Genomic DNA, 283,705 nt, shown 5'->3' with positions numbered 1-283,705 from the left:
AGGTAAAGAGTTATTAAAAGTTATCGGGTTGCCTTGGGGCACCCAGCCATGAACTGCCTGGTACAGAAGTGGTGCCTTCCCCGGATGCAGAGCAGTCCTTGATGTGTGTCCTCTGCTGTCATCTAGTGACAAAAGGGAAGAAGTAACCGAAAAAGAAGAAAAATCGAGGTGAAAGAGACGCCAGTGTAAGTTGTGGCTTGGAAGAAAAAAACTGGGCATTTTGAACACCTGAAGCCTACTATCAGCAGTGAGGTCTCACCTGTACATGTAAAGCCACTAGAGATATTTTTAAGATCTCTCCCTCTCATTCCAGGGTGGATCTAACTCCTCAAGGATTGCCTGCAGCCAACAAAGCTCTAATGGATACATCCAACCACGTAGGCTTCACCATCCAAGGGTGCCATCACAGCCACCCCTGTGGCATGCACCTAGGCTATTTTAGTTGTCTAGTTCAGGATGGGGCATCTTGGTCCCTAGAGGAGCTTATTTGTCACCAATAGCTGTGAAGGGAGTGGGAACATCTCCGATGCAGACACCTGCATGCTCTAGAGTTAAGCAAGATGACTGCTGTCCCTTAACTGAGAGGTGACTTTCACCTGGAGAACAGGTCAGAACTTCTCCTGAAACCTCATTGTTCGTATCCTCATTTTTGTTGATTTTGCTGGGGAAAAAACTCCAACTAGCTAGCCCACAAAGCAACTGACTTTGAGAAGAGACCATGACCGAGTCTCTTCCTTCACAGAGTGATGAGTTCCTCTAGCCTTTTGGAAAAATGTCCTGCATGGGGACATGTCCTCTGCAGGGACATGCTGGAGGCAGCAAAGAGCATCAGCAGCAGCTGGGAGAGGTTGAAGGCAGGAGAAACTATCTGGAGTGAAATGATGCTTGAGAAAAACAAGAGCTGATGGTGCATACACAGAAGGAGACATCAGAAGGTCAGAGTTCAAAGCCCATGTGTGACCTTGCCCTTTTGTGTGATTTAGGACAAGTTGTTTCACCAGTGCAGACCAGTAAAACAACAGGATACTGGTTTCCTGTGGGAACACTCCAAAGGCATTAAAGTTGGCTGGTACAGAACACCACAGTGATGCTGGGCACAATAACCTGCAGACACCCCAATTTAAAAGAAAATTCATGTTTCACCAACAAAGACCTGAATTTCTCTCTCGGTTTTTAAATATTAAAAACATATTAATATTAAATATTAAAAAGCCATTAGAAAACCTTAAGTTTTCTCTTGTCAGCAGGCCTGAAGCAACTGAACCTGAATTTTGCCTTTGTTTGCCTTTCCCCCACAGTATCTTCCAGCTGTTGCAAAAATGTGTAGGAAACACAACCAATACTGTCCCACTCTGCTGGTAACAAGCCCTCTGTTCCTTCTGTATCTCTATGAATCACTCCATTAGGTTCACAGACCTGCCAAAGGACATTTCAGAGATTTCCTTTCAAATCTTGAAAATAAAATGTTAAATACAATCAATCATTCCTCATGACAGCTTCTTTGTCCATGAACTATTTCCATTTATAAGGAACCATTTATTTAAAGGCCACAGTGCGTGAGAGAGAATAGATATTAAGAGAAAAAAAACAAAACAAAACAAAACAAAACAAAAAAAAAAAAAAAACAAACCCCCACACTTCTTGATCCTAACACCAAAACATGGTGTATTTTTCTTTGTTTTCCTGTTAGAGTCACATATTTGAGCCACAGCCATGCCTTGAACAAGGCAGGAGCATTACTGATTCTCAACAAGGTCCCAGCATTTAGGGCACCACGCTAAGGGCAGAGACCCAGCTCTCACAGTGGGCAATTTTTCACTCACAGAATCAGCAAGGAAAGCTTGACAAGAAGCCCTGAAATGATTGAGAAATGCTTTTCTGTGCCAGATGAGTTCCCAATGTGAGCTCTGAAAGGATGAGCTCATGCCAGGATCTTAAACCTAAGGGTGTCTAAAAAGCATAAAGCTCCTTGAGACCGGGCAACACTGGAGACCATACTGGGCATCAGGAGGGACACAGGTTCATGCATACAAAGTAATTCCTTCTGCTAGCCCATAAAGAAGAAGAAAATCAGCTGCCATTTCTGTCTTTTCAGGGCAAGTGAGACATTTCTGAGCAGCATTAAGGGCCTTTATGCTGTTCTACTAGTAGAAGCAAGATGAGGGTGAGGGCAGGGCCAAGGTCTCAGCTTGCCCTATTCTTTTCCCTTTCTTCCCAGCACAGAACCACATCTTTTCACTGAGATGGGGTTTTCTTACCACCAAAGGGATGCTGAAAAGAGCTGGCAATGCACATCACTTTGGAAGGTGCTGCGAGGTCCCCCTGCCCCAAATGGTAAGTATCTGCATGGAAAAGACATAGTACACAGCAGCAAAAACAAAGGCAGCATTTCACAACAGCATAAGGTATGGGCAGCTCACCTTAGGTAAATATGCCATAGATGAATAATAACAAGCACCCCATTTTTTTGAAGTGGAGGCTGTCATGGAAACCCTGGCAGTGAGTGGCATCATTGAGGGGATTCAGTTAGAAGTGACAGAATAAAAGTCTAAGTTCCTTGGGAAGCATCAGAATTCAGAGATTAAACACATCTAGCAGGGCTGAAGTCTGGGCTCAGGAACTCTTCAGCAGGTTGTGCTCATCCAGCCAGGATGTACTGCTATCTTTCAGTGCCTTTCCTGCAAACTGGAGTGTATTTTCCCCATTGGACTTGTTGAAAGGGTGTAAGCCCTGCAGGACAATAAACTTGTCTGTGTTTAGTACTTAAGCTACCATGGGAGAGATTTTTTGTAACCGTGAAAAAGTGATTGCTGTGGATATCCACCATGAGGTTTGGCAGCAGAGCCCGAAAAAAAGAGGTAGAAGTGCTCTGTGTGTCCTCCCTCCGAAAAGTGATCAAGGTGATCATGGCCACTGATGCACTCTGTCCAGACCAGCATCCTTCAGTGCTGAAGGCTCAGGGAAACTCCATGCCTTCCATTTGATCTGAATTAACATTAACAATCTTTTTCCAAAGCTGGATTTATCCTTTTCTCACTGAAACACTGGAAATCAGGATGCTCGTTTTGCTCTCTTGGCTCACAGATATGCAAGCACCCTCCTCCCACCACTCATTGATGAGGTTTATGCCTTAATTGGCATCCCCCAAACTACTCCAGCATGAGGACAGACAACCTGATAAATGTAAGAAACTGCCCTTCCTTTGGTGCCTTTTCCAGCGTGCTTCCCCTTCCAGACAGCCCAAGATGTTTTATCACTTTCTCCAAAGGAAAGCGCCGCCGAGTCCCCAAAGCTCACAGCAGCAGGGCTCTGTAGATAAGGCAGGGAAAATATTTCACTCGCAAGGAAACTGTGCTCATCTCGCACTAACGTCCCTGTCCTCTGGAATCCAAGGCAATAATTACAGCAATTTGTAGATAATTATTTGTTAATTAAAAACAGGCTTGCTGGGTACAGTTACCAATTTCCTCCGCTGGCTGCATAGGGCTGCACAAGGAGACACTGGGGGATTGTCGGTCTCATAAAATCGTTTGCTTGTTCTGTTCAGAAAAAAAGTCCCCAGTGGGTCATCTCCTCCTGCTCCCCATATCCTGGCAGGTCTGATTCATTCTCCAAAGACATCCTCAATGCAGATTTGTGCCTAGATTTCCCTTGGTAATTTCCAAGGAAGGTGACTGCTACATTCCCCCACTGCAGCCTGTTTTCTCAGCTAATTTAATGACCCTTTGCTCACACAGACTCATCTCCAGACACTTTTAAGTGAGTAGCTCCTAAAGGAATCGTGACTCCAAGCTGAGGTTGTGAACCTGAAAGAAGCTCACCTCCATCCCACATTTATGTGAGTAGTAATAAGTAAACAGTGTGGAGATGGAGTTACAGCTGAGTACAAACTGAAGCTGCTGGTTTAAAGAGTGCTGTTGGGGCAATTATTCTGCCCTTAATTGGGCAATCTGGGGTTCATGGTATCTTCCCAGGCATAGTTTTCAGGCCAGCTGTGAGAAGAAGAAATGACAGGATTTCAGATATTCCCCACTAAATACTGCATCCACAAGGAGAGAGAATCTTGGGATGATGGTCCTCATGCCTTGGGATGATGGCCCTCATGAGTATGAGGATTTTCAATCTTCTATGTCCTCTGTCTCCGTTTCTGCTGTGGAGCATGAGAAGCACACCATTTCCTGGTTCCACCACATTCACCAGCCTGCTCCAGGGTCTCCCACAGCTCCAGAACCAGGAGAATTATTTAGCCCTGGAAGCAGGAAAGTCACATTGTTCCTGATCTACCTCTGGATTGAGCTTCTTCTGAGGAAACTGAGGAAACAGCTGATGGAGATCTGAGAGTTGGCTCTGCGGGCTCTACACAAAAATAGTACCAGTAGCATCAGTATAAACCCTCACGGAAAGGCAAGCCCATGGGGAAGTAACATGAGGGGGGAAAGCGAGCAGCATCCTCCTCCTGGTTGCAGTAGAGCAGCTTGGAGCCATAGTGACAAGGATGGGACAAAGGAATGACATGGGCATTTTGTGATCATGTGCCCAGAAGCAGATTGCTTCCACCTCCCTTAGCAAAACAGCGGAATCAATGAGAGTAAGCCAGTGATAATGGGGAGGGAAAACAAATTAGGCTGTCAATATCCTCTTCATGGAAATAATCTCAAGGTTGTTAGTCACACAGGGCTGCTTCGCCCCTCTAATTTTCTCCTGTACGTGGGCTTTCGTGTTCTTCTCATCACCTCAGCGGCTCAGTGTCTGTACCATGTGCAGAGAAATCACAATTAAGCAAAGTGGTTGGATGTCATGATATATGAGACTAAGTCTATGCTTCAGCAGCACAGTGCACAGAAAGCTAACGAAGAGTTGAGATTAAACACTGGGTTAATTAGTACGCCTAATTAGTTCACGGTTATTACATCCTTTCAGATCCTCAGATAAATCGTTCAAAATACAAAACATTCCTTGGAAATGCTACTGGGTACTCCCCCCTTCTCTCTCTTCAGGTAGGCGCAGGGCTGGGAAGCTGTAGTCTTCCTCTTGCTATTTAATGCAGGAGTAGTCTCCATCCAAGCCTCAGTGGCCCAGCATCAGACCCTGAGACTACCCTTGAATCTGCAAGTCTGCCAATTTGCAAATTCACAGTTCTTCTGAGAGGGGATGAGGCAGTGCCCTGCTAACATAGAGAACAGTTACTAAGAAAGGAATAGTGTTGGGGAAAAAGCAGGGAGCAACAGTTTCTTTTAACTCTGAGAGACACACACAGATTCAGAGGTTTGCTGTGGACTTAATCACCCAGCAATGTGTCCCTTTCCATGTCAACTTCCTCTGTGGCTGCAGTAGGAAAGCAGGGCAGCCCTGGAAGAAGAAGGAGCAGGAATGGGTGGAGGAACTTCTCACACAGGCTTTGGAGCATTGCCAGTCACTGTGCCAGTCAAGTTGAGGGACAGGAAAGGCTCCTCCAGGCTCCTGTTAGCAGCCTCCCATATTCACAGCTCTGAATGATTACCCTGTGATTTCCATCTTCACCCCAACAATCCATGCTACTCCACAGCAGAGAGCTGCTAAGGTCCATGGGGTCAGCTGACCTCCAGAGAGTCCATGGCAGCGCTGCCAGAGGCTATTCTCATAAAGGATTTATTTATGGCAGAGGAATCCAGTTTCTGAGATCACCTTGGAAACTTACTCAAAAGCATTTATCACCTGGATAATGCAGGGCTCTGAACAACACAGGTGCAATGAGCTCAGGTTCTGGGCAGGCTGGACAACTGATACCTATGGAGTATGCTGTTTTCATCATAGCTCTCTGGGAAACTGATGTTTGGATCCAACAAAGGGGGTTACAACATTTTTAGCACCAAGTCTTTTTTTCCCCCAAGTTATTAACAGCTGTGGTAGTTGGCAGGGAATTCAGGTTCTCCTGCTGCTGGAGACCTAAATCCATAGGCTGAGAATTAATAGGGGCAAAGGGCTACATTACATGTGGCTTGCTTAAGGGAGTTTGCTAAGGAAAAAACTAACAGTGCAGGATTAAGCTGAGGGATATTCCTCATTGCACCAGGAAAAATATCCCTGAACAATGACTCACCCAGTACTTGTTTGTGATTCTAGTAACTATAAATTATTAGAAAGCAGAAAGCAAAGGCTGGGATAAGGTACTGTTACTCAGCAAACCTGCATTTTGAGAACAAGAATACAGCTTTTTGGAAGATAATGTCTCTTTTTTCCTCTGTGCAGTTGCAAAGAAAGGTATTTAATCCTTCTAAAAATAAGTATGAACGTGTCTGCTTCCAGAGTCTACAAAATATGTCTGCATCAAAGCAACGTGGAGCCATTTGGGAATAAGTAGCTAATTTGATACTCATAAGAAACCAGAGTCTGACACAAAGTCAGAGAACTGAGCTGACCTTTCAGCAACAGATGATAGCTTTGAAATGACTTCTCATCAGTGAAAGCCCAATCTAACATCAGTTAAAATAAATTAAAAGCTATCACTGGCTTCTATGGATATTGGATTAGACGATATAAAACCCACTTGAATGCTGGGAACACAATGAAATTATCATGGTAAATCTAAATTCTAGTGAAGCTTTACAGGCTTTAAAATATCTCTCTGCAGCCCCATTAAGAATGGGTTTCTACTTAGCTCATGAATAATTCACTTCTTTTTCTTCTGACAGTACCACCACGAACTAAGCCAGCACAAAGCCAATTCCAGCCTCCTTTTTGCTCACAGCAGATCCAGAGCATGTTTCTGTTGAAAGAACAGTCCGGAGAGTAAAGGCCTGACCATAGACACTGCTTCCCCTCAAAGTATCTCTTCTCATTTCCTGCCATCCCCATGGAACTAGGAACAGCTCTTACAGCTCTTCCCAACACTTTTTCATCTCCCCATTTCAAGCCACTTACCTTGGGCCACAGTGATAGTGTGACTTCCAAAATGACCAGGATCCGGAAAGATTAACTTTCCTTTAGGAGTTACATACACAACTTTGTCCATCTCCTCCTGCTCGCTTTTGAAGCATTTGATCTTAATTTCAGAAGGATAAAACCTTGTTGCAGAACAAACCTGCTAGATGGGGTAGCCCCACAGCTCTGTTTCCATGGGAGAAATTTTTGCTGTTCAACTAAAAAAGAGAGAGATGAAGAGTGCTGGCCAGTTCTCCTCAGGAATCACTCCTAGCAACAGGAGGAATGGATATCATACATAGTACTCCTTCAAACCATTTGTTATTGCATCCTTTGTTCCAAATGCACTGCCTCTAACATGACCTCACATTACCCATCTCCCAGCCACATTCACCTTCAATCCTCTCTCTTTATTCCCTCAGTGAAGGACCATCTTAGAAGACAAATTCTGCTTCTACCAGAAACATCTACTGGGAACAGCTCATGTCTCCTAAACCCAGATGTGAGTACAGAAGAGTCATTATTTCTCATCATCCTTTTAAACCTCCCTCCCTGCAGATACCCTGACTACCAGCATCCTGCTTCCCAGCCCAGACTGACATTGCTACTCTGATCCACAAAGAGCACCAGTGCTCTCTGGAAAGCTTTTAGAAGGGCTCTGCTCTGCATGGCAAGAAATGAAACATACATTCATACACAGCCACGTCTTTGCCAACACCTGAAACATCTCCAAAACACCCAGTCTATGTACCAGAGAGGAACAGTGCTGTGAGTTAGCTGCAGCACTGCATCGACCCATAAGGACATACTCAGAGAAGCTGAGATCTGGGGTCATCCCTGGGGCTATGGCTTCTGGTTCTGGTGTTGCCAAACTGCTGGCCACTGAGGACAGCATCCAGCAGTGAAGAGAAGATGGGCAGCTATAGGAACTGAGGCCTACAACCCTGAGATTATGCTGTGAGATATGTGGCTAAGGGATTTCCGTGAGCTATTCCATGAGATGTGTGGCTAAGGGAGTCCTGGGGACATGAAAATGGGGGGAATGGTTTATCAAGTGAAGGCCAGGTGGCCCTGAGCACTGCAAGAGGTGGAAGAGGGAGTGATGCCAAGGTGTCATGGCTCTGTTCCACCCTTGTGCAAGACCCACAGCCTTTGTGATCTCTCTCTTTGCTACTTTTGATATCCCTCATTTACAGACAAAGTGGCTGCCCTACTCATGACAGTAGGAACAGAATATTTGACTATGGTCTCAGCTCCACTTCCCACAAAAGTATAGTGATACCATTTGGTCTTTATAGAGAAGGATATTCCCTTGGAGGAGAAGTCCAGTCCAAAAACATGGGAGGCCAGACTTTCCTGTGTTGTGCCCTTGCCTGCAGTTACCCACAGGTGGCCCTGGAGCAGTGAGGGGAAGGACCTTACCCCTCTCCTGGTGTGTTTAGACATTGTCACTGGTGCTACCCTCTAATACTTCCTTCCATTAATTGTTTATTTGGCCTGAAGAAGGTTTAATGAGTCAAATAACCCTGGAAAAAATATTCTGGGCAGTATGGCAGAACAGGAGGAAAAAAAAACCCTATAGCTGAGAGCAGTAATGAATGCACCATGTGTGAGCAGGCACAGAGAACATGTAACATGCACTGAGCAGTCATGACATAAATGTTTAATTCTCACATTAAGCCAGGAGTTCCCTGAATGACAGAGCCCTAATTTCCTACCAATTCACATCCTGTATCTCTGCCTGACACTGCAGCAGTACCAGCTCCTTCCTGCACTGTGATTCTCTAAGAAACCACATCACAGCAGTGTACCAACATTCAGCAAAGCTCAGTGCTGGCCCTTACAGGAGGGAATGGTGATTGGCATTAAAATAAAAATAATTCTGCTCACTCAAGACTCACAAAGACATGCGTGCCTCTGTGTTTCCATCCAGCACTGAGGCAGTAGCCCATGTGTGTCCAGGCAGTCTGCACAATTCCGTGCAGTGGCACAGAGGTCAAAGCCGTGGCGCTGCCACAGCAGTGGCAAAGCTGTCCTCGCTGCCTGAGGATGTGCCTCTATCCCTCCCTCTGCCTCCCCTCCCTGTACCCCACCCCTGAGGTCTCCTGTCCTACCTCTCAGTGTCCTTCTCATCCCCCTGGTTATGTCTGTGGCCCTGCCCTGCAGCTCTAATTCCTCAGGATGGTGTTTCAAGGCAGGGCAGAGCTCAGGTCAGGACTGGGCCAGGGGTGGGGACATTGGCTTACTTGGAGCAAAAGCAAAGGTGAAGGAAGGGCTTGGCAAGCAGCTTTGGACTTTGAGGACAAGAAGCTTTTCATGCACGGATGAAAAGAATCACACGGGAAAGTCAAAAAATCTTTCCTCTCTCTTTCCCATGAGCCCTGCTTGCTTCTTCTAAAAGCAGCCTCGGGCCAGCAATTCCTTTCTTAGCTGGGACTTTACAGCAAGGTAAAGGATTTGCCTCCCCACAAGCAGTGTCACTACCAAAGCTGCCTCCCAGCACCTCCTGGCCCTGGGGCATCCCACTGCTGCTCTCTTGTGTGACCCACAGTGCTCCAGTGATCAAAGCACAGCAATGAGGCAACCTCTGACCACGAGCACAGCAGGCATGCTCAGCTGCCGCCTTCCTGCAGTGATGCTGCAGAAGAGGGACAGGCACAAACCAGGCAAGCAGAGCAGCAAAGGCTGGGCTGCATGGGGAAGCAGCACTGAGCTTACACATTTCATAGAATTACAGAATGCTTTGGGTTGGAAGGGACATTTTAATATCATCTAATTTCAACATTCCTGCCATGGGCAGGGGAACCTTCTATTAGACCAAGTTGATCCAAGCCCCATTCAACCTGGCTTTGAGCACTTCTAAGGTTGAGGCAGCCACAGTTTCTCTGGGCAACCTCTTCCAGAGCCTCATTGCCCTCACAGCAGATTCCTTCCTCATGTGCAATCTAAATCGACCCTCCTTCATTTTAAAACCATTGTCCCTTATCTTTGCACTAAAGGTTTCTCTGTCTTTCTTACAAAAAGAAAGACAGAGACTTACTGCAGCCCCCTTTAAGTTTGGAAGGCTGCAGTAAGGAGGAAGGCTTCTTTTCTGCAGGCTGAGCAGCCCCACTGCCTCAGCCTGTCTCCATAGCGAAGGTGCCGCAGCTCTCTGACCACCTTTGTGGCCTCCTTTGTACTCAGTCCAATCGGTGCATATGTTTCTAGTGCTGATGACCCCAGAGCTGGATGCTCCAGGTGGGGTCTCACAGGAATAGGGGGCAGGATCTCCTCCCTCGCCCTGCTGGCCCCACTGATCTGGAATGCAGCCCAGGATATAATTGGCTTTCTGGGTTGCAAGAGCACATTGCTGGGTCATGGCCAATTTTAAGCCCACCTCTATTGCCAAGTCATTCCCTGCAGGGCTGGAGACCCTGGTGGCTGCTCCGCACCATCCACCCACAAGAACTGAAAGGACAGAGGGGCATAAACCTCAGAAAGAAACAACAGAAAAGATTTATTCGTCATCAAGGCTTGCAGAGCAGACCCAAGTCCTGGGCCTCTTATCAGGAAAAGCGAGGAATGTCGAGGGGCATGAGAGAGTCAATGGTCCCTGGGAGAAGCCCGGGAGGACGGGAGAGTGGCTGAAGCTCCCCGAGAACGACAGCACGCCACCCCCAGACTGCGCTGCCGCTGAGGTGGCCCCAGAGATCAGCAGGATCCCCTACCCCGGCCACGGGGATCCCTTGTGTCCCAAAACGAGATCCCCCTCGTGGCCGCTGAGCACCCTTCCCCCTTCTCGCGGGGATCAAATTCCCAGGTCCCGCTAGGAGCCGACACCCCACAGGAAGAACTACATTTCCCAGGGCCGCTTGCGCCCGGGCGGCGGAATAGGTGGGTTGAGTCGCGCATTCTGTTCCGATTGGCCGGCCGGGGGCAGTCGGGGCGGCCATTGGTTGGGCCGGCGGTCACGTGGGGCGGCGGGAGGCGAGCGGACTCACGTGGGCCCGTGCGGGAGCGGACCGGGAGCGGAGCGGGAACCGGGAGTCGGGAACCGGGTGCGGGCCCGCCGGGCCTCGCCATGCTGGGCGCCCGGGGCGGGTGGCGAGCCCTGCGCCGCTGCGCCTCCCTGCCGCGGGCCGTGCGGCTGCGGGTGCGTGAGGCGCTGGGGGCGCGGCAGCCGGCGGACGCGGTCAGAGTGCAGGTGCGTGCCCGCGGCCCGAGCCCAGCGCTGGGCCCGCAGGGGCGCGGCGCACGGCCGTGCCTCGGCGAGGGAAACCGGAGCCCTGCAGAGCGTTCTGCTGAGCTCCCGGGGCCGCTGTGCCGTCGTGCCCAGGCGCTGCGAGTGTTGCCCCGCTGTGCGTGCTCGGTTCGCCGCTGTCGCCGGCAGCGAAGCCTCGGGGTGGCTGGACACGGGCGGAGCAGCGCTGCCGCTGTGATGGGCTGTAGTGAGTGCGCTCTCCGCCACCGCGGCTTCATCGCCGGCTCTGTCCCGGAGAGCGAGCCATCGCCCGTGTGCTGCTGGCTTTAAAGCTTTTTCAAAGGGCTTTGCCACTTACACGTGTCCAGGTTTAGAGCCGTGTCAGTAGAACCATCGGTAACACTTCCACTGACGTTTGTGTTTGGCTCCTCTTGTGAGCCAAGCTAGCCTGGAATTAATGCTCTGTTAATTTATAGCCCATTTTAGGCATGGAGCACTTTTCCTTGGCATGGGATTGTTCCCCTTTATTGTGGTGTTTCCAGCTGGCAGAACGGTGGTTGCACACACAGAGTCCCTGCTTCGATGCAGAGCTGTGCACTTGTCAGTATTTCTGGATGAATATGAAAAAGACTGGGGTACTTGGTAGCCGTTAAAACTGAAAGAGGATGGATTTCTAAGAAGGAAATTTCTCACTGTGAAGGAGGTGAGGCACTGGCACAGGTTGCCTACAGAAGATGTAGCTGCCCCTTCCCTGGAAGTGTTCAGGGCCAGGATGGGGCTTGGAGCAACCCGGTTTAGTGGAAGGGGTCCCTGCCCGTGGCAGTGGGGTTAGAACTGGATAACCTTTAAATTCCCTTCGAATTCAAGCCTTTTTGTGATTCTACTAACCCAAAAACCAGTTTGTAGCATGCTGGTGTTCCTGCTCACACATAAGTGAAGCCTAATAGGGTAGGAAGAAGATCATCCAGTGTTGGTTCTTTTTGGATGTAGTTTGATTAATAATGCAAGCTAGAATAAATTGATGCTAAAATTTGCAGTACTGTCATTCCTTGCCCTTCCCTGTCCTCCAGACCCTTGCTGCTTTCCTCTTCCCTTTTGCTACCTAAATGTGGGGGTTTTTGTTAAAATGGGCTAGGAATCTGGTCTGGCTTAAATCCAACCTTATCATGGCCAGGTTGTTGGACTGTGCAGTCTAGTTGTTACAGTCAGGATTGTCACTTTTATTATACATTCATTCTGGTGAGGTGTGAAGCGGTCAGAGCATTGCTGCCACAGCCTCTGCTGCTCTAGTACAAGCCTGTGGGTATGCTTTTACTTCCTATTGCAGGATGCAAGACTCCTCTTATTTAATAGATTCCAGAACAGCTTGATGAGGTGGCAAAAAAAGCTCTTGAGAATGTTTCTTCATTCATTTTTTGGTGTGTTTTGTTAAGGATTGTTTGTGGGGAGGGAAACTGAGGAAAAGTATCTGCCATTATGCATTAAACATGCATCCAGTATAACATACATGGTGTGTTCTGGAGATTTCCTGGAATACAGAGGATAAGCACAACAGCTTCAGGCATGTTGCTGTAGGAAACACCTTTTACTTTCACCATAGAAATAAGAGGATGCCCAGATGATCTTGTTTCTTGCGTTAGTTCTTCCTTTGGGTGGAGCACTCTGGAGGGGTGGTTTACCCTGTCTGGCTCACTAGATTCACGTCTTTAAAATCTTCCATGGCCCTTCAATGGAATATGGAAGACATGTTAGACAAGCCTGTGTAATGCTTTACCTGTGTTAGTAGTAATTTTTAAAACTATAACACGCTTTACTTCTGGGGCTGTTTAATTCTTGGTTTGTTCTGTCTGGGTGACAGAAGTAGATGGATTTGCATTGGTTTGTCTGGTTTAAAATCACTGAAGCACTTGCCCAATTTGAAGTCATTGGGACTATTTGGTCCCTTCCAGTTAAGAAAAAGATGAAACTGGCTGGAAAAGAGGTAGTTTGGTTGTTTAATCAGCACCTGTTTTAGTTGTTCTCTACAATATTATTAGAAGATGATCTGCAAGGCCCCCAGCAGATAATTTTGCTTTGAAGGCCAGCTTTGTCTCAACTCTGGTGAGCTAAGGAGCAACTATGGCAGTTTCATTTTGCTTGCTGCCTTGGTACTGACTTAACATTTCCCATAAAAAAATAATTTAAAATGATATGTCATTAACAAACTCAAATTAAGACATTAGCCTGCACTGTACATGGTCAGGTTTCCTGTTTTGCTGTTACAAAGAATTGGGGTATCATTAGTTTTATTCCTTTCATGAAACTGAACAAAGTATTTCTAAATTTTTTTCTGAATAGCATGGGCTGAATGAAGCAGTCTTGGTTTTTGAGATGAAAGGAGAAACATCCAAGGCAATCATTTTTATTTTTGTTTTGCATGAATACGTAGTTTTTAATGTGAATCTGTTCGCTGCAACATTGTTTTAGCAGTCCAGCATTTTAGAGCACGTAAACTGCTAGTGAACAGATTTGAAGATTTGAAACATTGGAACCTTTCTACAAGGATACAACAACAAAACTGATACTGAAAACCATCAGAATGGTCTTGCATGTATTGTAATGAAGAATAGTGCATTACTGGTCTCTCCTGTTTTAGTAAGAAGAGTTTGGAAGGGACTTTACCAATAGGAATATGTATTTTGCTGGAACACTTCATTGCTTTCTTTATTCTTAGCCCCCCAAAGATGCAGGTACATCTTTTTAATCCTTGCTGTTCTCAGGAAGAGACTTTGCCTCAGAAAGATGTCTCTGCCTAAGGATTTGTTTCTCTCTGCTTTGAAGTCAAAAGAAAAACTGATGCTAACTTTTTTTCTCTTTTTGTTTTTATTATCATTATATTTTTGCCTCTAAAGAAACAGTTTTTGATTCCAGTATGAAGCTGAAGTAGGCCTGAAATGGTGTGTCCAGCTCAGCTGGAAGAAGAGCATGAGCACACAGCATTCCTGCCAAAAAATAACAAATCTCTTTTTCTTTTACCTCTAGGGCTGGGTTCGCTCTGTCCGATCCCAGAAGGAAGTTTTGTTCCTGCACATAAATGATGGGAGTTCTCTGGAAAGCCTCCAGGTGGTTGCTGATCCCAGCCTGGAAAAGAGGTAGGTCCGTTTGAAATAACTGGAGAAATACCTGTGCTGAGCAGTGCTTGGAGGGGTCTGCTTAGGCCTCCTTCCCTGTGCCAGGGACTCACCAGCTGTGTTTGTCCCCACCAAGAGCCTCTTCTGATAAAAACCTGTCACTTTTCTCCCCTCTTGTCCGACATTCCTGCCTTGTCCTAAATTCTTCTGTAGTTTTGTGAATCTCTTCCCATTCCCACCTCTGCATTTAATAATTTTTTGTTTCGTCAGTTAAGCTCTATGGCTACAGCATCTCTTGTGATCCTAAGTAATCCAGCTAAATTAACAGGAAACTCTCTTCTGAATGTAGTTGTATCAGCACCTAGTTAAGCTGTTGTTTTTTCTTTGTTTCTTAGAGACCTGACTTTTGGAAGCGCAGTGGAAGTGCAAGGGAAGCTTGTCAAAAGTCCTCATAGGATGCAAAACATGGAGCTGCAAGCTGAAACTATTCATGTGGTGGGACCTTGTGATATTTGGGTATGTCACTATAGCAGGAGGGGTAGGACTGCTGGAAATCTATTCTTGAAGGTCCGAGTATCCATCAAAGCATGCTTGCAACTGTATTTTCTTTGTCTGAGTGGTCCTGCAGACTTTGATTTGTCAGCAGTGTCTGTAGGGTGCATCAAAGGAGAAACATTGGATCACCATGAAAGCTCATTTCTGTGACAGAGCCATTTCTCCATGGAAAATGTGCACAGGCTGACAGTTAAGAGTCCTTCCTTCCCACCCTGAAGCACTTACCTGTGCAGGTGGCTTACCATGAATTGGAGAAACAGTGGAAGTGGCAAGACACTCTAGGTTGTGCAGCTGCAAGAGCCACATCTGCCACAGGCACATTCAGAACCAGCTTGCTGTTGCAGCAGTGAGGTGAACAGCTGGGTTTCAGGGGGGCTCAGCATCCAAAAGGTGGAGTGTTTCAGAATGCTAATACTTCCTCTGATGTTCATGGATCTTGCTCTGCTGTAAGCATTGCAAAATACACAAAATAAGCAGAAAAGATAGGCAAAATCATCTAGTTCTTCTGTACTCTGTGATGATGATTGAGTTTTATTAGGGAGAAATGGGAGTCCATGCAGTTTTATTGCTACTCACAGAATGCCAAGTTCTCATCCTCTTACTTTGATTTCCTTCTTGTTTTCAGTCATTTCCCCTGAAAATGAAGGAGAGGCACCCACTGGAGTACGTCCGGCAGTTCCCTCACCTGCGCTGCAGGAACAACACGCTGGGCGCCCTCCTGCGAATCCGCAGCGAAGCCACTGCAGGCATCCACTCCTTCTTCCAGGTAGTCCCTCCTGTACCGAGCCTCTCCAGTAGAGCACTCCACCCAGGCTGGCTTTATGGGAGCAGGTTAGGAGGGAAGGAGCATGACATCTTGCCTGCAGGGTGTGGATTTTGCACACAGTGGTTTTCTTTCCAGGCCTGAGCCTGGCTGGACCTTGGCCAGACTGTTGCTTATGACCAGGTTAGTGCATCTGTGGCCTGTCAGTGCCTTTCCACCCATTTCCTGTTATTTATCCCTTTCACAGAGTTGCAGTATAATTGCCTGCAAGTGTGTGGTCTGTGGAGCACAACATAATATGAACTTGTTTAACCCATCCTCTGCAGTGACCTTATGGTCCTTGGACAGAAACGTCCTCCCACATGGAAAAATCTGTGATACAGGAACACAGACAAACTGACTCAGAGCATCATGTTATTCTCAGTTCTTGCCTCTTACTGCAATACAAGTCTGTGGGGATGCTGTTGGCTGACATTAGGAGACTCCTGGTCTGATGTATTTGACAATGATGGCTGGGAGCCACCTTGTTTTCTGAATGTGTCACTCTTAAGCTGTGGGCACAGCACAGGCTTTGTGCAGGCAGGGGAGCAGTGAATAGGCTTTGATGCCAAATGTCACATAGAGACCATGTGTGACTAGAAAAAGAAAGGCTCAGGTGTGCTATAGGACTTCCTACCTTTCTTTAAAGCTGTTCCTGTAAATAAACATGTTTTCATTTAGATAAGCTGGCTTTAGATAGAATAGAATCACATTCAGATAATTCTGATGACAAAATTCATACATAATAATTAGTGTGGCCCAAGGAACAGGTTAGAAGTGTTGAGATGAATTTCTGATTCCAGGTTTGCTGGCCTTTGTTGCCTGCAGTGGCAAAGAAGGCCTGCTTGCTCTAAGAACTGTCTGTGTGGAATTGCATGGTATTTGAATGACTTTTGTGGGTTTTGTTGGGGTGGGGCGGTCCTGTGTTAGGTAGAGCTGCTGGTTTCAGGATTGTGCCTGCTCCTAAGACAGGAGGCCGGGTCTGTTGGGAATCAGTCTGCGCCGGTGTCGAGCCACTAGATGGCATTGCCGACAACGGTTTGTGCTTCCCAACCTGGATACCGTGGGCAGCCGAGGTACAAAACCCCCTTATTCAGGCTTTGCTTCTCCAAATCAACTCCTGCTCAGGCTCTGACATTTTACAGTACTCAAGAGCAGAGCTCTGTTAAAAAATAGAATCTATCATCAGTTTAGCAGTAGTAGTTACACTAAAGTTATTTTTAAAGGAATAAGGAAGATTTGGTTCCAGACCTGATATTTACAAATGCTTGTGTGAGAACTCTTCTAGCACCAGGAATGTCTGTGGTTTTATTCCATCTCTAATGGAAGGAAGTCTTAAAATTGCCACTTGCATCATCCTAAGAATATTGCAATTTCCAACTTGACAATGTCAGGACATACCATAGCTACAAAGTATAACTTGAGCATTTTCATTGGGCAAAGCCGTAAGGAGCTTAATGGTGGAAGAAAGTAAGCAGAGCTGTTTGAATACACAAAATTATCAAGACTCTGTAACTTTAAAAACCTCTCTTTTTTAGCCTGTTCATTTTCAGGAATGAATGACTAGTGCCAAGTGCCTTTGGTTTGGATGTTGAAAGCTAAAATGTCCTCTTTAAATCTTCTGAGAATTGTGGTCCATGTGGGATAGGAACGTTGTTCCTAGGCACAGTAAGGTAGTTGTATTGTGAATGGCAAATTCCATTCTGTACATTAAGTTCCAGGTTTGTGAGAGTCAGTAATGCAACTTGAATTATTTTAGAAGCTTTTATAAGAGGAATTATCCAAGAGCTTTTTAGGGGATTCTCTTATTTCAGATCTGTGCAGTTTGCATTACTTTCCAAAGCATGTAAAGGATTTAGGTGAAGTGTGCTTCTTTACAGTAACTGCTACCACTGTATGAGGAATTTAGGCATTTTCAAACATTTCCTGTAGAGCTGGGAGGCCATGTAACCAGCAGGGCTCTGAATATGCAGGGAAATATGTCAAAGGCCTGCATTTTGTACTGGTAGATTGAAACTTCCTTCTCCTGGCAAAGCGAGTAGCTCTGGATCCAAGACTTCCTTCTGTGCAGTAACTGGAACCCAGTGAGGAGCCAAGGTCTTGGCACCTGTAACCAAGGTAGCCTAGAGCTGACTGCAGGGACTTTGCTCCCTCTTGGTTGTGTTACTGTACTCCCACAAAATGCATTGCACGTCCTTATGCGGTTTTTGTTCCAAATTAATTTTAGTTTGATTCTCAGAGTGGGCAGTAAATACTACTCCTGTCTTCCTAGTCTCTTAATGAGCTGGTGATAAGGACCAGGACCTCTCATGTGACTGAATTGTATTATTCTGGTTAAAGCTGTGAAGCTGAGATGTATCCATCCACTGAATATTGGGTTGCAGCTGTTTTAAAAGCCTATGGCTGCACTGCGGAGAAATCCAGAGAATAGGGGCTCTCTTCATTCAGCCTTACTTGTTTCAAAGGCCTCTGCTGGATTTATGAACTATTACATGAATGTGTAATTTTGCAGGTACCTAGAACATGATCAAGCCAGGGTATACTCTCTCTCTTAAAATCAGCTTGACTTCAGTATCTTAGAGGATGCAAGGTAGGACTGACACTTTGTTGGTGGCTGGGTGTTTTTAAGGTCTCTTTCATCCAGTGTATGATTTTTGTCATCCAGCACATTTGATCACTTCTCTTAATGCAGCACACAAAGAGTGTCCTTTGCCTAACCACTGCCTTCCAGAAAGCTGAAAGAAACAAAGTGTTGAGGTCTTAGGGATGAATTGGATTGAAACTGTCCAAAACTATAAAAATTCTGGACCAAGTGAGAAGAAAGGGGAATGATCGTTGCAAAAAAACCTCATAGTAATGACACAAATCTCTTTTGGTTATGAAACCTGGAGGAAAACACACAGGTAGTAAACACAGATTTGTAAATCATGGTAGCATTTAGTTTGTCATCAGTCCCTGTAAGGCAGAAGCTGCCCAAAAGACTACATGTGCTGTCCTGGCTGGGGGCTAATGGCCTAGTTGTGTGTGCTGGTTGATGTCATCCTTCAGGGTGACAGCTCGTTAACTTTGCTGTTCTGTCTGTTCCAGGATAATGGATATGTGCATATTCATACCCCCATCATTACATCCAATGACTGTGAAGGTGCTGGGGAGCTCTTTCAAATTGAGGTAAGTTGGGTTGCATAAGGTTTGTTTCAGTTTGGTTTTTTTTCTCAAAGCAACTCTTGAGTTATTAAAGGTTAGAGGAAATATTTATCTTCATAAACGCTTTTATGTACTGCTGTGATTTTTTTAATATAGCAATCCTTTGTTTCAACTAATAATTTAGACAATTAAACAGATACAGTATCTTTTATTTTATTGCTATTTTTGTACATTAATCAGCACCTTTATATTGATGAAGTTGTTATATCCCTGGTGCTGTGGAAAAATTTACAAAGAATAACAGAGGGAGGTGAAACATCTTAGTAAACAGAATGATGTGATCGTGAGAGCCCGAGAGATGGGATGGGCCATTCAGGACAGACTACTACACTCAAGTATTTCTTAGCTTTGAAAAAAAGAATATAATTAATCATGAGATAATTCCTTTTAAAAAGGTCAGCAATATCTGAAACTCCTTTTCACTAGTGTGCACATACATCTTCCTCCCTACAAGCTACTCCTGTTGTATGTTGAAATTCTCCCCCAGTATTGTCAAGCTTCCCTATTACTTCCCTATTATCAAATTACTGCCACAATCTATCATTATAAGAGTACTTCACATCATGGGTCAGAACCTCCTGTGAAACTGAAACACAGCCATAACCACTAAGATCCCCCCAACAGATTTCTCATGATTCCTGACCCCACAGTCATTAATCATACAGAATTCCACTGCCTTTTATACTTCGGTATCTGAAATTCAGTCTTCTGTATCAAACAGCTTCCATTGCTTCTTATGCATATTGGCTCCAGCTTTCCTGGTGATTCATCTGTGAGCAAAAGAAAAATTGTTGAGGTAGCAGTTACTTGCTGTGGGATCGTTTCTTCCACTCTGTACAGCCTCGTTACAAAAAAAAGCTTCTGTCTACTTGTTCTCCAGGATCTCAAGGTCTAACCTGTGCTACCAGTGATTCCCTTCCAGACCAGTACATGTGGCTCAGCTTTTTGCTTGCTGGGACAATAGGGTTGATTAGCTAAACGAAATTGTTCCTGTTTAATTGAGATGCCTTAATGCTACCCAAGGTTCACTCCAGGCTGTTGCATGCAAATTAAGACGTGAAAACAAGTGACACTTAATGATGGAAACATTATGCAGTTTGCAGCTGTACAGTGTATTGCGTCTTCAGTACAAATTGTATCCACTTGAAAGCTGTAGAGGATGCAGGACTACAGTGTAGGTGGCTGGTAGTGACAGAAGCCCTGATGCAAATGTTGATTGAGGTGCTAAACTGTGAGCTGAAACTTGTATAAACTGGATCTCATCTAAATGCATGGTTCAAGGTGGATATTTTACTCCTCTCCAGTGGGATTGCTGTGGTGCAAATAATACCTGTCTTGGAGAAATGTAACTACAGCTGTGCTTGAAAGGTGTGCACGAAGTACCAAGTCAGACCCCATTAAATGGCCTGTGCCATAAAGGAAGGAATTCACAAACCCACTTGCTGCTGGGAAGAGAGATGTTCTCCTTGATTTCCTGGTTTTTCTTTGATTACAGCTTCATTGTCTGTCTTCATTTAGGACTGAGTTTTGTTTCTGCAAAGCCCTATTCACAACTGGTCCTAGCTAGCAGAGCTCTAAGGCTGCCTGCTATCCTGCCTGGATCATGTCGCTCCACTGGAGCAGTGACACTGTTTTTTGACAGTGAAAACATGGGGAAGATTAAGCCTGCCTTGGGCCGTGTATATGATGCTGTCAGGGACAAAATAAGAGTGACAGAAGGGTGTCAGACATAATAATAAGGGTATGGTGTTTGCAGCAAAGCTCAATCTTGATGTGCTTTTAACCAAACCAACAATCAAGACATTCTTGTCTGCTGTATTCAGTCACTTTTTAAACTAGCCTTTAATTCACTGTTTGAGCAGGACAAGGGAGAATATAAATTCACGTTTCTCTTATATTTGAGGAGGAGCTAAGATTTCTGGTGATGGGAACTGATGAAAACAACCTTCAAATTAAATTCTTCAATGTCAAAAAATATTTAAATCCTGTTCCTTAAGTTTTAAGTCCTATCTTCTAGCTGCAGCCAGAATTGGTGTCCTATTACTCCTGAATTTGTAGTAGTTGCAATACATCTGTTGTTAACAGATTGGGTGTTTCTGCTTTTTGGGTTTGTTTCTTTTTGGTTTTTTTAGCTCCCTTGGGCACTGTATAGAGCTAGTCTCACCAGTTTAGCTGACCTGCTGCAGGTGGAGTAAGTCGAAAACTTTAGTTGAATAGCCTTTAGGACTCAAGTAGAGGCTGCTTTTGTACCCACTGTGAACTATTGCCTTTAAATAGCTGTTTTCTCTTACTAGCACAGATTTAATCCTCTGACTAACATCTGATGGCTTCTCAGACCTGTGCAGTCTTTTGAAGTGAGGAGAGTAGGAATATGCTTTTACATGTGAGTTGAAGAAATGGGGGAAAATGTATCTCAAGTTAGAATGAAAAGGCTTTTTGAAATGTGGTCTTTGATTCCCAAAACTCTTAATCCTGTAGGATTTGTGTTTGTTTATGTGTTCAGCTTCCTCATTATCTTTGTTTGGTTTTGGATGTACTGATTAGTCTGTACATAGCTTTGGTTGGGATGCTCTCATATTAAACTTGGGATGGGGGTGAATCCATATTCCCTCTCCGCTGGGCAAATCAACCAAATGCTTTTAAATGAAGTACTGTAATGGTGAAAAGAGTGCAGTAAGCAGAGGACATTTTAAAGAATAAATAAGTCACGAGATGGTAACAACTCCAGAGGAAACTTCTCCATCTGAAAAGTGTAGGTTTGAGGAGAAACTACCAGAAGTGTGAAGATGACTAGGCAGACCCTAACTCACATCAACAACACCATCTTGTGGCTTTCTGCACTGTTGACTGTATCTTTCTGAGTAGGGAGCATGTAGGGAAGCAAGCATCCTGTTAGTGCTTCTTTCTTTAAAGTAAATATATTGAAAATACTAGACGATCTTTGACTGTTGGAAGCAGTGTTTTAGTATCATCCAAAGCAGATCAGCAGGGGCAGATAACCCTTTTTCTATTTTAATCTGAAAATAATTCCCCTATACCAGCAGTTTTAACACCTACACCTCAGCACAAATTCTCTCCTTGTTTTTTTTTTTTTTTTTTTTTTTTGGGGGGGGGGGGCAGGTTTGGTGGGTTTGGTGTCTTTGGTTTTTATTTTTGTTTTTTCTGGGGTTTTTTGGGGTTTTTGTTTTTTTTTTTTTTTTTTGTTTTGTTTTGTTTTGTTGCTTATTTTTCTCTTTTATTTCTTCTGAAGTCCAGAATTCTTAGCAGCTTTTTATTTTGTAAGAAACTTTACCCAGTCCTCTTCTGTGGCCATGTCCTGAGAAACTTGCCATACTTTTGTCCTTGTGACCCAGCCGCATGTCTGTTCCCTACTATTTTCAGTAGCCTCCCACTCTGTCTGCAGTGTTGAAGACTCCCTGTTTTCTGAGTCTATTGCTCTCTTTTCCACTTTGCTGTCTGGAACATTTTCTTTGTATGGCTGCTCTCAGCTGCTGTGGAGAAGGTGGAGGCTTCTCAGTGCTCTGTAAGAGCCTGTCTGGACCAGGACATTCCAGCTGGTTCGGTGTGGGTCTCCACAGCCACTTTCCCTGTTGCCCAGCTGCAGCCTTTTAAGGGAATTCAGTATGCAGTGAGTTCCAAAGTATAACAGCTGTATCATGCATTCACAGCTCCTTAAAGGAGCTCTCGCATGCAGTTTTTATTGCCTGTGGCCGTATTCCTTCCTGGGACCACTCTCTACCTGTAAGGAGTGCTGCACTCTCCCTGTCAGCTCCAGCAGAGGTAAGATGTGCTCTTTGTGAGGCTTGTCTCTTCCCATGCACACCTCATGGCTCCTGGCTGAACTCAGGGTCTGGATCAGGCCAGTTCATTACTTGAGAGGGTATTTAACTGTAAACCTGAAGAACTGTCTAGGTACAGTTCTTCTCTAAAATGCATCTGGAGATTGCACGGTGTTGGGCTTTTGGGGTTTTTTTGCCCTCACTCAAAGGAGTGAATGTCAAAGTTTTTAGGTTCTTGATGGTGCAAGTTTATGGCTGTGCCAGCTGTGGCACCAGCAATATGTACCTGCTGCTGAAGATACAGAAACTTACTCCTACCATCCCTTTGGTACTACTGAAAAATATCCTTGTCAGCACCGAAGAAAGCTGGGATCTGCTGGGGAGGATCACAGTGAAACACAACAGTGTTAGTGTCTGTAAGGTGCTTTCCCTTTTAGAGATGTGTGACAGTCTGGGAGGCAGCCAGTTCCTGAGAGACTGGTACTTCACAGAACTGCTTGGCAGCAATCAGGTAAGCTGGACCTGAGCTGAGGGACGGCTGGCTTTTTCATGTTCTAGCTCTCCCAGTTTCTCCTCATTTCAACCTGATTCATATCTGCCTGTCCAGTCCATATTTATAAGATGTTATGCATTCCAGTACGTATTTATGAGATGTGTGTCTCAGCAGAGCCAGCTGCTATTGCTCAGTGCAAGTCCAGCTGGTCAGAATTAGGACTGGAATTGCAAGGAGGACTTCTTAGAAGCTTGGAATTTTGCAGAGGTTGTCTAAAAAGGAGAATCCAATCATGTTTATAATGGGGTGTCACAGAGGGCAAATCTGGATTAAAGATGTGTTTCTGGGAAGCTGCAGCAGCATGGTGGTGTGGGCCTGGGCTAGAGCTGCAGCAATGATTTCTGTGAGCTTTTTCAAGTCTTCTCTGATCCCTCCATGCTTTTGGCTTGCATGGAGTGTAAGACAGAATCAAACAGTTTGTACTCTCCTGAAGCTAATTGCCTCAAGGAGAAGTTAATACAAGACTGACATCAAAGGGAATAATTTTAAATTAAATCATTAGACATTTGAGGAGATGGAGAACAAAACAGGTACTAAATCCAGTTGTTCTTGTATTTAGAATGAGAATAAAAAGCCTTTGAAGTTGACGTCAAATACTAGCATGTTTGTAGCACATTCACTCTGAGACACCAAGATCTTTCATACAGATTCTCTCTCCGTTTTCCCCCATTGCAATTTGGGTAGTTTTTCACTCTGGGATGGAAAGAGCTTGAAAGGAAACCCATAATCCCCCTCCTAATCTTTTATCAAGTCCGTGTTTTGGGGTTGGGAATTGGGAAAAGCGTCCATCTAATTGAAGTAAAAGCACCACTGTGTTGTTGCTTCATTTTGCTAGTCATGGACATGAACACCAGCCTCACCCAGTGTCAGCAGTGAAGGCATAAGTGTCCCCTACCATTTATTTGTTTGTCTTGTACCAGTGGCTGTGGTTTCATATAATAAAGAAGCCATCTTGATCTAAAAGGCTGAGCATAAATCTGGGGCACAGGCACTTGGGAATATTGGCCTGTGTACAGTGGAAGAGTCACCTCCAGTGGATTAGCTGATACTTGTACCTGTGAAATGTGCAGCTGCTAATTATGGAATCTCCTCTTGCTGAAGGTGTCCCTTCTGAACAAAAAAGGGAGGCCTTAACTTTTCTATGCAGGAAAAATTATTCTGCTGTGTGGTACCCATTGTACTGAATGAATATTGTGCCTTAGGATGAGAAAGAGCAAGTGGGGAGGGCAGGTGATCAGATGGTGATGGGGCAGTAAAATTTAATCTAAACATTGCCGTGTTTACTCTTCACCTTCTGTCAAAAGCCATTCAGGAGCTGCTCACAATGCAGCATACATCTTGGGATCTCTTAGTAACATCTCAAAAAGACTGCAGGTTTTCAGGAGCCCAGTTGAGTTGTAGATTGTCTGACTTTGTCTAGTCACTTACTATTTTCCTTATGCGTCTCTGAGATCACATATGATTTGGAGAATGGAAAATGACACAAAGTCATTATAAATAAACCAGGCCCCAGCTCCTGGAGACAGCTGTATCCTGTTTGTGGATTTGGGGGGAAGCATTGGGATTTTGGACTGATTTCTTGTTCTTTTCTTGCTTCCAGTTTGTCTCTTTGTCATTGTTTAGAAGTTGCATCCTACAGGATTAGGTGGGATTTTTCACTGGTGAAACAAGGAATGTCTGAACTAAGCTTGCAGGAAAAGAGAAACCAGAAACCATGGCTCTTCTCTTTAGTCTTCTGGCCATGGTTCTGCAGTATGTGAATGTTTCATGTTTATTAATATCTTTATTGTTTTTGAGCAAATACTCTGGGTTTATTTGATGAAAACAGTGGGGACCTGCTTCTGCATCCTCGGAGTTTGGTGTTTGGTTTTTTTAGAACCACAAAACCTCTGAAACAAAGGAAGCAGTCCTGAGGTTAGAGCCACAATTTGTCATATTTTCATTGATCTCTGTGGAACAAGGCAAGCTTGCTCTTTTCTTCAGTGTGATGCTGTGAAGAGATAAAACTGCCTTGTGATCTGAGGTTTTTGGAAGCCACTGTTTTATCTTTGTGATGAGCAGCAAAGCTTTTTGAGAACAAAAGCAACACCTTCAAGCTCATAGAGAAAAATGGCAGGTTGTAGGCTATCAAAGGCTGGCAGACAAGGCTCCCCGTGACAGAGCAAGTTGGGGAGTGGGGTGGCTGGAGGCAGTGGCATACTTAGCTGAACTAGCAACACTTAGCATGACTCCTAGGAGCTGCCTTGGGTATTTCAAACTTATTTCAGAAGTTGGAAGTGAACGTAGATCAGCCAGATCTCAGATTAGCTTTGAAGTTTCATTCTGTTTTTCTCCTGAACCTTTGTCTCCTACAAAGTTTAGGGATGACATTGAAATATACAAGATGTTGAAACACAATATCATCTATCTTCATGTTTCTTTAAAAGTCACTGAGTTGTGACCTCTAGAGATCATCTAATCCATCTCGCTGTGCTCAAACAGGGTCAGCTGGAATAAGTTGTCCAGTACTCTGCTGCTGAGATTTTTATATCTCCCCAGATGGGGACTTTACAGCCTCTCTGGACAACCTGTTCTAGTGCTTGACTTTATCCACAGTAAATATTAAAGGTTATTCTTGTTTTCAGATGAATTTTTGTGTGTCTTTTTTAAAATCTGTGCCTGTTGTCTCTTGGGACTTTTTTTCTTTTGAGGTTTTTCATAATGGAGCACTGAACTCGTTAAATTTTCTATTACTCGTAGATTTTGATGTGTAAAATATCTGATGACGTGAAAAAAGCATGCAAAAGCTGAAATGAAACATAGTTTATTTTTCACTGCCTATATAATATGTAAGCTGTGATGTCTCTGAATTAATATTGTTTCAGTTGAGATATTTTTGAAGACTGAATAAAAAATCTTAAGAGGATATTGCATTGCCTTTTTTTTAATTTTTATTACTGTTTGTCTTTTTCCAGTGGAAACACATTCATTTCCCTGTGAAAAGAAAATAACACTGTGTTTAAAGTTTTTTCTGAAAGTCAGTGGGACTGACGCAGAAAACACTCCTCCATTTTTCCATCAGGCTTGAAATTGAATTTTGAAGGCAATGCTATATGAAGCTTCAAACTACAAATTATAGAGAATCTTCTCTTCCTCCTCTCTGTTCATCTTGGTAGGAAAGTGACAATTGATGCTTTGAAAAGAGGGAAAATAAGCCGGGTGCTGTGCTTTTTATTTAAACACCAATGGTCTGACTTGTTCCTCATTGTTACAGACACCAAGAGAGACAAAGGAGTCTGTGGAAAAGACCCATTTCTTCAATGTGCCTACCTTCCTGACAGTTTCTGGACAGCTCCATTTGGAAGTAATGGCAGGGTGAGCAAAATAAGAAGTTTCCATCTTTGTCTGTGGGATATTTCCAACTGGTAATTTTGTTATCCATTAAATATCTGCCAGGGTTATCTGCCAGAAATGGACTGAGTGGCAGTGGCTGGATGATGGGTGCTTAGAGGCCAGCCTAGACAGAGGGCTGGAGCACCTCTTGTGTGGACACAGGCTGAGAGAGCTGGGATTGTTTAGCTTGGGGAAGAGAAGGCTCCAGGGAGACCTTAGAGCCCCTTCCAGTATTTAAGGGGCTACAAGAGAATTGAGGAGAGGCTTTGGACAAGGGCATGGAGTGCCAGGGCAAGGGGGAATGACTTCAGATTGAAAGAGGAAAGGTTGGAATTAGATATTAGGAAGAAATTCTTTACTTGAGGGTGGTGGGGCACTGGCACAGGTTTACCAGAGAAACTTGAACACATCCAGGAATGGATGCCCCATCCCTGGATGTGTTCAAGGCCAGGTTGGGTGAGGCTCTGAGCAACCTGGGGTGGTGGAAGGGGTCCCTGCCTGTGGCCAGGGAGTTAGAACAACATTGTCTTTGGGGTCACTTCCAAAATCATCCAGTGATTGTATACTCTGGAGGGTCTCACAGCATCTAGAGAGCTAATGCTGTGTGATGTATCAGTGCAGTGCTTTTGCATCTGGAAGAGCTTCATTTATTTTTGAAGTCTGAAGGGATTCAATACCACTTGAGCTGCAAGCCTCAAAAACTCAGTGTACTTAAATAAAATAAAAATAAAAGGAGCAGGTTCCCACAACAGCTATGCTCCATTATGAATAAACACATCTAAATTTAGATGGCCCTAGATTCATTCAAAATGTCTGTAAGAACAACACACCACTGTAAAATAGGAACATGAAGCTGTAATGTAATGCATGCTGAAGAGTATTGATTTTTTTATTTATCCATCCTTTGAGAGCAAGGTGCATCTGAGTGATATCAATGGAAAAAGTATTTACCAGACAAGTAATCTGTTAAGTTTAGCTTTATCTTAGAGCAGGCTGTGTACTATTTAAGAGGTACAGCCTGATGTAATAGAGTGAGATTGTATTTCAGGTTGATCATTAGCATCCTCGTTTTTTCTTTAGACTTACTGGAATTGTGGAATTACGTCTTTCAGTAAAGGACACAACATATACAAACTCATGCCACCCCATCCAGGGACCAAAATCTCCCCCTCTTCAGTTAAACAAACCTCTTCCTCATTAACTTTCCCCAGCTAATATCTGAGATGACACCAGCACCACATGAGAAGCACCCTGTCTATCAAGAACGTCTAGCCTGAGTATTTCAGGATATCGCTGACATTGAGCTGGTCTGAGAAGGGACCATGTTACTCAGGGAGAACAAACCAGGCAGACAAGAGATTTCTGAAAAAAATTATATGTTTTGATTTGTATGCAAAAATTGCCCTTTGAACAGTGTCAGTGCAGCTATTTATCAGCAGCCAATAAACTGTGCTACAGTGATTACATAAAAAACTCCAGCACTGATTCTCAACATTGCATATGAGGCATGGACAGCAAATACTGTTAGAAATACGGGTCAGAACTCCCAGATGAAAAGGCCAATCTTTAAAGTTCACGTTTTCCAAAGCTAGGATTTTATCCCTCCCATTTTCAGAAGATTTCCACTCCACAGTAACCGATCACTTTAAAATTTTTTAAAGTCACCATAAGTTCATGATGAAACCCCCACCTTGGTACATGGCAAACAACTGCAGTGCTACCTGCCTGAGATCTGGTCTCTGACAGGCTCTATCAGCAGTCCAGCTGGCCAGCAGTGATTTGGCTGAAGTACCATGTCTGAGAGGAATCCACATTGCAAGGGCTCAGAAAAATGTGCCTTCAGATAAGGATTGTTGTGCTGATTTCATGCCAGCTACTCAATGTACTAATTTAGTTAATTTATTGGGAAAATTCAGTGCTGATGAAGACCAAACCCATTATGAAAGAGAACTCTCTCTTTGACAGGCTTGACACTTTCACCCTTAGTCTTAGAGTAGTAAAAAGTGAGTTTTCCACCTCCAAAATGGAAATATTCTGGTCTTGCAATAAACAAATCAGGTAAAACAGTAAAGATTTATCTGTTTTGGATTTGATTCCATGAAATTTATCCTTTGTTTTAGCCAGACTAAATTCTTCATGTCTAAAATTATCTTGTCTTCAAAAATTACTTTAGCTTAAATATAATGTTGAGTGTTGCAGTCTTAAGGCTCTCGAGAACACTTTGTTACCAGAAATTTGTGGGAGGAGACTCAGATAGAAATGCTGAGGAGAGCCTTCCCCATCCAGTCTTGACCCATATTCTCTTGTGACTTGTAGGACTTGGGAGAGAGACAGATTCTGCAGAAGTCCATTAGAAAGTAGAGGTGGAGCAGGATAGGTATGAGAGGCAGGTAGGAATTTGTCTTTGGAGAGGTGTATGTAGAAGGGGAGCAGAAGGTCAAGTAGGCAGTCCTGTAATTTTGAGGTTAGCTTTTAGCTTTACAGAGCTCATGAACAACCTCCAAGCTGTGGTTGGAAAAGGCTGGAAAGGGAGGTATGGAGAAGACTTACCTGATGAGTCTGGGATCACATCTTCTGTGTCCTTGCAGAGAGTTTATCTGCAGACCACAGGGAATCACCTGGATGCCCATGTTTGTGCGTTGTCCAGGGCTCAGGGCTCTGTTTCGTGGCAGTGTTGCTTGGGATGCTATTCCTGATCACAGGAGAGAGCAGTGAGCCATTTATAGTTGGTGAGTTTTTTCTTTGAGGAAGAGTGGGAAGAGAGCTGTTCCTGCGTTTATTGGCCGTCTGCTGCGCTGCGTGTGCTTGTTACTGAAGGCAAGGTCAGAGGAGTTCATCTTGTCTCTCAGCGTGACACGAGTGGCCTACTTGGCACAACTTCTCATTTCACTATGCCTCATCTTAGCAGTGACGGCATCTAGGTTGTCTGCTCAGCGTGTCTGAATCATTGTCAGCTGCTGTAAATCCATGGGCTTTTTAAGGTCTCCAGAAAAGTCTTTATTCAGTAATACAGCTCTCCCCTTCCTTCTCCTCGATCTGTGATGAGTCAGTAGCCAGTGTGTGTGGTACAAGTGTAGGGCTGTCTGTGTCCTGATGTCTGGTTTGAAATGTTGTTGGTTTGCTCTGAAGTCCATGTGGTATTTCCTTGCCCCCTGATCCTCTGGTGAGGACAAAGGCCCCCTTGGGGACCTGAACTGGGCTGGAGGGTCTGTGACAGCTGGAGATGAATCAGAACTATACTGGAGACAGCCAAAGCCATTTGTTGTCAATAAGTACAGCTTGCTGGCTGCAGTAATTTTTTTTTTATTCTGCTTTCCCTCAGGCTGTACCTGCTCCTCTCTTTTCAGCTCCTCTTGTTAATAGTTTGACATCAGTGTTTTTCCCTTGTGCCACATTTCATCCCAGGCCCTGTCTGTTCTGCCTTTTGCTTCATGAGCTTAAATAAAATAGCTTTTCCTAAAACTTCTGGGAGCTATCCCCTCCCTAAATGGCAGAATAAGTTATCTCATCATTCCTTGCCCTCCTTAGCCCTGTTTCTTTTCTCTCTTATCAGACCTTCACTAGGTTTCTCCTCTCTTGTTCATCTCACATTGTGTTGAAGTTCCCTGCAAATGGGTAAGAGGCTGTGGGTCAACCTAACAGCAGCCTGTTAGGACCTGCAAGGAGCTTCTCTGAAGACAGGCCCCTCTTTGCAGTGCTGAATGACAAGAGGACAAGAAGCAGTGGGGATAAGTTGAGAAGAGTGAAGTTCTTAGTAGACATAGGGAGGAAAATAATGGAGAAATTTAGTCAAGCATTGAAAAAGATTGATGAGATTCATCAGAGACGCAGCTAGGTGGAGCCTTGAGCTGCTCTGGCCTTCTTGCTGACCCTGTTTTCAACAGAAGACTGAACCAATGACCTCCTGAGGTCCCTTCCAGCCCAAGTAATTTTCTTCTAAGTTTTTTTCTTGCCTTTGTTCTCATTGTCCTCTCCACCTGTTTTAGGCACAATACCATCTTGATGAATTATCTCTCTAGCTTAATTTCAGTTCAACATCCCCAGGACTTGTTTTTTCCTGCTAACTTAAAATCTCAGCCTTTCATTCAGACTTCTGCCTGCTAACATCTACTTATCAAACTTGGTTTAGATGCAGCATAATTAATCCCTCTCTCCTCAAGCACATCTCCTGGATTGCTAAACCATCATCTATTCTGCTGCTCTTCTGCCTAATCCAGATGTTCTCTGCAATCCTACAACTGGTTTTGCAGGTTGCAGAGAGGATCTAAAAAGCATTTCAGTCATCCAGACTATTTTGGCTGTGTCTGCCTGAGTTTGTAGAGAGCTAAACTCAGTGAATTTGCTGTTGTTTGCAAAAGGTACTAAAATCACCCTGATTTCACTTTTGACATGCCAGTACTTCAGTGTTTTTCAAAGCATGGAGCATGGAGAATGAGAGAGAGCTGTCATTTTGATGTTCAAGAAAACACTGCAGAGCTCAAAAGAGATGTGTTTGAGGCTGCCTTCCATAAAAGAGGCTTCATTCTCAGCAGTCTGGCAACACACGCTCTTAAAATTTGATTCCAAAATGACTTGCTAATGATGACATAGATTACATTGTCTTTAAACAAATATTTGCTCTACACTGTACAATTTTAAATTCTTGTGAATGCAGCTGCAGGAATGATGTCCAGTTGTATAACATTCCTGTTGCTAAGAAGTAACAAAAATAAGTGTAATTATTTATCTTGGATGTCTGAAAAAAAATTTCTGACATTTCTTGCACAACATTTGTTTGAGTCTGAGTCATAATGCAGACTCTTATAATTAGTGCACTAACTTCCATTAATTAGGCTGACACTTAATTGGATCTATAAAAAGCAACCGTGACATGTCTGGTTTTAATCAATTACTGCATACTTCAGTCTGGTTCATGACTGCTGCAGTGATTGTTAATGACTTTGTATTACTGGGAGGCCAAATACATGAACTCTGAAGGTACAACGGTGAGTCTAGAGTTGCTTGGCTAGTTGGAGCTTTACAGTCCACATGGATATCCTGTTGGTCCTTTTTTTCCTCTCCACCTTTTGGGGAGGGTAAGCAGGTAATCTGCTTGCAAGCATGGTGAGTGTGTGCTGAGGTTAGCTGCAGTTCAGCCATGTTCTGGGATCCTCACACATAGGGCTGAATGCAGTCGCTGCAGTCATGGACTGTGTGTTCTTTGTGGTATGTCCTTGCTGTAAAAATCAAGTGCAGGTAGCAAGAGAAGAGCCAGTTTTACGCTCATGTGGTGGAAGGTGTTCTCAGCTGAAATTCTTGGTCCTGCTTTTAAAAGCCAGCTAAGTTGAACCCGTATGTTTCTGTCTTGAATCCAGTGCATAGTCCCTTTTCCTTCTCTGAATACCTCATCGTCCCTATTCCAGTCAGTGGTAGGTGCTGTAGGGTCTGTGGCAGGAGAGCCCAGCATCCACGTGTGTGGGGGGCCTTGCAGCTCCACTTCATCCGTGTGCCCGGACAACGCTGTGAGAGCTGCAGGGGTTTAAGAAGCTGTGGCTTTGTGAGTGACAGTACTGGCTGTCACAACCCTCTGCCCACATGTTCCTGTGCCATAGTAGCCACAGTCATGGTAACTTCTGGAAACTTATTTTGTTTTGTGACTGAGGCAAGCAAGAAGCTTTTGGGCAGCTCAGCTGACCATCAGTGCCAGAACAACACCGTGGCAAACTTAATACCCTACAAGAACCTGCCTTGTGTCCAGGCTGCAGCTCCTGCTTCTCAAGGAGTCTCTGTGCCTCAGGAGATGGCTCCAGGATGAGATGTGAAGTCAGGCAGCTTCATCCCTATTTGCTCCCACAGCTTTCCTTGAAATAGATGCACAAATCCATTAGCACATGCCCTGAAGTTTTTCGATTTGCTGCCATTGTACTGAAGTAGAAAAGAATATAGATACGTGTTGTAGTCAGCTGAAACATGAAACAGCTGCCATTGTACTGAAGTAGAATAGAATATAGATACATGTTGTAGTCAGCTGAAACATGTTTCATTTTATATGGATTTTAGTAATTTTTTGGATACAGTTGCTTACTTTGTTTAGTTACTGTAGAATTTGAGGCTTTGGAGGTTTTAAATAGTTACACCCAAACTTTGGAATGTGGCCTGAACCATGACTCCCTTTGTTCAGTAATGCACCCACTGATGCTTTTTCATGTTGTGATTGATACTTGCAGAGTTCATAAAACCAGTGTTCATCTGAAAAATGAAAAAAAAAATTTAAATTAATTATTCTCTTCTTGGCTGTTATAATACAATTTTTACAGAACATGGTTTTTTTCCACTTTGAAAGGAAAAAGATTTAACCCAGTTGTTCCCTCCCAACATGTTGGTAATGTATTTTAATGCTTTAGAGTAGGAGTCAATGGGATGATTAAGTTTGAAAAACATCTTAGCTACCTGTTTTATTTAAATCTTTGGAACATTTTGTGTCACTCCTTTGTAGACTATCTCTGTTAGCTAGAGCATGGGAAATGATTATTTGAATAAATCCTCAACTACTCTGGTGGCTTTCATCAACCCAGCTTGAGTTTTCAGTGCTAATTGGTCATTTTATTGACTTTAATTAGAAACAATAATATCGAAACTAGGACAAAGCAAGACTCCACTGACTATGAAGTACAACACTGTTGCATAGAAGGGTGGAGGGCCCAGGCTGATGAGGGCTTTGAGCCTGGAGCAGATGACTTGTATGGTTCTCAGTAACTCTTAATGTCCTTTGTCTCAGTTTTCCTGTATTCTCCTGCCATCTGTAGACTAACAATCCAGTGTCTAGCTCTGCTGTGAGGTTTAATAAACAAACTTCTTGGTGCTTCGCCAGATAATTAGGGTATGTGGGTCACCTTGTTTTTAGTTACTTGAGTGTGCCTGGATCATATTCCAGCAGAGGGGGATGACTTGGGAAGGATCCTTGTCCTATCTTCTGTTTTGTGCTGCTGAAGCCGGAGCAGAGGCTGTGGCAAGGGGAGAGCAGGTGCTGGAGCGTGGCAGGAGGGCGCTGTGCACATGCGACCTCGCGGGCATTGTGCATCCCTGCCCTTTGGAAGTGGCAGCGAGAGAAGCTGCTGCATTGCTTCACTCTGACTGGCTGCAGGGGGAAGTTGGCACTTCCCAGTCCCTGTCTGGGAACTTAGACAGCTTTCTTTTTTTTTCAAATTTATGTGTTTATTTTTGGCTGCTTACAAAAGGAAGTACAGTCCCATCTCATCGCAGCATGAGCCGAAACCTCAGCACTCAGCACACCAGCTCTGCTGCCCAGGCCTGAGCCTCACATACTGCTACAAAAGTGTTTGTCAAGATGCAGCTTTTCTCCTCTGCATTTCCCCAGAGGGCATGCAGAAATGGCCTGTAAGGAGTCTTTAAAAACTCATTTTTCTGGGTAAAATTCAGTCCCCTCTGCTGCCTTTTCAACAGAAATATGCATTTTCATTGGGCAGAATCCAAACCACCAGACAATAGTAATGGGAGTATTATTTTTACTGAGGTTAAAACCCAGATATTTTTGTCCAACTCTGACAGCATTTTCAACACAGTATACCCAGCTTCAGCATTTAAAATATTCTACCTCTTGTCCACATTGCTGGGCATCTATACCTCGCTGTCGTAATTAGGAGCTCTGGGCTTCCAGCTCCTCCAAAAACTAGACCCGAGAAACATTGGGCTGATATTTTGAATGGTTTCCTGTGTGTGTGGTTTTGTGCACAGGGCCAGAACATCTTTCAAAATAAGAATTTCAGCATCCCTGAACAATCCCATTTGTGTTCAAGTCAAGCACTGCAGCTAACTGGTGTGTCCTGGCAGCTGAGCAAAGTCGCCTGCTTATTTCAGTGGAGCAGGCAAGTTCACCATGCTCAAAATGAATATGGTCATGCCAGAAGAGAGTGGAATTAAATCAGATGGCTCACTTTATTAACTTCTTCCCTTCCTAAGAGAAAGGACAATGGGTAGATAAACTCCTGGGCTTTAGGGTCACCTTGCTGAGAGTTTCTCCTCCTCTGCTGACATTGTGTGTTGTTTTGTATTTGGATTAGAAGTTATTCTTTCTAGATTTTCTTGCAGTCTAGATTTTAGTGTGTGTATGGCAGGGAGGGGATGGTGGATTATGGTGCAGGGGAACACACTGTGTTGAAGGGTTACATGCTGTGTTCATTTAACATGGCCAAAGATGAAATTTGGCACAAGTCACTGCTCAGCTTAACTTGTCCCTGTAGATCTTGCCAGAGTAATCAATATATTTTTGTTTACATAGGCATGTGTTGTATTTTGGGACAGCAAGGGCACCATGAAAATGAATTGTTCCCCCTCTGCCATGTTGGTAGTGTATTTTTATGGTTTACGGTAGAAATCACTGGGGTGATGAAGTTTTGAGAAACATCTTTGCTCCCTGTGTGTACTGGTGTGGTTTAGGGCTTAGCCCTGAGTCACAGCAACCAGCTCCTGCCTCCAGCTGTGTCACTACTGTGTGGTGTGACCTTGGCATTGCTTGTAAGCTGACTGTGCACGGATTGCATCTTCTTGATTAATAGCCTTGTTCAGAGTTATATGCCCTTGGTTCGACAGCACAAATAAGTCTTTATTGCCTCGGTAGCAGCGTGGAGTCCTGGCTCAGAAAAGGAGCACAATCCATTCCTGGCTTGGGAACCATCAGCACAATTAATTCTATTTGGATTGCACAATAAAAGTTGCCAGTAAGGCAGAGACGCTGAGGCCTACAAACATTGCATGAGTTTAATTAAAAGAATGATTTGAAGCAGCTTTGGGTACGGATACTTATTACTTCTCTATTGGTTCCTCTCACTTCCTCTGTAATGAAATGTCAATGAACTCAAACAAAATGAGCTTTTATTCTGCGTGGCAGAAAGCTCCCAAAGGTGGCTGCTTCTGGAGACTGTTTTAGTGGTGTGTGAAATAAAGGTGGAAGAGGGGAAGTTTCTCCCTTCCTGGCTGTTCATAGGGTGGAGAACACAAGTGTGGCCTGTGCAGCAGTGAGCCTCCCCCAGCCGTGCAGAGGATGGCTGTCCCAGCAACACTTCAGGTACTGCTTTGGTGTCCAAAAGGACTCCTGGGAGCCTGCAGCTAAAAGTGGCTGGGCCCTTCACTGGGCTGGGAAAAGAAAGCTCAGCATTTTGCAGGATGGGGCTCTGGCTTTTGATGCGTTTCAGTGTGTTGGAAGGAGTACTGTGGGTATTCTCTTGGCCTCCACATTAAGCTCTCAGATTTTCCCAGAGAACTGGGCAGAGCGAAATACAGTCACAGAAAGGGAGCAATTAATTAAGCAGCTCTGTGCCTTCTTGTGGTGTCGACCCCGGCAGCGCCTGTGAACTGCATAAATGCACTCAGGCTTGCTGTCCAGAGCTCTGATCTGGGCAAAGCTGACTGCAAAAGGACTCATTTCAAAGCCTCCCTTGTATTCTTTGGTAGCACGTACAAGGAGAGTGTTACAGACATTACTGCTCTGCCTGTAATGGCTAGGGAAAAAGGCTCAACAGATTAGTGGGCTTTTTTTTTCCTCTCCTGTGTGTATGCTTTTGTTGGAGATGAGGAATTGGCACTACTGATTTTTTTTTTTTAAAGAGTGCCTACAACCCAAACTGACCTAGGCACTTTTGGAGACTTAGAATTTTCAAGTTATTTTTAAACACTGGAAGTCTTGCAGAGGTCTGGGAATGTTAAATGATCGATTATTTGCATCATAGAGCATAGGAGTCACAGCCCTGCACTGAGGCTCCATTGTGCTAGGTGCTGAATGCACACAGAACAAAATTACTGGGTTTGCTCTCAGTACCATGAAATTGGAGCAGAGTCAACTCCCATCCCTCTTTTCTGATATATCTGTGCATGTTCAGTGTGATACAGTAGTAACAAATCACAGATTTTTTTTTATAGCGGATGAAGTACAAATAAAAACTTGATTTGTATAGTGGTTATTTGCTTAACATCTTGAATGGCAGGACACAGTAAACAGTATATAAACGCCTGGATGGAAAATAATTGTTCATGCACAGAGCTGATAACAGCAACTATATGTACTTTCAGCTGTGTTTCTCTGTTATGTCCAGGCCTCTGGTCAGTGCTACGTTTCTGTTACCAGATGACTTGAATTTACTGTGCTCCTTTGATCACTTTGCCAGCATGACATCTGGCTAGTTTCCCTTTGCCAGAGTTCCGGGATCCTGGGGAAGTTCTCACAGTTACTTGTATCTGTCTTTTCCCTTTACAGTTAGCCTGAGAAATGAATGATTCCTCCCCTCCCTGCAGATGGGGGTTTATTTGATGGGGAGGGGGGCTAGGGGTGAGTGTTGTTTTTCCCTTTTTTCAAGGGTCAGTCAAATTCATCCCCACACCAGGGATGTTAAATTCTACAGGCTATCACAAGGCCCTTACACTTACTGTCACCTTGGGGTAGTCCATAGAGTCACAGTGCTAATGGCTTGTTTTGTAAACATAGGTGGTTCTCTGGGTTCAAGTGCCTAGAGCTGAGGAAAGACAGAAATTGGTTCCTGTGGGAGTTGTTCTGCACTTGCCCTTCCCAAAAGCTGTCTTGGGCACAGAGAGACTTCATTCTTGCAGTACAAAATTGATCTCTGATTAAGAAGTGTTTGACCATGGCTGACATCTTGGAGCAATAAGAGGGTGGGGTTTTTTTATTTTTGGTTGCTTTTAGGTATCTTGCAGGCAGTAAGCCCCTTAGAAGATGAGTAACTAGTCATCATGCTTGGGCTGCTGATCAGTAGGAAGTAAGTGCAGTTCAAAGTGCTCTTAGTAGCCTGCATTGCTGGAAACTGTCCTGCCCCAGTAACCTACAGTAACTGAAGTGTCAGTGCCTGTGTGTGGACAGCTGCGGGGAAATGTCTCTCCCTGAAGCCAGGCTGTTGCTCTGTTATAAAGGATCTCATGCTAGCCAGCTAGTGGCACATGTTAGTTTTTAGTGTTACTTTGAGGCCTTTATGTCAGTGAGACATTAGAGACCTGCACATCATACTGAGCAGACCTGAATGAGTACTTACAGCAGTTGTAAGCTTTTCACAATATTTTCATCTTGTGTCTGATCCTGACTCAGTCACAAATGCACCTTGTAACTAAACTCATCTATTTAGGAAAAATTCTTTCTTCAACTGAAGGGCATCAAATTGAAATATTTTAGCAAAACTGTGAAACATGTGGGCAGGTAGAGCAAGAACCTAACTCTGTTTCCCACTGCAGGCCAACCTCCACAACCTGGCAAACAAAAACTTTTGACTGGTTCTGCCTTAAACATAACATGATTTTGGCTGTGTGACTCACTGTTTTGTATTTGTTGTTTGTATTGCTATAGCAGTTGAGGCTCTTAAACTTTGGATCCGAAACCTTGTTGTGCCAGGTGCTGTTAGAAGCATGGGAAAAAAACAAACCAAAAAGGCCATGTGAGGGAGAACATGAATTTCTGCGTAACTCAAGACAACAGGTGGCTACAGATGGGGGATCACAAGGAACTGATGAAATAATAGTGAATGACCTGTGCAGTGAGTAATAGTCTTGGTACATCACTTATCTAAACATTGCTGAGGTTTTGTAGATGCTACAGGAAAGGGCAGTTTGAAGGAGAATGATGGAGTAACAGAAGTTTACAGTAACATTTCAGCAAGTGAGAAAGGCAGCAGAAGGAATAGTGGCATGCTAAAAATGATGCTTGAAGGAAGATGTGTGCTGCAAAATCTAGTTAGGTGGTTGTTGATGCTGTGGTCATATATGAACGAGTACAGATACAAGAGCAAAGTGGAGACAGAAAGTGTGTTTTTTGGAGGAGGGAAAACAGAGCCATGGGGAAAAGAAACTTACAGGCAAGCTGTGTATTCAGAGGCTTGACCTGAAACTTCTGATGTGTTTACTACTAGCAACTCAAGGAAAAAGAAAGTGCTGTTTCTTTGGATCATAACCTTTAACCAACATGTGACATGAGGGAACAGATGAGTGAAGCAGAATGTGTGTGTTCCTTTATTTGTAGCACAGATGTCTCCATAAGGGGCAAAGGAAAAATGCTGCTTTTTGTAGTGTTGTTTATTTAAACTTCAGTTTAACAAAATTAGCCTGTTCAGAAACTTCAGTGAACGTCCTTTCAAAGTTCAAAGCTTGCAGAGCAAGATGCAAGTCAAATGCCAGCCCCAGCAATTAGCACGCATCCTTTCATGAGTGTCAAACTGTGCTTAATCTCTACTGATCAGGTTCTTTTTCTCCTACATGCTGTCTGCAGCTAAAAATAACATTAAGTTAAAGATATACCAAAGTTAGCAGCTGCCCAGTTCATGGTTTTTCTGAAGCAGCTTGCTCTCTTCCCCGATCACGATTTTTCTTCCCATGCACAGAGGAAACACAAATGTCACAGCTCTCACTGGCTTGAGGGTGTCCAGGAGCTCAAGTGCTTATAGATCACAGTGGAAAAGGTATTGCTTGGAGTGCAGCTTCCCACATAAAGTCAAAGCTTTTAAAGGTGTGTTGGTGTTTGATAGGAAGGTTTCTCAAGAAGGAAGTGGAAACACAGCATGACATGACTGCAGAACAAGAGAGGATGTATATAAATAGACTCCCCAGAAGGTGGTTGGAGAAATGGCTTCATAATACGAAATGCATTGGTTGCTTCAGCATTAAATGCTCTCCCCATGTGTTCTCTGCAGTAGGGACCCCTCTCAGCTGAGCCATTTTTAGCTGTGTGGAAGAGCCCAGTTCTTTGTCTCCATGGCTCCCTGAGCAATGAACTTCTGTCTTACCACTAGAGGGGGACTGCACGCCGTACACCTCCCGTCCTGCTGGGCTTCCCTGGCCACCCCTCAGTGCCCACCAGCTCCAGCAGCACGGCCCACTCTGCTCTGGCGAGCACTGGGGTCTCACAGCACCTGTAAAGGTCAGGCATTGCAGGCAAAGAAGTGTAAAGGCACGTGGATGAGGACAGCATGATTGGTATAGTATCTGCATACTTCTCTAGTTATCTGGTTCTGCAGAATGTTGGGTTTTATTCCCGCAAAGTTACAAAAAGTGTCCTGAGCATGACTTTTTTAAGTGAAAGCTGACTAGCGTGTGTGGAACATCTCTGAGTCACAAGGTGTGAATAACCTCTCTCCACGCCTGGATGAAGGAACATAACAGCAGCTTATTCAGCAGTGCCATTAAACTGGTCAAAGATGAAATGAAAAGAGAAGAGTGAGGGCTTTAGGTGTAACAGACCCAGTTGTGTGCTGGACCTGACCTGCCTGTTTCCTGCTGCCTTTCAGGGCTTTTACTCACGTGTTCACCTTTGGCCCAACGTTCCGAGCGGAAAACTCGCAGAGTCGCCGACACCTGGCGGAGTTCTACATGGTGGAGGCTGAGCTGTCCTTCACTGAAAGCCTTCAGGACATCATGCAGGTGGGCATTCCAAATGTCTGTGCAGGACTGGTACCAGAGTTTCTTCCTCCTGTGCTCCCTGCCCTCAGCTGAGGTCACAGCTCCTCTCACTCTGTGTGAACCAAGTAGAGGTTGCACAGTTATTTCTCAAGGAGGAGGGTTTGCTTAGCAGACATGAGGCCTTAGAGAGGATTTGGAAGGGAAGATATAGGTGCACACAGCCCTCATCTGAATGGCAGCTCCACAGTTGCCATATTGCCAGGGAATGTAAATGTGCTTGACTATTGCTAATGAGTGGCACTCTCCCTTTCAAAATGTTCGGCACCTTTCCACTGATGGAGCAGTGTTTAAGCAGTGTGCTCTGTAAAGGCCTCCTTGAAATCTGCATTGAAATCTGAAGAAGAAACAACAGTTTCTGGTATAAAATGTTCTCTGTGTCTTTAGCAGAAGACTGGAGGAAATCCTTAGTCAGCTGGCTTTTGATTTTTCAGGATTGACTTTTCAGTTGCAGTTTAACCACATGATGGATGCCTACACACCTCGCTAGTCTCAGCATAAGCCAGCTTATACCCAGTAGGACTTGTATGTAAACATACACACACACTCTAATTTATCAGATAAGCTCTGTGGAAAGTGATTGAAAAAATAACCTTATAAAGAAAAATACCTGAGGCACTGGCTGCAGATTTATAAAATAACATCCAAGTGGTGGTTTCTTCAGCATGGGTCATAAACAGTGCTGAGCCAGCATGGCCTGAGAGCACAGCTGGTATGCTCTGTATGCTGCTTCTGAATCTGGGATGTCTGCATGGCACTGGGCTGTGTGGACTGACCCACTGGGAGTCTGTGCTCCATCATAAATAGCATCCTGCTCTTTCTTATGTCTCTCTTTTTCTCCACAGCTTTGTGCATTCTCTAGAGCACAGCCTGTATATATGTACACACCATAATTCCTGAGTCTCCTTGTTTCTCTAGGTAATCAGGAGTCAATGGAAATCTTCACTATTTTATCTAGTGTAATAAGCAGAGTCTTCTGTTAAGTGGTATTTGAGCCCTTCAACACAAAATCAACATACCTTGTGCAGAAAACCCTAATTTCCTGGGTTTTGAAGTATAGACAGCCAGTTCAGACAATTCAGAGAATTAGATTTGAGAACTATTCTGGAATTTGTAAGGCTTTTATTTGTAGGGGAAAGGAGTAACTTTCCCTCTCAATTTTGCCTTTGTTGTTGCTGAATATCTTGTGAAGTCTCAGCTTGTGCTCTCTCAAAATCTCCCCAAAGTCTTTGACAAGCACCTTTCCCTATAACAGAAAGTCTCCTAGCAGCCATTATTTTGCATTCCTCATAGTGAGTATGTATTGCAACAGGCTTAATTTTGTGGTGTTCTTACTTGGGGAAGTGGAGTTCCCTCTTAGTTTATTTTTAAACCATTGAGCAATCTCTCTTACAACAAAACAAACAAAAAAACCCAATCAACAGAAAACCCTGGTAGCTGCTCTAAAGCCTAAGTGTCTCTCCTGGAGTAACTGACCTAAATTCAGTGTTCTCTTCTGTATCTGCCCATCGGGTATTTTGTCTGTTTGTTGACATCTGCAAATTCTTTATTCTGTGAAAAACACCCAGTTGAAAGCCTTCAGGGCTCTTGGCCAGGGTTATTATCTGAACTTTGTCCTCACATAAGGAGCTGGATTGTTAAAAAATTATTTTTAAGATTGCTATTGGACATTTGGACTAAGTATCTCTCACTTGAGCAAGTTACTGTGCTGGGAATGCTCAGCTTCTTCAGGGACATCTTGAAGTATTTGCTCATACACCATTAAAGAGCCTTGCTACAGAGATGTGTGTGTTTACCATTCACTGGCGAGGCTTGAGTTCTTTCAGCCAAAGCTCCAAAAGAAACATAGTTTTCATTATGAAATAAAGGGAGAAAAGGAGATTTAATAACCAAGCTACATGTATTTGGGAACAAAGGGCCTGAAGTCTTAGAGCAGCAGCCTTTTTTTTCCCCACTGTAATTGCACAGAGTAGTGCTCAGTTATTCCTAAATTAGTAGCACAGTTCTTGTGAAGTCTCATGTGTCTTAATCATGCAATCTAAATTTTTGTTCTGTGCCAAAATGTGTTTTAGTGCTACAAAGAAGCTTCAACTCTCATAGTACTGGTTTCACAATACTTTCTGTGGAAAGTCCCGTGTGCTCCGTGCAGTACTTCACACTGCATGGCTGGGTGGTAGTATTTCTGCTTTAGTGTGCAGGGTACATGTAAGGATATCTAAGGAGGGACCTCTTTTCTCCTCCAAAATGCATGAGAAAGAAAAGGATTTAGAAAAAGGTCAGATAGACATGAGAAGAGGTACAGTTGTGGAAGTGTCTGGAGCCATCAGCCCCCCAGTACCTGAACTGGTGGTCCAAGGTCTCCGGTTTTATTTGTTCTCTGAGATGCCTGTTATCACTCTCTCCCTCTCTCTTCAGTGCTGTATCATGTAGTTGTATTTGTAGGCCATTATCTTCTATTTTTCATTCCACGGTATCAGCAGTGCAGTATATTTAAAGGATCCCACTTCACTCATGACACTAATGGAGTCTCAAAGAGGCCATATGATACAGTCACGATTGAATTTCATCAAAAGCACATATAAAGCCATGCTAAAAAAGGCATTATTTAGGCTGTAAAGTTAGGAAATACAAAAAGGAAGTTTTCCTGAGGGCATTGTCAGTTTATGCGTCGTGTTAGTCTTCCTTAACAAGATTATATCCTAGCATTACTGTCTCTTTAAGGGATGGAGAATATTTCTCTTTAAGATGGGGCATACAATTTAATGCTCAGTATTTGAGCTGTGTCCTGAGGGCGGGAGTATTGTCTTCCACTGGTTATGTACTTCATCAAAATTAATATGCTGTCATTACAGCCTAGTGACATGGAGCATTATTACCTCCATTTTACAGAGGGGAGTTCAGGCATGAAATGAAATCAGGTACCGATTCTGGGTGTCAGCTTTAGAGAGCTTGGATCTAAAACATGTATGTGATTTGATTTTCAGACTAGTTTTCACTCAGCATTCTGTCTTCAGTACCAAGTCTGAGGCACTTGGGCAGGTCTGCCTGCAGTTTTGAGGGAGCCAACACTGGTAATCACATGACAAGGGTTTGTTCTAAGAGTTATTCATGACACTCTTTAGGGACACTGGGCTATCTGCAGGACTGTAGGTTCCTTGTCTGAAGTGGCATCCAGCTGCCATAGCTCAGGCTGGTTCTCTTCCCTAGCTTTTATCAGCATTCAGCTTCAGTGGCCAGTGGTACAGTGGTCTGGCAGACAAGCCTCTTTCCTTGCACAACAACAGCATCTCTCCAAAATGGGACCTGAGCTGTTGGTATTGCTGAGAGAGGAGATTTTATGACCAAGAACAGATGTGAATCCTCCCCTCTGTGTTATGTGCACACGTAGAGTGGGTGTGAGCAAGCGTAGAAGCAACAGCAGCGGTCCACTGGTGAGTGTTTCTTATGTAAGGAGCCTGTGATCTACACTGCATCCACATGCATGGCCCAGGTAAATACATACATAAAAATCCTACTGGCAGGTCATGCGATTTTTCTTATGTAATTTTTCTTACATAATAAAAATGATGATTTGAACCTTTCTTGGAGTGCACAGCACCTTCAATTGCTGCTGCTGACTTTTACTGCTGTTTTATGGATGATTTGCTCTGTTTCAACTCTGGTCATCATTTTATTTGGGAAGAGGATAAGTTACAATATCAAAAGATCCAGGGTGAAATTGAGCAATACGCTTGGGAGCTGCTCCTAATCAAAATTGAACTGTTAGCCATTAAACATCAGAGCAGCATTGGGGAAGGCTAGTGTTGATACTGCTGAAGTTTCAAACATGAAAATCAAAAGAGAAAGGCTAAAAGGGTTGAGGGAAGGGAGGAAGCTTTAACTTCTGTCCTCCTTGCTTGCCCCCCTACCAGAAGTTTCCACACCACCATTGTGAAGCAACCACATTATTGGGCTTTTGGGACATCCAGAGCCCCACCTCTGAGATGAGCTACTTGCTGTGATTCCAGTGCCTTTTTTCCCCTATGTAAGTCTCCCGTCAAACATGTTTCTTTCAGAATATGTTCAAACTAATTACTTCACCTATATCTCACGCTCATGTGTTCCCTTAAACCAGCAAGCCAGTGATTACACTTCTCCACTAATTATTCCTCTAGCCTGCTTTTCAGTCCTTCATTATGCTATCTGCTTAAAGACATAAATTCTCAGTTTGAGAGATTTTTTCCTCCTTTTTTTTTTTTTTTTTTTTTTTCCCCATCTACTGTTTGTGCCTAGTACTTGTTTGGCATAAGTAAGAGCAGTGAGGAGGCCAGTGTATGACCCACGTGTCTGTCTTTTTTGCCAGGATAAAACCTCAGTCTCAAACCTGGAAATATTTCTCAGATTGTTTTTCCCATACCACCCACATCTTTTTTCCACAAGAGGAAGCTGCTTATGTTGAATGCTGTGGGAACCTAATTGTTACTTTATCGCACAGTGAGGAAAAAAAGTGCTAATTAAACAACATGCCTTTCCAAAACCAGATGATACTTTCATTTTCTAGAAAGAGGAAGCTTAATGTAAAATCCCTTCGTCTCTGCCTGGTGAAACCAGATGAATTGCTAAGAAGTTTTCTAATTTCATTTGCATAAGCCTTTTTCTAGCTACTTTGAAGAAAGTTCAAAGCTGACTGTTTGGTTATTTGCCACTCAGCAGCAGGAATGCTGGCTTTTCATTTCCTCTGTGTTTGAGTACCAGGAGGCGTAAAACTGTTCATCTGCATATGATAATGCTGTTCCCTTATTTGCATCTTCCCTTTTTTTTAAAAGGAGAGCCCAGGTTGATGCAGGAGTCTTGAGTCACAGTTTGGTTCAGAGCAGTCCAAATGGACTGCTTTACCAGCTCCACTCGGCTGATGGGATGCAGAGGTTGTTCACCAGAACAGAGCAGTGCTTCAGCAGCTTGGGGCAGCTGTGAAGGCTGTTCATCTAAGCATAAGTTTGAACCACATGCCTGAAATCGCATTTTGGCTATGTCAGTAGCCCAGCTGCTTTGTTTCTGTGCCTTGTGTTTCTCTTGCCCTGTAAGATCTGGTTCCTTGTAAGGCATAGACCTACTGCTTCTTCTTGAGGTTTGCTGACAGATCTTTCCACAGGTTCATCTTTCCACAGTCACAGGCTTTGTGGTGTCTAGGGGCTGCTGCTCACCTAGATACTGTCAGTGGGAACTTCAGTTCTCTCAACTCTGCAATCAATGAAGTAGTTGTTACACTCACAAAAAAACAACTCCAAACAACAAAACAAACAAACAAAAAACAACAACAACAAAAATCCCCAAAAATCCACAACCAACCAGGAATGTGCCAGAACTTTGAGATGTGCTTTGTTAGGAAAAATCCTGTCCCTTCCCAGGCTGAGATGACATGCAGCCCCAGCTGCATTGCTCTGTTTTGACAAAGAAAATGAGAATAGAAGGGTGATTTTGAATAAGAGGTGGGATGGATGATCAGTTGATACCACACGTGTCAACTACATGCTTTGTGCTGGTGTAAGACTACAGGGAGCCATGGGAACTCAGTCTGCACAACAGCAAGTGTCTTGGATGGTCTGTTTTGCTTAACCAAAAGAGAAAATTACTCTTAAAACGGGTTGATGAAAATGCAGCAGCATCCCATGTGGGGGCTTTTAATGGCATTTTAATTTCTTAATGAGTGAAGCCCGTTTTACTGGATAAGTATATCCAAATTGGATGATAATGTCATTTAGTTAATCCACATTCGTTTAGGGAAATGGAACCACATCTTTTTAGTTTCTCAAACATCCCTGCATTGATGTGTCCTTTGCTTTAGCTCTCTACCCATCTTATGCATGTTCACTTTGCCCTTACTGGAGAGTCTCTCTACCTGAGAACTGTTTGATGGGCTTGCTCTACACACTGCATGTTTATTCTCTTTCCTTCAGTTTTGCCTCTTCTAACAACAAGCATAAATCCAGAATTGTTCATTACAAGACACATGCCTCTCTAAGAATCTGAGACCAGACCCACAAATGGTTGTAACATGTATGTGGTTAGCCAGGGTTGCTGCTTGAATATTTTAGCTGTGATTTTTTTCACTGGAGATACCTGACTGAAGATACGGACTCCATCAGCCAACACTGAAGCCCTAAACCCATAGCAAAAATAAAAGTTCCAGTCCTTTTCAGCTACTAAGCAAGCCTCTTATGCAGTCTGGCCATGCAGAAGGATAGAAACTCCTTCTGTACCCTTTGGCCAATGTGTACTTTGTTTCATTCATAGTCTGGGACACCTAAGCAATGTTCATTTTTCATGCATTCCTTTTTTCTCTATCAGGTTATGGAAGATCTTTTCAAGACAGTGACAAGCACTGTGCTCTCCAAATGTCCTCGTGATGTTGAGCTTTTTCATAAATACATAGCTCCTGCACAGAAGGTAATGCATGTGACAGGAAAGAACTGCAATCCTGTCATGTGTTTTGGGGATTCTTTGCTATAGGAAGGATTAATTTTTTTAAAATTTTCTTTTCTTTACTGGGTTGTCCTGTGTTAAGAAACTGTGAAAAGCTAAATATCAGCTTGAGCTTGAGTGATTGTTCAAGCCAACAGAGAGAGAACACACAATTTTGTGTAGCTGGTAGCAGGTGTAGAACTGTAGTTGTCACTTCACCTGGTAGCCTCTAGTCATCATCTTCAATAATTGGGTACCCTTTTAGCACTGAATGGCCAGGAGTGGATTTTGACCTGTATCTAGATCAGAATGCAGTCCTACAAACTACAGGATAGAGGAAGGTCACTTTCCTGAGTTTGCCCCTGAACCGTAAAGGGTAGCTTTACATGTTTATGTTTTTCTTGTTTTGACCAAGGACAGGTTGGAACAAATACTGAAGCACAAATTTATGATGTAAGTACTATTTCAAAATGATCTTGCAGAGGGCTTTTGGGGAAAGAGTTTCCTATGTTCTTTTTCTTTCACAACTTAATGTCTTCTGGGTTAGCATAATGTCTTCAAAGGAGCATGAGTTGCAGTTCCCTTTTACTGTTTGTCAGCTATGCCCTTTCAGCTCTGCATGAGACTGACACCTGAATCTGCTGGCCTTTGGCTTTTGCTCCCCTGGACAAGATCCTTAAAAGTATTCTCCTTCCAGCACGTACCTGCACAGTGGTTGCTCACGGTCTTGCTTGGTTTTGGCTTTGATGCTCTGCTTTCATTCACACTTTCACTCCAGTAGTTCTCTTTTTATGAAAGTATTTTGTGATATTTAACAATCCCAATTGGTTTTCTATTCCCAATTGATTGTGTAGCTCCTAATCCCAGATCTCTTTGTGCTAAAGAGCTGAAGGCTTTGGGTTTCCCTCACTGATGCCCAAGAGTGCCGCCTCCTCCCTACTCCTGCTTGTCTCTTCAAATGGTGGAGCTCTCCATTTATCCCACAGAACACTGTAGGGTTTCTCATCCCAGCACTGGTTATCTTGTTAGGCAGCTACAGCCACACCTGGGCAACAGGATCATGACGGATCCCCCCTGTGCCTCTGCCTGCAGGAGTACCATGGGAGTCCTCAGTGAAGTTAGCATGTCCCCATTTCAGTCCTCTTTTTTGGAACTGATACTCCTGAAAGGACAAAGTTGTGCTCAGCTTCTCCCATGCTCCAAGGAAAAGAAGAGAGAGACAGACCATCTCTTTCTCCCTCTCTGTCTCTCTCTTCATCAGCTGCTGGCAGATCTGGGCCATTCCTGGCTTACACACATTGGTTACATGTGTTGAACCTGTGCCAGTGATACACCTCATTTGGTCTGTGACCTCACATAACCCACACATGTGGAGCAGTATATTCCTTCTTGAGGTGTTTCCTCCAGAAGCCTTCGTTGTTTTAGTGAAACCTTGTAATGGGGTGTAAAGAGCTTGTGAATTCCTTAGGGAATTTGGTTTTTAATTGGATTAGCCAGTGATACAAAGATGAAATTATTGTGATCATGTTATTCTTTACTTCTCTCTGTCCACAATATTTGGCTTGGTACGTGGAAAACTTGGCTGCCACATCATCTTCCACTGAGTCTCAATTTCCAGTTACCAAACCTGGAGCATTGTTCACTGCACTTTTTCTGTTTGCTTTACCATTATGCTGTTCTTTTGTGCTGGTGGAAATTGGTGGAGAATCTGCTCTCAAATGTGCCAGAGAAGTAGAGAAACATTGCTGCACATAAATCTCATGGTTTTTTAAGTAAAGTGGAAATATTTGAGCTACAAGCCCTTTGCACTCTGGGCTGTTATTTTTGCCTAACACACCCTGGACTAGAGCTGTGTTGTTGTAGCTATGCTGATGAGAACATATTGTTTTCTTTAAAAAAATCCACCCATTTCTATGAAGCAATTCCCTGCAGAGCTCACTTCTGACTAAAATGCAATATTGCAGTAATGCAGAAGTGTTGAGAGCTTAGCACTTCCTGCCCTGCATGTAGCTGAAGCACAGGAAAACATAGGATTCTTGCCATATTAAATGCTTTTTGGTTTCTGTCCAGAGAAGCATTGCTGGGAAGTCTGACATTACACACAAGTTGGCATGGTGGTGGGGAAATGCCTCCTTAATTTTCCAGCATGGCACTTAGCCAGAAAACTTTGTTGTTCCTTTCATAATTATCTTAAAGACTTTTTTCTTCCTCTTGCAGAATTTCCTACAGTGAAGCAGTGGAAATTTTGAAGCAAGCTCCTCAAACTTTCACTTTCAAGCCAGAGGTAGGTCATTCCCAGCTGGTTTGTCGCTACACAGAGCCTTGTAGAATATCCTTTCTCTCTGTCTCTCTCTCTCTCTGATGCCACAAGAATTTAACTTTGCACAGGTTATCTGCCTCCCGGGGTGTTTTGTTTGCTGGGTTGTAAATCCAGTGTAACTTTTGCCCTTTGGGGTTGCAATGGGAGCAATACAAAGAGTGAGATGTGTAGCAGAACATGTGACATTTGCAGGGAAGGAAGTGATGAGATTGCTGTTGAAGGACCAAGGCTTTAGCAAAGGTACTTCTCTTTCCTGTATGTGAGCAGTGCTGAGTGTTGCAGATTTAATAGCAATCATCTAAGAAGAGTTGCTGTAATAGTTCTCTAGAAAAGGAAAGATAATAGGATAGCACCGAAAGTTTGACAAGGATTAATAAACCAATACCAAGTGAAAATGCCATGTAATCTAGATGTAGGTAAAGGGAATCCCTTGTCTTTCCAAAGCATCAGTGTTGACTGGGAAAAAGAGTAACGTGCTAGTCTTTCTAAAGCTATGAGATTATGGTTTTCCAAAAATCATATTTTGCCCAATTTCAAACACACACCCACTCCAGTATGGGACAGTATTTGTGATGGTGCTCCTCTTATGTCTATATTGGTTAATCATTATCTCATTATGATACTTTGAGGAAAATAACCCTCTGGCTGAAGCCACTCTCATAGCCAGCTGGGTAACTGTCTCATCTCTGTGCACAAGTGGGTGGAGAACCTCAAATCTTTTCTCTGTACTACTTGGATCTGAGAGAGCAAACTTGGGATATTTTAGTATGAAGAGTGTCTGGGGGAAGTCTGTTCCCCCCTTCCATTCCCCTGATATTCTTTGCATGTCCTGTAAATGGGCTGGGGGTCTCAAGACAAAAGCCACAGGATTTTTAACATCCCTGGAAAAAAGGAAAAGTGTTTCATTGCAAATGTCCAAGGTTTCTGATAACAAAAAATTGGTTAACAGGGTGCTAGGTTTTCTTAAGTGAGAATTAATGTAGCATGTAACAGGACACAGCAGGGAAGAGAGTAATTAGCCTAGGAAAGCTGCTTTCTATACACCAGAGGTAATACTGAAATGAGGCTGGTTTGCTGGGTCAAGTAAGCTGGCTCTGGAGCGGTGCCTGTTTTCCTTTAGATATGCAGCATGTGGTTTGGGGCTGGGGTTTGGTTTTGGGTTTGGGATTTTTTTTGCTTGTTTTGGGTTTTCTGATTTGATACCAGATGCTTGGGCTTGATGCAGGAACGATCTGGCCCTGTTCTGTTATGTTAAATCATATTATTTTACATACTTTGCTCTGCCTGAAAACTTGTGAAGCTGTCTACTTCCCAGTGACCTGTATGAGAAGTTTCTTTGCTTGGTTTCATGTTGTTCAAAGCAGCGCATTTCTCTGTGGGATTTTGCAGGGATTTTGCTGGTTCTCTTGCCATGGGCAAGAGGCACCAAAACAGATTCCCAGGCCCCTTTTGCTGTCCTTACAGTGGGGCTGTGACCTCCAAACAGAACATGAGAAGTACCTGGTGAAACACTGTGGGGAGGTTCCTGTGTTTGTGGTTAACTACCCGTACGACCTCAAACCTTTCTACATGCGGGACAATGAAGACGGACCTCAACACACAGTGAGTCCATGGGTCACACCTCACCACTTTTTTGTCCAGGAACATGTCTTGGCCTACTGATAGACATCATCTACTGGGCCTGCCCCCAGTTCAAGATAAGATGTGACCATCAGGTGATCCTGTCCATTTTTTTTTCCTGTTGTAGAAAAAAATACCCGAAGTGGGAACAACATGAGGAGGAAAAATTAAGGGGTTGGGGAAGTGTTAACTTTTTGTTCAATTGCCTTAAGACAAGTTTGTCATAGTTTATTTCTTTTCCTGATAAACTTCTGTACTATTAAGTGAAAGGCCTAGAATTGGATGGCTCCAAGTAGTCTGTGATTCTCTTGTCATCCATCCATGTAATGCTCAAATAGCAGATGGGCAGAAGAAATAAGCTCTTTATCAAGTCTCATGCTTTGAAATTGTGATTGCTCAACTGAATTAAGACAACCTGAAGCATTGCTTCTGCTAAAAAGAACAACACCACCACCATGCACCACTGTGTCTTCAGTGGCTCTAATTCTAGCAACATTTCAGCTGTGGGATAAGAAAAATAACCCTACAAGACAAACTAGAGAAGACAGACAGCCCAAACCTAACAGCCTAAGTGATAACACTTGGATCCAGCACATGATCCAGTACATGCCATTGCTACCATATCCATTAGAACTGGTTATAGGAATGGGGATAGATAGGGCTGAACACAAGCAACAGCATCAGAGTAGGGAATCAGAGCTTCATAAAGCTTGCCCACATGTCTTTCCTGTTCTCTGAGCTGCTGTTGGCTTCTTTATAACCCCACACAGGTTGTTACCAGAATAACTTGGTGAGATTCAGTTCAAACCACTTGCTGTAGATGTCCTCAGTCTGAGACATCACTGCTGTAATTTAGGTTTTCTGAAAATTTCTGATGTTTATCCTTGCAAAATTTCCTCCTGGCCTTCTGTCAACAAAACACTTTTCAAGTATGTGCAAATCCTTACCTAAGTGTCCTGAACTCTGGAAGAATTACAGTAGGGTTTTACAAAAACACATCAGTGTTAACTTCTTCGGCTAATCACTGTATGGCTACGTGGCATGACTTCAATTAATTTTCTTTCTTTGAAGGTTGCAGCTGTTGATCTCCTTGTACCAGGAGTAGGGGAGTTGTGTGGAGGCAGCTTGAGAGAGGAGCGACTGCCCTTCCTCGAATCACGCTTACAGAGGTATGGAAAATCCACAGATGCCAGGAGACTAGCCTGAGCAGGAGAGTATTTTAGCAGCTCTCTGTGGTTGGTAAGACAGAGGAGCGGAAGGCCAGCTAATAGTATTTAAAATAAGCCTATTTTAAGGCTTTAGATATCTTTGTGATATCTATTTATCTGAGTAGGTGACTGCAAACTGGTGAAGAAGTTCTTGTGTTTCTGTCACAGGTGTGTAAAGGGCCTCTGTTTTAGCTCATCAGAGAAGAAAAGTTTTCTTTGTGCTAAGAGGCCAGGGCAGTAGAGTGCCTCAGTTCTGCTGCAACTGTCTGGAGCAGGGTCTGCTGTGGGACACTTCATCCTTTTCTTCAGTTTTTGTGGCTGAAAGTGGATTATGAAGGTGGAAGTTGTCACATATACAGAACTTAGATATCTGTCATCACGTTGTGTAACTGAGGAATTGCATTTTTGGTCAGAAGCTTTGCCAGTTGTGATGCAGCTGGCCTCAGTGACTGGCCTGATTTCAGAGAATATGGACTTTGCTAACAGTTTCATGGGAAGCTTCACTGGAACTGCTCAAGTCCTGTACTGTGTCATGGGGGCTCCTCTTTCCCTGCTGCCTTAGTCTGTATCTTGTTAGTTTTGGTAATTTTAGGCTAACTTCAGTGTCAGAATATCAAAGCTGCTTTTCATTTAATAATTGACGTTATACAATGGGTAATTCTCAGTTGTTCTCTGGATCCTATTTGATTGTTCAAAAGTTTTGTAGAATCAGAGAATGGTTTGGGTTGGAAAGTACCTTAAAGACCATCTAGTTCCAGCCCCGCTGCCATGAGAAGGGAGACCTTCCATGAGATCAGGTTGTGCAAAGTCCCATCCAGCACTTGAACACTTCTGTTTGGGTCAGTCATACACTGGTGCAAAGCAATGTTGGAGGAGGGTTAATCCCAGAGTAACACCATTTGCACATTGGGAATTAATTTGTTGCTTAAATCAGCCACATGCTCACACAGATAGATCTAGTCAGTGGGGAAGAGCAAAATCTACTTCAGCATAATGAATCCAAAAGGCACCAGGCAATTAAAATCCCCAGAACATTAATTCTCTGTTGTTAGTGTAGGATGATGATATTCCCTGTGCTTCCTGCTACTCTCCCTGTAAGCTCTCTGAAGCAGGCATGCTTCAACTCATGTAAAGTACAATGTTGCCTGCTGCACTTTTTCAGTCAAAACTTTTTGCCAGTATCACAGTCCTCAGGAAGAGAAGGGTCCATGTGGAGTTCGAAGCCGGACTTTCTTGTTTGTCAGGAAAGTCATAGAAAGCATTCCAAGATACAAATGGGGTGTGTCTTTTGTAAATCACACCTCCTTTCGCATGTTTTTCTCGATTTTCAGTCCTCAGGATTTGGTTTTGTTAAACTTAAATACTTTAGACCTTTAAATTCTATTTCCTACAGAACCAGCATAACCTTAGAGAGAAAAAACAGGATTCTTGTCTTCTTATGCATACTTCATACAATAGTTCACCAGGTTTTCTCTTTTTTAGTAGCAGGCTCTTCCAGGCAAGTACTGCTTGTGCAGAATAACTCTGTTCCTTTACTTACAAGGGATTTTCTTTTTGTTTCACAGATTAGGACTCACAGATGCCTATCAATGGTAAGATGCCACCTTGCTCTGCAAGCTCTTGTTATTCTTTTGAGACTGGAGTTCTTTTAAGCAACTGGAGTTTTGTTTGTTTTCTTTTTTGTTTGTTTGTTTGGTTTGATTTGGTTCTGAGGAAACAATTTTTTGGCCCTGTTGCCCTGCCATCATTGCCAGTCTAAATGAAATAGGCAATTCATTTAAACAAAGGTTAATCTAATGCTACTTAGTTTATGCCTCCAATTTGTCCACTCACAGAACAGGTTATTCCTCTCAGGATTGCATGAGGTGGAATAATTTACAACCTATAATGATTTTTGATATTAAATCATTAGGCTGTGTTGGAAGCTGGGTCAATTCTGACCACTATGCAGAAGATAAACAGGTTACAGAACCACAGCAATTTGTGACCTTTAAGAGGTCTATGAATAACTCCCTTTGCAATTGACAGAGCAATTGGGTCGAAAAATCTTCACTAACAAAGCAGTTAAAGCAATTAAAACTGTCCTCCTAAGGAGACAGATCAACCTTTGAATTAACAATTTAACCCATTAAAACGACAGGAGGTTCTTAGTGTTTCTTGGTATGTACTTCATCACAGCTACTGTGAGAGTGGTAGTGCAGAGAATTTTAAATTTAGAAGAGTATTCTGCAGTATTTGGATTGATCATTAGGAAGGCTGCCTTGAAAAAAAGCAAAGTATGGGTTCTTCACTCTCATCTTCCCACAACATGAAATCACTGAGGAACAGCCCAGCGTATGGCAGATCTTCACATCATCCATGTGCAAACAGGGTGAATTTAATTTCTTCCTTTGTTGTATTTGTGGCCCAGAATGCACCATATCCCTTTATCAGAGGGAGGGATTATCCTGAACAGGGTGATAAGTTTTGTGGTTAGATGCTGAGATACAGCCCTAGGAAGTCTGGTGTTCAATTGCAGAGCCTTCCAGTGCTACTAAGATAGTGCAGCCCTGCCTCATGCAAAAAAAAAAAAAAAAAAAAAAGAGGGCATAGCCTGTCACTCATTTGCATTTTCATGTGATATGTAACAATCACATTCTGGAAACTCTTCCTGCTGTAATCTTGTTTTGGAGACTCTTTCCTCCTTTATTCCCTCCACTCCATCACAGACAATGTAACTTCCCGAAGAAGATTAAAGCTGTTACCCCCTGCCATAGCATAGGAAGGTGCAGGATAGCAGTAATTCTGGATGCTTCTGGACTGCAGTCCAAAATCTGCCAGAATACAGGTACGTGCCTTGCCAGCATCCATCTTTCCAGTGGAAGTGGCAAGAGAGACTAAAATTAATCTCCTCCAATTTAGTGATTGAATTGAGTCTCCAAAACTGGCTCACAAACTCCTGGAAGAATAGTTGAGTCATTCCTTTTTAAATACAATATTTGCTGACTTTTGAATATGATCTTTCAAGTTCCTTAACCACTGCCATATCTCTGATTCTGATTCACTGTTTTCTTCCCCCCACTAAGCAAGAGGATATTGTAGGTCTGACTGTTTCTAGGACACTTTCAGGATTGCCTTGTTTGTGGGTGAATCGTAAGGCAGAGGCAACTGATGATCTAAAATACTGCTCTGCTTCTTGCCATTCCTACCTTCTAGGAAGTTTTTCAAAAGACAGATAAAGTGACCTGGTCAAACTCTTATAAGTCTTCTTCGGTACACTACATCTTTCCTGTTAGGCAAGTTTCTTTCCATATAGAATATGAGTTGAAGTAGTACTTCACTTGGTTTTTTAGTTATCTTATTTTCACACTTTTTCCTTTGAATTGTAGATGGAAAATAGCTCAGAGCTGTAGATTATTATTTTGGCTAAACTGAGAGGTCTGTGGGAAAGTTGCGTGATGAGGATTCTCTGGGAGTTCATTGATTTCTCTGTGACCAGGGAGTATTAAGTACATTACCTTGTAACAGGGGACTTGATCCTGTTTGCAGCCTCCAAGCGCCATCTTAAAAGTAACAAAGCAGGTACTTGGTAATGAACAGTGTTCCCTCCACCATGAGTGTGAGCAGTGTTTCTGACAGTCTTCCTAGGTGTAAGGCACTGCTTCCTTACTCTGATTATCTTCATGTGCTTCAGTGGAGACAGTTGTCTCATACTGAACCCTTTACAGTACAGGTACCCTTCTGATCTTCTGGTGTAACACTGGTGAAAGTGCACAGTAGCAGAGCAGGTGCTGTCTGCTGTCTTCAGGTGGATGTTACTGTATTGTTTTGGCCCTGCTCTTGCTCTGGATGAAGAAGATTGAGGTGTGTTGGGCTCTTTAACTTACGGTAATCTTTGAAACTTGAATGTCAGAGCATTCTGTTGGGTCCTTGTGTGGCAGGGTAAAAAGTAGGAGTTGGGCTTAGGGAAAAGTAGCACTGGTGGGCCACTTGGAGCCCATGGCCAGTGACTACACTCACCTTATCCTTTAACCTTCTTCAGAGCTCAGTGAAAACATGTAGCTCATCACTGTCCTTGGCAGCCACCTGGTCCTATTACTCCTCTTTTGGGAAGAAATTGGAGTGCTGTGCTGGGGCAGACAGAGGCAGGCAGAAAGCCAGGGGTGTTTTTCTTGCACACACACCCAGCAGAATATTCAGTTTCATGGACTATAGTATCTTTGTCCTTTCAGCCTTATTTTTTTTCAAACTGGCCACAGAACCTTCAGCATAGCAAGGGGATTGCATAAAAGGTTGAGATTATATTTGTTTTGAAGAGACTGAAAAGAGCACATTCTGTTTATGAATGGTCAATAGGAGAGCACTGCTCTTCATAGTGCCTTGCTGTGCAACACAGGGAGCTCACAATGATGATAAAAGAATATAAATCTTTAAAAGGATGAATGGAAATGTTCTAACATGGCACATAATGATTTCCTGGAATTCATTGCTGGTGGATGTTGTTATAGCACACACTTTAGTAAGACTCAAATCTTTGAAGACCTACCAGTGCTCAGGTCTAGAGCAGGAACACCTGGGCTAGCTGGGGTTGCAGAAATTTACTCCTGTGCAGAAATTCGACTCCTGTGGAATAATGCTGCACAGTCCAACAGTTGCCAATAGAGTGCTCAGCTTCCCTCTTAAGTATGAGCTACTGGCAAAAACAGCTAGACTAGTTCATGACTCTTTTTGAGGTGAGAATCATCCAATGTCTGTACACTACTGAATGTAGGAAAACCTCAGGGAGCATTTTCCAGCCTAAAGGGATTTTTCTCTTCATCTGCAGGCAGTTACTTTTTCTTTCATCTGTGAAGAATGGAAAATTTCTCAATTCTTCTTCTTCTTCTATGCACAGTCATCAGAAGGGATTCACAGTCTTGATCCTCAGCACATTTAATTCAATGGACTTTTTCCATTAACTTTGATGGGTTTTGTTTCGCTCCTTTTGCCAAAATGGCTTCTTAAAGTGCTTTGAGATCTACAGATCAAAGTCCTGGATAAGCAAGGGTAGAATTTATTATTATTGTTCATCTGGAAGTAGCTGAGTTATTTCATCTTCCTACAATGACTTTATAAACTCTGTTGCCAGCAAAAAGGGAGAGAAGATGCTGGGCTTAGTCTCAACTGCCTTTGCAAAGGCTGATGCACTTACAGACATCATCAGAAAAGTTTGTGCTGTTACTTGTATTCTTGGTTACAGCTAAAGTCGTTACCAGCTGCTTTGGCAGTTCTGCTCAGAACACCTGAGCTGGGTCAGACTGATCTGCCATGGGCAGCACCTATCCCTCACATTTATGAGATCTTTCCTGCTTCGTGAGTCACCACCCTCAGCATCAGATCTGCCCATCACCTTCCTTGCAAACCCTTGTAAAGCTGCACAGCAGAGCTCCCCAGGAGCAGTTCAGGGTTTTTGCAGAGACTCAAGGTCTTCTTAATGCAGTCTGTGTAAAGTGGATAGGGATGAGGATCGCCATGCTGTTGCACAGCCTGTGTGGTTTTATCCTGAGCATAATCCTCATCACAAGATTTGGGGTGCATACACCAAGGCTTAGTGAGCCAAGCTAACACCGAGCAGCACACAGAGAAAAGCACGTGGGTCCCAGTCATCAGAAAACATGTCCCACTCTTGGGCCTACTGTTCAACTTGCAAACTGCACTTTGTGTGTCAGTGCTACAAGGGAGAAGTAAGCTCTGCTTCTCCTTTTGCTGTTTGGGCAGTGGAGGGGAGAGGAAAAACACTGTGGGGAAAAAAAACCTGACTATTGGATTGAGTGTAATAAATGGTTTCCCAAATTTTAACTACTGCTAATGAGCTGTAAGGAGAAAAAATATTTCAAGGTATGAAAGGCCTACTGTCAAACTGAGTGACAGGGCAATCTTGCAGCTATAGAATTTGTGGGAGAGTTCTCTTATTTTGCAAGTAAGAGTGATCAAGGGCATTACTTTATCTTCATTCTGTTAAAATACAGTCTTCGAGCCAAGAAAGATCTGATGTCCAAGCAACTACACTCAAATATACATAACATATATTCTACATATTTATACATACATAAGTACATATACACAAAATATAATATTTCCTTGCAGTTCATTAACAGTATGTAAAATTTGGGAAGCCATTTATTGCAATCAATCCAATCTTAATTTCTTTCACAGTGTTCTGCCCCCCTCTACTCCACTGCATAAGTACTAAAACATATGCATTTATATTTAAGTGCTCTTTATTTTTTTTAAGTGGGATGATGAAATATTCATACACCAAGATTAGAAGCAAGTAATATATCTGGAGTCACTCAATCCCCTACTAGTGCATTTATATAAAGAAGAATAACTTGGTGCCCTCAGCAACCTCAGAAATAGCCCCACAAATCAATAGAAGCACTGAGATGTTTTTCACTTCTATTAAAATAAAACTGTTGGTGACAATTTCACATCAGCCACAGTCCAGCTGGGAAATGAGTAACTATAGAAGAGCCATCATAATCTTGTTGACACCCATATACTCAGAGTATCTGCTTCCAAACGTTTTCTGTGCACAACAGGTGCTGTTCTGCAAAATAAAATGTCTTGTTCCAGATCTCATTTTTAGAGAAGATATGTTCAAGAGGTTTTTTTCTGGCTTATTATAGAAATAAATGAATCAGTTTGTAAGAGTGATTAGGGAAAAAGTATCAAAAAGCCATTGTAATTACCTTGAAAGAAAAAAAATGAAGGAATGTTGAGAGACAGACAGCAAGACCTATTTAAGCTTCTAAAGAAATTGCTGGAAATGAAATTACTTAGGCTATTGAAAAGCAAACAGAAATTGAAAGAATTTGCAGGACAGATTTCCACACCAACATGGCAAAGGCTAGACAAGCCCAATCAGAGAGCTTCACCTCCAGTAGTGGAAGTGCTTTGTGACTCTGTGGGAACTTGGGTTTTTGCCTCTGCTAGGAATATTTTAGATACTAAAATTAAAAAGGTGTTTCCAGTATGAGCAGAGGTCTGGTGCTCAAGCTGTTCTTCGTTACCCAAATACATTTTTGCTCCGAAAAAAACATGCTGTAGTGTATTGGCAAAGCATAGCTATGCTGGTTTGAATGGGTTTAAACTTGGGGCTTCTGCTAATACAATTCTGACATACCCCTGACCAACTCAGAAATCACAGTGGTTAGGGTCAAAGGGAAGTAATTAAGATGGAAAGGAAAACCCTAGATGAAAAGCTCACTTTAATGATGTCAGCATAACTGTGCTGCAAATGTAACTGTCTGTTTAAATTACAGGTATCTGGACCTCCGAAAATTTGGATCAGTTCCTCATGGAGGTTTCGGAATGGGGTTTGAACGCTACCTGCAGTACATCTTGGGAGTTGACAATATCAAAGATGTTATTCCTTTCCCCAGGTTTTCTCACTCCTGTCTCCTGTAGCTCAGCAGTTGACTCACGTGGAGAAAACCACTGGTGTAACTGCGCGTATATAATATACCATGATATGACAGAGTGTGTTTCAGTGGGAAATCAAGGTAATTTTTATATCAATGAAACTCTTGGTCAATTTAATACTGGGTTATTGAAAATAATATATGTTCTGGTGAGATTATGGAAGGATACTGGCAATTAATTTGATAGCAGCTCATGCCTTCAGTGCACTTTTGGAGTATTAATAAATCCCACTTAACTAAAGGGTTATGATTCTCATGAGACTAGTACATGCCATGGAAGTACTGAACAAGCACTGAAGGTAGCAGGGGGTTTTGTGTGAAATATTAAGAAGGAAGTGTGACCTAAAATATTGTCATGGCTGTGATACACTTGCTACTGCTACAGTCAGGAAATGGCTACTGTAAAGCATGATTCTCTCCACTCCGAGTTAAAAGCAAATATTGTTTACCTTGGAAAAATCAGCCAGACCTAGCAAGGAACAATGTTATACTGGAATTGCTGAAGTGAGTTTGTTGAATGATGTTTGATTTTGTGAATCATCAATAAAGATGTACACTGGGTTGTTTTATAACTCTGTATGGTTTCTTCTTCTGTTATAAAACTGTAGCTCTCAGCATGAGAGAGTTTCCTTCAGTGTCTGGTAGAGGTTTCATTTTCTGTATAACCAAATTAGTTGCACAACTTCTGCAGAAGGTATCTGTTTTCTGTCTCCAAGAAAGCACATATTCATAGCAGAGAGAAATGTTCAGTTCGATGAGAGTTCATTCATCCATCCATCTCTCCAGAGCCAACTTGCAGTTCATGCTGGGGTTTTGTTGTTGCTTTGCTTTTCTGCTGTTGTTGTTGTTGAGAAAATCTCTCATGTGCTCGTCGGACCAAGCAGTTTGGTCTGTGCTGTGAAACAACCAACAGATGCTCCCAGGCATTGCTGTGTATTAAGTAATTGCTTATCACTATAGGATCTGAACTCCTTGGCACTCTCTAATGAGTTTATGCTCTCAGCTTCTCTGCCAGGTAAAGAAATACTCATTTCTGTTTCGAAGACAGTATCATGGGAAGAGATTTGCCTGAGGCAACTGGAAACCAGTGATTTATTTGGGACTTGAACTGAGGGTTTCCAGCATCCTTCTTCCCTTCCAGATGACCACGATCCAGCAAATTATCATTTGCATAGTGCTTGCTACTCTGGAGCCCACTATGGCTGGAGCATAAACCATGTATATAAAGAGGAAAAGCAAGGTAGTGGCCTTACTGCTGATGAACCCCATGTATATGGGCACACACTACGAGAAGTGGCTGGAGGACAGCCCTGAGAAGTTCTTTTCCAAGTAGATGCAAGAGATTGAAAAATTGTAGTCAACTAGCACTGCACTGGTAATACTGCAGTCACAGTTCTCTCTGGTAAGGCTGCGTGGTACTGCAGCTGCAGCATCTAAAAATACCTGTTTATGTCATGTGGCACCTGCCATGTCTCGGTGTGCTCCACGGCTGGGGTTTTTACCTGTTGTGATCATGCAAGCAACATCACCATGAGGTCATTACTTTGGGGGGTTTCTTGTGTGCACTGAGACATCTGCATATCAAGATTTTTTCATGTCTCCTTCATCCACTTGATTAGGCAGGTGTTAATTGTGCGTTTGCTGGTTTGCATTTCCCAGTACAGCCCTGAGTTGGCAAGTCTGGTTCCACAAAACTGTTCGAGCACCTGCCTTCCCTTTGAAACCACTGAGAAGTTCCCACATCAGACACTGAAGTATCTTCCTGTATTTGGACCATCTCTCCTTTAGTATGTTGTCTTAAGTGTTATTGCTGGCCTTTATGTTTTGGAATTACTTCTCTGCAGAAAGATGTGGAAAGAGTACAGCTGCCAAACAGCCCCATCCATAGCATGTTCCCTAAATGACTTGAAGTGAGCAGATGTCCTTATTGAGGTCCTTAGTCACTGATTCTGTCACAGTTGCTGTAAATGAGAGTGCCTGAACTAGAAGCCCATCGTCTGAGAATTGAGTGGAGTGATGGCAAAACATCTTCTCTCCACTTTGCTGTCAATCCCCAACAGCAGCTCTGGGCTGCCTGTGTTGGTTTTGGCATCAACAGGAGGTCATTGATCCTGTTCTGAGATACCAGATCTAATGGGCAAGGCAGGGCTAAACAGCGACAGGTGAAAAACAAGATGTAAAAAAGAAGACAATGGAAGGTGTCAGAAAGTTCTAGGTTAACATGATGAGAGTCAAAATTTACAGGGAAGGGCACAACTGCTTCAAACAGGTTTGCAGGGTGGCTGTCAGGGTGACAGGGCAAGAACAACTGGTCTAATCCATCTTTCATTCTTTGCCCTTTTCAGAGGTTGTTGCAGGACTGAAGGTAAAGGTTGAAACTTTGATTTGCAGATAGGTAGATGTAAGTAAGAAAGAAGTAACAAGGATACACTGTGAGTAGTTTTTTGTGTGTTTCCAACTAGGTGTCCATGAGGAGCAGTCTCCCCAGTCTTCTACATGTCCTGGTTCATTTCAAGATGCTTGATGAGCTGGCTATCCAGTGAGCTAAGGGGACATTGCCTTTGGGTCTGAAAGCTAAAAAAAACTACCCCTGGTAATTTGGGGTTGAAGCAGGAGCTGAGCAGGGTTGTCCCAAGAGAGGTTACCAGATGGCTCAGAAGGGGAAGGAAAGGTTGTCTAGTCTTGGTAGCAGCCTTCAACATGTGCTGGTTTTGCTAGTGAGAGAGAGAGAAGAGGCTGAGGCCCTTTGCATTATGATACTGCTCAGGGTTAATACCAAGATTGGCATTATTGTGAGAAACTTAATTTATGGGTAGCCAGCAAGGGTGGGAGCCACTGTTTCCCTCCAGGCTGGCATTGTTCACCTCGTGCTATGTATATATAACATGGACTGGCATTGCCAAGGAATGCAACATGTTTTTTTCTGAGATTTCCATGTGGAATGTCATGTATTTCCTTTGAATCTCCCTTCTAGAATGAAACGGAAGTTAATCTGGAAGACGGGGAGGTCATTTCTTTTGGACATGTAAGCAGGGAAATGCACCAAGATTTTCTTAATTTAAGCAGCTTTCCTTGCTACATCTTCTCTTAGAGTCTGCACCCTGACAGTGACTGAAGCCAGATAAAAACTGTGACACTTCTTCAAATAAGCAGCTGTTACTCTCTGCAGACAGGAATCACCTCTTAGGCTGACCGTGCAGTGCACAGTGTGGTTTTAGTGCTGGGGTGTTTTTAGTGCCGTAAGCAGTCAGCTCTCAAGCCCAGGTGACCAGCACTGTCTCTGCTAGCATCATTTTGTAAGTATTTCTTGAAATTTCAGTTACTCAGCAGCCCGTGCTTGCCTCTTTTCAAGTTTGTCCTCACTCTGAGCTTCAGAGGAAAGAATGAGTGTCATTGATTACTGCATCGGTAGCTTTGCAACATTAGAACAGAGTGATGGGAGATAAAAGAGCTACACCATAAACTTTGCATAACTAAATGCCAGCCTCTCAGAAGAGTGTTTAGAGGAAAATGTCTGTTTTTTTCACTTCAAGAATATCAGATAATCCCTTCACTTCATTTTTTAATGTGTAAGATCAAAGTATCCCAAAGTACTCTGATTTTTAATTGAAAAAATAATACCTGCAGAACTAACACCCTGTTCCAGTCTTCTCATTTTTAAATCCACAGCAGAGCAAATGCACACTCAGAAGCTAGGAGTAGACATTGCTGTTCTCTCCTTTATGATTTACGTTGTGATACTGTGGCAGTGCTCAGATCCTGGGCTGTTGTACCTTCTGTATAAGCAGAGACCAAAAGGTACATGAGCCAAATGTTTAAACGTTAGCAGGCCAGCACAGGGATTTTAGCTGAATTACCTGCATTCAGGCCCCCAGACCTGAGGGAAACACACAGCAAGGTGCCCAGCTCAGCAGTTCTCTCTCTCTGGTTTATTTGGTAGTAGCTGTAATTTATAAGGCATCACTTCTTTGAGGGAATGCCAAGACTTTGATGGGAAACGTAAAGTACAGTTTTGCTTGCTGGACTAATATTGATTGTTTTGGGAATAGCTTATAGATGTGTTCTTCCTCAGGGGTTGAGGGAGGCTAATTTGCCAAGAAACACTTTTGTCATTGTTTCCATTAAATGTGTGTATAGAGATAAACGTGGCTTTGCTGTTGCTGAAACCAGTAACAACCATTATGACTGTTGTTTTAGCCTTTACCTTACAATTAGGGACAAATGAGAGATGGGTCCAAAGGAGAAATAAGACTTTGTATAAAGATTGACAGAGTTCTGATTTCCTCAGACCTAACCAAAGCTGCTAAAGCCACAAAAATGGTGGTCTCGGGGGTGAATTTATTGTTTTGTCTTACTGTTTGTTGCAGAGCCATGACCTTCAGAAGGGTTGTAAAGTTTTATTTTATGATCCTGCTGATAAAGAGACATATGTAATTTATTATATGAGTTCTTACAGACTTGGCTAACAACAAGTTTGACCCATAGTTCAAAGAAATTATGGCTCCCTTTGTTTTATGGCTGCTGTGCCGCAGTGTCTGCTGCACAAGGTGTACAGGAAAGATGCTGTAAAGGGAGAGCTTCCACATAAAGGGTGAGAAGGGGACAAGACTTTATAGCCATTTAAAAGTCATGTACCAGCTACATCAGAAATTGCAGGCTCTATTGTGAGTGAAATACAGACGAAATTACTTTAGAATCCATGTTGCTCTTATTGCTGACACTATTTTACTGCAGAAAATTGAGGCCCAGAGCAATTAATCTGCTTGCCCAAGGTTAAGGAAGATGTGTGGCAGAAGCATGTAACTGACTCAAATCAACCAAATCCCTGCTTGGCGCCTGCTCACGAGACTTCCCTCTATTTGCCTTTGGGTGCACTGCCACACCAGAAACAAGGCAGGATGTTTGCAACTGATCTGGTTTCAAACACATTTTTGGCATTTCTAAGATCCTAGACTGTGCTTCAGTGATTTTTATCTATCGCTGTATGTCCTGAGGCCTTTCAGAGACAGCAATCCTGCTGTTTATTTTTATTACTTTTACAATTTATTTTTTTTCTGAATAATTTGAGGCAGCCTAAAGAGTAGATTTTTAATTTTCTTTGCAAGGCTTCGTCCTGCACTTTGCTCTTCATTGATATCTGTGTATCTTACTGTTTTCAGCAGGTTCATGTACTGCTACTTGTGCTGAAAGAATGGAGTTCAGAGTTTTCAGAAGTCACTGATCATAGAGGTTGCTGGCAAAAAAGTGTGCAAACTGCTCAGAAAAAAATGAATGTGGTCTGGTAAGACCACATTGGTAATCATGTAAACATTTAAGTTTCAGTATGGGACTATTCCCTACTGTCTGTCACGGCTTCAAAAAGAGGCTAGATTTCCAGTTACAGTGGAAAATAATTACACTTCACTGATACAATGTTTTTTAGTAATACTTCCATGGTGTCTTTACCTTCAAAGCAATTTTTGAGCAATAATTCCAGTATCTCTGATGGCCCTTTGAAGCTCCTGGGCTCTCTGTGCTCAGTACTGTGGTTAAGCTATGTGAAAGAGGCATATGATCCATGTTTTTCTGAGACACAGGTCTCCTGTTTTCTGCTTGTCCCCCAGCTTTGCTGCTGCTCCACTGATGAGCGCGTAGCCATGGGCTGCACATCCAAGCAGGAGACAGCTGAACTCCCACCACAGCCATCTCAAAGGCTGACTGACCTCTCAGTGTCAGTGCTGCCAGGGCTGTTCACACAGGTGGGACACTCCAGGTCAGTGACAGACGAAGGGACTTGCCAGAGGCTGTGGAGGGAAGCAAGAGTCAGGATTAGGGTTTCATTTCCAGCCCAGTCAGAGTTAAGAACAGGTTTCTCCCATTTCTGCACAAAGTTACAGAAACTCAGTGCTCAACTGGTAGCCAGTTTGCAGCTCCAGGAGATGCAGCTGTGAGCACTTACCTACTGCAGAGATTCTGTCATCACTGTAACTGAGGAGGTCTCCTTTTGGCAGGTTGGGCTCACATGATGGCATCTCTGTGAAGCACTTGAAATGACCTCTGCAGCTGTTTAGTATAAATAAATCACCATGTGCTTTCAGGCTGGCTCAGCAGCGTGTAAGTGGCGTCATAGCTGCTGAGATGGGGCTCTGCACAGCAGCTGGAGTTCTGGGAAAGGAGTGCTTTAGGTGCTTCTCTGTAAGCATGCATGGGTGGTGCTCTTCCAGATCACCCTACAGGGCTGAACTTTGCCACCTGCAAAACTTGAATAACCACACAAATCAAATCCAAGGGCCTGGTTTATACAGTGGCTTCAAACAGTCTTTCAAATTCCATTATTACTAATGGCATTAATAAATTATTAGTGTTCATGGTGATTTAGGAAGTATAAGGTTCAAGTATTTAACAAATTTCATGGGCCTGTTTGTTAATGAACTTGATGGATGACTTGCCAGGCAGGATTATACTGACATGTCCTTGGAGTACATGCTAAAACACAATGTTTTTAGCCCTGCGTTACTCCAGTCCCTAATTGAGATCCAATACCATCTGTAACAGTGCTGCCATGGATAAAAGGAAGAAAGTTTGTGCTAAACCCTCTGAGATAGAACATTATGAAGTGTTCATTTCCCAGATCATTAGAAACTTAAAATAGCCATCTGGCCAAAACCAGAGATGCATATGCCTGCAACTACAGCTTAACAGCATTCAGCTGGGAGGGTGGCTGCTGTGTAGCATTTGGGACTGGCAACTGCAGAGCAGCTTTTGCTCTGATCTCAGCAAAGTCTCTTCACGCTTTAGACTTCTAGGAGATGTCTGTTTAAAATGCAATCGACATCTCAGCCAGGAATGTTATAACACACTCTAGATGGGCTAAAATGCTTTGAAACCACAAGGGCTCATATCCCCTCCATGCATTGCTCCAGTGACTATTTTCACTGTTAAAAAGGTCCCATATATCAGTCTATTTTTTGCCTGGCCTCAGCATCTTTCGGGACTATATCTGTGTGTCTTAACTGTCATTATTTGAGGAGCATTACAAAAGAAAACAGGCTCTTGAATTTGCAAAATTTGACCTAAAGCATGATGGCTTTCACATCCTTCTTCCATGACTTAACACTGGTAGCAGCTGGGGGGTCTGAAAATAAGGTCTTTATGCTGCTGGCTTTGTTACATTTACCAGATGCCCCTTTCTCACCTATAGATTACCTGAAGTAGAGCTATAGGTCTGCTATGGACACAGCATTCTGTATATTCCTTGTTCTCAGATGGTGGTGTAGAGTGGAAAATAGAACCTGGGGGAGTCTATCCTCATCAGCCACTCACTCCTGCTCATGGTCTCAGCTTCCCTACTTGTATAGTTAAAACACTAAGATTTATAATTCTAAAAGCTCACCTGCATAGTAGGTCTGTGTTCCAGTAGTTTTAGCTCTAAGTTTGCACAGTCAACAATTGTAAACAAATGTAGAGATATATATTCTCAGTAATTTACACTTTGTAGAAGAGGCCTGGACATAATACAACAGCAGTGACTTCCTTCTTCTAATAGAATTTTTAGTTCATTATATTGGCTGTACAGGGCAAGCTCATATCCTGAGGGGTGTCACTGGAAGGAGGAGTAGGGGGAAAGCATCTGTTTTTATTCTGGCTTCTGTTTTCGCCAGCAGATATAATGGCACATGACCGTTGAGCCAACAGTAATGCAGTTACAAAAGTCTTCAGAGTTACTGCACCAACCAAATTAAACTTGATTACATCCAATTATGCTGAAAAACCAGACAACAGCTCTTAGCTTGGGGTGAAGTAACTTCTTGCAATCGCATGTGGGGAGGCCTTGCAGGGTGTCAGGAGGATAATTGCTCGTTTGCTCTACCACAGAGCACCATCTGCTCTTGAAGTAATGCCTAAGGATGTGAGAGTACACCGGGGTCGGGTAAGCAGGCAGGGCAGCACGGCAAAGATTTCTCCCTGCCTGTTTTATTATCATTTGTTTTATGGTTGCTTGCCCTGGGTCCAGCTGCGGTCAAAGCCCCATTGTGCCAGATAGTGTCCATAGAGGGAGTCCTTCCCATGCTGAGCTGCCGGTCTCATCGGGGAAAAACAAAGATGAAGTGGCCTTTATGCTTATGTCAGAATAGTGTCTGTGTCTGGAGCATTGCCTGGTGCACTTTCCACCAAGCAGTTGTATAATGGTTTTCTGTTTTGAGGAGGTGAGAAAACAAATGGGAAACCTCCTAGTTTCTCTCACTTCCGTGGTAAAAAATAGCAAGGGGGGCGTGGGGAGAAAAAGGTAAAGGTAGCTTCCAAAAATGTGTCCGGATCCAGGCAAGAGAGTTTGCATGAGGAGCTCATCCATCCTAGAAGGAATCACCAGGTGCAAAAAAACCCCAAAACTGTACCTGGGTCCAGAACTGAGAAATGCATTAGTAGTGTTCTGCCCCAGCTCAGGTCCAGGCAAAGTTGTTTCTAAAAGTGTCTAGTTTGGTGAGAGGAGTGGGATTGGGCTTCAGTGTTGACTGAACAGGAATAGGAAGTCTTCTTTAATAATCTTCAAGTGTGAGGACTGGAAGTGTCCTCCCCAGCTGCATCCACAGACACTATCCAGCTCAGCACCCCAGGCCCCTCCCTGTCCTGCTCAGGAGGCTCTGTATCCATTCTGGATAGGATGTGCTGGTTCTGGCCAGGATCTCCAACAGAGAGAGCACCATCAACTCCACTCAAGGCTATGTGCCTTGAACACTGCTGACCTGCAAATCGTTTCTTCTCTGTTTCAGGCCTGTATTAAGGCATCAGAGCTCTGATGCCCCTGTCTTTGCCACAACACTCTACTGAAGATGCTTCAAACTGTCTCATTATCTGATCAAAGCACCTTGTGCTACTATTCCCTCTGCTCATGGAAAGCAGCCAGTGCTGCTGGAGCTGCTGTCTGTCACAAGAAGGAAAGGACTGTCTTGTGGTTTGGATTCAATTGCAGTCGTTCTGCAGGGCTTGCTGTGCTGCTCTTCTATGGAGGGTGGAAAGCTTGAAAAGATTTGAGTTCTTGAAAGAGGTGATTTTTTTTAACCTTGAAAATTCTTCATTAAATCAAAAAGCGGCTCCCATCCCGCTCTGCTGCAGGAACTGTTGCATGAAGATAAAGTCAGGTCTTACTGTTGTGGAGCTGGATCTCAGGAGACTGAGCATTCGCTCAGAATTAAAAGCAGGCAAGGAGCACCAAGCAGCACGGTAGATTTTTCAAGCCTTTCCTTCTCCAGCCCCCCAGCCTGTTTCGATTTATATTAACCGCCGTATAGGGCATTTCCAAGGGATTTGTGCCTGGCTGGGGTAAGTAGCCCGAAGCGTTTCAGCCAGCTGGTCCCTAATCCACAGGAAATGCCCGGTGTCTCCATCCCGACTATCTGCACCCGAGACGGGGAGCGAAGATAATTGCTTCGCCTGCAGCTTTCCCGACTGCCAGCAGATGGCACAGCTCATTTGAATAAATTTGGAGCAGGACGGAGTAGCCGTGGACATTGTGGTTTCTTTCTTAGAAGTTCTGATTTTTCGGTTTCAGATATGAACAAGAAACCACACTGAAGGTTACGATTAAAAACCCCAGACGTTTCTGCATAAGAAAGTGTCACTTTGTCGCGCACCCCAGTATGTTAAAGACAGTACAAGGGCTTTTTCTTAGAAAAATGTTTCTCTCTCAGCCTTACCCTTGTTCAAGGAATATTATTTCTTACATGGCATCTCTTAATTTCTCCCTTGCTATGTCTGCTAATTCTGCTGTTCCTCCTTCAGTTGCTTCTGCTGGCAGAGATGGATTCTCAATGGCTTCGCATAACTCCCTTGTCAGGTTTTTCCAACACAGGGATGTGGTTTTCACACAGTTTTCCGCCACGGCTGCTGGCTGTTAGCTCACACTCCAGAGATTTACGCAGTCAGCTGGGGCCAGCCTGAGTTCATTCTCCACTGCCGCTTGGAGGAACAGCTTGAAGTTGGTAAAAACTGTTACGAACGTGCAAGCGCTGCCAAATCGAGCTGTGCTCATGACAGACATCGTCTTTAACTCCCGAGGGCACTGAGGGTAGTATTTGTGTATCTTCCTGGCCAAAAGCTTTAAGGAGGGCCAGCGTTATAAGGCGTTGTAATGTTACATGCGTTGGATCATATGTAATCTGGAAGCTTGATGCCAGAATTAACTCACTGTTCCCACTCTGCATACAGCCACAGTGGAATTGGGGAAGCATGTTCACGTGCAGCATCTTTGTCTGAAGCATTTTTCTGCACAGAGCTTATATTACACTTGGACTCGATGATCTTGGAGGCATTTACCAACTTTAATGATTCTGTGATTCTGTGTCACATGTGAGAACAGCAGCATATTCAAATGTACAGAAAATGCAACCCATTTCCCATCCAAAATTCCCAGCAAACTGAGACACCTGTCAGGTATCACCAAAAGCATGGTAAAAGAATTCTCAGGGGGCCTTCATGTTTCAGACACTGTTCGGATATACCTTGTGATATAACCAAGTCAGTAAATGGATTCAGAATAGGGGATGAGCAGAGAGAAGGAATAGTACAGCAAGGGAGCTGGGTAATAAACCAAGGGCTGTCATACAACATGTAGAATAATTCATTCCAATTTACACAATGATAATTATGGAGCATTTCTTTAAACATCCATCACCCAAATGAAGTGTTCCAACTCTGTGTGGTGGAAGTTGTTAACATAAAAATGCAGACAGGGTTCTCTGCAACTGGTATTCAAACTGATAGCACTTTGCATTGGTGTCAGTATGAGTGAATTCCTAACCTGTGAATCATTAACATACGCCATGGGATAGTTTTGCATGATACCTTTGTATTAATCCTGATCATCTGTTCCTAATTAAGTGTTTCTAAATCCCCCACCACCCTCCCTGAATTTTTTGTGTGTTTTTGGAAGATCTCTCAAGTGCGGGTCACCAGGACACACAAATGCACAAAGTGCCTCTAACCTAGGAGAGCTTGCAGGTGAGACTCTTGCTGTCATGCAGTGTAAATTGATATGGCTCCAGTGCACTGAATAAGGTGATGCTGGCTGAGGCCAGCATAGAGCTGGTCTCTCCATCCTGCCCTGCTCCCAGCCCCATCACCACACACTGCGTTGGCAGAGTTGGGCAAGCTGATCTGAGCATAGCCTCTCTCTGCAGAGATTGCTCAGCACAGGAATAGGATAAAGCCCTTCCTTTGGGTAGTGAGAAGGTAGAAAAATCTTCCTATTTAGCCTTTGCATTTCACTGGCAGAAAAACAAAGCTGTTGAGAAAATACATTCCTAACAAATGACCGACTTGTAAGGGGTTATTCCCCTACTTTATGCATTCACAAAGATGATAAACAACATATGGCTTAACCATGCTGTCCCCATCTTGAAAAGAGGTGTTGTTCCTACCTCCCAGAGGCACTGCAAGTTGCAATTACTGCTCTGAAGTGTTGCAAGATCCCTGCTCGAGCAACGTTATATAAAGGTTGTTGTTGTGTGACATACAGTAGCACATCCAGCCAGCATGGAGTTGTTATTGCACCAGCTACAGCACAAACACATAAGGAGGGACCATCCCTGCCCACAGAGGTTGGACAGGCAAGGAAGCTGAGGCAGGGATGACTGAATGTGCCCGAGCAGGTTTGGGGCAGAGCTCTTGTATAGAGACAGGTCTTAGAAATTCATCCCTAGCAAATTGTTGTGTTTTCCACATGAGTGTGGGCTAAGAGGACTCAGCTTTTATGGGTGCCATGCCCAAGTTTTGCTTTAAAGGGTGCAGTGAAAGCAAGGTTAGAGAATAACCCAACTCACAGGGCTGTGGAGAGACATTTTATTACTGCCTGAGCTGGGGAGGAGAGGACCAGGCTTTGAAATGTACAGTGTTTCTAGATCTAAAAGTTGATAGTGAATCTCAGCCAGGGTATAATACACTGTAATACAAAACCTGGCTTGTCTGCATGAGACTCCAATGGCAGTCAAATCCCCTTTCAGTGGCCACTGCTCCATTACTTAAAAATCAATAATAAAATACGAAGCTTTTATTGATTCCCCTCGTGGTTTTTTATTGCTATTTTTTTTCTCCAGGAGGGTTTTTGGCATCACTGGTGTTTGGCTGCCTCTTGCTCAACCTCTTTGTTTTCCTATGGCACCTTCATGTCAGGCACAAGCCCCTGAGCACAGAGAGGCTAAAGGCAGCCTCGCTTTTCCGAGGTGAGAAGGACCTTTTCCATCAAGAGAGGAAGGGTCCTGGGGTAATGAAACCTTACGGGGGAGAGGCTTGGGAGGAGCTGTGCTTTTTAATTAAGGAGACGTTGCGCTGTTAGAGATCACCTGCTGCAGCATGATAAAAGTTTCTCTGTAGGCACTGCATGAGTGTGGGGGGGACAGGGACGAGCGGCAGCCCCTCGGGGGCGGCGTGCGGCCGGGCAGCCCCTCTCCCCGCGGGGTTTGTGTCTTTAACAGGGCTGGCGGGGCGCCGGGCGGGCGGAGGCGTGGTGAGCCGGGAAGGAGCCAGTTTCCTGCTTCCCCGCTCGCAGCCGAGCGGCCGCGGCGGCGGGGGGAGGCGCTCGCCGCCCCCCCCATCCATCCTTCCATCTCTCCCTCCCTTTTTCCCTCCCTCCCTCCCTCTACCCACCCATCCATCCATCCGTCCGCTCACCCACCCACCCCCGCCCGCCCTCCATGGGCCGGCGCGGCCGGCGCTGAGCGCCGGGAGGCAGCGCCCGGCGGCGCCCGGCTGCCGCGATGAGCGGCGGGGAGGTGGTGTGCTCGGGCTGGCTCCGAAAGTCACCGCCGGAGAAGAAGTTACGGAGATACGTAAGTCTCAGCCCACCCCACCTCATCCTCACCCCGGCCCCGGGAAAGCCGGGCTCCATCCCCCCCGCCTCCATCCTCGCTCCTCCGCCGCCAGCCCGGGTGCACCTGCCGCCGCCTCTCCCGGCGCCGCGGAGGCTCGGCTGGGCGGGGGTGCCCCTTGCCCGGGCGGGGAACGAACGCTCCTGGCTCCCCGCCTCTCGGGAAGGCGGGTGGGAGCATCTCCGAGCCCCCCGGCTTGCTCCCTGCCCCGGGCTGGTGGGGTGGGCGGTGACGGCCGCGGCTGGAGCGGACACTCGGCGCTGGGGCCGTTCTGGCTGTGCCCCGCGGTGGCCGGGCTCAGCCGGGACCTGCGACGGTCACACCCCCGCCTTTGAAGTCGTCTGTTTTAGGGGAGGCTGGGAGTACCTTGATCCCAAAGAGTAAAGGTACTAACGCATCTTGGATCCCCCCCAACATTCCCATAATAGTCGCTCTCCCCCATCCCGTGCAGGGTTCCTATTAATCATTGAACGTCCGAGCCCTTTGAAGATAGCACCAGTAGCGCTTCGATAGCCTTTGTGTCGTTAGCGGCTGAGATCAAACACTTCAAAGAAGTTGTAAAAAGAGGGTCCAAATGCCAGCTCTGCCACATTCCCCACTCATTGAAAGAAATAACTGTTCTTTGCGTCCTCCGCCTGACAGTCCTGCCATGTGCCAAGAGCATTAGCGCTCAGAAACGCGCTGCAGTCCTGTGACTCCGCACATCGCCCCCCAGCATGTCAAGGGTCCCACTCCCTGACACCAGTGACCAGCCTCAGCCAGCCTTCAGATGACTGGAATGCAGCCTCTGGGAGGGAGCTGGATGCTCTCCCTTTCTGGGGGGACACCAGCCAGATCATCCTTTGGTCCTGTTGCTTTTGCCTGCATGCATTTGGGGAACGGCAGGCAGAACAAGTGCAGCTGGTGTCTCCCCAGTGCCTGTTATTGATTGATGGAAGCATCACTGCCTACCCTTGAGAGGGAGATGGATGTCTGTAGTCCCGTACTGTGGGCTAGAGCAGGACTGAGGTTGTGTCTAATTTGTGATAGAGTGTTATTAGCCTTGCCCAAAATGGGTTCAGCCCCATAGACATCAGTGGTACCACATCCCTTTGCATTAGACTGTGTGTCCAGTTGCTCTTGGCAATTCTTTCCTTGTGTGCCTTATGCTCTTCCAGGGAATATCAGTTGGCACAGGGCTGAGGGATGGAACTGCTAGGGAATCCAGTAAGGTAAACCTGAGTGTTCATGTGGGAAGTATCAACGCCCTAATGAACGTAGGTAGGCTTTGTGGGAGGTGGACAGAATGACTTTGTGCATGCTGAACTGTGAAGGATGCTTTTAGCTTAATGGAGCGAAGCACCTTCCTCCCGCAGAAATCAACTAATTGCTGATCCTGAGTCACCAATGGCCTTAACTCATCAAACATCATTAGCTCCCTAGCATCTGCCCCATGAAAGGGTGCTCACATCACTGTCTGAATATCCAGCTTGTGCTCTGGCATTCCAGCAGGAGCTGAATAAATCTGCTAAATGCTCTACATAGAGGGTGTGACACGCCGGCGGTTAGTGCTAATTATCGATGTGCATAAGAGTGCTTTTCATCCACATACATCCCAAAGTGCTTTGCAAGCCACCTATGTTTTCAAAACATCCTCATTCCCCCAAGAGGAAATGCAGCCATGCTGAGATGTGCCCGGCCATCCCACGCAGCCTCCGCGGGGCAGGAAGCGATGCTTGGCAGATGTCACTCGAGGGGATCTCTGCGCTGAAGCGGTCCCGGTGCTGTGGTCAATGGGACTTCCCTTCCAGTCACACCAGTTGCACCAGCTTCCTGCATCAGTGGCTGTATTTGAAAGTGTTGTCCTTTAGCTTGAACTGTGTCTCACTTGGTGGTGCCTCATCCCTTTGCTTTTTAATGCATTATTATTGATACTGTATTTATGTAGCTGTGGTGTGCATTTAGGGTGTTGGTGTGTGGATCAGGCTCTCCTTGAATGTAGATCAGAGCAGCTTGCTCGTCCAGAGCCTGAGGGTGATGGCTTTCCTCCCATAAAACCTGTTTTTGTCCACAATAAACCCACATGGTTGGACTTTGGTTTTTGTGCACAAAAGGCGGTTTATGCTGGCTTTTGTATGGCCTCAAAGGGAAGGTACTGAATCGCTGGCTTTGCCACTTTCCTTATGTCTTCAGTTTATGTTCTGCTTTGAGATCTCAGAGGAGAAATCTCAGGCTGCAGGATGCTGCTAATGGGGTTTGAAGTTCCTGCTCTGGCTGTATTGACACAGGGGAGAGGATAGATTTATTTTTTCTTTGACAAGTGCATTTCAAATGTATGTGTCTGCACATGGCTGCGTTGCTAACGCTGTCCTTGAAGTGCTGTGCTTTTATAAGCCTGGTTTTGTTTTGCTTTTATTTTTCAAGAAGATCTATGGCAAGAAAGGAAAGTACTAAATTTTCTCTCTGACTTCCACCCAGGGTGGTTGGGAAAGGGGACTCTTCTCCACACCTGATCTAAGCAGCATTAATCTGCATTTACAGCAGTGCCTGCTCTGTTTCACTTCAGAGGATTGTGTTTATGTGAGACTGTGGGACCTATTTGTACAATGCTCTGGGAAATGCCAGTGTTGTGAGTTTCTCTTCTGTTGAGGGACATTCAAATGATCAAACTATGACTGCTTAAAGGTTGAGACAAAGTGTGCCTTTTTTCAGCCTCATAACTACAGACAGAGGTTCATGTAGACTCTGGGCAGTTTGACTGTAAATGCTACTGTAATATTGATAATAAAAGCTACGCAAACAATTGAAGGTCAAAAGTAATTGAAGTACCAAAATACCTCTTTTCACCTCTGCTCTGCTTGGGACGTCAAGGTCCCTCGTCCTCTTGCTTAATTGCTTTTTTTCAGACAAACACTTCTTGTACATGCATAGAATGGTTTCGGTTGGAAGAGGGGTTTAAAACTCATCTATCCCAATACCCTAGCAATGAGCAGGGACATCTTCAACTAGACCAGGTTCCTCAGAGCCCTGTCCAGCCTGGCCTTGTATGTTTCCAGGGAGGGAACATCCACCACCTCTCTGGGCAACCTGTGCCAGTAGCTCACCACCCCCATTTTAAAAAATTTTCTTCCTCATATCTGGTCTGAATCTGCCCTCTTCCAGTTTAAAACCACTGTCCCATGTCCTGTTGCTACGCACCCTATTAAAAAGCCTGTTCCTACCTTTTGCCTCTCTGACTTTCATGCATGAAAGGGTCTCCTTGTACGCAGCCACAAAGCACAGAACTGTCTTTTAATTCTCCTCCTGGTTCCTTCTTAAAGCACACGTGAAAAATTTTTTTAAAAAAACCCAATCCCCAAACAAAACCCTGGGCTTTAGTTCTGTGACCAACGAGCCGAGACCAGGGCATGTTGTGCTTGTCCTGTACTGACTCACTGTCTCCTGGTCCTCTGCTGCTGGACGTGCCTGTCTGTTGTCTCCTGTGTTAGACATGGGTTTGGAGCAGTGTTTTGTGTCTGGCTGCTGCCCGGCACGATGGGCTCAGGGGTGGACTGTCTGGCAGGGAAGCAGTGTGAAAAACAAGTGCTGTTGTAGAGCAGCTCAGCTCCCTATCGTTAGATCAGTGTGCTCTGCCTGCCATTTGTGTACCATGAAGTCAGAGTATTCTCTGTCTGGCTGAGATGTATGTCTGCAGTTCTGCCTAAAACAAAAGCTTCTCATCGTGTACTGGTTGTACAGTCCTCTAGAGCTTTGGGTTTTGGGTTTTTTTTCCTCCCAGCTGGTTTATCTGGGTTTGGCTTTGTGTATCAGTGTCATTCTTACATCAAGCAAAAGCAGTTTAAGCAAGGTCATTGGAAGAGCTGCTCCTCTCTGATGGGACAAGCAAGAAGAGGTTAAAGGGCTGATTTACTGATTGCAGCCCTATTCCTATGGGCAACTCCTTGATGAAGGGCTTATTTAGGTTCCTGAAGTAGATCCTTCATATCCCACCTGAAAATGCATTGTAAGGATGTCCTTAAATGAGAATGTGGGATGTGGACTGAAGTAGGACCATTAGTGCAGAGATATCATAAGCTGTCAAGTAGTGGAGATGCCAGGTGGAGTTTGGCACAGTGCTGACTGGGATGAAATTTTATAGGAGGGAGAAGAAAGAACATCTCTTTATTCTGCAGCAAAGTACAAAAGATGGGTATTGTACAAAATTCTTTCTTTTTTTTTTTTCTCTCCCTTCTCTCTAAGGAGTTTTAATTGGTCACTCCCATGCTCAGCTGTGCCATGCCTCATTCGGGATGCTCTACCCATTCACAAAAATAGGAAATAGTTGCAGACATACCAGAGAAAAGCACCAAAAAATGATCAAAAATATAGAAAACAGAAAGTCTGAAGGAAATGGGGTTTTTTGGGGATGAGAGGGCTGAAAGGAGGAATAACAGTCCTCAAGTATGCCAAACGTGGCTGTGAAGGGAAAGGGAGTAAACTGTTCTACATGGCTGGTGATTGGAGGCCAAGAAGTGCTGAGCTTGAACTGCAGCAAGGGAAACAAGTGTAGGAAAAACTTCCTAACCTCTGATTGCCAGAGGAGTGGAACAGTGGAACAGATGGTTTGGGATGGGCTTGGAGTCTCCATCATGGCAGTTCTGAAGTGCAGGTTGGCCAAACTCCACTTCAGAGAGCTGAGTCTGTTTAGAGGCAGTGGAATAAATTTGACAAATTCTCCAGAAGTTCCTTCCAGTGCTGGATTGGGTGAATTTATGGATTTTGAGCCTGGATGCAGGGAGAGGTAACTAAGAGGCTTAAGGGCACTGATTATGTCACCTGGATCTCCTGATGGGACTCAGGGAAGTCCTCTGACAAGTTCTTTGTAGAAAGTTTTGATTGCACTGAAACTCCATGAGTTTGCACTTATTCCAGCTGTCAAACTGCCTTGCTGCACCCTGCTCCTCCCATGTAATCTCCCAGCTTGATTCCAGAAGACCATCATATATTTTAGCTATTGTAATCTGCCCTGTGATTCACAGGAGGGATGAACACTTGCTCCACCAGAGAAGGTTTTGCAGGTCAGGGGGTGCATTTTGCTTGCAAAGGCAGTGCCTGCCAGCACTCCTGCTACACCAGCTCTCTTGTGCAATGCTGCACAAAGGTCCTGCTCTCTAACTTGTTTCTCTGCTGCATCATTGCTGATGAGTCAAAACACACGACCTCTTCCCTACAAGAGGGGAAGAGGTCCTACCCCCTCCTTTTGGGGTCATTTTTTTGAGGGTGGGACTGCATTCCTTTGCCCACTGTAGCATTTTCTGGGAAAAGCCAGGTAGTGATGTATTGTCATTGTGATCTAGTAACAGGCAGATATTTGAAGGTTGGTTGTGGGTATGATGGAGTCAAACTCTTGATTGTAGAAGGTGACAAAATAAGGAGAAACAACCACAACCCAGATTTGTAGGTTCAGGGTGGGTCTTAGGAAAGCTCCTCCAATAAGAGGATCATGGTGTAAAGGAACAGGTTCCCTCAGAGGCTGCAGGGTCTCAGTCTTTGAGAGACTTGGCTAGAGAAAATTGCAGCTGACCTGATCCAGTGACACCTCAAATGCAAGGCTGGATTAGAAACCTCCTGAGTTGCCTCTAACCCAGCATTTTTTACACCTCTGTAAGGTGCAATGTGGAGCCAAGAATCTCAGAAGCAGTAGAGCTGTTGTAGCCCAGCTCACTGTGAAGGTGGACAGTCTTTCTTTTGTTTGCTGCCAACACACGTGTTGGGGCAGCTCTTCATCTGCTGAAACCCAAACTGGTTTGGTTAGGACTAACCCGTGCGTGTTCCGAGGCATTGCCTCAGTTGAGGTGGACATGCCCACAGAGGTCCGTTGTGTGGGGGGTGAACCTGGTGTGTTTTCCTGCTACTTTAGCTTTGCTGAGACAGCTTGAGTGAATCCTCAGCTATCTGTCATGACTTCAATGTTGGCTGATTGTCTTGGCAGTCCACAGTGGATGTAAAAGATTAATGGTGGTAAAGCACAGGTTGAACTTAAGAAAGACAAACAGTACTTAAGGAAAGCCCGTGAGGAAGCCGACGTTGTTTCTCTTTGAAAGAGAGCAGAAGTGATACTGAAACAATTTTTTTTCCCTTTTTCTTTTAGCAACTATCAGATGGAAGACACGATGCAAAAGTGTTTACCAGACCGAAGCACATAATTTATACTAGTGACTCAAAGGCAGAACAAAAATTACTTATCTGTATTACAGTAGCAGCTGAGACAACTGGGGCTCCATGTGCTATGTTTGGGGAGACCACATCTGCCATGAAAGGTCTGGTCTGATGGGCAAACCAAGGCACAGAGCAAGTCAGATTTGGCTGCACTTGTGTTCAGGGTCATTCCCACAGCTGGAAACTCACCTTGGCTTTATGGTTTCTACCTGAGCCAGGGGCTTCCGAGCTGCTCGCAGGCTGCTGAGTGAGGATGTGTGAAGCTGTGGAAATGGGTTGCAGCTAGTCCAGAGAAGTACATAATACATCTATCAGGGATTTGGATGATGAGACTGCCAAGGTCATCAAGGGTCTCTCTGAGATGAGTTGATCCAAAAGGTTTGGAAATTACTGCTTTTAATATAAATGGCCCTTTCTTTTAGTAATCATTTAAAGTCTTTAAAGTCTCACTTTCCTATCATAATGCTTAGGTGGATCTTTCAGCACTTTACGGTGGTGACAGAATGTATCTCAGGAGATGGAAGAAATGGGAGAGAGGTTTTTATTTACTTCAGGGTGCCTGTAGAGCAGCAGTAGAGCTGAGGAACATTTTGCTGCCATTCTGCATAGCTTCTCCACCTTGCTGCCAAGTGAAACCAGCTTTGTGGTTATCATGTGGTTATCATGGGTTAAACCACAGCAAATTGGCAGTGAATGTGGGAGGCTCTATAGATGGAGCCAGTGTAGAGCATGGCTGGTGACTGATCTTTAGTGGGGTTCTGAAGGACTTAGTCTTAGGACCAGTGCTCTTCAACATCTTAAAAAATTACTTGGTCACAGGACTCAAAGGGATACTAAGTTTGTTGATGATAATAAGCTGGGAGGAGCTGCTGACTCCCTCCAAGGCAGAGAGGTCCTAGAGAAAGATCTGGACAGACCAGAGGTTTGGACAATCACCAACCATATGAAGTCCAACAAGGGAAAGTACCAGATTTTGCACCTATCATGGGGCAGCCCTGGATGTACGGACTGTACGGACAGGGAGTGAGATTCTGGAGAGCAGTGCCCCAGAAAGGGACCTGGGGGTCCTGGTGGACAGAAAGTTGAATGTGAGACAGCACTGCCCTGGCAGCTGACTCTGGGCAAGGGAGGGCGTTGTCCTGCTCTGCTCTGCTCTGCACTGGGGCAGCCTCACCTCAAGGGCTGGGGGTAGTTTTGGGTGCCACAGTTTATGAAAGGTACAAAGCTATTAAAGAGTGTCCAGAGGAGGGCCATGAAAATGGTGAAGGGTCTGGAGGGGAAGCCTTAGGAGGAGCAGCTGAGGGCACTTGGGCTGTTCAGCCTGGAGAACAGGAGACTGAGGGGAGACCTCATTGTGGTCTGTAACTGCTGTGGAAGCAGAGGGGCAGGCACTGATCGCCTCTGTGGTGAACAGTGACAGGACTGAGTGAATGGCATGAAGGTGTGTCTGGGAAAGTTCAGGCTGGGTTTTAGGAAAGGGTTCTTCACCCAGAGGGTGGTTGGGCACTGCAACAGGCTCCCCAGGAAAGTGGTCGCAGCACCAAGCTTGGCAGAGTTCAAGAAGCATTGGGACAATACTCTCGAGCACATGGTGTGACTCTTGGGGTGTCCCGTGCAGGGCCAGGAGCTGGACTTCAGTGATGCCTGTGGGTCCCTTTCAGCTCAGGATCTTCTGTAATTCTGTGATCACTTTTCTTTCTTATTTGTGATTAGTGACAGAAAAAACAAACATTCATTGTGTGGATTCACAAAAAACAGACCTGAGACCTTAAGAAGAGATCCAGACCATTTGCATGCTGCCAGGCATACATAGTTGCACCAAGGTGTGCCTGCCACGACCTTGCAGCGCACAAAGAGGATTTCCTCAAGGTCAGCGTGCAAGCCTGCACAGTGCCTTTGTACATATGTCATCAGTCATATCTAGTCATACAGCAATTTAAATACGTGCTGTGTTTAAATAGAAAATCTTTAAAAATATTTTAAAAGCAGCTTTGGTCAAAAAAATTGTTCTTAGCTGTCTTTAGCCTGCAAGCTGTGCCTTTGAAGGACAGGAGGAAAATCTGAGTGCTGGAAGCATATGTTTCTTGCTGTGTAAGATAGCCAGCAGAGCCTGTTTCTCCATTGAATCTGGACTAAATCCAGCAACATGGGGGGAAAGGGGGGAGCTAGCTGATTTCATCTCTGGATTTGTGTTTTCATATTTGGTTCCTATTTTTTTTGCTGAGTTCTTGTGCACTTTTCCTGGAGAAGATTCTGATCTGGGAAATCTTGCATCAGTCTGGTTGTCTGCATTACACTAATGCCTAGAAATGAACTTCTCCATCCAAATGTGAATATTCTCACCCCAAAATGATGCGTGTTCAGGGTAGGAAGTTCTCTCTTGGGTCAGAAATGGAACATTTTTATTTATAGTTTAAATTTGGTTTTGGGGCAGGACCAGTTCAGAACAGCTCTTAGACTTTTCTGTGTTAAGTGTTCAGATTGCTTCTTCTTTTCTGTTGCTTCAAAAGCTTTTCTGTCTCTGCCCACTCCAGACTCCACATGGCCTCTGAATTCTTAAGTGCTGTATGTTTGTTCTCTCTATTACAGAAATAATAATCTATTGACAGAAACTAATATCTATTGACTGAGCTATCTTCTGGTCGGTTTTTTTAAAATTATTATTTATTCTTTCTTGTGCTTCCCCACGCCTTTTGGACACATCCAAACTATTTCCATCATGTCTTCGGATCGAAGATACTGTCCTAATAGCATTTCAGTACTTGTTATGCATCTTATTCCATTTAAACCTGGTATTTTCCAAAGGCGTTTGCTTTGGAAGGCATTTAGACATTTCTTTGGTGGAGTTCCAGGTCCCGCATCCATATGGTAAGATGGAAATAACATTTTGAGTCAAAGATTTGCGGTCTCCTGAATTTCACGGATTTTCAGTGATTAAGTTTTGCTGATGATCCCAGCTGCTGTGTCACCCATTCTGGTTCCTCACTGACCTTCAGAACAAGCCAATGGACTTTCCTGTGGCTGCCAAAAGTTGCAAGTTGACTTGCTAAATCCTCTTTCTTGCCACTTAACATAATATCCAACCAGGGATTATGTCTCATTTCCAAAAGTGACTAGTAAGCCTTCATTTGTCTCCTCTCTCCTGGTGCCACTGGGGTGTCTTTTAAACTTTGAGCTTTGAAGAGTTGTGTTACACATACATGGGAACTTTGGTTCTGTATGCTGCTGTTGAACTGGGCAGTGCTTTCGTTTGTCTGCATTTTTTTAATCTCATAATAATTTCAGTAACAATGCTTAATGGGGTTATTAGTCATTGCTACCGATCTGTTCTTCAGATCTTCATCCACATTGTTATTTAAGGATCTTCTGGCGCTTTTTTTTGGGGGGGGGGGTTTGTTTGTTTGGGTTTTTGGTTTTTTTGTTTGGTTTTTTTGTTTGTTTGTTTGTTTTTGGTTTGTTTATTTGTAGGGGTGAATATGTGGTTTTACTGCTCTCTGGATGCTCTTGGCTTGAAATTGTGCCCCATGGAAAAAGGAAGGTTGGCTATGCAATTCAGCTCAGGGTTTTGGTAGTTGCCTCTCCATTTAAAAGTCTCCCTTACCACTCCTGTAGAGGCCACGTCAGCAACTCCAGATCTCCTTTCTTCTCACACTGGTTGCCCACAGATGCTGTGTTTGAGAGCCATCCAGCACAGGAAGGGGCAAGCACAATAAACCATAGAATCATAGAATTGCAGTGGTTTGGGTTGGAAGCAACCTTAAAGATCATCTAGTTCCAGCCCCCTGCCATGGGCAGGGACGGCTTTCACTAGATGAGGTTGCTCAGAGCCTCATACAACTTGGCCTTGAATACTTCCAGGGATGGAGCATCCACAACTTCTCTGAACAACCTCACCACCCTCACAGTAAATAATTTCTTCCTAACATCTAAGTTAAATCTCTTTTAGTTTAAAACTTCCCCCCTTTTCCTATCTCTATCTGCCTGTGTAAAAACTCCCTCTTTTTTTATAAGCTCCCTTTAAATACTCGAAGGCCACAATGAGTTCTCCCCAGAGCCTTTTCTTCTCCATGCCCCTTCCATAAATGCCCCTCTGTAAATGTCCCTTCTGGCTGACTGACAGCATAAAACAGCCACTCTACTTCCATGCCATCAACTGCACACAGCTCCTTTGATTCTGGGTCACTGTGTTGTTCCTAAATAGCTCCCTCCAGATAGGAAGCTCCCGAGAAAACCTCGTTTGCTTTGACCCAGGAAGAATCGATGACTTGAGGCTTGTGTTCTCCCCCCTGTCTCGCCTTCCCTGCCTGCCTCGCCCACTGCCCACCACATGTAATATTAGGCCGGAGTTTCCAGTGGGCTGTGGGGAACAGAAGAGCTCATTGTTTTGGGGGTCAGGGCACAGGGCCAGGGTGGCAGGAGAGAGGGGCACAGAGCTGGCAGCTGAGCCCTACTGCTACCTCCAGCATGGCCTTAAGATCCATAGGAGCAGCCATGCAGACAGTGGGCACTCTGTGATTATGGCTCCTTAAAGCCTTTGAGGGAGAGGAATAAATAAACAATGTAAATGAAAGGAAAGAAAAGAAGAGATGCAGAAGGTGTGGGACTGACAGGGGTCCTTTTAGCTGTTCTGACCAGAAGGAGATGCTGAGAAATTTTTTAGGCTGGTCCCTGTTCAAGGCTTCAAAATTGGCACTTGAGGTTTTAACTGAGCGTTATCTGTTCAGGTCCTTCTCCAAGCCCTCTGTGTGCATGCAGTGAGGGAGGACAGGGAGCAGGAAGTTTTCCTGCCAGCAATCAGGACTTTATCCTGCAGCAGTGTGTGTGTGGGTGGACCCCTGACACCAGCGTCTTTGGAGATGGGTGATGAGAGTGATTAGGAGCCTGGGAAAGCTTTACACAACAGGCCTCCAAAGCAGCAAAGGATAGCCACCTTCCAAGGAAAGTGAACGAGAAAGTGCCCTGATAAAAGTCCTCAGGGCTGCTGTCCGTGCAGAGGGGAGACAGCATTTCAGCTTGGCTTGTGGGACTTCTGATGTGAGCACCCCAGGGTCCTTCTTCGGGAAGTGACCCAAAGTGTTTAGCAAATCACCAAAGAGAGTGATGTCCCATCCCATCTTGGAACCCACTCTTGGAGAGGCGAGATTTGTGCTTGGGAGAGGTGACCAGATGTGTCTGACCCCTTGGCATCAAACACAAAAGAGGAGCAGGTCACAAATGTTAAAGCTTGTAAGATCTTTTTGTTTCTTCATCCTTCAGCAAATTCTGCCTCTGCTGTTGATGTGCTCTGGGGGAGAAGCTGCCTCCTCCTACCAGTTCTAAATTTGCACCTTATAAAGTAGATGAGATAAATAATGTGAATATTCTGCAATTTTAGAAGTTGATAGCATGTAGAAAACACTGGAAAGGAACAAAATTTTTATTTTGAGGTTTAAAGCAGTCAAACAGTTGAGGATGGGTCTTACCTCTTTCCTTTTTAGTGAGTTTCCACCTGTAATGGGATGTGCATTGGTCCAAGACTAGCTAGATCCAGCACCATAGCCACAGAGTTGTTCCCAAAGCCATTTTCACCCACTTCCTTACACTCCCTTCAAAGTCAACCCAAGGGACGGAGTGCCTGAAGGGTTCAGGCCGTTTTCTCAAACACTTGAAAAACATGTTGGCTGAGACTTCAACTGGGAATCAATCAATACCCTCTTTTTAGCATCAAATCAGTACAGCCAGCTGGCATGCAAATGGGCTGATGTATCATGTGCTGTCTCAGGGAGGTGCGCTGAGGAGCAAGATTTGAAGACAGAGTCATGTGTAGAGAAAAAGGTTGTCTGCAAGGTTTATTTGGGGTTTTTTAATACTGAAGGCGCCTCACGTGCAGCTGAAGGCAGAGTGTGTTACAGGTTGGTGTCATGGACAGTGCTTCACAAAATACTCTGTGCTCAGGAGTGTGTGTTAGATGTTCACACGGAGTAGACAATGTTTGTCTTGGGCCTCATGGGTTGCTCTGGGCTGGGATGGAGAAAGGGACATAAAGAAAATCCTGACTTGTGCAATTTATAGGTTGTTCATGAGGCTTTTTTATGAGCTCTTGGTTAAGCAGGGTGTTTCAGGATAATGTTCTGTTGGTGATTTTTCTCTGTCCAACCTGCTTCTTGGAGAGTCTGCCATGACCAAGTCAGTACTGCTAAATGTTGTCATTAAGGCATGTGGGGTGAAGTGTGGACCTGCTGCTCTGACACGCTCAGAATTTCAGACAAAATTGAGTTGTTGAATACCACTTGGGAAGGACAAGCTTCAAGATTTGCATTTGTAATTAAGAAGAGCTTAAAGCCTGTTCTTTGCATTTCTTTGTACCTGGAGCCTCCCACTAACCAACCGTAGCTCAGGTTGTGGAGGAAGGTGAGAAGCCAGAATGACATGTTTGGGGTTTATGTGTTCCCCTCCGCTGTGCACATTGCTGCTGACTCAGTTGTAATTTAGGCATGGTTCAACTCTGCTTTGTCAGTGTGGAAGGGCCTGGTCAAAACCTTGGATTTCCTTCCTTCAAAGCATGGGAGACTTTTGACTTGTTATATGTATTTAAAAACAAAAAAACACGCAAACCAAACCAAAAAAACTCCCAACAAAATACTGGTTGGTGGAAAACGAGGCACCAAAGCACAATCAGAAATGTGGCTCTGGTGCTCTTCAAGTTGTAACTCAAGACAATTCATTCCTGGTCAGTATATATTCCTGGATATTATCATATCTGCTTCTTCTATTTTCTCACCTTTATCCTTTTTGTCCCCAAAGCCCTGTGGTGAGGCCTGGGCTTGGGATCATTTTCTTTTCCCCAAGCTTTGGTCCTTGCGCTTTAAACTCTCACTAATACTCACACACCTACCTTGAATATTCCAGGGTCTTGGCATTATAGCACTGGGATGGGTTGTAAACACAAATTGTTTTAGCTTTGCACATCCCAACAGAGTTGGCACAAGAGGTTGGACACTCAATGAGATTCCAACCTTTCCACCCATGGGCTACCAGGTCGCTTACTGGATATTGGATCTATACTGGCTCTGCCTTGTAAGTAGGAAATTAGAGTGTACAGGGACTAAGTGAATATCTCAGGGGTTGCAACAAGCCTGTCACAGAGCTGGGAACCAGACACCAACGTCCTTCAGTCTCATCTTTGTCTTCCTGCTCCTAAGCTGCATCCCAGCATGCTCAGTCCCTGCAGTCTTGTGCTGAGAAATTCCAAGTTTCCTGAGCCAAGTTCATTCACACGTACCTTGCCTTGAAGTTCATCGGATGAGGTTAGGAGTGAATTTGGCCTGTTTAAAAACTCGTTCCAGCTGCCAGACAGGAAAACCTGATGAGTGGAAAGTCAATCAGACGTGGGAACGGAGGGGGAAAAGGTGAGTGGTTGTTGTGCGCTGGGCAGGGTGTTTGTGCCAAAATCTGTGGATTTACTCTGTTTTGGGAGCACACACGTGGCAGGGCACATGTGTGTGCTGGTGGGTGAGCTCAGTTGGGTAATAAGAATAAATGTGCTCTGCTTTTGAGAGGCTGGGACTGAAACATGGTGTAATAGTGATGTGTATAATTTTGTACGGTGAGACAGTAATGTACTGTGCTGTTTCGGCCATCAGCACAACAGCTAGAGGCTGTTAAGATAATTTAGTGGAGGTTTGTGGTTATAAAAACATTTCCATCATGACTAAGGGTTCTAATAGAAATTAAATTCAGCCAAGGGGGTTTTAGTATTTTTTTTTTTTTGTGTTGTTGCATACTCCCCAGTGTTTCTGTTTTGATTTATTAATCTTAAGGAATAAGCTGAGGGATGACGACTAAATGTTTTTTTAATATATAAAATAGGAGCTGTAAAAGGAAAAAAAGCCCAACACTGGGTGTTGCAATTAATTTAGTGTAATCTAGTTGTTCAGCAGGGGGGCTCTGGGGTGTCCTGCTCTTGGCTGCTGATTCTACAGACATGTTGGGTAATGTGAAAAGCTATTGTCATACAATTCTTTGTTATGGACATGTTTTTCACTTGGAGTGTTTTGGGTACAAGAGAAAATAGTCTTCTCCATCTGTCTTGGCTTCACACAGGATAAGTTGTTCAGAATTAAGAGCTGTTTTTTGAAATTTAAACAAAACTGCATCCAAGTGTCCAGGTGCCCACATATCAGCTCAGGATTTCAACAAAATCCTGCAGGATGGACTTCCAGCCATGTCCTACATCCATACAAAATCTCCTCTTCCACCACTGAGAACAAGGAGTGTGAGCAATGTGATCTGCTGTGGGAATGCCTCAGCTCTCCCACTCTACTATCTTAATCCAAATAATAACAACAAAAAGTTTGAAGGTTTAGTTTGGAATTGGATAGCTCTCCAAAAATAGGCTCTCCCTGAAGATATCTGCTACTTCCTGCTGGGCTGGAAAAGCTGTGCTGGCAGCCTATGTACTGGGATATTTAGGCATCTTCTGGAGCCTAAAGCATGAAGGAATGCAAAATAATAGAGGAAATCAGTCAACTTGTTAAATTTCAGAATAGCATTTGGTTTGTGCTTCAAAAAGTGTTCTCCCCCACACTCTTCCTGCATAAAAAGGCACTTGAGCCAAACCCCAATATTTACAAATACTTTTGAGATCTTCCAGGTGCTGGAGCTCAAAAGTATTTGTGTTCTTCCAGGCTAGACCCTCTTTTTCTGAATAACAGATCTTGGCTTGAATGTGTCTGAAAACTGTGGACCCCAAACAGGTCCCTGTGCATGCAGAGCTGTATTGGCTCCAGCTGTGTCTTCACGTACTCAGGACTGGGGAAGGAGTTATATAAAATAAGTCCTCTAGAACAAGAAACTTCTTATTTATTATTTATTTATTATTTATTAAGTTATTTTGTTACATTGAAAGGCCTCTGAAGATCTCAGGGAATAGCTGATTCCATCTGGTATATTTTAGGACTTTGTCACCAGGAGATTCATCTCCAGTCACCTTTGGGACGATGGGTTGAGCATGGAGGTGGCAGGCGCAGAGGTTTCCTCTGCACAGCTCTCTGCAGGCTTCGTGTCTTGGTACCATCTTCTGTCCGCTTTATTTTAGTCTTCCTTTCTCCTTTTCATGTAATGTGTAACCTTTAGGGGGTTGTCAGCAGGAACACACTTTTCCCAGCACGTGACTTGTATTTTGGTCGCTAAGCACCTGGTTTTATGGCACTGAGTGGAGCTGCCTCTGTAAGTCCCTCTTAAGCTGAGTAGGAGTGAGCACAGAAAGGCTGACTTGGCCATCCCCATGTGCTGCAGAGAATCCAGAAACCCAGCCTCAGCCTCTGCCTGGACACAGCTGTGCTGTGAGGAGCAAATCCCATTCCAAGCAGGACTCCACAAAACCAAGGCTAAAATTTTAAAAAGCAGTATTATTAACCTGACTCCACATGTGCTGAGCCTGCCGTTAGGAAGCTGGAAAAATCTACATTTCCGAAGTCGTTGAATAGGAATTTTAGTGTAAAACTCTTTCCCCCATCCTCCTATTTATAAGGTTTCCACAGGGACTATTGGGATGATGCAGACAGCTGGTAATTCACCCTGCTGCCTCCCCAGCCACAACAGCACCAGCTCTAAAAGCTGTGTTGGGAACAGAAGTTTAGAAACACAGTCTCAACCTTTCCCGGCTTGTTTTTCCCATCTGTTTTTAACAGCATGTTCTTGCCACTTGGACCTTTCTGGGCTCGATCTTGTGATCCCTGATGTAGTATGACATTTCTAGTTTATTAGGAATGCTTTTGTTTATTTTCTGGGTGGGTTTTTTTCTTTATTTCTTTCTTTCATTTTTTTCTTTTCCCTAGGTTGTGTGGAGGCTTTCTCCCTTGGCTGCCAATGCAAACGTCCCCTCCCATGCCGGGAGGTGCCTCCCACACCCGTCCTCTCTGAAATCAGGACAGTTATCTCACCATGTTTAAGTACTTTGAGTGGTTTGGGGGCTGTTATTAAACAAAAAGGGAGGCTGATTATGTTTTTATATTTTTCTGTCCTTTTCTACCATTTCATAATAAAAAGCCAGGTCGTAGAGCACTGAAGAAAATGAAGTTTTAAAATTCAGTCATTGTTTTTAAACTTAAGACCGGCAAGAAGGGCCTCAGGGCTAGAGTTTGCTTGCTGATGGCATTTTCAGTTTACACAGCCTGTCTTTGCTTTTCTTAGCAGATTGAGTTTATTGCCTGTTGCATGCAAGTGTGAGTTTGCTTCTGAGCTGAAAATGGCTCAATCAGCCTTCAAGTTGCTCCGTCTTTCCATTTTGCATAAAATTCACCACACTTCCCTCCAGTGCTGGACAAATATCAACAGATGAGTATCAGTGCCAGGGCAATATTGGGATTGTGGTCTAGCTCTGCCCCCATCTTCTCTCCATAACCTGTGTGTCTTCTGTAATTTCTTTCATTCTTCTTGAAATAAATCAAGTGATAACTTTTGGAGACCAATTCTCAGTTCCTGGCTGACATAAATTCCACTGCCAAACTTCAGACTTGCTTAATTGCTGTTTTCAAATACTTGCAGCTATTCTGTAGCAGCCAGTGAAGCATGTGGTAGTGTGTGAAGCTGCAGTCTGTGTGGTGTTGCGTGGGGGTCTCAATCCAAAAAGTGTATTTTAAATGGCAGGAAAGTCCTGTGAGCATCCATGGAATGGATGGGGCTCGTGAACAGGGTTTATGGTGGCGTAGGCCCTCAGGGACTTTGTTGGAGCTGCATCACAAGGAGCAGGTAACTCCCAGTTGTTTTCTTGGCCTGGGGATAACAAGGATATGGAGGTCAGATCATGCACCTCCATCAGGTTTATATTTACTAAACTGAACCAAATCTCAACTGCCAGGAGAGTAAATCCAGCAAGTGTTGCATGGCTGCAACATGCTGAGAGTAGAGATGAGGCTGATTTCTTTGAGTCAGTTCCGCCTGCACCTCAGCAAAGCTTCAGGTCCAGATCTTTAATTGCTGTTACCTGTGAATGATCCTTTGAAGAATTGGAGGTGGTGGTCTTGTAGTCCTTTACAAACACAAGCCGAAGCTGCAGTCATGTGGTAAATCTTGTTCTTTGCCACAGCGATCGGAATTTGGGTCTGTAAGCGTAAAGGTTTGCAGCCAAAAATCATTTATGTAGTGGTACCCAAAAAAGTTCAGAAAGTCATATTTGCATAGTGAAGACCATCCAAAAAAGCTCAGAAGGTCCTGGGGAGCTCAAACTGCTGTGCTTGCTTTTTAATTTTTTAAACACTGGCCTTCCCAGGAAAGCAGAGATGCCTCTAGAGATCCCACAACTCTGATTGCTTCCAGCCAAGCAGCAGTGGCATTTTTCTGTCCAGTGAATCTGGTTTCTGCATTATTTCTTTCCCTGAGACCAGCCTTCACGTTGTCTGTCTTTTCACTCCATGTAGAAATCACCGCACTTACCTCCAGTGCTGGAACATCATCAACAGATGAGTATCGATGTCAGAGAAATACTTTATGGTATCATAGAATCACAGAATGGTTTGGGTCAGATGGAACCTTAAATATCATCTAGTTCCAGCTCCCTGCTGTGGCCAGGGACACCTTCCACTGCACCAGGTTGCTCAGAGCCCATCCAACCTTGCCTTGATTGCTTGCTCTAAGGCAAAAAGAGCTTCTTAATATCTTCCCCAAATGAATTTGAGACTCTTCCTGCTCCTGGGGTTTCCTTTGGACATGCTTTGGGCAGCATTGGCCCAAGGATGCTCCCAAAGACCTCGCCTCCTCCCGTGCAAGCTGAGATTTGCTAGTTCACAACATTAAAGAAAATTGAGGTGAACCTCATCTTCCTGTTGCATTAATGAAGCTTGTTTAATGACAGACACCACAAAAATAAAAGGAACCAGCTGTAAGGAGGACTGATTGAAAGTGCAGATGCTTTGGAGCAAGGTCAGGGTGGCAATCTGCACGTGGCAGCCAGTCCTCAATTGCATGCCTCGTCGGACTCCAGGACGGAGGGATACAGAGGATGGAACACCAGGCAGTACCAGTCTGCGTGGATGGATTCACCCGACTTGTTGCGGCATGCTGAATTAGCCTTTATGGGTTTATTTTCAATAGTGGGGATGGCCTTGTCTGCTGGAAGTAAAACTGATCAATACATGCTTGGGGTCCTCATCTGTCTGGAAATGGCTCCTTGGTGCTTATGTGTTGCAGAGGCTTTGGCCATCACCGTTCCCAGGCACTTCAGGAGGGAGCTGAGGGGAAAAGAGAATGGGGCAGATGCTGCAGAGCCTGAGTAGAATTTGGCCTCTGGGGATGCAGGAGTTTCATGCCTGTTCAGTACCCTCTTTCATCCTGCAGCAGGATTTTGGAAATAATAGAGGTTTTTTGTCCTTGTGGCCAATTTATGAACCAGCTTCCCCCAATGTCCTCGTTTTCCTAGGGGAAGTGGCTGCTAATTTTTTCTTCACTTGTTAGACTTGCTGTGTGTTTCCCTGCTGGAGGATTATGAAGAAGGTTTTCAATATTCATACATTTAACTAGGTTGTGAAAAAAGGGCTGTTAGTTCCTGCAGTTTGATCTCAGATCATTAACTCCATGCTACTGCTTTCCTTTGCTATCTTTTATTCTCCTTGTCCTTCTTAAGTGTTGTTTGTTTTTTTATTGCTCTGTGTATCCTTTCAGCAATAGTGCTAGCATATTTATTATTATTAGTTGGCATATGTGCAACAAATGTCATGCAAGGATCACAGGAGCTGTTGCCTTGGAGAAATTGGTGTATTTATCCCACATGGGGAGTCAGAGGCACCAAAGAAACCAGATGGGCATCAGCTGCAGGCATGCCCCGACAGAGCTGCCTGTGATTTCTTCCTGAGAGGCGGTATGGACCTTGCAATCATTGACACATGCTTGCTTTGAACTACTTCAGGTGTGCCCTGGAAACCAGGTACTACCCAGGTCTTTATTCCAGCAAACCTGACAACGATCCTGCCACCTTCAATCTTGCTATACCCTCCCCATTATGCTATCCTAAACCCCCAGGCTGTTGTGGGCTGAAGCAGTGCTGCAAGGGAAAGAAGGGAAAAATAATAGTAATAATAGGAGAGACCTGTTCTGGAGATGATAATGATAATAATTTTCTCAAGGTGTCATTTCAAAGCTGCCTATCTAGGTTTAAAAGCAAGGCAGGCAGAAGGACCAGTGCTGGGGCTTTATGCAGGCATGAGAGTAAAAGTAAAGCCAAGAGGACAAAAAGGAAGGCTGAAATTCCACTTGATTATATTTTTATCCCACCGAGCTGCCTCTCAGTCTTGATGGGGGACAATAGGCACTTGTTCCCAGTAAATGTCTCCCAGCTGACAGCCTGTGCTGCAGAGAGCACTGGGAAGGGGCTCCCAGGGGTTTGCCCATGGTCGTGAGCCCCCGGGGCTCAGCTCAGCCTGGCCACCAGCCTGCATCCCACCACGCCAGGGGAGTTTATTTTTCCAGCACTCCCACTCAGAAACATTTGGCAAAAAGAAAAATTGTGGAGGAGGTTTAGCTCAAGTGAGCACAAAACCATGTGTCCACATAGTATATTGCTTGCTGAGTGGTGGTTCAGGAGGTTTTTTTCATTTCTTTTTTTTAAACGTAACTGAGAGCCTGGGAATCATGTGAGGAGGGTGGGGGTGATACCTTTCAGATGGACACAGGACTGAGTAAATACAAGAAAGGAAAGTCTGCTCTGCCTGATGGAAGTTGTCATCCTGCTTCGAATGAATGAGTGTAAAGCTGGCAAAGTCTTAGGGAGCCTTTTAAATCCTCGTGTAAAACCCTATCTTAAGCCACTGTTGTCACCAGCTTGACCATCCATCCTCTCTTCTCATGACCCCCAAAGTCCCTGAGTGAGGAAATGGGCTACGGTATCACACTGTGTCCTCTTTTCTTGCCCCATGATTTGGTTACTGAAGGGGAAAAAGGGACAAGGTGCAAGAAAAGTTGGCACCTGGGCTTTAAAACTGGGGACCAAAGAACTGTGACCCTCCCCCTATCACAAATTTATTCTTGCACACAGGCTCCTCTCTCTTACCCTCCACAAATGAAGCATTGCTTCATCCAGAGATGAAATGCTGAGCAAACAAATTGCAGGTCAAAGTCTCCCACTCCTTCCCCTGCCACGTTCCCATCTGCGCATTTTTGTCCGCCATCCCCGCTGCCTTTTCCCATGCCCTTTTGGGGGGAGCAGGGTGGGTATGCTGGTTGTCAGCACAGCAAATGCAGCTCTGCAGATGTGAGCTGCCTTTGGCAGGCAAAAGGGAAGGGAGTTGTTTGGGGAACAATTTGGAAGTCTGGGCAGATGATTTCCACCCTTCTTCATGAACTGAGATTGGCAGAATTGTTCCTGAAGAGAAAACAATGGTACAGCACATTTTGGTGAAGTTGGTTGCAGGTACTGAAGTCCGAGTCAAATCTGTGCTAAGCCCTTTCTTCTGTTTGTACAGGGGCAACAGGGTGAGAAATAAACCTCTCTCCCGTGGGGATGTGTACAAGGAGTAACGCATGTGGATTTGTCTACCCTGGGATGGTGCTTCCCAAGGAAGAGCTGTGAAGCTTGGCTGGCAGCAAGATGGGGGATATCAAAATATATTAGATGAAACTCCTGAGCATGCTGAGACAGCTGCCAGGAAGGACTGTAGGGTAAAATAAGGAACCAGAGGATTTAGCAATTTTGGAGAAAACCAGAGTATTATGAGTGCCCTGGTGTGGGGCAGAGGGTTTTCAGAGTAGAGGGTGGTTGTCTTCTGGCTTTATTTTTTCACTTTAACATGGAGACCATTCACTGATCAAACCACCTTGTGAAGTTAAACCCATACCACCCAGGAGCCTGGAGGGTTTCTACTTAAGCATCCAGAAGGTGTGGTGGACCTGAGTGAAGTGAGCTGGAGGGTGCTGCTCTGGAAGGTAGTGATGTAGAACATCTGCTAGTCCCTGACGTCTTTACTGCCTTGGCCAAAAAGTCTGTGACCTATATAAAGATGGAGACAAGGGCTGCAAGCTGGCATATTGCACTGAGTTTCAAGCACCTGCTGTAGCCAGCTGAATTCTCCTTGGGCTCTTTCTCTAGACAGTTATTTTGTTTTCTGGCTGGGAGCTGATACAAAGACACTAAATGAGAATTTAATAGTGAACTGACTCATCTGGACTTGATCGCACTACGGGGATGCAACTCACATCTCTGTCTGGGCAGCTCTGTCCACAAGACTGCTGTGATACCCACATGTGGGAGAGGAGAGCTGGGGCCTTTATGTGCATGAGCCGTGCCCAGAATAGAACATCCCATGAGCTGGTTTATAGCTACTCCAGCTGATTGTGTCCTGGGAACTTTGCAATTTCTCTTGTTCCTTCTGTGTAACTGACCTGAGGTGGTTGGGTTACCCTGGCATAAAAAAAGTCTCACATGAATCTGGGGTCTCACATGAATCCATGGTGCACAGGAATTTAGGAGGGAGGCAGTGGGAGTAGTGGAGAGAGGACCAGTTTACCTCTTTCTCATTCAGGTTGCTAAGCTGTGGTTTTGTCCATTAGGAAATTACTTTGCTTCAGTGTGTGCTTCTCCCCACATCTGTGTTCTACAGGATGGGAGAGAATGCTTGCAGGACGTATCATTAATCTCAAACTCTGATGGATCCTGAACTCAACCATGATATTCCATAAAATAGTACAGAAACTGACATACAAAAAGATCTGGTTGGATGGCCTGACCTTCTTGTGACAGACTGCATCCATGCAGAGTGTTGATGTGATTCCTGCAATGAAGATTTGTCCCCTCCAGGTGGTAGACATCTGTGCTGGTCTGCTGGGCTCAGAGATACAGGTGCACGGGTGCCAAGTCTTTTGAAAACTAATTATTTGGGTTTGCAGTGTGATTATCTGATTCTTTGTGTTCATCCTCTCCATCATTTTTGATGATACTAAAAAGAACCATCTGTGAAGGACCTTCCAGAAAGCATTATTAGATGTCTAACTTGGTCCTTGGGGTTTTTTGTTTAGGTGTTAGAGGACTCCATCTCTTAGAGTACAGAGCCCATCTGGGGTAAAAGGGACTAACTTGAACATTAGCATGAAGATGTAACAGGACATGGTTCAGTCCTATCTGAGTGGCTGCAAGATGTCAGCTTGTAGTATCATGGGTTAGACTGATTTTCAAATGAATCTCTGTGGATGGATAGGAAATCCAGCAGAAGATGGGCATCTAACTCTGTTATGCTCATCCAGAAAATCATTCAGGAACAGCAATTTATCTGGCAGCTCCCTGCCAATGAGGTCCTTACCAGCTAATCATCCATTGGCTCAGCCTAACCTCCTTTCCTGTGTATCCAGAGACTGTGTATCCCAGAGAACTGCTGGGATTTTCCATCTTACAAAGTCTGAAAGCTGGGCATGTTTTACATCAAGTGCTAGTGGTGTAAAATCTTGAATAGAGCTGTCAACACAAGCTGCTGGACTATCTCAGCAGATGAAGAGAGAGGGATATGACTTCTCATATCCCTACCTTGCCACTTCCGAGTTTTCCTGTATGGCTCAGTCAAACCAGTCCTTTCCCCAAGAGCACACATAGTGGAAATCTGACAGTTTGGCTTCTTACTGCAGTTTTTGTTGCTTCATTGGGTCCAGACTGTTGACTCAGCAGTCTTTCTTCCTGTGATTCCCTTGAAATAGCTTTCCCCAGGCAGATGGCATTGAGGATGGGACAGCCTCAGTGACACAACTTCTCTTTGAGAAGCTGTGGTATTGGCAGCTTCCTCCAGCATGATTCTGCTCTCTACAAGGTTTTTTAACTTCTCCTAAAAGCATCTAGGGGATAATTTTCTTCAGCAGTGTTTTTACCTGAAAGAGGGCAGCTCTTGTGAGTGACTGGGAGACGCAGCTGACAGCCTTGTGGGCTGCATGTCATCTGGGTCTTGAAAGCGTTTTTGAAATCTTTGATGAAAAGTTGCTCCTCCTGAAGCATCCCTGCTTCTTCCCATTGGACACAGTGCCAGCAGAAACCCTGACATTGAAGTTGAGCTTGTGCACCACCTCTTATAACATTGTTAAAACCTTTCTAATTTAGACATCTCTTCCCTTTTAGGGTTCCTTTTTTGGACCAAACCCAGGATTTTCCTGCCAGAGCCCAGGGTGGTTGTCTGGAGGAGCAGGGAGAAGTGATTGCTGCTGATGGTTGGTCTTTGGGATGACCCTGCAGCCCTTTGCTTGCAGCTTTCTCAGCGCTCTGGCCCCTCTCTGAACACTCCACACACCCTGGGTGCCAGCTAGCATCACTGTCTAAGAATGAGAAGTAATTTAGTTCCTAAGCAACCTCTCGCCTGGCCTCTTGCTAAAGAGTGACTTGGCATTTTCCGAAGGAAAAAAGAGACTGTGGATAGCGATGTGTTGAGGCAGGTTCTTCTAATGTGCTTAACCCTTGAGATGCTGGATTAATGAGCATCCCCTCATTGTTGGCTAGCTGGGTCACTGCCAGTGGGGTCAGGGTGCTGTGGGAAGCCAAGTTCAACATTTCTGGGTGAGCTTGAACAAGGATTAAAATCTATAGCTGTTAGGACAGTTTCTAGGATTGTGAGGACTGGCTTTTTCCTTGTTTGTTCTCACTGCTTTCATTTTCCTCCTGACTTTAAGATATTTTGCTGTCTGTCAGGTTTTTTTCATTGTCCCTCCCACTCCTTCAAAAACCCAGTAAAGAAAATGTCATTCTATGGGGTGTTTCTGCTGTGGTGACTACAGGTTTTATCTCAAGTCCAGCAATGCTTGAAAAATGAATGAGCAGGTCACATTCCTGTCCTAACCATCTCTGTCTGTCTGAGATCTATTTCTACCACCTCCTTTAGCATTGTACCTCAGAAAATCAAGATTTTTTGCTGGTTTTATCCTTCTCACATCCCTGTAAGGCAAAGCTTCAGGTAAACCATTATTATCCTAGGTTATTATTATGGAGAAGCCAGGCTCAATTTTTACCTTCAGGACATGCTGACTCCTGACCTGCTGTTTTCATTTGGTTCCTCTGAAACCTGACCCACTGAGGGTCTCAACTCCTCTGTTGAGCTGGGTGGTTGGAGAATGAGAGGGTGTTGAGCTTTGAGACACAGATGGGAGGATGAGAGGGTTGAGCAGCTGCACAGAAGGGACAAGAAGCTCAGAAGGAAGATGTGGGATATGAGAGAGAGGGAATTATCCACTAGAGCCCAGAATCAGTAAGGTTGAAAGGGACCTTTGGAGTCACCCCATTTAACTCCCTTTCCCAAAGCACGGTCACCAAGTTCAGATTGCTTAGGATCTCCACAGCCTCTTTGAGCAGCCTGCACCAGTGTTTGACCATCCTCACAGTTAAAAACAAAGATGATCCTCATGTTTAAATGGTGTTTGCTGGTGGTGTTTTAAATTTGTGTCTTGCCCCAGCGAGACCAACCTCCCTGCACAGTTACCTAGCACATACTTCAGCAGTTTGTGTATGAGGACCTTATGGGAGATGGTTTGGAAGAAAGCATTGTTAACATCCTGGTAAGAAGCGCCCGCTGCTCTGACTGAGCCAGCCATCTCCCCATATAGGGCTGTCGTGTTGGTCAAGGGTGATTTAGGGGTCTTACTGCAGAATCACATGGGGTCAGAGAGGATTGTAGAAGGTCAAGATATGATTTAGTGGTAATTGGGACAGATATTTCAGTTTTCTTGGAGCATTTCAGCCATGGTAGTGTAATTAAATTAAATGCTGTAATAACATCTAGCAGCAGGGGAGGTGTTGGCTGGGCCGGCACAGGGCTTCTTTGTGGAGCTCAGCAGCACACAGGGGTTTGTCATTCAGGATTTGCCCCCACGGCTGCCCCGGTAATGGGTATACTGAAGCCAGCATGTCTCTCCTGATCCACTCAAATCCCTGTCTATGCCAGGGGAAAGGGTCTCCTCTCTCCCTGCTGCTGTACATAAAGCCCCACTCCCCTCTGTCCTCTCTGAAATACAACATGCAAGTCAGTTGATATATTCAGTGAGGAGCAATTTTTTGTCTTTATTTTTCCCTACTTGTATCATTTTTGCAGAGCTCAGAGAAATAAGAGCAACAGCTCAGTACACTGGTGAAGCCAAGAGCCAAGAGGGAGCTCTGCCTGAGGAGCAGTTCTGCCAAGAAAAGTCACACTTTCTAACACAGCTGATTGAAGCTGAAGAAGACACGAGTGTGTCTTTACACTATGCAAGAGCCTTGACAGCTCTTGAGGATCAGGTTCGAGCCAGAAAGAGCTGATGGCAGATTTGGGGAGTAGGACACAAGCATGATCCAGTGATTGTGGGTGACCCACTTTGTTGCAGTGACTTGCCTATATATACTAGGACAGAAACACTATTAATTTTTATTCCCCTTTATTTACAAAAAATAAAATGGTCTGGCAGAGTCAGAATGCAAGGAATGGGCAGGCACACTGCCTTGTTTGTTGGAATAGCTGACAGATTAAATTAAGGTTTAAAAAAAATTTTAAATTAGGGAGGGAGAGAGAGAACAAGTGTTTTTTATTGGCAGAGTTCATTCACAAGTCACTCATTTCTCTTGCTCTTCAGGGAGTGATACGAGACAATTAGCTAATTGGTTTGGGGAGGTGGCCTGTCAGTGACTCAAGGAGGAAATGTCTCCTGTGCTATCTGACATAAAGAATATATTTTCAGCCCGTTGTGACAGCTGCAAGCACCCCCCATTAAAATCAAGGATGTAATGGCTGTAATAACGGCAAGCTTGGAATCCATCACAGCGAGGGAAAAGCAATGAAAAACCTGATAACACGCATTAAATTGCAGCCAGAGCTGATATGTTATGTTGTCAGGTTGAAATATTTCTAAATTATCTTATCGTTAGCACTATGTAAGCACCCAAAGCCTTTCTGAGGTTGAAATGTGTCCCCAATTACCTTTGTAGTTCCTTTAGCTCTGCAGCTCATCTGCCTTCAGAGCTGGATACCTGCGTGTCTTCATGATGGAGCCAATGATTGTGTGTGAAGCTGGGAGGAATTGAAATCTGGGATTTTAGCCCAAGCCTTTGGAAACAGGGTTGCTCAATTTGCTAAGAAGTTGTGGATTTCTCACATTTTTCTGTAAGTTCTCAGGACCTGTTCTCAGAGTTGAAGGAATGGCTTCTTGTGTTGGGAGACATTCTTGGGTGGAGCCTGGGCTGAGGTCTTTGAAATATCCCCTTCAACCTTCTGCCCTTAATTTTGTGTGTTTTGGCAAAAGCAGTAGGCTGGGGGGAAGCAATGAGAGAGAAAACGTTTGGCCAAGAAGGCAGCATTGCCCTCATGCCCTCTGACTCATTCCTCCATTCCCTTCCACCGATCTCACTGATGCAGCAAAACCCAAAATACTAAGTGAGCATGTTGCAAAGAGACAGCAGTCATGAGATAATAAGATGAAGAAGACCAGGAAGTCTCCTTCAGCCCAAGTGATGTAATTTTTCCACAAACAAAACTTCATTCATGTGAATGTTTCAAAGAGAAAAAGAATGAGAAAAGCAGAAATACAAGTAGGGCAACTGCAGCTTTTAGCTGCCAGTGGTTGGAAGGAATAGCAGGTCTCAAGGTGGTGCAAGGAGGTGCCTGGCTTTTCTTAGGGAGGTGATTGTCCTTTCTGAATATCAGATGCCTGAAAATTTTATTACTATTGTTATTCTTAATATTATCATCATCATCATTATTAAGGTTTTTGAAATTTTGGCTAGCAAAGCAAGTTTCCATCCCATCCCACAGTCCAGCCATTCACTCTTATTTCCTTGTGCTGAGCTGCATGCTTGTATGAGTCTGGTACAACATTTGTGCAGGAGGAATGGCTTTGCTCATGTTGGTGGGTCTGAGTTTCCCTGGTGACAGTGACAAGGATCAGCCCTGGGGACAGGTTCAGCAGAAAGAAGAGATAGAGAGAATAAGCACACCATGTCTGCGAGGCTTCTGGGACAACTGCAGACATCCTCCCTAACCCTGCTCTGCAAATCCCTGTGGGAAAATATGCTGCTGGGTCTCCTGCATGACTGGGCAGGACTTGGCGAGGGATCCAGAAGCACTGGGTCAGTCCAAGACCTGTTTGGCTTGATGAGTTCAGGCTACCAGTGTTTATGTGATGTATTAGGAAGAGTGATGTTTTCCATCTTGGTGGTGTGTCTGTGTTGATGTCAGACAGTTTCACTGCAGCACAAACAGGAGACGGTTGCTATTTTAATCATTGCTACACAAGACTTTCTCGTAAAGGTCATAAAATCAAAATAAACCTTGATGAACTGACCCATCATTAGTGGTAAAACCAGCTGTGCACCACTCAGGCATGTCCCACAATAGGGCAACAAGAAGTAGGTATGGTTTACTCACACAGAAAAACCCTGACATTTTTCAAATCCATTGATTTTTTATTTGTGTTGCAGAAAATTTCAAAAATACCTAAGTTTATTAGGTATCAAACCTCGTTGAAGTGTATGGACAGCTCATGTCTGACTCCCTGGTGCTCATCCCTAAAGATCACAAGAGAGAAAGAGTGCCAGAGCTGCACCATGCTGGATCTCACAGGGACTGGATTTGTGTTTAGAGGGAAATAGAGGCAAATTAAATAATTACAATCACATAAAGCAATTAAAAGGGGGGGGTTTATCAGCATCCAAAAGAGCTTATTGCTCAGCCACCGTTTTATCTCTTCACACAAGCAGCGTTGGAGGCTGTGATTTGAATACCAAAAGGGTGAAGCTCTGATTTAGTTAATGACCTCATGCAACGTTTGGGGTTAAAATTCCCAAATCCCTAAATTTTCTTATGGGCTGATTTTTTTAAAAGGTTTGTCTTCGAACCCTGAAGCCAGGTACCTTGCCTGGTACCTGGGCCTGGAAGAGAGGCTTGTCTTGAGCAGCTGTGCATTGGGAAGTATGAATTAACCCAGATGAAGGGCTGAGATCTCAATTTATTAACAGACTAAGATAGGAAATTCTGGATAAATCTTTTTTGGGGTCAGAAAAGTTTTAAATTATTTTTTAAAATTTTCAGACTTTGCTTTTCCTTAGTCAAGAGGAAAATTCAGTGGAAGTAAAGAATAAAAACTCCTTTCTGGTGAGACCTAGGCACCACCTCCCTGCATTCAGGGAATCCCGTATATGGAGAGCTCCCTGTCGGGATCCCTCCAAATATTGATCACTGTGGTTAGTAGGGGATGCTCTGCCTGATTTTGGCAAGGGGAGGATGGAGATTTTACGTTTGTCTTTAGCTTTTTCCCTGGAGCTGGCTCTCATCTGCTCCCAGAGAACTAACAGTGGTCCAGGCTGTTTGCTGGGAGGTGTTTACTGATATCTCTGCATCAGGAGGTTTCTATACATACCTCACTCTGGGCTCACTGCAAACATCCTGCCAGGAAGAGGAAACATTTCCTCTGCCCCAGGATAACCTGCCTTCCTATAGAAAGAGAATTGATGTTTCCGGATGGAGCATAGGGATGTGGAAGAGGAGCCTGCACGTGCTCCTGCTGTGCCCCAGGGGTCAGTTCTAACACTGGCCAGAGTCAGTGGGATAGCTTCACATGCTGAATGGCATTTGGAGAAGGACTTGGAGCTCCCTGGAGCAGTTTTCCAGGTGCCAGAAGTAGCTTGGGGCATTTGATTCCTTCCATGCAGTGGAGGTCCATGCTGGCATCCAAGGATTGGAGCTGGATGAAGAGGGAAAGCTGCTGAGTGTCATGCCCTAGAAACAAACACTAAAAAACAGGGAAAATGGAAAGAAAGAAGTGATACAGAGAGGAAGACTCCAGGAAATTAGGTGATTTTTTGTTGTTTTGCGCTCTTTTTTTTTAAAATAAAACATCCAATAAAATATTTCCTGCTGCGTGAAATTGACAACACAAGAGGGAAAGCTCTTCCTAAATATAACAAGAGCTGTCTGGCCTCACTAGACAGCTCCTCCACAGGGACCCTTGGGTTTGATAGGAAGATGGATCAGCCAATTCCCAAGGGCACATCCACTGCAGTCCTCTCCTTCTCATTCAATAGCAATGGATTGAAACAAAGCAGAGCTGGCTCTTCCTCTCCCTCCTTTCCCCCAGTACCAAAAATATCTGAAGTCCATCATGGAAGGCAATGGGAATGGAGGAAGGAGGCATAAAAGGGAAGAGCTAGGAGAAACCCTGGGTCTCTCACACTTGCCTGGGAAGAGGTGAGAAATAAAGAGGATGAGACGGGATGTCTCGCAGAATCCAAGGGTGTTGTGTATCTGAGAACAGGATGTGGCTCCACAGGCACCAGTACTGTGAGGCTGGGTCAGCTGTAGGGCAAGGCAACCAGCAGGTGAAGGAGTGTCATAAGTGGGATTTTGACAATGTTGATGCTCTAGCATGGGAAAGTGGGAATATGTGGCAGCACCAGGCTACCTGCTTGTCTTACTGCTGCTGCAGTCCATCCATAGAAAGGGGAGCAAAGGTGAGATCTGAGTGCAGAAGCCAAGAACTGAGTTTTTCTACTTGTCTCTCCCCTGCCATGCCTAGTGCTCATCCAAAAGGGCTCTTCTTATTACTAGCCTCTTTATGTCCTCAGAGAGCTGGCAAATAAAAAACACAAAAGGCAAAATAACAGTGGGCAAAGAGTATGGATGATTCCCAGCTTCATCTGCTGCAGTAGGCATTTCTTGCAAAGGAAACAAAAATAGTAATAATGGTAAAAATAGTAATAATGGTAAAAAAATTTAGAAACTGTTAAGTTTCTAAAATACCCTTAACAAAGGAGAAAAACAAGAGGAGAAGAAAATTACTTCTATATCCTTCCTGTTGGGATTGCATGGCACCAGCACCAGAGAGGTCACCACATTTTAATATGTGACTCACAGCTTTCCAGGGGCATGGCTCCATTGCTGCAGCTCAGGCCCATCTCTGAAGACCCCAGGCTGAGTTTCCAAAGTGTCACGTTCTGTGACAACTTCTGTTGCTATCTCCTAGTTCGGTACCGAGCCAGCCTTTGGGTTGCTCTGGCTCAACAGAGCAGCCAAAAGGCTCCCAGAGGAAGCCAATGCGTTTATGGAGGAGGAGATTATCCACTTTTTAATGACATTAAAATAATAGACAAAAAGCTTTGGGAGCACTGTTACCTGATCCATTTCTCCACATCGGGCACAGCTGCAGTTAGGGGGTTGCTAAGCCGTGCATGCTGTACGTGTCCTGTGGTGCCTGGATTAGGGGAATGCTGTTCCCACAATCGAGCTGTTTCAAAGTTTATGGGATTTCTACACCTTTCCCTGGGACATACAATACCAGCTGCACTTTGGGGATAAAGAAGAGGCCTAAAACCAAGGGAATTTACCCAGTTGGCAGATGGGAGATTGCTGCTGTCAAGCCACAGTTTTCTTGTATTCAGCACCTACGGCTGAGCCAAGTTGCAGGGAAGTTGGGGCACCTGGAGGAATGCCAAGGGGCTGCAGCTTTTGATGGCTGTGGTGGTTCTTGCAGCCTCTCGGAGATGTAAATCCAGGAGAGTTTAAACAGTGGAGGCTGTCTGTATGTTCACCTGAGTGTCTGACATGAGGATCCTGCCCTAAATTCATATTTCTGCTGCGGTGATGGCTTGGGCCAGGCTGAAGCAGATTTGGCTGTTAAGATCACACCTTATTCCATATAAAACCTACATCTTCTTCCTGTTGTTTCAACACTTTCATTAGAGCATTGCTCCCCTCCCTCATCCCAGGATCCAGATTTCTCCAAGAGCAGTCACACTTTCCTAGCTTCACTTTAAACTTCTTTAGTTAAATGATTCCATTCTTGAAAAAAGAAAAAAAAAAAAAAAAAAAAAAGAAGGAAAGAAAGAAAGAAAATCAATTTCCTTAAATTTCTTCAAATTGCATAAAACATTTGAACATATGAGAGAATGGGACACGTAGCGACTGTTTGCTGGACCTGACCTGAGCTAAGCCCAGAAGAGTCTTATTCTGAAAAAAGCCCATGAGCTCTTGCTCATGTGTGCCATCCCAGGCAAGCTTTTCACCCAGCCTTGATCAGCAAAGCCACAAGCATTTTCTTCATCCTATGAGGCTGTGCATAGGAAACACACACAGACCTTCCTGGTCTGCAGCTCTTCTTGTGTAACCTTGGACGGTTCCCGGATGCTCTGCATGGTGCCACGTGATGAAGTAATGTTTGTAATCATTGGTATTTTCACCTTCTTGCCCAAATAACTCCAGGACTCCCTGGAGGAGTTTCCCTGCTGCTGGGAACCTGCCTGGGGAGCACACAGGGGTGCTGAGACATGCGGAATGGGAAAAGGCAGCTTTGTACAATCAGGGTGGTGCTCTGAGAGGTCATAGGTGAACTGGGCAATAGGAGGTGAACTGGGCAATTTTTGCAAGAAATGGGTTTGAAATGGGATTTGTTGCATGTCGCAAACCCTGGCCACATCTCTTGCTTTGTAGTCCCAGATGGGATTAGTGTACCATCCTAGAACCACTCTGCATTTCTGTGGGCCTACAGAGGGCAAAATCTCTTCCACCACGATGTAAGAATTATCTCCAATGCCAGGAACATGGATTCCTGGAGCCACTGGTAGCCACTGGGCCAAGCACAAAGCCATCTTATGTCCCCCCAGCACCCCAAAACACATCAGGTTTTACAGCTGATGCAAGCTGGGTTTTTCTCAGCCTGAGTTGGGGTTCAGAGTTTGGTTCTGAAACAGCAGCACTGGATCGATGCAGTGATGTTTGGCTTTCCCACTACTGCTTGGAAATGCATTGGGAATCCAAGGGGGTCGTTAAATCACGGAAGCAATTTACTGTAGGTCTTTTTCACAGAGCTGTGAGATGGCCAGTGGTAAATACAGGAATATCAATATTGCCGAGTGGCCACAGGCTTGGAAGTCAGTGACACAGCAAGCGTGAGGCATTTTAATGCTGTGGAGGAGAGGAGGGAGGGATGAGGTGCCAAAGACGTGCTGTTTGCAGGTAGCAGTGTGCTAACGAGCAAGTGTTGGAGCCTCATCAGCTCCTGAGGCAAATCACAGTGTTCAGAGGGTTTCAAAGCTCTGTGCCATCACAGAGGGGGTGGCATCTCTGCAGAGACTCCCAGGAGCACAAGTGTCCTTGGTTGCACAGCAGCACCCTGGTGAACCTGGTACTACCTCTTTGTTTTAGGAAAGCATCTCTGTGGCACCTTAATTTTGGTAAATTAAGGCAGCAGCAACTGCTGAGAGTTGAAAGCCTGGCTCTAGGCATCCAACAGGCACATGCACTGCTGTCACAGCTCCTTTGGAGATGTCCCTCTGTGGCTAGCAGGCAGCCTGCCCGCAGCAGGGCAGTGAGGCTCTTCCAGCAGCTCTGCCTTTAAGCAAGAGCTAAGAGCCATGGGTGGTGGGGATGTCTGAGCTCCCTCTGCCGAGGTAAAAAATTCTGGTTGAATTCTTCCCAGAGCACTGTGTGAGTAACAAAAAGCCATGGAAAGGGTTTTAATCTCACCTGGAACATCTGTGTTCATTCCTGATGAATTTAAGGGTGGGAGCAGTGGCTCCTTGACTGCCATGAGTGGATGTGCTTGGTTCTCTTTAGCCCCTTGTCACAAACTGGGTCTTGCACTGGCTGTTAACCCCCATTGTTATCCATTCTTCACATCCAGCACCGCCATGGCCTGGGATAATTCAGCATTTTCTTTCCCTATTAAAGCAGGAGGTCAGGAATGGATGAGTAATGCAGAAACTTGCCGCTTTGGTGCAATTTGAAAGATTCTCCTTCTCGTAGTAAATCCCTATGATTCCAGATGCTATTGTTTTCCCATGCAGCTTTCCTTTGTCTTTCTGTAGCTGGGTAGAAGAGCTGAAATGGGAAATTGTCCCAGGTGGGTGCAGCTTCACACAACTGTCTGACACATTGGCATCCATCAGCCCATCAGAAAGAGGCACAGGAGTAAGCCAGGCAGACCTCAGCAAGTGTGAGTCTCTTCTCCTGATGGAAGACAAAATAGGATGAGGCATGAAGATAGCCCTCATTCCTGAGCATGAGCAGTGGAAACAGGTCTCTGGCTGGCCAGTGGGAGCCCAGCCTTGCTTAAACTAAGACTGGGCTTACTCACCTTCCACCCTTCCTGCCCCATCAGGCATGTCCAGCCTGATAATAAATTCAGGGGTGTTAAGTGAAACAGCTGTGGATTTGCAAAGAAACTGAATTCAGCTGTTTTCCAGGAAAAGCACTGCCCATGGGCAAGTCTGGGTTTGCAAGCTCACTCCTTGGAGGGATGAAGGCACTGGGTTTGTACCATCATCTCCCGACATTCCTTGGGAAGCCCAGTATCCCACTCTCAAATCCTTTCCAAGCTGGGACATGAAAATAAGTGAAACCTGTTTAGTTGTTACAGGCAGGATTTAATCACCTTAAATTATTCTAAGTGGATGGGGAAGCATCCTGTGATCTCCAAGCCAAGCAGGTCACCTTTAATTTCCTTTTCCTTCCATCAGTAATGCTGGTGGATGGGTGTTTGATTTATTAAGCGCTGAGTAACAGGGCTTTCGTGTGTATTGCTGTCAGAGAGATAAATAGGCCCCTTTGAAGGCAAGTTTCAGGGAGGTGGCCATGGCTTTTTGAATATATATGTATCCATAAAGCAATGCAGACTGCCCCCTCCCTGGACATCCGCGATCTTTCAGGCTGTACACAGCTCTCCCCCATTCACCCTGGGCCCTGTAACGTGCTCGAAGTGATGATCCCCACCGTGCCCTGCTGGGAGGATGATTAATGCTTGCAAAGTGCTTTGAGAACATCGGATTAGTAGGACAGAGCCTCATTATTATATTAGCAATCACCGGATCCTTGGCCTTTTTCACTCTCAGCGCACTTAGAGCCGCATCTAAAAGCCAAATGCTGTTTACTAGCAAACCACTCTGCGTTTGGATACTTTGGGGAGGGCTTTTTGTGTTGTTCACAGGTTTATTTTTAATGATGCACCTGTGGTCCAGACTCCTCCAGGGTCCCCACAAACCACTACCCTGCTTTTCAGGCACACACTGTGAAGATTAAAAATAAAGACCACTGGGTACTCACTGTTATAACTATAGAAACCAAATATTTGCTTTAACTATAAAAGGCAGGAGTGTTTATGAGTATGAGGCAAAAAGGCATTTCCAGCCGAACTGGAATGTATTTTAGTTCTGCAGACTATTTATAGATAGGCAGCCACTCTAAATTTGAATCTTCCCTTCCGTAAGCAATTTTTTTTGTGCCTACTGGGATATATCCTTGTCTGGGGTTTAGCAACGTCATTCCAGGGTGTCCAAACAGTTTGGAGTCACCTTATGAGACATGAGACATGGTGACTTGTTTTGGGGGGTTTCTCTGGCAGTTCTGTGAAGCCACAGAAGGTAGCTTGAAAGATGAATAAGTATTTCCTTTGACTGTAAATGAAATATTTTGATTTGAAGCAATTGTGTTAACCCTTCCAGTGTGAAAGTCAGTGTGACTTTGAACTGAAAAGTCCAACCATAGTTACGAAATACTAAAATTAATTGTTACAGGAGTTTGAAAAGGAAATTAAAGGATGTTTTAGTCCAACCAAACAAAAAAAAAGTTGGATAATTATTATGAATTAGCAAAGCATTTCTTGCCATGTGTGTCCCAAGACTTCATGTAAAAATCAGCCCTCATCCCTGTGCTTTAGATCTGAAACTGGTAGACATAGAAGAGAAAAACAGGGTGTAGGTGGGCAAGTGTGCTCATTGAACAGACTGAAGACCTGCTGGGAGCAGGGCTGTGTGGTGTTAGATACCATTTGCCCTTGCCTTGGTGAGCACCAGCATCCAAGAACCTTCTCCTTTTTGGCATCCTCAAGTATAAAACGCGATGTAAGGGTTGTTTGTGCTTCTCTGAGTCCCATCATGACACAACAGGTGCTATAGAGACCTACAGAGCAGCTCTGAGGTCAGGGAGCTTCAGTAAATTTACATGGAGAGACCCCAGCCCCAGTTAGCAGTGGTGATGAGTGAGTGCCTACATTCCTGCTCAGCCTACTCTGTAAAACTCCCTCAGTGATTTCTCTCTTGTCCTTGGTGTTTACACCCTTCAAATATTTGCAGACAGTTGAGTTGCCAAGCCCCTGCTAAGCTGCTGTTAAGCCAAGCTAAACACATGAGCTCAGAAAGTCAGTCTCTCTGGCTCCATGATAATAGTTTGCTTTGTTCTTCTCTGAATTTCCTGCAGTTTATTGATATTTTCCTGGGATTCTGGCACCTGAACCTGATGGTGATACAGGAGGTGCCATCCTAGAAGAAAACCAAATGATGAATAGGAAGTCCAGTGCCTATGGCATATGAAGCCAGGAGGAGTGCTGGGTTTCACAGGGTCTAGGTGCTTCCTGGTCTTGTTTGACTAAGTGCAGACAGGAGGTGCCCCAAGGTCCCTTGGCTGAACCCAGGCACCAGCTAATCAAGGCCAGCTGTTAACCCAGCTCCACCCTGTTCACTACTAATACAGGACCAATCTTTGTGGAGGTCAGTGGGTGCCTGTCTCATGGTCCTTCCTTGGGCTCATCCCTCCTGGCTTCTCCTTAGTGAAGTTATCTGAAACTGAGCTTTGCCAGACTCAAACCCGTCTGAAGACCTGCAGCATCAAGGGGATCTTCAGAGCTTCTCTCCCAACTCACCTGTGTGTGTGGGGGCTGCTTTCTCCCTTAGGAAAAAACCCTGCTAAATGTTATCTCTTGACATAATCAAGTGGTCTTGCTGGCAGATCTTCCAATTCTCCATTCTTCCATGCTCCTGCTGTTATAATCTCTCTCTTGATTTTGCTGTCTATAGCAAGGAGACATCCTTAGCTTGGTGGTGGACTTTCTTCTGCATCGTGGGATGCTAAGAGCAGTTATGAGGAGTGCTTGAGCTACACATGGAGCCCACCCTTGTTGTGAAGGACAGCTGTTCTCCAGTGTTTTCTCAGGGTGGAGAACCCAGCAGGGTCTTCATTGCTCATCCTTGCTGGTGGGAGGGTGAGAAGGCCACGTGTAGACAGGTCAGGGATCCATCATGGGCTTCACTCCTATTTACACAGCTGCAGAAACCACTTGAGCTCACAAAGGGCATCCACAGAGTCAACACAAACCATGTGCAGCAGGGCTGCTGCAGCTTGGTGGGCAGCATCAGGCTGGACTGGGAGTGCAGGGATGCACAGGGCATCCGGCAACGTAAATGCAAAGCATGGGATCCCCTGCGCATCAGGAGGTGATGTAATAAGGAGTGCCTTCCCTCAGACTCTTGTAGAGCACAGAGAATATCCTTGGAAAAACATATCCTTGGAAACACCCAGCCAGGGAATCTGAAGTTTCAGATATCGGTGTAGACTCCCCATCTTTCTTTCCCAAACCCAACAGCCCATGCAAGTTGGGGCAGAAAAGCCACGTACTCCATGCATTCTCTAGCACAGCCAGAGAACTGCCATATTTTATTAATGTTGCTTTCTGAAGATGAAATGCCTTCAAAGGAGTCTGTAAATGGGGGCCTGTGCAGGAACACGGTGACTCTTTTATCAGCTGTAGGTGCAGTCCCTGATCTTGGCATGCCTGCATGCCTGTGCCCACGCCTTGGTCCCTGCTCACTGCTGTGAGCCAGAGATAACTGCACTGAAATATGGAGGGTTATGCTGATGGGAGAGACACACCATGTGTGTCAGATAAGCAGAAAAACTTGAATTGAGCAATGCTAGGATGGAGGTTCAGCACCCTAAAACAGAGGTGAAAACATCTTTCAACTTCATTGTGCACGGACTTGAGCCACCAGAGCACCAAGTTCAGCCTGCCCTGCCAAAGAATTTGGGGACAAGGGCTCACAGTGGGAGCTGGACCTGTTTTTCCCTGGCAGTCCATGCAAGACAGTCCTTACAGCTTCTGAGCAAATCACTCAGAGAAACTCCATGCTCCTTTTGGAAAGTATCTGTGGCATTTCATGACCCCGGATTGCTTGAGGGACACCTCTGAAGGCCACACTTGGCTCAGCAGGTCAGGTCCTTCATGAAGGTTGGCCACAAAGAACATTTTCTTCTGGCCTGCCTGGTCCAGACACGGTGTTCCTGTTTGAGGATGGATCCCAGATGTGTGTTAGCATTACAAATACATCTCAAATCCCAGCTGCCAAGTCCTCCACCCCCATCCCAGTCCATCGTCTAGAGAGATGATTAACACATCCTGCAATAAAATTCATCAGTTACTGCTCTGTCCACCCCTTTTTGCTGCAGGTTCAGGTTCCCACGCGCTGTTCTCTACCTCTCCGTTTGCAGAAATGGTGCAGGGAGAAAAATTACTCCTCAGCCATCATATAACTGCACTTTTCCACCCCCAAAGTATTTTTGCAGATGGCAGTTCAGTCATTGTTCTGTAACAGCCTTCTGCTTCTTAGTCTTTATTTGATGCTTGGAAAAAGGTGGCAAACAAGGTAAAACCCCATTTCTCCAGGGGTTTTTGACAGATTAATGGCAGCTGCAGAATCGGATCTTGCAAACTCCTACCACCCAATCTTGCATTCAGCCTTCTCCTGTAAGTTATTCAGTTCACTCCCATTCTGTGTACTTCTGCTCATCTAACACCCAGGATATGTGAGCATTATGAAACTAAGAATAAACAGGGGTTAATGTATGTCTATCTCCAATGCATGTCTATCTCCAAGGTCCTTCCTCCAGGTAATTTCTGTAGGGGTGAAATTTCAGATACTTTTTAGGTGTCCTCATGAACCTTTCTTTGCTTACTCAGTATCAAAGGTATTTGGCAGTCCCTTTGCTTGAGATAAAGAGCATCACATCAGAATGAGCCACAAAAAAAGCATTTGAACTTTAATATACTCCCTAGCAGGAATCTGGTGTGATGGTCAGGGCAATGAGCAGGGCACAGGATAGAGCTCCCAGTCCCTCCATGTTTGAAGGCACCTTGTGGTGTCTTTTTGTCATCGCTGCACTTTCCAGGTGCTTTGTCAGTGATGAAAGCAAATGGAGCTTTTGTGTCCTCTCTAATAACCTGAGAGTCCTGTAGAGTGAGCACTTTGCAGGCTGTCTTTCTGGGATGAGAGCAGCTTTATCTTTATGACACTAATGGAAAAACAAGACCTAATTACAGCTAATCCTGCTCGTTTCACTACAGGGCTACTTTTGGTGCTGAGTGGTGTTTGCATTATCAGCTTGGCTTTTGCTCAGCAGTGCTCTGCTCCTCCACATCCCATACGAGTTACTTTGAATCAGGGATTTCTGTGGAGCAAATCTAGTGATTCTCTTGCTGGAGAAACACAGGAGCAGGTAAGAGGAGAGTCTGGGTGTAGGTTTGGACGTCATTGACTAGAGGATGGCCAGGATGCACCTTTACTGCCTCATGAGCAAATCCCACCACATGTGGATGGGTTCGTCCACCACCCTTTATCACGTTTTCCATTTAGGTTGTTAGAGGAGGCAACATGGGGAGAAATCAAGGTTTCTTTCCCGAACCCATAGATTCAGGGAGGGATGAGCACTGCCTAGGAAGCGGCACTGGGAAGTCTTGTTTCTCTGGCTGTGTCCATTTGGCGTAGGGGCTGAATGTTTCCTTTGTGGTTTGGTCTGTGAAGGCTTGTGTCTAGCCCTTTGCTCTCGTGCCAGGGAGTCCCGGCACTTCCATCCTGGAGCTGTCTCACTGAAGACAAAGGACATCAGTCTGCATACAACTTCCCCAGCTCTCCCTTTCGCCCTTCTGACCGTTTTGTGTTGGAGTGGAGCATGTTTAAGTGGGTCAACAAAGAGGTCGTTTTTCCCAGTGCAAAGTACCCTAATAAATTAACCAGGGAGAATTTTAATAATACATGAAAGGAGAGAGGTTTGCTGCTTTTGGAAAGGCTTCTCAGCTATTGATGGGGTCAACAGCTGGGTCAGTGGCCATTGGGATTCCAGTGGAGGGAGAGGTAGTGGGCATCATCCTCCACCAATGACCATATCTGTGCCGTCGGGACAAAACAGAGCTACCCCTGTTTCAGCCCACTGATACAAGTGTTTTTATCAGTTTTTGAACACACAATAACAGGCAGATGGAGGAGCTGCAATGGAGTGCTGGTAATGTGGAATTAGTACCCACCCTGCTGTCCACTCCTTTGAAGCCTGAGGCACACGGGCTTCAAGCTGGGCTTCCAGCTGGGTTTTCAAAATAAGGAGATCTGTGTGATCAGTCAGGGGAAACAGTAGACTACCTCAGTTGTGTCTGGCTGCAGCCATTTTTAATGGAATCATTTAAATTTAAGGAGAAAAGGCTAATCCACAGAAGCCACAAAACAGTCCTGTTGCTCTGGTAGATCCTTGGCTGTTGTGAGGTGTTGTTCAGCACCTCAGCTGATTTGCCTCCCTTTGGCTTCCTTGATTTTAAAGAAGTCATTAAATAAGGCAATCTGTCATCATGATCCGAGGTTGTTTTTGTGCCCTGTCCAGCCAGATGTGTGGCCATTCTTCAGGTCAGAGTCAGAATATTTAATGGTCTCACTGTGCTCTTGGTCAGACTGGAAAGAGGAACGACCAAAAACCCTGTAGCATCCCAAGGGTACAATTGCATGAGCTTCTATAGGCTCTAGTTTGTAGAAGACAATAGTGATGTGACTGTTCATTAGGAGTAGGTTGTCTTTGAATGGGCCAACTTCTCGTCCATTTGATCTTCTCATTCTTGTTGACTAAACTGTACTACTGTTTATCAAGTGACCTATTATGCACTTGAGTTCCCAGAGCCAAATAGAGTAAATGAGCTCAGGAATATCTTCCCCAGGCTTTGTTTGCTGGCAAAAGGCAAAGGCTGGGGCAGACACGTGGTTAATCAGGTGATGGAGTCTGCCAATGCCCAGTCATCTGCTCTTGCAGCACCCATTAAAGCCTGGTCGTGTGCCTTTGAGGTGCTGCCTTTTGGGGAAGGTCTTTCTTCCTGTGAGGAAGCCAAGGGCTTTCCTTGCTCTCTTCCAGATTCTTTGTGGATGGACTCTGGAGATTGCCTCTGCTAAAGCCTTCTACTGCAACCAAAATTCTCAATGGCCATCTTCCCTTGGTTTTTGTAAGGGCTCCCATCACTGAAGGGCCATGGAGAGGTTTGAATATCTGGTATTTGAGGAAAAGATGAGCAGAGCAGTATGAAAAGCACATGGAGGTCCAGGAAGCAGTGGTCTTCTCACCTTTCCACCAAAGCTTCAGAAAAGAAGACAAGAGCTTTCCAGATATGGGGAGAAACAGATGAGGTTAATCCTGATTAAGGGAGTTACTTCCAATCCAGAAGGCAGAAGAAATGTTCAGCAATAGGTCGATGCCCAGCATCAATCCTGGGCCAAATGGTGGAGCCCACAGGTCTGCTGATGTCAGGCTAGCAGTTGGGTGATGAGGGCTTAGTCCATACAGCCCCAAACACCTGGCAAGTGAATTAAAACCTGGCAGAGTCCTGGAAGATGTCACCCACAAATGGGGCTCTTCTTCATGCTGTTTTTCAGGGATTAATACAAAGTCTTAGCATTTCCATAAGTGAGGCAGATCTAATGACTCCTGTGGGGAGAAGCTGCCAGTGGCACAAAGGGTAATGAAATGGTAAATGTTGAAGACAAATTCATCAGACAGGGCGGTCTGGATCACTTGGCAAGCAGAGAACATTTGAAAAAAGTATGTTAGAGCACAGCCCAATGCAAAATTGAACATCAAAGGAGAAAGAAATAAGATTGTTCCTACAGAAAGGGGCAGTGAATCACCAAATGCAGGGTTTTCTGGGTTTGGTAGAAAGAAACTGTGTGAGCAGCTCCTGATGTGAGTTGAGGCTGCGGCAGAAACAGCTACAGTGACCTTTGATGTCTAAATGAAGGGGTAGAAGGTGCATTTATTTTTCCTTATGTGCAGCAGCAGCAAAATGTGTTGGAGTAGCTGGCTGCTAATGTTGATGCTGAAGAGGAAGAAAGGAAACATGACAGTATTGCAGAAATGGTGTTTAGCACAGAAATTTGTAGACTGGCAGCTGGTTCATTTCCTGGACGAGATGAGGGGTTGGAATAGTCAGGTGATTGTGATATTTTCTCTCTGTGAACATGCTAAGAGAGCTCCAGTCTAGTGGAAAAGGGCATCATGAGAGCCCCTTGCAAGATGTCAAACCCACAAAGTGACAGATTGGAAACAACCCCCTGCTTGTTTTTTTCTTTCTTTTTAGGTGGTGGCTAAATATGAGGACAAATGAACGGTTAATGGGGTCCATATGGGCATAAATGTGCATTTAATTAAAAGCCTGTGATATAAAAGAAATCAGTTTACAGTCAAAATAATTCGGGTTGGAGGCGACCTTAGGAGTCCTGAACTGCCTGAATCTGTGATTCTCACACATATGGGGGAACTTGGAGAAAATTTCCTTTTGTAGGCACTGGGTTGTAGAGCTGGAAGTGTTGTGAGGACTCAACACAGACTCCAACCAAGTGTTGTCACTGACAGGTGTTTTGGCTATTGGGCACATCTGGAAATATGTACCTCACTGTAGCAGGCTTGAAACCAGCAATCTACATATTTTAGCTGGCCACCCTCAACCAACTGTGCAACATGTAAGATCTGGACCCTTGCATGGTGCAGATTTAGTGTTGTCCCTCTGTGTACCCTGAATCGTCCCCCACTGCCCTCCAAGCCATTAGCCCTACTCCCTGAGCAGGGTGCCTGTCAGCAGAGCAGTGGGCAGGGCTGTGAGCTGGCAGGGCTGAGGGAGAGCCCTGGGGAGTGTCTGTGTGTGCAGGTGCTTTCTGTGAGTGTCTCCTGGAAACCAGTGAACCCCCCAGCAGGTTTCAGAGGGGCTTGACAGAAGGATGGGATAATTAAGTCTCCATGAGTTTGATCCAAAAGGGTGAGCTGGAAGAGGAGGGAAATAATTTTTAACTAAGGAAAGGCTTTCACACAAGCTTACATGTTATGAAGCACCAGGGAATCCACTCATTCGGGTGCCCTTTCAGGCTGCAGGAATGAACCTGAGGCCCTAAAATCAACTAAACCATGAGAATCCAGCTGACGGGTGAGTGCCATTGCTGCTGATCTCCACAGAGCTGTCTTTCTCATAGCAGCTTTTGGCTCCATTTCTCATTTTTGCCCACATTTAGTGTGTTTGGCTTTACAGCCTCCTGCCTCTCTGTCTGGCCAAAAGGGGAACACCCACGTTTCTCGGAGCAAAGCAAGGGCACCATGTGAAGCCACGAAGGGTGAGCTCTGCCGTGAGGGTTGGTGTGAACAGTGTTGCCTCCCTTGTCCCTTCCAAGCCTGGCACATTTGAACATCCATAGAGGGTCGCTCCCAAATCATTTTAGTTTGGAATGTTGCACAGTGGTCAGTGAGCCAGCATCTAGGCTGGCAAGACTCCCTCCTCCTCCTCCTCCTCCTCCTCCTCCTCATAGTATTTTCACTGTTGACAGTTTTCATTGCAGACATCCATTATCACACTTGGTGGTACTCAGCGACCTTGGGGGAATTTTGTTTCTGTGACCTTGTTCAGTCTCCAGTTGGGGCCAGCTAAACTTGAATCCTCCTGAACACCCTTCAGCAAGGTCATTATTGTGTTGTCCAAAGGGAAGTGTCCTTTTGTGTGCCCCTAGCCTGGCTCCTGTCACTTTCCTATGATATCCTGTCATTCTTGTCTTAGGTGAGAGGGAGTAGGTCATCTCCATCACCTTCTCCCTGCCACTGATGGTTTCCTCAGCATCTCTCCTATGCTGACCCCTTTCCAGACCTGTCTCACTAGTTCCTTGCAGAGAAGCCATTACAGCCTTTTGATCTTCCTTGTTGCCCTCTTTGTGCCAGCAACTGTGATGTTGGCCCTGCCACCCAGACAGCTACCATGAGGAGGTGCAGAGGGTTGTCTAGCAGACTGTGAATTCAACATGAGCCAAATCAGGCTAATTTCTCCCATTGCAGAGGTTAGCTGAGCTGGAAGTAGTTACAGATGATGAGACAGCTCATTAAAGTGGCTGAAAATTAACAAGCCTCAGAGCTTTTCTAAAATTAGAAATCATCCCTGGAAAGGCAAGCCTATCCCAAATATCCTGCTACAAGCGAGACTCCTTCAGATGACAGGAAAAACATCCTCACACTTTACTATCAGCTTCACCCCCATGATATCTCCAGTTTATTCTATCAAACCAAATTGGGTGGTGGTTTTTGCTGTGCTTAGAGCCTGTTAAGCTCAGAAGAGTCCCAGTATCACCTTGTAAGGCACTTTTTCTGCAGCCTTTAAGCAAAGGAAGTGGCATGCCAAGGGAAGGGGAAAGCATCCTGACACACCTCTCATTCCTGATATCCAATTCTAAGTCCGTCTGTATTTCCATCCGCCTTCACCTGAGGGATTGAGGGCAGAGCAGTTTAATTATGGGATTCACTGCTAGACCTGACATGGCTGTATATCGCCAACTGATAAAAACTGAATCTCAATTTGGCTTTTTCAGATTCTTTTCTTGGTTCAAAAGCACTGCTTTAATTCAGGCTTGCTTTGAAACACAAGCAGTGTTTAGAGCTTGAAAAGGGTTCACTGATAGGGAATAGACAGCAGCCCCTTCCCTGTGTCCCTCTAGGTCTCATGGACACTCTTGGGTGTGGGACAAAAGAAGCCCCAAAATGTAATGCCCTGCCTGGAAATTTTCTCTCAGCCAAGCCCAAGCCTGGTGAAAGTAAACCTTGTCCTCTCTTGAGCATCTTCCTAGGTGTCACAGAGGGCTGGCAAGAGCTGACACAGGGTGGGAGAAGGCAGAGGGGACAAGTGCAGTGCTGTTTTGTCTCATGACACCCTGTCCTGGGGTGGCTATCACTGGGCACTCCTGGGGTGACTCGTCTGTGCAATGAGCTTTTCGTGAGCAGAGGCTGGTGTACATTTGCCAAAGAAGCCGGGGCAGGAACTGTGGCTCCTGCCAGCACAGAGTGGGTGCTTTTGGAGTAGATCCCTGTTCACAGAATCATAGAACGGTTTGGGTTGGAAGGGACCTTAAAGACCATCTAGTTCCAACTCATCTGCCACAGGCGATCTTCACTAGACCAGGTTGCTCTAAGCCCCATCCAGCCTGACCTGGAACACTTCCAGGGATGGGGCATGCACAGCTTCCCTGGGCAACGAGGGTAGGAATTCAAGGTAGCCCAAAGCTAGGGCTGAGGGAAGGGAAATTGCTGACAGTGCTGTGGAATTTATTTTGCTCTTGCAGAGGCCAGAAAGCTAGAAAAACTCAGTTATCAAAATGCTTTGCTCCAAGTCATTTATTCATTCTGCGTTCCCATGTCCAGCCCTACTTGTGTAACGGCCGGGAAAGCTCTTATCAGAGACTGATACCAGAGTCTCAGGAGGGAAAAAAAATCTCTGAGCAGTTTGCTTTTGCTTCCAGAAACCCAAACTTGAAAAAGCAAACTAAACTCTGCTCTTACTCTTGGTATGCTCACATGGCACAGGATGACTTGCTCTGGTGGGTTGGTCGGCTCTTGGGCGTGGGGTTGAGTGTAGCCAGCGGTGGCAGCTGGGTTTTTGCAAACAGACCTGGAGAGCAGCAGCCTTGATGTGCATCATGTAAAATGTGTATGGCTGCAGCATCATAATATGTATGACAAGTGAAATATCACATCATAGGCTGCTGGAACATCCTGTCTGGATGTTGCAGCCCCATGTGCTGTCAGCCTTCCAAGAGGCCACAAAGTACAAGCCTGGGTATCCTGTAGATCTCCAGGGAGCCACTGGCTCTGTCTGTCCCACACCCACTCACCTGCCTGCACCTCCTCCGGGTGCTGCTCCAGTGCCCCACAAAGGATGTGCCACAGCAGGGCGGTGGGAGAGATTTCAGCAAGGAATAACAGAGTGGAGTACAGAACAGGGCTGAATAGCAGGAAATAATTCCAGATAACAAAATCCATGTGCAGCAGCAGGAATGCACTGGAGGCTCTGCACATGGACCATTTGCAGACAGCCCTGAGGCAAGAGCTGGGCTCCAGGTTCTTCCTGTGAGCCCCTTGCTTTCCTAGCACCTTCCCACTTGTAAGGGCACTGCCATCCAGCTTTCAGTGGAAGGAATTACCCATAAAAGGTTGCTTTAGTCAATGAGAGTTGAAAAATGCCAGTGCTCTCCATTCTCACACTAAATGTTGTGAGTGGTTGCACTGGTCCTACAGCAGGACTCAGAGTCTGAGTGGTCTCATCAGGTCTCTATATGACAAGTTCAACACTCTTCACTGTGAGTGGACCTGATTATGGAAGAGTAATTTAGATTTGGAGGTAACTGAGGTCAGAAGAGACCTTTGGAAGTCTCTGAACCAACTCCCACTCAGGGCAGGTCTGGCTTGAAGTTAGGGCCAAGTCTGGAGGTAAATCTTGTTACTCCTGGTCTTGTCCAGGCAGGCTCTAACCACCTCCAAAGATGGACATCACCCACACCATTTGGGTTTTTTGTTGTTCTGCCCCTGATTGTGAAGCCTTTTCCTTACATCTAATGAGACTTTTCTGTCGTGTCTCATGGTATCCCCATCTTTCTCCCAGTAGAATTGGGTCCATCCTTTCTACACCCTCCAGACAGGAGCAGTCCTGCACCTCCCAGGGTTTCCCATGTCCTACGTTCTCAGACAGTCACAGCTTGTCTGGTGGTGTAAGTACAGCCTCACTATTTGGTATTTTGTTTTTCCATCCCATCCTTAATCAGGCACTCCAGCATCCCATCAGAAATGCTGCCAGTGCCCTCATGTCCCAGAGAGAAATCTTTATTTTCCTAAGATTGACCATGCATCACAAAGCTACTGAAATCTTTCCAACCAGAGAACTCCCCTAAAATAAATATGAAGGGAAATGTTTTCCACATTGTGTCACTGCTGTGTTGCTCGTCCATTCACAGAGGGCGGAGGTGGGGAGTGGGTCCTCCAGCTCACACCAGTGTACCTGTAGTTCCGAGCCATCCCACACCCTTCCTTCCCTGGTAGCAAACATCTCTGGTAGCAAAAAAAAATGCAAACATTCCCTGGTAGCAAAAAAATGGCAGGAGCTGTTCGTGAAGCTTATGTTTTTTTTAAATGATCTTACAAATAAATAAGCTTTAGCCTGTGTTTGTGCCTCACCTCCTTGAAACCCTCTGTCACCCAGCTGTGAGTGATGCTCGGTGCAGGACGTCTCCTGCTGGCTCTGCTGCCCTTGGATGGATGTCACATGTAGTGATTCCGCGTGTGCTCTGAAGCCTAATTACACCTCCAGGAGTGGGAAAAAAAAATCCCGGGAGGGAAGGTCAGTTTGACAGCCTGAGATATGCACTGGGATGGGGTTTTTTTGCATTGCCTTCCCTCTGTTCCTCAGCAAGGAAGAGGCTCTTTGTACCGCAGCAAGGTTTCCTGTGCCCCGCAGGTCTTGCAGCTGCAGCGTGGTGTTATTAGCACTGCCAGTCACGGCTCCCCCGGAGCGGGGCTCATAATGAGCCCACCGTGAGCTCGGCCGCGGCTGGAGTGCATGAGCAGGGAGCAGTCTCCATCCCTTTGAAGGGTGCGAGGAGCAGGGTTGGGATCTCTCTGTTCCCAGCATCGTATGGAAGGGTGCTGTGAGCTGGCAGTGGGCAAGGAGAACCACGGGGGGATCTGGAAGGGCAGGAGTGGGGCTCAGGGAGCTCCTGTTTGCCCTGGGAATTGGGGACACTGGGACTGTGTGAGGGCAGTCAGTGAGCACAAACGTTACCTGAGCAGACAGAGGGGGCTTTCTTGCTGCTTACAAATCTACTTCCAAGCCACATTTCCTCTGAGTTAACACTTACACAGGGAGGGGAGAGGTGTTCTTGCATGAATAATAAAACCAGCATCCTCCTGTCCATCAGACGAGATAAAAAGCCCCCAGGGACACAGAGGAAGACAACATTATTATACAGGTCACCAGTAGGTTATTCTGCAATCCTCCTGTGTGGGGCTTCACTCACTGATGCTGGTAGCACCAGCCACAGCAGGGGACCGTGCTCCTGCTACAGGGCTGTGGGGAGGGGTGGGCAGGACAGGATCCGCCCCAGTGCTGGGTTACAGAGTCCAACAGCTGTAATTCTTGCAGATGGCAAAACCAGTAGCACCACCGAAGGACCCAACCACCCAAAACATGCTCTCGGCATTCCTCCGTCATCTCTATCCCCCTTTCCCAGGATGAAAGGGTGGTCTTGCCAGGATGGCTAAAGTGGTGGCAGCCTGGAAGGGACATCATGGTGACACAGTGAATGGGAAGAACAGTGAGACCTTTCCAGGTGTTGTGGTCTTTCTCACATACTCCTGAAGTGTGAACTCCTCTCTGCCACACCAGATGTGAAAGGAGCCAGAGGGAGAACGTGCTCAGTGGGGTGCAAGACTAATCTGCACTGCAGAGTGAAAACTGTGTGGCTGGGACAGACTTCTGGCTTTCTGTGGATATGATGGCACCTCCATTGGCAGCTGGTGGCCACAGAGGCAATGACAGGAGCCATCCTGCACCCAAGGCCTCTCTGGTTCTGGGCAAATCTGGGACACAAGCACCTGCTTGCCCTGCTTTGGGGTTTCCTGCTTGAATCACTCAGTCCCCAGCTTCATCTTGGTGTGAGAAATTTGCCTGATGTCATGGCTAGGTCACTCATCCTGCCTGCCAGCTTGGATTAGATCCTGTGATTTGTGTCAGGTCAGATTTTGGAAGGTTTATTTCACACTGCTGGTGTGCGCTGCTGGTGGGCATGAAGTTGGTGTCAGGGGGAGAAGGAACAGGACAGAGAGATTTCCTGGGAAATAAACAGGTACTTCTCTTCTCTTCTCTTCTCTTCTCTTCCTCTCCCTGTATGTGCTATGAGGGTGTGGTGGTAAAAATATTAGTGTTTCAGGTTAGAGAGATGTGGCTCAGAAGTTGATCCTAATTGAAAGAACATCCCTTTCAACCCAAAGCTAACAGTCTGTGTTAAAAACTCCTCGCTTCCAAGCTAAGATAATACTGGGTGGGCCACTCCTACAGGCCCCACCAAGAGCCATCTCTCCATGTTGTCGCTATTTGCTTCCTTCTCACTATTGTGACACTTGGCAAGCTCCCTGGGGATGGATACCTGGCTTTACTGATATTTAAATTATTATTTTCCTCGCCTCTTTTCTTTTTTTCTGAAACGGCGTATGGGCTGGATCTCTGTGTTCACTTTATAGAGAGCAGGGGGGCAGAGAGGAAGATGCTGTCTGAATGTCCCTCTCTCTAACCATAGTTAATAAAACCTCTCTCTGGGCTGATAGTCAAAACATTTGGATTATTAGGCACTTGGAGGCCCCAGATTCTCTGAGCTCTCTACCCTGATGCCACCAGCTCTGTCACAGCATTGCACCATCAGGACAGCCACGGGGGACATGAGGGATCTCACTCCTGGAGCGGTGGGATGGTATCTCCTGCCTCCCATGGTGGTATCTCAGTTGCTCAAGAGCAGCCACCTGTTTGGTTTGGCTCTTCTGGACCAGGAAGGATCCCAAACACTGCCTGAGCCCCCCTGAACATCCTTGCTAAGTACACTCAGCTAGTGAACCCAGCAGCACTGCCTCACCTCTGCCAGCCCAGCTTTCCATAAAACAGCCAGCTCCAGGAAGCATCCAGCTGGAAAGAGCTCCGTTTTGTAAACTTTAACTTTTGAGGTAAATTGCACTACTGAGGTGGAAAAAAGTTGAGCAGCAGCTACTGTTCTCAGTTCCCAGGGAGGATTCACATCGCAATAGGAGCATGATGGGCACTGTTTTTAACAAACAAGTCTTTAAAAGAAGTACTTGCCAAGTGTCAAAATATTTCTCAGCGACATTAAGGGCCTTCGGCAGCCGTAATTTAACCGTGAAGGAACCTGATGCCAGCGAAGGACCGCACAGCTGGAAATTTGTGCTGCAAAGCAGCATTTTATGGCTGTTAAGCTGTTGGCCTCTCAACGTTGTAAAGCTGTTAAACAAACACAGCCCTTGGCTCACAACACATGTCAGGGAGGCACCGTGTTTTGGCAGGAGCAGACTGATGGCAGCAGGGGCTTCACAAGAGCTGTGAAGAGGTAGAAATAAGCAGAGGAGGAAAACTCAGGTGGAGGATGAGATGCATGTGTACCATCTCAGCCTCAGCCAAGGTGGTCTTGGAAGGAGTGCCTAGGTTCACATGGAGTTGCATCCTCCCCTGGTTTGGCATCAGATTAGATTGCTGCACACGTATGGATCCCATACATCTTACTGCTGTCATAGCTGCTGGTCAGTAGACACTCAAATCACTCTCTTGCAGGAAAGTGATATCCTAGGGAAGCCTAAATGTGGAAGATTTGGGTGGTATTGGTAACTTTGAAAGAGGAAATAGGTGTCCCAGGAGGATAAGCCTCATGCTACAAACTACATGTCCTTTGCTGCATGTTGAAGCAAGCTGTGTTAGTGCCAACAGAGATGCCCCAAGAGCAGCCACAGCCTGGCAAATGCAAGCTGAGCCCTGGTCCCAATAAAGGCATAGCAAATCCACAGGGAAGAAATAAAATACACTTGCTGAGCCCAGCACTCAAAAATTCGGAGAAAATGTCCACAAAAATAGGGAGGAGGTTCCTGTCTATTTCTTTACTGTTTGCTTCCACTCTCTTCTAGCAATCATGGCTTATTCCTCCGGCTTGGAAGCTGATCTTGGGAGGCAGGAACAGCTGGTCCTGCTGTGGGGAAGTGTGGTAGGAGATGCCTCCAGCTGTGCTGCCTGCAGCCACCTGTCCAGGACAGGCACTCCTTAGACTGCTGCCATGAGCTCTTTTTCTGGGTCAGAAGCTGTATTAGAAGAACACCAATGACTATCATCAGGAGGGCACCACACAAAGATGGACAGGGTGGTCTTCCCAAGCTTGTGGGACTCCTGCCTTGTCCAGTGCTCCCACCCTCCAATGGTACTCCACCTCCTGAAGCTTTCCCAGAAATGTTGTGCCTGCAAGACCCATTCTTTTGCAACCACCTTATGCTAAAACTTAACCAAAGCAACCAGACTCCGCATGTTACACTGTTTTCTCTGCCAGATCTTGATTGTGTGGCACCTTTCATTGCTACCAGGCAGACCAAAGAGAACTGGAGGAGTTGTGTTCTCACACTGGTGATAAAAGGAGAGGTTGTGGTAGCATCATTCGTCTTGCTTGCAGCATTTCCTTCTTTTTTTTCCATGTAAACTCTAAATTCCAAAGTCTAGTTTCTGCACTTTGTGGGTTTTGTAATGCAGTGTCTCAGCCATGAAGGGAGGCTGCAAGACTGGACTCCAGATGGTTGGAAGGCCACAAGTTAAGCAGCAAGAACTGGTGCTGAACGTCTGCATTCAGGTGGTGGTTCATGTGGTTGCACAACTCCATCTTCTTGCAGTCCCTTCACTGATGCATGCCCATGTCTTAATCTTGCCAGGTGGCTGCAAAGAAATGACTCAGTACTAACAGGAAGAAGCTAATGGGACATTTATCACCCAGAACTAGGAAAAAAATGTTCATAGGTTTGTTCCCCAATGATTTGGGTGATCCATTTTGAGGAGATGGACTAGTAAATTATTGCTGCTGCCTGATGAAATTGGTTTTTCCCTCCCTGATGGACACAGCTCCACTGTATCTATTTTGTCACTCAAAAGCATCCATTTTGATGAGAAGTGGGTGAGATTAAGCCAAAATTTGCTAGCCTTGCACGTCCTCTTGCTAAGCAATTTGCTGCTTCGCTGCCTCTGGAAGATTGCACTGAAGTTGCTTTCCTGGCACCAGGAGCCGTTTTGAGAATTAGTGCAAAACTAATTTGATTACAAATCTCAAAGACACCAACAAAAGCTATTTTTAAGCTTTTGAGAAGTATGGTCTGAATCAGACTGTTCAGGGAAAACACCACAGGAGTTTCTTGCCATTATTTCAGCCATGAAATTCTCAAAAATCATGGGATCCTGGTGCAGTTGTCTGGCTGGGATCTAGCACGTGCCCATCACCAGTATGTAAAGCTTGTGCTCAGTACCTGGGCATTATCATGAGGGACCCAGCACAGTGCTTGCCTTGGTGCCTCTCTTGGGTTACTATAGGTGTTTGTTCTTCCTTCTTAGAAATGTCATGTGCTTCCTCATAAGCCAACCTCTTATAATCATCAAAAGTCCAAAGCTGGTTATATATAAAAATATAAATAAGGGAAATCTCATTTAAAAAGCACCACTGTCAGAGCCAGGGCAGGATGGCGGGGCTCACATCTCCTCCCTTGACATCCTCTGGTACAAACTGAAGTCTGTGTCAGGTAATTCAGGAGCGCTGGTCACAATTAACATCATGCTTATTCACATGCATCTCTCAAACCTTTGCTGCCTTCAAAGACACCCTGAGCAAGCTGGTTTAAGGACTGTGCTTAGATGTAATCCTTCCCTTCCCAAGGCCATGGGAGTTGAGGCTTCTGCAAGGGAGCGTAGCTCTGCGAAGGGGGGCAGCTGGAGGTGGTCCCTCAACCCCATTCATCCCTCCCGCAGGTGCCATGATCCTCACACAGAGCACACCCAAAGAAACACTCTGCTCACCTCATGGGATGGGTGGTTACACCTGCACAATTTTCCCTGTAATTTCAGTTTTAGCCTTTAACACGTTATCCTTGTGGCTATTCCTCCTCCTGTGGGCTCCCAGATGTGCCTGGCGTGGGGAGGGCAGCAGGGCCGCAGCTCTCAGGGCCAGCAGTGATGACTGACATTTGTTTTGCTGCTTTGCTTCAAACTCCGCAACCCCTTGAGTCCATTCCTCAGGTAGTTCGGCCAGGAGCTGCTGTCAGCAGTGCTTGGAAGAATCAATGATAACCTTTTCCTCTGCTAAGGAGTTGACTACACGCCAGGGAGCAGAGGATGCTGAAAAACAAATGAAGATGGGATTCTCCATGGGTCTCCCTGGCATTATTCGTGATATTTAAAAAAACAAACCAGTTCTCCTTTGCTTTTATTGGCCTTTCTATTCTGGCATTTAAACAGAGATTGGCATGGTCAGTATCTGCAGACACATCCTATGATGCTCTCAGGGGTTTCTCTGAAGGTTAGGACAGCCAGGGTGCTGCATCTGAAGTGCCTCAGTGCCTCCAAGCTGCTGGAATGCATTTTGGCATTGCAAGAGCCAGTAATGCCACTGCACAGATTATCCCACATCACAGAGAGATGGGCGTTTGGGTCTTGGGAGCATGTCTGGGCTGTAGGGTAGGAGCAAGGTTCCTCTGAGCCTCAAGACTGGCATCTTTTGGGGTCATTTTATGCTATGATCCTCTTTCGGTGTTTAATTCTCCTGCATTTTAGTGTCCAACTGAAGAACCGAGCTGAGTCTGTGCACCTCTTGCAGATGTGCCTGAGCAGCTTCCCAGAGCTCTCCATGGTGGAGAAGTGTCGTGTCCCTCTCTGTCACCCTGTGCCTAGCAGTGGATTTTCACTCTCACAGATCAGCAGTGGGGTTCATGCTTGTTCTTGTCTTGGTTTCAGGCATGGAAGAAGCGCTGGTTCGTCCTGCGCAGCGGTCGGATGAGTGGCGACCCCGATGTCCTGGAGTACTACAAAAATGACCACTCCAAGAAACCTTTGCGTGTCATCAACCTCAATTTCTGCGAGCAAGTGGACGCAGGCCTCACCTTCAACAAGAAGGAGCTGCAAGACAGCTACATCTTCGACATCAAGACAAGCGACAGGACCTTCTACCTGGTGGCTGAGACTGAGGACGACATGAACAAATGGGTCCGCAGCATCTGCCAGATCTGTGGCTTCAACCAGTCTGAGGAGAACACAGGTACCATGAGAGACAGGTCCATTGCTAAGAGCATCTTCTCTCCTGTCCTCCTATGGGCCCTGAGCCTCTTTCACATCAGACCTGTAGGAGGAGGGTGTAGCCTGCCACAAGGCTGGGGGGCCAGAAGTGGGAAATGGATGGGCATGTGGGAAACTTTCATGAGGCTTTCCTGCCTTTGACATCTAAAGAGCTGTCTTGGCTATTGTGAGAGCCAGTCATTTTTACCCTCCATAACTGTAGACCTTTCAATCTCTTACAAGAAGTTGGTGGTGTTTGGGGACTTTTTAAGCTGCAGCCTTTGTCCCTATCCATCACCAAAATCCCCTTGAGAATGGTGGGAACCAGCAGTGAAAATCCCCTTTGCTCAGACATTTCAATCCCTTGATGGAGTAGGGGGAGAAGCTTTACTGGAACCATTTCCCACTCCACTGCAGTTTTTCCTGCTGGCAGGCTCTCATGTGGAGGACAGACATACTCTCTGCACCTGCATCCCCATCTCTTCCTGGAACCCTCAGGGAAGGGGCTGGGAGGGTGGAAGGAAAACTCCAGGTAGTTTATGTGCAGGGAGAGGACCTATTGTCTGAGTTGTGCTCCACCATCCAAACTCAGTTGCACTTGGGCAAGCCTGTGCATTAAGCACAGGTGAGCTGCCTCTGCTTTCCCAGCACCACGAGGGCGCACATAAATCCTGAGTGAGATGGGATGGGGGAGTGAGCCTGGGGTGCAGCTCTGCAGTCACTGCCCATCCCATTATATGAGGTAGCATTTCTGGGTATCTTTGCTTCATCTCATCCATGGTCCAGTCTCGTCCAGGGGACTGCAGGCCTGTGCTCTGTCTACATGAAACTCCCCATGATACTGTCCAGCTTGAATTTGTTTTGGTCCCTCGTGGAGCAGCTGCCATCCGCAGGAGTTGAACCCCTGCCAAGAGCTTGTCAGGCAGGACAGCAAACAAAGCATCGCAGCAGCACGGATGCGCTCTTCACTGACTGACGCATGAAACAGGATGTCACCTTGGCAATGGGTGCACAAGTGGCAGAAAGGATCCTTGATAACGTCGCAGCCAGGTCTTTCAGGGAAAGGTCAGGCTAAATGAATTACATACTGTTCCAATGTCAGCAGTGCAGCCCTCCAGGTTCAGCAGAATTGTTCAGGCCCCTTTTTTAAGAGCTGTTTCATTGCAGGATTTTCCATTTTGCATGTGTTCAGCTGGGGGAACTGTTTTTCTTCTCATTTAGTAAAATGAGCTTTCAGCCCAGCGGCAGCGGGATCGATACGGGACTTCAGTGAAATATAAATCTGGGCAGCAAAAGGAAAAACAATCTCCCGCTTGCAAGTACGTCTGTCCCAACGGGCACACAGGGATCATCAGGCTGCAGAGATCCAAGCGCTATTCCCTGCAGGATCATGGAGTGACATCAGCAAAAGAGGAACAAAAATCCCTATTTGTAACAGAATCACAGCTCGTTAATGCTGTAGGGAAAGTACCCACTTGAAACAGTACCCAGGTGCCAAAGTTTGATTTTCTGAGTAAGCCAAGAAAAAGCCTGCAACGGCAAATGCAGCAGATGTGTCCAGATGCTGCAGCAGAGAGGGAGCATGAATTATTCAGGGCTGGTGCTTCACTTCGGTCCTTGCTGAAGTGGTGACCCCGTGCTCACCTTTCCTTCACCATCCCTGCTAAGTAATGGCAAATAAATCATCAGTTTCCCAAAGTGGGTAATGTTCATTTGAAGAATCCATGGCCTGAGGCTGGGTGAAGAAGTTGAGGGGTCATTGGAGCATGATGGGTGTCGGAAAGTCTTGTCCATCTTGGCATATATAAGCTCATCATGGGGTGCATCCTTCATGGGGTGTCACCTGGAGGGAGTAATGAAACAGTCGTAGCAATGTTTGCAATTCTGCTGTGCTGTGCTGTGCTCCCTCTTCATCACCTCATTGAAGTCAAGGGTGGATGGATGGGAGAGGAACAAAAGTTTGTGTGAGATTAAGACAGTTCCTGGGTAGGAACAGAGCTTGGGAAACTTGGCATTTTTTTCTTGGACCTTCCTCCCCTCATCGTCAAGCTTCTCTGTGCCTTGTTGTGGCCTCTGCCTTGGAGAATGAATGAGTTGGTAATTGGATGAACTAAAAAGGGGGAGGAAAAGGTAACCATCATGAGCAGGAATAGCTCCATGCTAATTGTAGCAATTAATTAACTAAATCTCCTTTTCCCAGCAGACAGGCAGCGTGGTGGAACAAGATCAGGAACTGCCAGGGAAGCCACTGTGCACATTTTTCTGGTTGTACTTGTTCCTGGGTGTGTGACTGCTCTGTACTGGCCAAAAAGCCTTGCTGGGTCTGTCCCCACAGCCAGGCTGTTCCCAGCTGGGCTGTACTCATATTCCAGTTAGGGAACACTCCATCACCAGCAAACACATTGACTGCAGTTGCCATCATATGCTGAATTACTGCCTCCTCGAAGGGACACCCCACATCAGCTGAGCCCCAGGCACTGGTCACTGGTTTGCTTATATCCCAGTGGTGGTGGGGGACAAACTCATTAGCTTTTGGGGCAGTTTGGGTAAAAGCCTGTTGCACCAGCTTCCCATGATAGTAGGGAAAAGGCAGGGTAAAAAAGCCTTTTAGCATGATTTAGTAAGCAAATGGGCAACCTGGAGTTGCAGTGATGCAATCCCTCTGCACCAGTGTGGGACCGTGCTTAGGTGCTGCCCGTGCTCCCAAAAGGCCCAACAATTAAATGGCAAACAGATTTACAACCTTTGGTGCTACTTTCCATTTGCAGCTCAACGGGAGAGTGTAAATTTTCTGTCACTTGGTTTTCACATTAGTCCTTCATGTCCTGTCTAGACAGTGGGACTCTCAGGATTAAGGAGGCTGGACTTGAGGGCGGTTTAATGTCATGCTATGGCTCACTGCTGGTTTGCTGCTTCCAGCTGCATTATACATCTGGTTCAGCGGAAGGAAGCTCGTTTCAGCCTCAGGGACATGAATGTCAGTGAAGCAGAGGGTCCTGCCGGCTGTCCCAAGGAGCAGCTGCTCAGCTAAGCCGTCCCAGTGGCTTTGTTCCCTGCCCCGACCTGAAAATAATTGCAGAGCAGCTTGATTACATCTGCCAAGAGAAGGGAAATTAAATTGAATCTAAAGTGTTTACCCAGACTGTGGCAAAGCTCTTTGTTTCTGTTAGCACCTATTTACTTTGAGAGCTAATTACGATTTTTGAACGAGCGGAACCTCACAGGATCCCAGCTCCTCTGCTTGTCTGAGGAAGCTGACCATGCTCAAGGAAAGTAGATTTGCTCCTGTGTCAGTGCTGCCTTTACACTGCAGTTTGCACTGCTGCCACCTTGAGTGATCGAAATACAATGGGGGGAGACCAGCCGGGGACCCTGGGCCACAGGCTACATGAGAAAGGCCAGCACATGGGTATTTCAGACCATCAGCATTTTCCCTGCCCTAGTGGGCAGGCAGCCAGGCCTCAGCTGTGAACTGGATTTTCTCATATGCTTTGTTTGTTGAAGTTAAAAAAATACCAAATCCCCCTAAACATATCTGATGTGCCGTTAACCCTTTCTGAAGCTGATGCTTCAGCCACAACCCCTCCTTGTCCCATCCCCAGTATGACAGAGGTGCAGCTACAGCAGCCTGTAGTTTAATTTCTCACAAACCAGTGTGTGCCCATGCAGTGAGCATGTCCTTGCAGGGGCCCTGTGCAAGGATTAGTTATTTTGAAGGAGTCAATAACTTTATTAACTTTATGTCAGTTTACTCTGCCACCCCCAGTATCTCCCTGGAGCTCCTCTTCTACCTTCTCCATGGAAAAGGGGCTCTTTCAGAGGCTTGGATTTGTGGATGCTGACCAAACATGGGTGGGAGTTTAAAAGCTTATTCATGCACATCATTAATGCCCCTGTGCTAGAGGGGGCAGACATGAAACCCAGGGAAAGGAATATCTGTGTGTAAGTAGATGTCCTTGCTCGGAGCTGAAAGCTCCCTCTGCTTGGAGAGGGTGAGGAAGGCGTGGGAAAAGGATGGCACTGGGCTCCTGCCCTGGTGGGTTGTGTCTGGCAGCAGTGGCCTCTCCCACCCAGTCCAGGCATGTTATCTTTTTTTTTTTTTTTTTTGTCCATCTGGGACTTAATTTCTTCTATTTATTTCTCTGCTTTCTGTCAGGGAGTTGGTTGGTCCAGGGCAGTTCTGGGTTCTGGCTAACTCCCCATTCCATCTCTAAGGCATGGCATTGGTATTTTACATCATGACAGGGAGCAATCCCAGCAGTGTCTCGTTGAACATAGGTCAGGGCTGAGCATTAAAGTTTAATGGAGATGCATCTCTCCTTCCTCCTTCAACCCAGACATGCTCACTCTAGCAGTTCAGTGGATCACCCTCTGGATACCAGTCACTTTCTGCTCACACTGGTGAGATCTGCACCTCACATGCCTCCGTGTCTTTGGCTTGGTTCTGCCCCAGACCCTCCACCAGTTGCCCCATTCCAACCCATGAGAGCAAATTTATTGCTCTCACTTGACTTGCATTGTCTGGGGGTCCCACATGGGCCACAGGCTGGTTGTCGCCCAGCCTGCTGCCTGCCAGTCTGTGTTACGAGCCCATCTGGCTGCTCTTGCACGCTCCTCACTTCTCTCCCAAAAGCATGTTTGTCCTAGCAACAGGCAAATGATACCTTCAGCCCCACTGGTTCCTTGCAGCTGGGTTTGCCTGCGTTTTTGCCCGATAAAGTGAGCTCAAGGTGCACCAGAGAAGAAAACAACAGAGAGACCCCTGAAGACTTGTTAGGAGGACAGAAGCTGCCTAAAACTCAGTGAAGAGGCTGTGGGCTGCAAGACTAGAGTAAAACCAGGTTTGAACATTGCATACCACCCACCTCTCCCAAACACTCCCAAGTCACCAGTGTTCCCCCTTCCTGCATGCAGGAGCAGGGCACCAGGGAGCATGTGCAAGGTGACAGTTCCTGCATTCCGGCCACCACTGCCTCTCCCATGGCCAGGAAGAACCAAAGCAGAGGGGAAATACACAAGACTGCTGGGTACTTCCTTGCTATAGTGCCTAGCACATGCCTCCTTCCTTCTCTGCTGTGGAGGAAGTCCACAGCCCAGCCAGGGACCGTGCAGAGGCTCAGGCATGTGGGATGAGAAATGGGGGCAAGGAGGGATATGTGGGGGTGTCCTTGTGTCCCTGACAGCTCCCAGGCCCTGCTGTGCATTGTTTTGGGATCTGCAGGCAGCACTGCCACCTAAGGGCAATGGAGCAAGCAGCCCCTTGTGGAGCCTTGTGCCCTCATGACTTCCTAGAATGATAGACTGCTTTGGGTTGGACCTTAAAGATCATCCAGTTCCAACCCCTCAACATGGATATGGACACCTTCCACTACAGCAGGTTGCTCAAAGCCCCATCCAACCTGGCCTGGAACACTTCCAGGGATGGGGCATCCACAACTTCTCTGTGCAACCTGTGCCAGTGCCTCACCACCCTTACAGGAAATAATGTCTTCCTAATATATAACTTAAACCTGCCCTCGATCAGTTTAAATTTATTCCCTCTTGTACCACTTGACTTTTTTGCTTCTGTTGCCGTAAGTCAGTTGGTCTTGACTCCATCTGTAAGCCCTGGTATGAGATGTACTTGGACATCAGCTCACATGGAGGCCAGTCTGTCCCTTGGCAGACAGTACAACAAGAAATGAACAAGAGTTATGTTTGAGTTGAGCTTGACCATGGGATGGACAGGCATATCTGGTAGGATTCTCTCCAGATATCTCACCTTCCTGTGTTGGTTCACCTACCCAAAGACCTAATGTCCCCTGCCCCATTTGGGATTTTGAGGTAGTTTGTGTTGGGACAGGAATGTGGATCCTTGAGCCCTGTACTCTGACCTGCTCTTCCACCATACATACAGATGCAGCCTTTTCCTCAGTGTTCCCATCGATACTTTCAGCACTCAGCATCAAGGAGCTCCCTCTTTTAAAAAATTTTAAAATGTCCTTGAGGTTGCACACCTTAAGGACATTTGGATCAGAACCCCCTCCCTCATCCTTTTCTTCCATGTTCTGAGTGTTCCTAGCAAGGAAGCAGCTGTGGCTGCAGGTTTACTCTGGAGGACAAATGCAGATGTATCTCAGCCCCAGGTTTGACCCAGCCTCGCTGGAATAGGTGGGGGATACCTGGTGGCCCAAACTGACTTTGCACCAAGGCTCATGGTTAAACTTCAGGCGCATGCAGACACCTTCTTGCCAAAGTCACAGTTCATTTCTTAGCCTTCCTGCCACTTTAAATTTGTTCCAAACTTCCCTGACCCTGGTTTTCCTGCTCCACAAACAGCAAGTTATTTTAAGATCTGACACTGTTCAGCTTTTATTTCTGTGTAAACAATACTGGAGATGGAGTGGTATTGGCACAAAGGAGCAGCTTGAGAGCAGTTAGCTGCCTGCTGTCTTTTTCCCCCTTTTTTCCCTCTTTCCCACTGGAGATAAGCTAGTTGTAGTACTGATGAGTCTGCTGAAGATCAGAACACCACTAATGACCTGGAATTAGTTTCCTAGAGGACAGAAACAGGGGGAGATCCTTGATGGTCTTTACCAGCTGGTCAGGGTGTCCTTGCTGTGATTCCCCTGGCAGTTTGGAGAGGGAACTGATGGCACTGAGAGTGAGGCATGTTTGGGTGGTTGCAGTCTGTCTACTTCTTTGGAGAAAAATGAAAAAATATGTCTAGAATGAGGCTAGTCATTTGCACCCTGAAAGTGGCCATTTCTTTCCCTTGGTTCTCCAAGGAGGTAGGACTGATGAGCTCAGGTGTCCCCTTTGTACTAAAAGTCATCCCACCTGTCTCAGGATTGCTATCAGGCCTTTGCTATTAGGCTGGCTCTTCAATGATTTCATTTTCATAATTTCATTTACACCAGACAACAATCAAACCCTGGTAATCTTCCATACCTTATTCCTCTTGCTGTATTCTGCTCTTCGGGGTGCTGGGTTCCCAGAAACTGCTGTGGTGGTCACTGTCCTTGATACCAGGAGGAAGTTTCCTGCCCATATAGGTGCCAAGAAGAGGACTGAGGCAAGGATGCAGAAGTTTTTAGCAAGGGAAAGGGTCTTAAGGTATCTACACAGTTAGAAAACCAGGCCTCTGGCTTCAGGACATCTGATGTAATCAAATCTTGACATTTGCAGTGCTTGGACCAAGGCTTCCTTCACTGTTTGGCTTTTGGAAATTTAGGAATTTCTAACATTTTCTTATTTAGATGTTGTTATTGTGACTGTGGACGTTTTGAAGAGGTAGAACTGAAAAAAAACCTAGAAGATATGTGAGCCTTGTGTTTGCAAACCCATAACTCTGCCACCCAGAGAGTCTACTGGAAGATAAGTACTTGTTGAGCCTCCCTTGACCATACCCAGGACTGATGGGAACTGGCAGAGGATGCAGCTGTTTGTGGGAGCACAAGGTTTATAGGACAAAAAATGCTCTTATCTCGCTGAAAATAATAAAACCATCAACCAGCAATAAAAAAAAATTTATGCTCAGCTTTCAAAAAGGACCAACAGTCAAAATACTCCAGCTCTTCTTGACTGTTTCCCAGCTGGCGCCCAGCTCAAGGGTATCTAACTGGCCTCTTCTGAAGATAAATACAGAGCTGGAGGACTGAGGCCTTTGGGGAAAATCCTGCCCTTTCCTGGCCAAAGTCCCACTGGTTTAGCTGAGCTGAGGCTGGGATTTGAGCTGGGAGAGAAGGAAGAAATGTGAAGTTCGAGACGTTTGAGGGGTTTTTGGCAGTAAAAGCATTGACCAGCCTTTCCTGCACGGGTTTTCTAGCAGAGATTGACAAGCTGAGTTCACATCTCAGCCCTGGGCAGGGCTGTCTCCTGGCCTGGCACCGAGAATCAGAAACCCATTTAACATAATTCTTTGTTTTGTAATTGGCTTACATGGCTATGAGCCCTGTCAGATGAGCTCTGTTAGTTTAATGGGCACAGAGGAATTTTTAGGGTGACTTACTGACCGTGGAAAAATGAGCGTGGCAGACGGTATCAGCAGTGCATCAAAAAACAAAACCATGCAGAGCCCTTGGAAACAAAAACAGCTGATGGACTTGGAGTGAAGTGACAGTCTGAGCAGAACCGAGGGAGAGAGGGAGGGAGAGAGGCATTTTTGGGTGTCAGCCAACTAAGAGGAAACTCAAGTCAGATTCGCCTGCATTTATATTTCCCAAAGGGGTCTTGGGACTGTTGTAGCCCATGTGCCCCAGTCATGCACTTTGGGATTCATGGAGCTGCCATGAATCTGTGCATACAGAGTTTCTCAGGCATCAGGGCAGGACACAGACCTGGAGGTGATGCCCAATACATAGGAACCAGGCTGGCAAATGCAATGGACAGTGAACCCCAAAGTGCAAGTGCAATCAGGTTGGACAAGGGGAAAAAATCACCTTTGCAAAGGGTAATTTTCTGGCAGTTTTTTACAATGTGACACTTTCCCCCCTGCCACTTAAATGTATTTTCCCATTTTTTCCCTCCATACGTTTCCCATTGTTCCCTCCAAAGCTTTGAGAGGGACATGGTTTTATATGCCCTGTGCACTGCTTTGTAAAACCTGATAAAAGCCAGGACAGATTTAGACTCTCATTTCCCAGATCCCAATGCCTATTTGTTTGCTGGTTTGTATTGCTTTATATTTCCAATTAAAACCAAGCCTAAGCAAAGGGAAAGCTTTCTAAAGCCTTTAAAGCCTCCAAGTGAAGGCACATGGAGCAGGAAGGAGACATGAAGCTGTCGATTCCTGTGAACTTTCCATGACACCAGTCAGGGTTTGTTTCCAGACTAATTCTTATTTATGAATGCAGTAGCATTTATTACTGATTTTATCTGTAAAGATGGCATTTCTTCCCTAGATGGTTTCTGTGCCTCAGTTATAATTACTGCCTGCTCCTCAAACATACTTTTGATTTATTTATTGTGGTACAATACCAGAGCTGTAATATTGGCAGTTGCTTAGGGCTGTGGGGCTTACACCTGATCCAGGGATGCCCTGCTTCCACGTCCCAGCTCCCTCCAGGAAGGCTGAGAACATCTCTAATGGTCCATCACAGCGTAGATGTAGCCAGGAAACGTCTTCTGCTATGCCAGGTGCTGCACAAGCACTGAGCAGAAAGGGAGCCTCTGCTTGAAAGGATTCATCACTAGGGCACAGTACAGATGTGTTTGGTGCATCTTTTATCCTGCCTGTAGCCATTTGCTGCCAGAGGCACATCAGTGGTGGTGCCTGTTCCCTCCAAGCTGGGAATGGTTTTTAAAAGGACACTTGGCCACAGCTTCTGAAAAACACGTTTAAAAATGAGACTGTCCAGGAAAATTAGATATTCTGTATCTCTTCTGTTCCCCACTCCCCCAGCTGCTTCTTGTGGGATTCAGACACAGAAGGGAGTTACGATTTCTCTGAGGCATCCAAGGGCCATCTTTAACATTTTTCCATGCTTACAATCACTTTAAGCCACAGAGGATGAAGCAAATACTTAAAGCTGTGTGAAAAAATAAGTGCAGCCCTCCATAAAAGCCAACAAAACCCACCAACCTGAGTCTTCATCCTTAGAAATAGTCAAAACCTGGCTGGACACAGTCCTGACCTGCTGTAGCTGCCCCTGCACCCCTCTGGGTAAAAAACCTTTTCCTAATATCCAACTGAAGCTCATCTCAAACACTTACTGGGCATGTAGCTTCCTTTCATACTTACTGGGTTGTTGTCACATGCCGAGGAATGTGACTGGTTTGCACCTCTGATTGATTGCCACCCTTTATATCTGTTTATTAGAATGGAAAATAACATTTCACCTCAAAAATTTCGTCATGTGCTCTCTCAGTTCCACATGACCTAATCCCATCCCAGCCAGCACAGCTGCTTGTGCCAAGTTTTGGTATGATTACCTTCCATCATTTCACTGCCAAACTGTCCCTGTGCTCATGCGCCGCTGCTTTTGAAAGTAAGCTGGAGTGGAGTGACTCATTGCAATTGCTTTTTTTTTTTTTTTTTCCCCATAACTGACAATGAATCCTCTTTTTGAAGCGTTGGGCAGGTGTCTGGGCACTCGCAAATACTTCATCACCTGTAAAGGTGTCGTGAAAGACATTTGCTCTGCCTGTGGCTCCATCCTCACCTTCATATCCCGGCCGATCATCTGCCCTGCCAAGCACCACCTTGTTTGACATTGCTGTGTGTGTAAACCCTCCCTCCAGCCTGAGTGTGCTCTGCACAGACTGAACCTTGATATAAAGCTTTTACGATGATAATTATTTTTGCTGGCTTGCCATGATGGTTCATATTGCTCTCCAGTGAGTCATGATGAAGTCTTTCAAAGACCCACTTGAAATCCATAAATTCTGTGATGAATCTTTCTGCTACTTGATGGTTGCTTTGATGATTAGTCTTAGGGTCAAAACCTGGTAAACACATGGTCTTCCAGCTGAAAACAAAAAGGGAGCTTGTAAAAAAAAGGGAGAGTGACTTTTTACATGGGCAGATAGGGGTAGGGCAAGGGGGAACAGTTTTAAACTAAAAGAGGAGAGAGTTAGACTAGATGTTGTGAGGAAGTTCTTTACTTGAGGGTGGTGAAGCACTGGCACAGGTTCCTCAGAGAAGCTGTGGATGCCTGCAGTGTTTAAGGCCAGGTTGGATGAGGCTCTGAGCAACCTGGAATAGTAGAAGGTGTCCCTGCCCATGTTGCAGAGTTGGAATTACATGGTCTTTAAGATCCCATCCAATCCAAGGTAATGTATGATCCTATGAAAATGCTACTACCATCTCTTGAGATTTGTCTGAAAAAAACTCCTGACAGAGCTGAAGACTGTTTTCCACAGAAAGCACTATGGTGTCTTTTTTTTTTTTTTTAAGTATCTCAATCCCAGTTCATTGACTTTTCTGGCTTTTCTTCCTCCCCCTGATTCTAAGAAGAGGAGGTGGATTTGTGATTTTCATTTGGAGCTCATTCATGCTTTTACAGCTTTATTACAGTTTTTAAATACTGTTAGATCTCCTCTTTGCCATCACCATAACTCCTTCTGGGCATCTGAGATCCTGTTGTTTTTCTTATGCTCCAGAAACTGTTTTTTTATGCTCCAGAAACTCACTTCCACCGTTTCTTCTACCTCTAGGAAGAACTCAAGAACACAGGCTTGGAAATGCTTTGAGTTTGTTTGGCACGATGTTGGAAGGACCACCCTGTCCTCTGCCTGCCAGTAACATTTTTATGGAGATAAATCCGTGCTGTCCAAGTCCTGGGCAAACAGAGCTTTGTGTACTAAAAGATCCACTCTCATCTCAGTGATGAGAAGACATGCTGCTGGTCTGGTGTCTTGTGGCACCATCTGAAGGGAAGGCCAACCCTTTGTTCACAGAGCTGGACGATGCCGTGGTTTGTTTTACAGATAAAGTGGCTCAAAGAATTAGTACTGCTGTGACTGCAAGAATGCCCTCAGTCGTATTAGATAAGTTAAAATATTTGCTTTAATAAGGTTTATGAGCAATAAGGTGGCACACAGATGGGTTTTCCCTATGGGTGCATTGCTGCATGAGTGGTCCCTCTGACGTTCTTGGCTGTCTCCAGAGCAGTTGGACTTGGGAGGTTGGAGCAGGCTGGCTTCTAGTCTGGTCTAGTCCCAGTAGTCCCTGCATTCCCGTGGTTGTAGCCAAAAGCCATTATATCCTGGCTTATCCTTCCCAGAATCTCTGGAGAAAAATGGGTCTAATGTACTGTCTATTTGTCACCATTCCACTTCTCATCCCGTAGATGAAGGATGAAGATGGATCTCACCCAGATCTATCTCTGCTGCCAAATACACTAAGTTCAGACATGTGTCACATCAGTAATTAAAATCAAAAATTAAATAAATCCCATTCCTGTGAGGAAGAAGGAGTGCTCAGAAGTTGCCTGTATGGAGTGAGAGCAATCTGGGGAAATGCTGTTCTTGCAGCAAATGAAGCAGGTGACAAGCCCAAAACAAACTCCCTTTCAAAGGCAGTGAAAATTCAGCATCTTAGTTTTCACTCCCTCTGGTATTCATTTCCATACTCTTTCAGTGTCAATTTTGATTCACACCTTTTCATTCTGAATTTGAATGAATTTCGCGAAAAAACAAGAATTGCACTTTCACATCTAAAAAGCACATCATGATGATTTTCAGCCGAAGAGGGGCAGTCTGCCCCCAAAAAACTATCTGCTCTGATGAGAATGAACTGAAATACCTTGACCTTCTCCCCTTTTACTTAAAATTCACTTTTATTCTCTGAAGGTTTTTTGTAATTTCTGGCTTCAAATGATCCCTTGGCAAGCTCCTATTTTGATTAAATGGCATTTTCCAGATGTCAGAAGATTTTCAGCTGGCCCTAAGCCAAGCATGAAGCACCAGGCGAGGCACCGGGCAAGAAGATGTGGATTTTGCTCTGGATGCTGGTTCCAGCTGTGGTGGGTGCATGGATGGGTGACCTGCAAAGGGGATAATGTCATCTGGTGCTTCTGGCTTTTAAGAGTGCCAGAAGCAGCAGATTTACCGCACTGTGGGCTGGTTTGAGCAAGGAAGAGGAGGATGAGGAAATGCTGAGTAAGGCCATGGGATGGTTCCCAACCCATGAGAAAGAATCAAAGGAGGGGTGGTCTTTGGATGCCAGTGGATGTTTTGTACCTGAGTCTCGTGATGAATGCCAAAATCCAGAACTGTAACCGTGAAGGAGATTGTGATAAATCTGCCTTACCTGAATCTCCTGAGGACCAAGCTATACATTACGCTCCACTGCTCCACTAAAGGCAGCTCTACTGCTGCTGTGTGTTAAAAATAACCACAAAACCAGCCCGTGCTTTAGTGCACAGGGTTCAAACAGCAACATCCATGCTGGGAGTTTGCTCTGCTTCTCAGTGCAGAAGTATCCAGCGGGGAGGGACTTGCTTGTACATGACCAGATGTGACAGGGAGATGGAGGGTATCCACGTGGAAACACTCATGCACAGGGAAAAGAAAAACAAGAACTGAAGACGGAGCTGAACTGATAGTGATCAAAGTCTATCAGGATGTTAAGCCTACTGGGATTGAGGACTCCAGCCCACTCTGCATCTCCTTTAGCCACCCTCAGCTCTTTCTTGGGGTGGTCCCACGGGGGCTCAAGCCATGGTGGATGGGAATGTGGGGACAGGGAAACTACTGGAACTGACCCTGACACAAAATTGCTTGTGGGAGGAGCTGCCAGCCCTGCGTTTCTGAGTGCAAATACCACTCCAAAGTATTGCACTGCTTTCAGCCCACGCCAGTTCTTGCCTTTGGCACAAGCTGTGCTCCCCACTCCCTGCCAAACCAGTACAGATGTTTTAACACCCACCAAAACCCAGATAATTACAAACAGAATCAAAAGACTGGTCAGAGTTGTTTTCTTTTAATTGCCTGAACTCTCAGCCGTTCTCAAGCAAGATGCTTCCCACTTTCTGACATTGCTTCAAAGACATTTTTGTGGGACACATTGCTAATACTCATTTTGTGATTAGGGGAATGTCTATAAGCCCCAACCAGGATGAGGATCACACCATGCCTGCTGATGTAATGGTTACCACAGAGTGGAACAAGTGCAGGAAAGATGAGTACAGCATCTGGGAAAACACTTTCCGGGGAAATTAGAGCTAATTTCTAACCAGCAGCTTTTCAGCTGTGGCATTGCAAAGCCCAGCTCATTTTCAAATGGGTTTGGGGTGTGTTTTCAATGGAACAGAACCATGTGATCAGCTGGTGGGCACAGGTCAGAGAATGCTGCAAGTGCTTTGCATCATAGATCCTCATGGGAGACAGTACTTACCATGGAGAGATTGTGAGCAGCTCAGATAAAGGAAGCAGCAGCATTTCCTGTTGTAACAGTGGGAAGCCAGTAACAAAAACTTTCTTCCTGGCCTGTGCTTGTACAACCCTGAGATACAGGAGTGTGGCCCATGATGAGAAGTTTGGTTCTCTCAGACCAGTTGCAAACAGCCAGGTTTGAGTTTCACAGACAAGAACTGATTCAGGATCCAGTTGTCATGAATGACACAGTCATGTGTCATGTTGTCATGTTGTCATGAATGACACTGATTCATGACACAGTTGTCACATGTGTCTGCTCTGAGGCCACTTAGAAAGCATCTGTGGAAGGGGGACCAAGAAAACCTGCTCAGGCTTCACTCTACATGAGCCACATCATGTCATCTCATCTTTTTTCCATCAGGATGCTTTGAGGTTCTCCAGGATGTGCAGGTGAATTTTGTCCTTGCATTTTCCATTACTTGACTGTTTGGGAAGGAGCTGATCAGCACAAGGCCACCAACCCTGGTGGGATCAGGCTGTTTTCATGGCTCTCCCCCCAATCCCTGACGCAAAATTCCTTGTCTGCCACGCTCAGACATGAAAATTTCCATCCGACGTTATTCCAGTTCATTTCTGGTTGCTGTGGAGACCAATTTAAATGAAACTCTAGTATTTTGAAAGAGAATATGAGTCTAAGTCATTTGCCATGCAAGGTCCCATGCTAATAGCATTAGCATATTATTTGATTATGGCGATGTGTAGGGAATAAATTCCAAGTCCTTTTGCCATCACTGCATCTTAAAAGAAGAGGAAGAGAAAAACCTCTGGGCTTTAACTGGTACTGAAGACCTTTACTGCATGTGAACTCCTGATTTCTGAATGCATAAAGTTTTGGGGGTCACAGGCATTTTTAACCTCGTGGCAATGTGAATAGCTTGCTGGAAAGGATCCTTTCTTTCTCTGCTTCCATTGAGCACTGTTAATAGACTGTCTAACAGGCAGGACTCGGGTTTTTAATGATGGGCAGAAAAATCCAAGATGGCTTTTTGAGCTGTTTGCATTTTTCCTGGAGTGCTGGTGTTGCAGAACATATCAAAAGAGCGGCTGGACAAGGTGAAATCCTCCCATTGCTTATACAGATTTTTGCTTCTTGCGTTTTGCCCTCTAATATTTTAAGAATGGCATTGCCTTCGGGATTTCTTCAGGTGATCCCAGTATGTGGACATGCTCCTAAATGAATAAAAAACAAGAACAAGAGAACAAACAAAGAAACAAAAAACCACATGGAAAACTGTTGCAGATAGGCTTGTTTTGAGAGAAAAGTCTGAAGAGGTGAAAAAGGGAAGCTTACTTCCAGCAAGAAAAAAAAAAAAACAAAACAGTTTCATTCTCCACCCCAACGAGCATGTTTTCCGGAGCTGGACTGATTCTTGCTTGCATTGACTTTCCAGGCTGCTTTGTGGCTGGTTCAGGGACACAATATTGTGTCCATGAGGGTTAATGACTTCTTCTGTCTCCTCTCTGGATTTTTGCAGGGCTGGGCATAACAGGCTCACCTGAAGCTGTGTGAGAAATGTGGAGCTCTACTGCAGCCACCTGTCCTCATCTTCACCCCTTACCCCTGCACCACAGCTCCCACCTCCCGTTCCCTTTAACTCATCAGCTAAAATACCACCCACAGAGCAAAAATTACATTAATTTTATATAGAGGAGAGAAAAACATAGTCAAACTCCTGCAGTTAGGTCGTATGCATGAGTGCAACTGCACCCATGAAGAAGGAGACTCTGAGAGGAGAAACTTGGGGGTGCTCTTTTTTTTCCAAGCGTTGCCTTGCTGAGCAATGGTAGAGCAGACTCATAACAGTGTTGCTGTTTTATTGACTCCCCGACAAACTGGGAGTTGTAATGTTTCTTCCCCCAAGGTAAGGTGAGATCGAAATAAATTACTTCTGTAAAGAGCCGGGAATGGCAGTTCTTCCATAATACAAAGTGCAAATATTTGGGCCTCTTGTGTGCTGCCTTGAATAGAAATGGTCCTAAATCATGCATAAGCAAAATGGGTTCACATTTTCTCCTAGTGAAAGTTCTTCTCTGCTCTCCTGGAACATTAAAGACCTCCACTCCCACTGTCTATAAAAAGGGCTATAAAATTTAAGGTGGGCTGTTAAGAAGCCCTGTCAGGGATTAGACCAGGATTCATTCTTTCTCCTCCATCCCTGCTAAGTGAGGCATGCACTCATGTTTGCGCAGGCAAGGAGAAGTTCCCACATACTGCTTGCAGTGAATGATAAGAGGATGAGAAAAAAAATTTCCAGGACTTAAAAGCAAGTTTTTCCTGGGCTAGTGGAAGTGAGTTGTGCATCAGCTTCTGGAGTTTTTGATGACGTGTTGGACTGCAGTGCTTGGGTGAGACTGCTATAGTGTGATTTCCAAGGGAAAACTGGGTTAGGAGGTGCCAAAATTATTAGTCATCATCATCATCATAAATAGTAATAACCAGTTATAATAACCAATAATAATATCCAGTGCAATCCTCCAAAACAGGATGCCAGAGCTTCATGTCACACAATAAGAGAGCTGGTTTGATCCTGGGCCATCATGAGTCTGCCTCTGGGGGGAGAAAAAACCCTTTTTCTCATATAAATATGTCATCTCTTTCTATAGCTCTTCGTTTTCAACAGCTTCAACCCTGTCCTGCAGCACTGGCCTCCACAGACTGCTTGTACCTCCAGACAGACTTGCTGAGGGTGCCCCTGGCATCTGCCAGAATCACATGTGCCACCCACAGACAGAAAGCAGCTAATTCTACACATCCTTTTTGCCTTGGGTTTGCCACCTTACATACTTACCCTGACAAAGGCAAGAATACCCACCTTGAGACTACTCTGTGTTTTTTAGTTACACCACATAATCTTTTGCCCTTTTCCTTTGTTCCAGCCTTTTCTTTATACCATGTAATCAGATGGGTTTTGCATCCCCTCAACAGATTGGTTTTGTGTATCAGAAATGATGATCCGTGAAGCAGAGCAAGATGAGGTTAGTTCCGTGCAGCAAACAAGGCTCAGCCCAGCCCATGCTGCCACCCTGGGATTGTCCTTCATCCCTAGCTGTGGGTCAGTGTCCCACTCCAGGGCTCTCAGATGGGGGGTGTCCCATGTGGGATGCTCAAGAGCACACATAAGCCACATTTGTGAGCATCCACCTTCATCTGCTTTTATCTCAAAGCACTGAAACCCTTTTAACAAAAATGAATAGGTGCACACCCAGCGTCCCAGTCTGGCCAAATGTTAAACTTCCAAGTATTGACATGAGTGTTGAGCTCCACCATCAAGTGGCAGATTTGCACTTCAGATGGTAACCGCCATGTCCAGGACATGTTGGTATGAAACAGAGATGAGTTGCTGTCACCAGGAGCTATTTCCAGGGCAGGGATGGGATTTGGGGCACAGCCTCATCTTGCAGAAGCAAACCTGTGTTCTCCACGGGGAAGCATTGCATTGTTTCTGTTTCAGTCTCTCTCCCTTCTGCCCCTTCGTCCTTCAAATAATTGATTGCTGTTAAAATAAGTGAGCTATATAATGCTTTGAGGTCAGGTTCCTTTCCCTCTCTTCTTGCTCACTCATTCTCCAGCACTGTGATATTTTCCCCTCTTTCCCATGCTTCTTCGAAGCAAATGCTCTCTTTGCCAATATTTTTCAGTTGTTTCATACAAATGCAAGCACAGCACTGATACTAATGGAGAAAGGCAGTTTATTTATTGTCATCTTTTTCTCACTGTCTCTCCCATAACTCTTTATTAGATAATTCTCCCTATCCTGTGTCAAATGCTTAAATAATTGGGAGATTTCACTGTTTTCTATAGAGAAAACCTAAGGAACCTAGCATAGGCTAAGTGTCATTTAGATGAGTGAAATTGTATAAGTGAAACCATGCACCTCTGTGCAGCAGGTCCTTGTCTGTAAAGGGGTGATGCTCCTCCTTTCCCTTGGCCAGTCTGTCCTGACCAGTTTCCCAAAGCAAATGGAAATGAGCATCAGAAACTGGAAATCTCAAAAGCCCTATGTCACTGTTGTCTCTCTACTCTTCAACACTTCTGCAGTCAGGGATGAAGCTATGCCATGTCCTCACTTTTGGGAAGCTCAACTGCCCCTGCTTGGCACCCAAAATTCAGGCAGTGGTAAGAATTGGGGTGCCTGTGTCCATGCACAGAGCTCTCCATTTTGAAAGAGAGGGGAAGTTATCCAGATCAGATGCTGTGTCCCACTAACCTGCTGGAGAAAACCTTTAGTGATCTGCCAGTGCATCCTCAGACTGACAACAGCTTTTCCAAATGCCATCCAGCTTGGAGGCGATAGGGAAAGCTCAGTAAATAAACCTTCCTCAGGTGCCATGCTCATCCTCATGGCATCCCAGGGACTCTTGGCAGCACTGTGATGTGTTGACTCATCCACTGGACATGTTATTTGTTCTCTTCCTGCCAGGAGAAGCATGTGGATGGGTTGTTTTGGTAGGGTTGTTTGTCTTGTTTTAATTATTTCTTGGTATTTGTCCATGAGGAGAGAGCTGGCAACAAAAGTGGGGGTGCAAGGACATTCCCATGAAGAAGGTTCCCCCTCTTTTTGCTAATAAATGATGGAAGCTCCAAAGGGTGAGGAATACGATGGTGCATGAGCATGATCTGCTCTGTGCCATCCTGAGGATTATTTCTAGTAGATTTCTACTATTCCCTTGATAAAGAAAGTCTCATTTGACACAAGTTTTAACTGGCACAAAGTCAGCAGTGTGGTCCAAGGCTCTTTGTGGCCAGAACAAATCTGAGGAGCTCATATCTGCGGAGCTCTTGGACCAGTCCTTGCCTGTTTGGCGCTGGGGATCATGGGAATTTTCTGCCACTCAAGGATGCCACGCAAGCCTGGCACCTTTGCTGTGGTCAACAGGGGCACAGGAATTTATCCACAGCATCACGTGAGGGTACAGGGAGTTGCAGTCCCAGCCTCTGCCTTCAGGCAGGGAAGGATGACGTTGCGGCTCCGGTGGAAAAGGACATTCAGCGCAACAATTTCCAAAGGAGGCTGAGTTATTATTTTGTTCAGATAAGCCCAGGAACACTGTGTGAAGCTATGTGCACATAGCAGTAGTCGAGTGCTCTGAGCAAGAGAATTCAGAACTGTCAACAAGGAGGGAATTACCGCTTTGGGGGATTGAAAACATTCATAAAAAATTCCTGGCTCCCAGCCTAGTCCATCCCATTGCTGTCTGTGCTCACAGTTGTGGATTTTTGCTTTGAGGATGGATTTCCAAGTTTTTTTCCTCACTTTGCTGTAACACCTTTTGCTGGACAAAAAGGTATATCTTAACCTGGACTAGTGAGTTCCAAGCCTTCAGCCAAAGGCCACTGACATCATGGGGTATTGCAGGGCTGTGCTGGTTTGTCCCCACAGAGCTGCTGGCTTCTTGCAGGGACCAGTTCAACAGCTGCAGCCTGAGCCCAGCAAGATGTATTTGTGTAAATCGTGCTGCTGACGTTGGATTTTAATTTGTGGGCGTCCAACACTGCCTTTTCCAGACCGTGAGAGTCCAATTCCCCAAACTCGGAGGAGAACTGGCCAAGAAACGTGGGGTTAAGATGACACTTCCCACATGGCCCCACTACGTAACTTTAACTCTGTCCCTCCTGGGAATGGCAGTAGGAACTGCACAGGATCTTATCCCTCCTTGGCTGTACTTGATACATTCCCTCAGCATAAATTCAAGATACCAACATCAAGCCAAAGGATTAGAGGGTTACGTCTGCGCTGTTAAATAATGGAGGGACCTGGGTTTATCCGTGGCCCCAAGGTGGACAGCCATGAGGGATTGAGAATCATCATTCTTTTTGGCTTGTGGAGAGCTCAAGTTGAGTATCTTTGGTCATGATGAGGGTGGGACCGCTGCCTGGAGGCATCCAGATGGGATCCCATGGAGATTAGTCACTAAGAGCACTGCAGGGATGTGGGAAAGGGGTGTTTGTCCTCATTGCTTGGCAGCTGGGTGCTGCAGCATGGCAAGTTGAAATGGCTTTGGGATCTCTGTCTCGTATTCATCCTCTGTGCCTTACTCTCATGGGGATCTGTCTGTGTTTAACTTGATGTGGTGTCCTGATTTTTCCCTTGGCGTGAGCTAGTCTTCAAATACTATTTTTTTGCCATGATTTCCTTTCTTGCCTACTTTCCTGCCCTCCAGCAGGACCCGCTGTCAGCATGTGACCTGGACACATGAGCTGTCCTTTATTCTAGTGCCAAAAAACCCCACAACATAAAAAATCCGGACCAATCTTGGCAGTCTCCTTCAACAGGATTTATCTTCCCAGCCCTTGCAATACCCTCCCAGCCCTACAAAGCAATCCATCTCTCACCTACTATTATGGAGTTCATCTTACAGACCTAATGGAGTACATGAGTCCTGAATTGGCTCCCACTAATGCTCTCAGTGGCCGGGTCGCTGTGGGAAGCAAGCTGGGAATTCATTTTGAAAATCAATGAGGATGCCAATAGAGAGGCTTTCCCCAGGGAAGTGACATGCTTTTACCAGGCATTGCCTCCTGCCCCCCTTCATCCCCCATTTTCATTTATGTGGTTGGAGTAACCATGGAGTAATTCATCCTAATTTCAATGAGTGCGTCTTTTGCACTGTGTTCTCCACTTTCCCCAAATCAGACTGATATTTGGGGAAAGATTAAGGTCTCCTGGATGTGCAGAATGCCAGGGCTCCCTGAAGTGCTATCATTTGAAGTTGCTGTGCCCTGGGGTGTTGCTGGGGACTGTCTCCTCTGTGCAGCCCCATCCCTCCCCTCAGGCTGTGTTAGCAGAAATAAATCAGTGTTATTTCTAACTCCTGAGTGTATTTTGCCTTGCCATGATATTTTGGTGCAATGGCAAGTGCAGAGCCTGCAGGGATAGTGTGAGAGGACAGCTCAGAGCTATTAGAGGGACCGCAACGCCGTGCAGTTCATAGTTGTCCCCAGAGGTGACCTTCATGCTGGGATGGGAGCACAACACCAACCTGTCATCCTCACCATGCCCAAAGAGTCTTGGCCAAAGCACAGTGCCATGGGCAGTTCCTGGTGCTGATTCAGGAGGTGGCAAGATGGGGCTCCTGAGGGGCACTCTGGGTGCAGCACCCCTGTTTTTGATGGCAGTGTGGGTTTGGGATCTCTCATCCTGGTTGATCTCAAAGCACTCGATTTGGAATTTTCATAGCTCTCAAGACTCCTTTTCCGAAGGGGATCGTTCTGCACTGCTATGGGATAAATATTTAATAAGAATGAGGGTCAAGACACTGTTTTGTCCGAGGACACTGAGATGGCCATTTACTCCCATGAAGAGCCCCAGGGGATCTTTAATGCCCATGCAAAAAAGACAAGAATCAGAGTTTTAAGCTGTCATCCCCCACCATTAATGTCAATGTTAAGTATCGATCCTTTCTTTGTTTAGCACAAACCAAACAACATAGTCAAGCCAGGCTCTTTGGCTTTTATTAATGTACGTTTTGTGCACTGGGTGAAGTTTGCAGTAACACCAGGGAAAAAATGTAGCAGCTGTGAATGAGCAGCAGACAGATTGATTTTGTATCTTGACATGATTCAGAAGTTAGTGAAAAATCACCCTGTGTGGAGCTTCTCCTTGTCTGAGCCACTACAGCCGCTTTGTAGAGAACTCATTTCTCTGCAGCATGAAGGAGTCAGGTGCAAAATTTCTGGTAGGATCTGGAATGTGAGGGAAGGAATAGAAAAAAATTAGGTTGGTAATCTATAAAAAGTTCCTCCTCCTTGTGTTGGAGCTTGGTTGCCTGAAATCAGATTTGAAGAGCTGGTGAACATCATGTCAGGGAAACCTGAAATCAATCCCAAAATTAGTGGTGGCTAGAAAATGTGTGGAATTCCCCTTTTTATTGGGGTTTGGGTTTTTTCTGTGTTTTGTATCAGCACCAAATAACTGAAAATCACACTCATTATATGAAGTGTGACTTCTGCAAACCACAGTGGTTTTCACATGTCAGGAGTGCATGGACAGTCTTCTGTGTGGTCTTCTGCAACCAGGGATGGATCAGCATTTCAAAATATTCTGTAGCTTGTGGGTTTTCTGAGTGTATTTGTTCTATTTTGGCTTTTTTTTTTTTTTTGTTTTGTTTTGTTTTTGGTTTTTGGGGGGTTTTTTAGTGGGGATTTACAACTTGGCCGTAAAAAGTCATCTGTGGTTTGAATTAATGAAGTACACTTGTGAGAGGGCTGGAGTAGCTGGGCGATTATTCCTGACCTCTGGGATATTCTCCATTGAAATTCATTTAATATTTTAAAGTCTGTTTCTCCTTGAGCAGAGGGAGTGGGCATCCCTTTTTATTCACATAAAACAGCAGCAACTCTCTTGAGGTCACAAAATCAATACAGAATTTGGAAACATGAGAATATTTTTTCGTCTTTGCTGTCAGTATGTCCATCTAGATTCCCACCTTATTCCTCAGTTAACCCAAGTGTAAAGGGATAGCAGTGATGCCCTTACACAGAGGGATGGAGGTGAGTTAAATCACATCTCTCTGCAGTGTGAAAGCTCCTCTCTTCTAAATCAGGTTTTAACAGCCCACTGAGCTCCCCATGAAATGGGCTGACATCCTGCAGGCATCCCAGCAAGCCACTAAGCATGTGACAAAGTATTATAAAATTAGGAAATGTGGTTTATGATAAAATATGATAAATATTTATTTCCATAAATGGTACCTGTAGTTGCATGTGCTCTGAGTAGAGAAGGTGAGAGGATGCCTTGGAGCCATTAGCAAACCACGCTGACCTGCCAGAGCATTTACGTGAGGAAAACCCTGGGAACAGGGGATTGTGGGGTAGCTACGTCTGGCACTCACAGGTATGTTTCTTCCCTGCACAGACACCCTGAGGAGCATCGCCTCCATGAACCACGCCCCGCGCTCCTCCCCAGCAGAGCTCAGCAGTGCCAGCCACCACCTGCTGCGAGAGCGCAAGTCCTCGGCGCCGTCCCACTCCAGCCAGCCCACCCTGTTCACCTTCGACTCACCTGCCAGCCACCTCCAGAGCACCCTGTCTGCCAGTGCCCCCCAGGACTACCTTTTCCTGCACCAGTGTATGAGCAGAAAGTCAGAAAATGCAAGGTATTGTGGCCCACCCACTCCGGGACAGCCGAGGGGAGGGCTGGGTGTGAGGGGCTCAGCCCATCTACATCCCTGGAGGTCTGCAAAACCCATCTGGAGAAAGTCCTGAAAGATGGTCTCATCTCATCGTGGCTGGGAGGAGGTCAGAGTGGTGACCTCACAAACTCCCAGCTTTCCTGGCCTCTCAGGTGGTGTTAAAAGCTGGCTGAAAGGCCAGGCCCAGAGGATGGTGGTCAGTGGCATGAAGCCTAGTTGGAGGCCAGTCCCTAGCAGTACCTCAGGGGTCTATACTGGATCCAGTTCAAAGGGACATGAAATTGCTGAGGAGCCTGGAGCATCTTTCTTAAATGGAGAGGCTGAGAACTATTCATCTGGCACATGAAAAGTCTCAGGGGTATCTCTCCTGCAGAGACAGTGCAAAGGGGATGGAGCCAGGCTCTTGTCAGTGATGTGCAGTGCCAGGGACCCAAGACCATGGGCACAAACTTAAACACAGGAGAGCCCATCTGAACATCAGGAATCATTTTTTCACTGCGAGTGTGGCTCAATACACAGTGAAGGTACAGCACAGGTAGCCCAGAGAAGTTTAGGAGTCTGCATCCTTGAAGGTATTCAGAAGCTGGCTGGGCACAGTCCTGCCACAGCCCTGGGTTTCCCTGCTTGAGCAGATGACTTCTACAGGTCCCTTCCAACCTTAACCACTTTGTGATTCTGCAGGCAGAGCCCTAATTCCTGCACTTAACCAGAAGAAGGACAAACAAAGGATGGGCAGGGTTTGCACCACCCTGCCGTTCACCCCTTCCAGAGCTCACTGGCTTTCGTGGCAGCTGGTGGAGCACGGTGTGGGATTTCTGAGCCAGCGACAACTCCCCGCCTCCAGACCCAGCCAGTTGCCTTAAATAGCGAGGAGTTTTTTTGACGTGAAGAGTTTTGGCTCGCAGGAGCAGGCAAGGAGGGAGGGAGGGAGGGAGAGACAGTCGGAACCCAGCTGGCGTGGAGTGAGAGCAGAGCTCGGGCTGCAGCCTCCACTGGGCTTTCCTGCTGCAGCTGACTTTCCCTGCTCAGAAAACAATAACAGAAAAAGGCTCAGAAAAATTAACTTCAGATAGAGTTAATGGAACAGTGTTTTTAAAAAATGGTCCTCTCACACTCCAGCTGTGAGGATACCTAAAAGCCACCCTCTGAGAACCTGAACAGGGCTGGGACCTGGAGGAGAAGGGAGCAAGCACCAGTGCTTTGGTGAGCAGAAACAAACTGGCCAGTGTTACTTCTGCAACTGGGCCAGAAATAATACTCTGATCAATGCCCAGTGCATGGGGTCAGGCTGCAGGACTGCTGGGAATCCCTCCCCTTTCTGCTCTGGAGCTCTTACTTTACTCATCCATAAAATGAGGGTAATAGTAGCTAATTGGCAGGCAATGCAGAATAATTAACCCATGAGATGTTTCAAGTCATCAACCAAAAATACCCTGACAGAACCCAAACCACTTCTGGGTGGACTGAGGTCCAAAGGTGGCAGGGATTCATTTGTCTTATCAGAGCATCACTTGCTTTTTCCCCTAAATAAGCCCTATTTCTGAGCGCCATCTCGTGCTGGCTCCATGAAACAGAGTCCCTGTTGTCCCTGCAGAGCATCAACCACACCAGAGCACTGTAAACCAGCATCTCCCAGCTTTTCCCATAGGACTGGCACTTTCTCAGTGATTTGCCACAACTGGAAACTCTCCCCATAACCATTTCACTTTTTCTCACCACAATGATTGATACCGGGCAGAACTTTTTTCTGGTGGGGGGCAGTGAGGGTGTTTATATGGGGCTGGCTGAGCCCTTTCTCACTGGGAGAGTGCGGTCCCCAAAAGCCTGACCCATGTGTGGGATAAAGCAGGGATAAAACAGGAGATGAAGCACCTGAGGGGAATCAGCAGAGGAGCAGTGGCTAACCAGCAGTTGTTAGAGGCCTGAGATCTCTGTGCATGACCCCTGTTCTGATGGGTGTCCCCAGACATGACCACATGTAAATCGAGGAATCATTACCAAGGCATGGATCTAGTGACTACACTGCCCTGCTCATCCTGGAAAACTCCAGGACTTTTACAAATCTGAAATTAGCCCTGAGGTTCATTCCTCCCTCCATGCACGTCAGGACTGCAAACTGCAGATCCCAGCTGGGGACTTCTATTACCTCCCCATTGCTTGTCCTGCAAGAGGGCAGGATGATGACGTGGCTGGAGATTTTGAAATTATCCCCATCAGGAATTTTTTCAGGCCTTCTCAAACACATCTGCAAGGCAGAGGTGAGATGAAGTCTCCCTCCTGAACTGCGGATGGGTGGTCGAGGCACAATGGCAGTGCTGGCAGATTGGCACTTTGCAGCTGTGCCCTGGGATGTTGTCAGATGGTGTGAAAATTGCCCTTTTGGAGCAATTTATGTCTGGACAAAAGGCTCCTTCTTGCCTATGGCCCTGTCATGGAGCTGGGTGCAGGTAGCTCTCACCTATGACAGAAGCATTATGACAGTGTTTCAGGATTAAGTGGCTTGTGGGCATGTTTGGAGGAGTCTGAGGTGTTCTCATTGCTCTGGGGCTGGGCAGTGCAGGTCAGTAAGGTGACAAACAGAGGAGCAGAGCTCTCTGCACCCAGAACCGGCTCTCCCCCCATTCCAGCCCCTTTCTCCTCTCCCTCTGCAGGAGTGCCAGCTTCTCCCAAGCCACAAGGTCTGCCTTCTTCATGCGGAGTGACACGGCGGTCCAGAAGCTCTCGCAGGGCAACGGGCACTGCGTGAACGGCGTTGGTGGGCAGCTCCACGGCTTTTACAGCCTGCCAAAGCCCAGCCGGCACAACTCGGAGTTCAGGGACAGTGCCTATGACCTCCCGCGCTCCTTTGGCTCCTACACCCACCCCAAGTCGAGCCTCACCAGCTCCGAAACTGATAATGAGGAGGTCTACACTTACAAGACTCCCAACAACACCCTATGCAAGGAGTTTGGGGAGCTCTCCACGGACTCCTATGACATCCCTGCCACCCCACTCTCCATCTACCAGATCCCCAGGACATTTACACTGGACAAGAACCACAACGCTCTGGCTGTGGCCACCAGCGACTCACCCGCTGCACCACCGCCACGGCCCCCAAAACCTGGGCAGACAGAGCCACGGTGGGGCAGTCCACCCCAGCGACCCCAGCCTGGTGAAAATTTAGGTCTCACCCCCATGGCAGCCACCATTCCCCGGAGAAACACGCTGCCAGCAGTGGAGAACAGCAGACTGCACCGAGGTGAATTTGGAGGTGGGGACCTGGGGGTGGCTTTGTGCTATCCAGCAGCCTTGGGCAGATCAGTCCCACTGGGTTGTGGTAGGGCTGGGGTGCACGTGGTATCAGCCAGGGGGTTGAAGAGAAACTCTGCCCAGCCGGGATGTGGCCCTGGTTTTTGTATTCAGCAGGCATGGAGAGGCATCTGCAAAGTTCTGCCTACCAGAGATGCTCAGCTGGCTCTTGGCTGTGTTGTACCTTAAACCAAAACCCCAAATGTGCTTGCTTATGCAGCCCTTTGCCAGATTTTTGTGATTTCAGCTATTTTTAGCTTACCTTCACTTCAGCTCATAACCAGGTTTATCAGAACATACTTCAGCTTGGAAGTATGCCTTGGTTTTGCTCACAAAGGTGGGTGAGCAAAACCTTGGTTTTGCATGTCTCCAAAACCCAACATCCCCAAGTGCAACAGAGCCACGACTGCCGTTGGCCATCGGTGGGCTGTAGGTGTGCATGCCCTTTCCAAACCTGGCGCCTAGTATGAGATAGCTGCAAAGTAACTTAGAAAAGGTGGCTGGAGAGAAAATGCACTGTAAATTATACACACAGCTCTCTGAAATGCTTCTTCCATCTCCTCCTACCTGAATGCCCACACTTAGGCTGAGATCAAATTCATGTTCAGTGGTAAACAGACTGGTCTAAGAGCTTAGCATCCATCCTCCCTTTACTGGAGGCTGCCAGCCTTTACATTTACTTAGCAAGCTCTAACAGAGCTTCCCCTTAACCCAGTTTTGTCACCATGATCTGCCTTATCTGACACCTTTACCCCTGGGATTTTGCAGCACTTCAGCAGAACAGGGGTAGGTCTGCACGGCATGTGCAGTTGTGCTGGTGCATCAAAGAGATGCTAATTGGGAAGGAGCACAGCAGAGAGCCTGTGACAAGCTAAAGACCACATCTTCTTATCAGCATCTCCATCAACAAGAACAGATACTCTCTACCAGTGCCTGGATTTTGTTTTCAGGGACCCCTTTTTGTTATCAGTTGTGGTGGAACACATGCATCTGTGGTTGTGTTGCAGCTTCTTCTTGTGAGACGTACGAGTACCCCCAGCACGGGGGCGGCAGCGCTGTGCAGTCAGTCGAGTCCATGAACGATGGCTACAACTCCTACCTGGTGAGTTGGCCTTGGTGTGGGCCACCACACCACAGGCACCACTTGCACCTTACAGATTCAGAGACAGGTTGGTTCCAAGTTGGCCCTCACAGCCCAGTCCTGCAGAGCTAAGGGCTAAGAAGGGGTCTATTAATGGTTTCTGCTAAAACCATGGTGGCCTGCAGAGAACAGATGGAGTGGCAACCACCTAACCCAGCATGATGTGCAGAGCTTTGCTTCCATGCAGTGTATCTGCCTGCAGCTTTGGCCCAAAAACAACTACCCAAGAGTTTGCCTTCTTTCTGAAAGCCTGGGATGCCGCTGAGCTAAATTTTGACATGTAGCCAGAACAGCCTCTTTTGTGCACTTTCTAAGATTTCCTGAGCTGGAAATGACATTAAAGCAACCTTTCATATTCCATTTTAGTCACGGATGCAGCCTAGGGAAGAAAGACTTTCCAGGTTAAGCATGCTTCTCCAGCTCACTCTGATCATGAGAAGATGGTCAGGTCTGGGTGATAAAGACCTTTCTGAAAACTCAGGATATTGCAATGTCTCGGAAACAAAGGAGGTAGATCCTCTCAGTGCAAACCGATGTCCAAGGAGGGGACAGATCACTCCTTCCCTCTGTGCTTAGATTTTAGAGTGAGTCTCCCCTCAGATGTTGTTTGGTTATGATGAGGTGAAGGGTTTGTAGTGGATGGGGTTGAGCAGTACCTGATGCTCACAACACATCCTCCCCCAGCAGGCCAAGGCAGCCGTGGCCCGTTCCCACAGCACCGACTCCGAGGACAACTACGTCCCCATGAACCCTGGTTCCTCGCCCCTAATCCACGCCGAGAAAGCCAACGACAATGCCCAAAGTCTTTACATCCCCATGAGCCCTGGGCCACATCACTTTGACCTGGTGGGCTTGTCCTCAGCCACCCTTCCCGTGCATAAAGGAGGAGCCGTGGCTCAGTGCCACCGACGGCTGAGTGAAATCCAGCCCCCACCAGTCAACCGCAACCTCAAACCCGACCGGAAAGGTAAGAACGGATGGTCGTGCACAAATCCTTCCAGCAATCCTTCTGTTCTCTTAATACTTCAGACTCCATCTGTGAAGTTGTGTCCAGTCCTAGGCGGGGTGTGCTTTGCTACTGCCAGTACAGTCAGACCTTCAGATGTTGCCCATCCCCTTCCTCTTTCAGAAGCTCTGTAGTGCAAATGTAGTTCTCATGGCGCTTGAAGAGTCCATCTCAAACCCTTCCAGTCCTTTACAGGAGATGCATGTCACAGGCAGTATTTCACCCCCTTGGCCTGCACCCCTCCCTGTGCTCCACCCCAAAATCTCTATATTGTATTCAGATGACATAGTTTTTTCCCAGAGTTTCCTACTGGCTGGTTCCAGGCAGTTCTTCCTTCAGGGCTCTGCTGAGATTCTCCAAATCTCTCCCTAATCCATTGTCTGACAGGTGACCAATGAGATCCTGAGGAGGAGGGCTCCCATCTCTAGGGTGTCAACACCTAACCCCATGAACACTCCATTCAAGGGCTAGGGTTGGAGCACGGAACTCTTCCACCTAATGAACCATCCATGATGAGAAGAGCTTTCACGTTAGCCTGCAGATGTCCTTTCCCATTCCCTAAGGGAAAACACTCCACACAGAGGCAGTTCAGGCCTGGCAGAGCCTGGTCTTGTCCCCATCTAATGCATTAGTTACCACAGATATCTAATGAGTAGTGTTGGGGTTTAGGCATTTTTAGCAGATCTCTATTCCCTGGAAGGCACATCCCCCTTTTGGGACTACCCATCCACTTTGGGGCTGTGGAGCAGAGGGAGAAATTCACTGTTTTCTCCCAGTTTGGGTATACATGAGCACAGGTGTTTTGGTTCAGAGTATTTGTCATCAGCAGGAAGGGCTGGGAGGCTGATTAGTAGAATGGAAAGTAATCAACTATCTGTTGGGGACACTCTCATGCCAATCATGGATGCTGAACTGTAGGAACATGCTGCCTCTGAATAAAGGCTTTTCCCTCCCCAGCAAAGCCATCACCGCTGGACCTGAGGAACAACACTGTCATTGATGAGCTTCCCTTCAAATCGCCAGTCACAAAATCCTGGTCCAGGCCAACGTGAGTAATGGCTGGGAGATGAATTCTTGCTTTGCTCTCTGGTCTCATTCTTACTGACATCCACAGGTAGCCATGCTGTCACCTCTGCCATGGATTAAACATTCCCCACATCGCAGCTGGTGGCAGGAAGATAAATTCATTTAGGTTGGGATTTCACATGAAAGCCCAGCATGTGGCTAACAAGCTAATTAAGATCCCTTGAAGACATTTCGTGTCTCTGGGATCTGACAAGTACTGGAGAGCCGTGGCTCTGACCTGGGACCTGTGGTCCACCACAATTCATGATGCATCTGAGCCAGACCAACTCAGCCACGCTGTGTGGGGGGCATGATTTCACATCCAAACTATTCCCCCCAAAACCCCACTGTCATCTCAAAGCACAGGGTGACTCTCAGGGTCTGACCAAGCCATGTTTTGATTGCCTTGAAAGCAAAGCTTAGCCTGAAGGAAGTCTGCAAAATTAAACCAAAGCACTTCAAGAGCTATGTCTGCCAGCCAAAAATAACAGGATTCGCACAATTCCAGCTCTGCTACTAATTCACCGTCTGATGTTGACCAGTAAAAGGCAGAAGCAAAGCTTGGCTGCTATGACTCCTCTAATAAATTGGATTGTGTGGAGACTGACTGCAGGGCATGAACGCTGTGTGCTGAAATCACTGCGCTGGGAAGCAGCAAGCAGGGTTTGATTGACAAGAGGTCTGACCCTGGAGAAGCTAATGGATTTTTCCCCTATCAGCTAATCATATGACCCTGCTTTACTGAAAGGCAACGAATAGCTTTTTGAGACACGTGCTTTAATGCCAGAAGCTGATTTCATTATTTTGTTTGGTATAATTATATTTGGCCAATTGAAAGAAAGACAATTCCTCAGAGGATTTGTTTTCCGGCAAAAAATTTGGATAGGGCCTATACAGTAAACAAATCCTGTTGCTGTGGTGAGGCTGGAGGTGAGAGGCTTCACCAAGGCTGCCCCTGCATCCTCCACAATTAAATGTTTCCTGTGAGATGAAGGAGTTAGTGGAATCTGATTTGTGTAGATGAGAGTAGGAAAGTTACAGGTACATAGCAAGCAAGGTGTTATTAAAAAATTCTAGAAAGAAAAAATTGAGGAGACAAAACCCAAGGATTTCTGACCCATGGAAAGGACAGTCTGGAGAACCTCAATGCCACCTGCTCTTTCTCATGCCCAGATTGGGTCACAGTGATGGTTGCAGGCATCAGGAGCTGCCCTCTCCCATCCCTCCTTGACAAAGGACAAGCAGGACCTGCAGCCATCAGTAACACCTCAACCCTTGCTTTGCAGGCAGAGCTTCAACGCCAGCTCTCTGCAGTACTGCCGCCCTGTCTCCTCCCAGAGCATCACCAGCACGGACTCGGGAGAGAGCGAGGAGAACTACGTGGCCATGGTAAGGGCCCCACAGCTAAGATAGATGGTTCTGGCAGGACATACAATCTCTCCAGCTCTGCAAATTCCTAGCTCATGACATGGAAGTGCTCAGATAGCACTGTGTGGAGTACATCCTTATGTTCATCCCTCAATGCACAAAACAGGGTGTTTCCTTCTGAAAACAACATGTCTCATTGGAGTTTTAAATGTGTATGAGAGCAGAAACATGTATCACCTGCTTTGCCAGGAATTAAGAGGGGATAAAAAATTTATACGGACTGTCAGGGTGTATTTTCCTAATTAAAGTTGATTTTTTTCAATTTTTTTCCCCTAGTTGCTGCTGACATCATGTTTCTGTGGGAGCAGGGGCTATCAGAGCAGAAGCAGGGAGTGGCACTGCTTACAGGGAGGGGATTTTGTCTGTTTTGGTGAAGCTACTGACTTGAAGCATATTTTTGAGGCTATGTAACTGATGGGGTAGAGGAAATCTGTGCTCTGTGCAGCATGGTTGTGATTAGCGAAGATCCCAGAGCTGGCCTGGCCTTGCTGAGGTGTGGTTCCAGGGACATGCTAAAGCCCACGTCTGCTGTCAGGCATGTGAATAAAATCAGCACAAAGACAGCAGAGCTGCTCTGATACATGAAATCAAGAGCATGAGCTTGAAATATTTGTTAGCACAATATACAACATTTATAGTATCCCAGCAGTTCTTGCACATCCTTGTCCCAGAGGCAGGTGAGCAAATACCCAGGCTCTTTTAAAGGTGCCTCCAACGTGTGTCATTTCTGGATTTGTGTTAATTTCCTTTTTTCTTTCTTCCTTCCCACTTTAATCCTCATTATCTCTCCTGTCTCTTCCCTGCATTAGCAAAACCCCATTTCTGCTTCTCCTGTTCCTAGTGGTACCAACAGCCCAGCGCCTAAAAAGAGTTCGGGGAGTGTGGATTACCTGGCCCTGGACTTCCAGCCAAGCTCACCAGGGCCACACAGAAAGGTACGGGGGGATTTTATAAACTTCTGATTAAAAGTGATGCATTTTGAAGGGGTTTTATGCACATTGGCAACAGCACAGCCCAAAGCCTGGACTGGTCTCAGGAATCTATGATGCTCAGCGGGCTGGAGAACCTCTACTATGTAGGCAGGCTGAGACAGGTGGGATTGTTCAACCTGGAGAAGAAAAGGCTCCAAGGAGACCTTGAACCATTTTCCAGTGCCTAAAGGAGCTACAAGAGGGGTGGAGAGGGACTTTTGACAAGGGCATACAGTGACACTACGAGGGATAATGGCTTCAAACTGTCAGAGGGCAAGTTTAGATTAGATATTAGAAAGAAATTCTTTACTATGAGGGTAGTGAGGCACTTGAACAGACTGCCCAAAGAAGCTTTGGTTGCCACATCCCTGGAAGTCTTCAAGGCCAGGCTGGATGGGGCTTAGAGCAACCGGGTTTAGTGGAAGGTGTTTCTGCCCATGGCATGGTTGAAATGGGATGATCTTTAAGGTCTCTTCCAACCCAAACCATTCTGTGTCCCACTGCTATATTTACTCGAGGTCAAACTCAGTCTCTCTTGCATGTCTGCAGCTTTGCTGGCAGTGCAAAGTGGAGGCATGGATGTGCAGGGTTCAGGGATGCTGGTGAGACCACAAATTCAGCTGGAGACTGTATATTGAAAAGCTGTCAGGAGGTATCCCCAGAGGTATCAGAATTGTTTTTTATCTCCTTCAAAGCAGCAGGTCCTCCTAGACCAGACTTGGATGTTGTACCTGAAAGGTGAAGGACAAGGGTTATATAAACCTTTGTGGCAACCATTTGTAAGTTGGCCTCACTTTCTCAAACACCACCTTGTTTCCTAGGCAAAGCATCCCATTGGTTAGGTCCTTTTATTATTTGACAGCTGTCCCTTGATGGTTTCTTTCTGCCCAGAGTAGTTCTGCAAGTATCATTCTTTTAAATTATATCCTGTTCTGGAAAAGTGATTTTAAACCACTAAAAAGCATTATCCAGCTCCAGTTACAAGCAGATGTAGGTCCTCTGAAATGCTTGTAAAGTTAGAAAAAACTTCAGGACTCCAGAAGTTATGGTAAAAAGTATCTCCTTGTTCTCAACACATCTCTTGGGAGACCCTGCAAACATATCTATTGTTCTGGGGATGAAAATGAGCTAGTGCCATAGGTGGGTAGAGTCAGCACAGCTAAAAGGTATAGAGCTGGTATTTTTATGTGTATCTCTAAGAGTTCTGGAGTTCTTTACAGGAAAATGAGCAAGATGCAAGGCTGAACTCAAAAAATCAGCAGTTAGAGAACACAATTACAACCAAACATTCATGTCCCAAAATTTGTGAGAAGGTAGAGACCCACGTGCTGTTTCTACCCTCCCACTGCACTGCAGTCTCATGCCAGGAAGAGGCAGAGCAGACTGAAATCCTTCATCCAAGTGTCTTTGGGAGGTTAGAGGGAGGGTGATGAGCTCTGAAGTCTTTAAAAAAGCAGGAATGGTGCTGGTGGGCTTGTGGCACCCGCTGTGCAGCTGCAGAAAGGAGCGAGAGGGAAGATCAGGGAGCTGGTGAGTGACCCCACGGTGCCCTGTTTCTCCTCCCCACAGCCCTCCACCTCGTCGGTCGCCTCAGATGAGAAGGTTGATTACGTGCAAGTGGACAAGGAGAAGACGCAGGCGCTGCAGAGCACCATGCAGGAGTGGACTGATGTGCGGCAGTCCTCGGAGCCTGCCAAGAGCATGAAGCAGTAGTGCCTGTGGCAGGCAGCGAAACAGGCGAATGTCCTGTTGGTTTCCCCCATCTGCGGCCCCGCTGGGCTGCCAGATCCACTTGGGCTGAATTTCTAAGGCTTGTCTGTGGAGGGGAGGGGGTGTCATTGTTGTTTTTTTTTTTTTCTCTTAAAACAAAGCAAAACAATTTCAGGGGAAGGCTTGGCAGATACTGTTTGCCAGTGATAAAGACCAACTATGTTTGCTGGCTAGGTTTGTGCTTTAGCTGCTGGATGCACTATCCAGGAACTTTGACTTAGCAATACCAGGTTTCACCCTACACATCTTTTCCTTACAGCTATTAAAGCCACCTTGTATGTGCTAACACTGCATCATCTCTCCCCGTCTCCTTCCATATCGTACCCTAAACCATGCCATGCAGGTTTGTAGCATCTCCCATAGGATATCATTGCCCAGTTCTGATTCTCCACTCCTTATGGTTGTCCTCTTCTCTGCCTCCTCCCAGTCCCAAAACTGAGCAAGGACCATTGCTTTTGAAATCACTTTTGTTGTCCTGTCTCTTGTAAATAATATGTTCAAAACCTCTGAGGGCTGTTCTGCTCCTGGCTGGACAGCCCCCAAGGTTTTGGTTGGGCTTGTTAACCTTCAGGAGCTTGGCACACCATCCACACCATCCCATTGAGCTGACTTAGGAGCTCAGGACTTGCCCCATCATACACACACATACATGCCAGCACATGCTCTCATGAGTTTGTTGGGGTGTCTTCTGTTTATATTCTCCATTAACTCTCAAAGTGAACAGGCTGGAGAGATTGGTTTTGGAAGGGGCTGGAGGGATTGGCTTTGGAAGGTGGAGTTTAAGCACTGACCTACTGCCTGTCTGAAACCAATTCCTGTGAATCTGACCCTAAAAACCAAAATTTGCCTTTTGTGGCACCAAAAGAAGCCCATAGAGTGAGAGTCCTACATCATGGCCATTGTGAGAAGCTCTGTGGTTGAGTATGAGGGGGCAGGGAGGCTCTGGAGATCTGTGCCTGTGCACTGGCATAAGGATGAGAGACAAGAAGGGAGTGGAAGGCTGCTGTGAGGACTGGGAGGAGGCAGGTGGTGTACTGCAGAGGGTGGTCCTGGGGGAAGAGGTCAGGTGGAATGTTTCTTGGAAGAAAGAAGAGCAATTGAAATGTTGGTTGATGGTGAGGTCATAGGCTTGGGAAGAGGTTGGTCAGGAGAGTCAGGGCAGGGTGTTTCAGTATGAGCTTTAACGTAGCATTGTGGTTGGTTTGTGGAGGGTGCAAAAGGCTGAACTGTGTTCCCCTCATCTTCAGCAATGTTTCTTCAACACAAAACTGGGGCACACTGACATTAATGGCCCTAGGCTCTTATTGTGGGTGGGAGTCTGCTGTTGTCCCTTGCCAGCATCTTTAACACATCAGGCTTTGGGATCACTTGCCAGGCAGCTGCTGAGCACAGAGAGAAGGATGAGACAGTTTAATGCAGAGATAATAATTCATGATCTCATGAAAACAGGAAAAACTAATGATTGCCATGGAGCAGCCTGATTGCCAGACAGCAAGCGCTGACATGAATAAACAGGCTGACCGCAAACCAAGAGCCAAATGAAGGAGACATTAGAAATATTAGGTAATAATATTTATTAAAGAGCTGGAGCTATTCTTTCTGCAAGCTGAACCTCTCCCAGCACTGTGAGCTCTGTGTTCCACCAACACCACCAAGTTGTATTGATTATTAATGCTTAAGCATTAAAACATTTGCTTAATCTTGGTCTGAGCTTGGAAAGGGCCAGACGTGACCCACATGGGGATAGGATACCAGTCCCTTAAGGGCTGTGTGCTGGTAAAATAAGTCTTGAACTTTTGACACCGTTTTATATTTTCTTCTCACATGCCATGAAAGGGAAGGATGTTAATGGAAAAGCTCTGACAGCCCTGTTGAGACATTGAAGTGTTGGACTTTTATAGAGACAATGAAGCAAATGCCCTAATGTTTATGCTAAAAATAATAATTACTGAAGGGAAAAAAAACCAAAGCCCCAAAGGGGAGGATTCAGCACAGTCAGATGCTTTATGAAGGTCAGGGGGTGTGTTACAGCCTGCAGAGGCCATTGCCTCCTGCTGGAGGCTTGCACACTTGCCTGGTGAGTTGACAAAATGAAGACTAGAACGCAGTACTTCGTATTTCTTTTGCCCCTTTCATCTCTGCATCTCAGGGAGACTAAACATTGGACCTGATCCAGAGCCCACTGAAGTGTGCATTCACTCATCTGGGAGAGAGCACCCCACCAAAAAGAATGTCACTCTACTGGGAAGCTGATTTTTTCCTATTTCTTCTTCTAAACTGTTAGCTTTAGGGGCTGAAGAGGGAACACAGTGGGTTTGAATGCAAGCTGCTGAGTGGGTGCCCCGTGCTTCTGCACTGGGACTAGGTGCATCCAGTGCCCACTCCCACGTTTAATCCAATGAGTTAATTAAGACTGGAAAAGCCTTTTGTGGTACTGGAGAAACTAGACATTTTTCTCCATGTTTCACAAATGTCTTTGCTCATGGGGCAACCATTGGCATGAGATAGCTTTTTTCTCAGGCTCAGACACTGTGTTTTGATAATTTGCTCTCATAAGCATTCCTAGTAGCTGGTCCATTGCATTTGGCAGACCAAGGACCAAAACAGCCCAAAAGCAGCTACTTAACAACTGCTGGTTTCTGGTCCCTCTCTGCTTTGCAGTGAAGTCAGTGTTTTTACTGAAAGAGATACATTCCTCTGCCTTTTCCCCTGCAAGGCACCAAGCAAACAGCACCACCAAACTAAGCAGAAGCCCACAGACTCTGTGCCATATAGACATGACTGCATCAACCCCTCCTGAAAGCATTAAGTAGTCAATGGCTTCAGTGGAAATAGTCACCCATGACGATTGCCAAGCTGATTACAGCAGTCCCTGGTGATTAATGTTTGTGCAGTATTTAGTCTTAAACCATATTGAAAAGCAGCTGCTTTAATTACACGGACTGCCAAGAACTTTGTCCTGAAGGCAATGAGTTTATCACATCCACTTTATGCTTGGATTCTCAAGTATGACAGGCTCCTTTGTTAGAAATAGGTATTTAAGGAAACTGAGAACACTGCAAATTATTCATTTTAATTGAAATTAAGCTGGCTTGAGCCTTCACGTCAGAGCCTGCTCTACAGCTCTATGGTTCGATTTAGGAAACGGATGTGCTTGCATGTGTGTGTGCTCATGGAGAAGTCTTGTCTGTGGGACAAGCATCATGACCTCCATATTTAGTTTTATGAAGCACTGGGTCCATAGCTCAAAGCTTTTCCCAAGCTTGAAAATTACTAAGCAGGTGCTTTTAAAGGCAAAATTTTCCAAGAATATGTATCCCTTGCTGTGAGTAGGCAAATGCTGCTCATCATTCCTCTGTCTGGTGAGATGTGTGAGCTGCCTTGGAGCTGATTTGCTCTGAACTGGCATTTGAGTGTTCAGTGGGAAATACATTTCCAGCTCTAAATGGATGCCAGGCTTAGGCTTAGTCTCAAGTTGGTGAAAGAGAATAATGTGTGAGCGCGCAGTGTGCCAGGGCAAAGCTGAGAGTCTGGCAAATAGGGCCAAATGCAGAACTGGAACCAAAAGACAGGGAAGGCTTGGCTTGTCTGGGAGCTAACTGGGATGGATTTGAGCTCTGGGCCACCAGCCACTGGCAAGAGTGAGATATGAGAGAACATGAGGTTGGGACGAGAGAAGGCAGGGGAGTTTGCCAGTAAGGTTTGGGTCTTGGTCCTCACCATGTGCTCCTTTGGCCTGTGTCTTGAGTCAGGTGTGCAGAGATTTGTGGGTTGTGGAATGCTCAGTAGAAGCCATGCACTGGTGGGATGGGAGCTTCCACCACTCTCAGGCACTTCACTCTCAAGGGCGTCATCCTGCCTAACAATGTGATGCCTGTTCTCTGGTATTCAGGAATGCTTGATCCATTCACCCAGCTCTGAGCTGGGCAGGAGAAATCCTACAAGAAATGAGTGGGGACCAGGACATGCTGGGAGACACCTTGCTGAGGGGCTCCCATGTGCTGTTCATGGGGCAGCAGTGGCATGATTTCACAGGGTTGTCCTTGAGGTGCCACCTTCATCCTTGGAGCTTTTCAAGACCAGTCTAGTTCAACTCCATAGGTGACCCTGCTTGGAGCATCTCTTCTACACTGAGCCCCTGTGCTGCTGGGGTTGAGTGGAGACTCCTCTGTGTGAAGAAGGGGGTCCAAGTGGTTGCTTAGAGCCCATAAAGTCCAGAACAGGGACAGGACCATTCTCTGGCCATGAAACCCAGTGGCAAGGCACACAGCTCAACCCCTAAGGCCATACTACGCAGTGGGAAGACCTAATCCACACTGGGCCAACCCTTGCACCTTGGAAAGGGCTGGCTGGCCCAGAACAAGTCATCCAGGACATGGACAGGCAGTTCTAGCAACTGGGAGACAGCTTGAACCTGTAAATTTATTAGGCTAGATCCAGACCTCTCAGCAAACCCATGCCACCTCCACACTCTGGCATACCAGGAAGGGTTGGCTTGTTTTGGCTATCCAATGATCATGGCTCCTTGGGTGGGGAGGGGGGTACAGCCATGTCCAGGTCTTATGGAAGATGTTAGAATAGTTCCCAGGTGGTGTCTGATCTTTCTGGCCCAGGAGGCAAGTAAAAGGAGGGTTTTCTCAAGCTGTGCTTGCATTGTGTTGGTGTTTTCCCACCTGGTGATGTAAAAGTTCCATTCCATGTAAAAGCTGACACTCACAGTGTGTGTCCCATTGGAGGGATGCTGTCTAGATGAGATGGATGCAGCAGAGCTGTGATTATGAAGAAGCCCAAGTTGTACAGGAAGGGGGAAGTGCAAAGCCTAACCCTGGCACCAGCCAGAGAACACATGACCATCAAAGAGCTGTCAAGAAAATCAGAGGGACCAGTCCAGCATCAAATCACAAGGGCCAATAAGCAAATTCAGGGCCTCTGATGAGTCTGAGTGCCTCTCTTCTCTGCCCAGCCTTCTCACATGTACACAATGATCTTGCAGCTGTTAATGAGGCTCTTGTAGGTCAAGATGTGCACTTTCTGGTCATGATTCCTCCTTGGTCTGGAGCAGTTCATCCCTCTATCAGCCTGTCCTTGGTATCTCATCATTGTAGTCACAATTTTATCTCCTTGTTCACAACTCCTAGTGTAGTACTGTCATTGAGGTTGCTGATTTAGTGTCTTCTCTTGAGAAAAGTTGATATGTAGCAAGGTGTCACAATACAGCTGTCCCCTTCCAGCCCACGGCCAGCTGGTCCTGGCACGTGGAGTTCAAGTTTTAACACCAGCCAGTAATATCTGAAACAGAAGCTGGGCCACATGGCTCCATCTCTTTAGCTAAAAAAACTTCTCAACAGACTTGCTCCCAATCAGCAGGCTCTTAATTTTTGATGTAGCCCATTGCTAACATATAATGGGTTCGTTTTAGGCCAGTGGGTTGACCATGTGGGAGAGGTTTGCCCCCAGACCAGGAGATAAGTAACCATCATTTTTATTGTCATTGTCTGGGTGACACCACACTGTTATCTTTATGTGGGATGAGAGGGTTCATGTGAACTCTGTATCCTGCTTTTTCTCCGGCTTGTAAAATGAAGGTTTTTAGTACTTATTTCCCCACCTCACAGATGTGTTATGAGGTGTAATTAATTGACATCTAATAATGCAAAGAGTTGTTTCAAGTCTGCAGGCAATGGCTTGGCAGCATGTGGTGCTACCCCTGTTGTCATGCCCAGCATCATACATGGCACCGACACATCCCGCTCTGCAAAACTCATTAAAAACCCCTTCATCCTTAACTACCAAGGTGAAAAAAAGCTTGGCAGGATTTTCTTCTGAATGAGGGGGGTGGGGGAAATGTCATTTGCACAGTTGTCAGCGTTCTGCTGCCACATTTACCCTGGAAACACCGTGGGTTTTTTGAGAGCAGTATAGACGTGGTGGTTGAACCACGCTGCAGAGGGGGGAAGGGAGCAGGACCCTGGGCTCCACGGGGAGCCTGTCGATGAATCCCGTAGGGTTAGGATCAAACCTTTAGAGTAGTTATATCCCACCCAACCCAGCCCTTGGCAAAGTCAACGTGACTTTGTCATCATTGTGTGGGAATTTTGGGCATCGTGGTGTGGGAACAGACCCAGTCAGATTAGGGTAGTTTTCTCCATTTGTTTCTTAACCTGCTGCGAGGAAGGGTTGGAGCCCTGGCTGTGAAGCTGTTGCATCAGCAGCCGATTCGCAGGGATGTTTTGTGTGTTTCAAAGCCTATGACTGTTCTTAAAGAGGAGTATTTTTAATTTTTTGATTTCCATTTGTAGAAGGAAGGACAAGAGTAATCTGTGGCAAACTGTACAGTATGTGTCTTCTTGTGGTGTCACTGTTTGAATGGTTATTAAGTTTTCAAATCACTGTGGACAGCTAATCACTTAAGTTATTAATTTATTCTTTGGGGGGTTGTTGTTTGGTTGGTTTTTTTTAAAGTAATTTGAAACAATTATTTATCCTGTAAATCAGTCTTGAGTGAAGCCTAGATAATACTTTTTTTGCTGTTAATAAACATGGTACATGCCTGACGTGAAGGTGATCTCATTTTTAAGTACTGTGTATGCAACAGAAAAGCAACAGGAAAATAAAAGAATGATAATAAAAAGACATCTCTCCCTGGTGATTCCCAGCATGGATTCAGAGCAGGGAAAGAAAGGGGAAACTAATAAGCAGATCAAGTTTGATTATGTAGCACCTTTAAAGCTTTCAGAGCATCTTCTCAGCATGTTGCCAAGTGTCTCCTACACTTCAAGTGTCCTGTATGGGTAAGGAGGCCCTTTAGGATGTAGCTAGGGTTTTTCCTGATACCAGAACCCAAGCCATGCATTTTTAAGCTGCTAAATTGAATTTCATACTACATATCTGTTCTGCTGTGTGCAGTGTGAGGACAAACACTGCCTTCCTCACCCATCAGCAGCTTAGCACCTGTGAGTCTCAGCTCAGGACACCAAATCACCTACAGAACCTCAGCAAATGACAAATCTTCTTGTCCAGAGTTAAAAGTTCAACCATCCCTTTAAGACTTCCTTAAAAAAAAAAAAAAACCAACTGGGAAAAGACACCTCCCTAAGCACAGCTCCTGTAACAGCTCTTTTAGACAAGAGGAGCATCATCTCACATCTGCAGCACATGTGGAATCCCAAACCAAGAGCTGAGGACTCCCCTGTGGGCTCTCCTTGACCAGAGGCACGTGTGACAGACAAAACAAGCCATACTATCTCATATACCATAGCAGATACTTTATCCATATGGCATATGCAAAAATGACTGGCATTACTAACACTAATACCAATATGGCATAGACTGTAATTGGTGTGGCACAGATAGTAATACACCATACTCCTACTATACTAGACTTCTGTAGGGCCTTTAATATGGTCCCTTATAACATTCTCACCTCTTAATTGAAGAGTTTGGTGGTGAGTTGGATGGACCATTGGATGAATAAGGAATTGGCTGGATGGCCACATTGGAAGAGCTGCAGTCAATGACTCAGTGTCCAAACCAGCAATGAGTAGTGTTCCTCAAAGATCTGTACTGGGACCAATACTATTTAATATCTTCATCAGACATAGCAGTATTGGCTGAGTCCAAAAGGGAAGTCCAGTGCTAATAGTTAGAGGAAACCAAGAGGGGCTAAACCAGTCAACCTCATTACACCACTGACACTCTCCAGGCTGCCATCCATGCTGAGAACTGCATGCTGTTTGCCTCTGCTCATCCCAGAAAAAAACAAGACATACTTAGGAAAGACCTTAGCTATAATACAGCCTCTCCAATATTTTCCGTGTTGGTTTGACTATCTGCCTTCATTACTTAGATTATGATCTCATCAAGTTAAAGACAGTTTCCTACAAAAGCACCTTAAGGCAAACAGAACAGAAAATGCCTTCAGGTGATACTCCAGAGTAACAAAAGGAGCTAGCATGACAGCAACAGGAAAACTTTTGGCAACCTCTTTGAACAGGAAATAAATAGAAGCCTAGTAGTAAAACCAGGAAGCATGGTACATTTTGTGACACTTCAGCTTTGCGTCTTCATTTATTTCCTCTCAGCACCTGACTTAAAAACAACAAACACACTCCACTGCTCATCTACAAGCACTATTAGTATTGTGATCTTCTGGAGGGCACACAGCTCTGCACTGAGGTTCCCATTCCACCTCTGCCTGATCCACTCTTCCAAGCCACCACTCTGCAGGACTGTTCTTGAGGATGGATGCCTCAGCTTCCCCATCTCTTTTTTGACCCATCAGCCCAATATCTATAAGTACTGCAATAAGACACTAAGTCTGTATATTGAATTGATTTCCTTTATTTATATTTAGGAAAGACAATAAAAGAATATGATAGTCTACACCAGATATTTGACCCCAAGTGTCCTCTCTAGCAGAATTTCTGCTCACATTTTTCATAGCAATGTCTGTGCTTTGCCCTTTCCTCCACACTCCTACCTCAATACGCCACGGTCAGGATTAGGCCTTGCACTTAGGACCTAAGGCACAAGTCTCTGCCACTTGAGCCAGAGAAATCTCTACTACAGGTGTGAGGGAGGAGCAGGCAGGGGAAAACAGCTGGAGAGGGACATGGGAGGGAGCTGTGGTCCTGTAGAAGTGCTGCTGGGGCTTGAGTTGGCCATCTGCCATGAAAATCAGCCCCTGTCCCATTACTGATTTATATAATACCTTGGTTTACATAGTATATACCGATATTGGATTGCTATAACATATCTGGTTGGGCTACTCACCTTGCAAATCAGCATTTAAAAAAAAAATAGATCATCAGTTCTGGGGGGCTCTGTCATCTGCTGCTCAGTTCACGGTATCCCAAGGGAAAACCCAAATTTTAAAGGGCAGATCCAGCCCAGAAAGCCATCAAATGACAGCAGCAGAAAGACACTAATGGAGTCCTAAAGACACATCTGGAAAAACAGCTGTGTGTCTTGGCCTGCCATGCACACTAAAAGCATCCAGAGGTAATCAGTAACACAATGGGTCTTCACTGGAGCCCAGAAACCCCAACTGGACCAGGTCAGTCTCTCTTGGCTGGAGGGGTTTGTGCCCCTCAGTCTCATTTGGGTGTCTTGCAATAAAGAAAACAATAAAAAAGCATAAACTCCCTTTGGTTGACCTGACACTGCTTGTATTATAAGCTCACTGCCTCACAGACCAGCAGTGCTACATTTTGGCATTTTCCAGACTTTTTTCTACCTTCAGGGTTTTTCATGGTGGGTTCCCAAACCACATTAAAAATAAATATAACAACTGAGCAGAGGTCACCCCGGAACCAACTCAGCGCCATGGGAAGGGCTGCAGACAGGATGCGCATGGGACATCTCCATCCCTGGGGCCCTGCTGGGTCTGTCTTCCTCCCCATGCCTGTCCCTGTCACCTCCCCAGGCTGGTGGCATGGCTCAGAGCAGGCAAGACATGGCTATGATGAAGCAAAAGGGCACTTCTCCAGGCTGTTGGCAGCTGCTCATTTCTGCTTTAGCTTAGATATATTAAGGCATGAAGATCAAGTGCATAGGAGGAAGCAGCGAGACCCTCCAGGCGCCTCCAAATCAGCCCCGAGACCTTTTCCATTGAAATGCTTCTCAAATCCTCCTCCAAGAGGCTCACTGTTATCGGGGTGAGGAAGAGGAGCTTCTGGCTTTGGGGTGGCCACATGGACACTGCCCATCTGGTTCAAGCTGTTGGCTAAAAGACGAGTCCGTGGAAGGAGCCGGATCCACCCCCACCCGCTGCTGGGCTGCAGCCCCCTGATGAGCTGTCATCATCCTTGTCCCTGTCCAAGTCTCTCCACCACAGCGGGGATTTCGGCAAGGCAGAAATATAGGCAGCTCTGTTCCTTGCTTCTTTTTCCTGCTCCTGGGAGAAGGAAGGGGGAAAATAGCACAAGGGTATCAGCAGATAAAGGACTCAAGTGGGGGGATGCTCCCACCATCTCTGAGGAGCCAAGAGCCTGTAAGGTTCCCCCTGGGATCTTTCTTCAAATTAAAGTGGGCTGTGAAGGCCATGTACTCTAGAGCTCAGCAGGAGGGATGCATTGCAGCTCTTCAGTGATCAAACCCAGCCCTCCCGTGTCACCTGTGGGAGAGGAGGGACCCCCCCCACCAAATCACCCCACATGCAGCTCATGTCATATGAGACACTTGTTTGGAAAGCATTGAGCTCCATTAGCTGAATGAAATCTGTTCTAGTTTGTATTCCCAGCTCACCCATCTGCCCAGGCAAGCTGTGGATGCCTCATCCCTGGAAGTGTTAAAGGCCAGGTTGGATAGGGCTTTGAGCAACCAGGGCTAGCAGAAAGGGTCCTTGCCCGTGGCAGAGGGGGTGGAACTGGATGGTCTGTAAGTCCCTTCCAACACAAAGTATTCTATGATTCTATGGTTAGAAGAGAAAAAGGAAAAAAAGAGACTTTGCTTGCAGTGGTTCAAGTGAACATCAGAGGTGGTAGGAAGGAACAACTAGTTACCAGTGAGTGAAGGTGGGAAGGAGGGGAAAGGGTAGAATGAAGGAAGAAGTATTTTACAATGAAGATGGTGAGGCACTGGCACAGATTTCCCAGAGAGGCAGTAGATGCTCCACCCCTGGGAACATTCAAGGTCAGGCCACATGGGGCTCTAAGCATATGAGTTGAAGATGTCCCTGTTCAGCCTGCAGGGGAGGTGGACTAGATAGCTTTTAAAGGTCCCTTCCAATCCAAACTATTCCATCATCCTCTCTTTCCCAAGCACTTCAAAGAAAATATTTCAGGCTGAACTTTCAGGAGCAGACAATAGCAAATCTACCCCAAGCACAGCCACAAGGTGTCTTGTACCAACCTCAGTTTCATCAGGAACCTATAACCTATTTATATCTGGTTGCTAAAAATGAAAAGGGATTTGTCTTCAGGGTGTGGGTGGGTATGTGTAGGATTTTAACCACAGGACAGGATCCCACTGCTGCCTGGATTTGTGGGAACGTGGCCCATGAGTCGGACAGCCACAGGACCGCATCCTGCTGTGCAGAGCAGTGGGAGTTACCTGCAAGAAGAGGATGTTATCTTTGGAAATGGCTTCCATCAAGTCCTTGTGGAGGGACGGTTCACCATGCAGGCGGCCGGCCTCAGCCAGAGCCTCGTGCAGCAGGCAGCTCTGCCGCTCTGGCCGCTGCCGGTAGAAGAGGACATAGGCAGTGTCCTTGGGGAAGAACGAGGTGACATTGCTGACTGATTCAAAGGAGGAGAAAGAAACTCTGGTGTCATTGAAGAGGTACCACTGGATTTCAAAGTCCAACTGTTTGTCAGAGACTGGTTTTGGCACCCCATCCCGGGGCTGCCCGTGGGGGACGGTGTCAGTGCACTCCCTGGAGTAGCAGTAGTAGTGGCCACTCTCGGAGGAGATGCCTGAATGCACCACCACACTGCAGAGGTCATACACGACAGTCATGAAGCCACTCCCTGGGACAGCACCGTCCTTCCCACGCCGGCAAACCTCCTCAGTTTCCTCTGGAGCAACGAGGATTGGTAACTTGAGCACCACAGGGATGGAGACATTATCCAAGATCTTCTTCCTCTTCATAGTCCGTGGGTCGAAGGAAAACCGTAGCAGTGTGAGGATGAGGTAGTGTGGACCCTCTGTCAGCTCTGCCACCTTCTCAGCATCCTGCAAGGATGCACATTTCTCACAGTGGTATTTATTCTCTGCTGTCAGTCTCTCTGGCGATAGAAAATAGTTGATTAAATCTGGGACAGATCTGGAGTCCTTGGGAGCACATGCCTGCTCCCTGAAAGTTGAGAGAGGGTCTTTGGCTGCATCCACCCCAACATCATTGCCACGTATGGAATTTGCTGCTTCTCCTCTTTCCTGGCAACCTAATGTTTCCACCGACACCGATGGGGCTGCATGGTCACTGGCCATGGGGGCCTTCCTCTGGATCCAGGGAGAGCCCATAAGCTGGCCTGCATTTTCTGGAGGCTCAATCAACTGTGGGCCAATTTCTTCCACTGGTAGAACAGATGTGCTCCCATGCACGTTCCTGTCTGATGGAGGAAAAGCCAGGGACAGGTCTGTGAAGGCTTCTTCTCGGGATGAAACATTCAGGCACTTCAAGCAGCGGATCTTTGTCATCATTTTACCTCCAAACATCTTCTCAATCAATGTCTTGTTTAAGTAATGATGCTCCACCGCCTGAGATGTCAAGCTGGATTCCTTGAGTTTCTGGTAGATCCTTTTTCCAGTTTTTTCCTCTTCATGCAATCTTTGTCAGGGGAGAAAAAGGCTGTGTTATGCATCAATACAACACCAAGAGGTAGTTTCTAAGGTAGGGCTCTTGTTCTTCACTGCAAGTAGTTAATCCCAGTTAACCTGTCTGTACCGAGGGGTCTGATGCTGTGGGAGAAAGGTGGGAAGGAGTCTTACAGGATTTGGGAACCTGAAGTCTTCATGTGTCACTAACCATATACTTCTAGAGGGATCATTGGGACACCAGAGATTTGGTATTTCTAGGTAAAGGCAAAAATCAACATTTTACAGAGTAGGCTGAGTGGCTTGTCAGGTGAATCTCTAAGGTTGGTACAATTTTAGATAACATGAAAAATCTCTTCACTGAAAGGCTGAAGGACAGTCAGACATTGGAACAGACTGATCAAGGAAGTAGTGAAATCACTGTTCCTACAAGTGTTAAAAATGTGTAGAGGTGGCATTTAGGGACATGATTTAGTGGTAGACTTTTTAATGGTTGGACTCAACGATCAGAGGGGTCTTTTCCAACCTTAATGACTCTGTAATTCTATTAATTCCTTGTGTCCTCAGAGCAAAGGCAGAAATTTTCAAGTTGAACAAAGTTCTGACCTTACCCCTAAAATTGTCCAAACAGGGTTTTCATGAGAAACAGAATTTCATTTCAGACCAGTCTTACTATCCCAACCCTCCACTCTCCCGACTCCTCTGGGTCTCAACCACATGCCCTGTTTCCATGTGGGTTAGCATTAAACTCTACACTGGGGTTTAGGGACAGCATTATCACCAGGCTCCAAGATCATGGTGCTCGTCACGTACCGGTCCAGCAAATACTTGAGGTACTCTGAGCAGTCCTGCTGAGCTCCAGGGGTGAACCAGGGTGGCCAGGAGGCAGAGAGGAAGCTCTCAGGGGAGATGGCAGGTCGCTGGCAGCAACACAGAAGAAATCATTTAATGCAGTTCACATAGGGGGATGGAGAAGGGACAGGAGTGGTTTTTTGGCTGGTTCCCTGGGAGCACAGTGCTCTGTGCCTTATTTCCCCCTACAAAGGCTAATCCCAGTGCACAGGAGGACTTTCTTGGTTTGCTGCAAGCCAGGATGGTGAGGATGAATTTCAGACATTATTTTATATATACTTCTATAAAATATCCATGTGTTTATCATTCAATTTTTAAATGGTTTATTGGCCTGATCCAGATAATTCTACTTAATTCAGCCTGAATTTAATTTGCTGCTGCATTTAATTTGATCAGGATCTCTCTCACCAAATCCTTTCATAAAACAAAACAAAACAGAAACACCAAAGAAAAAAACCCACTAAACTTGCACCCAACATTCTCATCACTGCAGACAGGTAATCTGTGTTTCCAGATAATGCAACTGCTGTCATTAGGAAGCAGATATTTAATTAACATAGAAAAAGACCCATCTTTAGCAAAGAAGTAACTTCAAGAACAACTCAAAGAAGAAAAATAACCAAAAGGAAATAAACAGGAAACTATAACCATCAGCTACACAACATGCTTCTGTACTTACATAAACACCCTAACCTGCCATCAAAACCTAGACTCTTCTATTACCAAATATTAAATTTAACAGGATGTCTATATTTCCCCCCCAGATCATCTGTAGTGACATAATACCAGAATGCTACCAGCCAGCTCTGCCAGTCAAGGCTTGGGAAATGAGGAAGCCTGGATGACTTGCTACCCAGCAAGGGAAAATTCACTGACTTTCCAAAATCTTGTCTTTCTAGGGACAGAAAGTTATATTTTCAAGACAGGAATTAGATATGACCTAGCTGTATCTCCAGGAGTCACTCCATTAAATTTCACATTTGTCATAGAAATATTTACAATTAGTTTAAGGGTGTTACTTTTATTTTACCTTCTCTCACATACAGAGGATTCAATGATCTGGAATCTAAGGGGAGTTTTATCCTTTTAACAAAACCACTTTTAAAGCAATTTTTACTGATTGCTAGTGTTTTGCTGGGCAGCAGTGGGACAAGCGAGCTGCTCCAGTCTTCTCTCTTGCTGCACAGCAAGAAACAAAGCCTCTGCTTCACACCAACAGGCTTCTCAGCTGACCACAGATGTAAACTATTACCTAATGGACTTCATTGTCAAAACCATTAGCTATGACATCAGCCCAGCCCAAGAAGACCACAAGTTAAAGACAGGCAGCCTGGTGTGCACATAGCCCACTTTCATGGGTGATAGGAGTTTCCCTCCACCTCTCCCAAAATTAGCCTCCTTCATCTAAACAAAATTTGTCCCATTACAAAAAACCCACCAAGATCCACAGCTTCTTATCAGCACGTTAGAGCCAGCAGGAAGCAACTTGGAGACGAGCCTTTCCGCAGCCGACAGTCCAAACAAATAACTAAAACATGAAATAATTACCTGACTGTGCTCCAAAAATGCAAAGAGCCACTGGAGCTTTGTCATCAGGGGCTGGGAGTTGCCCTCAGTTAAATTCAGCACTGAATGCCGAAAGCTGTGAAAGAAAAGCAGAGATGCAATCTGTGAGATGGAAAATAAGTGTGGGACATGCAAGGTTGGAGTGACAAGCAACCCCTGGAGCAGTCTTGAACGGGAGCAAGAGAGGAAAAACTCACTCTGAAGCCATGAAAAGAGACTGTATGATGCTGTTCATGTAGCAAGTGTTTCCCAAGTTAATTAACCCAATCTTTCCCGTCTCTGATTTAGATGCCAGGCGTGGGTAGAAGCAGGCCAGCTCGTTCTTCTGGGAGGTCCAGGCATTTTGTCCCAAGAGGTGTTTAATCCGGTCTTCATTTGGAATCGGGAGAGCCTTGGAAAGAGAGATCTGTGTTACAAATCATTCTCTATCTCTATCCTCACAAGGGGAAGCTAAGGGGCAGGCACCCATCTCTTCTCTCTGGTGACCAGTGACAAGGCACAAGAAAAGAGGATGAAGCTGTGTCAGGGGAGGTTTAGGCTGGATATTAGGGAAAAGTGTCCAGCATGAGGTGGCTGGACACTGGAACAGGTTTCTCAGGGAAGTTGTCATGGCATCAAGCCAAGAGGCATTTGGACAATGCTCTCAGGCACCTGGTGTGATTCCTGTCCTGTGCAGGGTCAGGAGTTGAGCTCGATGATCCTCGTGGGTCCCTTCCAACTCAGGGTATTCTATGATCCTATGACTGATTTTTTCCCATGAAGAATTAGTAATGGGCAACTGCAAAACTCCTCTGCTAGAGGCATTCACACAACTAATTTTCCTGCTCTTCACATGAACCTGCCCCCATGCACAGAAGAGTTTACCTGTTTGTATTAGTCCTTTAGAGGCATTTCAGAATAAAACTTACAGGCACCATCAGGACTTCTGCAGGCCCACCATTAGAGAAATAACTTCCTTCAACCTGCCTACACAGGGCTCAGACTCAGAATTTTTAATCCCCTTTCTTCGACCACCATCTGAAGTGTTGAGGCCAGGACATCCCTACCAGTGGGACAAGCCCTCTATTCTAGGTACTGACAAAAATGCCATTTCCATATGGAAAGCAGTAAAATGACTGAGAAGGGCATGACTCACTTTAACTGCTTCTAGGACTGGTTCATAGAGGTCTGGGAATCCTGAGAAGCGGAAGAACATGCAATGGATGAGCTCAGCCAGCTGCTCCAGGGAGCTGGTTGCAGAATTGGAGTCCTCCTTCTTCAAAGAGGCCACCAGCCTGGGGATGTGAGGGAGTAGCTGGAAAAGAAAAATTCACTACAAAAATTACTCCACGTTATTCACAGAATGTTAATACATTTAGGGGAGTGAAATTCACCTGCAGGCAGAAAAAACAGTGAACAGGAGTTGATTTCAGTGCCACACTAGACTTCATCCTTTGAACTCAACAGCAGGTCTCTTGTTGATTTTGGCAACCTTAGAGGGTTTCGTGTTGCATGACACCTGCAGGTTTGTGCTGCTGCTTTGCTGAGCTGCAATTACCATTCTTTAGTCTCCCCTAAATCCCACACCCACAGTGGAAAGGACATGCTGACTGCCAAGTGCAGGGATTCAAACCAGCAAGGCAGATGGGATTAGCCTAAAAGAGATGTTGTCTGCTGTGCTCTGTATTTTATACTGAATACACTGAACCAAAATTGGTACAGTGGGTTAGGTGGCAACAGGCACATAAACAGCACATTCTTTATTTTGCTTTCATCTCGAAAACGTGAAAGTGCACAAGCAGATGCAAATGCAAATGATCCATTGCTCACGGGCACCCTCTGCTGACCCTGCAGCTGCACACAGAACTAATAACCAATTTCCAACCCCGCAGATGTGCTACAGTGACCCAGGCACTTACACAACCTTTTTCATATTTATATTTTAAGTTATTTTTAGCCCAGTGTAACCCTGGAGAAAAGTATCAGGATCCCAGTCCAGCCATTTCCAGGTCCTCTCTTCCTCACTTGGTCTTCTTCTCCTCTTTTTCTTTCCCTTAAAAATGTTGAGATTTTAACTATTTCCCTTCCAACAGGAAAGGTTGTTGGGGAAGAAGATCAGTTGCAGTACCTTTTTGTACATCAGAATTTTGCCAAGCTGTGATGTGAACAAGTCTCAAAATCCTTCCAAAGTTCCAGGGCAAACACAAAAAGACATGGTTTGGCCCTGTTGGGTTTGGGGTTTTTTAACTAAAGGAGGAAATTTATGCTCATGGGCTACAGATGGAAACTTCAAGCCAAGAGCAACTCAAAGCTTTTGGAGTGTTTCAAAATTTGATGTCCAACTGAAGACAATATGTTGGAATGACTATTTTAGAAACCAAAGAATTTCTCAAGAAATTCAGGTTCCTTCAAAGTATCTCCAGCTGAGGAATGAAAAAGCATCAGCTGAAAATGTTGGCTAGCTTTGCTTTTTTTCTAGCCTTATCTGTTTATTCTGTGAACTTCGGATGAAAAGCCAAATATAAGGGCTTTAACCAGAAAGTACAAAATCAAACATTAATAGGAACAACTTTGCATCACTGTTTTTATCAGTTCAATCACTGCAAGCATGCTTTTGCCTTCAGCCTCACTTTTTAAATTCAGCATTCCAGAGGCAACACCAGCAGGAAGCAGAGCTGTGCCTTAGTGCCAACAGTGAAACAAACTATAAAATATCACTGTAAAAATGAAAAGTGGATATTCAAATGTTGCCAAAAGTTTTTGCTTTTAACAGAAAATTTGTGTAGTGAAGTGTTCTGATCCAGTCTTCTGGTCTTGCAGCACTGATGCTGTACAAGCCTTTCAAAGATGACCCAACACTTAAAGAAATGGTGCCACATGTTGGTGACAATTTAAAGTCACATGTGGGATGGGGCCCACTCAGTCCAATAGACTTAGGAAAAGCAAGGGCTGTTTGATAATGAATCCCTGCCCTCCACAGTGAGAGCCCTCCGAGATATTCTCAATGCAAAGGCTCCACCAGATGCACTCCAAAGCCAGAGTGGCAACATCTGCCACACCTTAGGTCCCCTCCTATCCCTGCCGCCCCACAACAGGGTTACACTCAGGACAATGGCCTCATCCAAGTGCCAGACACAGCCTTACCAAGTGAAATGCCTCGTGGGAGTGCTGGAAGCTCAGCAGCATGTACTGCAGGACAGACAAAGCCCCCTCCCTCACAATGGGGTACAGCAGCTTGGAGAAGACCTGGTGGAGGAGAAAAAAAAGCAAATGAGAAGGCAGGATGGCACTGCAACCAGCAGGAGAAGGGAACAACAGGAAACAGAGGCACTGGGCATCTACAATGGCTGCTGGTCTCCTCCATCTCCATGCTGGATGTTGAAGCAAGCAGCCTGTAACTAGGTCTGCAGAGTCATCTCCTGTCCTGAGCATTGGCTCAGGGCACCCTTAAAAATACTGTGTGGGTTTTCCTCACCCTTTCAGCCTTGTGTAATGCCTCTATGACAGCGCTGCATCTCCATATCTCCTCGTGAAAAAACTATGCAAGCACAGCAGAATGCTAGATTTTCTAGAACATGCCTCTTAATTTATTCAGATATTTGGAAGTTTATCACTAACCTTTCAGAACAAGAGATAAAAAGCAAGTATCTTTTTCAAAGGCTACATAATTATATTTATTCTACTTTACAAAAAATAGCTGTATACCCTCTAGTGTTGTCAGATCATAACTTCCCAGGGTTTCCAAAAATCACATGTTATTTTATGGGCTGTGTCCTTTTCCTCTATATTAACAATAGAAGGAAAGAAAAAAAAAAGGCAGAAATGCTTAGCTACTGTCCCACTGCTCAATGCACTTGAGGGATCACAAAGACAAATGAAGTTATTGATAATGTTCCAGTACTGATAATTATAGAATGACAGTATCATTTAGGTGAGAAAATAACTCTGAAATCATTGAGCCCAGCTGTTAACCCAGCACTGCCAAGCCCACCATTAAACCATGTCCCTAAGAACATAGTAGCTTCTGTGATGACTTCTGGCTCAGCCAGGTGTTATCCCCATTATTCAAAGGAAGGAAGAGTAGGACCACAGCATGGAAAAAGTTCTGAAATAGTGACCAGTTTCAGTGCTTGATCACAGTTTTCAGAGAAAGCAAGTACTCACTGCTGAAACAGGTGATGGCAATGGCAGCAGGGGCTTTATCTAACTAATAAAAGAACCAAGCCAGGGCACAGGCTTTAGAACGGACCTGTGACTGTGTAGGTTATTAATACACTCAGTGATATGTATTTTACCTGTGCCAGCCAGCAACGACCCAGGCATGGTCAAAGGAGAGCACATCACATTCCCAAAATTGAGTTTTACGAGAGCTTCATAGTTTGGGAAGGAGAGTGTTTGACTGGTTTGAAAATCCTTGGCTACTTTATTTCACAACCTTTAAGATATCAGTACTTCTGCAGACCACAACCTGCAGAATCCCAGGTTGTTCTGGAGAACATCATTCCTAGCAGCAAAATCAGTATCCCTTGGGACAGGAAACTCTTTTTTCTCTATACATCTCATCTTGTCATTTGAAAGGCAAGGTGATATTTCAGGTGCAAGATGGTATTTCTGTGGTTCACATTCACATTTAAAAGAGCCAACTGACCTTTTCTATTTTCGAAAGAGTGACTTCAATCAAGATGCTGAACTTTTTCACTGCAGCCAAACCCTTCAGCAGAGCAATGATCCACTTGTCTATGTTCTTTCCCAGGGGCCAGGACACCCAGTCAATCATCCTGAAATGAAATACAAACTCTTAAATAAATTTAATGCACATATTGTAAAAGTCAAGCTCCACTCTGGGTCAAACCTCCTCCAAACTGGTGTCCAGTCACTGGGATGAGACAGGCTCTTCACAAGGCATTTCACATGTTATTCAAAGCACTACAGAGCCTGAAGTAGAAATACCCCAATGTCACCATCATGCTGTGGTTCATCAGAGGATCAGGACCACGTCCATTGAGTAAAGTGGGGATTTTTTCAAAAAATTTCAGTCTAGTCAAATTCAAGTTTTTAAAACTGGTGCAGTGCTCTATATACTACTCACAGGAGAATTTGATTGAGGTCTCTGCATTGTCACCATTAGAAAATGAATTATACTGGCTTGATCTCTGCATTGTTACTGGTAAGGAAAAACACTCAGATTCACATATTTTAATTTTCTGTGTGGGAAATATTGATTTCCAAAAACATATTTAAAAAACTCCACCTGGAAACTCTAATAGAAGCCAATTATTCCTGAATGCCACAGGTAAAAAATTTCCTTTCTAGCTATTCAACTAACATGGTGTCAAGTTTCTGCAAGAAATAAGTGCTTTACAGTAGTTTCACATAAAACAATAACCTAAGACTAAGTGATGTCACATTGTTTCTGTTAAAGTTTAATGTTAAACAGCTGGGAAGTAAGTAAGACATGAGGTCTCCAAGTATCCAAATTTGCTGACCATTTCAGTATCTTTGATTTGAAGATACCCCAAACCTTCAGGCTACACCTCAGTTCAGCTACCTTACCCAGTCAGTTCCTTTTGCTTATAAATCTGTATCTTATGCAAAATAAAAGAAGGGAAGATAGATAACTAACCACCACAAGGTAAAGAACAGGAATTAGTGAAGTTTACAAGGAACTGGAAAAATTAAAGTCTAGTCAGTAAAAAAACCTTGAAAAGCAGAATATGTTGGGATGCCGAAAAATAATAAAAGTCAAGCCAAGTTGGATAATAAAGCAAATGCCAGAGAAGCTTGCACAGACATTTGCACCAGAGGAGAACAGGAAAGCCATGCAATCACTGTATGTGAAGATGCACAGCTGTCAGGCATCATCAACACAAGAGGAAGATCAAGGAGTCACAAGTCAAGTCTCTGAGAATTAGAAATGTAGAACTGGAAGGAAATTTATTGATCCAAAAGGCATGCAAGGCACTAGAAATGGAGGCTACAGTAACTCATCTGCTTGAAGACAACCAGGCAGATGCCAGGTGACTACAAGTTCCCAGAGTAATAGCAGCCATGGAAAGGACCATCACCATCTGTGGTGCAGAAGGAAAGGTGTTCTCCATGGCAAAGCAAAGACACCTCAGGCTGTGGTCAGGCTGCCATGGTGACCATGGTGCACAAACACCACCATCTGTGCCCAAGACCAATGAACTGTGTGGAAGAAACCTGTTCGGGTGGTCGGGGAAATGAAGAACACTTCTGCAAGAAAAGCTTAAAATAACCTGACTTGTTTAGCACATCCCTGAGAAAAAGCAGAGATGGGAAGGGACTGCTCTTCCTGCACATACTGAAGGAATAAACACCAGGGAGGCAAAAGATATTTCAGCTATTTCTGTTGGCATGAGATCAAATGAACTGTGAGATGGCCAGAAATACACACAGACTGGCTGTTACAAGAGAGATTTGACCCACTAAAGCAACCCAGTGGTGGAAGAGCTGTGAAAGAACAGCAGTGGGAATATTGTCCTGCTTTGAGGAGCAGAGCTGAACATTCATGAAAGGGGTCTGTAATGTCAATTCTATAATGCAGGGAGATGGATCCAGAGATTCAAAGGTCTTTTTTCTCCCTATCTTCTTTAAACAGCCCTAAAATAACCTTATTTGATTGAAACTATACTTTGCTAGCACTGGTAGCTAAGTTACAGTGCTGCCCGTGTTGCTACAGTAGGAAGAAATTACATTTTAAATTCACATTGCATGACCCACAAACATTCTATTAGCAATGATCCTAATTTGACACAGGAGTCTTTGATTTGGTATGCTAAGCTTTTAAAAGCCTAGACCCTGATCTCCAGAGGTAGAGAGTACCTGCATAGCCGTGTGACAGCAGATGCCTTCTGCATCCAGACCTGGGCTCTTTGGAACAAATACATCCCCAGGGAAAAAAAATAAAACCCAAATCTGTGAGTACCTCTGACATCACAGATGCACAATAATGGAGTTTATCTAAAAATAGACAAACTCTGTAAAAGAGCTTGTGGTGTACACTTATGCCAGCAGGTGACAGCCTTGCTTTTTTTACCACCACTTGTTCTTTACATGCTTGACCAGAAGCTCTGCATAAGTCCAGTTTATTCCCCTGCTACTCCCAAACCCAAACTTCAGAAAAAAAACTTCTTCATCCAACCAGTTTGTCAGGGATACTAGGCTAAAAGGTCTTCAATTTGTAAATTTTCCTTTGATTTTCTAGGCATGGAGCACACATATCTAACAGCCTGTGGTCATGCTGGTTTTGGGGCACCCATCTGCCATAAACATGCTGCCAAAACTTCAAAATTTCTCCTAAGTGATGTTAATTACATTTTGTGGGCTCTAACTAATTATTTACTCCTCCTTCTGCATAACAAAGACTGTTTTAAGGAATGATGCAATTGATTTGGCAACCTCTGTATTTAGACACTGGCACTCTAAGATTAGTCTGGAGCTTGTAGCCACAGGTGTCCAGAAGGAGAAAAAGATGAAGAGGTTTAGGAACTGAACTGATAACTTAATATTTTGTCTTGGGTTCTTCTGGACTCTGGGAAAACCATGACCTTCCCTAGCAAGCCAAAGTAACTCCTTTCCACATACATAAACTTCCCATCAGGAATAACGTGTTTCTGTCATGTAACATTATTGGGAGGGACATGCAAATCCTGTAATAAGAAGAGGAAAAAAGATGCTTTTTGAGATCAAGTCAGAGCAACTCCCTTGTTTTAAGTGCACACATCACTGCATGTGAATATCATTCTGATTGAGACCTCTAAGGAAAGCATGGGTTAAAGATAGAATAATGGAAAAATTTAGGCTGGAAAATACCCTTAAGATCATTGAAGATACACCTAAGTAAGTGCAGAGCAAGGCACTGGAGCACAGAAGAGCTGTAGGACTTGGACACAAGAATGCAAATAAGACCTGGCAATGCCAAAGAGGGCACTGGTGCTGCAAAGACTAGGTCTGGCAAGTCAGGCAGCCTTTCACCCACTACTCTTCATCATGCTTTGACTAGGTCTCCACTGACTTTGTCCAGCTGCAGCACACCTGACAAAGGCCAAGATGGGACCTGGAAACAGCTGGGCATACCTCCCTCACGTAAACCTTTAGCTGTGACTGGTGGCTTAAGAATATATCTTTCTGAAGGGAGACAGAGATCATAATGAAATCCTGAAAAGGAGATTTTGGGGAAGAAAAAGGCCTTAATAGCTTCAGGGGAAAAAAAAAATCAAACCTCTTCAACATAGCCTCCATAATGCAATTTCTAAGAAACTAAACTAAACTAAACTAAACAAATATAATAATAGTCATAATCATAATGAAAGCCACTCTTTATTCTAGTTCTCTAGGACCTCCGGGCTAGAAGAAATGATACAGAAGTTTTCTTGTCCCCTACAAACTCCTCACCAGGCAGCACCAGCCAAGCTGTTTAGGGTAAAACCACACATAGCATTTCTCCAAACTGAGTTAAAGCTCTCACTCCCACAGCTCCTCCTACCTGCCAATGGCCATCATCATTTGCACATCAGTGATGCTGTCATCATTGGTGAGGTTTCTTATGACGCCATCCATGAGCTCCAGAGGGACAAACTGAACTACGCTGGCCAAGGCATTGGAGGGTGCTTCCTGTTCCTCTGCAAGACAGGGATCACCCCGGCAATGAAGATGTTAGTTGACAGGAAAACCAGGCACACTAGGTCGTTTCTTGTCCTATAAACCAAATAATTTCTGCCCACAAAAAATAGAATCATAGTATTGTTTAGGTTGGAAAAGCTTTCTAAGATCAAGTCCATCCCTTAATCCAGCACTGCCAAGTCCACCACTAAACCACATCCCCATGTGCCACATCCATACATCATGGAGTAGATACTGAGCTGCTGCCAATGAGCAGTGTAGAGTCCAGTATTGGCTGTGCTAGGAGGATAATTCCCCAGATCCCAGTGCTGCACATAATGAAGCCGGTTCTTAGCAGATGGCTGTTCCCTGAAGCCATATGTAGCCCCAAGGGAGGAAGAGATTACAGGCATGTGTTTGGCCCCACTCAGGTACCAAATTTTCTCTGCTTGCTCTCTTTTTACTAAATACTGCAAATTATTGCAAAAGGATGCAACTGCAATTTTGCCTGCCTGGAAATGGGCCTTCTTCCAATGGATAAGGCTGTCATACTGAAAAACCCATATCCTGTGGTCTTAGGAATAGCTAAAGCAGGAGCTCAACAGCCTTTCATGGCACTGGTACCTCCAAAAAACCTTCTGAAACCCTCCACAATAACCTAAAAGCCCCAGAAGTTGAATAAATATTGCCTGTCTCACCCTAAGATGCAACCACCCTTCAGAGAGTCAGTAGAGCTTCATATCTCTAGGTCAGTGAGAAATAATGGCTTAGCTTTATCCCTAGTCTCTGGTAGGGAGCAGGTTGGGGAGCACCTCCAAGTCACCCAAAAGAGAGTGGCATTTCTCAAAGCGCTCAAATTCCACTCTAACAAGCTACAGATAAGATGCTTTCCCTTAAGCCCAGCTGGAAAATGCTGAACACAAACTTGGGCTGAAAATGCTTTAATCCTGTTAACAGCTTCTGTCTGCAGACTCTCTCTGGTTTCAGGGTGATATTGTTTTCCCAGCTCAGAGCCCTGGTAACTTTTAGAGATGCTTATCTATTATATTTCATCTGTGGCTGCATTTCTGTAGTGGATGAAAACCCTGCAAGATGTCAAACTAATTGAGTTTGACTTCATCAGAGCCAACATCTACATTCCCAGCCTTTTTTTAATTACTATTTTTAAATTACCTGTTGAAGAAATGATAGTGAACAGTTCTTTCAAAGAGGGCAGGATGGCTGAGGTCTGAGTCCTCCAGATCCTCTGCAGCAGGCCACTCACTTTGTTCACCTGCTCCAAAAACTCCATGATCTCCTCTTCCCCCTCGGAGACGCACTGGAACTGCCCGATGCACCGGATCAGCTGGTGACAGAACAGGAGCTGGTGTTTTCCCGTGGGGATGCACTGAGGATACTGCGTTAAGAGTTTGCTGATCTTCGCACACTGCTTGGGGCTCGGCCTCTCGCAGACTTTCCGGAGCACCTCGATCCTCAATAAGCTGAAGATGCTGTTTGCTGATGGGCTTTCCAGGACAAACTGCAGTCCTAACTGGATATAATCAAGTACATAATGGCTTCTCTTCCCCAGAGGTCCATAGCCTTCCTGGAGGAGACTCAGCAGGAAGCGGACGTTGAAGAACTCCTCAAATTCCTCAGGGTGATAGTGGCCATAGACCTCCAAAACCTCTTTCCCAATCTCTCTTTTATACTTGGTGTCCCCGGTGAGATAAAGTTTGGTGGACAGCTCCAGCATGGACCAGCACTGCTCGCTGTCCATGGGCTGCTTCGCCGCCTCGATAACGCGCCTCACAAGCCCTTGCTTCACATTGTTGGGGTAAGAAGACATCACTACAGCTTCCAGTATCTTATCCATCTCTGCTCCCTGCTCCTAAAAGAGGGGGACAGAGCAGCAGGTTAGTTCAAGGAGGGTCTGCTGAGCTTTTAAGCCCAGCCTGGGGCAAGGGAGGTCAAAAAAGCAGAGCTATCTGGAGCCGCTCTGAAGAGGGTAATTCTTGTGGCTTTTTCATGTAGCATTCAGAAAAGTTTCCACTCTGATGATGTTTGACTGAGACTAAAGACCTCAAATGGAAAGATACAGAAATCACAGATTTGAGCATTTTTGCCTTGCAAACAACCAAGTACACACCCACAGAAGGGACAAGTGGGGAATTAAGGGAGCCAAGGTCTTACAGTGGAATCTGCTGGCTCAGGCGTCCTCAAGAGGCAGAAATGGTCCCGATGATTGTCTTCACATTCAGGGAAGGAGAGAAAGCCCTGGGAAGCAGAGGTGGGATTGCAGCCTCTCTGTGCAATGGCAGGGGTGCTTGTTTAACACTTACACCATGCTGCCAGCCACTCCATCTGAGTGGTGCAGTCTTGGCTGCTCCCCAGGGACCTGCCGCATTTGTATGCGGGACCAAAGCGAGCAGGGAGAGAAACTGCAGAGTCAGGCAAAGTTTCCCATTTGTCACAGCCTGAATTCACCAGCAATAAAGCATTAGAGAAGAGTTTTTAAAAAACCAAGGAATTCCCAAGGAAAAGCTCAGAATAACATTTACAACCAGTTGTTGGATGCACTACTGCACAAAAAAATCCCCAACAAAAACCAAACCATTATAGAATGATAAAATTAGACAGTCATGATTTCTTGTAATGTATTACAGGGACTAAAAAGGCTCATCCACAGCAGGCCCCCCAGCACAGTGCGCTGCACAAATACACATTTGGAGAAGGTCCCTTCCTGACTATAGCCTAAATGAGCCACGCTCATGTATCTGACCAGAATAATAATCCCCACCTTTCTGTTCCTCAGCTCCCTAATCTAGGAAATGAGGACAACATGCACCAATTCCTAGTGGGGCTGGTTGGACAATCCTTCATTAGCACATGGGAAGCATTTGAAGTTGATGTCAAGTGAACGGGGTTACACAGAATACATATGCAGATGACATGTACCCCAAGTATGGTTTTCACAGATGACACCCAGAAGAGACCTCAACAGATGCCATCCAAGGACCATGCTATCCCTGGAATAAGCCTGTATCTGAGCCAGAGAGTATCTTTTCTCCTGGTAGACAGCTGCTTGAGGCTGGAGAGATAAAGCCATGCCAGACACAAACATCAAGCTCTGACTCGCAGCTGCTTGGCTGGGAAGCCTTCCCACTTCACCAAATACCACCTCTTCCTATCATTGCTCGCCTGCAATCTCACAGGATGACAAAAAACCATTATTGATAAATATGTATACATATATATAACCACCTCCAATCCAGCGATGACCGCAGGTTACATTGCAGTGCCTCTCTAAGAACCACCCTGCTCTTTCTGGCCCCTGTCTGCTGACTCATACATTCCTCTGCTCATGTGCTGGATTTATTTTTTCCCCATCAAGCATTATTGCTGCCTTCCCTGCAACAAGCTATGGCAGAGCTAATGCTCTCCATCACATTGTCTTCCCAGGATAGAATATATAAGCAGGACTCCTGAGGGACCAGCCTGCATTAAACCAGTGGCAAATGAGGACAAGATAAAAGGAGAAGACAAAATCCCACAGATAATGTCTTTTCACCTCAACAGAAAGTACCACAGTGTCAGCAAAGGCTAAAAGTCAACCTGGGGAGCAGATGGGGCTTGTAGACAGTCCAAAATCAAGAGGAACATTTGACCTTGCTGTAGCTCAGTGGCCACCTTGGCCAAACACCTCCTCTCTGCAGGTTCCCAGCCTGATCCCAGACACCCCAGTCATCTGGCACACAGATAAGGGGCCAGGAGTTATGTCTTGCAGTGCCCATTGGTTATGTCTCACTATTACTTCCTTGGAGCAATCCATGCTGAGCCAGGCACAGTGATTTGGAAACACCACACAGGGAGGATGCTCAAACAATGGCTACAGTTCTTTTAGACCTAACCCCAAAAATCACCACAGTCCCCCGGTGTATGTGGTGTTGGGTGCTCCTGCTGTCCCTCTCAGATATGCCCACCACTGTCCCCACTACGACTGTGCTTTCAGCTACTTTAGCATTGCCAAACTTCACCAAATTTTCAATGCAAAGAGTCTAATTTCATCTGAATTTTGAGATAAACTTGCATCTCCTAAAAGGTTTTGGTTTTTCCTCAGGCTGATCACAGAAAGGAACAGGAGGATGCGCTTCCTCAATACTGCTGCATGGACTGTAACTGGGTCACGTCTGACATGACGTAGTAGAGTAGGACAAGGCTGAAAAATAAACTCCCTCCATAGTCAAGAGGCAAACAAGTCCCAAAGGACCTTCTTCCTCAGCAGGAAACATCATAATAACTTATATGGACATTAAGACCTTGAAGACACACAGGGAGAACCACCTGAGTTGACCTTGTGGTGAAGGGTCCATGCTCTCCTCACCAATGAAGGGCTTTGCAGGACAAGGCTGGGCTTTAAGTGATACAGTCCCACTGGCACCTCTCCAGCCACCCTGGTGTCAGCAAGACGGGACACACAAGCCCATGGTTCTGCTGTGTATCAGAGTAGACCAAACTGCTCCCTGGGTGTGGGTCAGACAAGGCCTGGATGGATGATGCTAGCCAGGATAAGTATAACAATCTTAGAACTACATTAAAGCAACATTTAAGTGGCTTTGCAATATGCAATAATACATACTATAGCCTTAAAACTACACTGAAAAAGCATTCTAAACTAAAAGATCATTCACATGTCAAAGGCTAGGAATTAAGATGGCTAATTCAAGACAAGTAGAGCTCCAGATACTTTCAGAGCAATATTAGTTTAAGCAGCTAATATTAACTTTTTTTCCCCCAAGACCTCCCTGGAAAGGGTGAATCAGGGTTTGCAATGGAGGAGTAAAGTGATTTGGAGTGTTGTCTGTGAGATCCCCATCTCATTTCTTGTAGAGATTGGAAATGTGTCATAAATAACCCAGGGAACGGCAGGAGGGGGAAGGACAGTTCACTGTCGAGCAGCTGAATGCTACCTTGGAGATCTGGTCCCTGGTTCTTCTCTGTTTCATACTGTAATAAAGAGACTAAATATTCAGACAATCAGGCTTCTATAATGAGTGTTCCTGAAGTAGAACAACCTTTTGCACTTCTTCCTCAGCAGCATTAACAACACACTGAAGAGCTTGGGAGGATTGCCTCATTCCTGCTTGTGAACAGAACCAAATTCCTGGAGCACACAAGGATGAAGTAGAAGGTCAAAGAGTTAATTATTAAACTGAAGAGTCACATTGAGGTTCCCATCTGTTTTGTAGCTCACATAAAACACAGAATATACAATATGATCTATGGAGGGAAAAACCTCCCAGGAAATGACAAAACTGTTCTGCTACCCCAGTGAATGACTGGCAGGAATAACACATGCAAAATCACAGAATGAGGAGAAAAAGAACTTTGGGAGGTCTCTAGCCCAAACCCTGCTCACAGCTGAAATCAACCTCAGCTACTTAGGGCTTTATCTGTTAAGGTCTAGAAAATATTCCAGGATGGAAATCATACAACAACCCTGGGCAACCTGCTCCTGTTCTAATTAGCTCATAGTGGGAAGGTTTACCCTATTTGCAGTTGGAAGCTCTCACTTAAATTTATGTCTGGTTTTTTTCTCATTCACTTGCCTTGTGCTGCTTTAAAAAGCCTGGATTCATCTCCTCAATAACCTCCTGGTAGGCACTGGGGAGCTGCTATCTGTCAGTCCCCAGCCTTCAACAGTTCAAGGGGTTAGTCCATCCCACTCGAGCCCATCCCAAGCGTCCATCCCAAAATACTTTGCATTTTTCTTTGTTGAATTCCATGAGGTTCACATCAGCCACAGCATGTCCTGGCCCTCCTGTTTGGCAGCCCTGTCCCCAAGTGTACTGACTATTCTTCAACTCTGGCCTCACTCAAAAATTTGATAAAATTAATTTCATCTCCTCCTCTACATCATTCATAAAAACATGAAAAAGGGAAGGTCCTAGGATCATTCCAGCCTGCTTCTATCCAATTAGCAGTCCACACATCTGTTTTTGATAAAAGGAAGGTGCAGAGCATCATCTCAGAAGCCTTACTGACATCAAAGATGCTGGCTGACCACAAGATGGCTCCCTGCAAGGACAGACCCAAACACGCTCTAGAAACCAGAGAGGGAAAAGGAACTTAAGCAAACAGCAGCATTGGCCAGCTTAGTGTCACTCTCCAAACTGAGTAAACTGCAAAAAAAAAAAAGAAAAACCAAAATCCAACCTTGGGATGAAAAATCACCTTTGGCTTCGTTTGGGTCCAGTTTTCATACTCTGTACTGTTTTGAGCTGAACATATAGTTCTCTTCTGCCTATTCTTTTTTTTTTTTTTAATTAGGATTCATTTCAATTGAAATCTATCCAATAATTCTAAATCAATTCATTCCTTTATCCCTGCCAGCAGCAGATTTCCAGTAAAGTCTTCTTAGTGCTTTTTGCAGAATGTAGTACCAGTTCCCACACCCTAGGTCTTAACAAAGCTCTGAAAACAGATGCAAAATGTACCTTAGCTTTAGGGAACCTTAATAATAAATTCAGCATATTTCCTAGAATGGCATCATAGAGACTTTGATAAAACCACTGAAGAAAAATAATTCCCACCATCCAAATATAGTGATACATAAAGTGGTTTGCTTCTGACTTACAAAGAAGAAAAATATCTACTTCCCTGAACTCCCTGGAGGTCTGGAAGTACAGAAGTGAGACTCACCTTTTATTGTCCTTAACTCCTGCCAAAATGGTTTCTTTTATGTCAGCCAAGACATTACTGCTATTCCTGCTGCATCCTCCAGGCAGCCAGGCAATTAGGGCTCAATCCTGCAGCATGCTGAGCTGCTGCAGCATAAAAGGGAGCTCACATAGTGCCTTGATGGAGCACAAAAAAATACTCTGCTCTCTAAAATTTCCACAAAATTTGCCATGACTTGGTATACAACTTCTTACAAGGACCAGCCCTATTGCCACCTCTCTGGGTCTGTTTTCCAGAAATATAAAAGTAATTGCATAGAAACTTTTTTTTTTCTTTTTTTTCTTTTTTTTTTTTTTTGTGCAGGGAACAAATGTCCAATGAATTCATAGGCAAGGAGGATTTTTTTTTTGTTCAAAGTACATCTCTGTTCATCCTGCTAAGAAGGGGAAACCACAGCCTGCACATCATTACCACATCTAATAGATACTCGTGTTATTGTAGCAATATGAAAACTGAGGCACATCTAGACGACAGAATCATAGAATGGTTGGAAGGGACCTTAAAAACTATCTAGACCAAAGCATTTGCACAAGGAGATGGAATAGGCTGTGACAGAGCCAGCAGCCATACCTCTCCAGACCTGCAAATCCATTAATGGCGATGCTCCACTGTCCTTTGCTTTCAGCTGCTGTCTGAGTTGAACCCCATAAAATGCCGTGGCAGAGCAGAGCACAAGGGTAATTTTTATGAGATCTAAGCAGAAAATCAGAGCTAATAGCTGCAGAAAAATCCCATTAAATAGCCCTTTAGAAAAAGAAGTGAGACTCTACCCATTTGCAGTCATAACAGGGAAAAATTGCCAGCACAGAAGCCCAGCTCAATTTTTTGCATGTTATTATAATCTGCCTTTCTAAATTCACCTTTGCTTTTCAAGGAGATCACATATTCCTTGCTTCCTGTCCCAGACTGTTTTCCAGTGGCAGATTGCACTCGTGTTGTGTGTCTCCTATTCACTAGAGTTAATTACTTTTGGCTGACGAGGCTCTTCATGTTTTTCTATCCTCGGAATCAGAACCGCCCTTTAGTACAGCACCGATGGAGATTGTCCTTCACCACAGGCAGCAGATTTGGAACAGGACATTGCCCTGCACCACAGGCAGTAGCAGATTCAGAGCAGGAGGCTCTGTGTCCTACACTCTGCAGGACAGTAGCTTTCAGTTCTCTCCAGAGAGCGAAGGTTTATTTAAGGCATTGTCACCCAACTGGACTGCTGGCATTTTGCATGTACATTGGGAGCTCCACCTTGGGAACAATGAGTTCCTCTCTTGTGGCCATGCTATTCTAAAGGTCTCAAAAAAGTAACCGACCAGAAGATACCTAAATCAGCCTAAATTTATCATATGGTAGTCCCTACCTTCTTTAAAACTTGTTGATACTTTAGATCCACAGACCACTGCAGACCCTTTTTCCTTTTTTTACAGTACCACATATTTTACTGTTCTTTTTTTTCTCAAAAACATCATAAATATGTTTGACCACATCATACAATTCTATCAGCCGTCTCCAACTGACAACAGTGCTGGGCAGGCTGCCCTATCTCAACCCACCTATCTTACCTACCCTACCCTGCTCTCTTATTTCTTCAGTGCTTCTTCTTTGATCCCTTTGGTGCACACAGATCCCTTAGTTTCTTCACTTGCTCTGTTTTTTTGCTGTTAGGCACTCCGTCATCAAATTTAAAAAAAAGGCTTTGGCTGGGTGTCAAAGCAATCAGTGCACTACCAAATAAAGCCTATGGCTCTAACATTTCATCTTCTCTTTCTCCAGACTGCTCCTCCCAGCTCCATTCCTCCCCTTCAATCAACAACCACACATACACATCTCTAGTACCTACTGGTATCCTGGTAAAGCATCTCAAAACCATCACTAGCTTATTATCAACCATCCTGGTACAGATGCAGAAAGCAAGACACAAGGAATTAAGTTCCTCTCTCCCTTGAAAATGAGCAGGAGAGAAAGGGACATGAGGTAAGGCTTGCTCAAACCACCAAACCAGCAGTGACAAACCACAGGTTCTCCACACAAAAATAACCCACCCCAGCTGCTTTTGATCTCTCTGAATTTATTTGGCATTGGATGCCCAAAAGGTCTGTTCTGCCTGCAATAGGTAAGTTTTTCCCAGTTTTCCTCCTCACATCCTCCAGTTGAAGGTATCTTCCTTTTCTTTCCCCAAAAGACTTCTTCTTTCCTGCTTAGCTAGAGCTCTCAGCCTGGGCTGTGACACCCTACTTCCATAAGGCTTTATACTGGGAGTGCCCAGACCCTGCACTGACCTTCAGGCCAAGGTCCTTTCTATCACTGTCCCTGGAGACTGTAAATACATCTACTCCGGAAAGCTGGTTGTTTTCCTGAAGGTATTTATAGCATTAAAATCACTCTTCTTTATTCAGGTTTCTGTCTGCTTTTGTCTCTGTATAGAAATTAAAACCCTGGATATAACCCAAGGAAAAACCACGTCCTGTTCACCAAAGCATACCAGACTGAGGGCGGATACTGCCAACGCTGCCTGGGATTCATCAGACACTGATTCACCGTTTGGACACAGACATCTCCAATCTTTGGTGGTGCCTTCAGGAAAGGAAAAATGCGGTATGATGCCCATTTGAGACCTCAGTTTCCCTCCAGCCCCCAATATATTCAGCTTTGCATCAACCAATTCACAAAGCAGGAATGCAAAGTGAGACGATGGCAAACCTTATGAACTCCATCACAAAGGTGCCCAAAGCATTCTCAGGTGAAACCTCAGTTGCATCCTTTCAGCCTAGGCAGGGCATGCTGTTGAAATTTCCCTGCCACCAGATGCAGCATGGCCTAGTTGAGCTCCCAAAGTGCTATGAAAACCTCACAGCAGTGCAAATATTCCAACATCTCCTTTTATTCTTCAGTAACACCTGCAAAGTCCAACCTGGGGCAGATCTACCGTGAAATTGGATTGGATCTCAGCTAATCTGAATTTGACCCTCACTTTTAGAGTCTTTGGCTTCCTATCGGATGGGAACATCCCAAGGTGTCTCTCCCCAGGTCAGCTTCCTTTGGGGAAAACCTGAATCTGTCTTGGTCAGTTTGTTATAACAAGATGCTGCCTTGTAAACAGGTTTGCAAAGCCCTGCAGGCAGTGAGGGGATGCACACACCCCCACTTTCCAATATTGCTCTGTATTTCTCCCTCCAAGCATTCATCTACAGCCTGATCCCCAAGAAGCCATATGCTCAAGCTCCCTTCCTCCATCATTCCTTTCTGCACCTTGACAACAGAGCACACCTCTGTCCAAGCATCTCTCTGGAAATCCCAAAACCTGTCCCTTTCTCCCAAACTCCTCCCTACAAGAATTCCTCTCTTGAGCATTCTTCCTGTATCTCAGCCTTTTCAGTAATTCTCACCCCAGCTATCTCTCCTGCATACCTCACTCCAAGCCCTCTGCTACATTGCAACCCCAGACCATCCCTCTGGGTATCCCTCCCAAGTACGCCTACTCTTACCATGAGTATCCCTCCCTCGGAGCATCCCAGTTCCTGAGAACACGAACTCTATCCCTGCATCCCAACCCCTGAAAACCTTCTGTATCCCAACTGCCAAGGATTCTTGCCTTTGAGCATCCCTCCTGCAACACTTTCCACCAGCACCCTTCCTGCACTGCTTCCCTTGAGCAGCCTACCTCATGCCTCACCCAGAGCATCCCTCATTCCATGCATCCCTCCCGCATCCCAATGCCCCAAGCATCCCTTTCCCTGACTACCTCTCCTGCATCTCTTCCCCTAGCACCCTTCCTGTATGCTTCTCACTGAGTATTCCTCTTGAATCCCTCATCCCGAGCATTCATCACCCCAAGCACTCCTCCTGTGCCTCTTCTGCATCCCTCACGCTGAGTATCCCTCCAGGACTCCTTTTCGCAACTACTCCTTCTGCATCCTGAGCATCCCTCCTACACCCTTCATCCCTAATATCCCTCCTGAATCCCTCACCCCAAGCACACCTCCCGTACCTCTCACCGGAGTATCCCTCCTGCATCCCTCACCCCGAGCGTTCCTCCTGCATCTCTCACGCCGAGCATCCGTCCTGCACCTCTTTCCCCGACTACTCCTCCTGCATGTCTTCCCCTGAGCATCCCTCCTACATCCCAAGCCCAGATCTCCGCTATTGCACCACTTCCCTACCATTCTATCCCCCGCTCCCTGCGATCACTCCAAGCCCTGACCGCCCCGCTCCTGCCCCCCTTTCCCTTCCGCCCGCCCCGCGTTACCTCCGGCCGGGGCCGGGATGCGGCGTGGCCGGCTGCGAGCCGCAGTCCCGGGGCAGCACTGGGCAGGGCCGAGGCGGGCGGCGAAACTACATCTCCCAGCGGGCCGGGCCGAGCCGTGCCGGGCCGTGCCGGGAGCGCCGCGCCCCCCGCTTCCTCCGCCTCTCTCCGCCTCTCGGCCAGCGGCGGAGCTCGGCGGCTGGAGGGGGCGCAGGTGGGTCCCCGGCGGGGCTGGGGGGGATCCGCCCGGCTGGGGGGCGTGGGGAGGGCCGGAGGTACCCCCAGCGGAATTCCCCGAGAGGTAGGAAACTGAGGCACGGGGAGGAAGCGGGGACCGGCGGCCGGTAGCCGCGCAGCTGGTCCGCTATGGGATGCAGGAAGGACGGGTGAGCCCCTTCTGAAGGGGAATTTGGGGTTATTTTTTTAGCATTTTAAGCTAATTCAGTAGTGTGAGCGCCTGGCTATGCAGGGAGGAGCCTTACCTACGATTGTCCGTAACAGAGTCGGGTTCAGCGCCACTCTGCAAACTTTGTACATTCCCCTGCCCCCTTCCAATGAAACATCTCCGAAATTTAAGTATTCACAGCGAATCCAAGCCCTGTATGCCCACAGCCGGGACATGGAGCCAGCTGGGTCCAGCTGAGTGATGGGTGTGATATATGCCCTCCAGAGGGTCTGATTTTGGGCTATGCCTACCTTGTTAGTGGGATTTATGAGTGAGTTTTGCTGTGGTGCGGCAGCATCCGTGCTGGGAATTAGCAGCCCTCTAATTGCAGGGATACTCAGGAAACAATGTTGTCAGTGGGAGATGAGGTGGAAACTGGATTATTGAACCACCCCGTGGTGTCTATCAAGCAGGTGGTGGCTACCACGTGTGCCGTGAAGTTGTTCAGGGACAAAATAAAGTGGTCCATGAAGGAAATAAAGTATATCAGGAAGATATTCTAGGCATGCCAAGTGATACCTAAATGGGTGCTGGGAGAGGACATTAAAAATCAGTGAAAACTTCTGCCAGAACTGGCATATTATATTGGACTGCACAAAGGGTTCCATCAGCTTGGAAGGAAAGGTGGTGGCCCCACTGCCCTGAGACGCCAAGCAGGCTCCTTTCTGGCAGGTGGTGGCAGTGCCTCCTGACCATCTGCACTGCCCACCCAGCAGCCCCTGAGCCTACGGGTGTTGAAGGTCATCATGAGAGCTCTGAGCACTGCAGCACTTCGGCTTTTGTTCTCCAGACCTGGCTGCAGCCGCATCCCTGTGGCTCTGCACTCCCTCTCCCCCTCCACTTGTCAGCCGTTCTCCTTCGGCAGCACTTAACCTTCTTTTCCTTCTCTTGCTCCCAGCTGTGTGCTGCTGCTTTTGTTCCTCTACTCTCAGGAGGAACCTGACCTTTGCTTTATACCTCTCCTTGCTTTTACTAGCTGGGCACCAGCTCTAGTTCCCTACCTCCGCCTCCCTTCCCCTTCTCTTTTTGCATAAATTCAGCATCTGCAGAGAGCCTAGGCAAAGCCTCCTGCATTCTGCTGTATCCCTAAGCAAGCAGCCCAGGAGATGCTCAAGGGCGTGGAGGCGCAGGTTTGGAAAGGGATGAACACACACCATCGTACCCACAGCAGACCAGGGCTGTTACGAAACTCCGTTCACGCTTCCCCATCCCTCCTGCGGCTCACTGGCAGAACAGCGTTTCTGTGCATAACAAAGCAGGGTCAGAAAATGAAATATAAATTAAATAAATAACTGGCAGATAAGCAGCTGCGCTCCGAAGGTGGATAGTCAGTATGTCTGTCTCCCAGCACTGCAGCCGCCGGCAGATCGATAGCAATTCTGTTGCAAGAAGAGAAAGGAAGGGTGACCCGTCGTTTCCTGCCTCACGCCTGCTGGGAATTTGAGTCCCCTCCCAGAGCTGTCGCCACGTCCCCCGTGCCAGCCTCGGGGTGAGCGGCCTTTTCCCAAACGCCTGCTGGAAATTTCCAGAGGCACCACAGTAGTCCTGAAACAAAAAGCTGCTGTTCCGCCCCGCAGGCGTTTCATTTTGGGATCTATTGCTCCTGGCAGGCACGCCATGCTCTGCTTCACGGACTGAATTTAATTAAGCCTCTTACGTGCTGCTCATTTGGAGGGGTTCATATTAAGTAAGTGTCCAAAATCAGGTGGGTCCGTTCTGCAGTGATGGGAGAACATGGGATTTCCTCTCTAAGGTTGCCATAAATAAGCAGATAGGGTGCAGAGACTGTATTGTGAATGTTTAACCTTTGATTGTAAAGGATGAGCTTAGCTAAGTAAATGTGCATCAGGGATATATGGAGGGAGAGGGCGAGTCTATCCTTGCAAAGGATTTTGTCCAAAATTCTTCATAAAACTCAGCTCTCATTGGTGCCTACTGTCTGCTGAAAGCTGGGTAACTGGTTAGTTGAGGTGTGGTTTGTTGGGGTTTTTAAAACCCTTAAATACTATTTTCTTTGTTGTTTCTGCCCTCTCCCTTTAGGTAGTTTATTACTATTATTTTTATCTTGTCTTTCAAGAGGTGACTTCTAGGCTTCAAAGTGCCTTATTTGCAGCCCCCATAACACAGAAAGGCACGAGCTTGTAGGGTTTGGATTTCGTCCACGAGGTTGTCCCCTTGAGAAGGGACAGAACTTTCTGCAGGTACAGTTGCAGCAAGTGCCATGGGCTTGGCTGTGTCCAGGGCTGGAGTTCTCAACTTTATGAGGGTTTGTTTGTTTGTTTGCTTGTTTGTTTGTTTGCTTTCTCAGGGCTCAGGTGTTTTGTAGAAACTGGAATTTTTACCTCAAACCAAAACATGTATTTCAGTAAAACACAGTGGAGCAAAGTGCTGCATGCCAGGTGTGGGTAAAACCCAAAGCAGAACAAGCTTCACGCAGGAAGGAGCATCTTTGCATCTCTGATTAGGTGTTCACAGTTAATATGCTCTAATGGAGCAGACTGGGGCCCCATCCTGCAACAACTGTCTTTTGCTGAATACCGTTTAAAGTCTCCAGCAGCCAAACAGGTGCCCGGCTATTTCTTTTTTCATGCTTCCTTCTGAGGTGAAATCAATCCTGCCCCTCCCAAGGCAAAATTACTTCCTATAAAGCACTACCTGATCTGTCTCTTGTAACATTTGTCTACTTGATGTGGCTTTCACCAGCTCTCTTGGGCAATACTCAAAAAGCCAGAGAGGTTTTTAGTCTGGCTGCTCTTCCTGATGTTTAGCAGAAATGGTCCCTGGATTGCTTTAATTCTGTTGCCATTTAGGCATCATTCATTGCATCAGACTAAATAATTAATTTCTTCTCTTTTTTCATTTTTCCTTTCTTTTTTTGTGTGTTTATTTTGTGGTTCATTGTCAGTCCTCAACTAGTTTTTACAGCAGCTGCACATATTTCACTGTCTTAAATACAGACTTTCCAAGTTTTGGTTGTGGAGGGATATTTCACAGGTGAGCTGTTGAAGGCTACATGATAAAATTAACCAGCCATATTAGACATAAGGTTAGGAGGCACTGGTACAGGCTACACAGAGACTCTGTGGCTGCCCCATCCCTGGAAGTGTTCAAGGCCAGGCTGGATAGGACTTTGAGCAGCCACGTCTACTGAAAGGTGTCCCTGCCCATGGGGCATGGGTTGGAACAAGATAATCTTTAGGGTCTCTTCCGAGCCAAGCTGTTCTATAATTGTGTGATTCCATGAAGTTAAAACCATTAAAACCAGTGACTTTGTAAATGGCCATGTAATGCTACATCTTGCAGCAAAAAAACTCTATTTCTGTAACAGCATATGTTACCTTGTATTTCAGGAGATGCTACAATTCTAATGCTTTTAATACCACATGTAAGGGCTTCAGAGGCCCTAAGCAGCCTGTAGGATGGACTTTAGAAACCTTAACAACTCAACACGATCCTCTTCAACCAAATTACAGATTGCTCTTGCTTTGCTGTTCTGTGTTTAATTAATCTCATTAATTAAATCTCCTGAAAGACACTAGGATCAGCCGGTTATCCACATCTTGGGCATTGCCTCTGAAATCCAGCAGGATTATTCATTTTCCTTCCCTGACATTTTTAAAGTGGAATGTGTGTTGGCAATCAATTCCTTTTCCCAATTAAAATCCTGTTTAAAATTGTCTATATATAAATATATGTATGTATGTATATATAGGGAGAGCTATGGCTGTCTTTTGACAATCATATAAACATATGTATAACTTTAGACTTTCTATTAAACTGCATTCTTTTTGCTAAAAGAATAGATTACAGCTGTATGTATTTTTCAGTGGTTAAAAATATAGTAATATTTGTGCCATTTTACTTACATTGGCAAATCATGGCTGATGGGTTGTTTTTTTTTTTTGATGATTACTGTACACTTGTGGGTTTTTGCCAAGTTGGGTGAAACAGGCAGTTAAATTATGTATATAGAATTTTATTTATTAGCTAATTAAAGCGCTGTTAAATGTTATGAATACAGGAGAGGGGAAATAAGCTTATCCAAAGCTGTTCTACATTAAAAATGATTATGAAACAAAGTGGTATGATGATAACGGTTCTAAATATGTGAAGGCATTGATCAGTGAAAACAGTTCACTTTTGTCATTTTGCATACTTGCATACCTTCCTGCTGTGTCAACCCCCATCATTCTCCCAACTTCAAACCAGTTCTTTGCTGAACTAAACTCATGGGGTAGAGGCTTATTACAGAAATGTTCTCTATGCAGCTGTTGAGGATGCTCCTAGGAGTCAAACCCAAGTTAAAATTTACAGGCTGTGGTCAGTTGAAATGCTTAGATGCTGAGACAGCAGCTTCGGTTCAGGAGTTTGACTTTTTCATAAAGCTGACCATGCACTACTGGTTTCTCTCAATTTACATCATGTGGTATGATCATGACTTGAAATCAAATGTAGACTTTTCCCTCTTCCATGATATTAAAAGAGGTATTTAAGTACAGGTTGCTCTTAGAAGCACGAAATAAATCTTGTGTTCTTCAGCCAAATTTGCATCTTCAGCTATCAAATTAGATCTCTAGCTGACCTAATTAGAGTGAATTTTAAATGCTACTTGGGGAGGAACTACACAAAATACTGTACTGTAATTCTCTGCTTCCAGGAACTGTAACCCAATTTGTACTTCTCCTTGGTGTCAGCAGGTTATAGAATCATACAATCACAGAATGGTTTGGGTTAGAAGGGACCTTAAAGATCATTTAGTTCCAACCCACCCCCACCTGTGGGCAGGGACACCTTCCACTAGACCAGTAGCCTCCCATATCCAAGATCAGATGCTCTTGGTACCTCCTCTTTGTGGAAATCTCGCCAAGAAGTGATTTTCATACTGCATTGTTGGACAACCGTTATATTCCATTAGCAAAGCACCAGGCTTGAAAACCCATGCTGGGTGCTGCAAATGGTGGTTGAATGATTAAAGAGAGAAAAGTTACACTCATTTTATTTAATTTTTACAGGTTTATGAAAAACAGTTTTTCATAAATAAGTGTTTAGGGCAAAAAGCAGCAAAGACTGACTTTACCCAGCTACTTGTAAATATGTTTGTTGGTCAAGGCATTAAGTCCAGGTTGATTACAAATCCAGTAGACATTCATGCTCATTTGTGCTCATGTTTTTGGCTCCAGAGGTTCCCAGATTATCTGATTCATCTTCACTCTATGAGGATATAAACCTCTAAGAAATGGGATGAATTAGGCAAAAAAAGACAATTAGGAATGACAGCTGAGGAATAGTTATCCTCCAGCCTTATCCATGGGCAAGATGTTTGCCTCGTTAAATGTTTAAAATTTACTCTAGTGCAGGGGCAAGGGGCAGGTTCAAAATCAGAGCAGGCTGGTGTCCTGGGAGAGGGAAATCCAGTCTGTATGGGTCTTTACAATGCAGAATAGCCATAAGCAGAATGGGCTGTCCAGAGCACATGTCTGAGCAATGCCCAAAGGTGGGAGAGAAACAGAGCCCACACACTGAGAGGCTCCCAGTCTCCGTGCTACTCTTCCAGCTCCAGAGCTAAGGTTTAGATTTCTGATGCTGTTGCCACCAGCATAGATACGGTCTTCGGCTTCAGAGAGCTCATGTTACTGCCATATTTTGTTAGCAACATCCCTTTTGGACTGCTGATAAGAAAACAGTTACAGGAGTTAATGTTATCTGTTCAGGTTGGACCAAGTTGCCTGACTCTCATTCAGGCTATCAGTGAGGTGTTGGATCAGCGTAAACCCTAGGATGGATGATGAGTTTGAAATGAAGATCTGTGTCTTTGGGCTGCATGGTGGTCTTTGGGTTGTGAGTCTTGACCATGAGCTCTGCCAAGTGAAGCCTTGTCACAGGCACATCAAGGGAAACATCTTGTGTTTGACTAAGTCTTGCAGACAGCTTGAGGAAAAACTCTCATGGTGTAAAGAAGCAGGTGTGGGCTCAAAAATCTGAAAGCTTCACCTATGAAGGAAGAACAGGTTGTTTAGTCTACAGCAGCTTGAAGGGCAGCAGAGGTGGGAAGCAATGAACACAACTTTTGGAGCCGCTATCAGTCCTGCTTCTACAGGCTGTAGGGAGGTATTGGGAAGCTTCTGTTTGATGAAATGTGAAAAAAAGTAAAATCCATTTTAGGCTGTTTTTGTGAATGCCTGATTGTTCTTGTAGCAATGCTTTTGCAGACATATTTCAAGCCCTTAGGGGAAAAATCCATGGCAGCCACTCGTGCTACAGAATTAGATCAGTTGAAGCCTCCACATGATCAGGTTTAAACAGCTCTTGACTCTAAATTGGGTTGAAGTCTTCAAGAGTGGGAAGTATGCTGAGACTACAGTGCCAAGGGGAGTTGAACACTGGAACAGATAGGGTTTTTTTCTGGAGTATATTTGGCTGAGGTTAGTCACAAGGATGGTCTGTGGTCATCAATGCATGTGTTGTTGTGTTGGCCTACACATGCATCTTTATTTGCCAGTTTTGCTGGATGCATGGGACTGACAGGGAAAGCACTCTACATTTAGAGATCTGCATCTTTCCATTATTGTCCAGTGGAATACAGACTGTGTGCCAAGGGCTAAAGAACAAAGTGGAATGTTAGTCTTAAACAAGTTAAAGACAGGCTCTCCTTTGACCTGTTAATTATCTTCCCTAGGTTGGGCCAATTTTTCTTAGCAAAATGTGCTGCTGCCTAGAGATGTATTTGTTTTAGAATGCCATTAGCACTATTATCTGTGTTTTAGCAGCCATGAAATTGATATTCCAGCACAGACGACCTTATCCTTATCTGCATTTTGCTGTGACTCCAGAGCTGATAATAGTGGGTAGTGTCTATGATTATTCCATTACTAGTTAGGAAAACGCCTGCACTTAAGTTCAATTTTAAGGGAGCTGTTTGGCAGCTTTCTGTTGAATGACTGTAGTTACTACAGCAAGAGCTGCCTCCTGCCTCTGTAAGAAAACACTGGTGGGTTTCCTGCTGAACTGTTGATTTGTTTAGATTCAGCAAACAAGAAAAAACAGGTTTGCAGGTCCTCAGGTAGCAGGAATAATGGCCTACCTGCACAAGACAGCTGAGCTGAACTGCAATGGAGACAGCTGCACAGCTCCTTTCTTTTCCCTTGCCCCAGCCCTGGCATTGGTCCAGTTCCAGCATACAGCAAAGCATGCTGAATAGAAAATGTTGTGTTTTCTCCCTAAACTGACTCACTGTAGGATCAGATGAGTGCCAGAGGTGGCATAAAGGAGGAAGATAGTATGGTGGAGGCCAAGGGGAGGTCATGCATGTCCCTTCCTACAGCTTAACTGCACCTTAATATCCCATCCTTAGTTCATGTCAGCTGATGGCAGAGGGTCAGCATGGAAACAGTGTCAACTGATATATGGCCCCAAATAATTAAAAAATGTTTCCTAGGGTAAAGCACAGTGGAAGAAGAAAGTCTAGTGTTTTTTTGGGTTTTTTTTAATGAAAGAAACCATAGACTGTCATGTGCTTATGGCAGCAACTGCTGCCTGGCTCCCTGCTATGTTGACTGCACTCAGACATACATCAGGGGATTCTGCTGAACTGCTTTGTTACTCTAATCATAGCCTCAAACACTATGGAAAATGTTGGGTTGTGTCAAGTTCTTGTCCTGTCCTTCTTCGCCCCCTCTAAATTCTCTGTTTGTGAGGGAAATGAGATTGTACAAGCCCAGAATGCTACTTCGAAGTCAGCCCTCATAGTAGGTATTGGTGGGATAGATTCACTTTTAGCATAATTGTAAAGGTTTGGAAGACTCATGATTTCTGGCACTAAACTGAATTAAACAAAGTCCTGTTCAAATCTGTTAGGAGAAAAAATATCCTTATGCTTGTTCTCAGATACAACCTCAAAAAATAATTCCTCACTTCTAATTTCTATGGTGAATTCTTGCCATGTGGTTACCCTTATATATTTAGTACTATTTATCTCTGTAGTTCAACCTTTCAAAAAGATTAATGCAACTAAATGTGTGGTGTTGGATTTTTTTTTAATTTTTTTTTTTTAGAATTAATCCCAGCACTGTGACTTTTCCATCATGTCAGAACCTATCACGCTCAATGTTGGAGGAAAACTCTATACCACCTCTCTGTCCACTCTGACTAGCTTTCCAGACTCCATGCTGGGGGCCATGTTTAGTGGGAAGATCCCAACCAAGAAGGACAGCCAAGGCAACTGCTTTATTGACAGAGATGGCAAAATCTTCCGCTATATCCTGAACTTTTTACGAACTTCTCACTTGGATCTTCCTGAAGATTTTCAGGAAATGGGCTTACTGCGGCGGGAAGTAGATTTTTATCAAATTCAGCCCCTGATTGAGGCCTTGCAGGAGAAGGAGGTAGAGCTTTCTAAAGCAGAGAAAAACGCCATGCTCAACATCACTCTCGATCAGAAGACCCAGACTGTTCACTTCACTGTCCGAGAAGCACCCCAGATTTACAGCCTGTCTTCCTCCAACATGGAAGTGTTCAGTGCTCATATCTTCTCCACGTCATGCCTGTTCCTGAAGCTTCTTGGTTCCAAACTGTACTACTGTTTCAATGGAAACCTTTCCTCAATATCCAGTTACCTGCAGGACCCAAACCACTTGACCTTAGACTGGGTTGCAAGTGTGGAAGGCCTTCCCGAAGAGGAGTACACCAGGCAGAACTTGAAGAGACTCTGGGTGGTTCCAGATAATAAGCAAATCAATAGTTTCCAGGTGTTTGTGGAAGAAGTGCTGAAAATAGCCATGAGTGATGGTTTCTGCATAGATTCTGCTCATCCACATACTTCAGATTTCATGAATAATAAGATTATTCGCCTAATTCGGTACAAGTAGGAATGGCTGTTGTGGTGCTAGCATGGAGATAACACAGGTTAAGTGTTTCCCTTTAAAACACACTTACAGCCTAATTCAGAATCATGTTTATCTGGATTAAGAGTCACTAACAAGGAGATGATTTTCCTTTAATGTACTTACCAATATGACCTTCCAGAATATGTCCATATTCCAGACAGAAGCAATATTGTCTAGCGCCTGAATGAAGGACTGGCTCTGTCTCTGCCTCTGCCTCTGACCTGCTGTACAATTCTGGGGAAAATCACTTAACTTCTGTCATCTTTACATTTTCCAGTTGGAAAATGGGTGATCCTTAACCCGCATTGCCAGGGGATGCGAGAGTTCGGTAACCGTGGTTTGGAATGGATGCAGTGGAAGTTACCGTGGAGCTGCAGTGCAGCAGACAGCCCTAGCAGCACATTTGCCATGCCTTGCTGTGCCACCTGGGCAGAGCATTCAAGAAGCTTTGGATCTGCAGAGGAGAAGCCTTCCCACATGCACTAAAGACAGCTGTAAAGGATGGTACAAGTTGCAAATGAGTAAGGGATCGCATCTCTTTGGGTTCAACAAAGGATTTCTGTGAAGCTGGCTTGGGTTTTTTTCTGAACCCTGTGAGGGAGCCCGTGCTTTATTGTGCTTTCAGGGAAGCCATGTTGGAATAATATGACTGGCAAGGAAGCCATAGAAGAGAGAATGGTGTTATTACAAACCAAGAAGATTAAATCTTTACTTTTACATTCCAAAGGCATCCAAGACAAGTAGTCCTTTTCTTTCTCTTACAATCTTAATATTTGTCTGGAGGATGCTGCTGAAATTTTCTAAGGTGAAGACAGATTTTGGGGCAGAGGACCCCAAATGTCCTCTAAACATTTGAGCCTCTTTTGGGCATATCTCCCTTCAGCAGTACCTGGAATGCATGGGATGCTCTCTGGGTAGGATGGATTTAATTTGAAAAGACAACATTCTCACCAGGTTACACCTAATATTTTTCATCACAAAAACAGAGGGTCGTTTTTCCTATCCTGGTTCATTAAGCCTTTTGTCGTCTATGTGAAGTGGTCAGGTCACTAAAAGAATTATACCTGCTTGCTTGGCTTCAGTTTCAGCTTGCCAGAGGGAAAGCAGTGGGAAACCAGAGGTCAAACTGTTCCCTAGACACCTGGTCTGTGCTGTAATGAAAATCATAACTCACTAGCTGCATGTTGTCTCTAAACATCATTTGTGCCACATTCAAGATGGTTCTTTCTCAGCTAATTATGTTGAAAAGTACCTTAACTGTATTTCCCTAACCAGATTGCTATGAGTGCATGAGAGACCCTCTGGAACATTTTCAGGATCGTTAATGAGATAGAAGGGAAAATGCAATAACTAAGTTTTGCATTTAGAGTTTTAGTGCTTCCAAAGGTTTCTAGCACAGGGCTGCAAAGCTCAATAATGCGAATGTTCTTGTTTCCCAAAGTAACTACTCTGCTGTTACATTAAGCTGACCTGTGAACAAGCATAAAGAAGCTTTTTTTTCTTGTAAAAAACAGCGTGATCAATATATTTTTACTGTCCTAAACTGTGACTGCATGAACAACACAAATCAGCATGCTTATGGGTAAAATGCACATTCTGCAGTTGTAACAAACCATTGCCCTTTGTCTGACTTGGTGCTAAACCAGCATGATATATGTGGGACCATGTTGTCAGAAAGCACTGATTGGCTTGAAGCCCTCAGAACCACCAAACATGGCAAATTTTGTGTATTTTGAGGATTGTAAACAGGATTTTGTGACTAAATTCCAGTTTGAGTCACCATGTTCTTCTATATTTAGTTGCATTAGGAAGAACTTTTTTTTTTTTTTTTTTTTTTTGCCCATCCCAGTTCTGAATTACAAAGCACAAGCTGGCCAGTCAGCTGGCCATTGACAGCGATGATCTGTGCTGGTAATACGATTATGATCTGTAAAATGAACCCTCTTTCATCAAATCTGTGACTTGAAACAGATATACCACTGCTGAATTTATGATAACAGAGATTTTGGGGACTGTTGACTGTATTTCTTTTTAACCCACACCCTTGAGAGTAAATTTTAAATTATCTCTAACCAGAGCTCTTGTATGTCATGACTAAAATAATACCAGTAGGAATTTGTTTCCTGTCACCTTGAGTTTATCCAAAGGTAAGAGCAATGGGCTTAGATCTCATTTGGAAGGGTGGAGGTGGGAAGGTCTGACCTACACCCTTTAGAGCTCTGGATCAGTACTGCTCCATTCTGTTTCAGCAAAATAAAATATTCCGTGGGAGAGGTGTATCATTACTGCATTTTTCTTGGTGAAAGGCAAGTAAGAGGAGTCCGTAAAATGAGAGAACTGGATGCAGATCTTTACCTGGCGTGCTTTAACCCATCAGTCTGTTATGCAGAAGATGAACAAATTGAATACACATTTATTTGTGCTCATGCAACTAGGACAGTAAAAGGTACAGCTGGCCCCAGATCTCTGTCATTTATTAACAGACATTGAGATGTAAAATATCCCTTTTTATATACACAGATAGATGCAAAATTTCCAACCAGTACAAAGACATGAGTGAAGCCATGCTTTGGAAGGAACAGGAAAACCTGAGGTATCTCAAACTTGCTAAGCACAATAAAGATCCTTAAGTATGAGGTACTATTTATACTGGAAATGGATGGTAAGTGAATCACTTGTGATTGCAGTCAAACATATGTTCTACAAATGCAGCTGCTATTTCAAACTCCACACTAAGCTCAATTTATAGCTGCTCCCGAATTCTGCAGTCTGTGAGTTACGATATAATGACTGTTTATAGGAACATTCTCTCTCCAGAGCATTTGTTTGCATTTTATCTGAATAGCTGGTTTTTGTTTGCCTTCTTTTTCTGAGCCCTGGAGGTGTAACTTGCTTTTGTTTACCAGTCAACAGCACTGATAATGATTCTTCTCAAGAGTTTTCCTGAATTAAAGAGAAGCAAACATGCACAAAGCCATGCTAAGTATAGCACAACCCCACCAATAGTTATGAAAAGCACTTGGCATTTATTAGCAGTAATATCTAAAAATGATTTCACTGCTGAATGGAGTATTCACTCTCAGAACAAACATTTTCTTTCCTGGAAAGGATCTAGTGACATTTTCTTCCCTTAAAGTTGTGTGACTGTTTTCTTCTACATTTTGGTGCATAATTCCTGCTTCTGCAATATGCCTGTCTCTCTCAATACCTTAGTGTACAAAATGAGGCCAAGCCCTGCAATTTTTTTTTATTGGCCTCATTTTTTTTTTCCTAAATGACCACTGAATAGAGTGTTCAATAGTGTTAGAGGAGAATAGCAAAGTTAGCGCAGATGATAAACAAGATTTTAGCTGTAGTCTAATGGCATTCTCAGATCTGGACATGTGCACAGCACAGTGGTATTTCTTACATGGCAAAAAGACTATTATAAAACATCTTAATGGACTCCAGAAAGAATCACTCATGGATCTCTTTATGTGTTTTTAGGCTTGGTACTCTTAAATATCTAACCATGTCCAGTTACAATTATGAGACTGAAACTGTATATAAATAATAAGAAATACTTAATTTATACAGCTGTTAAAGGCTGGGAGGAGTTGATGGAAGGAGTGTTTGTTTCTGCAGGCAGTGGTAAAGAAATAAAAGAAATAGTTATAAAAATGTTAGATCTAAAAGAATTCACATAACAAGAAATCCAGGATTTAGAAGGGGGAAAATAAAATTATCTTTATGTGTTCAGGGGAAAAAAACCCAACCCAGCAAGATAACAATGGAGACAAAGATTTTACTACAAAAGTCTGTGATTAAAATGATTCACTGGTCCTTCCCAGGTTTAATCTCCTATTATGCACTTTAAATATGGGTCTTGCCAAGACTTCTGCTAGTAGCTTCTCGGGAGCAGGCAGCTTTGCTTCCATTTGCTTCGAGTCACCAAGCATTTGCACTGCTGCACTTAGAACTTTATAACTGGGTTGTTGGGTATAAATTGCTGCTTGAGAGCACTGGCAGCAAATATCTGCAGTCAATCAGATTTATTCCCAAGAATAAAAGGCGAGGTGGAAAGGCTGGTGGAGTCTGTGTACGAGGTTGGTGGAAGTGATAAATACTGCCTTCAGCCATAGACTGTGGAAAATCAGTCTAGGAACTTCTGATACTTCACAGATTAATGAAGAAGTTATGAAGAAGACTCCTCTGGGCAGTTTTATTTTCACCCTATCCTGTAGAACTTGGTGCCTCTGCTCAGACTTTCAGCGTATTTTGAAACATTTTAACTTCCATTCTGCATCTAGGTGCTGATGGACACAAACCTGCGGGGTACAAGAAGTGCCAATGTGGGGCCCTCCCAGGAACACTCTCATATGTGAGTTAGTAGAGGCAGTCACAGATAGTCTGTGCAAGAAGGGCTGGTTGTGTATACATATCCAGATCAAGCTCATGGGTTCACTTGGGAATAACACAAGGAATATTTTCCCTGGGAATTCAGAAAAAAAAAGGACCTACAGGAGAGGGCTGTATCTAATAATTTATTTTCTCCTCATCCTCTGGGCATTCCCCTGAGTATTTTTACGCTCCAACTCCTAATTATGGATTTTCCCATTGATCAGCATTTGGACCCCAATTCACTAAAAGCCATGCTTTTGAATCAGAAGTGTTTGAAAAGTGTGAAAAGATGGTCTTTATTGCTTACTACCTTCACAGAGGGCCTGCAGGGCTATCCCATTTAAAAATCTGATTGCATTCCTCTGCTTGTAACTCCTTCTGTGAACTGTAACTAATATGTATTTTACATAGCAGTAAATAAAATGTGAATGAAGCAGGAGGTGCTCTGCCTGACATATTTCTTGAGAAAAAAGCATGAGTGATGCTTGCTGCACTTGTAGCTTTCCCTTTCTCTAACCACTGCCTCCTTGTAATGCTTACCTCGACCTCTCAGTGGCTGGGAACTGCAAGAAGGTCCCCAGGAATTAGTGCAGTAGAAAACTTGGGTGAACAAGCCTTTGTAAATAATGAAAACCATTTAAAATGCATTAGCTCATTTATGTTTCAAACATTTATAAACAGAGGATTTGTTTTTCCAGTGAGGACCCTACTTAAACCCTGATGCATTACTGCTGTTAGACTTGTCACTAGTTCCTGAGCAAATAATACATTGCTGCTGTACAGGAAAATAAAAACTGAACAGGTAAACTGTATGAGTCCATGTAGTTCCTACAAGATACTAGTCTTCGATAGATGAAGGTTTGCTAATGAAGCTAAAAAGGCATCAGCCTTGTATGCATCCACCCTGCAGGCTGGCAGGAAGGTATTAAAAAAAAAAATTAAGACTGTTCCTCTGAAAGAGCATTTTGTACCTGGAAGCTGACTTGGACACCAGCAACACAGGTTGGAGATGGCACCTCCCTGCAGCAGAGCTGAGCTGGAGTACTTCAAAGCAGCTTCTGCCCGGGGGAGGCTGGGCGGCCTCACAGCCCCAACCAACCTCGCTCACGCACACTCCCTCCCAGGCATGCTTCCTCTTCCTTCGGGCTCAACCCGAGCTTCCCCAACAGCCCCAGGTGCTGGATTTCTAAAAGTGAATAGTAATAGCCTGGTAGAGCAGCATGTCAGCTCAAGCTGGGTGTCTGCACAGAGGGACGCTCAGCAAATCAGTCCCTGAGCTGCCATACCCTCAGTCCATGCACTCATTCTTCCTGCGCCTCTTGATCCAGTGCCGATTTTTGGTCTCAGGCGTTCTCTCATTGCGTTATTTTTCTGTGTTCGTGCGGGCTAATCATTAACCGTTTCCTGTGCCAGTGCCTCACCACTTTCACAGCAAAGAATTTCTGATACCCTAAATTTCTGATATCCGAAATTTCCTCCCTTCCAACTCGCGCCCGTTCCAGCCCCTCACGGAGCCCCGCCCTCCCCGCGCACGCGCAGCCCCGCTCCCGACGCCGCGAGCGCAGCGGGCGCGCGCGCTTCAAACCCGCGCGGCAGGCGGCGGCGCATGCGCAGGTCGGGGGGCGCGCCATGGCGGCGGGCGGCCGCGGCTGGTTCCGCGTGCTGGCGCTCGGCGTGTCCTTCCTCAAGTGTCTCCTCATCCCCGCCTAGTAAGGAGCTTCCCTGTGCACCGCACGGGGACGGGACGGGGACGGGACGGGGGCGGGTGGCGCAGGGCTGCCGCGAACCCCCGAGGGCGGCCGGGCGCGGGCAGCGTGGCGCCGCGGTCCTGAGGAGACCCTGGAGGTCCCTGTGACTGCCGGGTTCGTGAGGGAAGCGAGGCGGCGCTGCCTCCGCCGCGTGGCACAGCTTTCCTTTCCTCTTTGGAAGCCCTCCTGGCCCGTTCCGGATGGCTGCTCTTCGGGAAGGCTGAAAGTGTGCTGAAACATTAATGTTTTGTAACTTTAAGTTTTTATACTGAGAAAAACCCCTAACAAATTGCCATTAAGTTTCAGTTAGGACTTGGAATTTCGCATTAATTGTCCGAAAAAGCCAAGCTATAAATAGTTCTTGCCCTATGAGCACCTGTGTTAGTGACTTTTTACATGGTCAGTCATGGGACAAGGAGGAGTGGTTTTAAACTAAATAAAATGGGAGATTTAGATCAGACGTCAGGAGAAAAATCTTTACTGTGAGGTTGGTGAGACACTGGCACAGGCTGCCCAGAGAATCTCTGCATACCCCATCCCTGGAAGTGTTCTAGGCCAGGTTGGATGGGGCTTTGAGAAACCTGGTCTAGTGGAACATGTTCCTGCCCATGGCAGGGGGTTGGAAGGAGATGGCTTTTAGGGTCTCTCCCAGCCCAGCCCATTCTATGATACATCTTTTACACAAAGTTCTTAAGCAGCATCGTTTTTACTGTTTCAGTTACTTGATCACAGTAGCATCCTAGAACTGGTAAATAGAGGCTTCCTTATCTGCATGTGGTGATGTGCTCTGATTTTGTTCCCTTCTTAGTGCATGCATGTGTGTGACTTAACATTCACCTTCTGTAGTTACTCCACAGATTTTGAAGTCCATAGGAACTGGCTTGCCATCACCCACAGCTTGCCCCTCTCTCAGTGGTACTACGAGGTAAGCACAGGTTTGGGGTGTTTTTAGCTGTGTATGAATTACAAGCACATTGGGTAGGACAGACCTTGTGAATGCTGGAAGGGATGGTTGCTGAGTGTCATATAGTGGGACAAAAAGATGCCAGTCACAATTTGCTGGCCTTGTGTAGCATTTAGCTAAAAAAATGAAAGTTAGCTGGGGAAGCTGCAAGTACTTATTAAGGCAAAGTGGGAAAAGCAATTAAGGCACTTGGGTTATTGGAAAAGCTGTGTAGCACCAGAGCAAGTTGCATTGTACTCTTAAATTGCTGGTGTCTATGCTGTTCTCATTGCTGATACACAGTTACCAGAATAAAGAGTGAGTCATGCTAATGCATATATACATCTTGCCATTATGAAATCAATCACTATTCAAGTTTTCAGCCTTTGCTGGTGTGCTAGTAGCATGCATTGATTTTTATCTAGACAAATTTGGGTTTGTCATAGACTCAGCCTACCTAATTGGGTTTTAATCTGTCCCCTGGTATCTGCTGGAGTACAGGATAGATAGATAGATACTGTAGTGTCTTGTACTCCACATAAGCATCTAGAAGTAAATGATTTGTGCAGGTCAGAACTTTGTAGGACTGATCCAAGGACTGTGTGACAAGCAAATTTTTATAATGCCAGCATTAACCCCGTGCCAGAACATAGGATGCCTTTCATCAATACAGCATAAGCATTTGGGAACATGCTCACTGAAAAATATACCCCATCCCAGCCTGCTCTGTTCATGCCTCTTCCTCTCCTATTTCCACAGCCAAGGAGTTAATTCTTGGTCAGAGCATAACAACTGTCCTTATGGGAAGAGATCATGTAATGCCATTTGATCTTGATGTGGTTGTGAGAGTTAAGACTTGTTAACTGATGAGTGAATGTAATTTTGAGGTTGGAGCAAGGCTGATTGTGTTGGTGATCACTCCAATATAGACAAATATTGGCTCTGAGCTATTTTACTGAGATTTTGTAATAATGGCCCTGTTACTATAAATAGATTTATAGATAACAAACAGTTATATACTGGTTAAGTGCAGGTGCACAAGATGCTGTCTAATCTTTTCCTGCTAATCAGGAAATGTCACATCTCTACCAGTACTGCAGGAGAACAGCTTAAAGCACCACAGAGCTATTTGTGGAGTGGTTTGAGTTAGATAGAGGGTACTGAGAGAAAATGCATTAGCTGGTTTGCTGCAGTGAGCTGTACCTGAAGGACTGCAAACAGCACTGTTTGTTACCAACTGTTTAATCTTATTTTGTCTTTAGGCGACCTCAGAATGGACCCTGGATTATCCACCATTTTTTGCTTGGTTTGAATACGTACTCTCTCACATTGCCAAGTACTTTGACCCCCAGATGTTGGTTGTTGAAAACTTGAATTACACCAGTCGTGCAACCATCTTCTTCCAAAGGCTTTCTGTCATCTTTACAGATACCCTCTTCATATACGCAGTTCATGAGTAAGTCTTAATGTTCTGATTTTAGGGACAGTGGGTAGTCCTTCATGTGTGGGCTTGTTCTGTAGACACAACAAGTAACTATTTGTGCAAATAAGCTTGCAAAGGAAGGAAACTGCCAGAGTTGCTTGAACCTGTTCAAGGAGAATCTTGGAATACACTGCTAAACACAAGATAACGTGTTCTTCTTGGAGATACAGTTGTACTACATGTGATGGATTTGCAGGCCCTTGGACACCAGCTGCTGTTTCATGTGTTATACTTAGCTTTGCTTCTGTCACTGGACTCATTTTGTAGGAGTTGCAGAACAGCTGGTGTGCTCAGAACAAGTTTTTTCCTGTTGCCTTTCTTATGACTCTGTTCTTCTAGAAGCATAACGGAAATCTGTCACAAAATGGCAGTATCATCAAATGTGCAAAGTTGCTCCAGTGGTTTTGATGATAAACTGGTTGTTCCAAGTCTGATGTAATTAGGATGGGATGCTTTCAGTGTGGCCTGACTTTATGAAGAATTACTTACCTTATCCCTAAAGAGTAGAGTGTGGGGGTTGTTCTGAGAAATACATTGCTCACCTTAATGATTTGGCTATAAGATCTTTCATCATTTTATTCTTTTTCTGCTCAAAACCTGGGTAGGAAATTCTTTGATTTGAGCCATGCCTAAGCTCCTTTATTTACTTTCTTTATGCTAGGTAGCTTTGCGTTATGATTTTATTGTTTTGACTCACAGATGTGTGAATGTGAGGCTGAAGGCTCAGGGTCTTTTTGCCAAAAGAGATGGTATATGCCCTTTGCCTGGAAAAATTCAAGGCCAGGTTGGGTGGGGATTTGAGCAACCCATTCTAGTGGAAGGTGTTCTGCTCATGGCAGGGATATTGCACTAATAGTATTTCAACACAGATGATCTGTAACTTCTTTATGTGATTTAAGACTGCTTTCAGAAGTCATATGAACCATATTGCTTCACACTGAGAAGTAATAGGTTGTTTTTAACCAACAGAAATAACTCATAATATGGCAGGGGGCAGCAGTAGCCAGGGAGGGGTCCATGTCCAGCTGAGGACCTTAAATACAACTCCCTGTGTTGTGTCCAAAAGCAGCAATACACTGCTCGTGATGGCAAGCAGCCTGTGACAACTTTACACTTACTGAATGGGAGACTCGAACCTGAGGCTGTTATGTAATGTAAGCTTTAGCAGGTGGAACACACCACAGCTATTGAAATTGAAAATCCTTTTTTTGCTAAACTTTGTTCATGATACTGTCTGCCTTTGATAAATTTAGCAATAATTTTATTGTTGCCTTGCATCCTGGTAAAGTGGCAAACTTCAAAGTGTTAACTCTTACAACCAACAATGTTTTTGCTTGTATGTTTGAACTAAAGCTTCTGTTTCATCTGCTCTTGTTTAGGTGCTGCAGATGTATAAATGGAAAACGAGCTGCAAAGGATATCCTGGAAAAACCAACATTTATTCTTGCCGTTCTGCTCTTGTGGAATTTTGGGTTGTTAATTGTGGATCGTATCCTTTCAAACCGTTGTGGGTTGTTCATGGTTTGTTTGGTTTTTTAACAACCTCTTACAGTGTGTGGCATAATCCTATATTATTATTGCTGTCATAGCAAGTAACACTGCTGGATTTCTTTCTGGGATTAGTTAAATAACTTTGTTTTCATTAGAATTACTATTTGGCAAATGGAAGTTAGTCAGTCCTTGGTCTGATTTGCCAGAAGTGGAGGAGGACCAACCAGTCTGGCAGCAGTGTGCCTGTTCTGCTGGCTGTTCCTCCTCTGCACACCTACTGGAGTATTAGCAGAGTGGCTCTGTGTTCTGAGTGTGGTTCCAAGTTTGTCCTGTGGCAAGGAAAATCTTCAAAGTGTTTTAAGATTCAGAGTGTATTCAATTGGTTTAACTTTATATGGGAATTAGGAAGACTTTCTAAAGAAGAATAATGGAATTGTAGAGTGGTTTGGTTTGGACAGGACCTTAAAGATCATTTAGTTCCAACCCCCTGCCTTAGGCAGCGACATCTTCCATTAGACCAGGTTGCTCAAAGCCTCATTCAGCCTGACTTGAGCACTTCCAGGAATGGGGCATCCACAACTTCTCTGGGCAACCTGTGTCAATCCTTCATCACTCTCACAATAAAGAATTTCTTCCTAATATCCAATCTAAATCTCTGTTCTTTTAGTTTAAAACCATTCCCCCTTGCCCTGTCATTCCATGCCCTTGTCAAAAGTCCTTGTCCAGCTCTCTAAGAGCACCTTCTAAAGGAGCTGCATGTTCTCCCCAGCATCTTCCCTTTTTCAGACTGAAATAACCCCAACTATCTCAGCCTGTCTCCATAGCAGAGGTGCTTCAGCTCTCTGATTATCTCACTGGCTTTCTCTGAATGCCCTCCAACAGGTCCATATCCTATATAAAAATAACTGGAAACTGCAGTTCCTGCAAATCAGTCTTAGCACAGTGTGCATTTAAAGGAAAGACTTAATTTTCTCTCTCATAGTTCTTGTGTATATTCCATACTTGGAAGTGGTAGAAAAGTGAGGGCTGTTGTCACCATGTGTGGCAGAAACTAATAACTTTAAAATTAAAGTGGAGATTTAACCATTTTAGTTTTATATTACAAAATCTGCACAATATATGTGTAGATTGTTGTGTTTCATTTCAGCAAGGTGATATGCCAGCATTAGTGTAATTTGTGTCTGACAGTACATAGAGGTAAGGTTAAATAATGACTTGTGTCTATGTGCTATAAATTTAAGGCTGCTTTCTTGATTTAAATTCTGTTTTCATTTGAATTTATTCCTCAAAACTTCGAGTCTCCTCCAGAACACATAGTAGTATAGAAAACTTGCTTTATTCCTTGACTCAAGTTCAGATATTCACTTCCAGTACAATGGCTTCCTCTTTGGGCTGATGCTTCTTTCTGTTGCTCGGCTGTGTCAGGTAAACCCAAGTGACTCTTGTCTGTTTGTTGCCATGTGTATTTTGGGTGCATTAATTCAATTCATGGGGCTGCTCGTGTTGTGGGCAATGGTAGTGGCTTCATGTTGAGCCGTGTGAAGCTGGATGTCTAATTATTTATTGAGTTTGTGGTGGAGAGGAAAAACTTCAAACTCACCATAATTGCTTGCTGATGCTGCAGCATTGCAGTTCCCTGTAAGAAAGCTATATTCAGTGTTACCCCTGAGCAATGTAGCATCATTTCTTGGCCTTTATGTCTTCTTCCAAATCACCAGTCCTTAGAAAGCATACTTCTGAAGCTCTGAAGAGGTGATTGTGTGAGAGGATAGTTCCTTGTCCATAACTGTTACGCATAACACTACTGAATTCGTAATTTGAAGTAAATACTCTTTTTAATACTTATAACAAATGTCCCATCACCTTAGGATTAAAACAGAGGATCATTAAAAGTGACTACAAAGAGAAAAGTCACTTAGAAAAGTGACTAAAAAGAGAAAACAAAGTTTTGTTTTCTTTCAGAAAAGGTATTTGGAGGGTGCTCTTCTTTTTGCTGTTCTCCTGCATTTCAAACACATCTACGTGTATGTGGCCCCAGCGTATGGTGTTTATTTGTTACGATCCTACTGTTTTACTGCAAATAATGCAGGTAAGATGGGGTCTTCCTCACTGGCTTTCAGGGGGAGTTGTGTTATTCACTGGAACTAGGGGAGCACTCAAGACCTGCAGATAGAATTGGAACAAAATGGCTCAAACAAAAATTCTTCTTGAGAGCAGAATTGTTAGGATCTTGAAGGATCTTTGAAATAAATCTGTTTTGTAGAATTCCTGTTCCTTTAAGAGCTCTTTGTTAAGAAAAATCAACATGAACAAGCTGCAGGTATCACTTAGAAGCCATAATAATTATTCTGGGTATGGAACAGTTAGTATTAGAAACTATTTCAAAGACTTTCTTTGAGTGTCTCCCCACTTTTTAGCACTGAAACATGCCTGATACTCCTCATGTGAACAGGGAAAGTAAGTTTGGAAAATACTGAAAGCTTGTATAATGCAGGAGCTGCAATGTGGGCAAAAGAAATGCCAGCTGTTGAAGGAAGAAACTGAATATATTGACATAAAAGAGCTGTGTGCCCCTTTTGGATAGGTGCTAGCAATTCCTTGTCAGTGAGGAATGCTTTGTCTCCTTTCCCACTTCCCACAGCAGCTGTTTCCTTAATCTTTTGTTTCTCGTAGATGGATCCCTGAAGTGGAGAAGTTTCAGCTTTCTTCATGTAACTCTTCTGGCACTGATTGTCTGTCTTGTTTCTGCTCTTTCACTGGGACCCTTCCTAGTATTGGTAATAACCCCTTTTTCACATACTATTCCCCTGAACAATTAGAAAATTTTGTTATCAAAATTGTGTTGTGTAAACCATGTCTCATCTAAAGCGGCCATTTCTTTGGTCTTGTTTTCTGTAGGGTCAGCTGCCTCAAGTCATTTCACGGCTCTTCCCTTTCAAGCGAGGTCTCTGCCATGCCTACTGGGCCCCCAACTTCTGGGCTTTGTATAATGCCATGGATAAAGCACTGACAATTCTTGGTCAGTATGTTAATCTTGCTTTTTGGTGCCTGTTTGCAGATAGAGCTCTCTGGATTTTATTCTTCCCCATTTGAAATGTAGGCAGTAAATTATGTTTTCAGATTGCCATAAATCGTATGGTTGTCCACATAATCTGGTGCATCATCAATAGGTCAGAGATCAATCAGTTCCCTCTGCCATCCTTCAAAAAAAGAAAAAACTTGGCCATGTACTTAGTTCAGATACTTCATTTTCTTTATTAGAATTTATCAGTTTGTGCTTTTTTTGTTTTGTTTTTAGGGTTGAAATGCAATTTGCTTGATGGTACAAAAATCCCTAAAGCCTCCATGACAGGAGGGCTGGTTCAAGAGTTTCAGCACACTGTCCTCCCTTCAGTGACTCCACTGGCAACATTAATCTTTACTTTCATAGCTATATTGGTAAGAACAACTAATATTTTTTGAATTTTTTTGTGTTTTGTCTCTAGTAGGTTTTAATTGATAGTATGCACTTCATATGAATTTTAATTCTGGGACAACAGATACATTGTTACTAATATGTAGTGACTGATAAAATGTGTTTGGTGGCTTAGATTGGCAGACAATTTTTGCATGCAGTACAAATAGCGGGGAGTTGGCTGTGGTCTTCCAGTCTGCTTTTCCCTCCTGATAGTTCAACAAAAATCCTTCAGTCTCTACTCCTACATCCAAATGGATTGATTTCCTCCAGTGCAATATAACACTTGTGCCACACAAGCACAACCTGGATGCAGTGGTGTTTAGTAACATTGACAATCTCTTTGGACAATGGCTTGTCTTCAGGATTGCCCAACTTTTCACTGAAGTCCTGTTTTTGCCTGTTGTTTCTAGCCCTCTGTCTTCTGTCTTTGGTTTAAACCTCAAGGGCCCCGAGGCTTTCTACAGTGCCTTGTTCTTTGTGCGTTGAGCTCCTTCATGTTTGGCTGGCACGTGCATGAGAAAGCAATACTCCTTGCTATTCTGCCTTTAAGGTAAGCCAATTTGGTACAGAGTAGTTGGCCAAACTGAACCTGCAGCCACTTGTTGAGGAATCCTCGAAGGAAATGACTTTGTTTTCAGTGTATTTCAGAAGAGGAACTCTTTTATAGAATACCTTAAGCTGTAACAGTGTAGTGCACTTAAAGTAAATTAATTTTGGGTACAGTTCAAAGCTTGATAGGTGCTGTGGTTCATATTTTAAAATGCTGGATAGATTGCTCAGGAGCCAGCTGAGGAAAGAGATCTTCTGCACTGTGCTTGACCAGAACAATACAGTTTCTACCAAAAGAGCTTCATGCCTGCCTAGGGTAGAACAGAAGCTGTAGTTCATAAACTGCCTAACCACTATTGCTACAAACTTTTTCATCACTAAATGTTTTCCTTCCTCAGATATTTAGTGATGTTTAAGCTCTTGTTTTCTGCTGGGCCTTGCTGATAGTTTTGTTCAGTGGGTGTGTGGTTTTCTGAGGGAGGGTTTCCTGGCTGATTTTTCCCCTGTGTTTTTATCTGTGAGGCCATATGGTTTGGAAGCAGGAGACTTCATCACAGGTGCAGTGTTAGCAGGGATGGGGGTACTATGAAACTGTTTCACTTGTTCTTGAGTCTTCAGTCAATTGTATTGTATTCTGCTGAAATTTGGTTTCTTTGCTAAAACACAAACACATAACAATTTATTGCCATTTTTAGCTTATTGTCTATTCAGAGAGCCAAGGATGCTGGCATCTACTTGATTCTGGCAACAACAGGGCATTTCTCACTTTTTCCATTGTTGTTCACAGCACCAGGTAAAACGTTCTTCTATTAGTTAATTTTTATACAGTTTGCAACATAGAGCTAAATAGTCTTGATTTGGTTGTCATTTTGGCTTTAGTCACTTCCCAGTTGTTTGTGTTTTCTTTAGAAAAGGAAAACCTTATTTGTAGTGCTATCTCAAATAGTAATTATAATTGTTGTGTTCAGTATGTTTATAGATAATTGAAGTAAGTGTATTGCAAATGCTTGACATTTGCTTTAGTAAATGTTTATGCTTATTTTTATGCATTCTAAGCAGTAAAACATGTAGGTCTGGAGAAAATAAAGCCAGATAATGCAAATGTGACTAGTAAGATTGAAAGATACTACTATATATATATATATGTATATATGGCAAACATTTTTTATAATTAATTTTAAAAGTACATAATGTTCTTTGTTTTCCAGAACTTCCAATTAAAATATTGCTTATGCTGCTGTTTACTGTTTATAGCTTCTCTTCATTGAAATCTCTGTTCAGGTAATTAAAGAAATTTGATCTCAGTGCCAGGAGCAACAACATTTCTTCTGGAGCTGGGAACAGCCATTGTCATAAGGGTCAAGCAGCACAGAAAACTGATGCTGAAGAGTCAAATTAAGGGGTTACTAATCAAAAGATGCTGCTGCCTCTGTTCTCAGAAGGCAGTGCTTAAATTAGGATTATTGCAGCATGTCCTGGTTATTGTGATAGCTGCTCAGTTAGTCCCAGGAGGCTGTGGATCCCCACCTGCCTCATGCTTTGTTAAAGTGTGGAGCTGTGATGCTGTAACCTCTGAGGATTTAATTCGGTGTTCTAGCATTTACGACAGTGATTTGTCTGCAGATGGTTTATCTTATTGTACTGTGGGTTTTTGCAGTATTGGTTGGTATTTTAATGTGTGGAAGGGACAGGTTGTGAATAATATTCATTTGCAAGCTGTAATTCGTCAACAAAACTACAAGTATTTGGTTGGCAGAACATAGAATTGCCAAAGTAGTTTCACAGCCTGTGGATCTCTTACCACTTGGCCAAAGATAGTGCTTATCCTTACAACCCCTGCAGTTCCCACTTCCCTCTTTCCCAAACTTTTGAGAGCAAACCCAAGCTGTAATGAAGTACTGTAAACATGTATTCAGTACCTCAGGCACCTGCTTTTGTAGGTGATTTTCTTTATTTAAGAATTTGGTCATTCTGTCTCAAGAGTGCTAGCTAAAAAACTCCATAGGAGCTTAGTTTTTGTTAAGAGAGGGAGCTTTTGCAAGTTTCTTGTTTTTAACTTGCCAAAACATGAAATTCCCTTTAAACTACCTGCAGTAAACTCCTGCCATCTGTCCTTTGCAAGAGGGATAGCTCACAGAAAAGTCCATCCTACAGAAAGCTTGGGGGAAGAGGTTAAAAAATCTGACATTTCCAGTCTTTTGTTGTAGAACAACTTCGGTGGAACGAGTCTTTGTATGAAGGGCTGTTCAGTTGTTCACTGAAACAGAGTGAAGTAAAGCAGAGCAATTGATGAGATTTCTCCTTAGGCTTCCAAGGCATCCTGGAACTTGATAAGGACATTAAGCTGTACTCTTGGTTATCACACTGTTTTTTTTCCTTCTCAAACTCTTTAACTTGTTATTTAAACCATTATGGTGATCTAATGGGAGATTAGCTTTGACTGGGGTAGCTGAAAAACATAATAGTTATTTTTAGTTAACATATATTTTAACACTACCTCTTTTTTAATTTCTCTGACAGGAGAGAGAAAGCTCTACTAAACTGGCTTGAAACAATCTACCTCATCCAACTAGTGCCCTTGGAGATCTTCTGTGAAATCATATTTCCCCTGACCGCCTGGAAACAGCACTTCCCTTTTGTCCCCCTGTTGCTGACCTCTGTGTACTGTGCTCTGGGAATCACATACGCTTGGCTGAAACTCTACGTCTCTGTCTTGACTGAGAGAATTCCTGTCAGACAAAAGGCTGAGTAAAGCCACAGTGCTGGGACCAGTCCCAGGATACCCCTTGGAGGGGATTCCTGGCACAGTGAGGGGTTGTCACAAGGCCGTCCAAGATGGGACACAATGTACGTGTGCCATCGCCACACGAGAGCTCTTCCAGCACTCCTGTACTGCCCAACGAGGATACCTCTGATCAGAAGCACTGTCACAGTGACAGGGAGGGCTGTGGGTAAACTGTGAAACTTAACAAGGTCCAGACTGCTGTCCTGAGGAAAACCTGTCTGATTTTCCCATTACGGTTTGTATTTGGACAGAAGTTGGTGTGGCAAATTACAAGGGATGACTGCTGTGTAGGAGAGCATTGTAACTGTGTTCTATGGAATTTGTAAATTAAAAACTTGGTATTTTTTGTTTGAGCATTTCTTGCATTATTTCTGCTCCTGTCTAAACCCTGCTTTTGAGGGACACCCTCAACAACTAAGGATGTAGTGTGTAGCTGGAAACTTGTCCTGAGGTGCTTTGTCAAACTCTTGCACACTCAGATATCAAATTTCAGTCTGTCCATGTCCTGTTGATCTCCTTGTTTCATAGATACCTTGCAAATAGGTTTTCATATTCTTCTAGTAGCTCTTTTTTGAAGACAAGATGACCAAATTGAGGCATGCTACACAAATGAAGAAGTATTCTAAGGCTATTAAATGTACCAGATAATATGGCTGCCTTAGCTGTATTTGTAATTCCTTTAAAATTCTACAACTCTAACAAAAGATCAAGTGTCCATAGTTCCTGTAATGACTTAATGAAAAGGTGGATTGAGGAACATGATTCCACAGAGGCAGAGAGGCAGAAAACAAAGGATAGCGGTTACTTCTGCAGTAAATAGTTATACCTTTTAAACCCTACATAACCATCCCTAGAAGATGTTGCTCTGATGTTGGGGTCTGGTTTAGATTCCAGTGCTGATATAAAACTGGGAAGAGAGAGGGGTGGATTTTTTTATTACTACTATTACTATTTTTGACAGTAGTTTTTGAACTTTCCTCTATGTTAGCTGAAATATGGGACCCCTTCCTCAAGGATAGCCAAGGGGATAGTTATGCTTTTTGAGTTCTTTGAATATTTGGGATGTTTAAAATAGATTGGCTTTTGTTAGGGCAACAGGTAATCACTGTGGATGTTTCTGTAGCCAAATACTTTGTACATTTCAAGTGTTCACTGCCAGTGAGTTCATATTCAAGACATTCTCACTTTGGTTTTCATTATTTTCTCATAGTTTCTGCTTTTTTTACACTATCCATGTTGTTTTAGCTGCTGTGGCTGCCAATGGTGCCAGGATGCTTCTTGCACCTATATTTTATCTCAGCTCCAAGCCTCAAAGCTGTGCTCAGGGTGAGGCATCCACAATGCTTGTGTTTATCTGTCTGCTATGCTGCCCTGTGTAGGGAAATGGTAATATGAAAAAAACCCCTACAGACGCCCCTCTTGGCTCTTCTCTAGCCGTGCACATCCTGAAATCCTCCAAGAGGCCAGGCAGAGAAGCTGTGGGTGTGCCATCCCTGGAAGTGTTCAAAGCTGGGTTGGATAGAGCTACCTGGTCCAGTGGAAATTCTCCCTGCCTATGGCACGGTGTTGAGAGTAGATGACCATTTAGGTCCCTTCCAACCCAAACTATTTCGTGATTCTGTGAAGTTAAACCTGTGACTGTGGAAGTGGCCTTGCATCACCATTGTACCATCCCAATGATCCCAGGTTCAGCTGAAGCATCTCCTACTGTGGAGCAGCAACTGCTCAACCTCCTCCTGTGTGGATGTCAGGAAAATCCACAAACACCAGAAGTCTATATCCAAAAAGCTAAGTCCTTCAGCTTTATTTGAATTAAGGGGAAGAGTCCACTGGGGCACATACCCACAGGGGTTTTTCCCTCGAGGTTCGGAGGGCGCAGCCTCCCTTGATGCTAAATTCCCAGCTCACGTTTCCCTCTTCCTTCCCCGTTGCTGAGGCATTAGGAAGGTGCAGCCTTCCCGAACTGCCTACCGCACATTGCCCCCTGAACCCGCTGTTGTACCCCAAAGCTCAGAGGTTCGGGCTTGTGCAGCCCCTTGTCTGTTTCAGGGGCCGAGGTGTCCGGGCTCTGCAGCAAACCCGCTGCCCTAAGTCAGCAGAGACATGAAGAGCCATTTCAAAGACGTTAACACCCACACCTTCACCCATCAAAGTCTTGGTAAAGACATGAGCTTTCCTCTCATGGACAAAGGCTAAACAATACATTTTTAGGAAAGAAGCTGAGAAGCCTTTGGGACCTGTGATGTCTTGTTAATGCAGGTTTCTTTAACGTTCCGGTCAATCCTGCTACAGTGGCAAATGGTTTAATGTGACTTCGTATTAATTAAAACCGAAAAAACTAACACTGTGGGTTAGGTCTCAGACTTTAATCTGAGCTCTGAAAATTAATTGGGTTCGATTTTAGTGCTTAATTAACCCCCTAATTTACTTCCCGGCCGGCCTCGCTGGCCCTGCAGTGGGGCCGGCTCACCCAGCGGGGTGAGGGATGCAGGAACCCCCTCCCCGACCCGTCTAAGGCCGCTCAGCCTGGGAGTTTGTGGCGGGCATGGGTTTGTGGGGCGGGAGTTGGATTTTGGGGTGGTTTTTTTGGTAAAATAACCATAAGCGGGGAAGGCAGCGGAACGCGGGAGCACGGCGCGGGCCGGCGGGGGAAGGCGCTGCCGCCGCACCGCTCCCGGCGGTCACCTTCGGCGGGCCGCAGCCATGGTGTTCCTGCCCGACGAGTCGCGGTCGCTGCCGCCGCCGCCCCTCCTCAACAAGGGCTCGGTGTGGCTCGGGTTCGCGGGGTGGATGTCGGCGCTGATGGACAACGCCTTTAACCAGCGCCCCATCCTCGGAGCCGGTGCGGGGGGACGGGGGGAGCCTGAGGGGAGGGGGAACGGAGCGGGCTGGGAGGGGAGGGAGGTGAGGAGCTGCGGAAGGGCCTGTGTGGGGTTTGGGGTCACTGAGGGATAAATGAAGGGAGAAAGGCGAAACAGCTAGCAGTGAGGAACTGCAGAGGAAATGGGGGCGGGATGGCGGATTTGGGGTGACCTTGAGGGTTACAGGGGCTGGGGATGGGGAGGAAGCCCCGAGATCCCAGGCTAGGGGTGGGTAAAGGGAATATGTGGGCCTGCGAAAGGGGGGGTGTGGAATTTGGGGTCACTCTGAAGGATAAATAAAGGTGAGGGAAGGGGAAACAGCCAGGAGTGAGGGGCTAGAGGAGGTTTGGGGGCTGCGGGAGTGGGTATATGGGATTTGGGGTGACCGAGAGGGATGTAGGGGCTGAGAAGGGGAGGGAGCGCTGAGGTAAGGGAATGGGGAGATAGAGGGAGGGTGTGGGGGCATAAATGAAGGGGGGAGGGCAAGAGAGGGAGCCCTGAGTTCGGGGGGGGGAGCTCTTGGAGGGGAAGGGAGTTCTCTGTGTAATTGTGGGGATGGGAGTTAAGGGGTGGGAGCCGTGAAGTGAGGGATTTGGGGGATTGGAAGGGGCTGGCCTCGTTTGGAGGTGGAGGGGATCTGGGGTGACTCCTTGAGGGGTAGGGTGGTGGGAAGGGGAGGGAGCCCTGAGGGAAGTGGGGCCTGGCAGGGGCCGTGGGAGCTGTGGGTACTGTGAGGACCTTGACAGGGGCAAAGCAGGGAGACAGGAGTGTCTGGGGGGCCTGGGGAAAGTGGAGCCCTGCCTGAGGTCCGCAGGGAGCTGGGAGAGCTCGGGACAATTCCTCTCTCCTCCTGCTGCAGGTGTTCACCGCCAGGTCCTGTTAGCTACCCTGGGCTGCTTTGTTGGCTACTATCTGGTGAAACGCGCCGAGTACATGCATGCCAAGGTGGACAGAGAGCTGTTCGAGTACATCAGGCACCATCCAGTGGACTTCCAGGGATCAGGAGGTACACTCAGCTGGTATTTTAGGAGAGACCTCAGCCTGCCGTAACCTGGGTGCAAATATTTTGCCGGGCTAGGGCTTCCCTGCTCCTTCACAATCTAAATTGCAGCAGTCTAAAGGATTTTCTGATGTGAAAATTGATATTGTTATTGAGCTGTTGATACACATCAATGGCCACCTCTTCCTCCTAAAAGCTCATTTTAGTATAAAAGTAGTGGAGCCAAAAAAAAATAAAAAAGGATAGACCGAACTTGTACCACTGAAGAAAAAATAATGGAAATTGGAACTCACAGGTTTTATTCTTGTAACTTCACAATTGTATTGTCTATTCCTGTAAAATGCCTGTTGCATGGGGATTCAGAAATCTCATGATGAATATTCAGAAAACAAGCAGAGCAGGTGAAAAAAATAAATAGGAATGGCAGGAAACGTGAATTGGTGTTGGCTTGGAGCAATGGTGAAGAAGAGGGTTTTTTTTAGTAAATGCAGTTGCTGAGCCCAACGATGCAATCGCAAATCTGGGTGAAAATTGTCCATTTTCTAACACAGTAGGGTTTGGTGACCTGGCTGTTGGACTGTGGTCTGCATCATGCTATATTGGAAGGAATATGTAGAAATAAAAAACTGTTACTACTGAGATTCCTCCACAAGGACCTGTGGAGAGCTGTATGGGAAAAAAAAAAAAAAAGTTGTGCACTTAGTTACAAGAGCAAGCTAATATTTGCTATGGGTAGCAAAAATCAGATTTTTGGTGGCTTTGTTAACATCAAAGATTTAATATGAAACATTTTCCAAATCGATCTCAAATGCTGATTAGGTTTTCCCACCTATTGCAGAAAAGAAAAGAATAGGGCAGCTCTTGGAGGATTTCCACCCAATTCGCTGAGTGGCCACACATCACAGAATGAACTCCGGCCATCCTGAGAACTTTGGCAAGGTGGCTGCAACTCTTGAACCGTCCATGGCTTAAAAAATGAAACTTTACTCACTTTCATGTAATAAAAGCTTGATTAAATAGTTATTGTTTAATTATTTGCTCTTCTGTTCTTTTATGCTTTGTCAGTACATGGTTGTCTGATGTTTGTAACAGAATAATAAGTTTGATTATTGTTTTTTTTCAGTTGTTTTAATTGCAAGAATGGAAAGTTGTTCACAGAACATATATTGTATAAAAGCCAGAGAGCAGTTCTGTAAGTTCATATTTTTTATTTCTCAGTGGCATTTCTCCTGACCCTTGTACATGTTCTTGGCCAGCCCCTGTAGATGCTGTACCCAAAGTCTCGCTGTGAAATTCTTTCTGAACAGCTAACAAAATACATGATCTCCTAATTAATTCCATCTCTATGTTACTTATTATTATGTTGCTTTTTCTTTGTGGATAGTAAGGATCCAACCTTTCTGTTTTCTCATTTGGTTGCTAGCTCCTGCATCCAAACACTGATCATATTTGGGGGGTGAGGAGCTTCTGTTGATTTGGGTTTGGGGGCTCCTTACTAAATTAGCATTTTGGTTCAAAACCAGTCTTTATCTCTTGTCTTCCTCACACTGAGCCCTGTGCCAGGTCACTGCTCTCCTGATCTGGCCATTTCTCTCTGCTGCTGAGACCACTCTGTCTTTTGTCGCTATAGGACACAAAATAACACGAGGTAGATATGTTGATGCTCTTAAGGTAGGAAAAACGAAGTTTATTTTCTGACTCCAACATTTATAGATTTCTAAAGGTGACAGTGGATTGGAGGGTGAGAGTGCCACCACTCCAAAGATAATAGCCAAACTAACAATCAATCAAGTTTCTCTTCTTCTATAAAAGAATGCAAAACAATAAGTTGTTCACAGAAAGTTTGTGAAAAAGTTTAATACAAGAATATAAACATCAGAAGGCTTTTAAAATCTTAAAAAATCAGGGCGACAATCTTTGGCTTGTCCTGTTCCAGTGTGGGCAGCAGGGACAGGGTCTCCAGCCAGCTGTGGCTGTGTGAACTGGTGAGGGGACTGGTGGTTCTGGAAGGGGCGCTGAGGCCAGACCCAGAAGTGCCCTCTCTGAAAGGGTCCTGGCGAGGTTCAAGGGAGGACAAGGACAGTTTTGAGGGGTTTGGGACAACCAGAGTCATGGGAGATGTGTCAGCAGGAGGCACTGGGGACAACGTGTGGACACTTGGACATACATGAGGTGACATTTCCCTCCTCCTGAGCCATGGCCTAGGGTAGGTCCCCAGGAGGACAGTGAGTTAAGGACAGGCTGCCCAAACACCAGCTCTGTGGCTGCAGAGACCCAAGGAGCTCACTGCACCAGCACCCAGAAGTCCTGCTTTCCTAGGAATACAGCTGACAAAGACCAAGTTGATGAGAATCTCCAATGTATCCCAAAGTTGGGATGTCTGGACATGGAGCTGGGGTCTTGAGGGAGGACACTCCCCAGAAGTGCTGATACCTACAGCTCTGCTGCCCTCACTGTTGCATGACTCCCTGGGGCACACCATGAGTGAAAGAAGCACACTGACAAAACTGGCTTTCCATGGAGTCTTTTATTAGCAGAAATAAAATTATTATTATTATGTTCCAAGGGGGAAATGCCCTTGGAGTCCAGGTACCAGCTGGAAAAGGGCTTGGCAATCTCAAGGGATTGTTGGAGATCGGGGCCACGTCACCACACTCCCAACTTCGTGCCACTCTTTGAAAATAAAGAGCAGGCTACGAGCCTGCAGCTCTTCCAATGGCCTTCCCAGCACAGCCGGATGCTTCTTCCTATGAGGATAAGGCACCGTCTGGTTCTGCCATGGTCACAACCATCCCCGGTGTCAGTGCCAGTGCCGGGAGATCCGATCAGCTGCCATGGAGCGAGGAATGCCAGCGTGACTGGGAAGAGCCTGCAGTGGTCAGCGATGGGGACGTCTTGTGCTTCCTGACACCAGCACCTGTCCTGCAACAGCAGCATTCCTTTACTCCAAGGATCATGCCAGGGGGACACACAGACCATCAGCCCTGAGCCCACAGACCCGAAGCCCTGTAGTCTCTGCACAGAGCAATGGGAGACGTTCCCTCCTCCAGCATGGAGAGGGATATCCACCCCCAGCTGAGGGGGCATTTCAAGGCCCTTCCAGGCACGTCCCCAGCCCTGCACTGTTGGGCACCTCTCCCAACAGGGAGGCCACCCATTTCCTTGCTGCCCCTGGACTCCTCATGTTGCCAAGTCTTACCTGGAGGCCAGGACAGGGTCACCAGCTGGGCTGTCCCTCGCTGATGTTGATCTGCTCCAGGATCTGGCTGTACCTCCGGGTCAGGGCGTTGGTGTCCCTGGTGAGGTGGGTGAGGACCTGCTGCAGGCCAGTCAGGTGGTGGGACAGGCGCTCCTCGAGCTGGGCATCCTCGGCCTCGCTGCTGTCCAAGGATGTGTCCACGTCGCTGTTGGCACCGCTGGGGCTCTGGTCACCGACTGAGGCCAGGCCTTTCTCCACCATGGGCTTGATGGCCTTGAGGAGCTGGTAGCGCTCGTAGAGGTCCGTGCGGCTCTCTGCAGCCGGGGCTGCCCCCTCCTGCTGCGGGAAGACCCCTCGGAGCAGGCTGGGGAACATCACCTCCTGCTCCATCTTCTGGGTGGCTGAGAAGTACTGCTCCATGGCCCTTCTGCTACAGCTCTGGCACTGCTGCTCTGGGCTCTTCTGAGAGTGTCACCTGCTCCCTGTCCCTGCGGGGGCTTTTTATGCAGTGCTGGGGCACGTTCTTCCCCTGCTGTCCTCCTTTGCCAGCCGGGGTTGGGCCGGATGCCCTTGGGGTCGGGCTTGGCTCCAGCCCAGCCAGGGCTGGGCCCTGCTGTGTCCCTGGCTCTGTGCAATCTTTCCTGGCCCAGCCTCCCCGTGGCCTTCACCCGAGCTGGCCGGGGGTCCTGCTGCCTCCCCATGCCAGGAACTACGGGGGGGTAGCAAGGAGGAGAGGTGCCCAGGGCCTCTCCCATCCTCTCCTGTGTTATCTTAATCCCCCAACATGTTCAGTACTGGAGTCCTCTGAGTGTGGGTCCAGCTCCTGACCCTCACTTTGGCAAGGCTGCAGGGGACCGTCACCTCCCCTCGTTCCTGCTGCCATGCACTCAGGACGTGAACACTCCAGGGACATTGAGCAACCCCTTTAGCACACATACAGAAATCTGGAACTCACTGGAAATACACTGGAACATTGTCCCACTGGGTGTCTGGGGAAAATGGAGCCTGCTGCTGTCCAGAAATGTTCGTGCCCAGAAACATCCAATGTCCCCAATCTCCCCCTGAGCTCAGCAGGGATGTGGGCAGGGACTGGGACCTGACTCCATGCCGTGTAACTCCTGTGGCAGCAGCACAGGGCCATTGCTGCCACCAGGGCGGTTGGCCATCGCTTCCTTGCCATTGTCCCAATTCTGGGGGAGCAAAAGCAACTCTTGTGGTGGCAGCTCTCCCTCTGTCCCCCTGTGTCCCAGACCGGTGCCTGCACTGCCACCCACCCTTTCCCCACCCTTTCCCCACCCGTCCTTGCCACCTCTCTTGTCCCTTTCCTTGTCTCCTGGCATCTCTTTGTGTCCTGCCATGGGGCCCATTGCTGCACCAAGGAGTGTGGGTGCTGCTGGCCCCGTGCAGGTGCCAGACAGAGCCTTGGCCACATCAGGGCACCTGGGCCACTGCGGAGCTTCCTGGACCTGCAGGCACATCACAGGGCTCTGGGACCGTGGGACACAGGGGTGGGACTGTGGGACACAGGGGATGCTTTGCCCTACTGCTCCCCAACCTTTTCCCAAGCTGTTCATAGTGATCATGGCAGAATGTTTGGGAGTGACAGGGACTCAGCAGACTCCAATGGCTCCCCAGCTCCTCATCCTTGGGGCATGAATATTTTCCAAATCCCCTCTGTGCCTCTGGGAACCCATTAGCCAAACATGGGACACCTCATCCCCCACATCCTGCAGGGAGACACTGGGGAGAGCTGGGGAGCTGCCACAGCCAGCAGGAATGGCAGGAGCAGGAAGACAAGGACTGCTGCTGGAGCACAGTACAGCCACCATAGGAGTGCAGCATGGCTGGCTTTGGGCTCAGCTGGACCCGGGGGCCCAGCCCTTGGTTGGGGCCCCTGGGAGGCTGCTCAGGACCATCAGGGCCCCCAGGAGCTGCACTGATATCCTCAGGTCTCTGCTGCCACAGACCCCCAGATTTGGGCAAGCTTAGCCCTGACTTGTGGCCCTCCTGGGGAGTGCAGCCCCAGCCCCAGCCTCAGCTCAGAGTGCAGATCATGCCACCACATGTGTCCCCAAGTGTCTCTGTATCATCCCTGGGCACATCCTCCTGTCTTATCCCTCTGTGGCACCAAGGGAAGGGAGTGTGGCACCATGCTTGCATATGGGGCTGGGAGGAGAAGGAAGAGGGGCACAGTCACAGTGACAGCAGTCACCTAGCCAGGTCACCATGATGTGCAATGGAGCCCTGTAGTCCTGCAGGTGACTGAACACCTGGGTGCCACTGGGAATGGCTGAATGAATTCCTTCTTCTGTTTGCCTACTTGTGCAGCTTTTGCTTTTCCTGTGGAGCTCTCTTCATTTGTACCCATGACTTTTCTCACTTTTAGCTTCCTCAATTCTCTCCCCATCCCACCTGGGAGGAGTGGCAGAGCAGCTGAGTGGGGCTGAGTGTCCAGAAGGGCTCAAATCATGATCTCCACAGTGAAGCTCCAGCCGCAGGGCAGACATATCCCATCCTGAGGCCACCCTGGGGGACACTATGATGTCTCTGAACCTCCAGGAATCCCCATGGTGTCCCAGATGTCCTGAGAGCATGGGGCTGCCAGTGTGTGCAAACCTGAGTGCAGCACAGGGCAGCCCGGGGTGCCAGGAGCACCCAGAAAGGGAGAGGAGGATCAGTGGGTTCAGGGCTGAGGGGGAGAGGGCTGGTGTCAGCATGGGCACCTGGCTGGGCTGTGAGGGGACAGCGGGAGAGCTGCCAACACTGAGGGTTGCAAAAGGGAGGAAGGACCTCATGGCCTTTCCCAAAATAGAACCATTTCCTCCAATTGCCACATAGTGCAAGATAAGAAGAGACAGGAGCCCTGGCCATTGACCAGACAAGGAGTGGGGCTGGAGCAGTGGGACCCCCAGGCCAGGTCAGGCAAAGGCCTCAGGGAGCCTGGGCCAGGAGCCAGGGGTGACAATGAGGAGCGGTACCCAGGTTCTCTCCTGTCCTTTCCTATCCTATCTCAACCCCCCAACGTTTTCAGTTTTGGGGTGCAATGGGACTGGGTCCACTCCTGTTCCCTCAAATGGCCAGGCTACTGGCAGCTGTGCTGCTGGGGATGTCACCTCACCCACTCCTCGCTGCCCCGTGCTCAGGATGTGAACACTTCAGGGACATTGAGCAGGCTCTGTCCATGACTGCGAGCCTGGAAACAGCAGCAGACACCGGTATGGAACATCCCACTGGGAGTGCTCTGCTGAAGGAATCCTGCATGGGTCATGAGGACATGCAGTAGGGACAGAGATGGGAGCAAATGACACAAGGGGCACTGCATCCATGGGACTGAGCTATAACAGCCCACAGTGGAGCACAGATGGTGCCACCTTCACACCCATCACCCCCATCCTGGAGCAGAGGCCATGGCTGGTCAATGGCCAGGACTCCTGTCTCTTCTTATCTTGCACTATGTGGCAATCGGAGGAATTGGTTCTATTTTGGGAAAGGCCCAAGGGGTCCTTCCTCCCTTTTGCAACCCTCAGTGTTGGCAGCTCTCCTGCTGTCCCCTTCCACGGACCCCTCATAGCCCAGCCTGGTGCCCCTGCTGCCACCTGCCCTCCCTCCCTCAGGCCTGAATCCACTGCTAACCTCTCTAATGGGATCCCCAGAGGCACAGAGAGGATCTGGCAATTATTCATGTTCCAAGGATGAGGAGCTGCAGAGAAATTGGAGTCTGCTGAGCCCCTGTCACTCCCAAACATTCTGCCATGCTCACAATGAGCAGCTTGGGAAGCAGTGGGGAGAGCAGGAGGGCAAAGCATCCCCTGTGTCCCTCTGTCCCCAGAGCCCTGTGATGTGCCTGCAGGTCCAGGAAGCTCCGCAGTGGCCCAGGTGCCCTGATGTGGCCAAGGCTCTGTCTGGCACCTGCACGGGGCCAGCAGCACCCACACTCCTTGGTGCAGCAATGGGCCCCATGGCAGGACACAAAGAGATGCCAGGAGACAAGGAAAGGGACAAGAGAGGTGGCAAGGACGGGTGGGGAAAGGGTGGGGAAAGGGTGTGTGGCAGTGCAGGCACCGGTCTGGGACACAGGGGGACAGAGGGAGAGCGGCCAGCACCAAGGGTTGCAAAAGCAACCAGGTACCCCACAGTCTTTCCCTAAACCAAACCCCTTTCCCTGACTGCCACATGCCACAGGGACATGCAGGGACAGGCAGTGCTGGCTGGTGCGCTGGCTCTGGATTTTGCTCTCCCAGAATTGGGACAATGGCAGGGAAGCCATGTCCACAATCCCGTGGGGGCAGCAATGGCTCTGTGCTGCTGCCACAGGAGTTACACGGCACGGAGTCAGGTCCCTGTCCTTGTCCCTGTCCCTGCTGAGCTCAGGGGGAGGTTGGGGGCATTGGATATTTCTGGGCACCCACATTTCTGGACAGCAGCAGGCTCCATTGTCCCCAGATACCCAGTGGGATCCCTGTTGGGAGAGGTGCCCAACAGTGCAGGGCTGGGGACGTGCCTGGAAGGGCCTTGAAATGCCCCCTCAGCTGGGGGTGGATATCCCTCTCCATGCTGGAGGAGGGAACGTCTCCCATTGCTCTGTGCAGAGACTACAGGGCTTCGGGTCTGTGGGCTCAGGGCTGATGGTCTGTGTGTCCCCCTGGCATGATCCTTGGAGTAAAGGAATGCTGCTGTTGCAGGACAGGTGCTGGTGTCAGGAAGCACAAGACGTCCCCATCGCTGACCACTGCAGGCTCTTCCCAGTCACGCTGGCATTCCTCGCTCCATGGCAGCTGATCGGATCTCCCGGCACTGGCACTGACACCGGGGATGGTTGTGACCATGGCAGAACCAGACGGTGCCTTATCCTCATAGGAAGAAGCATCCGGCTGTGCTGGGAAGGCCATTGGAAGAGCTGCAGGCTCGTAGCCTGCTCTTTATTTTCAAAGAGTGGCACGAAGTTGGGAGTGTGGTGATGGTTCTTCCTTTTGTTGGCAGCAACACCACAAAAGCTGATGCCTGATTTCTGTGCACAAAAAAGGGTGGGACTGCCCAGCACCCCTCCCAGTCATGCAACAGTGAGGGCAGCAGAGCTGTAGGTATCAGCGCTTCTGGGGAGTATCCTCCCTCAAGACCCCAGCTCCATGTCCAGACATTCCAGCTTTGGGATACACTGGAGATTCCCATCTCCTCTCTCCTGATCTGGCCATTTCTCTCAACTGCTGAGACCACTCTGGCTTTGGCTTGTCCTGTCCCAGTGTGGGCAGCAGGGACAGGGTCTCCAGCCAGCTGTGGCTGTGTGAACTGGTGAGGGGACTGGTGGCTCTGGAATGGGTGCTGAGGCCAGACCCAGAAGTGCCCTCTCTGAAAGGGTCCTGGCGAGGTTCAAGGGAGGACAAGGACAGTTTTGAGGGGTTTGGGACAACCAGAGTCATGGGAGATGTGTCAGCAGGAGGCACTGGGGACAACGTGTGGACACTTGGACATACATGAGGTGACATTTCCCTCCTCCTGAGCCATGGCCTAGGGTAGGTCCCCAGGAGGACAGTGAGTTAAGGACAGGCTGCCCAAACACCAGCTCTGTGGCTGCAGAGACCCAAGGAGCTCACTGCACCAGCACCCAGAAGTCCTGCTTTCCTAGGAACACAGCTGCCAATCAGTAAGTTCCCCACATGGAGGCAAACACAATTCCCTCCACCCAGAGTGAGGATTTCAGACCCATTCTGCTGTATTTGTCTCTCCTCATCCTGGGCGAAGTTGCAGCCCTGTCTCATCCAGAGAAAATGGGCATGCGGGGCAATCTGGAAGAGACCTGGGTCCTCCCCATTGCAATGACACCTCTGGCTGGGGCATGATGGAGATCTTCCTTTGGAGCTCTTTGGTCTCTGTGTTGATTGCAGTGGCAGGTGTTGAACCATGAGGAATGGATGGAGACTGGTTCCAGGTGAGGGGGCGATGTCCCTCTGGTGGTTCACCTGGCTATTGCTCAAGGATGGGATCTTTGTCCCCTGGAGAACACGGCTGCCTGTCCTAGTTTAGGTTGGGGTGGTGATGATTTTCTCCACTGTGGATGGTATAGCATTGTGTGTTGGGTTTTGCTGAAGCTAAGGTTGATAACACAGAGAGGATCTGTTTTTGCTGAGCCGGTCTTTCATACACCCAAGGTCTTTGCTGCTTTCTGTACTGCCATGCTTGTATAAGAGTTCATGGGAACTTGGGAGGAATCACTGGTGGGATAGTTGATTCCAACTGACCCAAGCTGGAACTCCAGACTATATGACATCGTGCTCAGTATATAAAGTGGGAGGAAGAAAGAAGAAGTAGGAGATTTTTGGAGTGATGGCCTTTGTCTGCCCAGGTCACCATTACCTGTGATGGACCCTGCAGTTCTGGGGAATGCTGAACACCCACCTGCCCATGGGAAGTGATGAGTGAATTCTTTGCTTTGCCATCTGTTTGCCTGCATGGCTTTTGCTTTCCCTATTACATTGGTTGTATTTCAGCCCACGTCTTTTCTCGTTCTTGCCCTTGATTCTCTCTCTGATGCTGCTGGTGGGGCAGTGAGTGAGTGGCTGTGTGGGCCTTGGTGGCTGGCTGGGGTCAAACCCCGCTGGTGTCACAGAGAGGGACACCTGCAGTCCCCTGCAGCGATGGCTTTGGGCTTGGGCAGCGCTCAGCAGCTGGAGAGGCTCGTGCTGCCCCAGGGAAGTGTCACAGCAGGACACGGGGTGAAGCACTGGCCACAGCTGTTGAACATGCCCAGCGGGAGACGCAGGATGTCCCCAAAGGCTGTGACCTGGGGCAGCTGGAAGGGCTTGCTGACGTGTTGTGGGCCACTTGCATCCCCCAGGAGCCGTGGGTCTCTCTCTGAGAGCCGCTGTCCCTGCAGCTGGCTCCGAGCCCGCTGTGTCACAGAACTCCTGCCTGCGCTGGTTGCAGGGTATTGCACCACGCTGCCCCAGGGATGTGCCCAGGCCTGACGCTGCCCTGCTGCTGGCCACTGCTGCTGGCCACAGTTGGCAAGAGGTTTCGGCACTGGTCCCAGCGGGATGTTGGCAGACAGGGCAGATCAGGCATCTCTGGTGTGGCAGGGGGTGCTGGCTCTGTGCTGCCCTGGACAGGCTCCCAGGGCACCCACACTGTTAGCAGCCAGCACGGGGAAAGATCTTCTTCTTCCAGATTGTTCAAGCAAATCAGAGTGGCAGCACTTCTTTTAAATCTGTTTAGGGACATCATATCCATGAGAGAGCAGTGACCTGGCACAGGGCTCAGTGTGAGGAAGACAAGAGATAAAGCCCACTTTTGACCCAAAATATCTAATGAATAGGAAACCCCAAATTCCCTTCTCTAACCAGTTCCAGACATCCTAATCACACATCCTCCCCAGCCCTAACAATGGGGGGATGCCTGTTCCCCTCCCTTCCACAGGGCAGGTTCCCTGCCTGTACACCCTTGCCTTTCCATTTTTTGGGCTGCTCTGGCCTTATCTGTACCCCTGGCTGCTGCCTACCATTTTCCTGTGTAGATGCTGGGGGAAAGCAGCCCACAAATTCACACCCACTCACCCCTGGTCTGGCTCTGTTAGGTAATTTGGCTGTGAGCCAGCAAGGTGTGCTCAGGGCAAAGGCAGTGGAGGGAGAGCATCCTTCCTGTCTGCTCAGCCCTGATGAGGCCTGACTTGGAGTGCTGTGTCCAGTTCTGGTCTTTCTGGCACAAGAGAGACATGGAGAGAGTCCATAAATGTGATAGAAGAGAAGGAGTATCTTCCATATGAGGAAAGGCTGAGAGAGCTGGTGGTATCCAGATTTTGAAAGAGAAGGCTGAGAAAGTTCTGATCAGTGTTTGTAAAGATGTGATGGAGGTGAAGAGGTGACTCCAGAATCTTCCTACTGGTCTTCAGTGACAGGACAGGAAAAGAGTGACAGGCACACACTGAAACACAAAATAAATCCCATCTAAACATGAGAAAACCTTTTTTTTTTTTCCCCTAAAACTGAAGGTGCTCAAACACTGTCACAGGTGACCCAGAAAGGGGGTGGAATCTTCATTCTCAGAGATATCCAATATCCATGGTCCCATTGTTGACCTTGCTTGAGCAGTTGTTGAAGCAGATTGTCTCTGGAGGTGCCTTCTAGCCTCTCCAGTACTGACCCTGTCTCTGTCTCTGTCCCTGTCTCGTGCCCCCTTTGCTGCCAGCCCAGGAGCTGGCTGCAGGCTGCTCACAGCACCTGAGCAGGAGGATGCTCTGCCAGACCTGGGTGGAGGTTGGAACACTCCAAAGCAGGGTTGTTTTGGGCTGGGTCCCAGTCTCTGACTCCTGTCATTGCCCCTCCAAGGAACCTCCTTCAGACTTGGAATTTTCATGTTTCTTCTCAGGCTGACAACTCCTGAATTTTACAAGCACTCCCTAGTCACTTTTTCTAACTCCCTAGTCACTTTTAAATCCTGCTGCTGGTCATATTACTCCTTTAATAAGCAGTTTGGGGCAAGCACCTTCAGACAAGTATCACCTGTTCATTATCACCTTCTTTTAGCAGCATTGCTCTCTAGGCCAGCTGCCACAGTTGGGCTGGGTGAGACCCCCAGACCAGCACAGAAGAAGGTGAGTTTTCAGGCAGAGCACATGAGAAATTCACCTTCTCTGGATAAACCCATCACTCGCTCTCCTTCTCCACTCCTCAGATCTGCCCAGCTCAAGGCAATGTTCCCATGGTGCTGCCTGCAACCTGTCTGCCCTGGGGAAAGGGGCTGGACTCACCATCTTGGGCCTCCAGCAGTAGTAAGGACAACGGTGACAGGGCAGGATTGGAAAGTACCTGGCAGACCCCAGGCACCTCCTCACCACCACACTCAGAGCACAGGGATGAAGTGGGACCCCTGGCCAGCTTGGGTAAAGGCCATGGGGAGGCTCAGAAGAGATTGCACACGGCCAGGGACATGGTGTAGCTGAGCCCTAGCTGGGCTGGAGCCAACTGCAGCCCTGTGGCCATTCCAGCCAACCCCGGCTGGCAGGGGAGGACAGCAGGGGAGGGACATGCCCCAGCACTGCATAAAAAGCCCCTGCAGGGACACGGAGCAGGTGACACTCTCAGAAGAGCCCAGAGCAGCAGTGCCAGAGCTGTAGCAGAAGGGCCATGGAGCAGTACTTCTCAGCCACCCAGAAGATGGAGCAGGAGGTGATGTTCCCCAGCCTGCTCCGAGGGGTCTTCCCGCAGCAGGAGGGGGCAGCTGCGGATACCGAGAGCCACGCAGACCTCTATGAGCGCTACCAGCTCCTCAAGGCCATCAAGCCCATGGTGGAGAAAGGCCTGGCCTCAGTCGGTGACCAGAGCCCCAGTGATGTGGACACAGACACAGCCACAGCCTTAGATGAGGGTGCAGACAGCAATCTGGAAGAGCGCCTGTCCCATCACGTCAATGGCTTGCAGCAAGTTCTGACAGACCTCACCAAAAACACCAAAGCCCTGACCCGGAGGTACAGCCAGATCCTGGAGCAGATCAACCTTAGTGAAGATCAGTCCAGCTCTTGAGCCTGCACTTCTTGTCTCTGAGGTAAGCGCCTGGGGACGCGCAGTGCCAAGAAGGGCTGGCTGACGGGTAACACACTTTGTCCTCATGCCACATCAGCTGTGTGGTGTTATGATGTTTGCATCACACCCCCAAATCCCAGGAATTCTGAGTCTGCACTTCATTGCTCAACAGAAACATTCTCCTGGATTTGTCTTTCTCAATTGCCATTGGTGCAAGGTGTGTCAGCGAACAGCGAACCCTGTGAGCTCCATGCTGTTCCCAAGGCTCCCCAGTTTGCAGCACAGGCAGTGTCTTTCTGCTGCTGGCCAGACACAAATGATCAGGGACAAAAGGAATGGGTGGTTGAAATACCATGATCGGACTCCAGGAGCTGCCAGACACTGGTGCTCCAGTTATTTCTCTTTTTTCTCTGAGAGAAAAATACAACAGTCATTTTTAGGGAGTTTGGCACTTTCAGGTTTCCCAATATCTAACTTTGGCACGCCACCTGCAAACAGCTCAGACACTTCAGTCTTCCCCTAGCCTGAAAAGCAAAACCATTCTCCATGGTGGTGGGACTTTCATCCCCTGAGGCCCCTTGGGGAGACATCCCCGTGATCCATCAGAGATGGGGCACATGGCCAAGGTTGTTGTAGTGAAATGGAGAGCGCATAAAAATGATAGCAACAAAAGAGGGCGTTAACAGGACTTTACCCTTGTTTAGGAAGACACCCAGACAGGAATGAGGACATCCTGACCATGTGTGTTATCCCCACAGGGTCTGTTCTCCAAGCCCAGTGGCACTTCTTCTCCTGTGTCAAGTCCCACTGAGGAGTGTCCTTCGTGAGCAGCACAGAGCTTGGCTGTCTGCCTGCTGGATGCTGTCTGTGCCATCTGACTTGTCCCGTGGCCGATCCTGTCGGCAAGCTTCCTGCTTCATTTCACTCCTGTCCTAGGGGGATTTCTGCAGGGCAGAAATGAGTGGTGTGTCTAGTTGCTTTGTAGAAGGTATCTGTAACTTTGAAGTGATGCTTTTTTCTGTGTGTGTCTAAGCCCCTCCAAACTGATCTCTTTGGAAGTGTAAATAAAATGTAAATCCTTGTGCAGATATGTCCTGTGTTTCCTACCAGCTGTCACTTCTGTCAAACTACCATCCCCCAGCACATGAGGATGAAGGAACTTGGCCACCAAGGCCAGGCTTCAGTGCAGGGAGATGAGCTGGATTTCTTTGGCAGGGCTTTGAGATGAATGTTCCTCCAGCTCTCTTTCTCTCCCACCTTGCAAAACCTCAGTATAATCCTGCCATCATTCTGTGCTTGGAGCTGAATCCCAACCTGCTCCCCAGCATCCTTCCTTCCCGCCCACAACATCTCCTTCTCTCCTGGATTCCCAGCACCTTGTCCTCTCCTGTGAACAACCTGTTGGAATCCTCACAAGCCCCAGCAAAACACGTGAGGCAGTTCTGCTCCTCCTTGCTTGGCCATGACACACTCCAGAGCTGGGGACAGAGGAGGAGGAGGTGGGGATGCTCAGCTGGAGTAGGAAGGCAGGACCTTGCTCTCTTCTGATCCCTGTGAACTGTGGGGAAACCAGGGACAAAGGCCACACTGGGTGGGTGGGCAGGAGCTGCAAGCTCTTCACAGGCAGGTTGGAGCCTTCAGGACAGGTTGGGTCCCACCTCCAAGTGATTCATTCCCTCTCAGACACACCACCCTTAGGAAATCCTACTGAGCTGGGTACTAGAGGAAAGTGTCCCCTTGCCAATTCAGGACACTTTTAAAAAACCTCAGCTGTTGAAATAGTGCTCCTTTGGCTGAACAAACACTGGTTCTCTATCAATTTTCCACTTTTGATCATAAAACTGGAGATCTCTGAGCATCTGTGGTGAGAGGATTGCCACCATGCCCTGTGCTGCAGGGTCTGGTTGTGTTGTTCGTGTTGCTACAGCTGCTCTCTGAATCTGCCATATCACTAAAGTGAAATAACATCCTTCAGGCTGAAATCAGAGACTCATCAGCTCCAAAAACCTCCATCTAAAATGAAGAGATGTTCTGCAGATGGTATGCCTGTTTCCTCCACTCACCTCCAGGCAGCTCCATGCCTTGCTCATATATTCATGTTGACCTCTTTAGTGGGGTCCTGATTGCTCGGCAGTGAGTGAAGATCCACAGCACTGTAAAAGAAAGACAAGAGCAGGACCTTCCTGCCTTGCTTTTATTTTAGTGAAACTCTAATTGCACAGAAAATAAAAGAGAAAAATTGTTGTGCTGTTTAACAGTGGAATGTGCTGTGGCAGCTCAGATCTCAGATACAAGCCTTCAGCCATGCATCCTGAGAAGGTGGGTGGAGCTGATACATGGCTGGAAGGCACCAGTTAGGAATGCTGACAGTGTTTGCTCAGCACATGGTGTTTAATTTAGGAGTGGTTCTTGAGTTGCAGAGTCTCTTAAACAGAGGCTGCCAGTTTAGTATACTAAAGAAACAAATACTTTATAAATACTTTTTATGGATAGTAATATTTTCTAAATTGATGTACAGTCACAAAATCACAGAGTGGTTTAGGCTGGAAGGGACCTTAAAGATCTCCTAGTTCCAAGCCACCCTGCCATGGGCAGGGATGTAACCTACTAAGATACCTAATCAGTTTCATCAAGTCTCCATCGAACCTAACCTTGACCACTTCCAGGGGTGGGGCAGCCATAACTTCTCTGAGCAACCTGTGCCGTGCCTCATCACTCTCTGTGTAAATGTATGTATCAGCACAGAGATGTTCCAGCTCATGTTATAAAAATATTTAGGCAATTTTCAAAAAGCACATATTTATTCTCTGCAAAGTCACTGCCAAGTTATTCTTCTTTGGTAAAACCAAATTTCTAAGCACTAATATGATTATTCTTATGATTCATATTGTGATTGCTCATCCAAGGCCCAGGCTAATTTTTTCATGAAAAAAAAAAAGGGAAAAGATGATCCCTCGCTCATCCAAGGCCCAGGCTAATTCTTTCATGAAAAAAAAAAAAAGGGAAAGGATGATCCCTGCCTGAAAGAGCTTACAGGCTTGGAAACACCCCTTTTACATCAAATAAAAACTGTGGGCAGAGGAACCAGACCAGTATGTCATCACACTGAAGGACCAGCTATGGTTGGTGTAGCAGTAGAATAAAGTTGTAGACTCTCTTGGGCTGGCAACTATTTCTTTTGCTAAAGAGGTAAGGATTTCTGTTTTGGAATTGAATGCCATTAGCCACCCTTGATTCTGATTTGGGGAAATCTCTCAAACGAGCAAGGTAAACTCATCTACTGCCCTTCACCCTGCCCTAGTGACAAGCTTGTGTGAGCAGAGAGGTGATGGTCCACCCATCTTTCCAATTCTGCAGCTGCAGAAGGAAAGGTTGCCACTCCAGCATTGAAGACATGGTGGATGTAAACTCCGTCAGCTCTATCCAGGATATTATCTGAAACATCTACATAAGCCAGCCCAAAAAATCGGATTTGCAGCCCTTAGAGGTCCAGGACATGCAAATCTTCCAGGTCTCCCTGTTTTCCAGTAAGCATTAATCTTTTAAAATTTATTGCAAGTCACAAAACCTGGGGTTCCAAGCAGACGTCACTGGTGCATCCAGCACTACCAATTCTGCTGGTCTGGTAAAGGGAAAATTCAATCATTTCTATTCAAAGCAGCAGAGAGAACTCAGACAAAGGTTATCACTGAGGATCTCTGAGGATACTTAAGAGAACCAAAAGCAAAATGTAAGATGGGTTCAATGATAGGTTTACCCAAATGCACAAAGCATTCAATAGTCTGGGCCCAGCTCTGATGGAGCCTTTCATGAGGACAGGCTTCAAGGGAAGTGAATTAATCTAAATTCTAACTGTTTTTCCCTCTGTGCCTCAAGCTCCTGCTCAGATCAATGCTGTCTTCTGAGAGGATACAGATCCAGCAAAACCCCTGGGGTATTCAAATGCAACAAAGCTGCTGTCCATGAGCACAATGCAGATTTTGTGCAAATTATTTCCTTATATGCCATGCTGTCAAATTTCATAATTAACACCTCCCCCAGGAAGATTTTTAGGAAGCGCTGTATTTGTCTGAACTTCTTCTTTTGGTTGCTAGCAAAGGGAAGCATCTTGAAACAAAAGAGAGGTAAGGTTGGTAGAGGGGATTACACCTTTTATTAGACCAACAGGAAAAAAAAAAGGAAAAAAAAACCCCAAGCAAGATGAAACAGAATCTGAAAGACATGGGAATGCCTTGTGTGCCCTAAAACATGGATAGTTTTATCTATCTGTATCAGCTTATCTAATAAAAGATATTGTCTCTCATTACAAACATTAAGTTACATCTCTGGACAATCATGCCCATGGCAATTTTGCCACCAGAATGAAACAGAGACACAGAAGTGATGAGTGCCCTGAAGACAAATTTAGAAGCAACAATGCACTTAGAATCACCTGGAATAAAATAAAGGAGACCCTGGAGGGCTGTGGTCTGATTCTGGAGAGGTTATTTAGGCTAGTTCTGATGTAATATTCTGTGTTTAATAAATTAACACAGACAGAGAATCATCATAGAATCACAGAATGGTTTGGATTGGGAAGGAACCCCAAAGATTATCTAGTTCCAAACCACCCCCCACCCCCACCCCCCCAACCCTATCCTAAGTAGGGACACCTTCCATTAGAACAGGTTGCTCAAAGCCCCATTTAACCAGGCCTTTAATATTTCTAGGAATGGGGCATCCACAGCTTTCTCAACCTGCGCCAGTGTCTCATCGCTCTCACAGTAAAGAATGTCTTTCCTATATCTAATCTAAATCTCTCCTCTTTTATCTTCAAGCTGTTCCCCCTTGTCCTGTCATGATGTGCTCAGGCAAAAATTCACTCTCCTTTTTCTGTAAGTCCCCCTTTAAGTACTTTCAAGTTCACCTTCACTACATCCTTGTGAGTGTTTTGATTTTGTGATAGTCTTACAACCACTAAAATCTATGGTGCTGTCCACATTCTATATTTGGTGGATACAGGATATTAGAAAACAATGTCATGCAAAGATAATAATCACATATTTATGGGCAATTGAAAAGAAGAGTTTATGCTCAATCAGAGATTCAGGTTTGGTTTTATTTACCTTGCACAAATTACTCAGTGCCCAGAGATTGTATGGGTGAGGAAAAAAATGTCACCACCTTGGACAGATTGTAGACACCCTGTAGATCTGTCATCAGTGTGAGTGAAAAATGGGATCAGTGAAAATGTTTGGGATAAACTGTGCTTTGAAGCAGCAGTGCATGGAAGCCAAAAAGCTGTGAAAATGTTTACTGCTGTTGATACAAGCAGTTGTCAAGGCAGAGGTGGACACACAGGCACACCTCACGGGGCTTGTCGGAGGTGCCTCCCTTGGAAAGGATTATTCAGCCCTCAGCCACCACTCAGACAGCAGCACACGAGGTGTGTGCTGACAGCCAGCCCCAGTCCACTCTGCACCTTGCTGGTTGCCAGAAAAGTAATGAGCAAACACTTCCGCTTTCAGGCTGTCCCCTCCCTCTCCCTACACCTGCAGCTAGAGCCAGGACTCTGCCTGGGACAAACTGGAACCTCCGTGGCAGCAGCTGGGCTGGGAGCGGGGGAAAGCTGACCCAACGAAGAAAGACCGAGTGAAAGAGGATTGGAGCACAGCTGGGAGCCGTCGTGAGTGTGGGATAGGACACCAGCACTGAGCGGCAGGTTTTCCCAAACAGCTGAGTCCTCAGCTCCTGGGGAAGATGAGTATTTCATCGGAGCACAAGCCCCTTGGGAAGCAGGTCACCGGCAGCCTGCATATGGTGAGTAAGGTATGTCCTCAAGGGCGCAATTCCCTCATGCGGGATCAAAGCACCCCTGTTGGGCTACATTTGAGTGAGGCTTTTTTTCCCCCATATGCTAATCTGAAGACACCAGGCCTCACCAAATATATCCCTAAGAAGAAGATTCTAGTTAAAAACTAGACTGACTCTGGCCTGTTTGCTCCTGTTGTGTTACTGGAGGGTCAGGTCTCTCACAGGCATGCAAGATGTGACAACAGCAAATAACCAGAGTTGTTCTTCTCCCTTGGCAAGAAATGAAATTCAATTAATATGAACTTTAATTGGTCAGTTCCCTAAATAAAAGCCTGTTGTAGGTTTTGGGGTTTTCAGTAAATCTTATGAGTCTCTAATGATGCCAAAGCTGCCCTGTGTTGTTGACATGCAGGATCATCAGGTGGGAGCAGTAGTTTTTCTAGCTATAAGGAAAATTAATGGCAGTCTCAGACAAGCAGCATGTTACTAGGCAGAAATCAGTGAAGGGATTATTTCTTTCTACTCTCCTCTGCCCTCAATCTATTCACTCTGCCCTCAGTTTGTCTTCTTGGCTAAAGCTGAACAATCTCTTCTCCAGATCTCTCTGTATTAAGAAAAGCCAACCTTCCTACCTTGCACTTTTCAGATGTATGTTGCAAAATGCTTCCCTATGGAAATAACTGTTTTACAGATATGTAAGCTGGGGCACAAATAGATGGAGTGACTTTCCCGAGCATCACTTTGCTGGCTAATTACAAAACTGAGAATCAGCTGCTGCCAGTACTTCCAATCCACTGGGAACCACTTTGATGCCAGGCTAAAACCATTAATCAAGATGCAAGAACATGAAGCTGGGCTAGTGTATTAAGGAATAACATGTTATCCATTTGTATTAGTGACAAACAGCACGAAACATCTGACCTGCCATCTGAAAAAGGAGTAAAGGCTCAAAAGCTTGAGTTTCTCCTGTCAAATTGTCCCTGGTGGGGAGTGCTGTGTGGAGCTCTTGGACTAATAGCAAATCTCCTAGGGAGAGACTTGACTACAGAAACAGCTTTGGGCTGTGTTTTTCAGTAGGTCGAAATCACAAGATAGTCTCAGACAGAATAGTGCTCATCATCTTTACCCAAGTGCAAATGATTGCTCTTGAAATGAAACTACTCACACTAGTGCAAAGAAATATTCCAGCAGGGTCTTTGGCCTGAATCTCCCATTGCTTTCCTGGTTTGCTTAGGGTGTGAACAAATTTCTGCTAAATCTGATAGTCTGCTCCTGTTTAAAGGGAAGGTCTCCCATTGCACCAGGCTGTCTGTTCCTAGTCCCAACCTTTTGTCAGCTCTGTGCTCGTTAAATCCTCTGTCAGCCAATCCAGCTCACTAAGATGAAAGAGAAGCAGAGCTGGCAGGAGGTGACCAAGAGAGCACATAGAGAGGTACAAGAACAGGACAGGGAGAGGGCATAGGAGCCCCTCATTCTCTTGGTGTGCGCTGTGAGATCAGCGCATGTCATCCCGTGGGTCCCATGTGATCCAGCTAAGCACTTAGGTACACACTTCACCTGAGGCATGTGACCAGCAGCACTGAGGCAGTTCCTTTCGTGATCAGAGCCAAGAAAGTGCAGGTGAGCTTCTGGAAAATAGGGTTGTTTATTGACTCATGCCTTCCCAATGGCAGGTGTGGCCCTGGCCTGGCTTGTGACTTGCATTACAGTAGTGCTGGCAGGAGGAAATGAACTGTCTTATTTCTTTTTTCCCTTTTCTTGTCATCTGCTGAGTACTACATAAAATGACCAGGTGCAAAGGGAAGCTAGTAAAATTTTTCAGAACTGAACATACAGGAGGGTCAATTTAAAAAGTCCATCTTTCCAGGTATTCAGGCCTCCTTCAATTCTCACAATGGTGTTAATACAGAGGGTTAAAAAAATGCAAACAAACACACAATCTTTACATTTTTCCATTTTAAGTCCATGTCAGTTGCATTAAATATTTCCTTTACTTCGTAGCTAAAGCCATCATACATTTTAGGTGCTTTGCTAAACAGCTTCTGTCTTGCACCTCTGACACAATGGATTTTTGTGCCTTGCTTGCAGCTGAACCCTCAGATGAGTGGAAGCCAATTCCACCTATTTATAAAGTTTAAAGAGCTTTAGTTTCTCCTTTGAAGAGGAAAGAACAGTTCAGATGATAAAAATTAAATAGCACAGCTTTAGGCTCTATCTTTGTCCCTCTGCACATGGGGTGGGTGAGAGCTCACGTCCTGCTCTTGCTGTAGGTGGCCCACAGGGACAATGCTTGTTAGCGACTTAGGAGATCAATGTTGTATCCCCTCGTCACTCCCAGCTTTCCTAGGCAGGGTAGTCCTTTTCCCTCTTCCCACCAGGAAAATACCACTTTCCTACATCCCAAAGATGAGGTGAGGACTTAGCCATGTAGAAATGTCCAAGTCTCTGCTGCTCTGGTGATGAGAGCTGTATAAGCACCCTGATCCTGATTTTTGCAATAAATCAGGTGGAGGTTCCCATCTGATACCCACAAAATGAGAGCTCATACCGCTCTTCACACCATCATTCCATCCTCCAACCACAATCATCTATCTTTTCCTTGGCACTTCCATGTTGATGACCTCAGACTGATAATGCATGTGGCTTTTTTTTTCCCCTTTTTTTTTCAGTTGTCACCAATTGTGGAGTTAAATGTTGGCGGGGAGATGTACACAACAACGCTGAGCACCTTGAAGAAACACCCTGGCTCCAAGCTGGCAGAGATGTTCACCGGCCAGCCCAAACTCAGGACTGACTCTGAAGGGAGGTTCTTCATCGACAGGCCAGGCACCTACTTCAAATACATCTTGGAGTACCTGCGCAGTAACCAAGTGCCCACCCAGTGCATCCAGGACGTCTACAAGGAGGCATTGTTCTATGATATAGAGCCTTTGATCAAGCAGCTTGAGGACTCCCCACAGATCTTCGGGGAACTCGTGGCAAGGAGGCAGTTTCTGGCTCGTGTGCCCAACTACAGTGAGAACATCGAACTGATGATCCGCATTGCGAGGGCAGAAGCGGTCGCATCCCGACAGTCCAGCGTCATCGTATGCGTGGTCAGAACCGAGGAGGACGCAGCCAGGTGTCAGGATGCCTTGAACAGTTTGGACATGGATAAAAAATCCGTGGTGAAGTTTGGCCCCTGGAAGGCTGTGCCAAGTATTTCTGATCTGCTGGACTGCATTCAAATGGATGTTGAAGCCAAAGGGTATAAAATATCCTTTCAGCCCCATGTTGCTGAAAAAGGTTTTCGCTTCAAATCGCATGACTTCTTCTACAAGTTCATGTTCACCTGGTGGTAGCAAAAAGTGCCACCATTGATAGGGAACATCAGAAAGCAATCGCTGGAACAAATTAACCTGGACTGTGCAGACTAAACCACGAGCTACCAGAGGGACAAGAAGAAAGACACAGGCCAATGAAAGGATCTCTTTTGGCTGTTTTCCATACCAAAGAGCACTTAAGAGCCACTTTACTTGGGGTTTAGGGGATAACTTTTTAGGAGTTTTAAAAGGCTCCAGAAAAAGGAGGAATTTTACTCTTCAGTGTTGCTTACTATTCATTCAGTTCAAAGAGATGGATCTGTGAATTGAGCCAACCTCACTCAACCTAAGGGAAAAGAATAATCCCAAATATGTCTCGTGGACATGAGGAATTGCTTTCTCAGTGCAAATGGGAACAGGCCACATATGTGGAAATCCTGAATGAAACAGTGATAGTACCACATACTCAAATTAAATTTGTTTCTAAATGGGAAGGCAAAAGCTATTCATCTCCTGCCTTTCTACACTAGAATCTGGGTAAAAAGGAAGGATTCAGTGTCCTATGATCGCTTCTTATTCCTCCAGCAGGCAGCCTACTCTCTAGTCAATGTATTTATTACCATTATTTATTATTTGTTCTGAAGGAAAGACAGAGAACCTCAGCTACGGTCCAGGATCAACACAAGGCAAAAATACCTTCACTGATGTGAGGAGTTTATAATTTAAGGACACACACTCCTCCTTCAGACCACACAATCTTAATCTTTTTCTTATGACATTCATTATTATGATGATGCTATTTCTAACTACATAAACTCCTGGAAGAATTGGGAAAACCTGCCATGATTTGGTGGGAAGAAAGTGGTACTGAAGCAACAGCCTGCAAATTCTCTTTTATCGAACACAACTTGCATTCTACAAGGTGTTTTAAAAAATCTTAGAATTTGAAAGTTTATTTTTATACTGGAAATGGCTTGGGTTTAATCGCTCTGAGAATCATAATGGCTGATTTGATAAAGACCATATTTCCTTTACTTCTCGGAAGATGGATTTCTTCCAGTCAAGGACAGTAACCCTAGAATCATAGGATGGTCCCTGGGATTTCAAATAAATAAATTTCAAGCTTTTTTTGAATGATGCAGAAGTGCTTTATTTACTGACATTTTCCCCCTCAAGACCCCCGAATCCTAAAGATCTGAAGTTTTGTCTTTAGGGTAACAGATTTGAACCACTCCTAATTAAGCTGTGTTTCAGATGTGCTTATCCTAGCACGGACCTCCCCCCAGTGACAGCCACGAGTCACTCCAGCAGCTGCAGGGCAGTTCTGCTGTAGGTGTGAAGGGACTCTGAGATCTCCCACATTTATAACCTTGGTAAGAATGGACACGGTCAGTGTCTGAGAGGACAAAAATGTTTAGGAAATGGGGTCTTTTGATTATAACCGAGTGGTTGGTGTTGCTCATCCTGGAAGACGAGAGATTGAGGAGGCCTCCCAGCGGACAAAAGGCTGCTTTAAAGAGATCTGTTTCACTGTGTACATATTAAGGGTGGGGAAACTGGCTTAAGTCACAACAACAGAGATGAAAATTAGATATTAGGAGAAAAAAATCTCAGTATAGAATAGTTAAAGCCTCACATCAACCAACCTCCCAAATCTATAGGACTGCTGCCATGAGAAACTTTAATTGGCGCACACTCGAATCCTGTGTTCAGTTTGGGGTCCCTCACTCCAAGACGGACATTGAGGCCCTGGAGTGTCCTGGAGAAGGGCAGTGGAGCTGAGGAAGGGTCTGGAGCACAAGTCTGATGAGGAGTGGCTGAGGAAGCAGGGGGTGCTCAGCCTGGAGAAATGGAGTCTCAGGGGGACCTTATTGCTCCCTACAACTGCCTGAGAGGAGGATGCGGCCAGGTGAGGGGCAGGACAAGAGAAATGCCCTCAAGTTGTGCCAGGAAAATCATCAGGAAAAACGTATTCACTGAAAGGCTGCTCAGACATTGGAACAGGCTGCCCAAGGAACTGGTCAAGTCACCATCCCTGGAAGTGCTCAGAAAATGTGTGGATGTGGCACTTGGGGACAGAGTTTAGTGCTGGGCTTGCCAGTGCTGGGTTAATGGTTGAACTGGATGATCGTAGAAATTTTTTCTGACTTTAGTGATTCTACGATTCTGATGGAAATAAATTTTCTAATTATTTTAAATTAACTATTTTAATTAATCATAAGCAGTATATTATTTATTAGCATTGCATTAGTCTTAAGTCGCTTTTAGCCAGCATGTAGGTAAGTTTCTTTACACACGCTGTTATTGTTAAGAGTTTGATTGGGAAAATCATTGAAACTTTAAGTTTTGATAAATTAGCCCTGATATACTTTGATGGCCAAAACCTGTGAGAGAGAGATGTGTATTTCTGAAAGTGGACAAAAAAAATTACAGAATTTATAGACTACAGGGGCATTTTGCAGAAACCAGAAGATAACAAGAGATTGACAAAGACTCTTCAGTATGTGCTGCAAAACTCCCTACCTGGAAAAAGATGTCAAAAAGACTGAGAAATGGGGACTGATTAACGTGAGAAATAAACAACCAATAGAGGACAGAATACTCATTGATGAAAAGAATAATATAATTTAGAACCAATAAACAGCCGTTTCTTTGTTTGCTAAAAAAGCAGAAATAGGTGGGAAAGTCGGCTTAAAATCGAATACTGGTGAAACCTGGGCGTACTTTGAGGGCAAACAGCGCGGGGCACACGCCCTGGGCCGGGCTGGGCCGGTGGCTCGGCCTGCGGGCGCGCCCAGCCGCGGCCGCCATGTTGGGCCCGCGTCCCCATGGCAACGGGAGGCCGCCGGACCATCGAGCGCGGCCTCCGGGCGGAAAGAGAAGCCGCGCCCGGGCCCCTCCCCGCGCATCTCTATGGCTCCTCTTCCGGGTTGCGCGGCGGCGTCATGGCGGCGCACCTGAAGAAGCGGGTGTATGAGGAGTTCACCAAGGTGGTCCAGGTAACACGTCAGCCCTGGGCCAGAATGGACGGCTCCGAAGTCTGCCGCGTGGCGGGAGGTGCCGGCGGGTGAGGCGGAGCTGTGGGGAAGCCCGCCGGCCCAGCCCGGCGCCGAGCCTGGGAGCGCCCCCCGCTCGCCAGGCGTCGGGGCTGGGGCGGCCCCTGAGGGGCTGAGGAGGAGCGGGACGGGTCGGCCCAGAGTTTAAGAAGGGTGGAGCTGCCGGAGGGGAGAGGTCTTAGGGAAGATGTTCCCCTCAGGGTGGGCAGGGAGAGAGGTTGTGGAGTCTCCCTCACTGGAGATACTCAAGAACCGTCCGGGCGCAGTCCTGCGCGGTGTGCTCTGGGATGACCCTGCTTGAGAGGGAGGTTGGACGAGATGACCCACTGTGGTCCCTTCCAACCAGACCCGTTATGTTGATTCTTTGACCTTAGCAGGGCCGGGATTGCTGCGGGGAAGAGGAAGCATCCCCCAGCCCGCCACTGGGGAAGGAACTGCAGGGAGTTTCTGGGCTGCTGCAGGCCGGTGGGAGTGGGAGAAGTCGTGTTTGCCCTGGATTAGTTGTTTGGTGTTGGAAGCAGCAGGATTTGACCCAGCCTGGGGTGGGGAGAGGCCGTGTTTTGCGGGGACAGGGCTGGGCAGGACAGCAACAGCCACAGCGGTCTGAGGATGGGTTTCTTCCTCAGGCAGATGAAAGAGGGGCTAGTGACTGCCGTGGACATGGGAGGCTCCTTAGGCCTTGCCACTTTCAGTCTGGGAGGGAGTGGGCTGGATCTGCTATTTCTGAGCCGTGTCCCTCTGCCCACAGCAGCAGCATGAGGACCTGTCCACTAAGAAGCTGCGGCTCACCAAGCCCAGCAAGTCAGCAGCGCTCCACGTGGACCTGTGCAAAGCCACCTCGCCTGCAGATGCCTTGCAGTACCTGCTCCAGTTTGCCAGGAAACCTGTGGAAGTGGAGAGCGTGGAAGGGGTTGTCAGGATCCTGCTGGAGCATTATTACAAGGTGGTGAAGCTGGGAGCCAAACATGCTTGCTCCTTCTGCTCCTGTTTGCTTGGTGTGGGATGTTGAACAGGGGCTCACGGGCTCCTGTGTTGCTGACTCAGTTTCCAGTGGCCTGGGCTGAGAGTGAACAGCTGTAGCCCTTGGCCCAAGTGATTTCTGATCGTGTTACTTGGTCCCTGTGCTGATGTTTTCAGCAGCCTGTGACGAGTTATCCCTGCACGTGGCCTGTGTGGAGGTTAACTTGGTGAGGGGCAAAAGACCTGTCAGGTTTTCCAGGGAGCCCAGCTGTCTAGAGCTGTTTCAGCTTTATCTAACACTTTCCTGAGTGATGTGTCCTTACCTTATTCTTAATTTTCTCTAGCAGTGGAGAAACCTTTTAGCTATTGCTTATGTGGTAAAAACCAGCACTTTTGAAATCACAGAATCATGAAATGGTTTGATTTGGAAGGGGCATTTAAGATTATCCACTTCTGACCCCTCTGCAAGGGCAGGGACACCTTCTGTTAGACCAGGTTGCCCAAAGTTCCATCCAGCCTGGCCTTGAATACTTCCAGGCATGAGGCAGCTTCCCTGGGCAGCACCTCACCACCCTCTCAGTAAAGAATTTCTTCCTAATGTCAAGTCTATGAAAAAACTGTCAGGGATTGGTCTCTTCTTCATTTAGCAAGCAGTAGAACAAGAAAATGGCCTCAAGCTGCTCCAAGGAGATTTAGATGGGACATTTGGGAAACTTTCCACGCTGAAAAGATTATCAAGCACTGGAACAGGCTACCCAGGGTAGTGATTGTGTCACTGTCCCTGAAGATGTTTCAGAGATGAGTAGATGTGGCACTTGGGGATATTGCTTAGTGGTAGACTTGTCAGTGCTGGGTTAAAGGTTGGACTTGATCTTAGAGGTCTTTTCCAACATAAATTATTCTCTGATTCTATGAAATACAGAGTTCCTGGTCAAATAACACAGATTATTTGTGCTTGGAGTTTGTTTTTTAGCTTGTATTAGAAGAGAGACTCATGAATCTGCAGACAAGATCACACTGGCAAGAGCACAGCCTGTTATAGAATCCAGCTTTTAAAAATACTGCTTTCAAAACTACCCTAGCTGACATTACTTCACTTACAGACAAAATTTTCAAAATAACTTGTTTCTTTGCACTCCATAGTACTTAGACTTTTCTTGCTCATCCAAAAACCTGTCCCTGAAAGCTTTAACTGCAGTGGAAGTTATGTGATGATTTATTTGTTTGAAGTGTCATTGTTTTGTTTAAGGTCCTGTAGCCTCCTGCTCCTTCATCCCTATGTATTTTGGTAGGGCAGTCCCCATACAGTCCTGATGACAGTTTCCAGTGTTTAAACACATAACTTCAACTCTAAAATAAAAAATGCTTCTCAGTTCAGTTGAGAAAGGGACTACTACCTTGGGTGTCACATTTGTCACTTGGAGGCTGTGTGTGGTACTGAAGTCTCTCTTAAATGCTTGACAGATATAACAGTTGTAACTATAAAATTTCTTGGTGAAAGATGGGATATTTGTTGCTGTAATATTTCTGCAACTCTGTGTTCAGTGTTGCACAAATGCTTTGTAAGATCCATGTATGACATCCAGATGACTTTTTGCCTTTCTACTCTGCATTGGATAGCCTTGGCATTACAATGAAGAGGGACCGTCCAGTTATGACCAGAAGTCTTGTGTGCATGAGTCTCTAGAAACCTCAAAATGAATCTTTAAAATGCATAAACTTTTGAAATTAATTTTAAAGGAGTATTAATTGATGAGGCTTATTTATGTAATTATCACCTGTGACAGCATTTGCTGTTTCTTAAATGAGTAGATGTATGTAGGTAATATATGTTGTTCTCTTTTTTTTTAACCTTGCTGTATTGGGGATTGTTTGGGGTGTTTTTTCCTTCCAGGAGAATGATGCCTCTGTAAGACTGAAGATTGCATCCTTGCTGGGGTTGTTGTCAAAGACTGCAGGATTTTCCCCAGACTGCATTATGGATGATGCCATTAACACCCTTCAGAATGAGAGTAAGCCTTACTTTTGATGTGGTGTTTGAGTCAAGGTGGAATCATGCTCTCAAAGGATTTGGGACAGTGGCAAGCCCTTACATCTCAGGTGTATGATTGGGAATTGCTTCTTGGAGTACTTATTTTCTGGTTTTGTGAATGATGACAGATAACACCGTGTTCTAAAGAGGAAAAGAGTGTTCCTCTGACCTGTCTGCTCTATCTTTTTGTTCTAAAGGAGTGCAAAATTTGCTATTGGATCTCCATGTGAGAGCTGTTCCTTCTGAGGTTCTCTGTTCTACAGGACAGTTTTGCTTAAAATGGAAATGTGTTTGAAGAGTTTTTTGTATTATGCTAGAGGCCAGCTCATCAAGTTGTATCAACAGGAGTGTAGCCAGCAGGTCTAGGGAGGGTATTACACCCTTTTACTCAGCACTGGTTAGGCCACATCTGGAATACTTTATCCAGTTTTGGGTTCCCCAATGCCAGATGAGTGCTGGTAAGGTTGGACAAGTGCAGCAGAACCACTGAGGTGGTAGAGGACTGGAGTATGTGATGTACAAGGCATAGCTGAGGGAGCTGGGCTAGTTCAGGCCTTGAAAGGTTTCAGGATGGCCTTCCAATGTGGATCAGTCTGTGATCCTGTAGCCGGTAAGAGTTCAGCAAAGTAGTGCATAGCCTTTCACTCTTCTGTTTTGCAGAGTCTCACCAAGTCCTTGCTCAGCTGCTGGACACCCTGTTAGTGATTGGCACAAAACTCCCAGACAACCCATCTGTCAGGATGAGGCTGGTGGAGGTAGCCTGCAAGGTAAGGAGGCCTCCCTGTGCCAGGAAACTTTTGTCACTGCCACAAGAAAAAAAAAAGAAGGTAGTCAGTATTTAAATAATTTTCATTTTTCTCAACAAACTGTTACAATACATTAATAACTGCTAGGAAACAGCACAATGTTTCAAAGGGCTGAAAGAACATAAGAATCCAGTTACATCTGCTTGTCTCTTGTTCCCCAGCATCTGACAGATTCTTCTCATGGTGTAAGGAATAAATGTCTTCAGCTAATTGGCTGTCTTGGCCCAGTGGAAAAAGGTGTTGCAAAAGAGGCTGAAAGCCAGGCGGCCAAAGATGTCCAGAAGATAATAGGAGATCATTTTAATGATCAGGACCCTCGAGTTAGGACTGCAGCTATAAAAGCCATGGTAAGTGTAGCTGGTACCGTGGAAGAAATGGTTTGGGGTTGTATCAGGAAGCTGAGAGAGTGCTGCAAACTAACACTAAAGAGGTTTGTTTCAGAGATTATTTTAATTGACTTAGTAAAAGCCTGTTCAGTGTATCAAAAGTACCTGAAAAAATAAGCTAGATCTTGAAATATTAGAGTAACATGAGATCTCGAGGTATTTGAGTGATTCATAACTTCTGTTTCAGGTATAGCTGAAGAAGCTTTTCAACTTGTTCATTCTTTTGAGTGTGTGTAGGTTCTTTCTTTTAGTGACAAATTTATTTCTTGATTTAGTATTGGTTGCCAGAATAAACCATTAGTGCTCCAAAATGCAGTAGGTATCTGCTTATGATAGGAAGCCTGTGTGATAAGTCCAGAAGGAATTTTGTTTGTTTTAAAGCAAACATTTATGTTTTGCTTCATAGTTACATTCATTAACATTCTCTAACTGTTCATGAGATATACTTTATACTGGGGTTTTTTTTTGTGTGGGGGCCCTTCAGAAGCTTTTAGCTTTGCAGAAATGACCATGCATTTCAAAATACTGCTCAATGTGAGTTGCCTGCGAGTGTATGGGGATACAGAAGTTTCTCTATTACCCCTAAAGTTTATAATAATGTTCCATCTAATGTGATGGTCAACAAGGACCTTTGAATCAATGTTATTAAACTCCAGAGAAAGAAGGAAGATGCATTTGAGGAGATCAGATTGCACTTGAATCTCTCTGAAATCTCCCTCTCCTGCGTGTTGTACTTATCCTTCTAAAAAGAAACAATGTAGGACACTGCTGTCCCTGTGGTTCAGTAACAGAAAGATTGCCAATGAGTTTTCATGCCATGTAAATGTGAGTTTTGGATCCATGTTTCAGGAATGGTAATAAAGGGATTAATTATCTGTTTTAGTTATGGTTGAATATGGCTAACACTAAAAATTATTTGAAGGTTGGGAGAATGAACAGGCAGTGTATTTGTGTAAATTGTTTTTCCTTAATCTGAGTATGAATGACAATGAAGCTAAAAATTTATACTGCAGTAAAAATTATTATTTAAAATACTTGCAGCCAAGGTAATGCAGTATTTTAATTATAGTAGCTCAAACAGAAAAACTGTGGTGAAAACTTAGTCTGTGTCCCTTAAATCTGCACTTACACTTTCTTGCTTTGTTTTTTTCCCCTGTAGCTGCAGCTTCATGAAAGAGGACTAAAGTTACAGCAAGCTATTTATAGTCAGGTAAAACCTTGTATTTGTTTTGTACTTGTCTGCACATCTTTCTCTTTGAGTTCTCTGGCAGTGTGTTTTGTGAGGAGGAGGGCACTGAGCAGAGGAGGAGTATTTTACACTTAGGTTGCAGATATTCCTTGTTGTTGTATAACAGTGAAAATAAAAGGTTATTTTGCATCCATTGTGCTTAAATGCACTAAAGCATTTGCTTTGTTTTATATTGTTTGGGGAGGTGATCATGGGAAGGACAAGGCATTGCCAAGGCATTGCATTAAAGTCATTCCTGTCATCTGGCAGTCATAGTCTGGAAGCCTTAAACCTTTGTTCATTGGAGAGTATTCATGAAGCTTGTGTTTGTTGTATCAGTAAAGCTGTGCAGCTGCAGCCTGTGTCAAACCAGTCATATTGCAGACTCAACATTTCATCCTTCTTGCATAGTACAGGCAATTCTGGCGTTTATAACATATACCTGATTGACTTGATTAAATCTAGTCTGCCTGATCAAACTTGAAAATACCAGGGAGCAGCAGGGAAGACTGGATTAATTTTGATTTTTAATCTGTCCTAACTGTCTTGTGGTAAGGATGGTGCTGACATTGTGGGAAGTGAGTGAGGCTCAGGTGGGGATGTTTCAGGTGTACATGTTCTTTCAGGCCTGCAAGCTGTTGGCAGATGATTACGAGCAAGTGCGCAGTGCTGCAGTTCAGCTGATTTGGGTCCTCAGCCAGCTTTACCCTGAAAGGTACGTCCTGCTTGCACTGTCCTCAAAGTACTGGCCAAGTACTCATCCTAATCCTGGGAGTTTTGTGCTAGTAGGTCTGAGGAGGAGCTGTTAGCAAACTGATGTGTGCAAATGGCTGATGCCTGATGAGAATGCACTGATGCAGTGAAGCTTTGGTTCCTGGTATTTGGTGAACATTGATAGGAAATCAGCATGGTTGTTTCTTATTGATGCCATCCAGTATGGAATACAATTAACAAACTGATTTCTCTATGTCAGCATTGTCCCGATTCCTTCTTCTAATGAAGAAATTCGCTTGGTTGATGATGCTTTTGGAAAAATTTGCCATATGGTTAGTGATGGTTCCTGGGTTGTAAGAGTACAAGCTGCAAAGTTATTGGTAAGTTGCATTATTTTCTTCTCTAGCAGAGAATAGTTTCTCTTAAGTTACTTGACTTTTCATATATGTTTGAAAATAAAGAATGGGAGGATGTTTAAAACTGTATAAATAAATTTCTCCCCGAATTCTGAGGTGAAAGAAATGAGGGAGGTTGAGGAAACCCAACAGTTTTTCAGCTCAACTGTGCTGTGATTCTTCCCTTGAGAGTAGATGGTTGAACATTAAAGAAAAAAACAAATCCCTGTCATAATTTCCTGCCTGTACTTCTCTACCACAGGACATGGGAACCAACTGAAATCAAGGAAAGCCACATTAACCTCAGTGGGAAAATAAGATGTTCTGATTCTTAAGTTCACTTTTTTAGACTCTGATGTACAATAGTGTCAGGTATTGCATAAAGCTGTTAGAATGAGTGGATAAGATTGGATGCCCTTTTGGGATAAGTCAGGAAATTATATGATGCAGTTTAGAATAATCCTGTTTCTTCCATTTGATTTTTTTTTTCATTAGGGTTCTATGCAACAAGTTAGCTCCCATTTCTTGGAGCAGACCCTTGACAAGAAGCTCATGTCAGATCTGAGGGTATGTAAGTGTTTGTCACTTAAATCACACAAGAGGTATGTTCATATGGAGTGTGCTTGTTCGCCTTGTCCTTGCCTGAAGGTTGCTGAGAGTTAATTGATGATGACAGGTTTTGTTTTAGATTAAAGTCAATGAAGCAATTGCTAGTTTTAGATTTCATTAACCAAGCATGTAAGAAACAGTTCTAGGCTATTCAAGTTTGCAACAACTGAGAGGTAAATATTTATGGTGTTTTGATAGTTTTTTGGCTAAAAACTTTGCCTATTGTGTATGGAAAGGTTGTATCCTAGTTCTAGGAGCAAGCTCTTGGAAACATCCTGCAGCATCTGATGAAAAAACATCAACATTTCAAGAAACATGAGTAGCAAAAGGCTACTCAGCACTGTGAGCAAAACTTTTCAGTAATGTTCCTTCCTTAAGCAACAGGCTCAAGGTTATGTTAATTTTTTTTCTGTCTACAAAAGAATGATGAAGAATTGCTGGTTTTTGTGTGCTGCTTTGTAAAGGCTGTTAAAGAAAGTGCTGTACAGCTTTATTTAGAGTGTGTGGGAAAAGGCGGCAGACTGGCAAGCACACTGAATGAATATCCCATTTTACACATTGCTGAACTCTGGATAGTATTGATAGCATTAAGGTATTTAATTGCAGTTTTACAAGTTGAACTGCAAAGTGATAGCATTTTACAGATCACTTACTGCCTTCTTCACTAGATGAGCCTGTTCTGACCCAGTTTGGCTGTTTTTACATTGTCTAAGAATATGTTAATTAAAATGTGTTTGTTATTATCCTTTCCCCACATCAAAACTACAGAGAGTTACTGGCAGTTAGAAATAACCATAGAAGAGTAGATACTGTTTGCTTTTCTTAGCACTTGCATGTGTGTCAATGTCTAAGCCTCCAGCTATGTCTGTTTTCAGATCCAGTTTCATATTTTGTTTGATCATCTTTTGAAGTTTACATGGTTGTAACTGAAATGCTTTTTTGGACAGAGGAAGCGCACTGCACATGAACGAGCCAAAGAGCTCTACAGCTCTGGGGAGTTTTCAAGTGGCAGAAAGTGGGGAGACGATGCTCCCAAAGAGGAGATCGATACTGGTGCTGTGAACTTGATTGAATCAGGAGCTTGTGGGGCTTTTGTTCATGGCCTGGAAGATGAGATGTATGGTAAGTGTTAAATGGCCACGGAACAGCTAAAGGGAGGAGATCTGTGTTGGCTGATGAGCATCATTGTGATCTCTGATATTGCAGTTGTTTCAAAGGTGCTATAGTGTTGCACAGAATTTTGGGTAGAAGTGTTCAGTTGGGTAGCAAAAGCAAATAGCTTCGTATAAGTGGTAAAGTTTTAGTAACATATATGGTAATAAGTGGCTTGCTTCTGGTCTTGCAAAAACCCACTGGGATTATTTTTTGTTGTTGTTGACTTAAATTTAACAGCTTCATGTGGACATAAATTGGCAGAGTTAGTTACTGCTGTTCAAAATTGGTGTTTTGTCAGCAGGAAGGAAATTCATAGAATCATTTAGGTTGGAAGATACCTCTAAGACCATTGATTCCAAATGTTAACCCAGCACTACCAATTCCACTACTAAACCATGTCCCTAAGTGCCACATCCTGATGATTTCTGAACACTTCCAAGGGTAGCGATTCCTCCACTTCCCTGTGTAGTCTGTTCCAGTGATTGACAACCTGAATGTTTTCAGTCTAAGCCTCTTCTGGTACAATGTGAGGATGGTATTTGCATAAACCATGAAAATTCCGAGCTCTGAATGTAATTTTTGAATTTGCCTTTAATGCTGCTGGAAGGATGAGGTTAAGTTAAAACATGCAAAACCACCATAACAAAAGTAGATTGTGTTTTAAAAGTGCTCCATGGGTTCTGCAAATTAATGCACGTTTTCCCAGTAGCTAAACTCTCCCTGAAGCTTGAAAGTGCACCTTCTTTTTTCCTGATTAACAATAAAAAATGTTTCACTGGTTCAGCCCCTTGCCCCAGTGAAACATGTTCTCCAGTTTCTTGAGTCACAGGTCTTGTGTCAGTATGATGCTGTTGAGGAATGTGGATAAAATGAACAAGTGAGAAATATACACAGCTCTCTCTCTTCACTGCAGCATTTTTAAATACTGCTGAGCTCTCCCTGACTGGCAGTGCTGCTTCATGTCTTGAATTCCATGTTGTAACTTAAATCTGAATTAGTGTGTCAGCTTATGAGAACAATATCAGCAAAATGTTTTTCTTCTCTTAATACCATGGGGTCTTAATGACCATGGATACTCAGAGCTGTGACAAAAGCATCATTACTGAGCAAGCAAGGGTCTTGCTGTCGGTGCATTTTTGTACTTGATCAGAATCCTGAGGAGTCAGATGTCTTCTTTAAGAACAATAGGCCTGAAATCTCCACACAAGTTAAAGTAAGTGTTTTCTAGATGAGCTAATTTGAGTGAAAACTGAAGTATGTTTAAAACAACGTTTGCAAGACATCAGATTAATTACCATTTTTCTGATCCTAGCACATAAATGTTATGGAAGCTAATGAGGATGATTATAGGGAAGAGAATCTCATCTCAGCCTAACCTTGTTATATTTGGGTATTCTTCAAATTCCTGCAATGTTTTACAGCATAAGTACACTCAGGATGCTTTCTGATCCTTTTTTTTACTTTAATTAAAATAATTTTAATATTTAGGTGGTGCCTTTTTCCTTTGTCTTGAGGAATCTGAAGTCAGCAGAAGACTTTCATTCTGTTAACTGCCAAAATGTTGATTCTCTGGGGATTTTCAGCAATTCATAAAGTGCTGCATAGCAAGTTAAAACTGCAGTGAAAGCTCCAAGCAATTAAAATGTCAGGAAGAATAAAACAACCACAGTGTAATTAAGTAAATCAGTTTGCTTAAGATACCAGTGTTAATGCTATGCTTGCAAAACACACTATGAAGTATGCAGTATTTATTGATGGATTGGAAACCTGTTTTTCACCTGCAGGTCCCTTTTGCAGATGCTTATGGCAGCAGCAGGGGCTGTATCAGAAGTGAGACTTGAAGATTTGCCTGTGAAGAGGTTCCCAGTGGGTCCCTGCTTAGGCTCTGTTGCCCTCAGCGTTTCCTTAGCATGTCCTGTCCCTAGCCCAGCCCTTGAAGAGTACAAGAGCTCACTGTTGGGTGAATGTCCTTTCAAACCAGACAGTTTTAATTAATTTACAGTGAATTCCCTGCTCCTCTTTTAACAGAGGTTCGAATCGCTGCGGTTGAAGCCCTGTGTATGTTGGCTCAGTCCTCGCCTTCTTTTGCGGAGAAATGCCTGGATTTTCTGGTTGACATGTTTAATGATGAAATTGAGGAGGTCAGATTGCAGTCAATACACACAATGAGAAAAATTTCCAACAACATCACGCTGCGGGAAGACCAGCTGGATACTGTGTTGGCTGTCTTGGAGGTAAGAAATTCTTGAGGAGGGCAAGAATTGCTTTCCTGCTTGCTTTGGGATGTTTAATTATGTACTGCTGATCAGTCCCTTCCTCTGAGAGCAAACCCACCCTTTTTTTGGTTTTTTTGACTCTGAACTCTGCCAAAGGTTCCTAAAATCTGGTAGCCTCTAAGTGCCAGGACAGCAGAATACTTCTGAAATAGACAAATTTTAGATAAAAACTCTTCCTTTGATCACTGTGCTGTTGCCTCCATGTGTTTCCTTCTGTCTTGTGTTGAGGTCCAGCACTCTGAGCACTTCACATTGCTTGCAGCTTCATTTTCTGTCTGTGTCCTTGACTCAGTTGCTTTGGCTACACCTTTGCTCTCCAAGCAGAGCTGGCCATGGGCCTGAGATCTTTCTTCTTTTGAGAGTGTTTGTCAGTGTGCTCTGCCATATAATTTTGAGTTTCCCCAACCAGCATTCTCCTGGTCGGTGTTCAGCCAGGATTCAGGGAATAGCACGAGTCAGCTGCTCTTTCTGGTTGATGAGGTGGATCCAGGAATAGATTTTGGCTGTATGAATGGTACTGTGTCAAACTGTCCTCTCAGACCTGATTTATTTGCTGAGCTGTAGCCCCTGAGGCATTTTTTTTTAATCTACTGCTTGTGGTAGGCAAGTTCCTGCTTCTTTTGGGAAGTGCCTTGGGAGGTGCTGCAAATCCACTATTTCAGTCTCTTCACCTTTTATTTCCTTGACCCAGGGCAGCAATTACTGCTCTCAGTTGTGCTTCAGGAAGAAGCAAACTAATTAAACCTATTTTATCAGTCTGTAACAAATGCTGTAGAGTATGATCTGACTTTGCAAATGCAGCAATGAGCTTTAGGTGCCTCACATTTTTTGTCATTATTTACATTTGCTTAAGCTGTGCATTGAGGTATGAGAATGTCCTGGTTAGGCTGGACTCTTCTGTGCTGACTTACCGTGTATGATAAACCCTACATGTATTGTGGTTTATATTATCATAATTATCATCAGGCATTGGGATAGCTTAAGTGTAGAATTAGTAATATTTAAATGGATTTATCTGATTCTGAAAGATGCTTGGTGCTTTTCTGTAAAATCCATCTTCCAGTACAAAAATAATTGATGTGGAAAAATACCATTAACTTTGGTGCCTAAATTGGTTCCAGCAGGATAAATATGGAACACCAGGGTGTTGAGGGTAATTTCTGTTTTCACCCCACTGCTTTCACTTTATCAGAATAATTGTACCAGGTACTCCTTGCTTTTCTGACCAGACATTGGAATTTGCTTTCCCTGTTGTCCTTGATCTCAGTTTCTGTTGTGTTCATCTCTGTCCCTTCATGGTCTTCTGCCTTGCTTGTCTCTGTGGTAACATTTCTGGTGGGTTTTATTAGTGGTCTGGAGTATGTTATGTCTGTGGTCATTCCAGTCCTCAGAGTTTGTCTTCTCTGTGGTCCTAGTCTGTCTTTGATCAATAAAAGCCCTTTGATCATTCAGGTTGTTGGCTGTCATTTAAGAGCCTTTACAAGAGGATTGCTCTTTCTTCTCTTGTGTAAGACGGTGATGAATGAGCTGTTAATACCTGGCAAATTATAATTTAGAAAAGGTAAAATCCACCATTGAAAAGCATCCAGTTTTTGTATCCTATCAAATTGTCATGATGTGTCCAGCAGCACCAGGCAAATGCTGATAGCAAGGAACATGGTGATACATGGAATGTATGGAATGTCAAGGTGGTTTTTGGCAGAAGGAATGTAATTAATTCAGCTGAATATTCTAGTCTGTCCAGCCACTGACATGTCCTCAGTGCTTACTCAGACCCTCTGGAGGCTGGTGACTGGCTGAAAGGCTGTGGAATTGAACTCCCTGGGTTGAAAATGATAAAAGGCTGCTGTGAAAATGCTAAAACAATTTTTGGTGATTGTTTTACTGAGTTGCCCAACACCTTCCTTTTCTGTTACTGCAAAGATACATCACCCCAACCAAGTAGTGATTTTTGGTCTGCTTGAGCAGGTCAGCAGTGAAGCAGTTCCCATTCATTCCAGTAAAGGAAGCACATAGGAGGATGAGACCAGGAGTCTCTGCAGCACTTGCCCGGTCTGTCACTTCATCTGTGCTTAGCTCTGGTGACTAGAAACAGGCACTGCTGTTCACAGACCACTTTTATTAACTCAGCCAAGGAACAGAGGCTGCCACGTTTAAAGTAAATGTGTGTGCAGGCATGTTTTGCTCAGCAGTGTCTGGATTGGGTTTTTATTTTAGGATTCTTCAAGGGACATTCGGGAAGCACTTCATGAACTGTTGTGTTGCACCAATGTTTCAACTAAAGAAGGCATCCATCTTGCACTGGTGGAGCTGCTGAAAAACCTGACCAAGTATCCCACAGACAGAGAATCCATATGGAAGTGAGTGTATTCAGTGTCCTTGTGTGTCTACTTACTTTCCTCTTCTTTTTAGTAAGTGAGGTGCTAGGAAATACTGAGGTTGCTAAGGAGGTAACAGGTATTGCAGGTGTACAGTCCTGTTACTCTGTAAATATGTACTTATTCATGACTGGTGTGGAAACTCTGTGTTGTTCTTGCTTGTCAATACTTGCACTGGGAATCCAGATCTGATGACCGCTCCTGGAAATGTCCCCCTATTCCAGGCACTCAGTGCATTCACAGGAAAGATGAATTCCATTTGAAACCTCATCTCTTCTATGCAAGTGTTTTTGCTTACTTGACATTGTGTTAAATAGTAATATTTACCAGCAGTTGACTGTATCAGTTGTGATAAGTGAATTGGCCATGTGGCATTATGCTGTCAGAGAAATTTTTCTGCCTAAGTAGAAAGAAGGAACTTTTGCATCAGTTTTTTTGGTTGTTTACAGGAAGCAATAAAGGGAATGGTGCTCCACACACATGGTTTGAGATGGAATTCTTAGATATTACTGGAAACACTTATTTTAGCCTGCTTTGACTTCCATATACTTTTACATTGTTTTTGGAGTTTGTGGATTTTGAGGTTTTACCTCCTCTCTTCCCTATTTTTCCCTTCCTAGAAAAAAAAAATGCACTCATTCATTAGTCTTTAGTATAAAAGTTTCCTGGATTGTATAACTCCAAGTGTTAACTATTTTGTAGACACTTTAAATTAAAATAAAAAAAAATACTGCTTGTCCTTTCAGTTTTCTCAGCTCCTATAAGATATTAATGCAAATGGGCAGTTGTAAAGAAACAGCGAGCTTGGACAGCAGGATTTTCTTGCTGACTGTCCAAAAGTGTTGCTGCACTATAAAGTGGTAATACTTTAGAATGTTGTGTTTTGAAATGTGCCTGTTTACTAACATATATTTCAATCTGTGTATTTCCAGATGCTTGAAGTTCCTGGGAAGCAGGCATCCCACTTTGGTGCTTCCATTAGTCCCAGAGCTGCTGAGCACACATCCGTTCTTTGACACTCCGGAACCAGACATGGATGACCCAGCCTGTATCTTTATTCATGAAGCCACTTGATAATTTTGACTGCAGTAGATTTTATTCATTATTTCCTGACTCTCACATTTCCTCAACCATTTTTCTCTGTAGCAGACAAACAATCCTGTGCCTGTTTCTGAATCCCTTTGCTCTTAGTTTGTTACTCAGCAAGTGATGGCAAAACTGTTGGCTGGAACCATCTTCATAAATAGCAGTGGACTATAATTGGTCTTTTTATGCTGTGATGAATAATCAAGCAATTTGTCAAGGTTTAGGCTTTGCAGATGAGCCCTTTGATGTTAAAATATTTGTCTAGTTTGCATTAATTTTGAGGATGCTTTAGTTTTTAAATAAGAAGAATGTTTATTTCATGTGTTTTCTTTTTAGGTAAAACTTTTGCTATGCTCACTTCTGTGCAGTTTATAAATCAGCACCATCTCTAAGTTCAGCAGTGCCTGAATCCCTATAAATGCTTTGAATTTTTCATCTTTCTGAAATAATTAAATATCAGAAATTCTTATATTATTGTTAGCTCTTCCAGCGCTTTAGAATATAAACAATTATTGATACACCATTCTCCTCAACAACAGGAGATGCCTTGGAAATGCCTTTTTCCATTGTTATTCCCCTTGCTTTCCCTTCTGTGTGATGGCAGAACATAATGTTATTTCTGATTCATGCTGAGACACATTGGACTGGAACCTTCCTCTAGAAGCTGTTCCTTATTTTTCTCTCCAGTCACAGGCTATCAACCAGAAATTCTATAGAGATTAAATGAATGCCTTGTGAGAATTGAAATTACTTGGAATCAGGTGGAGAGAAATGAATCTGTAATTACATGGTTTAGTAATAATTTGAGTAAAGTTGTCCTGTGAATAGAGAATTAAAGGAACATTGCAGGGGGAAGAATGCTGTTCTTTAACTCAGTGCACCTTCCTGCCAGGAACCAGAAAATATTATGTTAGAGAATGTTTTGGATGTAACTTGCCACCAAGTTTTACAGAGGCATATTATGTGAAGATAGGCATGTGAGCCAGAAGCTGGGGTAAACCTGAATAGCATGTTTCCAGTGTAAACTGATATTTGAAAACATGGTTTTGTTTGCTTCAAAGCAAACAAATTGAAATTTGAATCAGAGCTTATGCTTGGGATCAGCCCTGTTGCATGTGTCAGCCTTTGGGCTAGTTTCTAAAGCGTTTGGCTGCTCTCTATTTCTGCAGGTCTCAGACTGTGAAAATGTGTTTTCTATTTCAGAATTATCTTTCCATGTTGGATTCTTTGCATTGCTTAAAGTCTGTGCAGAGTGATGTTTTTCAGGGAATCTTGGGTAATGCAGCAATTTTAAAAGACTTGGCAGTAAATATATAATTTTGGATGCTGTGAGGGCACTAAAAAACTTGAGCAACCTGGTCCAGTGGGAGGTGTCCCTGCCCATGGCAGGGTGGGGTTGGAACTAGTGGTCTTTAAGGTCCATTCCAACCAAACCACTCTGTGATTCTGTGGTGTTAACTGGTGAGCACAGTGTAAGCTGTGAGGAAAAGTGAAACTCCACCTAATGCGCATGTCCTGTGTTTGGGATCCCTGGCTCCTTTCCTTGTGTTGCCTCTGAGCCATCCCATGTTGGCAGTAACATCCTTTTTCCAGTGTGGCTCATCCTGTAATGTTTGCACTTTGTACTTGGTTTTCATCTGCTCCGACAGCTGTTTCTTTCGGTTTTGATCAGTATTTTCCAACTGTAAAGAACTTCCTAGACAAATCCTGGCCAAAGAAAGGGTTGTTGATGACTTGTTTTAATTTCCCATCCCCAAGGAGCTCTTCTTGCTGTTTTTTCATTTTTCTTTAACAATCCATTTGCAATAGACATTGCTGTTCTGGTTCTGATTTTTAATGCTGCTAAAAGTTGCCCAACAATGCCTGCCCTGTTCTCTGACCATACATTCAGACATTACGCGTATCTTCGGGACAGTCTCTCTCACCTGGTCCCTCCATTAAGGGTAAGTTGAACTAATGGACTTGGACACCTGTTAGAAATATTGCCAGTCTCTTCCATGTCTGTCTGTGTGTAACACTTAGATTCTAAAAGGTTTTTCTCCTGTGCACCACGGGAAATAATATTGAAATGTGCATTAAGGCAGGAGAGATAAATGTTAAATTGTTACAATATGGAATTCGTGATATTTTTGGGGAGAATAGTAACATCATGGTTCTCAAGCGAGAATAGTACATGGTTTGCTGGTTAGGTAAGAATACTGGGAGGGCAGTATTCCTGGGAGTTTTCTATACCTCTGACTGTGTGTGTGGGAAAGGCCTTTGTAGATCTTCCAGCATTTTACTTGTGTCCTACCTGAACGGTTTATTCTTGGGTGAAATATGTTCCATTCTGCTCTGCAACATACTTTTCCTGCATGGAACTATGGGTGGGATTGAAGTTGGCTGTAAGTCTTACCACCTCATAAAATGAGTGGTGGTTTGTGCTATCTCGGACTTCCCTTGGCTTCACAGTGTCAAATGTAAGATGAGGAAGATGTTTCCCTCAAAGGGGTGTTGAAGTTTAACCTGAGGATCTCTAGTGCAAGTGGATTGTAAAGTGGAGAGAATTGATTAACAAAGATGCAGATTTGAAAGCCTTGGTATAAATTTTGTATTTGAGAAATGAATTGGAGTTCTCAGTTTCTTGCTGAAATAGATGTCAGCATTTTGCAGTGTTGTTCCTTGTGTTAGACTTTTCTCGTTTTTTTTTTTTTGTTTCTGTGTGTTGCCTCTCATTTAGTTGCCAGGTAGAAAGCTGGTGTCCTCTGCTGTTTCTCCCAGTATTACCCCACATGAAGATCCTTCCCAGCAGTTCCTGCATCAGAGCCTGGAGAGGGTTTACAACTTTCAGCACCTCGACCCACGGGGCATACAGGAGCTGCTGGAATTTACCATCCGGTAAGGCCTCAAGCTGCCCTGTTCATGGAAAGATGTGTTAGGATACTCAATTAGTGGCTTTGCTTCTGAATATGAGTGTTGTAATTTGCTGTCCAGCGCTTAACTTGAGCCTTCCTGTAAGAGACTGTTGTGATAAAAGAGTGTTCATGACCTGTTTTCAAATCAAATGGATGGTCTCAGGTCCCAGAATAAGCAGTGGGCATTTTGGGTGGGGGGCATCTTTTCAGCCCATGGTAAGAGCTAGGTAAGGGTGTTCTATTTGGACTGTTCACTTATGCTAAAATACACTCGGTTTTTATGGTTTATGGGTGACAGCCTTGTGTCTCATTGTCAGTTTTGTGTCCTTGTAATTTTGATCATATTATTTGTAATGTACGTATATATGTGCACAAGATTTTCTTGGGTTTTTTTGGTTTTTTTTTTTTTTTAGCGGGGGAAAGGTATTGTCCCCTTTTCTCTTGCATTTTCTGGGTCCTGTGGCCTTTCACTCAGCAGGAAAGGACCTGCTTCTGGTGTTTTGGGTTCTCATTGTCAGTCCCACTTACAAAGGACTTGGGCATTCCTCATCAGTTTTCAAATCAGAGAGCTTTTCCAGGAATAGAAAACATTCTTGTGTGCTGCTGTCTGCTGCTGTATAGATAAGAGTGTGTGGTGTTGCTTCTCAGTGTGGGTTTTATGCTGCCTCTTCCATTTCATCTCTAGACTGATTTACACAAACAAAGCACTTGAAAAGGATCCTTTCAATATGATTCCTCTGCTTGGAAAGAGCAAAAGAGCCTTATTTTAAGAGTTAGGAAAACAATCCAAAATGCTTTGTTTGGAATATGGAATTTTAAAAAAGCTTAATTATTTTTATTCCTTCAAAATAGCTGCCTTGTGTTGTGTGTGTGTTGCTGTGAATCACTGTCACACCCATCTGCAGCAGAGAGTAAACAGTGTGCTCCTCACTGAAAACCCAGCTGTGGGAACTGTGAGGTTTGTCCTCAGCTGTTTTGCAGCTGCTGTGTGCCAGCCTAAAATATAGTCTTAAAGCACTTAATGCACTAAACACTTGAAACAGGTAATCTCTAGGCCAAACATGCAGAACCTCTCAGGCATGAGGGTCTGGGAGCCTTCCAGGCCATGACTGTTTCCAGTTTTTGAGTTGATGGAAATTATTGCCTTGGCTTTTTTCCTGATGGTATTGCCCCCCAGGAAATCATACTAAACCAACTGCTCTTTTCCATCCTTAAGACAAAGGCAGGATTTTGAAAAAGCCAAAAAAAGTGTTAAAGGTTATTTTGCAGAGGGCAAGATATCCCTACACCAGCAATTTGGTTGCTGAGAGCAGAAGGATAGAAGCAGCTCACAGCAGTGGATTTTGTCATGGAACATAACTCTCTCCTCCTTTATCATTGTCATCCACAAAAATAACAGACCTTGTGGAGTTTGTGTCTACTTGGGACTCAGAGTTTTGGCTGCAGAGCATGGGGAGTGGCGAGCATCAGTCTGCAGTATGGTTAGAAATGTAAGACAGGCTGTTCAGCAAATCTGTCTGTGGTTTAGTTTCTCCATCTATACGAGAATTTTTTTTTTTCTTACAGGGATGTTGAAATCTGTTTAAGATTTGTAAGGAAATAGAATTATTGGAATTGGGAAGACTGGGAAATTGAATATCTGCCTAGTTGTTAGCTGAGAGATGACATCCTGTTCCCCATTAGTGTGTTGTGATGGATTGTGACATGGGAATTAAGTACCCAGGAGCCTCCTCTTCACTCTGCTCTCTGGAAGGAGATGAAATGGAATCTCTGTGTAAGGTTGAGGCAGGCTGTTGGTGCATGGCTGTTGAAGGAAAGCACAGCCCCTCACTATGAGAGACATTGAGGGGCTGGAGTGTGTCCAGGGAAGGGCCATGGAGCTGGGAAGAGCGGGAGCACAAATCTGGTGAGGAGCAGCTGAGGGTGTTTATCCTGGAGAAAAGGAGGCTCAGGGAGACCTTAACACTCTCTGCAACTGTCTGAAAGGGGGCTGTAGCCAGGTGGGGACTGGTCTGTTCTCCTGAGTGACAAGAGGATAGGTGGAAGCAGCCTCAAGTTGTGCCAGGGGAGGTTTAGATTGGGTTGTAGGAAAATGTCTTCATGGAAAGGGCTGCCCAAGGCAGTGGTGTATTCACCATTCCGGGAGGGATTTGAAAGATACGTAGATGTGCCACTTGTGGTGGGCTTGGCGGTGCTAGCTTAATGATGGAACTGGATGATCTTAGAGGTCTTTTCCAACATAAATGATTCTATGATTCTCTGCTTAGGAAAGATATTTTTGACTGCATATTATACAGATAACCTCATGGATTTTTGTTAATGTCTCAGGACTCAGCAACTCTGGTTTGGCAGAGCCAAAGATTCAGAATTGCATCCTAAATGAAATATGAATCTAAAAAAACCAAAAGAAAATGATCAGCTGAAAAATAAAATTAATAAATTAAGTAGGAAATGTGGAAGTAAAGTGACAATTTTAATAGACTTTGGATCGAAGCAAATTGTAGAGAAGAAAAGACACATGTTGAAACCACATCATCCAACCTATTTTCAGTTCCATAAAAAAACACTAATTTTGGTTTTTTAATGCACACTTTAAGAAAACTTGGCTAGCAGTAGAGAACTAAAGCCTTTTGGGTTCTATTAACTGACAATTTTTTTTCTATCATATTAAAAGCTGCTTATATTGCTGTATGATTTACAGAAATACCAGGCAGCACACACCGTCTCGTTGGGCAAATATCAGTACATCAGATTCTAGCTTGGCTGCAAAGGACAGCTCTCTTTCAGATACACTTGGTTGCATGAGCCTAACACGTTCCAAACAACCTTTCTTAGCCAACATGAATAGTTTGATTTCCCAGCTAACACAAATGGGTCGTTAGCTGCTGTAGAGGGCTGGAATGTTTTAAGTTAAATCTGGAGCTGCCACTCTGTGTGGTTCCCATGGGGCTGCAGAGTAATGTGGGTTGACAGACTTAATGCTTCCACTGCTGCGCTGGTGCCAGCTTCCCAGAAGAAGGGACATGCCAAGTCCCAAGGTGCAAACTGCTTTGTAGTGTGTGTTTTGCTGCTGTTTCTGGTGCTTGCTCTAATAAAAGCAGGCAGCAGGAATAGCTGGCTTTATTGTCACTGCCTTCTTAGTGTGTTTGGATTAAACTGTTCTCTGTCTCAACATTATTTTCTCTTTTTTTTTTCTTTTCACATGCTTCAGTGATCTTCAGAGGCTTGGAGAGCTGCAGTCAGAACTGGCAGGGATGGCAGATTTCACTGCGACTTACCTTCAGTGTCAGCTGCTCCTCATCAAGGTTTGACTTCATCTGGGGTTTTTTTTGAGCTGTTCTTCAAAAATGCCCCCAGTCCGTCACAGTGGCCTGCTTTCATGTTTTGATGCTCATGCTGAAAAGTGATGTGTGATGAAAGAGCAGGTTCTGTGGATTTCTGATAATCCTGCTTCCCTCCTGCGGCAAATAATTTATGCAGTAACTTTGCCAATGCAGACCTCTGCTGCTGTACCTAGGGCTTATGTTGGTTCACAAGCATTTTGTCAGTGCAGAGTTTATTATCTGACAGAAATCACACTGAGGGAAACTGTGTTAGGAGAGTAACTTTTCACTGCTGCTGGCTACTGGAATGGTTTTTGTTAGACTGCTGCCATTTTTATAGATGGTGATTTGCAGAGATAGCTTTATTGGCACCACTACCAGAGGAGTTCTTAAGACTTGATATCAGTCATGTTTTCTTTTATAGTGCTGAAATGATCTGTCTATTTAATATTAGCAGGTTCAAGTGGCTACTTAGACACCATTGCAGCAGCCCTTTGCAAAGTCCCTTTTCAAAGTCAGCTTCTTGCTGTAAACAGGAACTAATTTTTTACTTCATAAAAAATCTTGAGCTGGAAAGGACCCTCTAGTTCCAACGCCCTGCCATGGTCAGGGATTCCACTGGACCAGATTGCTCATGGCTGTAAGCTGGCAGTAGTGTTTGAGTTTGTCTCTTGGCATTCTTTGGTATTTGAGTGTAACTTACACACATATAAAGCAAGAACTAAAGCAAGCAGCAAACAGGTTTCCAGAAGGGACTCAATGAAAGCTTTGTTATGTAAAACCAAGGATGGATTTCATTTGCTTTGCTAATGCATAGTCGCCAGTTGGCATGTCTCGTGGCAGGCCTCAAATCCTTGGAATATATTTATCACCCAAAGGTATTTCTGATGAGCAGTGGTACAGTTCAGTACAATCCAGCTAAATCCAAAGTGAAATGTGCTTTGCAGGCAGAGGACTAGCATTTGGAGATAGCTTTGTTGCCCTTCTCGGGGGTTTGATTGGAATGAACCAGATGGTTTTTGCATCTGGCAGAGGTGTGCTCTGTTTGGAAGAAGGGTAAAAGCTGCATCAGCCATTCTTGGCTTGAGCTGTAGAACAGTCAATAGATCAGTGATGCAGAGGAGTCACTAATGTGCATGGAATAAAAAGTAACTGATAATGTCAGGAATCGCAGAATATCTTGGGTTGGAAAGGATTTTGAGAATCATCTAATTCCAGACCCCTTCTTACAGGCACAGATACCTTCCACTCATACCATACAGTTAGGAATTCTGCAAACCCGACGTGTCCAAGTAGTCCTTTTCATTAGATTTCTTTCCAGTTGCTTCTATTCCCAAAAGAAAAAAAGTTGCTGGGGGAAAAAGTATCTTAATTTCCCAGCCTCTCAAGCCACAAAAGATTCTATACCTGTAAAGGCTCTACATACCTTGTGATTTTAGGGGTAGTTAACTGGGATTTGTGGGCCAAAGGGTGGGTGATGGATACAGTCTGTATGTTCTTGAACTTTGGCTACAGCCAGCCTTGTGCATAGCTGTGTCTAAGGACAGGCAGCTTCAAAAAGGAGGCAGTGGTATGAATCATCCACTCAAGCTTTCTATATTTTTTTAAAATATAAAGCAAAAAGCAAATAGGGTATGGTAGGCAGTTGGGTTTTTTGGGGGGTTTTTGTTGGTTTTGTTTGTTTGGGTTTTTTGTTTTGTTTTTAATACCAATATCAGCAGTTGAATTAGACAATATTCGTAATAACTCCCAAGATTTTGGTGGAGTGGAGGAAAGTTCAGAAATGTGGCTGTGGAAGTAAGTGTGTTTCTGGGGACAGTTGTTTTTATTCTCACTTTTTGCCTTCTCTCTGAGATTGCCCTGATCTTGGTCTCAGAGGGTTGATAACAAGTGGGCTGTTGGTGTTCTTTATGAAGTACAAGGAGTTTGGCTTGATGAGTCTCTCATTCACAGCTTTATCAATATTATTCTCAACTTCCTTTATATTTTCTAGTTGTATAGGTATCTCTGTTTCTTTATAGAACAATGTATATTTTGGAGGCCTTGGTTCCCTGTGTTATATTTAAAAGCACAAGAGAAAGCTTTGACATGCTTTTTCAACCAAATGTTTTGACTGAATTGGATATTTATCATCATTTCATGTTTTTGTTTTGTTTTTTTTTCTTGTAAGGCCTTGCAGGAGAAGTTGTGGAATGTGGCAGCTCCCCTGTACCTGAAACAGAATGCATTGGCATCTGCTGCAGCAAAACAGGTGAGATGGAAGCAGTTGAGCCTGCACAGAGGCCAGTCCTTGGCTAGGAGTCTTTTGTTGGCCATGGAACAATTACATATTTCTGACCTTCCACTGCTGTAGGCTGTCCAAGTAAATCTTAATCCCCCAAACTGGGATCATTTCTCCTCAAAAGATGAGTGGGGAGGGAGGGAAGTTCATGACTGCTGTAAAAAGGCAAATATCACACTTATCTTCCAGAAGAGTAAGAAAGAAGATAGAGAAAACTGTGGGCTGCTTGTCCTTGCCTCTCTCCTGGGGAAGGTTATGCACCAAATATGCACAAAAGCTGTTCCTAAACAAGATCAGCAAAGCTACTTGGAACAGCCAGAATGCATTTCTCAAGAATAAATTATGGCTGACCACCACCAGAGCTCTCTATGGTGAGGGGACTGGTGCTGTGAACAAGGGGAGGACAATGGAAGCTGCAGAGCTTGGATACAGTCTCCCATAATTTCTTTTTCACCAGACTTGCAGGATTGTGGCTGAATAAATAGGTGGTAAGGGTCCTGCAAAATGAAGAACCAGCTGATGTGCTGGAGGGCATGTCTGCTGGTCTGGGCAGGCTGGGTAACTGGGATGACAGGAACCGCATCATGTTCAGTACATTGAATATGAGGCACTGCAGGAGGCCAGCTGCAACTGGGATGACTTGGCTTGGGAAATGATCCAGCTCTGGGGAGATGCCATCTGGAGGGCTGTGTCGTGTGTTGGCCTCCCCAGTAGAAGGAAGAGGCTGACAAACTGGGGCAAGTTCAGCAGAGGGCCACCAGTGTGGTCAGCACATTACCTGCAAGGAAAGGCTGAGGGAGCTGGAATTGTCCAGCCTGGAAAGAGCAGGCTTCAGGATGGATTTCCTTCTGTCCAGCACTGTATCATTACAGGATATAAATGAGAGAGAGACGGACTACTCTGGACAAGAGGCAGTTGGCAAATGGTGGGAAATTTTGATCAGCTGTTAAGGGAAAATTTCCTGTAAGGATGGTTAAGTACTGTTTACCAGAGAGGTGGGAGAAATCTCTGTTGTTGGAAGGAACTTTATGTGGACCGAAGTTACTGGATCTAATGAGACATGCCCTGGGCAGGGAACCAGGCTAGATGGCATCTGGAGATCCCATCCATTCTGAGTTATTCTGCTCCTGGGATGTATAAATGTATAAATTCTCAGATCCTGGAAAAACTGAAACTGAGCCTTAAGAAAAGGTAAAGAAGCAAGCAAGGTATTCAGTAGTCTGGTAACAAATCTAGGGTAAAAGCAAGTTCATGGATCTGTTGGGAAACTCTGCTGATATTGAGTCTTCAGGTAATTAAGATGTGATAGACAAGTACTGCTGTGCATCAAAGGCTTCTCTGCTGTTGATGAGTAGAAACAAAAGCCATCCAGCTTTTGAAATCTTCTCTGAGTGAAATGTTTGTCTTGGGTGCCCTCTTGAGTAGCGTGTGAACGTCCTGGAAAATGTTTTCTGTTATGATGATGAATGTAGGTCACTTGCCATCAATGCAAGGTGAGGGAGTATTCCCTGTTAAATAACTTGAAAGTTCTTTGGCATCTGCACAGTCATACTGAACTCAACTGTATTAATTTGAGCACTTCCTCTTGCTTCATGTGCTCCTCGGTGTGACATAAAAATACCAGAATCTGGTGATGATGGTTATACCAGGGCTTAACAGTCTGATGGTATTTTATCCCTGTGGTGTCTGTCTGGCAGATCCTCGAAGAAACTTACAAAATGGAGTTCATGTACAGCGGAGTGGAAAGTAGACAAGTGGTCATTATTCACCACATGAGACTGCAAGCAAAGGCCTTGCAGCTGATAGTGACTGCCCGCACCACCAGAGGGTAAGCATGACCTGACCTAAGGAGCTTCTTAGGGTTAGCTCTAAGATTACTGTCCTTAAGCTTTGTTTGAAAAACCAGCAAGGATAAATTAGACACATAACAAGGCAGCATGCCAGTAACCATTTGCTAGAGTAATTCAGATCAAAGAACCTTCTTTTGCCTTTGATACAGCTGTATAGGGACACTATCCCAAATTAGATGGCAAAACTATTGGGAAGATGGGTGTTAGGGGTTGAGTTCTCTCATTTATGAACATACAAATAGGTTGAAAACATTGCAGAGTTGATATTTGGTATCTTTTAAAATGACAAAAAGTCATATATCAAAAGAATGCACCAAACATGTTTGCTTCATTAAGTATTCGTTGCTGAATTTTTAGCATCAGGAAAGTATTGTCCTCCTGACTGATCTGCAACTGCTGTGTGTGACTCAGACAGAAACTGCTCCTGTGCAGGCTTAGGTACATGAGAGGCTCTGAGTGGTTTGTTTTGGCTGCTGAAGCTAAAGAAGTGACACATGGTTGTAGAATGAGAACTCCAGCTGGTGGAATTAGAACAAATTAGTTACTGTCCTAGTTCACTTCTGTTTCAGGTTTGTTGCCATCAATTTACTGTGTTACCATGGAGGTCCATAATGTATTTGCCTTTTAACCACTTACAGGACAAAAATGAGTATTTTCTGACAGTGGCTTTGGGAACTTAATCAGTGCCTTATGCAGATGGGGGTTTTTATGTGAGAAGGGGATATAGATAAGTGAGGAATACTTTTTTTGTTCAAAAGATTTTCCCATTTTTAGGAGGTTCAGTGGGATTCCAAACTACCTAAATGTGTATAGCCATAGAGCCATTTTTCTTTCTTTAAAAGTAAACCAATGGTTATTATTTTCATTACAGAGTGGAACCTCTTTTTGGGATGTGTGAAAAATTCCTCCAAGAAGTGGATTCCTTTCAGAGGTGACAAACTCCATTGCTTCTTCACTTTGTATTAGAAAGTCCTACCAGCATTGTCATCAGGGGATATTCACTTTGTTTTTCATCTCTTCACATCTCCCTTCTCTGCTGTCCTACATTGGGAACTGTCATGGGATAATAATAAAGCAAGAAGAACCTTTGTAGTTAAAGTCCTTAACATCGGGATATTATGCTGGTACTTCAGAAACATGTGCTCTGAATTAATATTTTATAGAATAGCTGATTTTTTTTCCTTGTCTTTATAAGGATTTATCTACTTTGAGTAGATGCTGTTTTGATAAATACTTCTATGTTTTTTGGGGGTTTCTTTTGTTTTTTTTTTTTGTTTTTTTGGTTTTTTGGTTTTTTTTTTTTTTTGTTTTTTTTTTGGTTTTTTTTGTTTTTGTTTTTTATTTTTTGTGGGGTTTTTTTGTTTTCTGGGTTTTTTTTTTTTTTGTTTGTTTTTTTGGTTGGTTTTTTTGTGTGTGTGTTATTTTGTCTCCTGGGGTTCTGAGAGCGTTTTGACCTTTCAGAGACTTTCAAAGATTAATAAAAAGACAGATTACCCTTGATGTACTCAACATGTAGCAAAAAGTCAGACAAGAATTCTGCAGTATCTTTCCTGGCCCTGTCTACTGCATTTGCCACCTCTTAGTAGTCAACTTTACTCCAGGAAGAATAGATTTATTAAGTGTCACTTTGATGATCAGATTGATTCTAGTGAAAGATGTCCCTGCCCATGGCAGGGGTGTGGAACCAGGTAATCTTTGAGATCCCTTCCAAACCCAAACCATTCTCTGGTTCTGATTCTGTGAAATAGTGATGAATTCTGCAGATCCTGAGACTCAGTGCAAGGAAAAGGTATACACAAAATGAAGAGTTCTATCCTCCAGCTCCAGCTGGGCTTTAGGGTAGAACAGATTTGGTCCCATTTCTTATCAGTTAGCCAGCAACAACTACCAAGTGTATAATAAATGTGAATTTAGTCAGAATAGAAATAAAATTCTGCTCAGCCAGCTAAAGATACTTGTATCTCTGGCTAGCTATCCAATTCCCTGCTGAGTCATAAAATCATAGAATCACGGAATCATGGTTTAGGTTGGAAGGGACTTTAAAGACAATCTTGTTCCATCTCCCCTCCCATGGGCAGAGACACCTTCCACCAGACCAGAACTCCATCCAACCTGGCCTTAAACACTTCCAGGGATGGGGCTTCCACAGCTTCTCTGGGCAATCTGTGCCAGTGTCTCACCACCCTCACAGTGAAGAATCTCCTCCTAAAATTGAATCTAAATCTTTCCTCTTGTAGTTTAAAACAATTCTCATTTGTCCTGCCTGTGTAAAGTCTTCTTTATAAGCCCCCTCTAAGTACTGAAAATTTGCAATGAGGTCTCCCTGCAGCCTTCCTTCTCCAGGCTGAACACTCCCAACTCTCTCAGCCTGTCCTCATAACAGAGGTGTTCCAGGCCTCTGAGCATCTTCATGGCCTCCTCTGGTCTTCTTACACTGTGAACTCCACAACTGGGCACAGTACTCCAGGTGGGATCTCATGAGGGCAAAGAAGAGGGGGAGAATCCCCTCCCTGGACCTGCTGCCCACACCACATAGCCCTTGATGGTGTCAGTTTGAGCACAAGGCACAGTCCCCAACACAAGCAGCCAAAGTCATCTCTTATGGATGAGACACACCAGAAGAGGAAGGCAGCTATCCAATTCTGTCATTGTAGCTAAATATAAGGATTAAGTAGCTTGACTAAAAATAACAATACTGTGGGAAAAGTTGAAAAAAAATTTATTTTTAATCTATTCTTGACACAGGTGTTTTATCTCGGAGCTCCCACATATGCAAGGCAGTTTTGTAGATAAATTGCTGGACTTAATGCCCAGACTTGTGACGTCCAAGCCTTCAGAAGTGGTCAAGATTCTTCAGACAACACTGCGGCAAAGTACCTTCCTCCACCTTCCTCTTCCAGAGCAGGTTGGTTTAACCAGAAAATTAAAAAGCAATATCCTTGTGGACTGTCTTGGCATCTGACTACTTTCTAATATACAGGAAGCTTTTAGAATTCAGGATCTTGTCAGACCAACTCTTATTCATTTCTTGTTTGTCTTCTTATCTAGCATCCTCAGGACTACTGCTAAAAACATAAAAAACTTAGTAATGCCTGGCAATATAAAAAATAAGTCCAAAGTTTATGCATGTCTCTGTTAAGAACAGTAGTAATTACGATTTCTTTTTCTTTCCTCTTTCCCCCACCTTCTGATTTTTGCCAATCACTTTGTCCCTAACAGCTCCATAGAGCCACTGCAAATATCATTGAGCCTACTGGTGAATCTGATAATCCCCTGAGGTTTACATCAGGATTGGTTGTGGCATTGGATGTTGATGCAACTCTAGAACACGTGCAGGATCCCCAAGGAACTGTTAAAGTTCAGGTAAGCAGTCATTTGCCATCCATGCAAACAAGAGGGAGTTTCTTTAAGGATATCAATACTTCTAGATTGCAAATAATGATACATTTTACTAGTAACAATGCTGGATTTCTGACTTTTGACCATTCATTCAGAAACTGGTTTGTGTGTAGTGCGCTGAGAGTTGACTTGGGTGCAGTTCTGAGAGTTTGCTTTGGGCACTTGGAAGTCATTCCATGCTTCCTTGTGCACTGTGCATGTTATGGACATGAACACCAGTAAATGCTGGTGAGCTTCCAGCTGGTCTAGTGGGAGGAGACGGAAAAGAAGTTGTTCTGAGTGGCACAAAAATACGTAGGCTCTTGGCTCTCTGTATTTCCAGCTTTTCTTCCTACTGCTGAATCACTAGTTTTTGGTGCAGCTGAGGAAGGAGGTAGGAGTGGTATGATCCAAGTAAAATATGCAGCATCACTGCTTAACAAAGGAACAAAAACCTCAGTTACAATGCAGAGGAAGAAGCTGATGTCAGTGTGGCCTTTTTTCCACCTGTGCTGTGGGCTTGAATGGCAGCATGTGGCTGTTATACCCAGGGCAGCTGAACTCCTGGCTCCAAGCTAAAGCCCACTTGTCTTGCCTTCCTAACTCAGACACTAAACAGCCAAGTAATGCACTGTTCCCTGTGCAGTTGTCATTCCTTTGTTTGGTTTTTTTTTTCCTCTTTTTCTTGTTCCCCTCTAGGTGTTGTATCCAGATGGACAAGCACAGCTAATCCATCCTAAACCAGCTGACTTCCGAAATCCTGGCCCTGGGAGGCACAGGCTGATAACTCAGGTTTACCTCTCTCACACAGCCTGGACAGGTAATGTTAATAACACAAGTTAATGTGGCTGTGTGGCTGCACTTTCATTAGACACAAGTTACATACCCACACTCTGCGGGGCTCTGAGGATCCTGGAGTCTGCAGCTGTGGTTGGTGCTGCCCTTGGTGTGGATCAGGCCTTTGAGCAGTTACAGCTCCCTGTTTACCAGGCACTGCTGCTCTGTAAGGAAATAGAGGGGCTGCTCTTTTGGGAGAGCCCTGGGAGCCTTCACGTGAGAGCTGTGTGAGGTCACCCACTCATGTGCAGAGCAAAGTCAGCTCTTAGAGCCAGGTCTGCATCCTCAGATAAAGGCAAAGGATCACGGAAAACTGACTCCTTGTAAGTCATTGTTCCAGGTCTCACAGGTATGTGATCATGGCAGGGAACAGTACAGCAGTACAATTTCATTGCTGATTCAGCTTTCACCCTTTCAATGCCCTAAAACCCCCCCTTTAGTTCTGATGGTGATGTGACTCCAGCATTGGTCTTCAGTCTCAGCTGCTGTTCACACTTGCCCATGGAAGCACTTCAGTAATTGCATTGTGCACTTCAAACAACAAAAGCAGAGTGTATTTCATATTTCATTCACAGCTCCCTTTGTCTTGTTTTCTTTTAACCCCTTCACCTTTATTCAAATGTGGGGCTTTCCTCTGAGAGGTTTTTTTTGTGAGCAATTTTTCATTGGACTTGTTGATCTTTTTTTTTAACCAACAAAATTTTGTTTGTTGCTGTGTTCCTTCACATACCCTTGTTTTTATATAATACTCTCATGGTGTACTCACTCATCCTGCTCTCTTAGTTTTGTTTTGGAGAAGAAAACATGGTATTGTTTCTAGGACTAGAAGTATCTGAGTTTAAGGGTTGATGCTATTACTTTACCAGAGAGAGCTGAAGTCCTTATTTCTACTTCTGCATTGTTCACTGGAAGGACATTTTAAGCATGGCCCTGAGGGATTCTGTTCTGGTGTCTCTTCTAGGCATTATTTTAATCATTAACTTTGACAATGGCACTTAGGCACATAAAACAGGGGGAAGACACTGAGCTGGGAGGGGCTCGGGAAACAGGGTCAGAATTGCTTTGAAATTCAAGACAATAAAACTTGTTAAAGGCCCGTAGAAGGAGTGTGCTGGGGAATGAGAATGCCCAAGTGCAAAGCACTGATTAACTGCCAGGTGTAGAGCAGAAGTGAAAGAGGTCACTGCAGGCTGCAAATCAGAGTTGGTGGACTGAAGAACAGGTGAGCTCAGGGAGGTGCTGGCTGAAGCGTGGAGTAACTGTGCAAAAGAGTTATTTCTTGTGTTCTGTCTGGTGCTGATGTGTCTCAGCTGGAGACCCCCTGCAGTTCTAGATGTGGCATCTTAAAATCCTGTGGGTTTCAGCAGGTTTTGTTTAGGTGTCATTAATGTGGTCCTGTTATGGTTATCCCTGGTATACAGTTAAGTCCCGCACACCACCTGGCGCTCACTCCCCAGCGGGAGGACAGGTAGAGGATCAGAAGGGCAATGTGAGAAAACTCGTGGGTATTACACTGTACAGCTACAACATCCCTGTGTTAGTGACACTGTTTTGGTCACAAATCCAAAACAAGGCATCATGCAAGCTACTATGAAGGAAAATTAACTTTATCCCAAACCAGTACAGTCCATTAAGAAAACCTAAACAAATCTGGGTTTCAGACTAGAAAGGAGAATTTTGTTGTGTGTGTAAGTCCAGCAGTAAGTCCAGGGTAGTACTATGTATACTGAAACCCCTGTACTGTTCTGACCACTGTGAGAAGAGTGAATTGAAATTATCCTATGGACAGTATTAGGGACCTTGCTCTGCCCAGCTGCATAGTTGGTGAAAGAGAGGAAGAGGCTGTCTGGCGAGCGAAAACTTCCAACAAAAGAGAATCTTCAAGTAATCTCCTGTGCCACAAGTGTTGCCAGATGTCATCTGGAGTGATTCTGACATAAATACAGTGAGCAGGGCCTGCTAGTTCTGTGGGGGTTTTCATGATTGTTATTATTTCATTGAAGTCACTTTCCAACAGTTATTTTATAAAATTGCAAGTTAGTGGTAAGATTTAAGTTATGACAAAGAGAGAACGGGATAAACCTAGAACAGTCCTTAGTTCTGCTGTGCTGAATGTAATGCCAAAGGCTTGTTTTGGGACACTAGACTGGATTCTGGTCACTCCAGAACAGCTCTGTACATACCCACCATACATGAAATTAAAATTCATTTGATGTTGATTGTTCACTGTGCAATGACAATCACGTTTGGATTGTTATTTTTTTTTTCTCTGCAGAGCCATGTCAGATTGAAGTGCGATTGCTGCTGGCTTACAACTCCAACAGGAGCAAAGCATCTACCAGAGTTCCTAAATCTACCTGGAGTGAGAGCTTGGAGGCTCTCCCACCCTCTGAAAATGGCATAGAGGGGACCATTCCCTTCAGCAAACCTGTCAAGGTGTATATAATGCCCAAACCTGCCAGGCGGTGAAGGCTGGCGCCGAAAAACCTCTTTATGGGGTTTGTTGTGTCCAAGACAGCAGATCAAGCCAAAACAGCCTTTACATACCTAAAGGGAGTCAAAATAAAGCTGCTGAAAAACAGGTCTCTTAAGCAGCAGGCAAATACAGGAGTTACTCAGCTAGTTAGGACTGGTTTCAAGAAAATGCAGGTTTTTCTATATTGACTCAACGGAAACAGAACAGTTCACAATCAGCATTCCAGTAGTAATTTCACTGGGCTGTACCTTCAAGTTTTTACCTATCAAAAGTCTTTCTCCAAGGCCTTTAGGTTTTCTGCTATGTATTTACTATGTAAATGCTTGGGCACATAAATCAATGTTATTTTTACAGTACTCTGAAGTGAAGCTGAGGAGTTCAGCATTTTGTGTGGGATTGTTGGTTTGTTTCTGAGGTTTTCTGGGTTTGGTTGTTCTGGTTTTGGTGTTTTGGGTTTGGCTTTTTTGGGGGGTTTTTTGGCATGTCTAAAACTTGTATTTGTGCACTGGTACCTAATTTCTTAACAGAAAAAATAATCTTCTAAAAAGTACTGTTGTTTTTGTATGGGAACAGCACCTAGGAAGGAAATTGCCAGTTGCTGTTCTACATCCTCTACAGCTGTACTGAAGCTGGTCCAGCTCTGGGGAGGGCACAGGTGCAGGAGCAGGAAGAACCTCTTTGTGGAGGTGGCAGAACTTCAGTCAGCAGGACATGGAGTTCAACTGAGCTACAGCAAGAAAGCAGTTTTATCCTGTTGCACCTTTGTACAGCTTGAGGAGCAATGTGATTAAGTACCAGCTGGAAAATTCCTAACCACAACCCACTAAGTTTTACAGGATCTGTTTCTGTGTGATGATCCTGGCCTGAACCAGTCTTAGTGGGATGTGAAAATCTATGATTTTCAATTTAGCAGCACTTTTGGCACTCAAGAGTCTTTCTTGTCAGTTGAAGTAGCCAAACACCCTCTGTTCAGCAGCAGTTGGGCAGCTGGTCAGTGTTCCCCTCTGGAGGTGAGCTGGGAGTACAGAGGGACAAGCATTTAGTTAGAACATGATCCATCTGGCATTCCTGTCAGGAAGTGTGTCTGTGCATTGCTTCTGTGCGCCAGAGAGTAACCTCCTATGATTTGTGGCAATCCTTTGGTAGGATTTTTTAGGAGGACCTAATGTGTGAAACATTCTAGTGCAGCAGCCAAATGTTGCCAGTGTTCGTGAATCAGTGGGGGTTTTTTTCTTTCTAAAAAAGGTGTGTTTTTAGCAAGTAAACAAAACAGTGAAGAAATACTTTCCAGTTGTATTTAGTGTAAATAACCCCTTACACGCTTTCCTACAATAAAATTGGAAAACTCATGCTATTCTGTTTCTTTTTTTATAATATGAGTAAACATGGATGCCTGCATGGTCCTTGGCTAATAAGATCACTGCATGTTTTTTGTGATTTAAATTTTTTAGCACTGGTGAGTTCTAGCCCAAAGGCTCATAACCCTAAAACTGTGCTGCTGCTTTATGAATTAAATTTACTTTCTAAGTGCTTCTGCTCTTACAAACTGTTGATTGGTGTTTCACCTTTAGGGCACTGCTTTGAAAATTGCCTGCCCATCTGACAGCCGAGTTGTTATTGTCTGACTTGTCTTTGGCATCCTCAGTTCAGTTCCCAGCAGACAGGGTTGATGTCCCTCTCATTAGGAGGCTGTGTCTGGGCAGATGTTTGACAAGTTGAGTGAGCTCATTACAGACTTTTTCCTTTTTCTTCCTCTCATTTTTGCACTTCACCAGTATTTTGTGCAGTTCGTCATCTCAGTAGTGTTTCTAATTTAGATGGTGTCCATAGGCTCGAGGCGACAATGGATGCTGTGGTAGGCACAGCAGGTATTTTCAGTATCAAAATTTAGGCATCTTTCTCTCTTTTGCTAAGTACTGGATCAAATTTCTACTGTTTTGTTCCCCTCCCACTGTCCTTGATCCCCGTCCATATAACATACCAGGCAAAGAATGAGTGCCTTCCGTATTGCTGCTGAGAATCAGATACTGCAGGGCTGTGGAAAAGTTCTTCCATCTGTAATTTCAAGATGCCTAAAACAAGCTGAAAATGTAAGGCTGCTATGAACATTTCCAGTCTGCTAAGGAAAGCATTCTGCAGTTGGCTTCTCTTCTGTAGATTTTTCTCTGATTCCTGGTTTGGATCATGGAAGACATCACAGCTTTTCCTTTCCTCCTTCAGTTTCACCTGTGCGAGCAGATGACTAACTCATCATCCAATCTAAGCCTTCCCTCTTTCAGGTTGAAGCCCCCCTGCCTTGTCCTATCACTTCATGCCCTTTTCCAAAGCCCCCCTCCAGCTCTCTTGTAGCCCCTTCAGGTAATGGAGGGAGCTCTCAGGTTTCCCCAGAGCCATCTCTTCTCCAGGCTGAACAAGCCCAACTCTCTCAGCCTGTTTCCACAGCAGAGGTGCTCCAGCTCTTTCAGCATTTTCATGGTCTCCCCTGGACGTACTCCACATGTTGACATCCTTATGTTGGGAGCCCCAGAGCTGGATGTAGCACTGCAGGTGGGGTCTCACCAGGGTGGAGCAGAGGGGGAGAGGGCAGCAGGCCCTCCCTTGCCTGCTGCCCACATGCAGCCCAGAAAGGCAGAGGGGTCCTTGGAGCTGCCAGGGCACGTTGTTGAGTCATGCTGAGCTGCTCACCCACCAACACCCCCAAGGTGTTGCCCCTCAGAGCTGCTCGCAATCCATTCTCCACCCAGCCTGTATATGTGTATGGGACTGCCCATTTCACACCATGGTCCAACATATGGGGAATTGGAAAAGAAATTTGTATAAAAAGTGAGGGTTATTGTAGTTGTTGAAATCCAGATGTTGACTTTTTGTTCCCATCCCCAGGTTTGAGACATTAGGGTTTTTCTGCTCTCAAAAATATCAGAGTTCATGCTCTTTGTGTTGTCTCAGAGGCATTCATGCCATTCACCTGTTGTCCTTTAATTCTGAATAATTGTTGGGCTTCTGCACTGCAATAGCCTATCAGATGATTGATCTCAGAATGAAAAGAAAAACAAAGGGCTCTAATCATGCACAAAGATAATTTGCATCTTTCATCTCTGTTGAAGGGGGAACAGAGGATTTCGGATGACAGTCACCCAAGTATAGGGAGTTTCTGTTCTCTCAGATGGTTCCAAGTGTAGGAACAGTGTGCCAGTACAGCTGCAGCCACAGCTGTACAATCTACAAAGGAAGGGAGCAATCTACAAAGGAAGGGCAAATAATTTGCTAAGAACCAACAATGTTCAAACACCCCTCACCTCTGCATTGTACCTGCTAGTTAGATGGAAGCAAGAGAGAAAAGAATCTGGCAGAGCAAGGAGAATGCTGACCTCATGTGAAAGAGGGATAGCTTAGTGGTTTGAAAATGTGTTGTCCTATTTACCATTAACTTTCTGGATTTAATTTAAATAAGGCATCTGTGTACGTGGGAAATGCAGCTTTGAATGCTTTCAGTGGGAAATTCATATCCAGATTGCTGAAGTCCAGTGAAATTCATTATGCAAATTTGGAAGTAAATAATTCAATTACTGAGTCAAGAGCTCATAAAACAATACATAAGTGTATTGGGAACAAAACTGAAGCTTATGAGACATTAACTCAGATCTAGTGTGGTTTTTACCTATCTTATTTTAAAAAGGACGAAAAGAAAAACTAAATGGGCAGGGACACTCACTGCAAAAAGTACAAAGCAAGTTCCTGGGAAGACGAATGAACATTTAAATCAGGACTGTGTGACATCACTGAATTATATAGGTTGGAAAAAACCTCTAAGACCATGAACTCAGCACTACCCCACCCACACTAAGCCATGGCCCCAGGTGCCACATCCACACACCTTTTGAACACTGCCAGGGATGATGACTCCACCATTTCCCTGGGTAGCCTGTTCCAAAGCCTGGCAACACTTTTGTGAAAGATATTTTTTCCTAATATCCAATTTAAACCTTCTCTGGTGCAACTTAAGGCTGTCTCTTCTTGTTCTGTCACTTGTCACTGACACCCCACTGGCAACAATCTCCTCTCAGACAGTTGTAGAGAGCGATAAGGTCCCTCCTGAGCCTCCTTTTCTCCAGGCTGAACACCCCCAGCTTCCTCAGGCTGCTCCTCGTCTGACTTGCGCTCTCCACTATGCTGTACTGGTCATCACCTTGGTTCAAGTTCACAGAGATGATTTCCTCTGGAATCCTGTCTTGCTTGCCTAAGTTATAATCACTTTTAAAATCTTATTTCACTAGCATCTTCCATTTTATTCTTAGTAACAGGCACTGCGAATGCAGAAAAGGCTGTATTTTTGCTTTACAGTTTGCTAATGCAGTATCAGTGGGACTTCAAAATACAAAGTTTTAAGGCTTGTGGATGCCAGGCTTTGCACAAATGCTGCCCAATGTCCCTTAAAAATGCTGGTCGTGTTGCATTTGGTGTCTGTGAGCCTTTTATGGCCTGTTTCTCCGGGCTGCCAGCTCACACATGCTGCTTCACAAAGATAAAGGCAGGGGACTGACCCACTCGGCGGCAGAGCAGCTGGGGTGGAATCTTCCTGGCTCCCAGCCCAGCCGCAGCTCAGCTTTAATTTCAGCGTCAGGGTGGGAGTTCACTGCCTACTGGGAGATCGTTTTCCTGGTGGGAGGCAGAGCAGTGGTGTATGTGAGAAATCCTGCCCTATAAAAGTGCATTCCCATGATTTGGGCTATGAGCCCATAATTTTAACAAATTATTTATGGCTCTAGCCGAAAGCAGCAATTTAACAAAGATACCAGTTTGAGCTCTGCTGGAATTTTTTGATGAATCAATCCCAGCTGCTTCCACCATCTAGCAAAGCAATTTCAGGCACCAAGAAGGAAATCGGGCTTTCAGTGACTGGAGCAGCCCAAGTGGAACAGATGCTATTGTGGGAACTGACAGTGCTGACTCAGGAAGCTGTGACGAGAGCAGCAAGAGAAGACATGGATGGAAAAACTTGCAGCAAATAATCTCCTTGTTGACACCAAAATTTTGTACTGGTGGTGGGGAAACTTAGCAGTTTACCTTTAAAAAAATAAATCCATTTCTTTGCACACTGCAGCTCCCTGTTTTGGAAGTGGAATCTTCTGCATCCTACCAGTTGCCAAATGAAGGGAAGAATTAAGAGGCTGCAGCACAAAGCTGGGTAGGGTACACCTCAGTCAGCTGGCAATACAAAACGGGCTCTGCTCCCTGCATGCCTTTTGGGAGGACAGATCA

General features: G+C 45.2%; 9 protein-coding genes across 19 annotated transcripts; 7 read left to right on the top strand and 2 right to left on the bottom strand.

The window, feature by feature from the left end:
- Positions 1–10,876: 10,876 nt before the first annotated feature.
- NARS2 (asparaginyl-tRNA synthetase 2, mitochondrial) lies at positions 10,877–59,495 on the top strand. Its single transcript, XM_041414071.1, has 14 exons — positions 10,877–11,083; positions 14,102–14,211; positions 14,586–14,706; positions 15,371–15,511; positions 18,635–18,715; positions 26,337–26,437; positions 39,730–39,862; positions 46,226–46,324; positions 46,755–46,792; positions 48,557–48,623; positions 50,124–50,261; positions 51,351–51,448; positions 53,053–53,079; positions 58,771–59,495. Exons 1-14 carry the CDS (start codon positions 10,961–10,963, stop codon positions 58,913–58,915), a joined length of 1,422 nt encoding a protein of 473 aa, XP_041270005.1. The 5' UTR covers positions 10,877–10,960; the 3' UTR covers positions 58,916–59,495.
- A 12,065-nt stretch (positions 59,496–71,560) lies between these two features.
- GAB2 (GRB2 associated binding protein 2) lies at positions 71,561–164,858 on the top strand. Of its 5 annotated transcripts, none has more exons than XR_005953378.1 (10): positions 71,561–71,732; positions 124,287–124,587; positions 147,320–147,560; positions 150,248–150,846; positions 151,892–151,986; positions 152,710–152,992; positions 153,989–154,079; positions 155,383–155,485; positions 156,366–156,459; positions 158,065–158,192. XR_005953378.1 is itself a non-coding variant. In XM_041414070.1 (10 exons), exons 1-10 carry the CDS (start codon positions 71,661–71,663, stop codon positions 158,206–158,208), a joined length of 2,040 nt encoding a protein of 679 aa, XP_041270004.1. In that variant the 5' UTR covers positions 71,561–71,660; the 3' UTR covers positions 158,209–164,858. The 5 variants fall into 5 exon arrangements, 4 of the variants coding, with proteins under 4 accessions (XP_041270004.1, XP_041270003.1, XP_041270002.1 ...); XM_041414070.1 differs by having other exon boundaries at positions 150,248–150,834; positions 152,713–152,992; positions 156,334–156,459; positions 158,065–164,858; XM_041414069.1 differs by having other exon boundaries at positions 150,248–150,834; positions 156,334–156,459; positions 158,065–164,858.
- Positions 164,859–167,312: 2,454 nt separating this feature from the next.
- On the bottom strand, positions 167,313–183,409 carry USP35 (ubiquitin specific peptidase 35). The gene is made up of 10 exons (XM_041414127.1): positions 182,713–183,409; positions 181,424–181,559; positions 177,566–177,695; positions 176,062–176,163; positions 174,074–174,232; positions 173,136–173,329; positions 172,921–173,014; positions 171,334–171,440; positions 169,318–170,533; positions 167,313–168,160 (listed from the first exon to the last, which is right to left on the bottom strand). Exons 1-10 carry the CDS (start codon positions 183,392–183,394, stop codon positions 167,990–167,992), a joined length of 2,991 nt encoding a protein of 996 aa, XP_041270061.1. The 5' UTR covers positions 183,395–183,409; the 3' UTR covers positions 167,313–167,989.
- Positions 183,410–192,672: 9,263 nt separating this feature from the next.
- KCTD21 (potassium channel tetramerization domain containing 21) lies at positions 192,673–206,639 on the top strand. 4 transcript variants are annotated; one of them, XM_041414186.1, is made up of 3 exons: positions 194,262–194,628; positions 200,993–201,842; positions 202,101–206,639. In XM_041414186.1, the coding sequence occupies exon 2, from the start codon at positions 201,023–201,025 to the stop codon at positions 201,803–201,805; it is 783 nt and encodes a 260-aa protein (XP_041270120.1). In that variant the 5' UTR covers positions 194,262–194,628; positions 200,993–201,022; the 3' UTR covers positions 201,806–201,842; positions 202,101–206,639. The 4 variants fall into 4 exon arrangements, with proteins under 4 accessions (XP_041270118.1, XP_041270120.1, XP_041270119.1 ...); XM_041414185.1 differs by having other exon boundaries at positions 194,263–194,430; positions 194,552–194,628; positions 200,993–206,639; XM_041414184.1 differs by lacking the exon at positions 194,262–194,628 and adding an exon at positions 192,673–192,710 and having other exon boundaries at positions 200,993–206,639.
- Positions 206,640–207,823: 1,184 nt separating this feature from the next.
- On the top strand, positions 207,824–219,012 carry ALG8 (ALG8 alpha-1,3-glucosyltransferase). The gene is made up of 13 exons (XM_041414100.1): positions 207,824–207,912; positions 208,798–208,876; positions 210,157–210,350; positions 211,757–211,866; positions 213,226–213,293; positions 213,831–213,957; positions 214,542–214,645; positions 214,767–214,887; positions 215,167–215,306; positions 215,736–215,875; positions 216,570–216,667; positions 217,083–217,155; positions 218,395–219,012. The coding sequence occupies exons 1-13, from the start codon at positions 207,833–207,835 to the stop codon at positions 218,624–218,626; spliced, it is 1,566 nt and encodes a 521-aa protein (XP_041270034.1). The 5' UTR covers positions 207,824–207,832; the 3' UTR covers positions 218,627–219,012.
- Positions 219,013–221,270: 2,258 nt separating this feature from the next.
- NDUFC2 (NADH:ubiquinone oxidoreductase subunit C2) lies at positions 221,271–223,551 on the top strand. The gene is made up of 3 exons (XM_041414197.1): positions 221,271–221,501; positions 222,380–222,526; positions 223,359–223,551. Exons 1-3 carry the CDS (start codon positions 221,363–221,365, stop codon positions 223,406–223,408), a joined length of 336 nt encoding a protein of 111 aa, XP_041270131.1. The 5' UTR covers positions 221,271–221,362; the 3' UTR covers positions 223,409–223,551.
- Positions 223,552–225,035: 1,484 nt separating this feature from the next.
- Positions 225,036–226,209, bottom strand: LOC121340985 (thyroid hormone responsive). Of its 2 annotated transcripts, none has more exons than XM_041414107.1 (2): positions 225,720–226,209; positions 225,036–225,437 (listed from the first exon to the last, which is right to left on the bottom strand). In XM_041414107.1, exon 1 carries the CDS (start codon positions 226,137–226,139, stop codon positions 225,738–225,740), a length of 402 nt encoding a protein of 133 aa, XP_041270041.1. In that variant the 5' UTR covers positions 226,140–226,209; the 3' UTR covers positions 225,036–225,437; positions 225,720–225,737. The 2 variants fall into 2 exon arrangements, with proteins under 2 accessions (XP_041270041.1, XP_041270040.1); XM_041414106.1 differs by having other exon boundaries at positions 225,036–225,442; positions 225,720–226,207.
- A 14,728-nt stretch (positions 226,210–240,937) lies between these two features.
- Positions 240,938–244,365, top strand: KCTD14 (potassium channel tetramerization domain containing 14). 2 transcript variants are annotated; one of them, XM_041414172.1, is made up of 2 exons: positions 240,938–241,039; positions 243,694–244,365. In XM_041414172.1, the coding sequence occupies exons 1-2, from the start codon at positions 240,971–240,973 to the stop codon at positions 244,363–244,365; spliced, it is 741 nt and encodes a 246-aa protein (XP_041270106.1). In that variant the 5' UTR covers positions 240,938–240,970. The 2 variants fall into 2 exon arrangements, with proteins under 2 accessions (XP_041270106.1, XP_041270107.1); XM_041414173.1 differs by having other exon boundaries at positions 240,971–241,030.
- A 2,884-nt stretch (positions 244,366–247,249) lies between these two features.
- INTS4 (integrator complex subunit 4) lies at positions 247,250–279,789 on the top strand. 2 transcript variants are annotated; one of them, XM_041414166.1, is made up of 23 exons: positions 247,250–247,325; positions 248,131–248,325; positions 250,237–250,354; positions 251,035–251,141; positions 251,342–251,527; positions 252,726–252,776; positions 253,421–253,509; positions 253,768–253,888; positions 254,399–254,470; positions 255,460–255,634; positions 257,696–257,901; positions 260,161–260,303; positions 261,254–261,369; positions 263,217–263,350; positions 264,127–264,284; positions 267,513–267,606; positions 269,795–269,875; positions 271,603–271,733; positions 272,627–272,686; positions 274,501–274,660; positions 274,975–275,118; positions 275,833–275,953; positions 278,246–279,789. In XM_041414166.1, exons 1-23 carry the CDS (start codon positions 247,272–247,274, stop codon positions 278,437–278,439), a joined length of 2,910 nt encoding a protein of 969 aa, XP_041270100.1. In that variant the 5' UTR covers positions 247,250–247,271; the 3' UTR covers positions 278,440–279,789. The 2 variants fall into 2 exon arrangements, with proteins under 2 accessions (XP_041270100.1, XP_041270101.1); XM_041414167.1 differs by having other exon boundaries at positions 247,269–247,325; positions 248,134–248,325.
- Positions 279,790–283,705: the final 3,916 nt, after the last annotated feature.

The sequence above is a fragment of the Onychostruthus taczanowskii genome, unplaced genomic scaffold (assembly GCF_017590055.1).
Source record: "Onychostruthus taczanowskii isolate IOZ18803 unplaced genomic scaffold, ASM1759005v1 scaffold44, whole genome shotgun sequence".
Lineage (NCBI taxonomy): Eukaryota > Metazoa > Chordata > Aves > Passeriformes > Passeridae > Onychostruthus > Onychostruthus taczanowskii.
The sequence above is the reverse complement of the archived record's forward strand: the minus strand, read 5'-3'. Positions and strand labels throughout refer to the sequence as shown.

Coding starts and splice junctions, on each gene's coding strand:
- NARS2 (XM_041414071.1), top strand. CDS start 10,961: ATGCTGGGCGCCCGGGGCGGGTGGCGAGCCCTGCGCCGCTGCGCCTCC. Junction 46,325..46,754: donor ACATAGCTCCTGCACAGAAG/GTAATGCATGTG, acceptor GTTTTGACCAAG/GACAGGTTGGAACAAATACT. Junction 53,080..58,770: donor CTCACAGATGCCTATCAATG/GTAAGATGCCAC, acceptor TTTAAATTACAG/GTATCTGGACCTCCGAAAAT.
- GAB2 (XM_041414067.1), top strand. CDS start 71,661: ATGAGCGGCGGGGAGGTGGTGTGCTCGGGCTGGCTCCGAAAGTCACCG. Junction 71,733..124,286: donor AGAAGAAGTTACGGAGATAC/GTAAGTCTCAGC, acceptor TCTTGGTTTCAG/GCATGGAAGAAGCGCTGGTT. Junction 152,993..153,988: donor CCTCAAACCCGACCGGAAAG/GTAAGAACGGAT, acceptor TTCCCTCCCCAG/CAAAGCCATCACCGCTGGAC.
- USP35 (XM_041414127.1), bottom strand. CDS start 183,394: ATGGATAAGATACTGGAAGCTGTAGTGATGTCTTCTTACCCCAACAAT. Junction 176,164..177,565: donor CTCTTTCGAAAATAGAAAAG/GTCAGTTGGCTC, acceptor CTCCTCCACCAG/GTCTTCTCCAAGCTGCTGTA. Junction 168,161..169,317: donor ATAACATCCTCTTCTTGCAG/GTAACTCCCACT, acceptor TCCTTCTCCCAG/GAGCAGGAAAAAGAAGCAAG.
- KCTD21 (XM_041414184.1), top strand. CDS start 201,023: ATGTCAGAACCTATCACGCTCAATGTTGGAGGAAAACTCTATACCACC.
- ALG8 (XM_041414100.1), top strand. CDS start 207,833: ATGGCGGCGGGCGGCCGCGGCTGGTTCCGCGTGCTGGCGCTCGGCGTG. Junction 213,958..214,541: donor TTTTACTGCAAATAATGCAG/GTAAGATGGGGT, acceptor TGTTTCTCGTAG/ATGGATCCCTGAAGTGGAGA. Junction 215,307..215,735: donor TTACTTTCATAGCTATATTG/GTAAGAACAACT, acceptor TGTTGTTTCTAG/CCCTCTGTCTTCTGTCTTTG.
- NDUFC2 (XM_041414197.1), top strand. CDS start 221,363: ATGGTGTTCCTGCCCGACGAGTCGCGGTCGCTGCCGCCGCCGCCCCTC. Junction 221,502..222,379: donor GCGCCCCATCCTCGGAGCCG/GTGCGGGGGGAC, acceptor CTCCTGCTGCAG/GTGTTCACCGCCAGGTCCTG. Junction 222,527..223,358: donor GGACTTCCAGGGATCAGGAG/GTACACTCAGCT, acceptor CACCTATTGCAG/AAAAGAAAAGAATAGGGCAG.
- LOC121340985 (XM_041414107.1), bottom strand. CDS start 226,139: ATGGAGCAGTACTTCTCAGCCACCCAGAAGATGGAGCAGGAGGTGATG.
- KCTD14 (XM_041414172.1), top strand. CDS start 240,971: ATGAGTATTTCATCGGAGCACAAGCCCCTTGGGAAGCAGGTCACCGGC. Junction 241,040..243,693: donor GCCTGCATATGGTGAGTAAG/GTATGTCCTCAA, acceptor TTTTTTTTTCAG/TTGTCACCAATTGTGGAGTT.
- INTS4 (XM_041414166.1), top strand. CDS start 247,272: ATGGCGGCGCACCTGAAGAAGCGGGTGTATGAGGAGTTCACCAAGGTG. Junction 269,876..271,602: donor CATCTGCTGCAGCAAAACAG/GTGAGATGGAAG, acceptor TCTGTCTGGCAG/ATCCTCGAAGAAACTTACAA. Junction 274,661..274,974: donor ACCTTCCTCTTCCAGAGCAG/GTTGGTTTAACC, acceptor TGTCCCTAACAG/CTCCATAGAGCCACTGCAAA.